Source organism: Molossus molossus, unplaced genomic scaffold (genome assembly GCF_014108415.1).
Source record: "Molossus molossus isolate mMolMol1 unplaced genomic scaffold, mMolMol1.p scaffold_m16_p_3, whole genome shotgun sequence".
Classification (NCBI taxonomy): domain Eukaryota; kingdom Metazoa; phylum Chordata; class Mammalia; order Chiroptera; family Molossidae; genus Molossus; species Molossus molossus.
In genome coordinates this window covers 40,344,742-40,633,099 of record NW_023425366.1, presented here as the reverse complement: position 1 = coordinate 40,633,099, position 288,358 = coordinate 40,344,742, and the positions used below count along the sequence as shown (strand labels likewise).

At 37.2% G+C, this 288,358-nt stretch overlaps 4 protein-coding genes and 1 pseudogene across 9 annotated transcripts; 3 read left to right on the top strand and 2 right to left on the bottom strand.

Moving 5' to 3' along the window:
- The first annotated feature begins 76,061 nt into the window (after window positions 1–76,061).
- SMIM15 (small integral membrane protein 15) lies at window positions 76,062–78,997 on the top strand. Of its 5 annotated transcripts, none has more exons than XM_036280478.1 (3): window positions 76,062–76,086; window positions 77,329–77,466; window positions 78,567–78,997. In XM_036280478.1, exon 3 carries the CDS (start codon window positions 78,594–78,596, stop codon window positions 78,816–78,818), a length of 225 nt encoding a protein of 74 aa, XP_036136371.1. In that variant the 5' UTR covers window positions 76,062–76,086; window positions 77,329–77,466; window positions 78,567–78,593; the 3' UTR covers window positions 78,819–78,997. The 5 variants fall into 5 exon arrangements, with proteins under 5 accessions (XP_036136371.1, XP_036136373.1, XP_036136372.1 ...); XM_036280480.1 differs by lacking the exon at window positions 76,062–76,086 and adding an exon at window positions 76,370–76,394; XM_036280479.1 differs by lacking the exon at window positions 76,062–76,086 and adding an exon at window positions 76,408–76,472.
- Window positions 78,998–84,426: 5,429 nt separating this feature from the next.
- NDUFAF2 (NADH:ubiquinone oxidoreductase complex assembly factor 2) lies at window positions 84,427–240,158 on the bottom strand. Its single transcript, XM_036280482.1, has 4 exons — window positions 239,934–240,158; window positions 142,466–142,555; window positions 125,368–125,408; window positions 84,427–84,702 (listed from the first exon to the last, which is right to left on the bottom strand). Exons 1-4 carry the CDS (start codon window positions 240,058–240,060, stop codon window positions 84,460–84,462), a joined length of 501 nt encoding a protein of 166 aa, XP_036136375.1. The 5' UTR covers window positions 240,061–240,158; the 3' UTR covers window positions 84,427–84,459.
- Window positions 234,074–234,478, top strand: LOC118642591 (cytochrome b5-like). The gene has a single exon (XM_036280476.1). The coding sequence runs from the start codon at window positions 234,074–234,076 to the stop codon at window positions 234,476–234,478; it is 405 nt and encodes a 134-aa protein (XP_036136369.1).
- Window positions 240,159–240,261: 103 nt separating the features above from the next.
- ERCC8 (ERCC excision repair 8, CSA ubiquitin ligase complex subunit) lies at window positions 240,262–278,131 on the top strand. Of its 2 annotated transcripts, none has more exons than XM_036279355.1 (12): window positions 240,262–240,406; window positions 242,804–242,899; window positions 247,191–247,292; window positions 251,315–251,438; window positions 256,157–256,238; window positions 257,295–257,363; window positions 258,530–258,596; window positions 261,985–262,085; window positions 263,190–263,314; window positions 270,192–270,389; window positions 270,927–271,007; window positions 277,129–278,131. In XM_036279355.1, the coding sequence occupies exons 1-12, from the start codon at window positions 240,330–240,332 to the stop codon at window positions 277,195–277,197; spliced, it is 1,191 nt and encodes a 396-aa protein (XP_036135248.1). In that variant the 5' UTR covers window positions 240,262–240,329; the 3' UTR covers window positions 277,198–278,131. The 2 variants fall into 2 exon arrangements, with proteins under 2 accessions (XP_036135248.1, XP_036135249.1); XM_036279356.1 differs by having other exon boundaries at window positions 240,281–240,406; window positions 258,518–258,596; window positions 277,129–277,597.
- Window positions 278,132–278,482: 351 nt separating this feature from the next.
- On the bottom strand, window positions 278,483–278,822 carry LOC118642524 (annotated as a pseudogene).
- Window positions 278,823–288,358: the final 9,536 nt, after the last annotated feature.

The following is a 288,358-nucleotide window of genomic DNA, read 5'->3' as shown; positions in this document are numbered from 1 at the left end:
ACCGCCTGAGTCTGAGTTGACAGACATCGTTGGCGAATGCAGGTTCCCTTCCAGCCTCACTTCTCCTCCTTTGCCTGGATTTTCCCATTTCTCTTCTCTGCTTTCATCTCATTCTTGCGACTCCCTCTGTGCCCTGCCTAATTCTCCACTGCACTGGGGGCCCACTCCCTGGCGGCCCAGGAGCCCTGAAAACAGCCTGTGGGTTTCGAAAGGCCTTCAGAGGAGCGGCTGCAGGAGCCATGGGAGCCTGGGAGCGGCGCCCTGTCCCTGCACTGGATCTCCTTTCTCCCTGGCGCAGTGGGTGGAGGAGGGTCTACCATTTATTGTTGGCAACTAGACTGCGTTGTTTGCGTCCTCACTCTCTCTCTTCAGCTCCAAGTAGGGAACAACTTCTTACACCTTGGCTTTGGAGTCACCCAGACCTGGGTACACCCCCTCCTCTGCCACCTCTATTTCCTATACACAGAGGATAATACCTACTTCCAACATTGCAAGAATTAAGTAGCGGACATTTTAAAAACAGTTACTATTCAGTATCATTCTAGAGAAACAGTTACCCCTTTTTATAGCAAAAAGAGACTTCTAAATACCTGGGCTCTAAAATAGCAATAGATCATATTGTCACTTGCACTCCACTCATTTCTTTAAAAGGAAATCCCATCGCAGGGCCCAGGACCTTAGCAAAACAGCCGCAGAGCCCGAAGCGCGCACGCTGGGGCGCAGGGAGGACTCCTTTCCTAAAGGCACGGGGGCTACAGCGACATTGCGTGTGGCACAGGCCTCACCGGGACGCGGGAAGGTTAATGAGAGAACATCTGGGCGGAAGGTGCTGAGTGTGCTAAATATTAGCATGTAGCAGTTACCCTGATACCGGAGCGAGCCTCCCCTTGTCGGGATCATTGAAGAGCGCGGCTCTGAAAGCGGGGTGCACAGGAGAGCTGGAGCCGAAGCAGAGCAAACCGCCTGGTCCCGGCGCACCGCTCGCCGCGCTGGGGGCCGCACACAGGGAAAGGACTTTGGCCTCTGCGGTGCGGCAGCTCACCTGTTTCATTTTCTGGGTTTAGAATGATATCCTGCCACGTTTCTGCCCGGCTTCCTAGAGGCCTCTGACAGCCATGATGGACCCCTCATCAGCCCTGGACCTGGGGCGGGCTCTGCCACCTCTCTGAGCCTCGGTTTCCTTGCTTGGAAAATGGAGAGAATAATCCCCGCCTATTCCACACGGCCCTGAGGCTACAGAGTGAAAGTGCTTTGAAGAGCACAACGTGATGCACATTAATGTGAACTGTGAGATGCTCCTTTCTATTCTCTCATCTCTTATCTGACCACAGACAGTGTTAAGAGGTAAACGTCTCTGACTTTACCTGATGCTACCAACTGTCACACATGGCGAAGTCTAGCTGACTTTCCCCAAGGCTGAGTCATGGATTAGGGGCCCTGAGACAGGAAGGCACTATTGGTTCTATTTTTAAGGACCAGCTTATTCACAGCTCAGTGCTTGTAGTTTGTGGATCCTCTAAGCCATGCTGTTAGATAGGAATAATATTATCATTTATGTACATAGCAATAGAATTTTTCAAAACTCTTTTGCAGTATTATCTCATGGTGGCGTTTAGTGTCTACCTGTAGGCCCCTGTCTCTCCCAAATAAATCTTTGGAGATATCGGCTTTTCTCCTCACTGTTTTCTAGCACTTGACCCTGGAAGAGGCAGAAGCCCAAGGCTTCAAGGAGCCAGGGCGTGACCCCGGGAGCCCTACTGGATGTGGCCTTGGTGGCAGACGTCACTAAGGAAATGAAGACAGTACCGAGCTGCCCAGCAAGTCCCACAGACCAGACCCAGACAGCCCCGGTCACAGGGAGACAAGCATCCCTCCGTGACCTGTGGTCACCACAGCGGTTTCAGGGAATGCTCCCCTATTCCCAGAGACTCAGCTGCTGCTGACTGACAAGCTAGTCCCTCAATAATCTTATTGTATGTTTTCAAAATAATTCTCTGTAATGCCCCAAGAATGTCTGAACTTTTGGGTGAACTCACTCGTTTGCATATTTTTCAGCTGATTAGTGGGAACTCAGATAGACAAGGCCCATGACCTTGCCTTTCCATGGATGCCAGGGAGGGCAGCCTCTCGTGCTGGCGAACTCGGAGTGCCCTTCTGTCCCCCCGATTCTCCCTCACACCTACTCCAGCCTCTTTCTTCCCTCGGCCTCTCATAACCAAGTCAAGAAAGAAATAGCTTCGCTTGGATGACAGGTTGCTCGTTAGAGAATGCCACAAGATTCTGGTTCTGTGTTTCGACAAAGCAAGGTTCTGGAAAAAGAGAGAGTGGATCTGGGGCTGCCTTGGATGGCCTGTTTTACCCAGACCCCGTGCTGCTGGGCAGGGAGCATTCAGCTTCTGATTTCAGGATGACTGCGCACAACCCCAGTTCTAATATAGGTTGTCATTCATAAATCCCCAAGACATCACAGGCCCAGCCAGATGTGTTGTGGCCTGGCCCAGTCCTTCTGTGGAGATGAAAGGGAGAGTGGAAGTTAAGCTTTAATTAAAAATGAGATTTGATATTGGAAAATTAAGGTTTTAAAATGCTTTGAGTGGGCCTATTTTTTTGATTTAGGAGATACTATATTATTTTGCTAGATGCAGCTAATTCTGTGGGATCATAAAGATAAATGCCATGCCCTGGCCGGTTTGGCTCGGCAGTTAGAGCGTCAGCCCATGGACCGGAGAGTCCCGGGTTCAATTACTGCTAAGGACATGTACCTTGGTTGCAGTTTGTCCCCGGCCCCGGTTGGGGTCATGTGGGTGGCAACCACTCAATGTGTCTCTCTCACATCAATGTTTCTCTCTCTCTTTTCCTCCCTTTCTCCCTTCTGCTCTATCTGAAGATAAATGCAAAAAATGTCCTCGGGTGAGGATAAAAAAAAAAAGATAAATGCCATATGTCATAGCTATGGGACAGAACGCCTCCCTAAACCACCTAGACTTCAGCTATATGCAGCATGATATATTTTAATCCACATATGAATTTCCAGATAGAGGTATTTGTCACATAAAACATGACCTCAGAGTTAGGGTCCTACAACAGAGAAAAGGGACTATGCTGGTAAATAAATTTAAAAAGTAATTCCTAATTTTTTGCTTAAGTCATTCATATACAACGTGCTATATACAATGAGAAGATGTAGAAAATCATTCTGACCATCAAACAACTAAAAATCATGCTCAGGCAATAAGATATTTACCTCTCAATTTAAACACGATGGCAAGAAATGTCATTGCAAGCGTATTATTATTAACCAAGTGACTGCTATAGAAAGTGAAGCCTGGGAACTGAGAAAGAAAGACTAGCTGCAGCAGTCAAGCCAAGACCAGTGCTGAGCTGGGCCTTGGAGGACAGAGCGTGAAGAATTTCAGCTGCGTTTCCACCTTTCCTTCCCAAAGAAAGGCATTACTCCTCACTATCTCTGGGGGGAAGTCTAATGTGTAGTAAAACATCCAGAGGCTGAGATTCGGAGGAGAAACAGCAGGTTCAAGGATGCACAGGTCCAGCATCATCACCCCCCAAAAAGTTAGAACTACCTTTAGCTTGGAGGGATGAGCCCTTTACATTATTAGCACCTGTTACAGAAAGGCTTTCAGTCATTATTAGTTGAATGAATGAATGACCAAGATGGTTCCCAGAACTTCCCCAGTCCCAGCTTTTACTCTCTTTCCAGGTGCCCCTGCATCCTGCTAAAGTGAAAAAGGCAGAACTTGTTCCCAGGCTCAGTGGTTGGAGCATCAGCACTGAACGTTCCCAGTCAAGGGTACATACCTGGGTTGCAGGTTTGATCCCTTTCCCTGGTAGGGGCATGTGTGGGAGGCAACCAATCGATGTCTCTCTCTCACATTGATATTTCTCTCTCACCTTCCCTCCCTTCCTTCCATTCTCTCTTAAAATCAATGGGAAAAAATCCTTGGGTGAGGATTAACAACAACAAATTTTTTTAAATATGTATGATTAGGTTGTTTCATGCCTTTGCTAGTACAGGCAGTGTGATGATGAACATCCTTGTCTTAACTGTCTTGGGCACATGAATGAGAATATTTCTTGGGTCGGTACCTACATATATCCTCATCTTTCCCAGATATAGCCAAATGGCTTTCCAAAGTGGTTATGCCAATTTACACCCCACTAGCAATGCGTAATAGTTTCTGTTTGTCCACATCCTTGGCAGCACTTGGCAGCACTTGGTATTACAAATTTTACCAGGATAAGATGGCATCTTATTTTTGTTTCACTTTGCATTTCCCTGACTACTATTGGATTTTTTTCTCTGAGATCCTTAATAGATTTTCGTAAGAGCTTATCTGTTCTCTAAGTCTGTCAGCTACCTTTTCATCTGTTTCTCTTTTGTCTTATGAATAATATCTTTGTGCCTAATCTTCTGTTTAACTAATTCATTGGACTTTTAATTTCAATGATAATATATATTTTTTATTTTAAAAATTCTATTTCCTTTGCAAATTTTCAGGATCATTACTTTTGGTCTCTTTTTCCTTATATATTTTTAATCCCTTTGATTTTAACTTTTTGCCAATTAAACATACACTCATTTTATGTATGACTGGTAATTATATTACTCAGGGTCATTTGTGGCGTGATTCTTCTATTATGTGTCTTAAATAGTCCCCATGGTGTCTTGATTGCTTGTGTGTTTCGGGAGTTTTGACGGTCAGGCCAGATTCTCATGTTTCATCATGAGAATATTTGGAGGCCTGATTTGAGGGTGGGTTCCTCCAGAGAATACTGCTTTGTACCTGGAAGCATCTAAAACATGAAACTACTTTAAAATAAAAATTTAACTTGAGGTGTGTTGTTGTTGTTGTTTGATTCTCAGAGATCATGGAAATTTTGAATTTAAAAATATGCAACATACCACAAACCCTTGTGAAGGTTTGCCTTTCTATGAAATTTCAAGGGAGATTTATTTCCCCTCCGCCCAGCACAATGGTCAACATAAATGAGTTTCCTTATTACCCCAATTCTATAACTAGTTCACTCATACACTGAAGCTGTGAAGTCGTAGCTATAGGAGAGTTTCTCCCATTAGACTCTGGGCCGTGGTACTGTTCCCCACTACCCCATGTCACCAGCAGGACCCCAGGTTAATGCCGGTCGGCTCCACAGATGCCTTCTGGAGAAAGAGAAATTCAGAGCACTCTGACTGTTCAGGATTCCTGCTTTGACTTTATTAGCCTCAAAATATTTCTTACTCTCCTGCCAGCTCTGTGATACATTTAAAAGTAATTTTTAATTCTGATTTTTTATTTAGCATTTTCAGTTTTCTTTTCATGTGCTTAGGTAAAGAGATGTATTTTAAAGTGGGAACAGTTGTATGTTAGAAAAGTCAGTGTGAATCTTCAACTAAATAAATAATCAGAGGTATAGCCCTCAAAGATGCAGAATTTCATGGCTCTCGTTTGATAGTCACGTTTTGTTTTCTGTCCCTTGGCTTTCGCAGAGAAGCAGTGAAAAGTGAAGGGATCTTCAGAGTAGCCAACTTGCTATACTGAAGCCAACAGGAGTCCTAGTATATTATTCATTGTATTTTTCTGTATGTTTGTAGTATTTTGTATTTAAAAGAGTAATAATTCTAAGAAAAATTCCTGGAAGAAAAATTGTAAAAAGTGTTAAGTTAGGATGGTGAGATTACTGATGAGTGTTCCCTATCCTCATATTTCTATACTGTGCACACACCAAAAATTAAAGTTGGTAACCAAATGAAAGTCTTTAGGATCAACATCTTAAATAACAGTTCATTTCCATAAACGGAATTGCCAAATAATCCTTTACTTATTCTGATCAAATAAGTTTAGGGAGCAGGTGTACTTACCTCTGAAAAAGAACAAAGAAGTCGGTAACACTGAGCATTAGTAAATGCAGCAAAACCACGACCCAACTTGAATACATAAACGATCTTCTCTAGAACTTGTCCTGAACGAGCCAAATACATATTTTCCCCTTAAAAAAAACAGTCAGTGATGTTTCCAGTAAAAAATACCTTAGGAAAATTAAATGTTAATACTTGCTCATTAAATAGTATAATCCTTTAAAATGTTTTTAAGTCTCTTAAATATATAAAAATGTCTCTATAGTGTTTTTTAACATAAATAATTTAAGTTCATGGCACTTTGATTATAGCATCTCAGTCTCCTGAGGATTTGTGGACTGATGGTACTCAAACCTCTGGACACTCCCAGTGAGGAAGTGTTTCAGGTACTTATCATACCACTTCCGACCTCCTCCTTACCCCACACTCACCTACAGGAGGTTGACTCAAACTGTTGTCTACATGGTAAGCGAAATGATATGTCCTTGTGGTTCTTTTGACAGCAGCGCAAATATCATTGCATGTTAATAAAATAATCTGATTTTATTTTGATAATGTATCGATTGATGTTGTTTTAGGTTCCTTTCAAATTTTTGTTGTTGTTGTTATAGTAATAATGCCACAGTCAACTTTTTTGGTACATACATCTTTACACAATTGTTTTCTTACATCCTCAGGATAAATTCAATATTTTGCTACATGTTGCCAGACTGCTTTACTTTGGGGTAGGCACATGTTCTTACTTTAGATAAAAGTTTTAAATAAAAACTAAATTCCTAGATTAAGTTTCTAAAATTAAAAATATTTTTATTTATATTTAAAACTTTTATCTTCTATTACTTCAGAGTCTTACTGCTTGCCACTATCTTTAGATATATCTTGCTTTTAGGAAAAAAAGGTAAGCACAATACCCCAAACTTACAAAATAAATAACGTAGGGAGTGACTATTTGAAATACAAAATTATTATTTGCTTTACAAAATGGGACCAATTTAAATTGAGAATATTTGAAATATGACCAAATTTCCAAAAATTCAATTTACACATGTTTCCCAGAACATAGCAAGCCCATGAAGTGAGTTATTTTTATTTGAACATGGTTTTATGAACCTGTAGTCAATTGAATCAGCTGCTGCTTTTCTGAGACACATAGTATACAGTAAGAGGGGTCTACAAAGGAGGGACAAAACTGTAATTATGTGATATTTTTTCTCTAAAACTCTTGTTTCATTTTGCCTCTAAGCCTGTTTCAAAAGTAGAAAGAAGACGCATTTCCTGCCCCTTGCCCGTCAGGCTGCCCGCAGCGTGCCAGCCAGCAGAGTGGCATATGGCACATAACATGCATAGTCCACCTCCCACCAGCTTATCTGCAGAACCAACAGTACATATTGAACTAAACCACACCTCATGTCAAAGACTTTTAATCACCCTTTACTCTTCGGTGTCGGAGAATGGTAGTAGTTGGGGGTGGAGGACGGAGAGCTGGTTGTTGGCAGGATCACTGAAGGGAATAGAAATGTATCATTACTGAGTGGGGTGGTGGCTTTCTTAGTCATTGGTTCTAATTCCCTCGCCAGACAAATGACAATGCTGTAGGGCTTAGAAAAATTGGGGCAACTCTGGGGCAGTGGGCGGCTGAGAACGTACTAATGACAGCCTGCCTGGGCCTTTGAGTGGCAGATAAAACACACAGATACGCGCTCTTCGCATTGAACCAGCCCGGGTCCTGTCTAACAGAGACTCTCCCAGTCTTTTGTCCCAGCCACTCATCTTTTTTAGCTGCACTCAGAAATATGCAACATACCATTTAAAACACTTTTATTTTTCTAAGGAGGGTCTGACATAGGAGCTCCAGGAGGGAATTTGGCATTTTCCCAGCACATTTGGGAATCCCCACTTGCACTCTGACCATAATTAGCATGTGGCCTTCGGAATGGGCCTAGAGGAAGAAGGAGGCAGGCGGGCATGGCCAGGCCCTCTCCACCACTTCCCTTTTCCCTTTCCTCCCTCGGGCCCCAGGCCTCCCATCAGGCAGTCCAGCTGTAGGCAGCACCCACTGTCACCCCTAGAAGGCCAAGTGAGATACTGTGCCCAGGGACCTTCAGTTTATGGCCTCCGGACTAGAAAAGGAATGGCCCATTTTATTTTATGAGGTGGGTGGGAAATTAATTAGTGGGGAAAGAACTAGACTCGTCAGAGACCTGAGTTTACTTCCAGCTGGGACACTACTTAGCCATGTGACCTTGGGCGAGAAACTCAATCCCACCAGACCCAAGTGTTCTAGCTGAAAATGCTGAGCTAAGCGATCGAGGGCTCAAACTCACTTGCTCGAACTCATTGGATCAATTTTGTGTACGTGGGTTGCTGTGCCTGTGCAGCTGTGTTTGTGTATATGTTTAGGGTGTGAAAAGATAAAGCCAAAGAAAAACGGATTAAAGCAACCACGTGTACACACTCAGAACTAAAAGTAAGCAGCTGGAATGATAAGGTGTGTCAAAGGAGACGGTTCTTCCCCATTGGCACTGTGTAACACATTACCCTTTAACTCAGTGTTGTAAACCAAACAGCTGTGTGTGTGTGTGTGTTTTAATTTTTCTTTATTGATTTTAGAGAGAGAGGAAGGGAGAGGAAGAGAGAGATAGAAACATCGAAAAGAGAGAACATTGATTGGCTGCCTCTTGCATGCCCCCACTGGAGCCCTGGCCCACAACCTGGGCCTGGGCCCTGACTGGGAATCCAACTGGCGACCTTTGGTTCCTGAGTCGACGCTCAACCACTGAGCCACACCAGCCAGGCCCAAACAGCTATTTAAAAAAAAACCACATTTTTTAATGATTTTGTAGGGTATTAATTCAGGAAGGGCCTGGCTGCTTGGCAGTCACATAGGGTTTCTCATGAGGTTGCAGTCGGACATTGGTGGGGACTGCGACCGTCCGAAGGCTCAGTGGGTGGTGTGCTCGTGATGGCTCATCTGCCTGGCTGGCAGTGCCGCCGGCTGTTGCTGGAAGCCCAGCGGGGCTGTGACTACAAGACCTTTCCAGCCCTGGCCGGTTTGGCTCAGCGGTTAGAGCATTGGCCCACGGTCCAGGGAATCCCAGTTCGGTTCCCGCTAAGGGCACGTACCTCGGTTGCAGTTTGTCCCCAGGCTCCGGTTGGGTGGCAACCACTCGATGTGTCCCTTTCACGTCAATGTTTTTCTCTCTCTCTTCCTCCCTCTCTCCCTTCCGCTCTATCTGAAGATAAATGCAAAAATGTCCTCGGGCGAGGATTAAAAACAAAGGCCTCTCCAGCGTGATGTTCGGAGGAGAGGCAGACCCCGCACGTGGCAGCAGCTCTGCCAGCGCAAGTGCCCCAGCAGAAAAGAGCAGAAGTGGTGCGGCCTTTGCTGACGTCACACGGCCTTTCCCTCGGGACGTCACACGGCCTTTCCCCCGGGACGTCACACGGCCTTTCCCCCGGGACGTCACAGGGCCTTTCCCCCGGGGTGTCACACGGCCTTTCCACACAGCCTTTCCACTGGGATGCACACGGTCTTTCCACCGTGACGTCACACAGCCTTTCCCCCGGGACGTCACACAGCCTTCCCATCGTGCTTCACTGGCCACGGAGGTCACTGCCCGACCTGATTTAGGGCAGGGGATGGGACTCTCGCCCCGGATTGCAGGGTGTTCAAGAATGATGCCACCAGCACCTGATAAGAAGGCTCTTATATTTCGCAGTATCTTTGAAATAAGTGTCTCGATAATTTATATAATCTGATGAGCTTTCTGAGATAAGAGGCATCCTGAATAATCTGGTTTGCTGAATGCTTCTGAAGTGAACGTACTTAAAGCATCACTGGGCTTTTCAAGTCAATGATGTCGCCCTGAAACGGACATGACCTTCACCTGGCAGCTGCTTGATGCGACTCGTGAGCCGCATAGCTCCTCGGTGCTGGGAACAGCGGAGCTGAGCAAACCCCATGGCCAGACTGCTGTTTCTAGACTGACCTGGATGTTTCAGAGACAGGCCTCTGCTCCCGAAGCCGACGGCTCCCTGTGAGCGCGGGACAGTAGCGCCACACCACCTGCGGAGAGAAGCCGGCCGCCTGGCGTGCGCTGGACGAGCCGCCCCAGGGAAGTGCTCACGCCGGTGAGACACGCACCTGCCTCTGAGCGGTGCTGAGGCCCGGGCGGAGCAAGCCCACCCGGGCTCTTCCTCCGTCTAATTTCAGTGATTATTCCTTACATCCTTGTGCAGCCGCCATCAGACTGATTTCAGTTCCTGGGGATTAAACAGTTTCTGAAGGTTGTTATCACTCCCCTTCAGTGGAGCATATCTTCAAACACCTTCCTGGATAATTACCATGGCCCAGTGATTGGGCAATCACCACAGAGTGATTTAAAACCACACACACACACACACACACACACACACACACACCTCCAGTGTGTTCCTTTGTGTTTGTTTTGTTTTTTCATTTTCAAAGCCCAGTGGTTCGAGAGAGACAGTAGAAGGACAAAATAAGAAGACATATGGTAGCGCTTAAATTATTCCCCAAAAGGGAAAGTGTCCAATGTGAAATTATTCAGTCTTTCTACTATTCTGGGGTGGGAAGGGAGGCATTTCAACCAAGAAAATCATAGTATACCCACAATGCCCAGAGGAGAACTGAATTATATTATCAACTTCCAAATACAGTCAGCAATATTTCACTAGAAAAGCTGCTTTGCAAAAATTAAACCTTTAATGTTTACACTGGGAAATACTTCCAGTCCTTCTCTGCCATCTCCTCCAGCCCCCCCCCCACCCCCACACAGAGTCTTTTTCTTTCCAGGATCCTCTGTTTTGTTCACCTCTATTATCCTAACATGTACATAGGTGATTCTTTAGTGAGGGACACAAAATGTCACCAAAAGGAAAAATTACACAAAGTAGAATTTTATCTCTTATTTTTCAAAATGTTCTAAGAACCTATAGACTCAACCTACATAAGCCATGGAAAATGGCAGCCAGAAGGAAATCAATGAGACAATGTGGTGAGTAGAGGTGGGAGGTGGGGGTTGAGTTTCAGTTTCCTGTTATTTTTACTCAGTTAAGCAACTTCAACCCATTCAACCCAGACTTCGGCATGCTATATAAAGCTTTTATGAAAAGATAATCTTTGAAAAATATTCTCTAATTTTAAATCTAAAAACTAGTTGACTGGTTGGTTTGGCTCAGCGGTTAGAGCATCAGCCTGTGGGCCAATGAGTCTCAGGTTCGATTCTGGTCAAGGGCACATACCTCGGTTGCAGTTTGTCTCTGGCCCTGGTAGGCAAATGCGGGAGGCAACCAGTCAGTGTGTCTCTCTTACATCAATGTTTCTCTCCTCCTCCCTTCCTCCCACTCTATCTGAACAAAAAATGGAAAAAATGTCCTCGGGTGAGGATAAACAAATAAAAAAAGTATATATATACGTTGAGAGGGTTGTCCCCATCTACTCCAGTCTCTCCCCCTTCCCTCTCCTCACAGGTAAGCACACTGGTAGTTTCTTGTGTATGCTCTCAGTGTTTATGCTGATTCACGCAAACACAAACATCCACATTTTCCTCCCTTCCCCACTGTTTTTGAGAAAGCCTTTACGAGAGAAGGAGCTGGCCTTGCTTGTGCCAGTGGTGAGAATACACGAGTAGAGACAGCATAATGGGATCCCAGAAGCTTATAATTAGTTATTTAGATCACCAGAATTATATTCTTTGACGTTTGTTCTTTGGTTAAATCTATTCTTTGGGCCTTTTAATTTTTTTTTTTTTTTTTTTTTTATCCTCACCCGAGGACATTTTTCCATTTTTTGTTCAGGTAGAGTGGGAGGGAGAGAGAGGAACAGAGAGAGAGAGAGAAACATCGATGTGAAAGGGACACATCGAGTGGCTGCCACCCGCACAACCGACCAGGGCCGGGGACAAACTGCAACCGAGGTACGTGCCCTTAGCGGGAACCGAACCCGGGTCTCTCAGGACCGCAGGCCGACGCTCTAACTGCTGAGCCAAACCGGCCAGGGCGGGCCTTTTAATTTTTTAAACATCCAAAATGCTTGTTGCCTGCACAAGCCAAGCTTTAGATAACTCACATAGCTCGTGTCTTTTACCTCACAACGAAAACGTGTGCGTGCCACATCCTCGAGAAAAGAACAAAAAGTAGAAGAGCAAGTGCAATGCAGGGGCCCGTAAGAGGGGCTCAGCCGCCAGGGGCTGGACATGGACTTGCAGTGGGATGGTGGCCGCGGCCGCAGGAAGAGCGTTTATTCTGATCCAGAAGCTTTTCACAAGTGCCCAGGCAAAGAGAAAACAAGGACCTTGCAAACATCTTACTCTTCTGACACATGGGCACCTACCGAAGAATAACTGTAGATTTTAGAAATAATTACAAGAATGTGTATGTAACCATATAATTGACACAGGGCATTGTGTGGCACTGTGTCAGACCCCAAGAACAATTAAATAATTGTAAACTTATATTTTGGAAATGAACAGGCAACTATGACAATAACCTGTCTTTCAAACAAGTTGGAACACCATAATGATGCGATTTATTGTATTATATCATGTGCTAGATGAATAAAAGAAAAATTAAATTCTGAATGACATAGAACTATCACCTAGGTGTGTATTATAACCACTGCTTTACATGGTCGGTGTGTTCTGAAAGAGTTATATGATAGGTAAGCATGTAAAAATCAAATAAAATTTCATTAAATATTTAAAGAAATCCTTAAGATAAAACATTTATTTTGATTTTTTATTTATTAACTAGTTTTTTAATTGAAAACAAAATACATTGACATTGCAAGGTATTTTAACAGTACAAAAAGTGTACAATAAAACGAATCTTCTTCCCAGTTTGCCAGGCCACTTTCTCAGGCACAAGCAACACAGCACTTTCTCATGTTTCCTACAGAAGTATTCTGCATATTGTAGTATGAAAATGTCTCTATTTTTAAAACAGAAGCAAGAGCATGTTGCAAACCCATTCTTCCCTTGGCCTCCGTCCGCAGCGGCACAGGTGCACCTCTGCTGCTGAATCCCACTGGAGGGAAGGCCCCCGGCTCTTCCGCCTGCCCCGCCGTGGGCTGACTCTTCTATGCAGTCAGTGTGAGAATCCTTTGTAGAGGAAACCAAAATTGCCTCCTAATAACCTCTTTTTATACACATATTTGTCACATCCTAAATGTCCGGCCCTCCCTTTTTGGCATCTGGAAACTCATTGGTTCCCTCCTCGGTGATCACCATCCTATGCTCCCTGAAGTCCATTTTTTATACGCTTGGCCCAGTTTTCCAGTCGTTTCAGGCAGGAGGACAAATCTAATCCCTGCTACTCCATCTTGGCCAGAAGCAGAAGTGTCATATTTTTTAAACACTGAAGTGTTTCCTAAACTTGGATGTATACAGTCATCTGAGCAACTCATTAAAGTGAAGATTCCTGGGCTCTCGCCCAGGGATCCTGATTCGGGGGGCCGCCTGGGAATCTGCACTGTGAGGCCGCACCTGGAGCGATGTGGATGCAGCCCTGCCATGGACCCGGCTGTTGTTTGGGAGCCACAGGCTTTAAGGACGACATTTATTTGTCAGCTGTCCTCAAGTGATACCACCATATGGATGTTTTGTTTTTCAGATGAACAAAATAAAAATAAATGGTGAGATCAATTTCTTGCCAGATATTGAATTATTGAGTTTTTGGAAACACACAGCCACCTCTGAAGAGTATCTAAAGAGGCCAGAGTTCTGTTCTGAAGAGACAGCTCTGCTCAGCATGTGACACAGCAGACCCAGTGAGCTCCAAGGCAGGCTGGGCATCGAGTTGGAAGGGGCACATATACTTGTCTGCACAGAGAGGGCACGAATCCCAGCAGCTTCAGCTTGGTTCAACTCATTTTGGAAAATATTTTTGGCTTGTGTGGTTTTATGCTTTTAGAGTTCCATTTTTAAGCACGGGGCTCGTCCAAACCCACTGAAGTTGAGCCGAAGCATCCAAAGAAGATGCTGAGTTTCACACCGATCTCTGCTGAGTCTGTAAAAATTTCTCAAATTTGTCCATACTGCTTTGTTGAGAAACAAAAACAAAAACCACTAATCCCAGTGGGGTTTGTAGGGTCCAGTGGTTTTCATCCCAAACTATGGCAAAGCAGTCGTCGGTCATGTGACTTACAAGCCTAAAGGTTTCATTATGAAACCTGGAAGAAACCCACAAGCTTCAGTCTTAAAATATATATTCCCATGAGACAAACAAAAAAAGAAAAAGAAAATCTCCTTCGTTTTGGCCTGGAAGCATAGACAGAGAAAATATGTCCAAACCAAATGTTGTCAGGACTCACTATTTTAAATCCAAAGCCGAGTTTTGTTCCATTGGGGTGACATTGTTTATTAACACTGTCTGTGGCAATTGGATTGTCTAGAAAAGTTCAGGAGAGCTGGAGGCCCTCTCGCTTGTGCCAGAAACAGAACTGGCCCAGTGTCCAAGAAGCAAAATGAGTTCAACAATATAAATGATGAGATTTTATTCCACCATATCTTCCTTTCCTTAGGATATGCAGATGAGTTATAAAATGAATTATATGTTCTACTCTTTAATATATAAAACTTTACTCATTAAATTTCAGCTCCCTTTACAACAATGACTCAAATTCTAGGACACACAAGAATAACCTGGAGAATTTGTTACATCTGCATATTCTTGTTATCTATCACTATGTAAAAAACTGTCCCCAAATTTAGAAGCATAAAGCAACATCATTTTATGATTTTGTGGATCAGGAACCTGGCAGGGCACAGCTAGGTTGTTCTTCTGTTACAGGTGATTGGGGCCACTCACTGGTTTTTAGCTGGTACCTTGGTCTCACCTGGAGAGTCCAAGACACGCCTGGAAAATTAGAAGGGTGTCCATAAAGCTGGCTAGGCTGGGCTCTTCCTTCTGTCCATGTAGTTTTAGGGTGTCTCCATATGGTCTAGGGTTTCCAGAGACCAAGGCTAGGCCTGGATCTGGCAAAGTATTACTTCAATGTTCACAGTAGCCATGGGCCAATTTCCAGGGCGAAAGAAGCAGACCCCACCTCTTGATAGGAGAAATGTCAACGAAAGAGTGGTTATCTTTTGTCCGCTGCAATGCCAGCTGTGCTCCCAGGAATTCGGAGTAGGTGTGCGTGCCGTGGGGTCTAAGAATATGCATTTTAGAAAACACCCAATGAGATTCTGGTGTAAAGGATGTGCACAGCACACTTTGAAAAACACCACTTTATAAAATGTTATGATTCATCAATCAATTAACAAATACTGACTAATTGTATGAGATGAGTCCATAAGCATGTTAGGTGCTGTGGAAAGTAGGAAAAAAATGTAAAGAAAGGACCCCGGCCTGAAAGGTGCTCACACTTCATGGAGATGGGGGTGGAGAGGGTAAGGGGACTGGGGTGAAGCCTGAAGGTCAGGATCCCCCCATGGAGAGAGCAGGGGGCAGTGCAATGTGGGCTCGAGTAGCCAAGGTGACTGAGCAGCACCTGGAGCTGGGTTACAAGCCTCTATCACAGGGCATGTTGGAATGAGTACGTAGCCAGAATGAATTACAGGGGGAACGAGAGCCGGGCTGCAGTTTCCAACCGGAAATGGGGCCAGGGCAGAGCAAGGGAGCAGGAGGCATTATGACTCCCAAGCAGTTTTCAGTGTGATCCTTTCTCCCTGGCTTTTTTTTTTTTAAATCCTCACCCAAGGATATTTTTCCATTTATCTTCAGATAGAATGGAAGGGAGAGAGAGAAATATCGATGTGAGAGAGACACATTGACTGGTTGCCTCCCGCCCGACCCTGACCAGGGCTGGGGACAAAGCACAACTGAGGTACGTGCCCTTGACCGGAATCCAACCCGAGACTATTGGTCCGTGCCTGCGCTCTCACTGCTGAGCCAAACCAGCCAGGGCTCTCCCTTGCTTTTGACAGGATTATGTCCCCTTACCGTTTATTCCTCCCAATCCCGCTTTCTTTCTGGCCCTATTCACCGTGCTGCTCCTATTCCTGCAGGGCCTGCAGCTCAGCTAACAGAATGGGATGGCCAGTCTTTCCACTAACAACATGGACATTCAGTGCTGGCTTCTGACTCACCCTGCATATGGCTTCAGTAACCAAATCACCTCTGGGTCCCACCCCCAAGACAGGCTCCATGTGTGTGTGGGAGTGTAGGGTGGTGACTCCTGGGGGACACATGGAGCTGGGAGGATCTCAGGAGTTGAGTCCCACTGAGTCTGAGCACACTGCTGAAAACAATACTGAAAAAGCGCATCTGTAATCTGAGATGCACGGATGAGATACAGTGGTATGAATTCTGGCTGCAGACCAGAATGGGGTGGGAGGGGTGCTGGGACAAAAGGGTCCCAAAGGCCCTCTGTAAAGAGAGGCATGTGTGGGATGCCCCAGTGGTCAAGTCTGGCAGCTCAAAGATGTCTTATTGGTCTGGACTGAAACACTCCACCCCGTGGAAAACAATCCCTTCTTGTCCCAATCAGAGGCTGCTGTCAGTGCTAAGCCCTCAAGTTTTGAAGCCCAGGGTCAGAAATGAAAGCCACGGCCAGCAGCATCCAGGGATGGCGTCAGCAACCAGGAGGGGCCTGGGCGCAAATTGACGTTTAGGGTAAGCTGTGAGCCAGGAATCAACCAGGCAAGGAGCCAGGGGGTGGGCGGAGAGGAGGCTGGGCAGCTGTGGCCCCCACGGCAGAAGGCTCCTTGGGCTGGAGGATGCTCTGCAGACAGGGAGAGATCAGGGAGACACAGGTCTCACAGGAGCAGGGCTGGGAAGACAGGCCAAGATCACACTCTTGGTCTCATTCCCAGCAAGAGCTGGGGCAGGAAGCAATTGCAAATCAGCCCAGGGCTTCTGGGTCCAACCTCGTGACAGGATGAGAAGAAAATACCAGGCCTCTGTGCCAGTTAGACAAAGGTGCCCCTCAGGCAAGCAGTGGATGCCTATATGAGAAGAAAGGGCCTCCTCCTCCAGGCAGACTTAGGATTGAACTCCACCCCAGGTTCAGTGAGCAGACTGCAGCCTGGATTCAGCCCTCCCTGGTCCCTCAAGCAGAGCCTTTGTGCAAATCTCCAAGTGCATAACCACATGAGGTAACTGGTGTGGAGGCAGGAATGAAGGCTTTTTGTCCTTAATGTTGCAATACACTGGCCAGATCTTGACATTTTTTACCATAAGTCAGGAAAATTTGGCGCGTCTCTGTACCTCCTCAGACACAGGGTGGTAAATTAGTCATCAGGATAGGAAATCTTAACACTGGGCTAACTGGGAAAATGGGGCAAGCGGTGGGCCCAGGGGTGCTGGGGCCTAAGCATTGTGGTGCCAGTAAGTGGCTGGCTTGGGCAGGGGACAAGCTGAGAAAAGCTACTGAAAGGCACTGCTGCCAAGAATTGTGTTCCAGTTGAATGGTAAGCCATGTTCCACGCCCTGGCAACGGGAGGACAAAAGCTTCTGCTGTGCTCCTTTAAGATTAGGAGACACCTCCTCACTGTGGAGTTGCTGCTGAAGATTTCAGGACACTTGCATCAAAAAGCAACAGTGTTCTGCAGGCCTCTCTGCCCCAGGGGAGGCTGGAGCCCCTGACCAGTAAGCTTTTGTTTTGCTAGTCAAAGAAAGCCCTTAAAATACCTCTACTTCCTAACTTGCCATCCACCCATTTCCTTATCTGCAGGTGCCAGCTTTTGCAGGGAGTGTGTTGGTTCTGGCAAGAGGCTCTTGACCTGATTTCTCTTTCAGTTCGTCTGACCAGTTAGGTCTTACTTAGGCTAATCTTTTTTAGTTCAATAGTTTTTGAATGCTTGAGATGTGCTCAGGGAATGCAGAGGTGATTATGACATGGTCCCTTCTCTCTAGGAGTTTGTAGCATGTAGGAGAGACAGAGTAGTGGATAGTGGATAGTGGCTGCCCAGTCCCTCCTTCCTCTTCCTAGCAGAATCCTAGAACTCTCCCCCTCCACTACACACACACACACACACACACACACACACGGCCTATTTTGAGTGTAGGCTGCAGGGAATGTGAAGCCAGAAGCAGAGTAAATCAGAAGTTGTGTTCAAGGGGAAGGGATAAGGGCCTGCACTGAGAGTCCACGACACCACTGGAAGGACTGGCCATCCAGTCCTGGAGCCGAGCTGCAAGGCCTGCCGGGACAGGAGCAACACAGGCCAGCGAGAAAGAAAGCCAGTGTGTAGTTGCCCAGTCATTCTCACTGTTCTAAAATGTTATATTGTATAAATATACTACAATTTATTTATTCATGCTGTAAATGGACATTGGGTGGTTTCTAGTCTCTTAAAATTGTGTTTCTTTGAGGGAAGTTGTTTGACTTTTGTTATTATAAACGATGCTGTTGTAAACGTTCCTAAACAGGTCTCCTGGTAACACAGGCGAATGTTCACGTTTACAGTGTGATACAGAATTGTTTTCCCCATTATGGTACCAACGGACATTTCCCCAGCAGTGTGTAAGTGTTCCATCTGTTCCATTGCCTCACTCACACCTGGTTTTAAAACACCTTTTAATTTTAAATCAATCTAGTGAATTCCAATGCAAATTTGATTTTGAAATTTTCTAATTACTGTCGAGATAAAGCACATTATCTTGAACATTGGTCATTTGTGTTTCTGCTTCTGTGAAAGCTTGTTCAAGCCTTTTGCCCATTTTCATTTTGAGATATTTGCATTTCTCTAGCTGATATCTTAGGAGGTATTTACATATTCCGAATAATAATTATTTGTAAGTTATGTTTGTTCCAAATATCCTCTTCCATTTTGTGATGCGTAATTCCATATATTATATAGTGTCTCTTAATGAACAAATGTTTCTCATTTTTATGTATGCAGATTTATCAATATTTTCTTCATGGTTAGTACTTTTTTGGTCCTTTTTAAAATATTTTTATTGTTGAATGTAGAATGTATTACAGATGTTCCTCATTTTTCCCCCACTGACCCCCTCTTCCTCACTCCCGCCCTCCTCCCGCCTTTTCCCACACTATTGTCTGTGTCCATTGGTTATGCATATAAGTTCTTTGGTTTATTTCTTCCCACCCCCCAACCCCTTTCCCTTTGAGGTTTGTCAGTCTAGCAATGAATTTGTACTTCTTAATCCCTTCACCTTTTTTCACCCATTTCTCCAACCCCCCTCCCATCTGGCAACCAACAAAATGTTCTCTGTATCTATGAGAATGTTTCTGTTCTGCCTGTTCATTTCGTTTGTAGTTTCCATTGTCGATAGATATGTATTCATTGCCATTTTGTTTGTTCATATATTTTATCTTTTTCTTCAAAAAGACCCTTCATCATTTCATATAATAGCGGTTTGGTGGTGATGAACTCCTTTAACTTTTTCTTGTCTGGGAAACTCTTTATATGGTCACCGATTCTAAATGACAGCTTTGCAGGATAGAGTAATCTTGGTTGTAGGTTCTTGCTTTTCATCACTCTGAATATTTCTTGCCACTCCCTTCTGGCCTGCAAAGTTTCTTTTGAGAAATCAGCTGACAGCCTAATGGGAACTCCCTTTTAGGTAACTAGCTGCCTTTCTCTTGCTGCTTTTAAGATTCTCTCTTTATCTTGAACCTTTTGCATTTTGATGATGATGTGTCTTGGTGTGGGCCTCTGGGGTTCATCTTGTTTGGGACTCTCTGTGCTTCCTGGACTTGTATGTCTGTTTCCTTCACCAAGTTAGGAAAGTTTTCTACCATTATTGTTTCAAACAGGTTTTCAATTTCTTGTTCTCGCTCTTCTCCTTCTGGCACCCCCAAGATGCGAATGTTGGCACGCTTGAAGTTGTCCCAGAGGCTCCTTACACTATCCTCATTTTTTGGATTCTTTTTTCTTTTTGCTGTTCTGATTGGGCATTTTTTTGCTTCCTTATATTCCAAATCAATGGTTTGCTTCTTGGATTTACGTACTCTACTATTGAATTTGTGCAAATTATTCTTTATTTCAGTCAATGCCTCCTTCATTTCTGACTGTGCATCCATCATTTCTGACTGGTCCTTTTTTATGCTCTTGAGGCCCTCACTAAGTTTGCTGAGGTTCTCACTAAGTTCATTGAGTATCCTTATGAGCAGTATTTTGAACTCAGCATCTGTTAGGTTGCTTATCTTCATTTCGCTTAGTTCTTTTCTTGGGGTTTTGTTCTGTTCGTTCATTTGGGACCTGTTTCTTTGTCTCCTCATTTTGGCTGCCTCCCTGTGTTTGTTTCTGTGTATTACTTAACGAGAGGTATGGGGCTAGCTGAGACCAGATGCTGCTTGTTTGAAAGAATTTAGGAAAACCTGAAGCAGGATCCAAGACAGGCCAATCCTATGGTTAAGCAAGTGGCAACAGCTTGGGTGGGCCTGAAAGTTGGGCGGGGCGGGGCCTCAGGGAGTCACCAGGGCGGGGCTACCAGTGTGAGCCAGGTTGCTGGAGTCCCAGATATGGCTTCTGTCTGCCGCCCCCGGGAAGGGCTCACCAAAGGAACAATGGCCTCTGACAGCATGCTTGTCCAGGAGAAAGCCCCCTCTCCAGCCCTCGCTCCAGTGCCAAACAGCTCAGTTCTTCCCTGTGTGTCTCTGGTGCCCCTTGAGCTGCCTCCCCTCCAAGCTTAGAGGAAGAGAGTCTGATAAGTCCGTGCGCGGGCCCTTTAAGGAGCTGCCTGGGGCTCCAGCCGCCTCAGCTTCCCTGAGCCTCAGTTCCCGCTGGTTTTTCCAGCCAGAAGTTATGGGGATTCTCTTCCTGGCACTGGAACCCTGAGCGGGGCACCTGGTGTGGGACGGGGACCCCTCAGTCCTCAGGAAGGACCTTCCCAGCCGCGGGAGCCTCCTGATTTTTATCTGCCACACTTGGGTGTGGGACCAGCCTGTGGTGCCACCGCCGCTGCTGCCGCCGCCCCTGGTGCCGCTGCCCCTCCTACCAGTCTGGATGTGGCTGCTGCTTTAATTCCGTAGCTGTAGGACTTCCATTCAGCTTGATTCCAGGAGGTTTTGAATGACGGTTGTTCTGTAGTTTAGTTGTAACTTTGATGTGGTTGTGGGAGGACGCGATACTGTGTTTACCTACAGACCAGAAGTCTCTTGGTCTTTTTTTGTAAGACCTTCTCTTCTCCACAGTCATAAAGACATGACCTTTTATTTCGAGAGGGCAGATTCTCCCACCTTCTTCTTCTTTAATAGTGCTGAGCTATCCTTAGGTTGTTCTCATCAATATACATTCAGAATCGATATGACAAGTTCTTTGTAAACCTCTGTTGGAATTTTTATTGGAATTGCACTGAGTTTATAGATCAATTTGAGAAAAATTGACATCTTTATAATATTGAGTTTTCCTATCCAGTAAAACAGTGTCTTCATTTATTTAGGTCTTTTTAAATGTTTTCATTCACTCAAAACTGCTCTGTGCCAGATGCTCCAAGGGGCAAAACCCCTTGCCCCCATGGAACATACATTCTGGTATAAATAAGTACAATAATAAGTAAGTAAAACAAATAAGTAAAAAAGTAGTTTGAAAGAAAGGTCAGAAGAGAACGAAGGAACCAGCTACGTGCCTATCTGAAGGCAGAGGGATACTGAGTTCAGGGAGTTTCATCAGAGGGGTCTGGGATGGCTGGAGTAGAGACAACAAAGGTAGGTGCTGTAGGAGACGAGAAAGGAGACAGGGACGCACTCACACAAGTCAGAGTGAGGCTGGGCTGACGAGCAGAGGAAGGATGTGATCTGACTGTGCAGCAGGATTGCCCTGGTACTGTGTTGAGAAGCTGTGAAGCGGGAAGCAGGAGGTGGGAAGCCATATATGAGGTTCTTACAGTAATTGAGATGAGATGTGATGGTGGGTTGGACCAGACTAGTGTCTATGGGATGATGAGAAGTGACCAATGAGATAGGGCCAAGAGGATTTGCTGATGGACCAGATGAGGTGGGAGAGGACCAAGGACTGATTCGTCCAAAGCTGTATATCTGGGCAACAGGAAGGACGCTGTTGCCATTTACCAAGATGGGGAAGAATAGATTGGAGGAGGAATGTCAGGAGATCAATACTGGACATGATAAATTTGAGATTTCCAGTAGACAGTTCAGAGGAGTGCTCTGTGGCCTGCTCAATATAGACGAGTTTGGAAGAGAGACTCCTAATGAATTATACGTTTGGAAGTCCTCGGCACTGCATCAGTCAAGATCCCGACAGAAAATAATGGCATAGCCAAATTAAGAATATTTAAGGAGGGTTTCTTTACAAAGAGACACTTTTTAGAGATGAGCATGTAGGGAAACACAAAGAATAGTGGGACATCTTGGGGGTGTCCCAAATACCAAAAGAGCAAGGGATACAGTTGTTATAAGAACTAGGAAACAGCCCTGGCCAGTTTGGCTCAGCCATTGAGCATCAGCCTGTGGACCACAGAGTCTGGGTTTGGTTCCCACTAGGGGCACGTACCACATACACAAAAAAGAACTAGGAAACAGAGAGTTGGGTAGAGAAGGTGGTCTTGAAAGAAGTCAATTTCGATTAAGTGTCCTCACACAGGAGGAGCTGAGGGAATAAATATCTCAATGTCACTCTTCTTTCTCCCCTAATATCCTGCCACCATTCACCATTGTTCACAAGCAACCAGGAGCCAGAAGACACAGAGGGCTGTTGATAAATTACACACAAGCCAACCCCCTGAGGCAGAGACCAGGATGGAGAAAGGTGAACAAATCTGGAGAGGGAAAAAGAGATTCCTGGAGCAAGCTTACTTATTAAGACGGTATTTAAAGCCACGACACTGGCTGAGATGACTAGGGAACGCCTGGAGACGGAAACAAGGTCTAAAGACTGAGCTCTGAAACATTCCAGTTCTTAGAAGGTGGCTAGATAAGGAGGACTTAGCAAAGGGGACTGAGAAGGAGCAATCAGAAAGGAACGCTAGTGAAGTATGGGGTCTTAGAAGTCAAGTGAAGGAACCGTTTCAAGGAGAGAGTGTCACATGCTATCTACGGTCCAGTAAGTAAGACGAGGCTTGAGAATTGACCACTGGATAAAGCATAACAGAGGCCACTGGTGGCCTTAAGAACAATGGCAGTGGGAAGGGGACCCCACTGAAGTGGGTCTAAAAGAAAATGGCAAGAGAGAAATAAAAAAGTTGAGAATAGATAACTCTTTCAAGGAATTTTGCTGTCAAATATAAAATTATACATAAAGGGTTGAAGGAAATGGGTGGTTGCTAGAAAGGAAAGTGGATCAAGATAGGTTTTTGTTTTTAAGGTGAAAGGAAATAATAGCCTATCTGTGTACTAATTGGAGTGATCCAGTATAAAGGGGAAACAATGGATGATGGAAGAGAGAAGTGAACTGCTGAAACAATGCCCTGGAATAGACAAAGGGTTGGGGCCTGGGGCATAAAGAGAGGCTTTGGGTTTATTTAAAGGCTTGGGGAGTTCATCTATAGGAGCAAGAGGGGTGGTGTAGTGCATGCGTGCAGGTGCTAGCAGGTGTACAGATGTGGGGGGAAGTCTGTGGAGGATGTCTTTTGATTGCTTCAATTTGCTCAGTGCAGCAGAAATCAGGGACATCAGCTGATAGAGAATCTGGGAGAAGTTGGCATTTTGCCAAGAGAGGAAAAAATATCAAGTAGTCAATTAGCATAGTAATCATCAAAAAATTTTTTTGCTTGCATACCTCCTAAATAATTTTGAAAATAATGTCTCTTCATACATTTTAAGATGACATGTAAAATTTTTTATCATAAATTTAAATCATTGCAAAGGATATAAATTCATTTGTTTAACTAGTTGAGAAGAGGAATTTTGTTAAAGCAAAGTTATAACATTTTTTAAACTTGTGAGTTATTTATCAAAATCCCAAAAATTATTATAGAATTAATTTTTATAAATATTTTATATCTATTATCAAAAATTATTTTAATGGTCTATCAGCTGACAACTCATTAGTCCTTGTTTAGTTAATTAAAAGCTAAAAAACTGGAAAATGACTGAGCTGCAATAATATATATTAACCAATAATTAATGGGTCATTCATTTTCTCAACATGTACAATATTTTAACCGGAGCCAAGCACCACAGTAAAATTCATGATAATAGATAAAATGCATGTTTAAAAAATTTATTTTCACCCCGCCAATGTGGCTCAGTGGTTGAGCATCGACCCATGCACCAAGAGATAGCCGGTTTGATTCCTGGTCAGGACACAATGCGCAGGCTGTAGGCCAAATCCCCAGTAGGGGATGTGCAGGAGGCGGCCAATCGATGTTCTCTCTCACTGATGTTCCTATCTCTCTCTTCCTCTCACTTTCTCTCTCTCTAAAATCAATAAAGAAAAAAAAAATTATTTTCATAAAGAAGAGAAGGGCAAATGTGAAAGGAGACCCCAGAATCTCGACATTCTCAGTCAAGTAGTTTTAGGAAAGAGTATATCTGCAAAGTGACTCCCTTGCCTACATAATTTTAGGAAGTATTCATGTGTCATTTTTTAAAATTGTGGTAAAATATACATAATATTTATCATTTTAACCATTTAAAGTGTACAATCAGTGGCATTAAGTACATTTACATTATTGTACATTGATCTCTGCTTTTAATTCCAGAAGTGGAATTGCTGGATTACATGTTAATTCTATGTTCATGTCTCCATTTTGAAGACATTGATCTAGGAGAATGGGAGCAACAAAGGAGCAAATAAATAGCATAACTTCAGGGCAGCAGTAGGCCCAGTTGAGATGAGCAATCCTAAATTTAAAGTGAAATGAGTGAGGGACTTCTGGTCAAGATGGCTGCGTAGGTAAACGCGGTATCGTGTCCTCCCACAACCACATCAAAGTTACAACTAAACTACAGAACAACCATCATTCAAAACTCCCTGAAATCAAACTGAATGGAAGTCCTACAACTGCGGAATTAAAGCAGCAGCCACATCCAGACTGGTAGGAGGGGCGGAGGTGAGACGGGCTGGTCCCACACCCACGTGTGGTGGATAAAAATCAGGAGGCTCCTGCGGCTGGGAAGGTCCTTCCTGAGGACTGAGGGGTCCCTGTCCCACACCAGGTGCCCCGCTCAGGGTTCCAGTGCCAGGAACAGAAGTCCCCATAACTTCTGGCTGGAAAAACCAGTGGGAACTGAGGCTCAGGGAGGCTGAGGCGGCTGGAGCCCCAGGCAGCTCCTTAAAGGGCCCGCGCATGGACTTATCGGACTCTCTCCCTCTCAGCTTGGAGTGGAGGCAGCTCGAGTGGCACCAGAGACACACAGGGAAGAACTGAGCTGTTTGGCTTTGGAGCAAGGGCTGGAGAGGGGGCTTTCTCCTGGACAGACGTGCTGTCAGAGGCCTTTGTTCCTTTGGTGAGCCCTTCCCTGGGGCGGCAGACAGAAGCCATATCTGGGACTCCAGTAACCTGGCTCACACTGGTAGCCCCGCCCTGGTGACTCCCTGAGGCCCCGCCCCACCCAACTTTCAGGCCCACCCAAGCTGTTGCCACTTGCTTAACCATAGGATTGGCCTGTCTTGGATCCTGCTTCAGGTTTTCCTAAATTCTTTCAAACAAGCAGCATCTGGTCTCAGCTAGCCCCATACCTCTCGTTAAGTAATACACAGAAACAAACACAGAGAGGTAGCCAAAATGAGGAGACAAAGAAACAGGTACCAAGTGAAAGAAGAGAACAAAACCTCAAGAAAAGAACTAAGCAAAATGGAGATAAGCAACCTAACAGATACTGAGTTCAAAATACTGCTTATAAGGATGCTCAATAAACTTAGTGAGAACCTCAGCGAACTTAGGGAGGGCCTCAAGAGCATAAAAAAGGACTAGCCAGAAATGATGGATGCACAGTCAGAAATGAAGGAGGCATTAACTGAAATAAAGAATAATTTACACAGATTCAATAGTAGAGTACGTAAATCCAAGAAGCAAACCATTGATTTGGAATATAAGGAAGCAAAAAATGCCCAATCAGAACAGCAAAAAGAAAAAAGAATCCAAAAAATGAGGATAGTGTAAGGAGCCTCTGGGGCAACTTCAAGCGTGCCAACATTCGCATCTTGGGGGTGCCAGAAGGAGAAGAGCGAGAACAAGAAATTGAAAACCTGTTTGAAACGAGAAAACTTTCCTAACTTGGTGAAGGAAACAGACATACAAGTCCAGGAAGCACAGAGAGTCCCAAACAAGATGAACCCCAGAGGCCCACACCAAGACACATCATCATCAAAATGCAAAAGGTTCAAGATAAAGAGAGAATCTTAAAAGCAGCAAGAGAAAGGCAGCTAGTTACCTAAAAGGGAGTTCCCATTAGGCTGTCAGCTGATTTCTCAAAAGAAACTTTGCAGGCCAGAAGGGAGTGGCAAGAAATATTCAGAGTGATGAAAAGCAAGAACCTACAACCAAGATTACTCTATCCTGAAAAGCTGTCATTTAGAATCAATGGCCATATAAAGAGTTTCCCAGACAAGAAAAAGTTAAAGGAGTTCATCACCACCAAACCACTATTATATGAAATGATGAAGGGTCTTTTTGAAGAAAAAGATAAAATATATGAACAAACAAAATGGCAATGAATACATATCTATTGACAATGGAAACTACAAACAAAATGATCAGGCAGAACAGAAACATTCTCATAGATACAGAGAACATTTTGTTGGTTGCCAGATGGGAGGGGGTTGGGGGAATGGGTGAAAAAGGTGAAGGGATTAAGAAGTACAAATTCACTGCTAGACTGACAAACCTCAAAGGGAAAGGGGTTGGGGGGTGGGAAGAAATAAACCAAAGAACTTATATGCATAACCAATGGACACAGACAATAGTGTGGGAAAAGGCGGGAGGGGGGCGGGAGTGGGGAAGAGGGTGTCAATGGGGGAAAAATGAGGAACATCTGTAATACATTCAACAATAAAGATTTAAAAATTAAAAAATAAATAAATAATAAAGTGAAATGAGCCAGCATGTTGTGTTATTTTATTCTAGCCACATTCAGGTGCATAGGTGCAGATACAGGGTAGATGGAGTGTTGGATATGACCATGATTTTGGCTAGGCAGGCCAACATGTTAAAGCAATAAAAAATGCAATAGAGTTGAGGATATGCATATAACCATTAGTGACTATAGTTATTGGTTATAAGATATAATCTGTGTAAGGTCTTCAAACAAATTTTATCATTTTTTCCATACTGGCCTGGAAGTCCTTTGTTAGGTTCATTTCTAGGTTCTTTATTTAAAAATTCTTTCAAAATATGTTTTCCTGGCCTGGCCAGCTTGGCTCAGTGGTTACAATGTTGGCTCACAGACCAATGAGTCGAGGGTTCAATTCCGGTCAAGGGCATGTACCTTGGTTGCGGTTTGTATGGGCCCTGGTCGGGGTCGTGAGGGAGGCAACCAGTCGATGTGTCCCTCTCACGTCAATGTTTTTCTCTCCTCCCTGTCCATCCCTCCCACTCTATCTGAAGATAAATAGAAAAATATCCTTAGGTGAGGATTAAAAAAAAAGTTTCCCAACTATTTGTTGCTAGAATACATAAATAAAATTGATTTTAATATATTGATGATATTATCAATTCAACCTGAAAAACTCTCTTATTAACTCTAATACCTTGTATATGGGTTGCTTTGGGTTCCCTTGCAGGTGGATATATCCTCCATAAGCATTATCAGTCATGTTTACTGCCTTTACATCCTTATTCTTTTCTTTCTTTTTTATGTCTTATTGTATTGGCTAGTATATCCAGTAAAATGTTGAATATCGAAGTGGTCATAATGACTATTATCTTATGACAAATTTAAATGGAGTGCTTCTATCATTTTATCATTTAAAATGTTTATTCCAGGTTTGTGGTAGATACTCCTTATCAGGCAAAGGACGTTTTTAAGAGTGGGTTGAGAGTTTTTATCAAATGCCTTTCCTGGATCTGGTGAGACAATGACATAGTTTTTCTTTAATAATTGATTGATGGGTGGATTATATTTATTTTTTTATTCATGAAATGACTTGCCTAGTCCTTGACTAAGCCCAACTTGGTCATTATGTAATATATTTTATATGTGGCTAGAGTCTTTGAACATTCACAATCTAAGGAGAATTACATATATGCATAAGGTTGACACCTAGCAGGTAGCAGAATGGGATTCAAACTCAAGTCTGTATGATTTTAAACTTACGATCTTTCCACCAGCTAATCTCCTTGCAGGCGGAAACCAGGTCTTTCTTCTATGTCTCAAATGCCCAGGACAGTGCTATGCTTATTGTACCCACTCAAGAATTTGTGTTGAATAAGTAATGAATGGATGCTTCAGGATCCTATATCTTCTTTAATGTTTACTTAGCTAGGAAAAAAAATACCACTTCTACCATCTGATTAGTTCAACTTAGCTACTGCTCACTAAATGATGTTAAATGGAAACAGAAGAAAAGATCTGCAAAAGTGAACCTAACAGATAATCCCAGTAAGCTTTTATTATTAAAATTCTAGAAATTCTTCATCACATTGGAATAGATTTAAAGGGGTCAACAGGAATGAAGAGGAAGTCTCTTAAAATGTATAGTCTCCCTTGGTCAATGTTTTTACTCAGAACCAAAGAGAAGTCAAAACCACTGATGTTCAAGCTTTTGTTTGAGCAGCTCCATTTCTTCAGTACAAAAAAAGTGGTATTTCCTGGGAACAAATGTTATGGAGAGATTTGGAATAAGCCTTACTTACTAATTAGAAAAAGAGGAAGACTGTGCAAAGGCATATCTGAGAATGGTGACAGGTAGAAACGCCAAGTCACAAAGGCTCTGGGAGGAAATCCCCTCCATCCCACAAGACTCCAGGATGGCCTCTGGGCACAAACAAGGGCAGGAGACTGTCTACATAAAACTTTTGCCAGGATAGGATGAAGGAGTCAATAGTTGCACCCAAATAATATTTCACTGCTTGTCAAAAAATAGGCAGGAAAAACTACACTGTCACCTCTTCTGGGAAAAGCAAAAATAAAGTTGTATTTCAACCTTAATTTTCCACCTTGTGGGCAAAAATGAAAGGAAAATTACTTCTGGGCAATACTACAGATATTATAAAATAATGAGCCATCTAGGCAGTTGAGCAAGAAGCAGAGCAACCAATGTTCTTCTCTCTAGAAAAGAATAATGCAGTAATTTTCTTTAAAGTAAACCTTAGCCCAGCCGGTGTGGCTCAGTGGATTGAGCATTGTCCCATGGACTGAGAAGTCTCAGTTTGATTCCCGGTCAGGGCACATGCCCAGGTTGCAGGCTTCATCCCTGGTGGGGCGGATGGTAGGGAGTTCAGGAGGCAGCTGATCAATGTTTCTCTCTCACATCTATCTCTCTCTCCCTTCCTCTTGCTCTGAAAAAAATAAAAAATCAATAAAAACATAAAATAAATAAAATAAACCTTAAAAAGATAATGCTACCTCAAAAAGGAGATGCCATCCAGGGCCATCTAAGAAGCCACACTTATCTCTATTGAAGAGACAGTGCCACACTTGGGAGTAAGAGGAAAGTTTAGCATCTGGGAGGCTGATCTGATTCACACGTGGCTCCATCGCTGCCTCATGTCCTCTCTACTTGCAGTCATTTCACATCAATTTTCTTCTTTCCTTCTGCTCTTTCTCGCTCCCTTCCTTCCTCCTTTGTATGTTTTTTTTTTTTTTTTTTTTTTATCCTCAGCCAAGGACATTTTTCCATTTTTTGTTCAGGTAGAGTGGGAGAGAGTGAGAGGAACAGAGAGAGAGAGAGAAACATCGATGTGAAAGGAACACATCGAGTGGCTGCCACCCGCACGACCAACCAGGGCCGGGGACAAATTGCAACCGAGGTACGTGCCCTTAGCGGGAACCGAACCCGGGTCTCTCCGGACCGCAGGCCGACGCTCTAACCGCTGAGCCAAACCGGCCAGGGCGCTCCTTTGTATGTTTTAACTACTGGTTCACTGAACAACTCAACACATTTTTTATGTGAAGCTAATTAAGGTGATCCTAAACACTACCAGCTTTAAGACATTGTAGATGTGGCCCCTCTGTGTCTGTGTCGGCAGAATTCTGAGATGGCCACAAGATTCCTGCCCCTGGTGTATATACCTCATAGTACCCTTCCCTTGAGTGAGAGAGGAACCTGTAAATCTAATGGGATATCATCCACAATTATGCTATAAGATAGGATTAAAAGATGCAATCAGGATCCCTAATTAGTTGACTTTGAAGAGCTCTTTTGAAGAAAGATTTTGAAGAAAGATTTACAGTGTGAGAGATTCTCCTGATGGTCTTGAAGAAGCAAACAATCACACTGTGAACTGCTTGTAGAGGAGGCTGTGTGGCAAGGGCCTGAGGGTGATGAGAGTATCCCTGATCAACAGCCTACAAGAAGCTGGGGCTTCACTCCAATAACTGCAAAGAACTCAATTCTGCCAACCACCAGTGAGATTGGAAGAAGAACCTAGTCCTCAGATGCGATTGAGCCCTTGCTGACACCTTACATTCAGCCTTATGAGACTCTGAGTAGTACACCCAGCTAACTCATACCCAGATTTTCGATCCATGGAAACTATGAGATAATAAATATATGTTGTTTTAGGCCACTGAGTTTGTGTAGTAATAGAAAACTAATAAATCTATCCTTGAACTTTTAAGTTCAAAGACAATATCCCTAATCTGAGGTTTTGCGGTATGGTAAGGATTTATTAGGTAATGTGGGAGCAGAAAATGATGACCTGCTTCATACATGTCTATTGTTTTAGTGAGGGCAAGTGATAGTTATTCCTACTGTTTACCAGGTGTTTCCATCTCTCCCTCACTCTAGACCAGGGGTAGAGAACCATTTTTCTGCTAAGGGCCATGTGGACATTTATAACATCATTTGAGGGCCACAAAATTATCAACTTAAAAATTAACCTGCTATATTTGGTCAAACATTTAATTAGCTCACCCCTAACGTGATGGCTGGAACTGCTTCTCTTTGGTGAGGCGTGTGATGTTAGCTGGTACTGATTTCACGGGCCTTACACGGCCCACAGGCCGGATGTTCCCCACTCCTGCTCTAGACCCATGATATCTCTGTCTGGTCTATCCCCTTGGTGCAGTTCTTGTTGAATGGACCATGAGCATCAAGTTGGTAATGTGTATCACGTCTGGGCCAGGGCACTTGATCAATGCAAGATTCCCCAGAGCTCTCTTTTCCTCTTCTCTAGTGCCCAGCAATGCTCCTGGTAGCCCAGGTCCTAGAGTGAGGTTATGTGGGGCAGAGCCTAACCTGCTGACCCATGATTTCACTGTGGAGTGAAAAATAAATCTTGTTATTTGAAAACACTACAACTTTACAGTTGTTTGCTACAGCAGCAAACTTAGCTCATGCTGACTTAAATAGGGAATTACTGAACTACACAGCCAAAGAGAACAACCAGAGACACAGAGAGGAGAAGATGAGAAGACATATAACCTCTTATATGCTTTCATATACCTAAATTATTCCCACTCCTCACTGTAAAAAAAAGGAAAGATATGAACAAAACAATAAAAGCCTTAAGTAAGTACAAGCAGAAGAGAAAAAACATGAGAATGTCAACTATCCCTCATCTTATGTTGAAAAATATGAGGAAGGTTCCGCTAATGTCCAAGAAAGCAGAACCAATAAAGTGGCTGGATCTTTACTCTCCGGGGAGAATAGTTGGGGAAGCCCTTCTTGTACAAGTCTCCTTGCTGACAAATGTCATCATCAGATTTGGGATTTTCACGTTCCATTAATTTTGAGAGCATCAAGGGCAGTCTTCATATCCTGCTGAGCAAGTTGTCAAAGATAATTTAGAAGGAGTGTACTAACCAGCAGAAATAAGCAACACAAACAAAAGGTCTGATTTAAAAACGTACTATCATAGGAGAAAAAGGAGATGAGCATTAAAACCCTGCTTTTTAAAGGGAGAAAAACAGCATCAAGTTAATAGGAAGCTGCGTATTAAGTGATCAGTTTGATCAGTTTTAAGGTCCTTTGAAAACAGTTCAGATGGTTTCTGTGGCTAACTCTTAACTTAGATCTTAAAGATAGGGGTTTTGATAAAATGTTCTTTGGGACATTGACAGAAATTTCATTCTAGAAGATTCGAATTTTGAAGATAAAAATACCACAGGCTCTGTGAATAGCAGAGTACTTAAGCAGACACATATACATTGAACTAACCTTACACATATCTTTTCAAGGTATTATTCTGTTCAGACCACATCAATAATGTATAGCCAAGGAAATGGATTGAGGAGGAAAAGAGATCTTCTGACCCTAGCACTCAGTGACTCTTGACCAATTATTATAGAAGTGACTAGATTATACTTCTCGGAGAGTTAAATTGGATCAAAAAGATACATCACCAAGGTCTAGAGCTGGACACTATATTCTTGTGGAACATTTTCAATTTGAATATATTATCTGTGTCTATATAGTACGAAGAAATGAAATACTGAGGCAATGATTTTGTAATTTAAGCCATAAACTTATATTTACAATGGAAACACAAAGTAATTGTGACAAAATAGGTTGTTAAATTGAATCATCTGCGGTAATTGCTTCAATTCCCCTGCTCCACCTTTTTTACAGATGTGCAGTCACAGACTTGGGGAGAGATAAGGATATTGTGGGTGCCTGAATGTTGGACTTGTGTGCTAAGGGACACACTCCTACTGATAGTCCAAAAGCTATTCTAGGTGCAAAATACTTGCCTGCTAGTCATATGCTCTTCTCACTCCAATGCTAGGTGATATTACCAGCATATGGCTTCCATAGGCAAGCTGGTTGCTATATTTTTCAGGTTCTATCTATATTTCCCTGTTCCTGTGCAATGAAGTCATCTGGATGATGGGAACAAAATACAGCATTCTTTAAAGGAAAGTCATTCTGCTCTCACAACACATTCAGATGTAAATAAATGCACAGCTTTAGCAAATGAATGATCTTAACATCAAAGAGATACTATCACTGGCAACTGATGACCTTTCATGGTCCACCCAAAATTGTAAAAAGGTGGCACAAGAGGTAGTTTGGGTCTTTTGAAAGAATCACTTCCTTTCTAGAACCAGTTATCCCCATTGGTTTCCCAGCGTTTCTTCTAAATAGCAATGCTGACGCTTTATTAGTTAATCAATAAGACATGATACAGAGTATGGTTATCATAAAATAATATCATACCCTGGAGCATTTTGAGGCATGAGCCACTTGCCTCTAATCAGATTGGGTTGAGATTACCTTTGGATAACCACACTCTTGGGAACTGTCTCATTTCTATTATGAGCACATTTTATAATAGGGAAAAATGTACATTTCTGCAGGGGGAGAATGAAGTTGGCAGCTTATACCTAGCAATCATTTCAGTTGAGCCGAGAAACATTCCTCTTTTTGAACAAAGTCAAACTATGCTTCGTCTATTCAAGCGATGTCAGAGAATAGAGGCAGGTTCCATGCGGTGTGGGTAAAGCAATACAATGGAAACTGTATTTTACTTTGGCATTGCAAGCTTCAAATTATATGCAAACATTCAAAAGGGGCATTGGAAACTTGGCATGCATGTTTATAAATGGCACATTTTGAATCTGGAGTGGGTTTAGGTGTCTAGGTTACAATAACAGATGATCTCCAATGTAAAAATGGAACAAAGCCTTTCCTACAGAGAAAGATGTTCATTTCTGCTTCAATTATGATCCCAGACACACAGGAGATTCTGTTAAGAGCAATTTCCCTCTGTTTCTCCTCACCCTGACCAGCCAAATTTTTAATCAAATTATATATATTAGAAAGTTAAAGACAGAAAAGCTCAGTGAGCCATGAAATACACTTTACAACAGTGTGCACAGCACTTACCCCACTGGTTTAAAATGATGGGAGAATCTACTTAAAATGTTAGATGAACATACTGCAGAGATGATTATAAACTCTTAGAGCTGTACATTTTAATCCTATTTTTCTGTGCATAGTACGTATATCCAGGAATTTTTAACATGGGATAAATGATAAAGAAAAAAATAGATGGTGAAAACACTAATGCAAATTGCTTTGTGATGGAAGTGACTATTTGTAACTAATAATGAAAGTAAGACACAAGAAAGTCGAACAATATTATTGCCATATGGATAGAATCAGATGACATTGGTGCTAGTCTTTGTTAGCCATATAGGTCTCATAATAAGACAAAACTATTTCAGATTGATCTTTGAGTGAAAGGAGAGAAGGTGGGACACAGTCCTCAGACACTATAAAGAGAAATAGTTTCATTTATGGATTTGTCACACTAGAATTAAATTTAGCTTCTATAAGGCAACCCTGCATTTGATTAATGATGCCCTTTTTTAATGCTGGTTATTTCAAGAGCCTCAGAATATCTGTCTTGGGTCCAAAAATTGCTTAATCCTTCCTACTATTTCATTTCCTTAGAATTCTACTTGATTTCTGCAAAACATCTAGGGCAGCTGGGCTCCTGGCTTGAAAGAAATGAGGCCTGGCCAAAAAGAAACCAAGCAAAAATTTTTACTCATCATTAAAAATTCAACTCCGAGAACAAGATGGAAGAGTCTACTTTTAATTATTCAGAGCGCAGAAAGACTCCCTACCTCAGATTTCCCCAAGTCGGTAGATTATTTGTGTTTCCTGCTAAAAGTCTCATTTTGTCTTGTCCAGAAGAGCCCCCAAACAGCTTAAATGCAAACTGTGGTACCTCACACATCACAGAAGAAGAGTTAATTGAGGGCTCTGTAAACAGAGTTAGGCTGAAGAAGGCCTGGAAAAGCTCATTCTCTTCTAGAAGCAGTGACTCAGGATCCAGCCCGGGCCTCGACTGATGTGGGAGTGCTCACAGGCCTGGACTGAACACCCTTTTAACATCTCTTGCCCCATTAATTCCCTCCAACCTTGACTCTGACATCACCACTTCACCACAGTTTTCTCTACGATCACTGCATAGTCACGTGAATGGCTTCGCCAACATTTTCCTTGAGGGTTGCTACACTCAACTCTGTTAATCACCCAGCTCTTGAAATTCCTTCCTGCTTATGTGACAGTTCATCATTATTTCCTTTCCTGCATTCTGCTGCTCTTTCTCTACTTTGCTATATACTTTTATTTCCCTAAATAGTGAACATCTTCACCAAACAGTGTCCTTGGCGTTATGCTCTTCTCTCATAGCATCAACCCCGTCAAACCTACAAGTCCAACTTTGACTTTTCACCCATCATTAGCTTCTTGTTTCCCACTAACACTCCAACTTGACAAGGACTGAGCTGTGGTCTGCAAATTCCAAGGTGGCTCCCTATGATTCTTGCCCCTGGTATCCATACCTTTGTGCCACCCTCTTCCCTTCTGTGTGGGTAAAACCTGTGATTTACTTCAAGCCAACAGATATGGCAAAGGTGAAGAAACTGAGCAGATGTTATTAAGGTCGCTAATTAGTTGATTGAGTTAATCAAAAGGGAAAATATCCTAGTTGGGCCTGACCTAATCAGGTGAAACCTTTAATAGAGGGTACAGGCCTTACCTGAAAGAAAAGGCTCTAAGCAATAAAGACATTCTCTTGTTGACCTTCAAGAAGCAAATTATCCTATTGTGAACTGCCTAGGGAGAGGACAGCTGAGGGCCTCAGTCCTACAATCACAAAGAACTGAATTCTGCCAACAGTCTGAATGAATTTGAAAGGGGACTTAAGCTCCAGATGAGACCATCAGCCTTAGTGACACCTGGATTGCAGCCTGTGGGAGCCTGAGCAGAGGATCCAGCTAAGCTGTGCCCAGATGTCTGACCCACGGAGATTGTGTATTGTCTTAATCCAATATTGTGGTCATTTGTTTTGCAGCAATAGAAAACTAATATTCTAACCCTCCCAACTTCCTTACAACTGTCCTCTGAGATTCAAAGCTTTCAAGTTACCTGTAAATCCTTTCCTTCATCAGATAGCAAGGCTTGTCTTTTTTTCCTTAACCACTATCAACTGAATTAGACTTTGTTTTATTCAGACCCCTATGGTCAATGTCCAACTCTGGATACGCAATGATGAATAAAATGGGCATGATTCCTGCCTTATGCAAAGTATAGTGGATAAAATGAACACTGAACATGTAATTACAAGGTGCTTTGGGAGAGTTCTGCAGGGGACTCTAATCTAGTCTAGCCTAGTTGGAGAAGGAGGTGGGGAAGGCCTTATTACCTCAAGCCTGATTTACTGTGCCTGCCTTCTAATGTATCTCTGATTCTCACTCCTCCAGGCAGTACACACGGAGTTACTGGGGTTCACCTTTCTCAAAGGTATCTTAAGCCTATTGGCCTCTGTTTGAAGACTTTCAATGTCTCCCTATTACTTCATAAGCAAAATAGTAATAAGGGTATAGAAAATGTCAGTTGTCCATTATCTAACAAAGGCTTAAAGGCTTAGTTGAAGCCATAGAAGTGGTAGAAACAGGGTTGAATTCCCTGTAAGCTAACTGAATCAAATGTTCTTTTTACACTATTGGTACTTGTTTGATATTATTATTTTTTTCTTTATTGATTTGAGAGAGAGAGGAAGGGAGAGGGAGAGACAGACAGAAACATCGATGAGAGAGAACATCGATTGGCTGCCTCCTACATGTCCCCACTGGAAATCTGGCCTACAACCTTGGCATGTGCCCTGACCAGGAATTGAACCGGTGACCTCTTGGTGCATGGGTCAATGCTCAACCACTGAGCCACATTGATCGGGCCTTATTTGATATTATTAAAAAATTATTTTATCATGAGAATGAAGCTTACAAATGTTATAGATTAATCAGGTATAGTTCCCAGAGGAAAATCACTTAATCCCTTTTTGGCCGACGTATCAGGAACACTTGATTAGTCTATATGCTTAAAGCTAATCTAAGATCAATATTTGATTAATACAGCTGGTGTCACCGCCTAATATAGTGAGGGTCACATTTATATTTATGCCCAAATTGCAGTAATTCTGACACCACTAGCTGCCAAAGAGGAATACAGCATCAGTGTTGACATACCTAATGCTCCACCCGCTTCCTTTTATGCTGGGCTCCATGACTGTGGCTCGGTTTTAAAAGCTTCCTTTTCTCCAAAGAATTGCCCTCAGGGACCTCTTCCCACCCTCCACACTTTGCCTAAACTTCAGCCAATGACTGAGTGATAGACAGACTCTAAAAACCAGCCCCCTTGCTCAAGAGGGGACCAACTGTGAGATGCTATCCACCCTCCAGAGCTTCTGTGTGTGACCTGGTCAACCTCCAGCTGAGAACTCATTCTTGGGTGGCTGTCTTCCCCCGCCTCGTCTTGCTTCCCTTATGCCCCTTCCCTGAGAAAAGTCCTCAGTTCAATCACTTGAATAAAAATTCCCACCCCAGGCTCTGTTTTTAGGGAACTTATTCCCAAACAAGAAACTTACTCAATGTATTTCTCATTTATTTCTCTGTGCCCCCAAAGGGAGCCCTTTGTGTCTGCTGGCAAATCTGTCAGGGAGTCTCATGTGGTGCCCACCACCTTTTCCTCTCCCATCAGATGTCCTCATCACAGCCCAGGAAACCGGCTGAATGAACCCCACTACTGAAGGCGCTCAATCTGAGTCAACAATGCCTATGCCAAGGATGCTACTTTTGGCTGTTCCTCAAACTGCTGGTCTTCAAGATGCCACAGCTGACCTGACGTTCGTTTGAGCTGGTAGAATGGCCTCCCCCTTCACTTTCTGGGTGTTGGAATATACTGGCTCCACAGCAGTTCTGCTTGTGCCCAAAGATTCAGGTCCGGTTTCTGGCTTTTGCTTTTTTAATCCAGAGGGATTGAGCTCATTTCTAAGGGCAGGTGGCAAAGCTGATTGGCAAAACTGACCATTTCTATCTTGTTGCCTATGCCCCTAACCAAACATATCCCTATTGTTCTGGCTAAAAGGTAAGACCCTGTGGTGTGCATGCGTGTGTGGGGAGGGAGCGTTGTTTAGCGTCTCTGGCACCCAGTTCAAGCATTTTTTTAAAATGTGGCTTTTATTTTAAGCCTGTATCAAGGAAACCTTCTTCCTGAAACTATTTTGATACAGACTTCTGTAAAGAAGAACAAATACAAACTGTTTTAAAGAAATTCTTCTTTCAATGAAATCTTACCATTTGGGACAACACGGGTGAACCAACCTAGAGGGTATCAGGCTAAGTGAAGTTAGAGAAATACAAATACTATATGATTTCACTTATATGTGGAATCTAAAGAACAAAATAAATGAACAAAACAGAAACAGACTCGTAGATACAGAGAACAAACTGATGGTTTCCAGATGGGAGGGGGGCTGGGGAACTGGGTGAAAAAGGTGAAGGAACTAAGTACAAATTGGTAGTTACAGAACAGTCACAGGGATGTAAAGTTCAGCATAGGGAATATAGCCACTAATATTGTAGTAACTATGTATGGTGTTGGCTAGGTACTTGAATTATTGGGGGAGGGGATCACTTTGTAAATTATATAAATGTCTAACAACTATGCTGTACACTTGAAACTAATATAAAATAATACTGAATATAAAAAGTTAATTTTGTTATCAGGAAAGAAAGTAGAGATAAAGATACTCATAAAAATTGACAAAAACTTTCATAAAAGTTATTAAAATGTGTTTAAATACACATAAAAACTTTCAAAGTATAATTCTTCTAGTTTTTTCAAAGTTTGTTCAGTTTTACATAAGGAAATTCTAGAATGAAATCCAAGGTGTTTTCCATTTTTCTTTCTTAGAGCTTTAATATTTATACTGTTATTTTGTCTAATATTTTATTATAAACATTTTTTTTTTTTATCCTCATCCGAGGACATTTTTCCATTTTTTGTACAGACAGAGTGGGAGGGAGAGAGAGGAAGAGAGAGAGAGAGAGGGAAACATCGATGTGAAAGGGACACACCGAGCGGCTGCCACCCGCACGACCAACCAGGGCCGGGGGCAAACTGCAACCGAGGTATGTGCCCTTAGCGGGAACCGAACCCGGGTCTCTCCGGACTGCAGGCCGACGCTCTAACCGCTGAGCCAAACAGGCCAGGGCTATTATAAACATTTCTAAGCATACAGCAAAGTTGAAAGGATTTTATAGTAAACATCTCTATACTTGCTTCATCATTTATGTATACATCTATCCCCCCCTCTGTCAATCCATGTCCAATATATGGCATTTTAATTACTTTAAAAAGACATTTTATACTTTGATTTAGAACAAAAAAGTCTAAGTGAAAATAAACTCTACCACATATTATCTACTCAACAACAAAACTATTAGAACCATAATATGTTATGGTAAGGAGCTGTGCTTGACAGAGTGGCCTGCAAAAGAAATCTTAAATTATCTTTAAAAAACACAGGTTCTGGGTAAATACTGCTATAAAGCCATGGGTAGTTCAGTCATGAAGTAAATTGCATGGAAAGTTGAGCAGAATGCCAGGTAAGGTTTAAGTAATAATTCTCTAAAGCGCTGGTTTGTTCAATCATCAATATGGAATGCTATTTTTATTTAATCAGTAGGTAAATGTGCCTATTCATTTACACTGTGTATGAAGTCAGAAACTGAACTTCACTTACAATATTAATGCACTAAATGAAACCATATATTTTAACACAATGATTTACAAAGATCTGAATCACTTCTGTAACATTTTATGATCTAATCATCTGAAAAGTGTTAAATTAGGAGCAATATACTCCATTCTGTGATGTCATTTTTGATAGGGCTCCAAGAAAAGAGACACAGAAGTTTGGTTTAGCAGAAAGCAGCCATGCGTTTTGTTTCACTCTTGTAAAAGTAAAATTTGATCATGTTGGTACACCCAAAGTAGTTTTATCATTTCAAATAAAATAACCAGACAGTTGGCTCAAAGAGAGATTTGGCTGACTTATTGCCTAAAATTACTAGTTCCCTGAGAATGCTATAGAAGGATAAAAAACTAAATCCCTCCATAAAAACAGAGCAAGTAGACAGCAAACCCCCAAATCCATGAACTATTTATACCTAAACTTGGTGACAGGGTATCTCTATGGACCCCAAAATATAAATGGGTGGGAACAAACCAACAACCTTAAGATCTGCTCTGAAAGCACAGAGAAACTACAGGATATCTGCCAGACGAGAACAGGAAATCTCAAAACTGCCTTCCAGAATTCACTGAAAGCTAGCAGGCCAATTAGAAGACAGCCCGTGAAACTGGCAGGGTTTTACCTACGGAACTTATTGGGCACTTCGGCATGAACTGGACTGGGAATATAACGTTTGTGGGGCCCCACACCTGAGCTGAGCGAGATGAGATCTGATACATGCTTCCCCTTTGATCCTCCAGGCAGACAGTTCTGAGATACATTTTTAAAGATTCTCCAGGGTCTTATAAATCAGGGTCTTATGAATCAAGCACTGGTTCCACCAGTTGCCTGAAGTCGTGGCCAACTCCATGACACAGCCTTGTGTTGACTTTCTCTCCTTATTTGTGATCTCTTACTTGAGCTCCCTGGACTCTTCTCCTAAATAAACCATCAGCATACAAGTCCTTGTCTCAGGCTCTGCATTTGGGAGAATCAGTATTCAAGAAGGAGAGAGGATTCAGTTATGTTGAATGCTGCCAGAAGATTAAAGGTCCACATATTTGTGGCAGATGGCATTCCTGAGGACCCTGGCAAGGGCAGTTTCAGTGGAGTGATGGGGCAAAAGATGGCCTGGGGGGCTGGAGAGAACAGGAGACATGGAAATGGGGACAGTGAACTGTAGGTGCTCTCTCAAGGGTCCAAATCCTGACTACTCTCGCCCTGGCCAGTTTGGCTCAGCGGTTAGAGTGTCAGCCCGCAGTCCAGAGAGACCTGGTTTCGGTTCCTGCTAAGGGCACGTACCTTGGTTGCAGTTTGTCCCCGGCCCCAGTTGGGGTTTGTGGGTGGCAACCAGTCGACGTGTCTCTCTCAGATTGATGTTTCTCTCTCTCTTCCTCCCTCTATCCCTCTCACTCTAGCTGAAGATGAATGTACAAATGTTCTTGGGTGAGGATAAAAAACATCCCAAAAAACAAAAAAAAAAACCCCAACAAATCCTGACTACTTTCTTCTTTTTTGCCAATGATGGGGGAGAACAGAAATGGGCCAGTAGCTAGAGTGGTATGTAAAGTCAAGGAAAAGCTTTTTGAAAACTATGAGAGAGTAGCTCATGGGATGATGAGAATGTCCAGCAGAGAAGGAATAGCTCAGGCAAGAGAGAGAAGGGGAAATTGAAAATGAGAGGGGGTAGGATCTTGAGCCCGTGTCAGGATTGGCCTTTCATTCCTAGAAGCAGAAGGAAGGCAGGGTACAGACAGGTATGGAGGTGGGTATGTTTGACGGTTCATGGTGGAGAAATAACAGAATTCAAATCTGGTTGTTTCTATTTTCTCAGTGAATGGTACTGCCAGGTCAAAAACTGAGGAGAGCAATGGGGGTGTAGCAAGTTTGAGAAAAGAAGAGGAGTAAAATAATTTTGGAAACTAAGAACACAAACATATTAGGCAAGTGACTGCTAAGTTATACTGAGTGTCTATTTATTTATTTCACTGGAAAGATTACTAACTCATTTCTATCCCATTTTGGGGGCAGATGGCTTTTTAAGGTGCAGGATCATACCTGGCTAAGTTTATTTCTAAAAACTATTTGTTACTGACATGATGTAGTTGGAAAGATTACAAGGAAGAAGAGCGGGATAGCTCAAATCAAAAGCAACAGGGCAGTGAAGGGCAGCCGAAGGACAACTGCTCAAAGGAGAGCGTGGTCCAAGGGGGAACGTTTAATCTGGGTCATACAGCTGGCTCAATGTTGTCAATGTCAATCAAAAACCTCCTACTGCAAATGCATAGATGATTTTCCGGAAACAGAACACTTTAGAATATATATTTTCCTCCAAACAATGCATTAAATAGAATGATACTGTATCCCTGATTTTTCCCTTAAAAAAAAAAAAAAAGTTGTATGAATTTATTACAGAGGTGAAGGTGAGACTATTAAATAGCTGTAGGCTTCCAAGACCATGAGCCTAAATAGAGAAGTTAATAAGTACCACGTTGAGCAGTGACATCATTGTTTCCCTAGTTACCCAATGTGGAGGCAAGAATGAATAAGCTAGATATAAATGCAATATCTAATAGGGTGGGAGTGTTAGAACTTTTTATGGCCATGAGGTCGGTAAGCCTTGTAACTCAAAATGTGGTCACTCAAAACATGTAACCAAAAAATGTCATGGGGCCTTTCAACTCATTGCTTATGGCATTGGCAAAGTATGTTCTATATTCACTTGGTAGGTGCTAAATATAGTTGGTTCATTGGCTATACCTACAATCCTGAATTAGGGCGTTGTGAATATGTCAACACAAAAACATACTCATATTTTGTATTTTACACAGATTTAGCAGATAGCAAGTATCTAGCAAATATCACAAGTTTTAAAAGTATATATGTGCTTATTTATATAATACACATGGGTCCTTCCTTTTAGTTAAGTGACACCTTCTTTTCAGACTCTACTATGAAAAGCTGAAACAATCCCTTTTCTAGCTTGATATGAAATTCAACCTCACTTTTTCTTTGTGCTTATCATAATATACAATCAAATAGTCCTTTTTTAAGGTGACTGTCTTTGACAATCATCTTGATTGCTGTTTGGAGTAACTCGAATGAATATGTTAGAATGATTATTCCCATTTTAGAGTTGGCAAAACTAAAGCATAGAATAATTACAAGTTCTGTGCAAACTCAGCTTTCACTGCTGTTGTAAATATTTTTTGTTTCAGTGGCCAAAGAAGACAGCTTCTAAATGGGACCTCATCTTCATATCTAGGATCTACACAGTTTGAGTGCTAAGCCTGACATACAGTAACTAGAAGATAAAACACACTGTCTGTGGCTAACAGACACACTGCCAAAAATTTAGCCTACGTAACTACTGAACATGCCTGAACAAAAGTATAGTTTCCATCAGAAGAGAAGAACAAAGTTTTCTTTTCTTTTTTGCAGTTTTGCAGAAATCCTCATTCTTCAGTGTTTAACAGTGTCACATCATTTGGACAATAACTTTTCTAGCTTTCTTTTGGTCAAATAGTAAGTTTTCAATTATTTTTATGGAACTTTTTCTTTTAATCAGACCAGTATCTTGGCTGTTATTTTTTTAGCTCATCATTCCCAATTCAGAATTTTAGGGCTGAGCACTATGCCACCAATGTCATAAGAATCCATGCTGATGAACAGCACATTCTTTTTTTTTTAGCTTTATCTTTTTAAAAAAAAAAAAAAATTAAAAGCAGGCACAGCATGCCTCTGCCACGTGGAAAATGGCAAAGAAATTGGCTGAAAATCAATTGACTGAAATAACAGATCAACTGATAGGATAAGTTCCAGGCAAAATATCTTCAGGCATGAGTTTCAGTTATTTTCTCTCTCTCTCTCTCTTTTTTTTTTTTTTCATTTTAGTTAGCCTCGATAATTCCTTTTTATTATTTTTAACTTTTACTTTTTATCAGTTGCAAATTTTATAAACAGCTTAAAGAATCAAGCAGCTTTAAAAACTTATAATAAATATCAACTTCCTTTTTCATTCCCAACCCCAGCACCATTTTGAACTCTTGTAGCAGACTGTTTACTTTATTATTTTAAATAATAGGATTACTTTGTAGCTTTTTCATTTTAGGCATTCTCTATCAATTTTCCAATACAGAAGAGGAGGATTAAGTTATCTTTTACTTCCTGCCCCTCCACACAAATACACTTTTCATCCCAAAAGTTGACCCTATCATAATTTTGATTAGATTGCTAGTCAGTACTTAAAAGCTAGCCCATCTGTGCCACACAATATGCATGATTATATTTTCTTCCCTACAAAAATTCTTTTTTAAAACTGAACCTGAGGGACACAGATATGGATTAATTGTAATTCATGACAGATACTTTTTGGTCTATGCATGGTCCTCTTTTATTTTGTTAATGAGCTGTTTTTAACAATGTAATTAGCTCCTTTGAACTGACATAAGAAATGAAAGCCAGAGCCTTGAAAATAACCTACATCTACCATCTTCTTCCCACCCACAATCAATCCATCTTTCTGCCCCCATTTACCTGATTTAACCATAGTCCTGAATCTTGTGTCTGTCATTACTTTGCTTTCATTTTTATAAAACTTCATTGCATCTATATATATTTCTACATATAAAGATAAACAGAGCTAGTAGATAAAAAGTATCTTTTGGGAGTTCACTTTAATGTCACTTTAATGACAAACTTTATAATTAGGACCAATCCTTTCACTAAGAACAAATTGAAATGCTAGAAAAAGTAGTTTTCAAAATCTGCTTGAAATTTTCAGAGAGATAACAAAATAGTAAAGAACTATAAGGTCATGATCACAGAGAAGAAACCCAGAGAGGTAAACCAGGAATTTGGGCTGCATTTCCTTTAGTCACCTGCTGATTTTGAAAGAGGTAACTTAATAACTGAGCAAAATTTCTGATACACTCAGTGGGCCAACAGGACAAAATTGGAGTTCAGTGCTCACCAAGTAAAATAAAAGGATGTCTAGGATGTTTCCTAGGTTTTAGATTGAAATAATTAACAGCTAAAATCCTAGAAGTAAAGTGCAAACTAGACTAGATTAATTCTCAGAGAGACTGAAACCCAGCTAGATTTTTCTCAATCTTCTAAGAGATTAAGGTAATTCATTATTGCCAATGCCTTTAGCTGTCTTCTGTAACAAACTCAAATTTCTGCTGGAGTAAGAAGACCTCATCTTAAACCTGAAAGTATCTATACTACCTTTCATACAAAATGACTGGCCCTGGCTGGTTTGCTAAGTGGTTAGAGCACTGGCCTGCCGATCAACAAGTTGGGGGTTCAATTCTGGCCAAGGGCACATACCTCAGTTGTGGTTTATCCCCGGCACTGGTTAGGGTTGTGCAGGAGGCAACCCAGTCAATGTGTCCCTCTCATGTCTATGTTTTTCTCTCTCTCCCTCTGTCCCACTCTATCTGAAGATAAATATAACAATATCCTCGAGTAAGGATCAAAAATAAATTAATTTAAAAAAATGATTGGCATTCCATCAAAGATAACCAAGTATATAACAACATGATGAAAATCAAGAAAAATAATAGGCAATAGAGGATGAAGATAAAGAAGTCATCAAATATAGACTCTAAAATAATTATGCTTAATATATTCAAAGAACTAAAAGACAAGATGAAGACTTTTGTTAAACTTTTAGAAGCTATAAGAAAGAATAGAAAAAAAATCTAAAAGTTAAAAATAATAACTTATATTAAGATCCCAATGAATGGATCTGACATAGAGATTAAACAGTCAAAAAGAGAATCAGTGGATTGGAAGGTAGATCAGATAAAAATATCCTAAATGAAGCAAGACAGAGAAAAGAAAAAAGGAATTTTTTCCCTGTTATTTTTTTGTGGCATTTTTTCTGTAAGAAATACAGAAAATACAAAAAGGGAGAAGGAAAATTTGGCAAAAGTAACATTTGAAGAAATAATGATCTAAGTTCTTCAAAAAATGATAAAAAAAAATGCCAAACTGCAGATTCAAGTCCTGTCATAAATCACAAGCAGGATGAACACACACACACACACACACACACACATACATACACCCTTAGACACATCACAGTACAACTACAAAACATCAAGGACAAAGAGAAGAGAAACATAGAAAAATGACAGTCTGTCTTCAAAGGACATCCAGTAAAACAGGAGCAGTTGAAGTGAAGCTGAAAGACAACGAAACAATATATTTAAAGTGCAAAAAGAAAATAAATTCCAATCTAGACTTCTATTCCAAGAAAAAGTAATTCTCAAAAAGGAAGTAAATAAATATGTTTTCAGATAAAAACTGAGACTAATTAAAGTGTATTCATCAAACAGAAGGATTATTTCAGGGAAATTCAGAAATGTAGAGAGGAATGAGGAGCAAAAAACATAAAGTTGTGGGTAAACCAAGTCAATATCAATGACAGAAATAATAGTAATAACAGTTTTGGGGGCTAAAAACAGAAAACATTGAAAATACCTGACAATAATAGTAAATAAGTGGAGAGAGTAATAATTGAAATTTGTGTTTTATTTTATTTTTGTACTCTCACTCGGGGATATGTTTCTCATTGATTTTAGAGAGAGAGGAAGGGAGAGAGGAAGACAGACAGAAACACTGATCAGTTACCTCTCGTATGTGCCCCTATGCCCCTACCTTTTGGTGCACGGGCGATGTTCCAACTAACTGACCCACTCGGCCAGGGCTGAACTTTAAGTGTTTTAAAGTCTTTGAATTATCCAGGAAGAGATAAAAGTACTAATTTATAGTACTTGTGAACTTTATACATCAAGGATACAATTTATAATCTCTAGGCTAACCACAACGAGTAAAATAATATATGACTAATGAGTGAATAGAAAGAGAATTTTAAAATAATTTAAATTTTATATAAAGTATATCATGCTGTATATATTTGAGATTTACTTTTTCCACTTATGATAAAATTGCTAATATCCATCCATACATTTTATTCATCTGTCACTTAGGTATCTAATCTTCTCTATTGGTCTTCTCATTTTATCTTTTTTCTCCTATTTTTTTTAATCTTTGTCTTTTTATTTTATATACTTTCTGGGATAATTCCAAAGTTCTACCTTCTGCATCTATCTTCCACATCATCTAAACCCCCGTTATGTCTGTTATCATAATTTTCATTTTCAAAAGTTTGTTTCTTTGTTCTCTGAATGTTTTCTTTTTAACACAGAACCATGTTCTTTTATGAATGTAGCAGCTTCTCTTATTTTCTGACTATCTTGGCTATAGCAGAGGCTTTCCTTGTCCTTCTGGTATTCCCTTTCTGGTTTGCTCAAACCACAATTTGTCCACCTGAAAGTTGACTAGAAACTGCCCATGTCCATGTGGCTTGTTGACTATAGTGTTCATTGTAGGACCATTTAGCTGGTCCTATTCCTTGGGCGATTCCCCATGTCAAAATCTTAGTTCTTTTCTCTCTCCTAGAGATTTATTTTTCTGCCAGGTGCATGTTAGTTGACAGCCAACAGTCTGGGAGCTGAGAAGGGCAGGGGCTGTTGCCTTGCAGAGTGGGGAAGGAATAAAACATAATTGCTTCATTAACACACTGTCAGTGAAGTCTTAACCCCATTTTCACCTTCACCTTCCAGAGATACCTGTGTCTTGGGGGATTTTGAAATGTAAATTGAGTTTCTGCTAGTTCTCCTCACTGATGCATTAGGATTGCTTTTTCTAGACTGCTAAGTCAGTTCCTATATGCTTTTCAGCCTCCAAAGTTTTTAGACTATTGTCTTCCTTCTTGTTCTCCCTTTTGTTTTAGGTTTGTGCCTTTAACTGGAAATTTGACTTTAGCTTTTTAAAGGATTGTCAGATCAATTCAACAAGCATGTATTGAGCACCTATCATATGCCAAGCTCACAGATCCATCACATTAATGGATTTGTGGGCTTTGGGCTGTTATTAAATGCTGAACTGGAATGATAGAAGCTTCTCAAGTCCTTATTGTTCTCCTGATAACCACTGGACTACTTTCTCCAGCTCTGAGGTCCTTATTTATTCTTTCTCTCTAGGGTACCATTAATTCTTTTCTTCATTTTCTATGGACTGAAAACATCTTTTCTCATTTTAAATTGCCTTTTAGATTTAAGTACGTAACCTATTTCTGAGTCTGTGTATTCCTTCTACATAAAAATGTCTCCTTTACCAATCTGGAATAGAGAAGATTTTAAACCCTGCCTAGTAAGAAAAATTACCTCCAATTTGTATTCTAGCGAAAAATGGATCATCTTTCCTGCTCCTATTGGGCAGTGCTGTGTCTCTTCCTAGGTCATAGTCCTGGTAATAGTGACTCAGAGCTATTATAGTTAATCACTTAATACATTAAAAGGGTATTATTTACTACAGCTCATCACATACTAGGAATTTTCATGTGTTGGGCAGTACTGCTTTCTGGTGGCATAGTGTCTGAATTTCAACTCCATCAGTTATTAGCTATATGACTTTGGATGGATTAGTTTTTTGTGCTTCATTTCCTCATCTGTAAAATCAGGAAGATAATGGAACCTCCTTCAAATGACAGTTTTTTCTTCTGAAAAATGAATATAATAATAGTATTTCCTCCCAAAAACCATTTTGAAGATTAGATGACTTAATATATGTTAAGTCCTTAGCACAGCACTGGATGCATAGTAAGCATCATGTGCTATCTATTATCATTCTTATTGTATTATAATTATTTCTATCTTTTTTTTTTATCCTCACCCGAGGACATTTTTCCATTCTTTTTTGTTGTTGTTCAGATAGAGTGGAAGGGAGAGAGAGGAAGAGAGAGAGAGAAACATTGCCGTGAAAGGGACACATCGAGTGGCTGCCACTCGCATGACCAACCTGGGCTGGGTACAAACTGCAACAGAGATACATGCCCTTAGCAGGAACCGAACCCGGGTCTCTCTGGACCACAGGCCGATGCTCTAACCGCTGAGCCAAACCGGCCAAGGCAATTATCTCTATCTTTATCCTATTTAACAGATTAGGAAATAAAAGTTCAAATAAATTCATTTGATTTGTCCATGGCTGCGGAATTAGTTACCAACAGAGCTGGAATGCAAATGCTGGCAATTCTGATAATACTAACCCTTTCTTAAAGAGTGTCAATATAGCATATGCCCACTTAAAAATGTGGTTCTTTTTAGCCTTATTAAGTATTTATTAATTGCCAATTATGTACTAGACAGCATGGTGTTTAAATGGAATAAAATGGACCCAGTTGGCAGGAACAGTTTCACAAACAGATGAGGAGAGAAAATGGGGAGGTGTCCATGCAATGGAGCAGTATGGCACAGGTGTCAAAGCCTGGGTGGGTGAGGAGGACATCCATGTAGATTGGGGCTGGAAGACAAGGGGCAGCTGCAGTCCTGGGCAGGATGTCAGAGCCCAAATGGGATGAAAAAGGCATCTGCATGGGGAACAAGGAAGCATTGGCAAAGGGAGATTCGTTATTATGTACAGGGTAATTAATCAAATAAGTAAATATATTAAAGATAATGGGAGACAGATTTCTCATTGTCAGAGAAGGGAATTACAAATATGGGAAAAAAGAAAACTAATATCAACTTTGTTGTGTTAGATTTGAATTGAGGGTATTGGTAAAACCATTCAAGAAATAGTTCTTTATAACCTGCCCATAAGAATAATCCCAAGCCCATATGGCTTCAGAGTAAATTCTCCTCAACATTTAATGTAGAACTAATAAAAATTCTACTCAAACTCTTTAAAAAGTAGAGGAAATACTTCCCAATTCATTCTACGAGGTCAGCATTACAACAATAACAAAAATCAAAGATATTACACTAAAATTACAAACTAATATCCTTCATAAACATAGGATACAAAAATTATAAACAAAGTTTTAGCAAATCAAACCAAACAATATACTAACGGGATAGTTAGTACATCGTAACCAAGTGGATTTACCTCAGAAATACAGGGCTGGCTTAACACTAGAAAATCAATCAATGAAATTTATCATGTTAACAAACTAAAAGAGAAAAACGTGATCATCTCAACAGATGCAGAAAAGGCATTCGACAAAATCCAATGGAGATTCTGCTACCACTTTGTCAAGGGAGGCCTCTGTTGAGAATCACAGTTTTAGAAGGAGTAACATACAGACATATGTTAACATATAAACATATAGTTGTTTATTCTGTTCTTGAAGATACACAAAAGTGGGACTCTATATCCTTTCTTGTTGCATGCTGTTAGCATATATTCTCACTTTCAATTACCTCTTACCTAAATCATTATGCTATAGTTTAACTCAGTGTTTCACAAACTATTCCTCAAAACACTAGTGTCCTTTAAAATAGAAGGCTCTTTTTGTACCCTCAAGATACACATTAACATATTAAAGTTCTAACTCCAGGGAAGAAACCATATCCAAGAATTTTTCTTTCATGTGAATTTCAATCACTGCTGTCCTATCAGGGCAAATTATTCTATATTTGCTACTAAAGAATTTTATTTTGACCCACTCATCTATTGCTTATATATTGAATAATATTTATAGGGGTTCAGAAAATAGCATGGGTAGAGCAGTCTGGGACAACCTCATGGAAGGGTAGATGTTCTTGCCTCTGGCCCACTGCTGGTATTGTCTCCTTTAAACACCACTTTTATTATGATAACTCCTCTGCTTGAATATCTCCTTACACATGGCAACTCTATACCAACATGGGAATTGGCACATTTTCTTAGCTACTATTCCACTTCTTTGATTTTAATAACTTTTAACTTCATGAAAGAATCTGAAATGTTTTTACCCCAAGATTTATAAAAACAATAAGTTGTCAAAAAATATTTCAAAATATCAAAGATATCAGTCAAAAAGATAATTTCACCAGACTATACAAGCACTTTATGGGGGCCTCACTCCAAATACCAAGAGAAAGCCATGCAGAAAAAATGAAATTTCTACTGGTGTTTGCTAACTGCTATGGTCTGAATGTTTGTGTCCCCTCCAAATTCATATTTTGAAATCTTGACCCCTAAGGTAATGGTGTTAAGAGGTGAAGATTTAGGGAGGTAATTAAGTCATGAGGGGGGACCTCATGAATGGGATTACTGCTCATATGAAAGAGACCCACCTTTCAACCAGGTGAGATTATAGCAAAAAGAAAGCTGTCTATGAACCAGGAAGTAGGTCCTCACTAGACTTTGAATCTCCCGGAGGCTTGATCTTGGACTTCTTAGCCTCCAAAAGTATAAGAAAAAAATTTCTGGTGTTTTGAACCACCCAGTTTATAGTATTTTGTTATAGTAATCTGGAAATACTAAGACACTAACATAGTGTTTCTTTCTATAAGCATGGAAAACACATTAATGGGAATTGCGTCTTGTAAGAGGTGAGTCTACAAAAAAGTCGGGCATCAAGTCATACACCTACCACAGAAAAACAAAATAAAGTGGGAAACCCAGTAGAGCATTTTCCTTTTGTGTGGCCAGGGGATTAGTGACTTATTCTTTGTACTAAGTACTGCACATCTTGGAAACAAACAGGTTAAATAAGGTAATCATATATTTAAGAGCATCTTTAGAACATTACAACCCCCAGGAAGACAGACCATAAGAAACTTTTCATTCAAAAAAGAATTCCAACGCATTTGTTATAGCAAAGGAGCAAAATCAATTGTGGTATGGGTAGTATGCTGAATTCACAAGCAGCAGCATTCTCTGCCAGCCTGATTCTGCATAAGTAATTTTTCAATTAAAATGCCTTTTCCTCAACACTTGAAATAGTTCTTGAATGAGTTGTAACTGTTCATGTTAACTGCATTAGGCCAATGGTCGTTTTGTGTAAACAAGAACAAGACTTCAGCTAACCCAGAATAGTGTGACAAACAATTTTATTCTTCTACTAAAGCTTCAGAATGAAGCCCATATAAACAGGAAGATGCTGAAATCAATTTACCATGATCTGGCCCTACCTGGTAAAATCAGGCCAAACCTTAAAATACAGATGCTTTGAAGCACAGGACCATCCTAAGTGATAAACCTGCATCTTAGTGCATTTTCTATTTTGTCTTCCATTTCAAAAGGCAAACAAAAGGCCCAAATTATAACTTTAAAAGACCTCAGAAATGCACAAATATTAGCTGTACATAGCACATGTAGGAATATGGTAAGAAAAATTATGGAGGAAACAGATTATTAACACTGGCACATCCAAACTAGTATTTTCCATCTGTCAGGAAAGAGGCTTTCAAAACAGAAAAAAAGTAAGTTAAGCTAATCCACTCCTGCCCCTTTAAGGGACCGGCTCCTTGAAAATTATACCCTTTCTGCACAAATAATTTCACTCTAGAGTATACTTATTGAGGGAGGGCATATTTAGTGGGGACATCACATCTTTCCAGTATTGCCATGGTCTCTGTGAACATAAAAGAAATGTAAGATATACTTTTCACCCTCGAAGGACATTTTATCCTGGTAATTTTAGAATTCTAGAAATAATGCCAGAGGTAGTTTAAAAACTAAAATATCTTATTTTCCTGATGAAAATACTTGTAGACATGAATCTTAAGCAAAGTTACAATCCTGAACACTATTTTTTATTCTCTTAGATGGAAATGGCCATCTCTGTCTAGACAGCACCTGCAACCTTAGAATAAACAAAACAATAGTTGTTTTCCTTCATTATATTACTGGCTCACTTAATTTGCATTAAGGAAAAGATAGTTTCATTGCCCACTGTCACATCATGTGCACCAAGAGATAGCATAAGAATAGTCATAGTAACAGTATCCGTAGTAGGTGCAAACTGTAAACAACCCAGATGTCAACAGGGCAGAGTGGTTACATGGTAGAAAGTTTATACAACAGAGTACTACAAAGCAATGGAAAGGAACAAATTACAGCTATGTTCCATAATGTGGATAATAAATGGAAGAAGCAAGATCAAAGAATACAGCATGTAAGATTCCATTTATATAAAGTTGCCAAAAAGACAACCCTGAACTATATGGATGTTTCTGGTACATATAGCGAATGTTCAAGTGATAAGATGAAAAGCAGGGAAACAATTACCTAAAAAGGGAGGCTAGAGTTTACTCAGGGAAGAGGGGCAAGTGTGGGGAGAGGGTTGTATTTGGGAAGAGATCCATTAGGTTTCTCACATACTGGCCAGATTATTTTAAGTTTTAAAAAGTTGGGTGGCAGTTACAAGGGATGTTTACTCTTACCATCATTTGTAAACTGTATGTATGTATATTTAAAAAAATAAGTACATCCGGCCAGTGTGGCTCAGTGGTGGAGCATCAACCCATGCACCCAGAGGTTGCCAGTTTGAGTCCCGGTCAGGACACATGCCCAGGTTGTGGGCCCGATCTCTCATGGATGTTTCTATCTCGCTCTCCCTCTCCCTTCCTCTCTCTCTAAAATCAATAAAGAAAAAAAATTAAAAAAAAAAAAAAAAGGACATTATAAGTCAAGTAAAACCTGTCTAAAAACCCATGGGGTACTATGCTATATATTAACTGCATACATACATACATGTGTGTATAATACACACACTAAACCCTACTGACTTCAAGGGGGAAAAAAAGACTGATTATTTATTACATTTCTCTTGTTTCCCTGCTCTCTGTTGAGCACATATTAAGAGTTCAAATGTATTTTAAAATATGAAAGAAGTAAGGTTTTAAAAGTTCACCAAAAGGTACTATTCCTTGTCATGAATGTTATTTGAGAGTTTGAGAGACTTATGTGGCTTTTGGCTGATGGTGGAATTGTGTGTACATATTCTTAGTCTATTGATAAAGTTGTTGTTTTAACTATGCAGAAGCAGTACTTGAGGAACATGTTCATCTTCCTGTCCTTACAGCTGTGACATAGGAATAGCTATACTTTGATCTCATGCTTAATTGCCTGCCCTAAGTTTCCTACTTTCACCAGTAATGTTGATTCTAATCTTAGAAAAAGCTGGATTCGATGAAAAAACAAAAATGAAAAAAACAAAACAAAACACAACAACCCCGAACTAACCCCGCTGTGTCTGCCTTTGAACTACATTATCTGACTTGAGTTAAGCCTTAATCAACCTATTTTTCTCCATGCTCCTGAATCGGGTACTAGGTTACTGTGTTACCCTTTCATCTGCTCTGGATTAAACCTACAACATCTACATACTGTTGATATGGTATCCTTGGAGTCTCTTTCAGCAGTGATCCCAGTACAAATCTTGGTAATAGACAGACAATATCAAACTCTGATGCATCACACAAGTGAGAAACTGGGCTTACCAACTGTGCACCTTTATACTCGAAAACAGATTTTCTAAAAGGAGCACAGAAAAAATCTGCACAGAATCTTTTTTCTTCCCTCTGTAATCATCATTATTCTATAGCTCCTGGGTAGGTCAAAATCAATTTTACATTTAAGAATACCTGTGGGAATACAGACTGGCGCAGCCACTGTAGAAAACAATATGGTGTTTCCTCAAAAAATTTAAAATGGAACTGCTATTTGATCCAGTGATTCCACTGTTAGGAATATATCCTAAGAAGCCTGAAACACCAATCAGACAGAATATATGTACCCCTATGTTCATCGCAGGGCTATTTAAAATAGCTAAGATCTGGAAACAGCCCAGGTGCCCATCAGTCGATGAGTGGATAAAAAGCTGTGGCACAGCCCTGGCCAGGTTGGCTCAGAAGTTAGAATGCTGGCCTGAGGACTGAAGGGTCTTGGGTTTGATTCTTGGTCAAGGGCACGTACCTGGGTTGCAGGTTTGATCCTCAGCCCTGGACGGGGTTATGTGGAAGGCAACCAGTAGATGTGTCTCTTTCACATTAATGTTTCTCTTCCCCCACCCCCACTCTGTCTAAAAATCAATGGGAAAATATGCTTGGGTGAAGATTAAAAAACCAAATAAACAAACAAAAACTGTGGTACATTTACACAATGGAATACTATGCAGATGTTAAGAAAGATCTCTTACCCTTTGAGATGACATGGAGGGACCTGGAGAGTATTATGCTAAGTGAAATAAGCCAGTAGGAGAAAGACAAGTATCACATGATCTCACTTTTTTTGTGGACTATAATGAACAAAATAAGCTGAACAAAGACATGAGACATGGAACAGGGAACAGACTGACAAACCTCAGAGGGAAGGGGGGGGGTAGAGGGAGCAAAAAGAGATAAACCAAAGAGCGTATATGTATACATGCATAACCAATGGACACAGACATTGTGTGGTGAAGACATGGTCAGGAGCGGGGAGGAGAGGATCAATGGGGGCAAAAAGGAGGGATATCTGTAGTACTTTCAACAATAAAGATAAATAAATTAAAAAATAGAATAGCTTAATCTGACCTGTGCTCTTAGAAATTAAATTTCATTTTTCAAAATCAATACCATGAAGTAATATTCTGGTGGAAATGATGCAGAGGGCAATATAGATTACTCTTGAATCTTCCAAAGATTTATCCACGGTACAGCTTTCTTTAAGAAAACCTTGATCCAAAGCTTGGTAAAATAACCACCAATACTGCTTAAGTCACATGTGGTCAACACTATTTGATCTAACATCCAGAATCAAGGTCTTAAAGGCAAAATAATTATTTGCCTCTCTTCATCCTGGCAAAGATAAACACTGAAAGAAAATGGGCATCTCCTTTTAGGCTGGTGCTTTATTTCATCCTGAGTTAATACTTTCTCTAATTGTTATTTTTTAAAAAGATGACTAGTGATAAATTCTGCAAGGAGGAAAAGATAAGACAGAGATATAGAACAATATTATAATGAAGTTGCATTATTCTACCTAAGTATATCCACATTAAAGTCCATCACTTGGCTCAAAAATACTATAGGTCTAAGGGTATTTGCCCAAATACTATAACCACATACTATAAGAACATGATATAATATAATTATAGACCATAACTAGTACCATTCCCCAACAGCACTGTTATAAATGGGCTGACATTGAATTAGAATTTCTCAAAATATCACTCACATTCAAATCCAAATTCTATGACTTATTTCAAAATCATCTCTCATTGTGTTGGGATTAGTTACCATTTGGCTTATATATACCATGGTTGTGCTCATTTATAATGAAATAAAAGAGTGATATTCAGTACATAACTTTTTTTTTTTATCCTCACCCGAGGACACTTTTGCATTTTATCTTCAGATAGAGTGGGAGGGAGGGGGGGAGAGAGAAACATCGATGTGAGAGAGACACACTGAGTAGTTGTCACCCACACGACCCCAACCAGGGCCAGGGACAAACTGCAACAGAGGTACGTGCCCTTACTGGGAACCGAACCTGGGCCTCTCTGGACCGCAGGCCCACGCTCTAACCGCTGAGCCAAACTGGCCAGGGCTACATAACTTTCTTTTTTATGGAGCAGAAGCAAATGTGTTCTAGGAAAAAATGTAAACTTCATATATTAAAAAAGCATTTTAACAGAGGAGGATAAAAATAACACCACCTTAAATCTATCTGCGAGTAACTTGAATTTAAACCCTGGCTTTCTGATTGCATTACTGGTGTGCTTTCACCACACCACAGCTGTCCTTGGTTCCCTTAAATCTTCATATGAAAAAAGTAATTTTAGCAAGTAAATGCAACATTTCAGTCTTTTGGGTTTTTTTTTCCTATCCTCACCCGAAGGCATTTTTTCATTTTTTGTTCCGATAGATTGGGAGGGAGAGAGAAGAAGGGAGAGAGAGAAACATCAACGTGAAAGGGACACATCGAGTGGTTGCTACCTGCACAACCCAACCGGGGCCGGGGACAAACTGCAACCGAGGTACGTGCCCTTAGCGGGAACCGAACCCGGGCTTCTCTGACCCGCAGGCCGATGCTCTCACCGCTGAGCCAAACCGGCCAGGGCTCAGTCTTTTGGTTTTAATAAGACAAATATGTGTTCTCATTTACTTTTACCATCCTTCCCAAATGATTATGTATAGAATGAAATCTGAGTAAAAAAACCAGGCATTTTATTTTATATTTCCATCTCCATTTAGCCCCCCTATACCTTCTTCCACCTCCACTCACCCCATTCCCCCACGATCACCACAGGCATTTTCTAAGTAAACATTTTCCCTGAAGATTTACTTCTGACAAATATCATGAGGAATTAGATTGCAGCTATATGCCTTCTTTACCACCTCTTCAGTAGTAGCCAGTGACCAAAGAGCAAGGTAACCAAACCAAGATTAGGATCCAGAGCCTGCACATAACAGGACAGATGATTTTAATTGGACACTAGACCAGAAATTCAGTGTAAATGGTTTCTGAATCAAATAGGTTTTAAAATTAGTGAAATACTTATAGCGAGAAGCTTACCTGTTAATTCATTAAGTCAAGATCACAGTTATACACACACACACACACATATATATATATATATATATATATATGCATACAGCAAAATCTTTTATTCTATTGGTTAACACTAAAGCTTTAAATTTTATAGGACAGCATAGTGGTTATTTGTGAAAATGCTAGTTATGATAGAGTATCAACTATGTATATTTGGCCCCTATGAGTAAACAGTTATTATATTTAAAATCAGGCTTAACCTCAGTTTGTGGACAGTCAGTGATTGCTTATATAAATAAGCAATGTGCTGTGTATACAAGGAAAACAAAATTTTAAATGCTTATCTTTGTGTCAAAGTGTGTCAAACTGTGTTTCTTTAAACAAGGTGAATGGACAATTCTCATTCTGAGTTGGATATTTTAAAGATGACTAACTCAAAGAAGGAATTCTAAAACAATCACCAAAGCATGACAAAAATGTCACCCTGGTGGACCAGTTTTATAAAACTAACTGCATATGAAGCTCGCAGTGTGTGAAAATAGGAAAAAAATCTTAGATGTAAAGGTTTTGCTGTTACAAAAAGTTACAAATAAAAATTACTTTAAAAAATTGCAAATCAATTATTTTAAAACCACCTGTAGTCTTTGATAGTTAATGGCTGCCTGTCAATGATTAAATTACCTCTCAGTCTGTGCCCCGACTTAGGCTCAAAGTGGGCAAAATTGATGGAGAATCTGGACAGCAGAGAACCTCCCATCAAGGGCAGCATGGGAGTCTACAAGAAGCCAGAGCTGTGCTCTCTTGCAATTATGAAGTAAACAGTTGTCTAAATCAGTGGTTCCCAAGCTTGTCTATACATTGCAATCTCCTGAAGAGTCAAAACACTCATGTTCCACCCCCAGAAAGTGTGATTAGTTGGTCTGGGCTATCCCCAGGAGTTTAAAGCGATCCCCAGGAGTTTCTAATGTGTAGAGAAATTCAGAAACATATAGTCTACATTCTTTTATATTTTTATCTTAGACATTTTTTTTTTTTGTGGACAAATTAGGTTCACATCCATTTTAGCATACTTCTTATATCTCATGCCATTTGGGGAAATCTACAGAAGTACTACTTGTTCTGAAATATTCCCACAACTGTAAATCCATGGAAGTAAACCAAGACCCAAAAGCAAAAAGTACAGCATAATTGCCCTGGCCGGTTTGGCTCAGTGGTTAGAGTGTCAGCCTGTGGTCCCGAGAGACCTGGGTTTGGGTCCCGCTAAGGGCACGTACCTCAGTTGCAGTTTGTCTCCGGCCCTGGTTGGGTTGTGCGGGTGGCAACTCCTCGATGTGTCTCTTTCACGTTGATGTTTCTCTCTCCCTCCCACTCTATCTGAACAAAATATAAAAAAAAAATGTCCTCGGGTGAGGATAAAAAATAAATAAATTAATTAAATTAAAAAATAAAATTAAAAAAAAAGTTCAGCATAATTATTTTTCATTGTTGAAAGAATATAAGTAGGAAAAATAAGGGCATAAACAATCTGAACTTGATAAAATGTTTCTTCATGACAAGAAATTACTATGTATGAATAATTTTTCAAATCCACACCTCAGAAACATTATCATTTGCCACCCTAAAACCAGATGGAAGAATTAGAGAACACTGACTACAATAATCTGGGTTTAAGCAGTGCTTTGGATTTGTATGACCTGTTCCAGCTTCCCACTTTATCAGATGGAGCAGGGGCAGCTGCTGGAACAAGGTATAAGGAACAGTCTTACACATGAATAACGCTGTGGAGATACTAGGTTCATTAATGTTCTTGTTGGCAGGAATCAAAATGACTTCGAGGCAGTAAAGTTGAATTACAGGTTTGATTTACTTAAGAGATACATGTTATGCCGACATCAGCATTTTTTTAAACACCAGCCTCAAGGTGGACTTGATGATGAGACAGTGCAATCCTTCCTTTCACAGTAAGATTCAGTTGTATTTCTTTGTGGTGGGAAGCAAGAAAAGAGTTTTAAAGGTACAAAAGTGTCTGTTTATCAATAGCAAATAATGGGAATACTAGATATATTTGTTCCTTAAAATAAAAAGGCACCCATGACACATGAATAGATTGAAACTAGAAAGCTCATGACAATGTCAGAGATTCACAATAAGAATGTGTAAGTTTGCTCTGATACACAGGGTTAACATGCTTCAAATATACTGAAGTACTGAGCTGAATGCATTGCTCCTTTGAAATCAAAACAATGACCAGATCATAAAGAGGATATGTAGATGTCACCATCCAAACCCTTCCCACCTCATGACACAATGTAATCTGATGTCAGTTCAAAATTCTATTAATAGTTGGGCAAACCAAGGCATTACTCACCTAAATGGGAAGTGGGGCAAAGGTGTCTAAGGAGAAGCATGTGGTACGAGTAGAAAAATAGTGAAAAGCAGCCTACATGGTTCAAATTTGAAGGTTTCTTTGGTTTAGTGAAATAGAATGCTGTCCAAAAGCCAATATAGCTAATTCTCAAGATCTCCCTGGTCTTCTTGAAAACTGACTACAAATCGCCAAAACACAGGAAGACAAAACAGAAGCTATGTTCGCAATTATTTCCAAATACATGAAATAATCCACAAAGATGTGCTCTTTTGGCAAGTGACATGGCAATTTGGTTTTTGTTTCTAGTGCCAACAGCAACCAGTTGTTTCTTCTGAGGCTTTAAATTTAGATCTGAAACTGAACTGTTCATTTTCCTGTCTTCTGCTTTTGCTGCCCCCATAGTTGCTGCCAAAGTTACAGTCTAACACCCATACAGGAGTCAAGCCTGAACCTGGGAAGCAATCTGGGCTTTGTGTTTCTGTGCCTACCTCCCAGTCCTAACCCTCGTATATCCTCAATAGCAAGTGAATCCTCCCCTCCTCTTCATCCCTTCTGCCACCACCGCAGGGCATGTCCTCATCCTAACTGGTAGTCTCTGTACCCTTATTCTGTGCTCTCAATACTCACCCTACCCTTCCAGAGTTTATCCCTTCCCTATTACTCAAATACGAACGTATCATCTCCCTGCCTGTTCTCTAACATTTGTACCTTTACTACTGCAATTCCTTTGCCTGCAATGTTCATCCCATGTTCTCTCTGACTAGCTTTACATTGAGCTTCAGACTTGGCCTAGCATTTCCCATCAAACCTTTCCTTACTCTGTCAGGCTGAGTTAGGTGGCTCCTCTTCTGTGCTTCTTATATCACCTTCTGTGTAACTCTCGGCACATGTGCCACATTGTTAATCAGTTTGTTGACTTGTTTGTCTTCTCTGCTGATCTAGGGATAAAGGGTGAGCTCTCTATACCTTGCACTCAGAAGGGGCTTAATAAATTTATGCTAAATTAGCAATTCTTCATCTACTCATGGGAACTGAAAAATATACTGAGAACTTTTAAAAATACTGAGGCCTGAACCTCACCCCAGACCAATTCAAATGGAATTTCTGGGAATGAAGTTCGGGAACTTGTATTTCTTTATTATTATTATTTTTAAAAAATATTTTTTCTTTATTGATTTCAGAGAGAAAGGAAGGAGAAGGAAAGAGATAGAAACATCGACTGGCTGTCTCCTGCATGCCCCTCACTGGGCATTGGGCCCACAACCTGAGCATGTGCCCTGACCGGGAATCGAACTGGCACCTCTTGGTGCATGGGTCAAGCTCAACCACTGAGCCACACTGGCCAGGCATATTTCTTGAACACTATTGATTTGAGTATTGTTAGTGGTTGAAAACCACTGGGCTAAATCATTTATCTGAAAATGCTAGTTAAAGCTGTACCCCTCCCCCCAAAAAAGTTTGAGGGTCTTTTTTGACTTTTTGTTTTCAGAAAGGACACTGTATTAGTTATCTATGGCTCAATAACAAATTACCTCTGAATTTAGTAGCTTAAAAACAACCAACACTTACTATCTTACAGCTAATCTTGGTCAGGAATCTGGGCACAGTAGGGCTCAGGGGTTCTTACAAGCCTGCGTTCATGGTGTCAGCAGAGGCTCCTGTCATCTCCCTCCAACGTGACAGGGAAGAAGAGCTTGCACCATTATGGGAAGACTCAGTTCCTCACTGTTGGCCAGAAGCCCTCCTCAGTTCCCCTGCCTGTCTATAGGGCAGCTCACAGCAGAGCAACAAGCTTATATTAAAGTGAGAAAGAGACGGTGAGCAAGATGGTGAGCCAGACTCTTTCTGTAACCCAGTCATGGAAGTAACATCCTATTGTCACTTTTGCCATATTCTACTCATCAAAAGCATGTCATTAGGTCTAACCCAACTCAATGGTTGGAAATAATACAAAGGCACAGATCTGGAAAGTGGGTATGTTGGGAGCCATCTCAGAAGCTGCCTACCACAGACATTAAATGATATTTAGCTAAAAAAAATTAACCTACCTTAAAGTTAAGAATCCCAACCAGACTTAGTATTGGTTTCCTTGTAAAACTGATCCAACTTGCTTTGACAGAGATGAACTAGAAGTAAACTGACAGGTATACTCTCTAATAATAAATTTATATTTTGTTTCATTAGTTGTTTCATCTAACTATAGATGCATTCATTTAAGGCCATTTGGACAAGATAATATCAAAGTAGGTCAGCTTGCATAATTCCAGCCTTCACATGGCCTTATGAATTAGGTCAATGTGCTCTTCAGATTAAAAGTGTTCCTCTTTCTTTTCCCAAACATTTTTCCAGTTACACAAGTTCACAGAAAACAGGCCAGTTTAAGGATTTAACATAAAATTTGTTTTTAGTGAAGGGCAGGTAACAGTAAATATAAAGGTACAATACAAAAAAAAAATTAGGCAAGTGACTTTATGCTGATGAGTGTAAACAACTTTAAGTTTATCTCTCATTCTGGAGGGAGAAGCCAATGTATTGAACAACACTGAATACTGATCTTACTAACCAAAATTTAAGCCTTCCTCAAAGAGCCTATCAATACAAAAAGATTCATTCATCTTTGGACAGCTTACCTTTTATTTATAAGATGGCAAGTTGAAATCACTTAAAAATATTTAGCAAACTATACAAAGTATTAAAAGCTAAAAGAAATCCTTATTAAAGGCATACATGACTTGTCCCCTTGAACATGATGTTGACAGCGTATTTACACAAAGTCCTGAGCTTTTATATTCCAGCTACAAAATGCCACCTCCAAAATCAATTAGTTTTTGGTACAGAGAGAAAGTGCTAGTCTTCCAGATAGAGTACTGCTTTGATAGCACATTTTTCCTTGAATCATTTTCTAAATATTTGTTCAAAAATATTAGTAGCTCATAAAGCCTGATGTGATTTTTAAAAGGATATGATCATAATGCAAGGTTATAAAAGATACAGCTGAGAAGCTGTGCTTTAAGTACTTTGTGCATGGGCAGAAGTGACTTATAAACAATCTATTGTAATTTGCTTTTAAAATGATTAAACAGCACCTTTGAGGGGAAATCTGCCCTTTCCTTCAGCTGAGGTGGCAATTCTTAGTGACATGATTATACTCACTAAGACCTAGAAGATAAAGCCATGATCAGATACTATTACACAACATAAACAATTCTGTGTCAGCCACTATGAGTTACAGCAAATATGGGGATTGAAGCTAGTAATCTGGACTGTTGAAGCTCTATAGTCCTTTAAACATTCATTCCCTGAGCCACCCAATTTTCATAGTCTAGACATGCTTATTTGTGGTTTAAGTTTGAATTTATTAACCTAACTTAAAAGATAGCTCAGATGGCTGCCAAACTGAATGACAGGTTGAAAACAAATGGGACACCTAAAAATCTGGTATGTTTTCCTTCCACCGTAATGAGTTAGCAATTCTAAAACAACCTTTCATGTATTCTAGCCTTGAGCAAACAAGCAAATATATTGAGGGTAATGGCAATTGGATTTCTTTCTGTTGAGGGAGTTACTAAAATGAAAAAGGGAAAACTAGAAAGTAGTGATAGACTAGACTAGAATTGAAGGTATCAGTATAAACTCAAGGTTTTCAACAGGTAAAGAAGCATAGATGTTTGTATATGTACCTGTCTGCTGAGAGGGACTATAGCAGTGACACAGCAGTAGCAACGAGGAAACACAGCACTCAGCTCTTGCTTCCTGAATACCATCTCCCCCAAAATAAGCAGGGATCCTTAAAAAAATGGTTGATTCCAGGGCTGGGTCAGGGAAAAGTACAAGATAAAATTGAAACATGTGGTTGTACCAAAAAGTAAGAAAGGGCTCACCCGGCCGGTGTGGCTTAGTGGTTGAGCATCGACCCATGCTCCAGGAGGTCACTGGTTTGATTCCCAGTCAGAGCACATGCCCAGGTTGTGGGCCCAACCCTCATTTGGGAGCATGTAGGAGGCGGCCAATCGATGTTCTCTCTAATTGATGTTTCTATCTCTCTCTCTCTTCTCTGAAAATCCGGGGGTGGGGGAACTAACTAAAAAAAAAGAAAGGGCTCAAAGAATGATGAGGACATGCTGTGGCTGGGTGGCTCAGTTGGTTGGTACATCATCCTGTACACCAAAAGGTCGTGGGTTCAATTCCCAGTCTGGGCTCATACCTAGGTTTCAGATTTGATCCCTGGTTGGGGAGCATATGGGAGGCAACTGATCTCTGTTTATCTCTCACATTGATGTTTTTCTCTCCTTCCCTTTCACTTCTCTCTCTCTCTCCCTAAAATCAATAAAAGCATATCTTCGGGTGAGGATTAAAAACAAAAGAATGAGGAGACACAGTGGAGCTCCTGACACATGACACATTCTGGGGCTCCCATTGTCAAACCTTGGACAACTAAAACATCTAAATAAACAATAACAGTAACGAATTTTAATGCTAGGAATTCGTAAGTCCATCTGTTATAAATAAATAGGGGAGAAGGGAAAATATGTTTATTAGAGTGTCAACTAAAAAATATAGGTAGCCCTGGCCGGTTTGGCTCAGCGGTTGGAGCATCGGCCTGCGGTCCAGAGAGACCCGGGTTCGGTTCCCGCTAAGGGCATGTACCTCGGTTGCAGTTTGTCCTCGGCCCTGGTTGGTTGTGCGGGTGGCGACCACTCGATGTGTCCCTTTCACATCGATGTTTAACTCTCTCTCTGTTCCTCTCTCTCCCTCCCACTCTATCTGAACAAAGAATGGAAAAATGTCCTTGGGTGAGGATGATAAATATATATCTTTAGTTAGAAAATTGGCCACTCACTTGGATAGGGGCAGAGAGGAAGGAAAGGTATAAGTGTCCCATGGGGAAGCATTCAGTCTCTACAGAGCCATTACATTCCAAGAGCTGTTTCTCAATGGGCATGTGATTATCTGCTGCAGATGCATGACCCTGCTCTAGAACCTCAGGGGCCTTTGTTGTGATTCTCCCTTTGGACTTGCCATAAATTCCACATTGCATCTTTTCCCACGATTGACACCACTATGTTCTGCTGCATCATACTGCCCAAATGTCAGTAAGGGATTCTTGCCCTGAAGCCTGGAACTGTTGAAGAGCCCTTTCGTGCTCTGGGCCCATTCAAAACCGGCAGCCTTCCACGTCACTTGATATGTAAGTGGGAGCATTATTTCTAGTTGCAGAGTGTGTTGCCTCCAGAAGCAGAAGAGGCGTATAAAGTGCCCTACTTGTTTCTTTGTGGTAGGTGCTGCAAGATGCAGCAATTTATCCTTCACTTGGAGGGGACATCCTGGCAATCCCCTGACCACTGATCACTAGAAACTTTACTGCAGTGGCTGGTCCCTGAATCTTCATAGTATACCTCCCATCCTCTGGAGTGCATGTATCTTACCAAGGCCTTCAGCATACTGGCCACATCTTGTTCATCCGTCCAATCAGCATGATGTTGTCAATAAAATGGACCAGTGTGGTGTTCTAAGGAATTCTTAGGTGATGCACATTTCTTCACATTGTATTATGACTGAGGACGGGAGAGTTACCATAGCCAGTTAAACCATAAAAACTTTTAGGGGAACAGCCTTCTCTGCTGGGATTTAATCTAATTATTGGCTTGGTAGACAGGAAAGGAGGGGGGCAAAATGAGAAAGAAGGGTTATTGTCTTGTGGGCAAGCTTCTGAAGCATCTTCCCGCACAGCAAACGAGCTAGTTTTTACTAGAGAAGGGCTACCTCTAGAAGCCTTAAAGGTCCAGCGGAACATCCATCCAGATAACATGCATCCATGCAGGGACATCCATCAGATGACTTCATCCCATGTTAAGGATCCTGGGTTTCCCCATCTTCACATGAATAGACCTGCCTTGGCTAAATATTCAATGCTCAAATGTCTCTGTAGCACTGTTACTCCAACAACTAGTGAGTTAGTTCAAATGAGTTTGTCCTTCCTCTACAGGTGATAAAGACATCTTTCTAAGCTACCACAGAGGCTCTCCAGCTCTAACACTTAACTATTAATTGCTTGTTAACAGCTCTTTTTCTCATTTTTCTGCTTCAGTGACTCAATACAATTTAGCAGTAGTAAGCCAACTCCTCTCATATTTTTCAAATACCTGTATTCTCACATTTACAATTCCTCTCCACTGGGACAAATGTCCTAGGTCAACAACAATGAAATCTTAAGCAATTAACATGCAGCCTTATGCCATGGGGTGATGAGTGTCCCACCTGCTAACCAGGGTGGCATTTTCAGATTGGGTAATAGATGAACCTGTCCCAAATTTCAATTGTACCATCCCAAATGCAAGATGGGATTAAACGTGTAAGACTTATTATTTCGGGAAGTATTTGTGAGAGAAAATGGGGAGGGAGCTGGGCAAGACTAGGGGGACTGTTACACCTATGTAACAGTCAGAATGATGGAATTCTGACCTCAAGTGAGAGAGTGGGAAAAGGATTGGGTGGAAGTGCCCTAGATTATCATGTAGACTAAGGAAGTCTTGGCAAGACAATGGAGGGAGTCCTTGAGCCCTAGATGGCCATCAGTCTTGTGCCTACCAGATACAGGCCCACCTTAGTATGTCTGTCATGTTTAGTCACTGAGCTGTGAAAGAAGCAAGGCCTTTGCACAAATGTAGTGATGAATTTCAGCGCACAGGTGCTGGGGTCCTTGGTTAGTTAAGCTCCTTGTTATGCAGGTCTATGAGGTGCATTCTCATAGCCACCTCGTCATCTAGAAAGAGGCAGAGCTGGAATTCAAACCAGGTACTTCGGTTCCAGAGCTGATACTACAACCACTGCACCAAAAGGGCATCTCTTAGAGCTGCCAAGGTCTGAAGTAAATGGTCTTCTATCATGTGGAAGATTTATATGGCAGGTTGGCCAGACTGGTAAGAATCATTAGGCTTCTCTAAAGTTTGTTCTTCATTCTATGGACAATAAAGTGGGGGAGATGGGCATATCACAGATTAATGTTTTGAATATATTCCATATGCATTGCATACATATAGGAATAACGTATACACCCATATGTAACTTTAGTTTCCTGTGGTATAGAAGAGTTTAGCAAACTTGAAAACAGCTGCAGCAAACAGTGATTCCAGGACTGCACATATGGTAAGATGGTCAAAAGGTGCTAACAAAGCATTCATACCTTTTAGGATATAAAAACTTGTTCAGACAAGTTCATTTTCTATCATTCTTTATAATATCTTACTATAGTATAAGGCAACCAAAAATTTACTTATTTTTTTTTACTATTTTATTATCGGTATTGAAAATTCTGCCTGGGTATCTCCCTGATAAACTTGAAAACATGTATTTGCAAATATATATGCACCCCTATGTTCATTGCAGCATATTCACAATGGCCAAGACATGGAGACAACCAGTGTCCTTTGACAGAGAACTGAATAAAGATGTGGTATATATATACAATGAAATACTGCTCAGCCAGAAGAAAAGACTGAACATTGCTATTTGCGACAGCATGGATGGACCTTCAGAATATTATGCTAAGTGAATAAATCAGTCAGAAAAAGCTAAAAACCATATATTTTCACTCATATGTGGGATATAAAACTGAAACTCATGGACACAGACAACAGTGTGGAGGTTACCAGAGGGTAAGGTGTAGGAGGTTGTGGGGGGTAGAGGAGGCCTAATACATGGTGGCAGAAGATGGTTTGACTTTGAGTGGTGGGTACACAGTGCAATATACAGATCTTGTATCATAGAACTGTACACTTGAAACCTATATGGTCCTATTAATTAATGTCATCCCAATAAATTTAATTTTAAAAAAAGAATGAAAATTCTGTATCTTCTACTATTTTTATGCAGAGGCACTCTTTCCATTTATACTGTATGTCAAATAGGCATCTAGAGGCTAAATGAGGAACTTAACTACTATTAATAATATAATTCCCTGGTAATCTGTGTAAGCTCCCAACAATCAATTTAAAAATACAACCTTTTATAAAAAGGAGACTACGTGTATACATTAACTAGTTAGTGTTGCAAAAAACAGGTATTATTAACTCTATTGTATGAACATGGGAACCTAGGTACAGAAATATTAAATGATTTCTTTGGTCCACATGAAATAAAATATAAACCTAGAACTAGAAGATTACATCAGATTCTTATGCACCTATATTCATTAATACAAGTAAACTGCAGTGTAGTCCTATAATAGAATATTAAAATCTAGAGATGAAAAGAATCTCAAGAGAATATTGGTCCAACTTTCTGTTCTTTTTTTTTTTCTATCCTTACCTGAGGATATTTTTCCACTTTTTGTTCAGATAAAGTGGGAGGAAGAAAGAGAGAGAGAGAGAGAGAGAAACATTGACATGAAAGGAACACACTGAGTGGCTGCCACCCGCATGACCCAAGCAGGGCCGGGGACAAACTGCAACCAAGGTACGTGCCCTTAGCGGGAACCAAACCTGGGTCTCTCTGGACCACAGGCCAACGCTCTAACTGCTGAGCCAAACCAGCCAGGGCTGGTCCAACTTTCAGTATGAAGATAGGAATTATATCTGCTTATCAGAGAAGAGAAAATTCGTTGATCAAGTTCAAATTTAAATATTAAGAAACACTCCAAATTCAAAGCCCCCAGAAATTCATCATATGCACCACTATTATTTATTATATTTCAAGAGGACACATGTACATCAGAATGGTGTTTTTGGATTTCAGATGGTTTCACTTCCTGACTTAAAGCCTAAAAACATAAACTGTAAACTCAGCAAAAGCAATTTATGAATTTGGGACTAGGATCTCTCTCTAAGTGATGATTTGGGAAACTATATTTATAGCCTGGCACTAGTGAATTTTGGTTCACTTTTAAAACCAGATTCCAGATATACATATTATATTCTGAAGGCTATTAAAGGCACACACTAGCTTTTAAAGGTAGATTTTGGGATGTATTTCCAAACAACAATTTCCTATATTCCTTAGTTCTGAATAATACAGTTATAATACAAGATTTTAAAATAAACATAAAAATTAGAATTAGTGAAAGAATTTTACTAGCAAATAACTACTTGCTATACATCAAAAATCTCTATAAAGTTCTAAGTTTCAAACACTTAACCTACAGAGAAATTATACTATGACTTATTTCACCAAGAACTTGAGGTGTCTTACTACATGAACATATACAATAATGCACCGATATAGGATACCTGTCCTAGAAAAAATATGCTTAAAAAGAAATGTAAGTATGCAGGTCAGGAAGGATGTTAAACATAAACTTCAAATTTGGTTCTTGAACTTCCTGACAGTCAAATTAAAGACAGGAAAAATTCTTACTATCAAAAAGTGTCTTCCAGACCCCAAACCATAAAAGTCCTAGAAGAAAACTCTGACACTGCTCTTATTTTTTTGACCTACCTCCTTGGGCAAGGGGAACAAAAGAAAAATAAACAAATGAGAGTATATCAAACTAAAAAGTTTTACACAGCAAAGGAAACCATCAAGAAAATAAAAGTCAACATACGGAAAGGAAGAAGATAGTCACTGATAAAACATCTGATAAGGGGTTAATATCCAAAATATATAAAAACTCATACAACACCCAAAAAAACAAACAATCTGTTAAAATATGGGCAGAGGACCTGAAAAGACATTTTCCCAAAGAAGACATACAGATGGCTATTAGACACATGAAAAGATGCTCAACACCACTAATCATCAGAGAAATGCAAAATCAAAACCTCAGTAAGAGCCTAGCTGGTGTGGCTCAGTGGAATGAGCATCGTCCCATGAACTGAGATGTCCTCGTTCAACTCCAGGTCAGGGCACATGCCCGGGTTGCAGGCTCAATCCCTGGTTGGGGGGTGTGCAGGAGGCAGCCAATGGATGTTTCTCTCACATGGATGTTTCTATTTCTCTCTCCCTTCCTCTCTCTCTAAAAAATCAATTAAAAAAATTAAACAAAAACCCTCAATAAATATCACCTCACACCTGTCAGAATGGCTATCATCAGTAAGTCAACAAGAAAACAGTTTTGGAGAGGATGTGAAGAAAAGGGAACCCTCATACACTGCTGGTGGGATTGCAAATTGGTGCCGCCACTATGGAAAACAATATGGAAGTTCCTAAAAAAATTAAAAATAGAACTATCATATAATCAAGCAATCCCACTTCTAGGTATTTATCTGAAGAAATCCAAAAGATATATGAACACCAATGTTCACTGCAGCATTATTTAAAATAGCCAAGATATGGAAACAACCTGTGTCCATCAGTTGATGAGTGGATAAAAGAGCTGTGGTACATTTACATAATGGACTACTATTATTGGGCCATAAGAGTGAAATCTTACCATTTACAACAATATAGGTGGATCCATATGGTACTATGTGAGTAAAATAAATCAGACAAAAAAAAAAAGACAAATACCATTTAATTTCACATAACAAACAAAACAGAAATAAACTCATAGATACAGAAAACAAATTGATGGAGCAAGGTTGGAGGGATGGGTGAAAAAGGTAAAGGGGATTAAGAAGTACAAACTGCCAGTTATAAAAATAGTCAGAGGGAAATAAAGTATAGCATGGGGAATATATTCAATAATACTGTAATAACTATGTATAGTGACAGATGGTACTAGACTTATCAGGATGATCACTTCATAAAGTATATAAATGTCTAATCACCATGTTGTATACCTGAAACTAATATATTGTATGTCAACTCTAACTGAAATATAAATTTAAAAGTTAAATTAAATTTAAAAATGTATTTTACCCCTCATCTAAGAGACTGTGGAGGGAAAACTGCAATAAAAGCCCAACCCTCCCTCCAGCGATTTTAAAGTTCGTTCTTATTCCATGATAAATCATTTTTAGGGCTAATAGGAGGTTGGACAAGCTGCATTTCAGAAATGCTGTCGTAGTGGTTAACACCTTTTACTTGTCTTACAGGTGCTATTTTGTAAAATAAGGAATAATGTTGACAGGTTTTGTGGTAATTTTTCTTTTTTCTACACTTTTAAGGAAAAATCTCACTTATTTTTGTTTTACCATTTTCATAATTTTTTTTTTTTTTTGTAAATGGAGCCACATAACAAGAATGGGGAAAATCGTATCTTGTTTCAACAATTTTGTCAATTTTTAGGCTGGAAGATGACAGAAGCCTAGAGTTCACCTTAAGTTGGATTAAAACCAGTATTGCTCTATAACAAACAACACACATACAAAGATGTTTTTTAAGTGGCTTACAAAACTTTTTAAGAATCACATTCTAGTCTTAAATGGAATTTTATCTAAAGAGTACTGTATGACACAAAGGATAATGTTCTTGATAATACAGCAAATACAATTAACATGTTCTATATGTTTACTTCCAATAGCTTGCTTAGGTGAAGGTCAAAAGTGTCAAGTAAGTTAAAATGTTACAAATGTAACACATATTGCTTTTCCATTAAAAAATTCTTATACAGAGTAGAGCAAAAGTAGGTTTACAGTTGTTCATATGGAAAATAATAAATAATTTTACAAGAATAAATTATGTTTTCCATACTCACAACTGTAAACCTACTTTTGCCACACTCTGTATATGGATTAGTTTTTCCAGTTGAACAGTAATTCTTACTTAATGATTAGGAGAACCAGGACAGAAATAAAAGGTGACTTGACATCACTAATATAATTACATCATTTAGAGAAAGGCCTAATAATTGAACCTCTAGATTTAGCAGGAAAGCTTAGGGTCTCTCACAACCGTAACAGGATTGCAAACAAAGGCTTCAGAAGGATTTTCTAAACATTTTACCCACTCAAAAGGGTGCCCTTCTAACTACAGGGAATTAGTCTGCTGCAAGTGCATGCAGAGTACATTCTGGAGATATAGACTTTATAGGCAAATAGTTTTGGCATTAAAAACAGAAACAGCCAATTTTCAATATTATATGAAAAATTCCATAAATGACTCAAAGCAGCAATATATAACTACCTGTGTTGACTGTGCTCAAACACCCTGAAATGTTTCTAAAGTGTATGGAAAAGGCCAAAGAAAGGAATAATCAATAAGAGAAGCATCTGTTATCTAATTTCCGTATTTCTCCTACAATCTGCACTAGGAGTCATAAAGCTCGAAATATCTAGAGAGGGCATCTAGCCTGCACATACACTCACAGCCCATTTTCAAAGATCTCTGTTCAGATCTTTAGTATAGCTTGTTTTTATCTTATTTCTCAGCCCTTACACTCTAGGACTAATTCTTTTTATCTTATCAATGAAGATGATGAATCACTACATTCCTAGTACATACTTTTACATACTTGGAAATCTTTAATCAACTAGTCTTCTTTCATTAACAAGATAAGCACAATTATTTTTACCTTTCCCCAAACACCTTGTTTGCTTATCTTTAGGCCTCTTCTTACTGGAGTATCCCTTATTACTTTCCAAAACTGTTGCAACAGTTTGGTACTGTAATATGAGCGTTGCAACTTCCTAGGATTTAGATTATTTCAAGATTTGGTCAAACACTAACAGTTTTATTTTTTTAAATCCTCACCGGAGGACATTTTTGCATTTATCTTCAGGCAGAGCAGGAGGGAGAGGGGAAGGAAGAGAGAGAGAAACATCGATGTGAGAGAGATACATCAACTGGTTGCCATCCACACGACCCCAACTGGGGCTGGGGACAAACTGCAACTGAGGTACATGCCCTTAGCGGGAACCAAACTCGGGCCTCTCTGGTCCACGGGCCGACGCTCTAACCACTGAGCAAAATCAGCCAGGGCCTAACAGTTTCATTTGTCAGTAGCAATGCTATAACTTGGAATCAATTATTCAAAACAAAATTCATGGTTCTGGGGTAACTGATCTCATATAACTTACAATTCAGTGGGGAAAACACAATAAACCAGTAAACAAATAGATGCGAAACTGAGGCATTGTGAAAAAAAAAAAAAAAAGTGATGGGGTACAGAGGGCTTTTGTGAGGGGGAAGGAAGGCTGTAGTAGCCCTACAAAAATATGAGAATAATGTTACAAGCAATTTTTGGCAAAAGTAGGTCTAACTAGTTATCCTGCTATATGCATTCCTTCTGAATTAGATAACCTTGCACTGCTTCCTACTGAATCTACTTGTACTTATTTTGAAGACTAATTCTATCTTTTAAAAGTTTCATTACCTCCTTAATTGGTATATCCCATAAGTTTTTAAGAAGCATGCCTTCTAATTTAAACAAGTATTTCATAACATTAGCTAACTATTTAAATTATATTTAACGATGAGTGAAAAATAACAATAGTTGAAAAAATTTTGTGTTATTAAATGAACTTTCTAAAAAATAATAATTTGGTGACCCTTTGTAGGCAAAACAGGCTGAAAGCAAACTGGCAGAGTGTGACCCATTCAGAACACAAGACTAAGGAGATGATGGAATCACGGATCTGTTGGTGTAATAATGAAAGGGCCCAACAGAGAAGTTAGAGTTGGTAGACGGGTCATGTATGTAAGATGGAGTGGCAAATCAGCTGTCAAGGTTGGGAGAGAACCTTCTACACCTCAACAGCTCTTTGAGACGTGCTGCCACCCCCTGGGCAATAGGCAATTTTGAAGTATAGGAAGATTTTAGTTGTGATTACCAGTTAATTAACAATTATAGAATTAAAAAAAATACTTTCATTTTATGAAATCGGCATTTTTTACAAGTCTTTGGACATTAAAAAAGAACAGGGATTTTGGCAGATGTGCTTTAGAATCCTGCTGTGCTTTTTAAGACTCTGGTTCCTTATCTGTAAAATGGGTATAAGAATACTATCCCGCAGGGTTTAGTCTCAGGATTAGTGATAATAGATGTAAAGCATCAAGCTCAGTATCTGGTACACAGCAAGAACTCACCAGCTTTAAAAATTCTTCTTCAGTATGATCTTCCAAATACAACTAAAACTTGATTACTTTTTTAATCACATAAATATGCCTATTAAGAAATATATTTACATTGTATATCCATGGAAGAAAAAAACTCACAAAATAAAGCTTAGGGAAAAAACCAATTCTACTAAAATAAGTCAAATAGGTGAAGTGCTACTGATGGGAAATAAGCACAAAATGTTGAACCGCTAAGAAAGCTCTCAAAATATTTAATCAGGTCTAGATTATTATAAGGAAATCTTATTCAGGTTTCACTCATTCACAATTTTGACATGAGACAGGGTAAAATGTAACTTTGTACCTCCAAGGAAAATACTTGAAAAAAAAATTGTTTTTCTTTATTGATGTTAGAGAGAAAGGGAGAGAGAGGAACACTGATGAGCGATGAGCGAGAGCACTGATTAGCCACCTCCAGCATGCCCCCCACTGGAGATCAGGCCCACAACCTGAGCATGTGCCCTGACTGGGAATCGAACTAGTGACCTCTTGGTGCATGGGTCGACGCTCAACCTCTGAGCCACTTAACTGGCCAGGTTAAGGAAAACACTTTTAAACAAACACATGACAAAGACTAGGAATTAACTTTTTAAGAGAAAAAAAAAAACTGTTACAATTTTGTAAGACTCCATTTTCAAAATATAATTGCAATAGAGCAGCAATTTTCAACCTTTTTCATCTCTTAGCACACATAAATTCTGTGGCCCATCTGACCAAAAAAAAAAAAAAAAAGGTATAATTTTGATTCATTCACAATGGACAGTGTTGGCTGTTGTCATTTTTTAATTTGACAATCTAAGGGATCAGTGACTCTGACTAAATAGCCAGGTATTGCATGTTTTAAAAATTCTTGCAGCAAATTGGTTGAAAATTTCTCAGTTGGTTAGAGCATCGTCCCGATACACCAAGGTTTCAGGTTTGATTCCTGGTCAGGGCACATATAAGAATCAATTAATGAATGCATCAATAAGTGGAACAACAACAAAAAAAATCGATGTTTCTCTCTCTCCCTAAAATCAATTCCTATGCAAAGAAAAACCCTCCTTAATTAATAGTGTAAGGTTAGTTAATTTGGCTTGTTACGTGGGTATAATTCTATTTCTTAAAAATATACAGAGGCAGACTTTATTTCCTTATAAGTTGGTATTCCGAAAGACATCTGAGAAGGAATTAAAACCTGATTAAGGGCTTTTTCCAATAAAGAATAAGACTTTAAGAAAACTGGCTAAGATATTTCCCCTAAATTTCTTATTCTGCTGCTGCTTATGAAGCATAAGTCAGAAAAATGGCCAAATCCAGTCCAACTGACAGAATTTTAAAGCTGAAAGAACATCAGAGCATCAGAGATAACCTAGTACACTTGCCACAAACAGAAGAGGAAACAGGCTCAGAGTGACTTAGAGTACACACAGAGACAAGTGAATCTCAACCCACAAACTAAGACTCACACTACAGAAAGTAGACTCACTACAGAAAGAAACAACCTCTCATTAAGGCAATGCAGGTTGCAATAAGGAGCTCAGCAGTGGCAACTCTAGGCTACTCCTGGGCTTGCAGCCTGCCCTGGAACTGGAAGCTAGCTCAGTACTACTAAACTGTGAAGGCATGGTCTAACACTAGAGCCAAAGAGCTCCAGAGGCTTCCTCCTTATGTGCTTTTTCTTGTGGCCCAGGACACCTATGTGTTTGACAAGGGATGCAGCAGAGCAAACTACTGTGGAAACAGTAACTGGAAACAGTCTCTCCACCTTGGCCTCTGGAATGAAGGATGTTAAAATAAATTGACACCCTCCTGGAATTACTATTTGGACAAGTTTTGAAAATTCACATAAAGTTACCCCCAGCAAGTAGTTTTCAGTAAACACAATGCAGTGACTGAATCAGCTTTTTTCTGGCTAGGACAGGTACAGGCTAGGTCCAAGCAGCACAAGCTTTGAAACCATCATCCAAGTTTTCAAACAAAAATGAGTAAGAAAAACAACTACTGCTAATACAACATACAAACATTAACATACGCCCAATGAACAGTATTTTAGATCATTAGATTATTTGCCAAAAGCCTGTTCCCTGGTAAATAATAGTTACTGTTGTTATACCTAAACTAGTTATACATGTTACAGCTTGCTCCTCAAAGAGAACATTCTATAGTCTTTCAAGAATAAATACCTGCTTTATTTGTCATACAACAGTGAAGAGGTCCTGCAACATTTGCAGTAGTAGTCAAACAGAGCAGTTCAGTGTAAGCAATCACAAAATTTGGTCACCAACCAAACCAGAGCTAATCTCGCAGTTCCTGTAGGTTAGAAGACAATATTAACTCACTCCTGCTTGTTGACTTTTGCGTCCCTTTGTGTACTGAAAGAACAAGTGCCTCTGTGGAAACTCTATGCAGTTTAATTATTTACCGTTTACTTTGGACAAATATCGATCATTCTTTCGTGAAATGAGTTACGTTCTTAAATTAAAACAACAAAAAGTCCTCCTCACACAGCACGGCTGCATTTTCTCTTAGTCACAAGATTCAGCGCATCTACCAGGGTCCAACTGCTTTTCTGTCTCCTGTACGCGAGGCTTTAACTACTGTCCAATTAGAAGATGAGAGGGGCAAAGGGCGGGTCGTGAACCAGGAGCAACTCGCCGCGATCCTTCAAGAGTCGTCGTGGGACCCTCACCTCGACTTTGGGCGGTTTGTGGAGGCCGACTCCTTTCCTGCCTCCGCTTGGGCCTGAGTTTCCAGGGTCCGCAGACCTCACCCACCCAAGCGGGCCTCGGGGGCTACGGCAGAGAGCCCTGCCTGGTCCTGGGCCGCCCCGGAGGCCTGAGCCCACCCGCGCCTCCACGCCAGCCCCGGCCCGGCCCCGCACGGCCTCACCTGCCGCTCCCCGGAAACCCCGGGGCCACCCCGCCCCGCGTCCCCCGCCCCGCGTCCTGGAAACCGAGGTCCCGGGACCCACGCAGCAATGGCGCAGCCGGAAACTGGCCCCTGGACTTCCTCAGGCCGGACCCCACTGGGCCGACCTGTGGGCGGGGCGGGGAAGCCAGGGCTTCCGCCTTCCTGCTTCCGGCTGGCGGTGAGTGGCGACTTGGGGTCCCAGTCCGAGGTCCTGGGCACGATGCGCGGGCGGTCGGTGGGCTGCTCCGGGGTGGTTTCGCTCTCGCGCCCAGCGGAGGCGGCCCCGGCCCCGGCCCCGGCCCCGGGGACGCGAGGGGGCGGGGCCTACCCCGATCCCTCGGGACGGCCGCTCCGCGAGTCCCGCCGGGCCCGCACTCGCCGGGGCCAGAGGGCCGGGTGAATGGGGCCAGGCCTGGCGGCCGGGCGGGGTCGCGGAGGAAGTATGAGCGAGGGGAACCTAAGGAAGAAGTGGAAGTGCGGGTGGCGGTGAGGTGCCACCAGCTACAGCTTCGGGCGCGGGTCTGGTCCGGAGATAAGCCGGCGAACCCCCTACGGAAGGAAAGAGTAAATATTCATTCCTGAAGAGTGACAGGCACACGGGAGGTGTGTGGCCTGTGGGTTATAATTCCTTTCTCTGTGTTTATGGCTAACACTGCCATAAACCAGGCCCTTCACTCTCCCTTTACTCTTATTAAAGAGTTCTCGTCTCTGAATTTTGCATTAGTTAATTCATTTGCCGGGCTGACGTTGAAACAGGCGGACCTGTGTGGAGCCTAGTTCCGGCCGTGTGGGGGGCGTACGAATTTGAGGGGTGGGAAGGTGAGCTAGGATATTTAACAATATAGTTTCTTTAATGTGTATTCAGTTGAAAATATGAAGAAACCTTAGGATGTAATTCTTGAGTGATGGGATTGTCGGTGATTTATATTTTGGTTTGGTTTTCTCTTCTGATTCTTCTGTGGAGAAAACGAATCCTGTATAGGGAGAGAGTAAAAAACTTTGAAGAGTAAAGTGAGATGTTTTCATTTTGTAATTATGTACCTAATCTTATAAGTAAATAGTTAACATATTTAGTATAAAAAGTTCAAGATCTAGAAATGGATATGCTATAACATCAGTGAGCTAACATCTTTTTATGTCAGTGAATTATAAAATTCATAATTGTATTGTTGAGATAAGTTACTTAGTAAAATTCATGATCTTAAGTAATTAGCATTTTCTTATAAGGCATTTACAGTTGTAGTAATTATTTCTTTCTTCAAATTAGGAAGAAAGAGATATTAGATATCTATAATGTGCCAGGCATTTATAGGTTGCATACGTAGTATTTAGAAATTTTTCATTTCAGATTGTTATAATAATGCTGAAAGTTGTGTCCTAAAATTTTTATTTTGTTATCTATTCTTTTCAACCCATCCAGCATATAGAATTTAAATCTCTCAGAAGTGTATTGTAGAGCTAAAGAAGAAGAAAACCAACCAAGGGTCATCCATCTGACATTGTAATTGGCTCACTAATAATCCCAGGACAAAGTTAGATATCACAAATCAAGCATAAGGTAGGTGATTTTTTATTTTATTATAACTTTTTAAATGTGTTTTTATTGATTTTTTTTTTTTTTTTTAGGGAGAGGGAGAGAAACATCAATGTGCTGCCTCCTGCATGCCCCCTACTGGGAACCAAACCCAAAACCAGGCATGTGCCCTGACAGGGAATGGAACTGGGACCTCTCAGTCCATGGCACTGTGCTCTGTCCACTAAGCCACACGGGCTGGGTGGTAGGTAATTTTTTAAATCCCAGCTGAAATTGTAAGTGAGTGTATATACACCCATTCCTGCCAAGGTATTCTAATTCTCCACTTTGAATAGAGGTTAATGTGAAAGGTAGAAAAGCCTCTAGGGCAAAATAAAAAATGACACTAAAATCCACACTGTCTCTATTGGCCAGATGGCCTTCCCTTATCAACTCAAAAAGAAACAAAATGCATGGCACCTGTTTGGTTAATTTTCTCATTATTAAATATATATTCATTTATTAAATTATATCTTCAAGTAGGAGTCCTCAAAGCTGAAAGAAGGCATAAAATAGCATGTCACATTTTGTTTATATCTTTTTGCATATGAATGTGGGTAATATCTTGGTTTCTTCTTTTTATTCTTGGAAATGGCCACCCATTACCTCCCCTTCTCCAAGCATTTCATGTACTCTGGCTTGTCTTTTTCAAATACCAAATTTGATGATTTGTATTTTTGTTAATTAGTACTTAATAGTACTAAGGCTATGTCAAAGAAAATGACAAAAGGGACTCAGCTGTTTCCTGGAATGAGTGTATAAAACTCAAGATTCTTATAAAAGTTTGCTACTAAATAAAGTTTATCTTGAGTATAGGCAGCATGTGAGAGTGAATAGCTGTAGTCCACATAGTTTTTACTTTTATTTTCTATACCATCACATCTAAGTGTCACTCTTCTGCTTGTACTAATTGAATTATTCTTCCTTCACTGGAGATATTAGTCTATTAAAATAGTACTAATTAGTACTTAAAAAAACACAACACAACTAATGAGTGATAATGGAATTCTGAGTTAACTGATTGATGTAACTTTTTCAAAATTTGATTAACCACATATTCTTTTTTCTTGTTCTCTTTCCCCCAGGCCTCTTTTCCTAACATCAATACAAAGATGCTTGACTTAAAGGCTTGGGCTGAGTATGTTGTGGAATGGGCTGCAAAGGACCCATATGGCTTCCTTACAACAGTTATTTTGGCCCTTACACCATTGTTTCTAGCAAGTGCTGTACTGTCCTGGAAATTGGCCAAGATGATTGAGGCCAAGGAAAAGGAGCAAAAGAAAAAACAAAAACGTCAAGAAAATATTGCAAAAGCTAAACGACCAAAAAAGGACTAAAGGAATGAACAGGCTCTGCAACCAGAGGAAACTCATTTGGGAAATTATGCAGCTTTTGAAGGACCCTCTAAGGCAGTTTTTCTCAACCTGTGGGTCGTGACCCCTTAGGGGGTTGAACGACCCTTTCACAGGGGTTGCCTAAAACATAATAGTAGCAAAATTACAGTTATGAAGCAGCAACAAAAATAATTTTATGGTTAGGGGTCACCACAACATGAGGAACTGTATTAAGGGGTTGCGGCATCATGAAGGTTGAGAACCACTGCCTAAGGTTTCTTTTCTGGATTTATGACAATATTTAGTCAACAAAGCTTGAGCATATGGAGGAATTATGTTAGTCTGACCTCTACTGTAGTAACTTTTAGGCTTCAGTACTGAAGTCTATTGACAGTTATTGTAAATTGGCATTTATTATGCTATAAATTCTTTATAACTGACTTAGTCATTTGCCATTTCACAGCTTAAAACATCCTGTGGAGAAAAATGCCTTTAGGTTATGAACTCTTCAAATTCTGGCCCATAAAGTGGTCCTGTTCTGGACAAAGGAAACTAAGAATGTAACTATGAGAACTGTCTTGAGGTGAAAAGTGTGCTTTGGCTTAAAAAAGAGATAATAGTATATTAATTAAATCATTTATCATTATTGCTTATTTCTTAGAGTCATTTCTGGCTTTCTCAAAGCAAAATACTATTGATGAGCACTTCAATTTTCTGCATTTTTCTCATTTTAGCCTTTGAGACACTGGTAATTATCAGACATTCTGCCTTTTTAAAAATCAAATTTTATAAAAAAATTCTCTTATCTTGACTATATAAAATGCCACCTACTAACAATTTTTGTACTTATGAACACTGCCATTTACTTAGAGGTGACTTGTTGAATAGAGAACACTATGATTTAAAGCTTGCATTAAAAATGCCAAAACTTGTAGTACTTTGGAATCAGTTTATTTTTACTTGTGCTAAGAAAAAATGTGAAGTAGTTAAAATGTCTTATCTGATAATTTGCTGATTATATAGATGGCTACTTTTAATTTTTATTCCCTTCTTTGTTTTAACTTGTGGTAGTGATGTCCTATAATTTTTGATCAAACAAGTTCATGTTGAAAATTAAAATTTCAAATTTATTTTAAGGAACTCTTAAAGAGTCATTTCATAAGTGGTAGAGAAAGGCTTAACAATTTGGAAAATTTTTGTTCGTTATAGTATTAATTGGGTGAAAAAGATAAATTATGTCAAAATGAGAATGTTGTAATTAGAAATACAAAGCTAAAGCTAAAGGATATTTCCTTCAGTTAAGTATAATTGGAAGTTTTTACTATGAAACGAGGCTTTTATAAATGCATGGTTCAATAGTTTTACTCACTGTCAATTTAATAGCTTATTATTTTCCTCATCTCTGGTAATGAATTTTAAATTACAGAAATTGTCAAACAGCTTTAATTTAAAAATGAAAGTAGATATTGAAATAAATTTGATACTTTTTTTTATAAGGAGTTTTTGGGTTTTTGGGGGGGTAATTAAATAATTCAAGTTAACACATGTTATGGAAGTTAGACTTTTAAAAGGGTTATGAATTTCATTTATGGCTAAGCATACTTGTAAAAGTCGAGGGTAATGTTTGTCAAATTAGAACCTAAGGGCCCTAAAATGTTTATGGACTGGTATGAACAATACTACTAATTTAGGTTGTCAGTTCCTACTTGATGCCATTGTAATCAACACATTGCAACCCTAGGTACTGAAATAATTCACTGTTTAGTTATGAGCTAGTAATTCAGGTGATCTAGGATACGCTTTTTGTATTATTGAAATTAAAACAAAATTTTAACAAAATGCTTAGGTATTAACTACTGACCCTCATGGGTCTGCAGAGGCCAATTTCAGAAAAACAAACTTAAGATATATCTAAAATGCTTTTGGGTTTCTGCCAACAAGCTGTTCACAGGAGTTTATATACATATATCTTGCTTATGGCCACATTAGAGCAAAAGAACTACAGCAAATGATATATTCCTCTTAATCCTCAGTTAACTACTAATGTTTTATTGGTTCTGTTGTGATAATTTAAAGGTATTTATTTGAAATATTTTTTTCTATAATTTCTTTTAAAGTCATAACACATGCCAATTTATATTTGTTTGGCATATGCCATTTGTTGTTTCTTGAGTTTTTCCCAACATTTATGGAGTCTTTTTATACATATGAGGTCAACAGGTTTTACAATATTTGTGTCTGTATCTTTGTGTGTGTGTGAGAGTATGTATAGGGGTGGGAATTCAAGATAGAGACTACTGTGAGATTTAGGATTCTTCAGAAAAATCATTCTTTTCTCCTTGAAACAAATAGTACTATTGTTGAAAGAAGCACATTTACTATTATCTAGAATTCTTTTAAAAATTGTCTATTTATATTGTTCTGAGAAGTAATATAATCGGTTATCCTTTTGGGGAACAAAATAGGCTGCCTGTAGCAAACATTTAACAACACCCTCCCACCCCACCACCACCAAAAGTTTGTGTCAGCAGAATTTGATCAATAGTGTCCATGTGACAAACTTACTTCAGCATGGTATTATTACTGTATCAGATATGCAAGGGCATTTTAAACTTTTTATTTCTTGAAATTACAGTGAACAAACTGGAAATAAGCTTAGGAAGCTATAAGCTGGAAACCCAGTGTTGAATAAATTATAATTAACAGCTCCTCACCCATTCTTTCTTTCCTTATAGATGAAGTAAGGGAAAAGTAGCAAAGGGACACTTGACACCTTATGTGGTTTTCACTTAGAGAAAGTTTGATTCTTATTTAGGAATGATTGCTTTTGTGTTTGCAATTGATTGATGTCATATCTGGTATAAATATATAAGGACAAATTCTATATTTCTCAAACATTAAAAGGGATCCCATGTTCAAATACCAAAAGTTTTGAAAACATAACAGAAAACTCAGGATTCATTTCTACAAGATATCTTAGAGTCTTTTAACTTAATGTGACTATCATAGACTCTCCTTACCTCTGTTTTATTTTCCAAAGAATACAAATACAGTTTGAAAGAGCCTTAGCTAAATAAATTCAGGTTTCATGTAAATAGTATGGTTAATGAGACAGCATTAAGAAAATAAAATGGTACTGGTTCAAGGCTGATTAAATTAGGAAATAAAAATTTTATAAATAAATGACAAATCTATTAGTAAATGTAGGAATAGAAGTGGGTAACAGATATGAGGAAAAACTATTCCATTTTTGTTGATTTAGGCCAGATTTATATGATTAAACCCAACAGCCAACACATTTTCTATTCTGGAGCAGTTTATATAATGTAATAAGCCCATTATTGATTAAATATTTACTATATGCATATATTGTAGAGGCATAAGAAATCAGGAAGGATTTAACTTTGAGAAAGTACTTAATGTATGTATGATACTCTTTAATCAGTTTAAAATGAACATCTTTTGCTGGGCCGGTGTGGCTCAGTGGATTGAGCACTGTCCCATGGACTGAGGTCCTGGTTTGATTCTTGGTCAGGACACATGCCTGGGTTGCTGGCTCAGTCCCCAGTAGGGGATGTGCAGGAGGCAGCCACTCGATGTTTCTCCCTCACATCAATGTTTCTATCTCTCCTCTCTTTAAGAAATCAATTAAAAAATATAAAAATAAATAAAATGAACATTTTTTGAAATTAAATACTGCATAGGTTTGAAGTCTGTCTTGAAAAGATAAAAAACATTTCATTTAAAAAATTATAAATGCCCCAAATATGACTGTTTAAAATATGAAATATTGTGAACAAGTTAATATGTTATTTAATGCTTTAATTCTGCTTTGCATGTGCCTGGCCTAAAAGCCAAGTATAATGAAAAGATCGTTAATTAGGCCAACATTACAGTTCAGTTTTTATAGGACATTTAACTCTGTTCTGATCCTACCGAACAGCATAACCACTCATCCTAAAAATGCCAGCCTTGAGGAAAGGAGTATGGATGGGTTACTACAAACTTCTGTATCCGTCAAAATCCCTTTGAAAGTGCATACTCTACTAATGATAGTGGGCCAGTACCATCTTTCTTTAACATAAGGTATTTTCCCACAAGGACTTGGCTTGATTTTTTGTTTGTTTGTTTGCTGCTTATGTAAAACATTTTAAATGAAAACTATAAAAATTAAAATCAATGTAAACTCTGTCATATGTTAAGATGTCTATACACAGGCCATATATATGGCAAACATAAAATATGTGTACAGAATACAGTAAGCTAATATGAATTTCACAATAGAAATATTCTAGCATGTTAGAAATTTACAATTTTCCCATAATCCAGGATTCAAGAACATCTTAATCTTAATTTACAATCAATTATACTACAAATTTTAAATTGCCTAGTGGCTAGCTCCTTTTTTGCTTCTGTGGTAAAATGTACTGTTTGTACTGTTACTTTGTAATGATATAAAGAGACAGAATGATTAACCTGATGGTAACAGAGCTGCTGGAATATTAGTATTACCACTTAGTGGCTTTGTCATTCAGTAAGTTTGTTATAGTGATTACATTTGTTTACTTGTTTTAGTATAATATTTCATAAAGTATTTTTCTGTAGTTTATTAAGCAATAAAAATTTTTACTATCTATTAAGTAAAAATCTTAACCTATGTTTTTAGTTGATTGTTAACACTTAACCAAGTATTTCCTTACATTATTCAGGGTGTTAAAATGTTTACATTTATTCAGTACATAATTATGGAGTGCCTATTATAATGCCAAACACTGTGAAAAGACCTCTGCATCAAAAGTCTAATTAGCAACAAAACTTGGTTGTATACTTCAGAAAAATATATGACCCTTCAAAAATATTTTTGTATAAAATTAATGTGGTCATCTGTCTACATTTTTCTTCAATATACAAGCCACTGGAATCCCCACTATCAATGGAACTGCTCTCTTAAAACCCTCCCCTAGTTTCCATTTTCTCAAAGTAATCTTTAATTTCATGGAATACTAGTTATTATACTATTTCTGTTTACTGTTCAGATTTTTGTGATGGATTGTCTGCTTCTATTAGTCCTAATTCCTGTCTTCAACTCCAGCCTCAATCCATAAGCTAGCTTTTGTCCCATCTATTCATCAAGACTGTTATGGTTTCTTTTCCCCGCTTATCAAATAAATTTTCTTGGCCTAAAAATGTTTTATTTAATTTTATGTTCTTGATTAGCCCTTAACATTGTATAGAATGCCTCTTTAGAAATAGCCGTCTTCTCATTTTTTTCTTTTATATTTGATCATTTAGGAGAGCCTCACTATCCTTATCATTTCTACCAAGATATATCTTGGGGGTTCTGAAATGATAAGGATCCAAAATCTTGGCATTTACAGCTACATGATACTTCTTATGGAAGCAACCCAAGGAGGGAAAAACAGCACATTCATAAACAGAATGATGACTAAATCAAATGAAGGATTTAGTCTAAAAGAAGTTAGGTTTCTATAATTCATACCTCACATTTCTTATGCATACTGAAAATGAGTTCTTAAGCTTCATGGAACAGAGAACTGTACAGTCAAAATCACAAAGTAATTTTTTATTTTTATTAAAATAGTCACATACATATATATAAATGAAATGTTTTACCACAGTGCATTCATTCATTGTGCTTCTTGCTGTCTTGTGGCATCCAGGATCCTGGTTGAAAGGTTTTACCAGTGCTGGTGGGAGCCACTGTGGGTTCATCCTTTCCGAAGTATGGAGCAGAAGCATGCCCTTTAATCTGAGTTTCAACTGGTGGAGTCAAGAGTTCAGTGCTTTCTTTACTAGGGAGTTTTTCATAGAAGTCTTTGCTTTTTATTTTAATTTCTTCTCTATATTTTTCATTCTTTAGTATTTCCTGTAGGAATATACAAATAGAAGAAATTTAAAGTTATAGTTAGAAGAAAACCCAACCTATAGATTTTATGAAAAAATAGTAAAAAATAAAGTACGTACATAAATACTTGCTTTGCATTCAAATAATACATACATATGTGCAAGATAAGTCTGAAAAAGCTATCTGACTATATACCAGTTTAATTTGAATTAAACAGCTCTGTCCTCACATACTATAAAAGACGTGAAGGACCACAACAGAAACATTTACTACCCAATAAGTGAGACAAACTTACTTAGCATGAAATATTACACAAGACCACAACAGTCACTAGCAAACATTTTCTAAGCTTAACAGCTATATTCTGCTTCAAAACTAATCATCAGTGATCATACTTTTTACAGAAGTGAAGGTATGATGGCCCCAGAATGATGCCCCTACTAGTCTCCTCTGTGGGAGTTAAAGCATGAATGCTAAGGCCATCCTCTGTCCTGCCAGAACCAAGCCCCACCTTCTTCCCTTTCTGCTCTGGAGTGGTATGGCAGTGAAGAGGAGGAACGGAATCAGTTTAGAATGCCCTACACATCAGTTCCAGGGAGACACTTTGCAACTGGAAATTGCAAATCAGTGCAAGCAATTTGTGCAATGCAGCCTGTCTCTCAGATTAGCTATTCTGTCTGTATGGATCTATACCATATATTACAAGGAATCTATTACTGTATTTCACTGAATACGAGGCCATCAAATTTAAGAAGCACCACTGTTATTTGTACCACTAAAATAGGCAATTATACTCCTTCATACCTGGTTTGAGAAATGGTAAAATTTGAAAAGATGTGCATCTCAAAAACTGATGCAATATGATCATCACATCTTTGTGTTGATTACTTCATCCTCTTCTATCTTGACAGTGATTATTTCTAAATGGGTGAAATTTATAATGTTCTTTTTGTTATGGTATTTTCTGATTTTAAAAAGAACTTTTATAATATGAAAAAAAAAAATCTTGTTACTGTAACTACCATTTGACAACACCAAGTACTCCCAAGTTAATTTTTTATTTTAACACTTTAAAATATGACACTTAACAGCAACATCTAGGTATATAAATGTATGATACAATCTTGGTTAATAAAGTGAATTTCAAATAATAAGTCCTTTAAAAACGTAAACACCAATATTTATTTATTTTTTAAACTTATCTTTATTGTTGAATGTATTATAGATGTGTCCCCTTTTTCCCCCCATTGACCCCCTCATCCCCAATCCTGCCCCTCTCCTGTCAGTGTCTGTTGGTTATGCATATATGCATAGAAGTTCTTTGGTTTATCTCATCTCGCTCTCCCTCCCTCGACCCTTTGAGGTTCATCTGTCTAACAACGAATCTGTACTTCTTAATTCCTTAATCTTTTTCACCCATCCCTCCAGCCCCTGCCCATCTGGCAAGCAACAAAAAGTTCTCTATATCTGAGTCTGTTTCTATTCTGCTTGTTCATTTGGTTTATAGATTCAATTGTTGATGGAGATGTATTAATTGCCATTTTATTGTTCATATTTTTGTTCTTCTCCTTCAACATTTCATATAATACTGGTTTGTCCGGCCGGTGTGGCTCAGTGGTTGAGCATCGACCCATGCCCCAAGAGGTTGCCAGTTTGATTCCCGATCAGGACACATGCCCAGGTTGTGGGCCAGACCCCAGTGGGGGTATGCAGGAGGTAGCCAATTGATGTTCTCTCTCATTGATGTTTCTATCTCTCTCTCCCTCTCCCTTCCTCTCTTTCAAAAATCAATAAAGGAAAAAAAAAAATACTGGTTAGGTGATGATGACGGTAAACTGTTGATATGTCCATCAATACTAAATGATAGTTTTGCAAGATAGAGTAATATTGGTTGTAGGTCGTTGCTTTTCTTCACCTTGAATATCTCTTGCCACTCCTTTCTGGCCTGCAAAGTTTCTTTTGAGAAATCAGCTGACAGTCTTTTGGAAGCTCCTTGGTAGGTAACAAACTGCTTTTCTCTTGCTGCTTTTAAGATTCTCTTTTTGTCCTAAACCTTTGGCATTTTGATGATGATGTGTCTTGGTGTGGACCTCTTTGGGTTCATCTTGTTTGGGACTCTCTGTGCTTCCTGGACTTGTATGTCTGTTTCCTTCATCAAGTTAGGGAAGTTTTCTGTCATTATTTTTTCAAATAGGTTTTCAATTTCTTGCTCTCTCTTCTCCTTCTGGCACTCCTATCATGCAAATGTTGGCACACTTGAAGTTGTCACAGAGGATCATTACACTATCTTCATTTTTTGGATTCTTTTTTCTTTAAAAAAATTTTTTTTTATTGATTTTTAGGGAAAGAGGAAGGGAGAGGGAGAGAGAGATAGAAACTGATGAAAGAGAACATCGATCGGCTGCCTCCTGTATGCCCCCCGCTTTGGGGACTGGGCACACAACCTGGGCATGTGCCCTGACCGGGAATCAAACTGGCGACCTCTTGGTGCATGAGTCAACACTCAACCACTGAACCACACCAGCTGGGTGGATTCTGTTTTTCTTTTTGCTATTCTGATTGGGTGTTTTTTGCTTCCTTATATTCCAAATTGATGATTTGCTTCTTGGCTTTTTCTACTCTACTATTGATTCCCTGTAAATTATTCTTTATTTCAATTAGGGCATCCTTCATTTCTGACTGGTCCTTTTTTATGTTGTTGATGGTCTCACTAAGTTCCTTGGAGTTCTCTTTAAGTTCCTTCAAGGCCTCCCTAGGTTCTTTAAATGTCTCACTAAATTCCTTGAGCAACCTTATAACAAGTGTTTTGAACTCTGCATCTGATTGATTGCTTATCTCCATTTTGTTTAGTTTTCTTCCCGGAGTTTTGATCTTTTCTTTCATTTGGGACATGTTTCTTTGTCTCCTCATTTAGGCTGCTTTCCTGTGATTGTTTCTACGTATTAGGTAGAGTTGCTATGTCGCTTAGGCTTCATAGGGTGGCCTATTATTGTAGGTGTCCAGTGGCACAGCCTTCCTGATCACCCCAGCTGGGCTCTTGAGGTTCACCCCTAGTGTGGACTGTATACCCTTTTGTTATAATTGAGTCTTGATTGCTATTGGCACATCAGTGGTAGGGATTTATTCAGGCTAATCAGCTGCAAGGCTGGCTGTGCCCACTGACCTCTGACTACCTTGGAGGATCAGCAGTGTAGAGGCCCACCACACAGAGCAAGACTTATTTTATCAGGGCTCTGGTACCCACTGAGTCCACTCATTGAGTGTGTCACTTGTGGAGGTGGTTGGGTAGTGGTGTTTCGATGTGGTCTGAAGCTGTCCACTGGGTGTGTTGGCTCTGGGGTAAGGTCATCCACTGCCTGTGTTCTATCCAGGGCCACCCAGCATAAGCTGCAAAGTGATCTGTCAATCTGCTTCTTGTGCTGAGCTTGGAGGTGCCCAGGAGAAGCCAGGTTGTGAACCAAGGCTGGTTGCTTCTAGTGCCAGGCCTGGGGCCACCTAATGAGAGGTATGGGGCTCACTGAGACCAGATGCTGCTCATTTGAAAGATTTTAGGAAACTCTGAAGCAGGAGCCAAGACAGGCAACCCTATGATAAAGCCACTGGAAATAGCTTGGGTGGGCCTGAAGGTTGGGTGGGGCAGGGCCTCAGGGAATGACCAGGGTGGGGACAACAGTGTGAGCCAGGTTGCTGGAGTCCCAGCTATAGTGCTGTCTGCTGCCACAAGGAAGGGCTCACCAAAGAAACAAAGGCCACCACCAGCACATCTGTCCAGGAGAAAGCCGCCTCTCCACCCCTCGCCCCAAGGCCAAACAGCCCAGTTCTTCCCTGTATGTCTCTGGTGTCTTTCAAGCTGCCTCCCCTCCGAGTTTAGAGGAAGCAAGTCCAAGTGGGGGCCCTTTAAGAGGAGCTTCCTGGGGCTCCAGAAGCTTCAGCCTCCCTGAGCCTCAGTTCCCGCTAGTTTTTACAGCCAGAAGTTAAGGGGACTTCTCTTCTTGGCAATGGAACCCTGAGCTGGATACCTGGTGTGGGATGGGGACCCCTCACTCCTCAGGGAGGACCTTCACAGCCGAGGTATTCCTCCTGATTTATATCCACCACACGTGGATGTGAGACCAGCCAGTCTGCACCTCCACCCCTCCTACCAGTCTCGTTGTGGCTGCTTCTTTAATTTCGTAGCTGTAGGACTTGATTTCAGGTGGTTCTGAAGGATGGTTGTGCTGTAGTTTAGTTGTAATTTTGACGTGGTCGTGGGAGGAGGTGATACTGTGTTTACCTACACTGCCATCTTGACCGGAAGTCTAAACACCAATATTTAAATCACATTTTTTTTTTCATCCAAGGCCATTTTTCCATTTTTTGTTGAGGTAGAGTGGGAGGGAGAGAGAGGAACAGAGAGAGGAAGATAGAAATATTGACATGAAAGGGACACATCGAGTGGCTGCCACCCACACGACCAACCAGGGCCAGGGACAAACTGCAACCGAGGTATGTACCCTTAGCAGGAACCAAACCCTGTCTCTCTGGACCGCAGGCCAACGCTCTAACCGCTGAGCCAAACCGGCCAGGGCTAAAATCACATTTTAAATAATGGTTTGTGCCCTGGCCAGTTTTGCTCAGTGGTTAGAGCGTTGGCCTGTGGTCCAGAGAGACCTGGGTTCGGTTCCCGCTAAGGGCGCATACCTCAGTTGCAGTTTGTCCCTGGCCCTGGTTGGTTGTGCGGGTGGCAGCCACTTGATGTGTCCCTTTCACATCGATGTTTCTCTCTCTCTCTCTTCCTCTCTCTCCCTCCCAGTCTATCTGAACAAAAAATGGAAAAATGTCCTCGGGTGAGGATTAAAAATAATAATAATAATAATGGTTTGTACTTGAAGGGAAAAAAAGTTTTGGGGAGTTACAGTGTTACAGACTTTTAGCTTTAGACACAAAGAAGTCCCATCTAATGAAACCCCAGCCCCCAAAGCAAACATGTGAGGGGAAGAATATAAATATTCTTGTAATTTCCACAAAATAGACCAATTCTCTACAAGTAGTTTAATAACCCAGAGACTGAGTTTAGGGGCAGTTGCTTTGAGTGAGGGTGAGAGTAGTCTTTGCCTCTCATATACCCTGTAGAATTCTCAGGTGAGGTGACAGTAGAAGAAGTATAAGAAGTATAAGAAGTATAAGTATAAGTAGAAGTAGAAGTAGAAGTAGAAAAAGAAGTAGAAGTAGAAGAAGTAGAAGTAGAAGTAGAAAAAGAAGTAGTAGTAGAAGTAGAAGTAGAAGTAGAAGTAGAAGTAGAAGTAGAAGTAGTAGAAGTAGAAGTAGAAGAAGAAGAAGTAGAAGTAGAAGTAGAAGAAGAAGTAGAAGAAGTAGAAGAAGAAGTAGAAGTAGAAGTAGAAGAAGAAGTAGAAGAAGAAGTAGAAGTAGAAGAAGTAGAAGTAGAAGTAGAAGAAGTAGAAGAAGAAGTAGAAATAGAAGTAGTAGAAGTAGAAGTAGAAGAAGTAGAAGAAATAGAAGTAGAAGTAGAAGTAGAAGTAGAAGAAGTAGAAGAAGTAGAAGAAGTAGAAGAAGTAGAAGAAGAAGGAGAAGGAGAAGGAGAAGGAGAAGGAGAAGGAGAAGGAGAAGAAGAAGGAGAAGAAGAAGAATTAGAAGTGGAAGCAGAAGCAGAAGCAGAAGCAGAAGTAGTAGAAGAAAATACTTTCCCATATCTCCATACTCTTCAAGATCCTCTGTGAACTGCTGTGTCTTCATGGAAGTTCTTTCTCTTGAGCAGACTGAAAGGTTCAGGACTGAGTTGAATAGCACTAGTAACCCAATGCAGGTTTTTGTATGAGGATCAGTCACATGGCCTGAAGCTGATGATGCCTACTTTATTTACTTCAGTTCTACTGCTGCAGTCTTACAGCTGGTGCAAGCCTGCCTTCTGCATAAAAGGAAATAGATGCAGAGTGCTGTTCTTTTTTCTTGCCTTCACATAATTTCTCTTTACTCACCATTACTCTGCCCAGTCAGTTTCTTAAAACAACTACTTAGGCAAATGGAAAGCCAATCAGAATATGTTAATTAATTTAACATATGAAGATGGAGTAAAGATTTCAGGGTTGAAAAACATGGAGACTATAATTTTTCCTAGAAAAGAATTTTCATTTTTGTCTTTTTAAACAAAACTAATTGTTATCAGACCACTTGCTAACAACTTCCAGGAAAATTAAACAGAACATAAATCATTTATGAAGGAAATCTAGTTCTGTAAATATTTGGAATAGAAAAAATGAAAGTAGTTAGGTAGAAAAATAGAAATTTGTAGACTTATAGATAAACAAGTCATTTTGTAAGAAAGCCTATTTTACAGTAGACACTGCCACAAAGCATGAATTTTCCTTATATTTCCCTGGAAAAGTATCACCTTAAGTCTCAATATATTTATCAGCAAAAACAGTATCTTTCAGTGTTTGTATAGGGATAAACCAAGAGTAAGTGGGTCTTCCTTTACATAAATATTTATATATTAGAATAAGTATTTATACTTTTACATAGTGCTTTTCTTCCTGTCAATTAATATTCTTTAGCATTAAAAATATATATATATGGGTGTGTGGAATTTTATTACTTGCACTGTAACGTGATTTATCTAATGAATATCTCACTGTTTCCAGTATTTCACTTTTCATTTTGAAAAACAGCACTGTGATGATCATTCACATAGACAGTTCCTTGACACAAACAAATATAGTTTTCAATTCCAAATCTACGTCTTACTAGCTGTGACACTAAGGAAGTCACTTAACTTTTTTCAGTTTCAGTTTCTTCATCAGAAAGTGAGAAGTGACAGTACATGTATAAATATTTACATCTTAATACTTATGTGTATACTGTTCACTTTGTTAGGTCTTCCAGAAGTTTCTTAAAAGTGGTTAAGAACGTGGGCTTGAAGCAATGCTCTCTGCATACAAATCCCACTTTGGTCATTTTCTAGATGGGTGACCCTGTCAATGTTGCTTAACCTTTGTGTCTCAGTTTTCTCACGTGTAAATGGACATAACAATACTGTCTTGTTCAATGGGCTACTTTAGGGATTAGGAAAGAACTGGCTGTTGAACAGGGATTGTACAACAAAAAGGGTACAGGTGGATTTTTACTTTATTTTATTTTTTCTTTATTGATTTTAGAGAGAGAGGAAGGGAGAAAGAGAGAGAGAGATAGAAACATCAATGAGAGAACATCGACTGGCCACCTCCTGCATGCCCCTCACTGGGGATTTGGCCCACAACCTGGGCATGTTCCCTGACTGGGAGTCAAACCAGCAACCTCTTGGTGCATGGGTCGACACTCAACCGCTGAGCCATACCAGGTACGCTACAGGTGGATTTTTAATTATGATTGTTTATTTCAGTCCATTAAAAAATAAACATACCAAAACTTTTATCCACTCCTCTTTCTCATCTCAGGGTACAAATATAGTTTCAATACTTATACTTTAAGTACTTAACATTTTTAACCCACTAGTTTATGACATACATTGAGTAACTATTTATAGTGAAAATTTTGTAAATAGCAGAATCCCCACATCAATATTCATAATTTTCTAGGATGAAAAGTCTCCAATGTTTTAATGTGACAGCCTCCAACAAAGAAGGCAACCATTACCAGTGGATTGAGATAAAAAGTGTTAGTAAGATATAATCTACAGGCTTGAGAAAAAGACAGAGTAATTGGTGCCAGACTAGTCCTCTGCCATAAACTAGAAAACTGAACAAAAAATAATACACTTTTCAGATAGTAAACAACAAGCAGTGCAATACTATGATATCTAAGGAAAACAAATGAGATAAGCCCTGTATCACCTCAGCTTTCTGTGTTGTAGCATATTATGCACTGCTGCAGAGAGTTGAGGAACCCAAGCAGAAGTTGGATATCTCATTAAACTAAAGAGAGAGAGATCATTAAGGAGACTGAGGAAGCTGAAATTTGGGGGGCAGAGAAAGTACTAGAAATCAGCATAGGGGTCCACTTGAGTACTGAACTGGACATTAAGCTGTATGTCAGTAGAAGGAGACTCTAGAGGGCCAGGAAGGTCAATTCCTGGCTAAAGAATAACTATCTAAAGTTGTAAACTGAACAACTTCTGGAGTTTGCATGAGACTTGGAGACATTCAAGTTCTAATTAGCTAGAGATTTCTCACTGAACAAGTCCGGGCATTCATATAAAACTTCTGAAAGATCTCTCTTTAGGAGTAAGGATAAACTGGCATGTAACTAGAGGTAACTCTAGACTTGCATTATTTAATACAGTAGCTACCAGTGACACATTGTTATTTAAATTAATTAAAATAAAATAATCCAGTCCCTCAGTTGCAACAGACACATTTCAAGTGTTTAGTAGCCAAATGTGACTAGTGGCTACCATATCAGAAAGTGCAGATATAAAATATTTCCATCATTGCAAAAACCCCTTTTAGACAGCACTGCTCTAGATCTACTCTAACAGAAGTTAAAAATAAGTCTCCAAAAGTTTGCACTGATTCACATCTAAAATAATGTACTCCCAAACAAAACTCAACATTTTTTAAAGGAAGTCAACAAAATCCAGACAGTAAACCATATACTATTTCATTTTTCATCATTCAATCAAGAAATGAAGAAGAAAAGTGTGATCTAAAACCAGTCAATAGAAAAAGAACCTAACATGACAGAAATGATGGAATTAACAGAAAAGGACTTTATCACAACTACTAGAAATATGTTCAAAGGCCTAAAAGAAAAATGAACATAAAAAAAGAAATAGAAACTATATTTAAAAACCAAATGGAACTTCTAGAGGTTAAAAATACAACATGTGAAATATATAAAAAAAATGTAATGCATATGCTTAACAGCAGACTAGACACCACAGAAGAACAATGGATATAAAAACAAGGCCATAGAAACCATTCAAATTGAAGTAAGAGAGAGAAAAAGTTTAAAAAGTGAACTAGAGTCTTAGTGAGCTGTAGGACAATATCATGAAGTCCAACATACATGTAATTGGAGTCACTTAAGAGAAAGGAGAGGGAAGACAGAAAATGATGACTGAAGATATTCCAAGTAGATAAATATATAAGTCTACATATCCAAGGGACTAAAAACCACAAACAAAAAACACTCCAAGTAGGATAAATACAAAGCCAAAGCACTTCAAAATCAATTGATAAATAGAAAATGTTAAAATCAGCTACTGAAAAAAGACATATTTATACAACAGACTAAGGTAAAAAATACTGCCTGAGGCTCAGTTAGTTGGAGCATTGTCCCATACACCAAAAGGTTGCAGGTTTGATTCCCAGTCAGGTGTGTATGGGAGGCAACCAATCAATGTATCTCTCTCTTACTATCCTCTCCTCTGTCTCTAAAATCAATGGTAACATATTCTCAGGTGAGAATTTTAAAAATAAATAAAAATAAGTAAATAAATAAGTAGATAAATAAATAAATACTAGAGTTCTCATCAGAAACAATGCAAGGTATAAAACAATAGAATTAATGTGCTAAAAGAAAAGAAAAACTTTCAACTTTGAATCCTATATCCAGTGAAAATATCCCTAAAAAAACAAAGGCATCATAATATTTTGAGACAAATAAAGGTTGAATTTGTCACAAGCTAGCCTCTTCTACAAGAAACATTAAAGGAAGTACTTTAGGCTGAAGGAAAATGATATGACACAAATTCGAATCTACTTAAAGGAAAGAACAGTGCCAGAAATGATCAGAATAAAGCACTTAATTGCAGAGGAAAATGCTAGATTTTGGACATTCTGCTAGGTACTTAATGCCCTCCCTATAACTTTATGTCCATCCACTCTAAAATCCTTCAGCACATGAGAAACATCATCATACTGTTTACTGAAACTACTACTACGGTTTTTGAAGCTTATTATGATTGTACCCCCACCAACAGGTCTTTTCAAGCTTTGTAAAGATATCAGTTACCACTAAGTTGAGGAGAAGTGCAGCCTGAAAGGCAAGAGGACTGTAGTGATCATATGCAGCCCTCAAATTAAAAACAACTATCTGGGAGGCAAGACAATGCTCATTCCCTCCTTATTCCCATCCAACAAAGAGCATCTGCCCACCAAGCCTTCCATGTCTTACACCATTGTCCTGGCTTCCCTGGCCTGGGACTTGAAGCAGTATGTCAACAATGAAACTTCTCCATCTGAAGCTGAGTGCAGTGGAGTTGACAATTAGAAAGTCATGCATGAGCTCAACCCCATTCTAAGAAGGTCACATCAAAGAGTGGAATGAAGTGTTGAAGAATATTAATCTCAGGGAAGAAGAGAAAGTAACCATAATGACAACAGAGAAAGCATGAGCTGTATCAAATCTGTTATTTTAAACTTTTCCTTAAATATATCCTCTATGAATGATTATTGTTCTGTGACAACTTCTCTCCTTCTAACAGACAGTTGGAATGTTCAGTTGGAGCAAATTTGCTTATGCTTGAGTTGTTTAAGGAACCTTGATATTGGGAAAACAAATATTCATTTGTTAAAGTATTATGTATTAAGTATTTGAATTCACAGTTGTTGTTTTTTTTGTTTTGTTTTTATGTCAGATTATAAATTAGCATTGTTTGTGAAGGATTGCATTAAAAAAAAAAGAAAGAAAAGCTCTGGATGCCTTTAACAAACTCACTCTTGTTTTTGTATAATAGTCAAGGTAATGATTATTTATTGTGTACTAATAATTCAATGATGTGAACTCAAGCATACAAAAGGTTGTAGCTCAAGTCCTTTCCAATGCCAATTCTTTGCTAAGAGCCCTGCTTAACATTCCTACTGCTAACTGTACTGTTGATGTATTCAATGCTGTAAATTGCTAAGTGTGGTAATGATAAAAGGCTTTTAAAGTTTTTTTTGTTTTTGTTTTTTTAATTAATAAAATACAGCCCAGCTGGTGTGGCTCTGTGGTTGAGCGTCAACCCATGCACCAAGAGGTTGCCGGTTTGACTCCCGGTCAGGGCACATGCCCAGGTTGTGGGCCTGATCCCCAGTGGGGAACATGCAGGAGGTGGCCAATCGATGTTCTCTCTAACCTCTCATCGATGTTTCTATCTCTCTCTCCCTCTCCCTTCCTCTCTCTCTCTCAAATTAATAAAGAAAAAAAATTAATAAAATACAGACAAAAACAAAGCTTGAAAATGCAGTCTACTAATATGTTGACTTACAGCTCATGCATAGACCTTAGGCACAATATAGTCCCACTCTAATCATACATTTTCTTATGTGAAATTCTAGTATACACAAATTTTCCAGGATGGTTAAAAAAAAAAAATCAGCTTTAATATATAGTTATAGCTGTGGAATGTATTAGTAACAGAACTACAAAAAAGAGGTAAAAAAATGGCAGACTAGGACCAAGGTCTCTGTGATGACGCCTTGGGGGAGATAAAGGGAACTGAGGCAATGTAAACCTGAACCTTGAACTGCACTCTAGGATCTAAGAAGAGAGAGTGCTGACCCAAGAGTTCCTTGATGAAGTTATACTGACTGGAAGAAATTTAGTTTACTCAATGAGTGTTGGGAAAAGAGAAAGGCTGAGAAATATAATTGAGTTAAAAAGTTACCCAAAGATTTTTCTGTCTAGTGTATCCCAGCCATTCTGCATCTCTGGGGCCATATTTGGACCAGAGGTGTGGGAGTGAACAACTCTGGGTCTATACTATTAAGTAAAATTGAACATTTGGATGCAGCTCTAAGCACACATATAATACATTTTAGAAATATCATCTGATATTACACATATACCTAGTGAATAATAAACTGTAAATACAAATAATAAGTGTACTGTTATTACTAATTTAAGATATTTAAAATGTCACTAGTGTTTTTTAATTTAGTGTGCTTATATATGTTTGTGCCATATGTATGTATAAATAAAAACAAATAATGGTTTAATAATATGATTCAAGACCTGAATTTCCTAACCCTATATCTCTCTTTCAAGTCTCAACCTAGTCAATTGAGAATTCTTCTATCAAGGAGTACTTCAGTAATATTATCTCTATACATATATATGATGCTGATGGTGTTATATTTATGTTAAAATTCCATAATAGACTTCAAAATTATTTGACAATTATATCTAGAATGAAAAAGAGCTAATAAACAATCAATTCTTTCTCAGGGAATAATAAAGTTAGTTTTAAAAATGCTATGAATCCAGCTAGGAAAAAAGACAGAAAAAATATATATGTACATATCATAATCCATTTCTTCGCTGATGTTCTGGCTCCACATTTCTCTTTAGTATTTATACATGGTCTCCATTTGGCTTCAAGTACTTGTGAATAAAAGTATGCCATATATAACTATGTTCAAACGTAAGTATAAAACACATTTCAAGATAAAATCTAAATACAGTTGAAAGTAAGTTCAACAGTACTTCATTGTTAGAAAGTTTACTATATTCAGGAGCAAGCAAAGACTTAGGACTTGGTCTTATGGATAATGACAACATTGTCCATGACGCTGGATGTTTGTTAGTCTTCCATGGAAACAAAATCATGGCCGTTTCATAGTGATCAAGTTATATTACATACAAAAACAGGAGCCTGAGTTTTTAAAAAGTTTTAATTTAAAATTATAAATCAGCAATAATTTGTGGCAAAAGCTTAATATATCTTTAATAAACTGGTTCTAGAAATATACTTTTCAAAATGCACATTTTTGGTTTTGTAAATAGATCAACTTTCTAAAATATTTATATTACTAAATATATTCTTCCTAATGCATACATTTTTCAACTATTTCTAGGTATGTGCTATAATATGTAATATAATATATTTGACTTTGATAGCTCCATTAATTTCTTTCTATAATTTAAACTATACATACAAATACTAATTTTGTTTTAATGAATATCAAATATTTTTATATGAGTACATTGACTTTGAGTCAATTTAAAAAAAAAAAACATTTTTGAAGACTACAAAAAGGTAACAGATTATGTGAAAATTTGACATGAAGGGTGTTTCAGGTCCCCAAACCGTAGATGTCAGTTACTGTAAAATGTTCTCATCCAGAAAGTAGCCTCCCAGAATATGCCATACACCTCCCGCCCCACAATCAATATAATTACAATGGAAATTTTGGGAACGACTGTTTCAAATGTTCTAAACTGAATATTCTTTTTACAGTGTCAATGTTGTGAAATACCAAGAAACAATTCAGGCCCAGCAAATGCAATAGAATGCTTAAGCTTGAAAATACTACCAAACTGTTTAATTAAACTACATTTTTTAGTTCTACAAGTTGAACTGCCAGGATAAAATAATGAGGTATAAGATCACCCTTTTCCAATATATGAAAGAAAGAAGAGAAAAAAATGGGGGGAGGTACACAGGTCACCAAAAGGTACTCTGTGTTCAGACTCAAGGTAATGCCTGATAGATTAGTAATCAAAAATGAATTTTTTTTTTTTTTACCCTCACCCGAGGCTACTTTTCCATTTTTTGTACAGATAGAGTGGGAAGGAGAGAGAGGAAGGGAGAGGGAGAGAGAAACATCGACGTGAAGGGACACATCGAGTGGCTGCCACCCGCACGACCAACCAGGGCCAGGGACAAACTGCAACCGAGGTACGTGCCCTTAGCGGGAACCGAACCCGGGTCTCTCTGTACCGCAGGCCGACGCTCTAACCGCTGAGCCAAACCGGCCAGGGCTCAAAAATGAATTTAATCTTGCCTGGATGGGAATAGATACCAAAAGGGTAAATAAATGATAGATTAGTCTGATAGCACTGGGTTGCTAAGAAATCTATTAGAATGAAACAACAACCAAGCAAGTTCTACTTTAGCAGAAGCTGCTCCTGGTTTGTGTTCTTGCCATTACTAGTATGCCTCTGCCAAATCAATGTCACATTTAATTTATTTACATTCAAATATACTGCAAACTGACTTTGATCAGTTACAATAATGAAAATTAGACTGGGTTTTATTGTTTTGACATGCTTTCTTGAACTTTTCCCCTGCATTTTTTTCGAAACACTTCTAATTACAAGAAGTTGATCTCAATTATCCTTCTTATTTGAGAAGACAATTGTAAGGTTTGTTTATATTCCTTGCTGGCTAAGAATTTCTGGCACTGAGTTTTCTCTCTTTGAACTTGAGCCAGATTAATTATTAAATCTCAAAATGTCACTAAACTGAACTAATCACAGAGCTTAAATCATTAATAGTTTTGTTGGTGGTATTTCCTTTAATAGTATAAATGAACTTCAATATATATGAAAAAAGATCTTTGAGCATAAAGATAAAATTATTTAACTGAAAAAGAAATTTAGCCATTAAACATCAATAAAAAAAATAATTAGAGTCACTTAACTTTAGTCCTACTTAATTGAATTGCTTTGGTGGGAGACAAAGAAAACTACTCCCTTGTGTGAGAAGGTCAAGACCATAATCCCTGGGAGAGGAAGCAATGTCAGGCCCCATGGCTTTCCAGGTTTAGGCTCCTGAGTAGGAAATAAGTGGCAGAGTAGCTGGAGCCCTGGAGGAAGGAGGAGGTTCCATCTGCAAACAATTGCTAACATTTATTGAGCTGTTATGTGACAGCTGCTGTAGGAAGAAAACAGTTCTCTCCTAGGTTAAGGAAGGGAAGTAGAGGAGTTGGGCAAGAAGAGGTGAGACAGAGTTAGAGAAGCTGCAGCTCCAGCTTTATAGAGTCTGCTCTAGAGAATAAAAAATATGGTGGCCGAAGATTGTCCTGCAAGATACACTCATTCATTCATGCATTTTTCATTCTTTCTTTTACTAAATAAATATATCCCAAGCGCCTACAATTCAAAGCCCTGGGGATACAGAGGACAAAATCTGGCTCTTACTCTTATGGATCTTCCTTGGGAGTGGAGGGGAGAACAGGCAAAGGTGGTGGCTTGCTGCAACACAGACTCATCCAGGAGTCAAGGTAGGGAAGAGCTGGGTAAGCACCAATGGCCAATTATGTGACTAATGCGTGTGGGTTCTTGCCTCTTTTCTCACTCGCTCATTCATTGGTTCCTTCATATATCGAGAGCCCACTATGTGCCAAGGATACAGAGTTAAAAGATATAATTTTTACCTTGTCCTTAAAGAACTCACAATATAGGGAAGAGAGATAGATAAAAATATTAATTAAATTACTATATGATAAGTTCTGTGATATTAAGCAAAGAATGACATGAGCAGAAGGAAAGCTGGTGTTCCTATTATTGTCCACAGGGTGGGGACAAGGGAGTTAGGAATGACTTCCTAGAGAAGGTGATGCCTGAGTCTTAACAACAGGAATTAACCAGAGAATCGAGAAGATCAGGGGCATTCTGGGAAGAGGTAAAGTACACGTTCACAAATATGGAAGAGTAAATCATCACAGCAGAATCAGGACACTGGCAGTGGTTCACACGACATGCAATGTTAGGACATTCCGATTTTATCTTGAAAGCCATGGAGAAATATTTTGAATCTGAAGCAAGAGTAGGTTTCCAGATGAAAGAGTAGAATATTTAACTTGAATTTTAGATAAACAACAAATAATTTTATAGTATAAGTATGTCCTAAATATTACATAGGACATATTTACATTTATAATTATTCATTGTTTGTTTAAAAGCTAAATTTAACAATTTTTTTTTTAGAGAGAGATAAGAAGAGAGAGGGAGAGACAGAAACATCTATGAGAACATTGATTGGCCACCTCCTGCATGCCCCCCACTGGGGATTAGGCTCACAACCTGGGCATGTGCTCTGACTGGGAATCAAACCAGTGACCTCTTCGTGCATGGGTCATCACTCAACCACTGAGCCACACAAGCCGGGCAGGTGCCCTGTATTTTTATTTGAGAAATCTGGCAACCATACCAGAAGACATACATGTTTATACCATGTAAAAGCAAAGTGACTCTGACATCTGTAGAAATTGGACTGGAAGAAGGCAAGACTGGAATAGAGAAGTCAGTTAAGATACTGCAGAAATGCAAGTGAGAAATCATTAGGGCAGGACAAAGGCAATGGTAGGGAGCTGTAGAAGAAAATACAGATTGTTAAGATACTAAAAAGGAAGTCTTTGTCACCAAGTATGTGGAAGTGAACAAGATCAGGACAATCCCCAAGTTTCTAATGAGTGATGAGGGATAATGTCATTGACCATGGTGGGAAATGAAGAAAAAGAAGAGTTTCATTTTAGACATACTGGATTTGAGACAGCTGTAAAATATCCAAATATCTTTTAAATTTTTTATTTTTTTTATCCTCACCTGAGGACATTTTTTTGCATTTATCTTCAGATAGAGCAGGAGGGAGAAAGGGAAGAAGAGAGAGAGAAACATTGGCATGAGAGAGACATATCGACTGGCTGCCACCCACACGACCCCAACCGGGGTCTGGAACAAACTGCAACTGAGGTACATGCCCTTAGCAGGAACCGAACCTGGACTGTGGGCCTACACTCTAACTGTTGAACCAAACTGGCCAGGGCAATATCCAAATATCTTATATCAAACTCTTAGTTCCATCTTCTCAGCCAAAGATCTGAATATTGAAGTACTTCAGGACTCGATTCAAGGTCTTCTTCTTTTTCTATACTTTATCCCTAAGTAATCGTTTAAATGCTGTCTATATACGCTAAAGAATCTCAAATTTCAGGCGTGACCAATCTCCAACCTCCAGAATCATATATCCAACTATCTAATTGATGTGTCCATTTGGATATCTAATAGACATTCTAAATTAAATATGTCCAAGATCACTGGTCACACAATTAACCTACCCTTGAAATGAAAGTTTCTGCCTCCACTTTGTTCTTTCCACCACTCATTACACTTGCACAGTTTCCAGCAAGTCCCACACTGGACTCAACATACAGCTGAGCTTACTATAGTGTTGCCTGACTACAGTGTTCCCCTGACCCCTGGCAGCTTTGCCTTGTTTCAATCGGCCCTTGCCCTATTCCCTTTCTTCACATGCTAAGATACAGACAAGCTTCAAGGTGATACCCCACTGCATATACATTGAGAGGGGCCATCCAGCTAACTGGAAGTCCTGCAAGTTAACTATCACACTCTCAAAGTAGCCTCTTTGACATATAAAATGCACACCAGTGGGTTGGATCTAGGGAGGAGGAAGAGGCTACTGGCATGTCCCCACAGTGGGAAGCATTGCTTCAGCCATCAGCAAGTTAGATCAGCCTCCCTTACACAACTGTGTACACTTACTAAAACTATTCCTATTTTCCCCTTACCTTCTACATTCACTTAGCGCTAAATTTTATTAATTCTTCCTCCAAAATGTATCTTGAATCGTGCAGTTCTTTCCATCTCCATTGCCAACTATTTCCATTTCTTGCCTAGACTACAATAGCCTCCTGATAGGTTTCTTGGTACTCTATGATCTAATGTTCACACTGACCTTTCTTGCTACTTCCCATTAAAAATGTTTAAATGGGGCCTTAGAACAAAACCCAAACTTGCCATGGCAGACAAGGGGATAGTCTGATCAGTTTCTCAATTGCTTCCCAGTTGTGGAGAGTGTGGTGAGCAGACACCTTCCAATGCACGGCCATATCATGGCTTATTAACAAATAGACATTTGGGTTGTTTTAGTCTTTCACTATGCCATATTCTCTATTTCTATTACAAAGAGCCCTGTGGATTATGCCAAATGTACATTTTCACCAGAAGCCTAGAACAATGCCTAGTACATAAAAGGTGCTCAATACTATATACATGTCTCTGTGTGTGTATGTATATGAATATGTATAGGGTATGAAGGGAGATTGATTGATTTTAAGGAATTAATTCACATAATTGTGGAGGCCAGTAAATGCAAATCTTGATGGTAGACTGGCAGACTGGAAACCTAGGGAAGAGGTGATGTTGCATATCAAGTCCAAAAGTAGTCTACAGGCAGGCAGAATGCCCACTTCCTCGGGGGATGTCAGTCTTTTTTCTCTTAATGCCTTCAACTGATTGGATTAGGTCTATGTATGTTATGGAGGGTAATCTAGTTTACTCAAAGCCTATTGATTTAAATGTTAATTTCATCCAAAAAACAAACAAACGAATAAACAAAAACCAAACAAACAATAAATACTTTCACAGCAAAATCTAGACTAGTGTTTTTGACCAAAGTACTGTGACCTAGCCAAGTTGACACAAAAATTAACCATCATAGCAAGAAATACATTTTACTCCACAACTTGGTACACAAATGTATGTATAAGTGTGATATGAAACAATTTCAGGAAATAGTACTTACTCTTAGTAAGGCTTTGTATGCTGGTATTTTCTATTCCATATTTTTTCTACTTCATTAAAAAGAAAAAATACTTATAACCCACTAAATTGATTTCACAATCCATTAATGTATCACATAAATTGAAAAACCCTGTTCTGGATGACACATCCATTTACTCATGTTTTGAAATACTGGTAAAGAAATGCATCACAGTGACACCAGAATGTGATATCTGAGAAGGAAATTAAGTATATTTGAACATAATGAACACATATATATCTGAAAAAATATATAAAAATGCCTAATTCCTTATTACCATAGCAACATCATACACTTAGCAAATGAATATAGTATTTTATCATGGTCATAATATATATTTGAGAATAAAATCTGGCATGCCTAAAGACATAATAAAATCAGAGGCAATCAACAGTGGCTTGGTGTCCTAGAGGGTACATCACCAATAAAATCAATACAATTTTCCTAAACACCATTATCCCATCCCCCAACTTAAAGAAATCCAATTACATCTCATAAAATTGGTCAGCAGCAATTTATTTATTTTTATTTAAAATTATAAAGAAAATCATTACTACTCCAGCATGGAAAGAATAAAAAAGAAAACCACAAGAATTTGTTTTAATGAGATAACTGAAAAAAAGTGTGGATTTAAAAAAACTAGCCTCATTTTAACTCCCTTTTTTCACTCTGGATGAAAGCCCAGTTCTAAAATGTAAATAGGACTTGTCTTAGTGACTGATGATATATGACTCAGAAGGTTAAACTATTCAGAACTAATTCTGTATACTTTCAAATATGCACCTAATAAGTTATAATGAATCTCAGAACAACCTAAGTACAAGTATATCTAAAAATAATGAATAATACAGACTTCTGGTCAAGATGGTGGCATAGGTAAACTCGGTACTCACCTCCTCCCACAACCACATCAAAATTACAACTAAACTACAGAACAACCATCATTCAGAACCACCTGAAATATAGCTGAACAGAAGTCCTACAACTATGAAACTTAAGAAGCAGCCACAATGAGACTGGTAGGAGGGGCAAAGGCATGGATGGGCTGGTCCCACACCCACGTGTGGCAGATACAAATCAGGAGGGACACTTTGGCTGTGAAGGTCCTCCCTGAAGAGTGTGGGGTCCCTGTCCTACATCAGGCCCCCAGATCAGGGTTCCAGTGCCGAAAAGAGAAGTCCCCTTAACTTCTGGCTGTATAAACTAGCGGGAACTGAGGCTCAGGGAGGCAGAGGCTTTTAAAGTCCCCGGCAGTTCCGCTTAAGAATCCCACATGAGCCCTGGCCGGTTTGGCTCAGCGGTTGGAGCGTCGGCCTGCGGTACAGAGAGTCCCGGGTTCGGTTCCCGCTAAGGGCACGTACCTCGGTTGCAGTTTGTCCCCGGCCCTGGTTGGTCGTGCGGGTGGCAGCCACTCGATGTGTCCCTTCACATCGATGTTTCTCTCTCTCTCTCTCTTCCTCTCTCTCCCTCCCGCTCTATCTGAACAAAAAATGGAAAAACGTCCTTAGGTGAGGATAAAAAAATAAAATAAAAAAAAAAGAATCCCACACGAGGACTTAGTCAGAGGGCTCCCTCCAGGCTCCACCATACAGGATGCAGCTTGAAAGGCACCAGAGACATATCAGGAAGAACTGAGTTGTTTGGCATTGGGGCAGAGGGGAGAGGGCTGGAAAGGCAGCTTTCTTCTGGAGAGATGTGCTGGCAGTGGCCATTTTTCTCTTGGGTGAGCCCTCCCCCAAAAGGGCTGGCAAAAGGGCACCATATTTGGGACTCCAGTATTTGGCTCACACTGTTTTCCCTGCCCTGGTGATTCCCTGAGGCCCTGCCCAACCCAATTTTTGGGACGACCCAATCTGTTTCCAGTGGCTTTATCTTAGGATTGACCTGTCTTGACTCCTGCTTCAGATCTTCCTAAATTCTCTCCAACAAGCAGCATCTGGCCTCAGTGAGCCCCATACCTCTTGCTAAGTGGCCCGAGGCCTGGTGCTAGAAGCAGCCAGCCTTGGTTCACAGCTTGGCTTTGCCTGGGCACCTCCAAGCCCAGCACAAGAAACAGCCATTGGCAGATCACTTTGTAGCTTATGCCTGGCGGTCCCAGGTAGAACATAGGCAGTGGTTTTCCTTTATCCAAAGCCAGCACACCTAGTGGACAGCTTCAGGCCATGTCAAAGCACCACCACCCAACCATCTCCACAAGTGACACACTCAAGGAATGGACTCAGTGGATACTAGAGCCTTGCTGAAGTAAGTCTTGCTCTGTGTGGTGGGCCCTTGCACAGTTGATCCTCCAAGGTAGTCAGTGGTCAGTGGGCACAGCCGATCCTTGCAGCTGATCAGCCTCCGTAAATCCCTCCCATTGACATGTCAACAGCAATCAAGACTCAATTACCACAGAAGGGTGTACAGTCCACACTAGGGGTGCACCTCGAGGGCCCAGCTGGGGTGATCAGGGAGGTTGTGCCACTAGACCTTACGGAACACCTACTATAATAGGCCACCCTATGAAGCCTAGGAGACATAGCAACTCTACCTAATACACAGAAACAAACACAAGGAAGCAGCCAAAACGAGGAGACAAAGAGACAAATCCCAAATGAAAGAACAGAAAAAACCTCCAAGAAAAGAACTAAACAAAATGGAGATAAGCAATCTAACAGATGCTGAGTTCAAAACCCTGGTTATAAGAATGCTCAACAAACTTAGTGAGGACCTCAAGAGCATAAAAAAGGACCAGTCAGAAATGAAGGGTACACAGTCAGAAATGAAGGAAGCACTTACAGATATAAAGAATAATTTATAGGGAATCAATAGTAGAGTAGGTAAAGCCAAGAAACAAGCCATCGATTTGGGATATAAGGAAGCAAAAAATACCCAATCAGAACAGCAAAAAGAAAAAAGAATCCAAAGAAATGAGGATTGTGTAAAGGGCCTCTGGGACAACTTCAAGCATACGAACATTTGCATCATGGGGGTGCCAGAAGGAGAAGAGAGAGAGAAGAAATTGAAAACCTATTTGAAAAAATAATGACAGAAAACCTCCTTAATTTTGTTGAAAGAAACAGACATACAAGTCCAGGAAGCACAGGGAGTCCCAAACAAGATGAACCCCAAAAGGCCCACATCAAGACACATCATAATCAAAATGCAAAAGGTTAAAGACAAAGAGAGAATCTTAAAAGCAGCAAGAGAAAAGCAGTTAGTTACCTATAAAGGACCTCCTATAAGACTGTCAGCTGGTTTCTCAAAAGAAACTTTGCAGGCCAGGAGGGAGTGGTAAAAAATATTCAAAGTGATGAAAAGCAAGAATCTACAACCAAGATTACTCTATCCTGCAAAGCTATCATTTAGAATTGATGGACATATCAACAGTTTCCCAGACAACAAAAAGCTAAAGGAGTTCATCACCACCAAACCAGTATTATATGAAATATCAAAGGGTCTTCTTGAAGAAGATACAAAATATAAACAATAAAATGGCAATAAATACTTATCTATCCATGACTGAATCTACAAACAAAATGAACAAGCAAAACAGAAACAGATTCATAGATACAGAGAACTTTTTGTTGGTTGCCAGATGGGAGGGGGGTTGAAGGGATGGGCAATAAAGGTGAAGGGATTAAGAAGTACAAATTACCTCAGAGTAGGGGGGTGGGAGAGATGGATGAGATAAACGAAAGAATTTATATGCATGTATGCATAATCAATGGACATAGACAACAATGCTAGAGGGGTGGGAGAGCAGGATGGGGTGGATGGGGTATGGGGGGGGGGAGAGAAACATCTGTAACAAAAATAAATTAATAAAAAATAAAAAAAGAAAGGCAAACTGGTAAGCACTTAGTTGAAAGGTCAATTGAATATTGTGAGTACTTGCTGTCTAATTTGGTTAGAACAGTGCCAATGTATTGCTGCCATTTTAAGCTCTATACTTATGGGACAAACCTCCAATGACTTACGGGGACAGGTAGATATAACCTGGAATCCTAACTTTAACCAACTGTACTGCAAAGATAGGGTTCCAACTTAGATCATTGCTATTTAAAGCAATAGTTTCCAGCAAAAATGTGACATCACTAAGACTACATTGGTGAGTAAATATTAAATCCTTAAATGGCAAAATAAACTTTATTCTATTTTTTTTTTTAAAGTACAAATTGGGCCCAGCCGGTGTGGCTCAGTGGTTGAGCATCGACCCATGCACCAAGAGATCACCAGTTCAATTCCTGATCAGGGCACATGCCCAGGTTGTGGGCCCAAACCCCAGTGGGGGGCATGCAGGAGGCGGCCAATCAATGTTCTTGCTCATTGATATTACTATCTCTTTCTTCCTTTCTCTTCTGCTCTCTCTAAAATCAATAAAGAGGAAAAAAAGTACAAATTGGTTGTTAGACTGATAAACCTCAAAAGGAAGGGTGGGGAGTGAGTAGAGATAAACCCAAGAACTTGTATGCATATCCAATGGACACAGACAATACTGTGGAGAAGGCAGGAGGGGGACCGGGCAGGGAGGGGGGTCAATGGGGGAAAACGGGGAGGACATGTGTACCACATTCAACAATAAAGGTAAGTTTTTAAAAAATAAAAATAATGAATAACACTTTATTTATATACAACTTAAAAAAACAAAACACCTTTTTTATTCTGCTCCTTAAAAGTCAGATAAATGTCAAAATAGAAGGAAAAATGTGCTCAAAATAAACTAAGCTCAAACTCAGACCTCATCTTTGTATAGACTATCTAGGAAACAATCCTCTTTGAGACATGTGGATGCTTGAAATTTGAAATACTACTTTTTAGTAAGACCCACCTAAAATTGATGTTTTGAAAACCAAAAAAAAAATTTACAACATAAACTAGCATAAAATTTTCTTGCACTATTAATAATACCTACAGTTAGAGAAGCACTCTAGCTAATGATTAAAAGTGTATGAGGAGCTCAAAACACTCAAATGATGCACTTTCATTTCTTACCACATTTTCTAGAGAAGTATGGCAAATTTTATACTGTTTTTATAAAGCTACAGGTCCATATCAAAGAAGGTCCATATAAAAAGGCATCTCTAGCCCTGGCCGGTTTCTCAGTGGTTAGAGCATCAACCTGTAGACCAAAGAGTCCAGGGTTCAATTCCGGTCAAGGGCACATACCTCGGTTGCAGTTAGACCCCAGTGGGGGTCGTGTGGGAGGCAACCAGTCAATGTGTCCCTCTCACGTCGCTGTTTCTCTCTCTCTCTCCCTCTCTCCCACTCTGTCTGAAGATAAACAGAAAAATATCCTCAGGTGAAGATTAAAAAAAAAAATGGTATCCAAGTGTTATGTTACTGTTTCAAGTGTTTGTTTTTACTCATTATGATAGTTAAGATGACAGAATCTGAATACAAAATAATAAGTATACCAAAATTACAGTTATGGGTAAATTAACTTGTTAATGTTAAGAGTTATATAGTCAGCCATAGGATTCGGGGTAATTTATTATTTCTATTTCAAAAATTTTTTGTTATATTAATGTTTTAATGAAACAAAGGGAAAAAAAAATCAAGTTAAGTCATAGTACAGGCCAAGACAAAGAGTCACAAAAGTGTCCCACAATTACACCAGCAGGTAGGTACAAACTGTAGAGCCTCAGTCACACCTACGTGGGGACAAGCCTGCTTCTTTGCCTGGTCAAAGGTAGACACAAATGGGTTAGGCATGAGAGAGGCCAAACGACTGGCATAAAAATCTGGCCAACAGGGACCTTTCATTGCGAATGGCGATAAACCCATTCAACTACCCTTCGTAAATATGCTAGTAGGTAAATAAAAAAATGGGACTTTGATCAAGCTCAGGATATATCCTCCCCAGTCTTGAAAACCAAAGATACCAGAATGACAGTACCACTGAAGATGTAACGCTCCCGTGTAAACTTACACTAAGATCCAAGTTCTGAAGGCAACATGTGAATGTTTTTTCCTTGCAGCCTTAAAAAAACAAACTAATTCAGTTTCAGAGAGGAAAAAATGATACTAAAAATAGAATCTAAACATAATTTAACAGTTATGATATCTAGGAAGGGTAGTATGTACAACAGAAGTCTACAAAGAAATTATGTTGGTTATTAAGCAGGTGCTTAAGAATTAACTAAATGAATAATAAAACTATATAAACATCAAGGCTTTAGATGGGAATGCCAAAAGCTGGGCCACCACAATGACTGTTTCTTATGCATATTACTATGATAATTCCTCAGGTGTCTTTGATATCTTAGAATTTCAAGTATTTCATTTTTTCAGTTTATTTTGAATATCTGCTTTTTCTACCAGAGATCCAACATGTTCTCTTAAAATATATGATTATAAGATTTAATTGTATTCCTTCAAAATAAAATATTTCATGTATGTAAATAAATAGAGCTAATATATGCCCGCTGGTATGGCTCAGTGGTTGAACATCGACTCATGCACCAAGAGGTTGCCAGTTCGATTCCCGGCCAGGGCACATGCCCAGGTTGTGGGCCAAATCTCCAGGGAGGGGCAAGCAGAATGTAGCCAATCGATGTTCTCTCTCATCGATGTTTCTATTTCTCTCTCTCTCTCCCTTCCTCTCTCCCTAAAATCAATAAAGAAAAAAAAATATATAGCTAATATAATATATACTCTGTGCACCATCCAATTAAAGAAATAAAACACTACACTCTGGCTGGGTAGCTCAGTTGGTTAGAGCATCATCCCTATACATCAAGGTTTTGGGTTTGATCTCCAGTCAGGACACATACAAGAAGCAACCAATGAATGCAAATGAATGCATAAATAAGTGGAACAAATCTATGTTTCTCTCTCTCTCCCTTACTCTCTCTTTCTCTAAAATTAATAAATAAAAAAAAGAAAGAAAACACTACAGATATGACCAATAAAACTCTGTGACCCCTCTCTCTCATATGATCCTTCCCAGAGGTAACAAATACTCTAAATTTCTATAATTTTTATACATGTTTTTAAACTTTCACTATATCTTTATATACCCATAAACAATAGTAGTGATTTTCTAAAATTTTTTGCCTACTTATCTCCTAAAACTTTTGAAAACTATGTACCACCTTGCACATTTAAATTGAAATTTAAATAATGAAAAAGGATGTACTTCACAGTTTATTGCATATTGAATGCATGCTTTAAATACGTTTTGTCAAAGCCTTGGAGCTTCAGTTTAGCTTATTCAATTTATGGAAAATATAACCATGTAACTTACTTGGCAAAGCCAGTCCACACTGACAAACCTAATCAGCCAAATCTGACTTACTATGTCAGAAAAAGTCTGACTTAATTTTTAAATTCAAATAAATGTGTTATTATGTATTCTCATAACAACGTTCTCTCTTGTGAATTTTAATTTTAACACAGATAAGTGGACAGCTAGCTAGCTAGAAAAAGAAACTATAAGGTATGGAGCCTTGTATGAGTTTGTTGCTGGAATGAAAGAAAGTGTTACCCCTTCAATAATTTTTATTGAAGTTTTCTCTGCTTTGCTCTCAAGGGACTCTCCTGAGGGAGAGATTCACTCTCCAATAGTCTCTTTATTTTGGTGCCCTGGAGATTTTAAAAACCCAAGGCAATGCACCACTGTAAGATTTAATATGGACAAGAGGTAAGGTTTACCTTTGAAAAGTGGGAGAAGGATGATTATGAAATAAGTCAGAAAGGAAAACTGGCAGACCAGAAGGGAGTTCTTACACAGATCATTTTTAGGAAAGCCTGCATATGGAAAGAGCAAATATGGAAATTAGTCCTCTAAAGTCTGTCCATACCTGTATATCCCATAGAAAGTCTTTATGTACCCAGTGGTACAGTATCCCAATTTGAAAACTACTGATCAGTAGCAGGGGTTAGCAAACTAGGATCTACTTGCCACCTGTTTTATAAATAAAGTGCCACTGGACACTTGTTTACATATTATCTATAACTACTTTGGCACTGCAACGGCAGAGCTAAATAGTTGCAACAAAGACTTTGTCTCACAATGCTGGCAATATTTACTATCTGGCTCTTGTTTTTTTGTTTGTTTGTTCGTTTGTTTTATCCTCACCCGAGGACATTTTTCCATTTTTCGTTCAGACAGAGTGGAAGGGAGAGAGAGAAACACAGACATGAAAGGGACATATCAAGTGGCTGCCGCCTGCATGACCCAACCAGAGCCGGGGACAAACTGCAACCGAGGTACGTGCCCTTAACCAAACACGGGTCTCTCTGGATGCAGGCCGACTCTCTAACTGCTGAGCCAAACCGGTCAAGGCTACTATCTGGCTCTTTATTTATTTATTAAAAAAAATTTTTTTTTCTTTATTGATTTCAGAGAGAGGAAGGAAGAAGAAGAGAGAGATAGAAACATCAATGAGAGAGAACATCAATTGGCTGCCTCCTGCATACCCACACTGGGGATCTGACCCACAACCTGGGCATGTGCTCTGACCAGGGATTGAACCAGCGACCTCTTGGTGCTTGGGTCAACGCTCAACCACTGAGCCACACCTGCTGGGCTTACTATCTGGCACTTTAAAGAAAAACTTTCCTACCCTTCATTTACAACATTGTGTATGTGTTTTAAAAAATTCTTTTCTTGAAATCAAAGTTATATATTCACATAGTTTGTAAGGACAAATCGTTCTAAAAGGCTTTTTATGAAAAATAATATTTCCCTCACCCTGTCTGGTGTGGCTCATTTGGTTGGATGTCATCCCATGCACAGAAAGGGTGTTGGTTTGATTCCAAGTAAGGGCACATGCAAGGGTTGTGGACTCAATCCACAGTAGGGGGCGTGCAGAAGGCAGCCAATTGATGTTATGCTCTCACATTCATGTTTCTCTCTTCTCCCTTCCCCTCTCTCTAAAAATCAATAAACCATTCTTTAAAATATAAAAATTTCCTCTCCCCAGAAAAAACTACTTTATAGTCTTTTAGCTAATGTTTATGGTTACAGTATAAACAAACCAGAGTCACAAAAGTGACAGCTATAATGCAGACTAACCCCACCATAATATCTAAATAATATTCTTATTTTTCAATTTTAAACATTATATATTAACTTATTAAAAATTAAGACTTTTACTATCATTCTTGTTGCCTGGTATTCTCATTAGTTGTAAATCAATATTCAATATTTATATTATGAGTAAACACTATCACCAAGTGAGTTATCTAGTATACTAGGATTACACCTCTTTTGCAACCCAAGTTTTGTTTTTCTTAGAGATAATAAATGAATTCTGTTTATTTTCCATGTACTTATCTATAATTCAGCTTCACTTGATATATGTTGAGAATGTATGTGTTCATTTAATTTCTCTGTTTCTCTTTCACAAGAATAAAGTTCCAGTTTTCAACTGGGTAGAGAAGTTGCCTAGTTTTCAGCCTTTCACAAAGGGAATTTAATAGCATCTTTTTTTTTTTTTTCAGATTTAACATTGATACAATATTATTCTTTAATATATGGTTCATGTTCAAACTTTACCAATTACTCCAATACTGTCCTTTATAGCTAAGTTTTCCCCCCAATCCAGGATCCAGTACTACATTTAGTTGTGATGTTGATCAGTCTTTTTTTGTTATTCATGACGCTGATATGACCAGTCTGGTATTTCATTAAATATGTCCCAGTTTAGGTTTTCTAGTTGTCTCTTTGTGATTAGATTAAGTTTGTGTAATTTAAGAAGTACTACATGAATACTGTCTTATTTTCAGTGCATCACACAAGGAGGCATTAAATGATGTCAAATCTGTCCTACTTGGTATAACTCTGACCACCTGGTCAGGGTGTATCCTCCAGATTTGCCCTCTATAAAGGTACCTTTTTACCCACTGTAATTAGCAAGTAATATGCAAGGGGCTACCTTGATACCATATAAACATCCTGTTCCCCAACAAAATTTGACCCAATGGTTTTATTTATTTATTTTTATTTATTTTTTCTTTATTGATTTTAGAGAGAGAGGAAGGAAGAGCGAGAACATCGATTGGCCACCTCCTACATGCCCCCCACTGGGGATCGGGCCCACAACCTGGGTATGTGCCCTGACCGGGGATCAAACCGGCGACCTCTTGGTACATGGGTCGATGCTCAACCACTGAGCCACGCCGGCCAGGCACAAAAGGACTTTTATATTCAGCCATCCACACTCACCTTTCAAAAATCTCCACCATTGATCTGATGTTACTTGCAAAGGGTTTTGAGAAAAACACCCTGATGTAAGTCAGCCCCTTCAGAGAAAAGATTGCTGTGTGTTTAGATAGCACTGTGTCCCCCGCACCTGGAGGAGTGCCTGGTAAATTGCAGAAGCTCAGTAAATAGGCCCTGAATAAATATGGTAGCATCACAGAATATAAACATCTTAAATATTTTAAGGGAGAGAGAGAGAGAGAAAGAGAGAGAGAGAGAGAAAGCGGGTCCGAATTAAAATATATATACAACAACTGCCATCATCATTTCCAGAGGCTTCACGCTGAATTAATTAAAACATTAAATAGTTATTTAAGTGGTTAGGAAACAACATAAAAATAAAAGGGAAAGGATGCTTCCATAGCGGAACTGAATTTAGTGCCTCAGATCGATCACTATCTTAAAGACCAGGAAATAAATCAAGGGCCATCAGCCACACATAGAAAAGGACCTTGGGAAAGTGGTCTATTACTGCCCAAATGCAGAAGTCACGTATGGAAATGAGGTTGCCCGTTCAGTGCAGTTGCCCGTTCAGTGCAGTTGAATCGGTTCCATTTGGGTCAAGCTGCTGACCCAATGGTTTTAGTATCCACTGATTTTTTTTCCCTGAATCGATAGTTAAAAAGTGTTGATTTCCAACTCTATTATTTCTTCTTTATTTATTGGTTAGCATCTAATTGCTTCTTAAACAGTTTCAGCCAGGTTATTGTTTTTATTTTATTTTTTTAATCCTCACCCAAGGACATTTTTCCATATTTTGTTCAGATAGAGTGAGAGAGGGAGAGAGAGAGAGAGAGAGAGAGAGAGAGAAACATCAAGTGGTTGCCACTCGCATGACCCAACCAGGGCCAGGGACAAACTGCAATCGAAGTATGTGCCCTTAGCGGGAACCGAACCCGGGTCTCTCTGGACCGCAGGCCGACGCTGTAACCACTGAGCCAAAACGGCCAGGGCCAAGTTATTGTTTTTAGTACAAGCTTCAACTTCACTTTCAGAATTTCCTGGCACTGCCAATTACTAAGCATTCCTGGGTTTTGCAGTTTAAACTGGGTTAAAAGCCCAGAGGAAACTGGGTTTTTTCCTCTGCCAGATTAGGAGTCATTTTAGTTTTGCTAAATCTCTTACCACTTGTTCATCTGCTTTCCAGCTTCCAAAACATAGTTGTTGTTTTGCCTCTTCAATTTTCCTTGACCTTGTAGGTTTATGCTTTTTAATATAAATCCCTTTACTGTCATTTTCATTAGGTTTGAAGAGAATAAATTCATGTGTTTAACTAACTGTATTTGAAAGTCCATTATTCTTTCCCTACTTTCAAACTTTATATACATGGCATCATACTGTATGCAATCTTATGCAACTTGCTCTTTTTTGCTCAATATCATATTTCTGAGATTTATCCATGTTGATACATGCAATTCTAGTTCATTCATGTTATAACCCAGTGTATGAACACGCCACAATTTTCTTATTCATTTCCACTCTATTCCCCAAAGTGGCATTATGAGGTTTGGGGTAGGGATACATTTTTCCCTCAACATATATACTCCATCCTCACAATTTAAGTACATAGAAAAAGTAGGACTATATACGCAAAATGTCAATTTTAAGACATTTCAATTCTGTAACTTACAAAATGAACATAATTATACTAGGTAGAGAGAACTCGATAAATGTCAGTTACTAAAAGACAATAGTGAATTGGGCCCCAGGAATTCAGAAATAAAATTCCTCTCATTGTTAAACTGCAAGATCAACACATTATAGGCCAGAATAGAGTATAAAAAGAATAAAATAAAAGAATGGCTGCAGGGCCAGTAATACTGGACCATAATATAACTATTATAATAGCAAAATAAATAATATTGCAATTAGAATAAAGAAGAAAAGAAAAAGGAGCATAAAGACAAATACAGATAATCCATAAAAACAATGTCCATGGAAGCAAAAGCCTTACCCAGATGGGGGCAATGCTTTCTATTCTAAATCATAAGGCTATTCGTAGGATAAAAACAGATATCGGGAATTGTGGACAAATTTATTTATTTATTTATTTATTTATTTATTTATTTATATTTTACTAGTATTTATTTATTTATTTATTTATTTATTTATTTATTTATTTATTTTTTTCCAAAATCTTTATTGTTGGATGTAAAATGTATTACAAATGTTCCACATTTTCCCCCCATTGACCCCCTCCTCCCCACTCCCGCCCCCCTCCCACCTTTTCCCACACTATTGTCTGTGTCCATTGGTTATGAATATAAGTTCTTTGGTTAATTTCTTCCCACCCCCCCAACCCCTTTCCCTTTGAGGTTTGTCAGTCTAGCAATGAATTTGTGCTTCTTAATCCCTTCACCTTTTTCACCCATTCCCCCAACTCCCTTCCCAACTGGCAACCAACAAAATGTTCTCTGTATCTATGAGAATGTTTCTGTTCTTCCTGTTCATTTTGTTTGTAGATTCCATTGTTGATAGATATGTATTCATTGCCATTTTGTTTGTTCATACATTTTATCTTTTTCTTCAAAAAGACCCTTCATCATTTCACATAATAACAGTTTGGTAGTGATGAACTCCTTTAACTTTTTCTTGTCTGGGAAAGTTTTTATATGTCCATCGATTCTAAATGACAGCTTTGCAGGATAGAGTAATTTTGGTTGTAGGTTCTTGGTTTTCATCACTCTGAAAGTTTCTTGCCACTCCCTTCTGGCCTGCAAAGTTTCTTTTGAGAAATCAGCTGACAGCCTAATGGGAACTCCCTTGTAGGTAACTAGCTGCCTTTTTCTTGCTGCTTTTAATATTCTCTCTTTGTCTTGAACCTTTTGCATTTTGATGATGATGTGTCTTGGTGTGGGCCTCATGGGGTTCATCTTGTTTGGGACGCTCTGTGCTTCCTGGACTTGTATGTCTGTTTCCTTCACCAAGTTAGGAAAGTTTTCTGCCATTATTGTTTCAAACAGGTTTTCAATTTCTTGTTCTCTCTCTTCTCCTTCCGGCACCCCCAAGATGCGAATGTTGGCACGCTTGAAGTTGTCCCAGAGGCTCCTTACACTATTCTCATTTTTTTGGATTCTTTTTTCTTTTTGCTGTTCTGATTGGGCATTTTTTGCTTCCTTATATTCCAAATTGATGGTTTGCTCCTTGGATTTACGTACTCTATTAATGAAGCTGTGTAAATTATTCTTTATTTCAGTTAATGCCTCCTTCAATTCTAACTGTATATCCATGATTTCTAACTGGTCCTTTTTTATGCTCTTGAGGCCCTCCCTAAGTTCACTGAGGTTCTCACTAAGTTCATTGAGCATCCTTATAAGCAGTATTTTGAACTCAGTATCTATTAGGTTGCTTATCTCCCTTTCGCTTGGTTCTTTTATTGGGGTTTTGTTCTGTTCTTTCATTTGGGACCTGTTTCTTTGTATCATCATTTTGGCTGCCTCCCTGTGTTTGTTTCTGTGTATTACTTAATGAGAGGTATGGGGCTCGCTGAGACCTGATGCTGCTCGTTTGAAAGAATTTAGGGAAAATCTGAAGCAGGATCCAAGACCGGCCAATCCTATGGTTAAGCAAGTGGCAACAGCTTGGGTGGGCTTGAAATTTGTGTGGGGTGGGGCGGGGCCTCAGGGAGTCAGCAGGGCGGAGCTACCAGTGTGAGCCAGGTTGCTGGAGTCCCAGATATGGCTTCTGTCTGCTGCCCCAGGGAAGGGCTCACCAAAGGAACGGCCTCTTACAGCACGTTTGTCCTGGAGGAAGCCCCCTCTCCAGCCCTCGCTCCAGTGCCAAACAGCTCAGTTCTTCCCTGTGTGTCTCTGGTGCCCCTCGAGCTGCCTCCCCTCCAAGCTTAGAGGGAGAGAGTCCGATAAGTCCGTGCGCGGGCCCTTTAAGGAGCTGCCTGGGGCTCCAGCCGCGTCAGCCTCCCTGAGCCTCAGTTCCTGCTGGTTTTTCCAGCCAGAAGTTATGGGGACTCTCTTCCTGGCACTGGAACCCTGAGCGGGGCACCTGGTGTGGGATGGGGACCCCTCAGTCCTCAGGGAGGACCTTTCCAGCCGCGGGAGCCTCCTGATTTTTATCCGCCAGCACGTCTCGCCGCCACGCCTCCGCCGCCGCCACCGCCCCTCGCGCCGCCGCCCCTCCTACCAGTCTGGATGTAGCTGGTTTTTTAAATTTCGTAGTTGTAGGACTTCCATTCAGCTTGATTTCAGGTGGTTTTGAATGATGGTTGTTCTGTAGTTTAGTTGTAACTTTGATGTGGTTGTGGGAGGATGCGATACCGCGTTTATCTACGCCGCCATCTTGACCGGAAGTCCGACACATTTATTTAAACATTTCTATTCTTATGAGTCAGAATATCCTTATTTTGAGATGAATACAACTGATATAATTAAACACTTATTTTATTTAACTCCCCTTATCCTAATGCCCTACTCACTAGGTAACCTACTGTGTCCTCCCCACCCCCGTAACAATTTAATTTCTCACTATAAATTAGTATACTGGAATTCTGGCAACTGTTTCAAACTCACATGTGTTTTAGTCACTGTGGTATCTTTTAGAGCCAAACTGCCTTGGGCATGGGCAAGAATGAGTCTTTGGAGCCTCAAGCCCAGATCTGAGAACACAGTTAAGTAAGATACTGTGAACTATGGTTCTACCTAGCTGCTCCAGCCTTTCCCTAGACTACATCATCACCATCTCCAACTCCATTCTCTACTGGTTTCTAGAATGTCCTCTTCCTCTTTCATGACAAATATGTATTAAAAATGAAGTAGGGAAGCTCTAATATAATTTTTTCCTACTGTCCATAAACCTATTGCTGAGTCTTATATTTTGTCATGGCAATACATCTATTTACTTTTTCTTTTTCTTTGTAGTTACCAGAAGGTGAGGGATGGGGGAATTGTTTTATTATCTTTATTGTTAAATGTATTACAGATGTACCTCATTTTCCTTTGACCTCTTCCCCCCCATTCCTGCCCCCCTCCCACCTTTTCCCACACTGTTGTCTGTGTCCATTGGTTATGCATATAAGTTCTTTGGTTTATTTCTTCCCACCCCCCAACCCCTTTCCCTTTTAGGTTTGTCAGTCTAGCAATGAATTTGTACTTCTTAATCCCTTCACCTTTTTCACCCATTCCCCCAACCCCTCTCCCATCTGGCAACCAACAAAATGTTCTCTGTATCTATGAGAATGTTTCTGTCCTGCCTCTTCATTTTGTTTGTGGATTCAATTGTTGATAGATATGTATTCATTGCCATTTTGTTTGTTCATATATTTTATCTTTTTCTTCAAAAAGACCCTTCATCATTTCATATAATAACGGTTTGGTGGTGAGGAACTCCTTTAACTTTTTCTTGTCTGGGAAACTCTTTGTATGGCCATCGATTCTAAATGACAGCTTTGCAGGACAGAGTAATCTTGGTTGTAGGTTCTTGCTTTTCATTACTTTGAATATTTCTTGTCACTCCCTTCTGGCCTGCAGTTTCTTTTGAAACAAGCTGATAGTCTTATAGGAGGTCCTTTATAGGTAACTAACTGCTTTTCTCTTGCTGCTTTTAAGATTCTCTCTTTGTCTTGAACCTTTTGCATTTTGATGATGATGTGTCTTGGTGTGGGCCTCCTGGGGTTCATCTTGTTTGGGACTCTGTGCTTCTTGACGTGTATGTCTGTTTCCTTCAGCAAGTTAGGGAAGTTTTCTGCCCTTATTGTTTCAAGTAGGTTTTCAATTTCTTGTTCTCTCTCTTCTCCTTCTGGCACCCCCAAGATGCGAATGTTGGCACGCTTGAAGTTGTCCCAGAGGCTCCTTACACTATCCTCATTTTTTTGGATTCTTTTTTCTTTTTGCTGTTCTGATTGGGTGTTTTTTGCTTCCTTATATCCCAAATCGATGGTTTTCTTCTTGGCTTTACCTAGTCTACTATGGAATCTGTGTAAATTATTCTTTATTTCAGTTAGTGCCTCCTTCATTTCTGACTGTACATCATTCATTTCTGACTAGTCCTTTTTTATGCTCTTGAGGCCCTCACTAAGTTTGCTGAGGTTCTTACTGAGTTCATTGAGCATCCTTATAAGCAGTATTTTGAACTCAACATCTGTTAGGTTGCTTATCTCCATTTCGCTTAGTTCTTTTCCTGGGCTTTTGTTCTGTTCTTTCATTTGGGACCTGTTTCTTTGTATCATCATTTTGGCTGCCTCCCTGTGTTTGTTTCTATGTATTACTTAACGAAAGGTATAGGGCTAGCTGAGACCAGATGCTGCTTGTGTGAAAGAATTTAGGAAAACCTGAAGCAGGATCCAAGACAGGCCAATCCTTTGGTTAAGCAACTGGCAACAGCTTGGGTGGGCCTGAAAGTTGGGTGGGGCAGGGCCTCAGGGAATCACCAGGGTGGGGCAAACTGTATGAGCCAGGTTGCTGAAGTCCCAGATATGGTGGCTGTCTGCTGCCCCAGGGAAGGGCTCACCAAAGGAACAAAGACCTCTGACAGCACATTTGTCTCAGAGAAAGCCCCCTCTCCAGCCCTTGATCCAATGCCAAATAGCTCAGTTCCTCCCTGTATGTCTTGGTGCCCCTTGAGCTGCCTCCCTCCAAGCTGAGAGGGAGAGAGTCCGATAAGTCCGTGCACGGGCCCTTTAAGAGGAGCTGCCTGGGGCTCCAGCTGTCTCAGCCTCCCTGAGCCTCAGTTCCCGCTGGTTTTTCCAGCCAGAAGTTATGGGGACTTCTCTTCCTGGCACTGAAACCCTGAGCGAGGCACCTGTTGTGGGACGGGGACCCCTCAGTCCTCAGAGAGGACCTTCCCAGCCGAGGTGTCCTCCTGATCTTTATCCGCCACACTTGAGTGTGGGACCAGCCTCCACCCCTCCTACCAGTCTCAATGTGGCTGCTGCTTTAATTCCGCAGTTGTAGGACTTTCATTCAGCTTGATTTCAGGCAGTTTTGAATGGTGGTCATTCTGTAGTCTAGTTGTAACTGTGATGTGGTTGTGGGAGGACAGGATACTGCATTTACCTACGCCGCCATCTTGGCCAGAAGTTTATTCACTTTTTCAAACAGAAAACTTTATTATGTTTTCTACTGTTTGTCAGTATAAAAGGAGAAACAATATTTCATAATATTTGCTATATGTGTCTTCTAGTATAGAGTAAGGACTAGAAAAAGTCTACCTCATTCATTTTGTGAAATGTTAATTCAACTTGTACTGCACTGATGAACAGGCGCTGAACTATACTTGCAACTTTCAGTAAAATATGAATTTCTATGAAAAAAGTATAGGCAATGCTGAACTTTGAAATATGTTCAGTTTTATGGGGTAATTTCATAGTTGGTTGTTGGAAATGCAAACTCTGTGAAAGAAACCATTAATATACTTACATTGCATTGAGATTTTCAAATCTGTCAATAAAAGCCTATCTAATAATGAATCAGGCTCTGTGTTAGGTGCTTATGACATACAAATGAATAAGACATAATCCCTATGCCATATGGCTCACAATATAGTAAAAAAGATGGACAATAAAACAAATCATTATAATTCTGAACTCAAAGGGTTAAACAGTTGCACAAGGCAGTGTAGTTATATCAAGAAAGGAGTGATTAACTCTTCAAGTTAAGAAGTTTAAAAAAAGTTGAAGAAAGCATCAAAGATTTTAAAGGGTCTTTAACTGGAATTAAGCAAGAGCAGGAGCAGAAGTGTGCCAGCTAATGGGAGTGGGAGAAAACAGTAAACTTGAGAAACAGCAAGGAGTCCTTGATGAGTATGGTGGGTGTAACAAATATAAGGAGGAAAGCTAGAAAATTGGGAATCAGACCTTCTTTTGGCCACAGCTTCCCAATAAGTGTGCCTAAAAATGTATTCCTTCAGCCTTCAAGATAACCAGGAGAGGAATTCTTGGGTCATAGGGTAGATGTGTTTTTAATTTTATAGCAAACTGCCAGTTTTTTTTTAACATGGTTGTATCATTTCCACACCAACCAGTACTGTAGGAAAGGTATGGTTGCTCTGTTTATGTTTATTGTCGATCTTAATAATTTTAGTCATATTTGTGGGTATGTAGTAGTATCACATTGTGGTTTCCTAATGACTTCTGACGTTGAGTATCTTTTCATATGTTTAGTGGTCATTCTTATATCTTATGAAGTGCCTGTTCAAGATTTTACCTAATTTTTATTAGCGTTATTTTATTTTATTTTTAATCATTGAGTTGAGGTGTTCTTTGTATAGTCTGGATATAAGTCCTTTGTCAGATACATATACTGTGATTATTTTCTCCCAGTCTGTTGCTTTCCTAATGTTCTCTTTTGAGGAGCATTAGTTTTTAATTTTGATTAAGTTCAATTTATCAATATTTTTCTTTTATGGATAGTGCTTTCTGTCTACCCCAAAGTTGTAAAGATATTCCACTATATTTTTTCGAGAAGCATTATAGTTTTAGCTTTTATGTTCAGTCTGTGATCCATCTTGAGTTAATATTTGTGTATGATGTCAGGCTGGAATCAAGGTTCACTTTTTTCCATTTGGCTATTAAGTTATTCTAGCACCATCTGATGAAGAGACTTTCCTTTCTTAATCGTATTTCTTTGGTGCTATTATAAAAAACCAGTGGGCTGTATACTGTCTGTTTTTAGATTCTCTGATCTTTTCCATTTATTTATTTACATATCCTATGCCAGTATCACACTGTCTCGATTACCATAGTCTTAAAACCAGGCATATAAGTCTTCAAATTTTTATCTCCTTTTTTCATGATTGCTTTCAGCTAGAATCTTTGCATTTTCATACACATTTTAGAATCAGCACCTTGATTTCTACCAAAAGAAGTCTGATGGGATTTTTTAAAAATATGTTTTTATTGTTATTTTTAGGAAGAGAGAGATAGAAACATCCATATGAGAAACATCAATCAGCTGCCTCCTACATGCCCCCTACTGGGGATCAAGCCCGCAACCCAGGCATGTGCCCTGATTCAATCAAATCAGGATCCCATAAGACAAAGCTCAATCCATTGAGCTACACTGGCCAGGCTGATGGGATTTTATTTGGATTTTTATTTGATTGACTCCATAGATCAGCGGTTCACAAAGTGTAGACCAGCAGCATCAGCATCACCAGGAAACTTGTTATAGATTCAAATATTCAGAAATTACCCAGACCCAGTGGATCAAAAACTCTGGGTACAGGGCCCTGCAATCTGTTTTAACAAGCCTTCCCAGTGACTCTGATGCATGATAAAAGTATAAAAATCACTGCTGTGAATCAATTGGGAGAATTAATATCTTAGCAATACTGTATATTTCAATCCATGAACAGATATTTCTCCTCATTAATTCAGGTCCTTTTTAATTTCTCTCACTGATGTTCTATAGTTTTAAGTGTATATGTCTTACATATAATTTAAGTTATATCATGGTATTTTGTGTTTTCTGATGTGATTATAAATGGCATTGTAATTGCTAATGGCTAACTTTTAGCCATAGTGTATGGTGATGTGGCCAGAAGATTATTTGGGGGTAGGAGTTTAATAAGAGATTTGAAAAAAAGTAGAGAGCTGAAATGATCAGTAGCATCTTGAAAACCAAATAGTTTTAACTGGTGTGAAGAATAGGAGGCTGTTTCCAATGAACTAATATTAAGTTCATCAGGAGGCATTAAGTAAGCATAAGCAACTGTGAAAATCACACAAAAAGGGACCACCAAACTTTATGGTCTCCTATAGCCTTGCCAAAAAGATCAAACATGGGTATATAGCATCTGGATCCAGCTGTCAATTTGAAAGAAAGACAGAGTAACATGAAGAATATAAATCAGTAAAATCGAGACTGGCAAAGTCTACCAGTCAAATGGATTGGGGTTTTCAACAGATAAATTTGTAAGAAAATAAAAGGAAGGAGGAGGAACTATAGATTGAAAAATATTTAAAACAAATACAAAGTTTTTACAAAATGAACAAGTCTAAACTATAATGTAGATTTGGGTGATAAAATTATTTTAAAATGTGAGAAAATAATTACTATAAAAGTCAGGCTCAAGGTTGCTTTTGTGGGGACAAAGGAGATTGTATTGAGATGGGGCAAATGATTCTGGAGTAGCTGGCAAAGTTCTATTTCCTCACCTGGATGGAATTCACCTTATAAAATAACCCATTAAGCTACACATTTAACTCTTGTGGTTTTCTGTATACATGTCTTATTTTACATTAAAGAGGTTCCCCTTTCCCCACTTAATATGACATATCTGGAATCTGTGATTAAACAGTTTACAAGTTTTAGTGATAGAATAGTTTTGGTGATGATAAGAACAAAGGTGTGGCTATAGACATGGGTGTTGACTTGAGGTAGGGATACTAGTGTGGATGAAGGCAAAGAACTGAACAGCTAAGACTGGGAAAACACTGAAGGCAGAAGTCTGTAACTCTGATTCTAATCCCTGCTATCAGTGTGGGAGAGTAGCCTGGAGGTGGGCAAAGATAAAAAATGACAAACAAGTAGAAAGAAATATACTTGGATTACAAAAGTACTACACTCTTCTGGGCCCACAAAATGGAAAAATATTTTGGAAGTGACTGTGGGAAGGTAGGAGCAGTTGAACCCACTTTTTTTCTGTGGGATGTGGGAAAATGAGCACAATTCACCTCAAGGAAAGAAGACATCTCTCAGACACAGGCAGATTTCAGTGTAGGCTGCGTGGTAGAGGAAGTTCTTAGGACAATATTAAAGGTGAAGGGTAACTTGAGACAAAAAAAAAACAACAGAAATTCCTGAAACACAATAGAAACCATCAGGAGGGAGGAAAAGAGGTGTGTGTGTGTGTGTGTGTGTGTGTGTGTGTGTTTGGAGGGTACAGAAGAGCTTAAAGGATGATTTGATTAACAGTACATTAGAAAAGAGGCAAGAGAGGGCTCCTTTTTTTTTAGATATTCAAGAATATGAGCACCCTGGTTGGAAACGCTGGGATTACCTAAAATTTACAAGGGTGGTGCTGTAGGCAGGATTATTGCTGTTGCCTCCATCAAATCACTTTGCATATCAATGTTTCCACAGAAGAAGGCTTTCAAAGTTCTGAGGATAGAAGAAACACCTTTTGCTCTGAGAAAGTAGCTCTTATAATGACCAAAAGGTGAATTAGAAGGGCTCCTTGACCAAGCCTACCAATGTAAACCATTGGTAATACTTCTAAATCTTGAATCACATTGACATTTTTTTCCCTTTTATGCCGAGGTTCACTGGTAACAGAAAGAAGAATCGGTAAAGAGAACAGGGCCAAGGTGGAAGCAACAAGCAAAGCTAGATTTATGCTCACTCAGACCTTGGCCAGGCAAACATTGATGTGGTCAGTATAGGAGGAATGGAGCAAGTAAATATGGGTATGCCAATTTATGGGTCATTGTGAGTTCTTCCCTGAAATACCCATCTCTTGACAAGTGGGGCCTGAGTGATGGGGCTCATTTATATTGTCATAAGGGTTTGTGGTAGTCAGGAAATAGGGGAGAAAAAAGAGGAGGGAAGTCCTAAATAGTAGAAGAAAAGGAATAGTCAGTATACAAGTGAATTTGAAAATTTTCTTTTTATAGAATACATTTCTTACAAAATATTTTATAACACTTTATGCTATTGTTTTAAAGTACACATTTTAAAAACACATATGCCACAGCATTGTTATTTTTTATTCTGCATACCACCAAAACTATGTTTTAAAAGTCTTAAATAAAAATACAACTCAACTAGTAATTACTAAGTGCTTTATGCTATAATCTTATTGCATGCATTAAAGTTTCTTTGGATACTTGATTAAATTTATATAAAATTATGAAATTTTAAGTTTTATATAAGATAAGGGCAAATAACAGAGCATGATTTGGATCTGACCAAGATACTCAGTGTTTCTCAACCTTTTCTACCAAAGCATCAGTATCAGCACAGAAGGCTCTCAGGAAAAGGCCAGGGGAAATGTCCTGAGGCAAGCTTCTGTAAGTCCGAAATTTCTAGAAAGTGTTTTCATTTTGTTTTAAATTTATATTATTTCATTTAGAATTTTATATTAATTTTGTTATATTCTATAATTGTGCATTTATTTTATTATAAAAATGTTTTAAATTGTTTTCTATAGAGTAAAATGAACACTTTGGCAAGGTGCATATATTTATTTTGAGGCTTCATGTATCCCTGGGAGTACAAATTCCCAAATGAGAAACAGCATTATAAACACATGCTATTTGAGTGTTTTTCTTATGTATTCTTACCTCCATGGTGGGTGGAGTTTTTCTTGTTCTTCTAATCCAAGCTAGAAAAAAAAATTTAAATGTAAGTTTCTATAACTTGCATAAACAGTTTATTTATTCATGTATAACACACATGTTTATTAAGCAACTGTTATATATTGTTTTAGGCCTTAGAGCTACAACAGAAAATCAAACATGAACTCCCTCTCTCCTTTAGCGTATGTACTAGTAAAGGGAGTTACTGAAAAGAAACATATAAACATATTATGTCAGAAGGTGATCTGTGTCATGAAAAAATGCAACAGTTTGGGAGGAGAAAAAGGGGACATTTTCTTATCTAAAATCATACATCATGTAATCGTCTGAATTCAAGTTAGTGTATGTATGGCATATACAGTATGCTGAATCACAATACAGTAAACTTCCAAGCAATATCAAATTTATATTATCTTGAAAATTTTAATTAGTTATTGCTCAATTTATAAAGGAAGGGACACAGAAAGTTTTAATTTACAGAGATTTCTCTTCTGATCTTCTCTAGCAAATATTTTAATTCCTACGGTTGGTATCATCAGGTCTTAACTCTAACACTTGGGAGATGAGCTGCAGGGTAGAAAAAGCCCATATTTGTTAAGTGTCTAGTGGGCACTGAGCACTGTGCTAGATGCTTAATAGCAATAAAAAGGGAGTAGGCTGCCTCTACTGATAGTAGAAAGAAGGGTCTGAGAGGAGCATAAAGAATAATGTAATTAATAGTGCATTAGATGGCAACAAAAAGCAAATTTTGGGAGTCTTACAAATAGTAATTAACTTCTTCCAGAGGAGATTACTATGGATTAAATTTTGAGAATAGAAGGTGAGAGGGAGGGATAATGACTTTCAATTGGTTATTTACCTTCCTCTAATAATTATTAACATAAAGAAGGAGATATTTCAAAGTGAAATATTTAAGAATTTAAAACAAAAAAGATAATGGAAGTAAACCTCTAAGACTCTCTTTGCTTCATTCTCTTAGTAGCATTTATTTAGTGCCTACTATATGCAGTACACAAATGTTCTCTGAAAGATGCTAAGCCAAGGAGAAACCCACATGGATCCCACCTGGTTCCTGAGGAACTTGCAGCCTGAAAGAGATGCTGCAATCATAAGGAATTAGACTGCAAGGTGGGGCGGCAGTTTCAAGTGAAGGCACAGATAAAATGCTATGGAGATTCAAAGAAGAAAGGAACACTCCAAACTCCACCCACAACTGGGAATTCACATCTCAGTTTGGCTAAAATATTTTTAAAAAATTACTCTGTGTTAAGACTTACATGTTTTATTATAATTACTTGTTTTATGTTATGTGCCTTTTCTGTCAGGTCATGAAATCTATGAGGCCCCGTGCCTTGTCTACTTTGTTCATGACTATATTTTCAAGACTGACACAGTAGGTGGCATGTAATGTGCATCCAATAAATATTTGTTGAATGGGAAAAAAAAGTACATTAGAAAAGAGGCAAGAAAGGGCTCATTTTTAGATACTCAAGAATGTGAGCACCATGGATGGAATGACTTGGTCTCATTATTCTGAATGGAGCTTGTTTGAGATGTTGGGATCTCAAAGTGCTTAGAAGAGTAAAGGCAGATTTTCTGGGTTCAAATCCCAGCTTCATCATTTATTAGCTGTGTCATCAGGGGCAAGTTATTTAATTTTCTAGGCATCAGATTTCCCATGTGTAAAATATAAATTTTTAACAGTATCTATATTTTAGTGTTTTTTATTAAAGTTATATCAAATAAAATATATAAATTTTTAGCTTAGAGTGTGGTATACAATAAGTATGCAAGTCTAAGTTGTTACTATTATCATTATTATTCAATAACCTATATTTTTTATAGGAAATTCAAAAAAGAAAAATCAATAATATCTGTTTGGCCTATGAGGACATACAGAAAATGGAATATACTGAGAAGGCAAGCCAGGTGCAGACAACCCCCTTAGCTCACAGTGCAGAGATCCCATCCCTGGCTTTTGTAATCCCCTTACATCCACCAACTCCCTAAACTACAGCGGAACTAGAAAGCCCCCAAGTATCCGGAGGCTCATCATGTATAAAAGGCAGCTGGAACCTGGGTGTGGAGCTCAGCCTTTGGAGGTGACTCCACTGGACCAGCACCGGTGCACATTAAACAGTCATTTCCTAATCCTCCAAGTGTGTGCAGTCTGTCTCTTCTCACTGACTGAATTTCTGCCGTAACAATACTGTAGGGGCTATGATCTTTAAAAAGTAGAAAACGATTATTTTATTACTTTATAAATTAAATCTTCATTACAAAATCGTGAGGTATCTTTATTTTAAAGAGAAATTAAATAACTTTCTCAAATTTATACATTAAGTAGTAATAGTGGGATTGGAATCCAGATCTGACCCTGTCTCTGGCTTCAAAACCACCATGCTCTACTAAATAAGCAGTCTCTTAAACTTTAGTGAACAAGCAACGAAAACTAAACTAGGAAGAGAAATAGGTTGTGACACTAACTACATGTGAGAAAATAGGAATTACTGACACCATTTTACAGCCTAGGAACTGAGGTTCAGAAAGATTAAGTAACTTGCCAAACTTATATAACTAGCAAGTAACAGACTGGAATCAAACTCTAGTTGAACTGGCTCTAAAATCAGAGCTCTGATGGTTCACCTTCTTTTCTGACCAGCTTCACCAGTCTGCCTTCTGTCATCCGAGTAATAGCACCAGACCTGTCCTCATGACAAGCCCAGTGTTGAATGGTTGTGGAGGCAGAAATAGCAACATTCAATTGTGGGCCTGGGATTAGGTATTTTTCCTTGCTTTGTTCCCTCTTGCACTGATCCCGTGCATCTATTTTTAATACACCCCCAGTGTTTTGCCTTCTAGACTCCTGTTTCTACCGCTGTTATTCTTTTCTGTACTGTCTTTCTTATTACCTTTCAATTTGGTCCCTTTCTAGCCACAACTTGAACAGGTTTTCTATTCCTTGTTAGGTTGTGAGGTTGTCAAGGACAGGATGTATCCATGGGAGTTTTATTTTTCTACCACCTTAATACCTTGAAAGAGTTGCTATGTAACACAGCTGTTGAATGAGCACTTCCACTATACAATAATTCCACTATAACAATATTTGTTTTAATGGGATTTTGACCTGTATTAGAAAATCCAGGTTAGTAACAGCAAGATTCCTCTGCAATCAAGGAAAGAAGTAGATTATGGAATTTTCCTACTGCCTTTTACATTCAAAATAATATGTACTTATCTATATTTCTAGATATTTTCCTGTAAAAGATGCTACTTTTAAAATAATTCAATATAAGCCATATAATTCTAAAAGGTCTAGGCAACAAAACTTCAGTTTTAATCTAGATTAAAACTTAATTCAGAAAAATCAGTTAGTTGGGCAGGGGTTGGCAAACTATAGCCTGCAAACCAAATTCTGCCAATGAAGAACAGTATTTCATGACAATTATATAGAATTCAAATTCAGTGTCCACAAAAAATATTTTATTGGGATACAGACACACTTATTTGTTTACATATTGTCTATGGCTACTTCTGTGCTACAATAGCAGAATTGAATAGTTGTAACAAATAGCATGACCCACAAACCCTAAAATAATTATCATCTGGTCTTTTAAAGAAAACGTTTTCCAACCCCTGTGCTAGGGCTACCATTAAGTATAATCCTTTTAGTAGCAACTGTATAAGTTGATTTGAAATACTTTCACATTGCCTGGCTAGTGTGGCTCAGTGAATTGAGTGTCATGTCATTGACTGAGGGGTCCCAGTTTGATTCCAGGTCAGGGCATATGCTTAGGTTGCAGGCTTGATCCCCGGTAGGGGGTGTGCAGGAGGTAGCCAATTGATGTTTCTCTCTCTCTCTCTCTCTTCAAAAAAAAAAACCAAAAAAAAACCACACAAAAAAAACCCCAATACAAACATATTAAAAGAGTTTCATATTACCTAAAATAAAAATTATTATTAACTATTATACTTTTTATTAATGATTATCATGTACTCTGGAGTCTATGAACACATACTACTGGCGTTAGATCATGCTGAAAAAGTATACCAGCACAATGCACACTTACTATTACCATGAGAAAAACAACTAAAAACAACAATTTGTCTTAATGAGTCTGTAAACAGTATTTTCAGTTTTTCTTAAAGGTTGGAAAACTACTTCAATAGAATCCAAATAATTTTGTTAAATCCCAAGGTATGTTAATAGGTTGAGGAAACTGATAAGTGTTTTCTAAAGCTTACTGGTTTTGGATAACTTTATAAATTCATTCATAGATATAAGAATGTAATATAACTGAGATAATGCATCAAGTACCACATAGACTGTTCACTCTCATGGGACACTGTCTGTAAGAAAAGATATAAAGGTTTCCTTTAGCTTGTTTAAAATGGTTGAAGAAAAAAAAAATGTTGCCTTGGTCGTTAGGCTCAGTAGTGAGAACGTCGGCTCACGACGCAAAGAGTCCTGGGTTCGATTTCAGCCAAGGGCATATACCTTGGTTGTGGTTCAATCCCCCGCCCTGGTTGGGGTTGTGTGGGTGGCAACCAATCGATGCGTCTCTTTCACATCAATGTGTCTCTCTCACATCAATGTCTCTCTCACTCGCTCTTCCTCCCTCTCTCCCTCCCGCTCTATCTGAAGATAACTGTAAAAATATCCTTGGGTGAGGGTTAAAAAAAAAAAGAAGATCTTTAATCTACATAAAAGCAATCACTAGAATAAATTTGTATATTTATAATTCTACAATAACCAGATACTTGAAAAGTCTTCTTGAGATAATGGTTGATGCCCATTCTTTGTTATGCATCCAATAAAGGTTTACAACTGAAAATTTTCTAAAGTGACTATTCATTTACATAATCATCCCTAGTTTCCCACTCATTACATACAACAAAGGAAATGTCCTGCTGAAGGCTGACAAAATTTAGGAGGAGGAATTAAAAAAAGTATTAATATCAAATCATTACATTTCTTTTTTTTTTAACCTCAGAATAATCTGGAACTGAACCTCTATCCAATGATAAATTATATAATGATTTTGCCATTGTTAAATATATCTGTATAGTGGGTTCTGTATCAGTCTTCATTATAATGTAACCATTGTTTGAATAGAATTTAGTAAGATAACTGGACAGTTTATGCCTTAAGATCCTAGCATTCCTTTATCAATGTTCCTTTTCATTCTCATCAGTATGCATACGATTTTCATTGAACTTTAATGCTCTTATTGGAACATAACTCACTGTAATGAGCATAAAAGTGAGCATGTGAATTAAAGCTCCCATTAATAACTAAGAGAGACTAGAAGAAGCAGGCAGGAAAATACTTCATGAAGCATACATTCTACAGATCTCCACAGACTCTGAAAATAGCTAATAAACTTTTAGAAGCATTGCCAATACGTGTTAGGGGAAATGAGACATTTATCACCAGATTCAGTAAGGTGCCCATTCAGAACTAAAATTATAGAAAGGTTATCAACAGTTTGTATCCAAAAGATATTATAGAAATAGGTGCTATTTACTTCTCTTAAGGAAAAGACATCATCATAGCTTCATTTTTAAAAAAATGATCTTTGTCAGTTCTGAGTGTTGACACATCATAAAGAACTATAAAAATAAAAATCCACATTTTTTTTTTAATTAGGAAAATTCTTCAAATGATATATTGTAAAATGAGTCATTTTATGATTACTGATCCTTAAGCATATCTTAAGGATATTATTAGATTTAGTTGGCACATTTAAATTACAAATTTTGTGATGCTCATGGCTATCACCATTCTCTGTTCTTAATCAACTTTATTCAGCTATAATTTATATATAATTCAGTGAAACTATTTTAAGTATGCAATTTCATGAATTCTGACAAATGTGTACAATCTTGTAACCAGCACCAAAATCAACATACAGAACATGCCCCCCCGCCAAAAGTTAGCTGATGTTTGGCTATATGCAAACACCTACCGTAATCCACCCACAGCTCCCCATGAGTGACATATACTTTCCCTTATCTATAACTTCTTATAAGTGGAATCTTACTGTATGTACTCTCTTGCATCTAGCTTATTTTACTCAACATATTGTTCTTAAGGTCATTCATGTTACTATGTGTAATGAACAGATGCCTAAGGTAACCTTCACAACCTCTACCTCTTAGAATCATGCCTTTGTGTGATCTCTTCCCCTTGAGTAAAGGTAGAACCTTTGACTTCTCAGTATGAAAATATGGCAAAGATGATGGGATATATGTGATTACATGATTGATTACTTGCATCAACAGTGCAGAATAATTTGTCTTAGATTAAACTCTGCTCCAGTCCACCTGACAAACCTTAAAAACAAGCCCTGAATGGATCAAACTGCTTCCAAATAACTTAGTTGTGTCTTAGAACAAAACTCAAGAAAATATATATACACACAAAAATATCCAGGATCCAATAGGCAAATATCCAAAATGTCTGATATCTAGTCAGAAATTGCTGAGCAAACAAAGAAGCAGAAAAATACTTCCCATATTGAGGAGAAAAGAGTCAACTAACCAAAATCAACTGAAAACAGACACAGATGGTAGAATTAGCAGATAAGAATATTAAAAGTTATTATTGCACTCCATATGTTAAAAAAGCTAGAGGAAAGAAAAAACATGTGAAGTAGAGACCTGGAAGATATGAAACAGACCTATATAAAAACTGTAGAGATGACAATTACAATTTCTAAAATAAAAATACTGCAGAAGATTAATAGAAATTTGACATTGTAAAGAGAAAAACAAATTAGTGAACTTGAAGATACAACAAGAGAAATTATACAACATGAAACTCAAAGAGGAAAAATTCTCCACAACTTAACAGAGCATCTGTGAGCTGTGAGACAACTCTGAGCAGCCTAAAATTATAAACGGAACCCCTAAAATACAGGACAGAAAAGAACACAGAAAAAAATTAGAAAAAATGATAGCAAAATTTTTTCTCAATATGATGGAAACTATAAATCCACAGGTCTAAGAAGCTCAAGAAACTTTAAGCACAAGATACTACATCATGGTACACCATAATCAAACTGCTCAAAGCCAGTTAAAAAAGGAAAAACTCTAAAATAGCCAAAGAATAAAATATACATTATATATAGAGGGGTAAATGTAAGCATAACAAAGATTTCTCAACAGAAACTGTGTAAAGTAGAATATTTTTAAACTACTGAAAGAAAAAAAAAAAAAAAACTATCAACCTAGAATACAATATTGAGAGAAAGCTCTTAATATATTTCATACATGCATGTATGTATGACTAATGAACATAGACAACAAAGCTGGGAATGGAGCAAAGGGGAAGGGGAAGTGGGTGTCAATGGGGGAAAAATGAGAAACATCTGTAACAAAAACAAATTAATAAATAAAAAATTAAAATAAAAAAAGATGTAAAACAGTCTGTGGGTTTGTAATGATATAAGAAAAAAAATATATATATATATATTTCAGACATATAAAAGCTGAAACAGTTCAACACCAGCAGACTCACATTTAAAAAAATGTTAAAGGAAGCCTTACAGGCTAAAGGAAAATGACTCCATATGGAAATCTGGATCTAAAAAAGAAATGAAGAGCAATACAAATAGTAAAAATATGGATAAATATGTCATATTTTTCTAATTAACTAAATCTCTCTAAATGCTAATTTACTATTTAAATGATAATAATGTAGTGTGTAGTTTGTAACATATACTATATGACAATAACAACAGAACTATTAGAAGGGAAAAATGGTAGTATACTTTTATAAGATTCTTATACTCTATACGAAGTGGAATAATCACATAAGGGTTCTGATTATGCTGAAGATGTAGTCTATAAATTTAAAGCAATGACTAAAATAACAAAACAAAGAGATATAGTTAATAACCTAAAAAGGAATAAAATTGAATCATAAATAACACTCAATAATGTGTTACTTTGCTTGAGATGCCATAACAAAATACCACAGACTGGGTGGCTCAGTCAACAGAAATTATACTTTTTTGCAATTCTGGAAGCCTGAAGTCTGAGATCAAGGTGTTGGCAAGTTGGTTTCTTCTGAGACTTCCCTTCTCAGCTTTTAGATGGCTGCCTTTTCTGTCTTCACATGGTCTTCTCTCTGTACATGTGTGACTAATCATTTCCGCTAACAAGGACATTAGTCATATGGATTAAGTCCCATCCTAAGGACCTAATTTTAACTTAATTATCTCTTAAAAGACCCTATCTCCAAAAACAGTCTCCAAATACTGTCTGGGGTACTATGGGGTAAGACTTCAATATAAAATTTGGGGGGGATACAATTCAGCCATAACAACAAGAAATGAGAGAGGTAACATCACTACAGATTCTAAAAATACTAAAAGAATAATAAGGGGATGTTAAGGTCGGTTTTATGCCAAAAATTTTGGAAACTTGATGAAATAAACAGATTCTTTGGAAGACACACCCTACCAAAGGTCTTTCAAGAAGAAACAGATAATCCAGGTGTCCTAAATCTAATAAAGAAATTTAATTTGTAGTTAAAAACTTCAGGCCCAGATGGCTTCCCTGATGAAGTTTATCAAATATGTAAAGAAGTAATATTAACTCTATGTAAACTCTTGCAGAATTCTGAAGAAGATATAAGTCCAAACTCATTTAATGAGATCAGCATTACTCTGATACTGAAACCAAGCAATGACATTATGGGGGGTGGGGGGGGGGGAGGAATACAGTATCTCTCAAGGACATAGATATAAAAATTCTAAACAAAACTCTAGATAACCCAATCAACAATATATAAAAAGAGTAATATATCAAGAAAAAGGCAAGAATTTCCATTCTCATCTCTTTTATTCAACAGTGTACTAGATATTCTAGCCAGTGCAAACAGGCAAGATTTTTAAAAAAATTAAAATCATCCAGGTTGGAAAGAAAGAAGCAAAATATCTTTATCCACAGATGACGTGATCTTCTATGTAGAAAATCTGATGGAATTGACAAAAAGCGACTAAAATAAATGAGTTTAGCAAAGTCTTGGGATATAAGATCAATATACAAAAACTATTTTTACATATTTATATAATAGCAACAAACATTCAAAAATTGAAAAAAAACAGTTTACAATAGCATCAAAAATATGAAATACTTAGGGATAAATCTGACAAAAGATGCCATATCTGTACAATAAAAACTATAAATTTTGAGGAAAGAAAATGTCCAGAGGTCAGAAGATCCTTATTGTTAAAATGTCAGTTCTTTGCAAAGTAATCTATAAATTCAACAAAAACCCAACCAAAATCCCAGAAACAGTTTTTGTAAAAATTAACAAGATGATTGTAAAATCCATATGAAATTCAAAGGACCTAGGACAGATAAATTAACTTTAAAAAAGAATAAAAAAATTGGAGGACTAACAGTACCTGATATCAAGACTTCCAAAGCTTACAGTTATCAAGGAATTGAGACCTTCAGTCAAACAGCCAGGAAGGACCTGAAGCCAGGCAATAACCATGTGAGTTAGCTTGGAAATAGATCTTCTATGACCTGACAATAGCTACATGAATGAGCTTGAAAGGGGATGATCCCTGAGAGAAGCCTTGAGATGATTGCCATCCAGGTCAATACCTTGACTGCAGCTTTGTGAGGGACCCTGAACGAGAGAATATTTACCTAAGCCATCCTAGATTCCTGACCCACCAAAACTGTGAGGAAGTAAATGTTTGCTGTTTTAGGTCTCCTTCTAACTGTTAGGGTAATTTGTATGCAGCAATTAGATAACTAATACATGTTGTGACCCTATTATCTGATGAAGAGATCACCATCAATTCTCAGTAAGTCCTGGTCACGCAATTTGGTTGAAGAAGTAGATCCAAACTCTCTGGGTGAGCCTTATGTTGATTAGAGACACTTCTAGAGTCATATAATCATAGAACATTAGAGAGAGATGAAAGGATTTTGAACCCAAGCCCCTTAATTTTATAGATGAAAAACAGAGAGGTAAATTAATTTTCCCCAAATGACCAGGATGGCCACAGAAGGACCCGAACAAAATCTACGCCTTTTGATCCTGGGACAAGGATAGTATCATATTGTCCATTATTTTATGAAGCTTACTTTGAAAATTCTTGGTAGAGAGTTCCTGTGGCCTGAGAAAAACATGTTCACCAATTATAAGTACATATGACATTTTATATTGAGATGTTCATTATTGTGTTAATAATGATAGTCAGGTATGGTTCAGTATATCTAAAAAGTAATTTTTACCTGACTTTATTCTAAAGTTTTATTCTTACATTTTAATGAGTATATATGATAAGTAAAGTTTAACTTTCATTAAAAAGAAATAATAGATCAGGGCCTTTCTGTTTTTTCCTACTATATTCTACTTTGCATATATTCAGAGTTTACATCAATAATGTTTATTACTGTTAACAGCAAACAAGCTTAAACTTAACAAAAACAACAAAAAAAGGAACAGAATTAGAAGATAAGATGTCACCTAAACTATAGATACAGTTTTTGAGAGGTTCTATATAAGAACAACACACCACATGATAGATTAAACTTAAAAGGGTCCCTGAAACTTAATAAAATTATTCAGTAGCTAGTGCTATATTATCTCCCACAGCTGAACCTTTATCTGAGTGTTCTATATGTTTGAAATCAATTGCTCAGGTGTGCTCTTTCATGTATTTCCTTTTTTAAAAAAGGTTACTCAATGTCTTTTTGTTTTTAAATTTTTTATTTAAAAATATGTATACATTTTTTATTTATTTTTGTTACAGATGTTTCTTTTTTTTAAATTTTAATTTATGTACAGTTGGCATACAATATTATATTGGTTATATTAGTTTCAGGTGTGTAATATAGTAATTTGGCATTTTTATACCTTACAAGGCAATCATCCCATTAATTCTAGTAATCATCTGTCATGTGTAAATTTCTCACAGTGTTATTGACAATATTCCTCCCCCTTCCCCTTTTCACCCATCCTCCTACCCCCTACCTTCTGGTTACCATCCCTTTGGTGTCTGTTTTTATGAGTTTGTTTTTGTTTTGTTTGTTTCTTTTTAGGTTCCACATGTAAGTAAAACTATATAGTATTTGTCTTTCTCTGCTTGACTTATTTCACTTAGCATAATATCCTTTAGATTCATCCATGTTGTCACAAATGGCAAGATTTAATTATTTTTATTGTTGTGTAATATTCTATTGTGTGTGTGTATTACATCTTCTTTATACATTCATATATCAATAGAAAACTAGGTTACTTCCATATCTTGGGTATTGTAAATAATGCTGCAGTGAACACAGGGATGCACAGACCTAGCCAGAGCAATCAAACAAGAAAAAGAAATAAAAAGTGTCCAGTTAGGAAAGACATAAAACTGTCACTCTTTGCAGATGATATAATACTATATATGGAAAATCCTACAGAAACTACCAAAAATTAGAATTAATAAAAGAATTCAGTAAAGTAGCAGGATACTAAATTAATATACAGAAATCTGTCATGTTCCTATATACTTATAATAAACAATCAGAAGAAGAAATGAAGAAGATGATCCCATTCACCACTGCATCAAAAAGAATAAAATACCTGGACATGACATTAACCAAAAAGGTGAAAGACCTCTACTCTGAAAACTATAAGACACTGAAGAAAGAAACTGAGGAGGACAAAAATAAATGAAAGGATATACCATGCTTGTGGGTAGGAAGGATTAATATTGTTAAAATGACCATACTACCCAAAGCGTTTTAGAAATTCAATGCAATCAATTCCTATCAAAATACCAATGTCATTCTTCTCAGAGCTAGAACAAATAATCCTAAAATTTATATGGAACCACAAAAGACCCTAAATATCCAAAGCAATCTTGAGAAAGAAGAACAAAATTGCAAGTATCATGCTCTATTATCTTTATACTGTAAAGCTATAATAATCAAAACAGTAAGGTACTGGCACAAAAACACAGACAGATCAATAGAGCAAAATACAGAGCCCAGAAATAAACCCTCACTTATTATATGACAAAGGAGGTAAAAATATACAATGGATATATGCATAACCAATGTACACAGACAATAGTGCAGTAAAGGCCTGGGTGGGGGGCAGAAGCAGGGTGGAGGGGGTCAATGGGGAAAAAAGAGGGGACATCTATAATATTCTCAACAATACAGATACTTTAAAAATATATACAATGGAATAACGAGAGTCTCTTAAACAGTTGTGTTGGGAAACTGGACAGATACACGCAAAAAAATGAAACTGGACCTCTCTTACACCATATACAAAAACAAAATGGGTTAAAGACTGAAACCATAAAACTCCATGTATTTCTTTTTAACATGGACTATTTCCAGCAAGTCAGCAATCCCCAAAATGTCTCTTCTTAATCTACTTTCAATTTAAAATGCATTCATTCAACAAATATTGATTGAGCTTGCACTTATTTTGTTAATTGTTGAGGTAGGCCCTGAGATGCAATGATGAACAGGGTAAAGATCCTATCCTTAAAGAATCTTTAAGTCCAGGGAGAGGAGGTAGATAAGTAAACAGAGAATGCTTTACAAAAGGTGTTAAATATTATGCTTGAGGAAGGCATAAAGTGAAATAAACACACACACAAAAGGAATATCTCAATTAGCACTAAGGGGTGAGAGGTGGGGTCAGAAAAAATGTCCACAGGAATCAATGTCTACCTAAAACTTGAAGAATAAGTAGGAATTAGCCAGCTTGTTAATGAGGTAGGCAATAATAATATTAAGAGTAAAGACTTTGGAGAGAGAAAATTGGGTTCAAATCTTGGCTGTAGCTGCTGTTTGTACTTAGGAAGTTATTTAATCTCTCTGTATTTAATTTGGAGTAATTACAAGGGAATTACACAAGTTCTTAACCACCACACCTACCTACCTACCTGCATCTATGTCCATATACTCTACTTTTCTGCTATTACTACAAATGGACTTTCCATGTTCTTGTCAAAGGCCAAGACTTCCACATGTGTACTCGATCCTGTCCTGCCTTGCTTTCTCAAGAACTTCTCTCTCCTGCATCATTAATGCTTCCTTTCTGATTTGATATTCTCCATCACTATTTCAAAATTCAGTTACTTCTCTTGTCTTTAAAACCAAACATGAAGTTACTCTCCTGACTCAACTTTCCTCTCCAGGTATTGTCTCAATACTCTCCTTCCTTTTGCAGATAAACTAACTCTTCATAAGCACTGTCTACACTCATCTTCTTCACATTCTCTCTTGCCATTCTTTTTACTATCAGGCTTTTTTCCTAACACTCTATAGAACTATTTTTGTCAGGATCACTGACTTTCCTGTTTTTAAAGCCAAGAATTAATTCTCAGTCCTCATTTGACATGGTTGATCTCTTCTTCCTTCTTGACATTTGGCTTCTAGCACATGGCACTTTTTTTTCCTCCTATTTTTCTGGCCATTCCTTCTTTTGTTTTGTCTCTAACCCTTGATATAGCCTTGGGGGAGGGTCAGTCTTTCAACTTCTCATTTTCTATTTGCACTCATTTCCTTTGTGATCTCATCCAGTCTTCTGGTTCTAATTACCTTATATTTGCTGTCAACTCCTAAATTTTATCTGCAACCCAAACTTTTCCACTTTCTTGGCTTGTATGCAACTTACTATCTCTACTTAGATGTATAATAGGTACCTCAAACAACATTTCCAAAGTTGATCCCATTTTCCCCAAAATTTGCTCCTCTTTCAGTCAACAGCAACTCCATTTTCCCAGGTGAGGCCCAAAAGCTTGAGACATCACTGACTTCTCTCTCTTTCACATTTTACATCCAATCGGTCAGCAAATTCCATTGGCTCTACTTTTACAACAGATCCAGAATACAACTACTTCTTTCCATGCACACTGTCACCTTGGTGCAAATCACAATTATCCTTTGCCTGAATTATTACAAGATCCTCCTGTCTCCATGTTTTGCCTATGCCCCCCCCCCCCCCCTCAGTCTCTGCAATGCAGCAGACAGAGTGATCCTGTTAAATATACCTCAGAGAATCTGAATACTCTTTTCAAAATGGCCTATAAGACCCTACATAATTGGGCATCCTGTTAGTTCATTACCTTGTCTAATACTTTCCCTCTGTCTCTATTCCAGTCACTAGGCTTTCTTGCTGTTCCTTAAACAACTGAGCATGTTCCTGCCTCAGGGCTTTTGCACTTGCTCTCCAGAAATGCTCCTCTACTGCTTATCTGCATGGCCAGCTCCTTCTTCTACCTTTATTCAAGTAATCTCAGCAAGGCCGTTTCCTTATACTTCTTAAAACTGCAAAACCTTCTCCAACACTCTATTCTCTTTCCCTGCTTTATTTTCTTTAACATGTCTGGTTTATTGCCTTTCTCGCTCCCACTCTCCCAACTCCAGAATAGAAAGTCCATTAATGCAAAGGTCCTCAATAGGTGTTTACTAAATAAATAAAGGAAAAGGGCAAACTGTCTAATACATACTGTGGTAGGATATGCAACTTGTGGGTACTTGTACTTTGCTACTAATAATTGACAAATATAATATTCATCTGGACCTAAAAATACTTTAGATTTACTTGGTGTTGATACTATTTACTTTAAAATATTTTTTTTCTTTTTTCTTTTTTCTTTCCTGTATACAGTGTTTTGTGCATTTATATATATATATATATATATATATATATATCCTCACCCGAGGACATTTTTCCAATTTTTTTGTACAGATAGAGTGGAAGGGAGAGAGAGAGAGAGAAACATCGACGTGAAAGGGACACATCGAGTGGCTGCCACCCGCACAACCAACCAGGGCCGGGGACAAACTGCAACCGAAGTACGCGCCCTTAGCGGGAACCGAACCCGGGTCTCTCCAGACCGCAGGCCGACGCTCTAACCGCTGAGCCAAACCGGCCAGGGCCATTTATTTATATTTTAATTTACTTTTTCATGGTATGAAGTTCTTATTTTACATTTAATTGATGTGTAACACTATAAAAATAATTTTAGTTTCAGAGTTTGGTTGATACATTTTTTTTCAGGGTATGCCCTATGGAATAGTTGTTCTGAGTTACTAGATTAGGACAGAGCTATAAAAAACATTAGAACTTCATTCTAATTCTCTTAGAGTTGCAAAGGCTAAAAAATGAGTCATTACCTATTTGTTTGTTTATAATTGAATTTATTTCTATACACATTTTAATTCTATACTATTATTGGGAAAAATGATAAAACAGGCTTATTATAAGAAGGCACAAGCATTATTCGAGAATTGCAAGTGTGGCTTACAACACTGGAATAATCTTTTAAAAATAAGAAAACTTAATTTACTCCTCCTAGAAGTTGCCAGTTTATATTCTGTATTTTTAAAAATTGTCTGGTATCTACCCATTTTAATGTTCTTTTCTCATAGTTCTAGTATTTCATAGCTAATAAGAAGAAATGGAAAAAAATCTTTCCAGGGACATATTTATACTCACATGCTGGCATAAAAGTAACTTAATGCCTATAGCTACCATATGTAAGGTATCATGCTACACCCACCAGGAAGCAATGGGTGTACTGCTTAGAATGTGTAGCTGCAGAACCTAGGCAATTTATCTAATGATTCCAGATCTTAGATTCCCTATCTATTAAATGGGTATAATTACAGTGTCTACCTCATAGGATTGTTATGATGATTAAAATACCTAATGATTATAAAAGTAATGGCATAATACCAGGTATACAGGTAAACACTTGATAAGCGTTAATATTTAAGATAGGTATTGGTATTTTAGTTAAGGTTCTCTGAGTTGCAAATAAAAGTGAACTCAAGCTAGATTTCATGTAGTCAATATATATTTATTGAGCACTTACTATGTGCCAGGCACTAGGCTAAAGGGAACATTTATTACAAAGGTATGGAGTAGTACTTAGAACTGAAAGGTAGACTTGCAGCTGAACTTCATTTAGAAAGAAATAAAACTGGTAACTGGAAAGTTGCTGGAAACCTGGGAAATAGTCTGTGTCTTGCTATCTACTTCTTTTGGCAGACTGGTTTCAGTTTTCTTATAAGTAGATCAGCTTTTTCTGCAGCAAAGCTTAGATAGTGGATTGAAGATAGCCACCCACAAGCCTTCGGTTCAAATGTAACTGTGCCAGCCATACTGAGAGGCTGCTCCTATTGTTTTTTCTCCTTGATCTTTTACCTTAATTCCAGTGTTTGATAGGGATCAAGTATCCATCCTTATCTAAACAGGGGGTCAGCTAAGGTCATGGTAAATTGACCAAATATTTTATTTATTTATTTTTTGGTACATGCCTCTAGCGCAAACCGAACCCGGGACTCTCTGGTCTGCAGGCCAATACTCCAACTGCTGAACCAAACCGGCCAGGGCCATTGACCAAATACCTTAAATGGTATCTACAGCAAGTAGTATTCACAATTGATAAAGAGAATGGTAAGATGGAGAAGTATGAGTTACTTTCTCGTTCATGTGGGTAGTAAGTGCCAGAAACAGGATTCAACCCCTGGGGTTGTGACAGTACAGTGTCAGCACATGAAAGTGAGTGGCTCCTTCAATTTTGTATCTTTGGAGCTTTGCGCACCCTAGTCTCAGCTCTGCTGATGTTCAACCATTCTTTTCATGATACATGCGTTCCCTTATTATTTCACTATCACTGTTCCCTTACTAAACTGTGGCTCCACAATTTTCAAAGAAGTGAAATATTCTTAAAAAGTTTCATGGACTCAGCTCTGGCTGGTTTGTCTCAGTGGTTAGAACGTTGGCTCACGGACCAGAGTCCAGGGTTCGGTTCCCGCTAAGGTATGTACCTCGGGTGCAGTTTGTCCCCAGCACCGGTTGGGGTCATGTGGGTGGCAATCAGTCGATGTTTCTGTCTCTTACCCCCACTCTCCCTCCCGTTCTATCTGAAGATAAATGCAAAAATGTCCTCAGGTGAGGATTAAAAAAAAAAAAGTTTCATGGATTCAGACTGTAAGAGTTTTTTGCAACATGTAATTATATATTCCCTTACTGAATTTGTATATAGCCAAACAATTTGCCTTCCAAAAGATATTACTAAAAGCAGAAACTTACCTTCCCATTCTGTTGGGATATTCCCTACTTCATAGTCTACTTCTCTTTTGTTTGCTACTTCTACAATTCTTTTCTCTCGAATCGTTTGTCCTGTAAGACAAAAGTGATGATTACATTTTTAAATGAACTCATGACACAGTAGTTACAACAAGTAATATTTTTCTCTTTGGATATTATACACCTTCTCATATGGTAAATTAACAGGAAAAAGAATAGATTCCATTTAAAATTAGGCAATTTCTATACAATGGCAAAAAAATTTAACTTCCCACAATAAGATGCAAAATTAATTTTGGTGAAATAAATCTAGATTCTATGTACAGAAAAAAAAATCAATTAATCTGTACAGCACTAATGGTCAATAAAAATCATTTTAATAATTGACAGTGTTCCACTTCCTCAAACCCGGCAAATATATATATTAGAGGTGCTACTGCCCAAGGGAATTGATATTCGTGGCCCCTACTAAGTCTGTGATAAACCACAAGACTCTGCTGCCACCCTGTCCCCGCAGTACAATAGCAAACTAAGGAACTGAGTTATGAGCTGGATTCTGTGGCCCAACTAGCAAATATCTCTCAAGGGAATCTAAATAAAGAGGGACAACAACTGATGCATTTTGGATATGGTGCTTCCAGTGAGATCAACATGTGGAACAGGATGGTAGCAATGTAGAAAACCTGAAAGCAGAAACAGAAGTAAAGAGAAAGGTGGAGAGGGGTCAGGGATGGAATGAGAATGCCTGTTGCTTAAATTTCTCAATAATAAAGAGTTGGTTAGCCCAGCTGTGTGACTCAGTGGTTGAAAGTCGACTCATGCACCAAGAAGTCATTGGTTCAATTCCCGGTCAGGGCACATGCCTGGGTTGTGGGCTCCATCCCTAGTAGGGGGTGTGCAGGGGGCAGCTGATAGATGTTTCTATCCCTCTCTCCCTCTCCCTTCCTCTCTTTCTAAAAATCAATAAAAACACAGTTTTAAAAAAAAATTGATTTGTGTTTAAGTTCATAGGGAAGGCATAAAACTACTTAGTATTTTCTCCTGTTTTCAGAATGTCTTGATTATATCCTTCAAAGTAGGTCTGTCAAAATGGTGGTTTCAAAAAATCTTTTTCATTAAATCTTTGAGCCTGGGGACACCAGGTAAGCTTTCTACTTCCCAATAGTTAATAATTGTACTTGCCTACTCCAGGGTATGCAAGTTGAAACAGAGAAGACATTGGTGAGTAATGATGAGGGGAGGAGCATGGCTTAACAATGATCACACCAGTCAAGGAGAGAAATCTACAAAATACTGCTTTCTCTTCCCACTCTTAGGCCAAACTTACATTATGCTAAATAGCCCAGGTGACATAATTAAATAAATTGACCTTGTTGCCTGCAAATCTCTCTTACACTATCTGAAATTCTACTAACTAAAAATTCCTTCAATTGCAGACAAGGAAACTCCAGAGAGTGACTATGCAGGAGAAAGGAAGCCACACAAGAATACCGAGTAACTAGTTTTACTTCATCTGCTTAGAAACAGAAAGTGAAAGATTGGAATTTCATAGACAAGCCATAAATGGCTAATAACTCTGAAGTATGGTGTCAGGAAATCTCTGTATTTCATTATGGACTCATTTAGTCAAGCTAATTTAATCCTAACACAGAGGTTCCCCAAGTTTTCTAAGAGGTCAAGGGATTAGTAGTAAAGTCTCTAGGTTGTAGGGGGAAGAGTCAGGGTAAAAGGAGCCTATAACAATGACAGCTGTATTATTCTCAGAGCAGAGGCTCAAAATACGTATGTGCACTTTTACTAAAATGCTATTTATATCCACATACATAAACATATTGTAGTAACCAGAGTTCCCATAAATTTAGCATATACTAAAGTATGTTTACATGACAATATTCAAAATGTTTGAAAGAGTCAAAATACCCGTTTCTTCATATAGTCGTTATCTAAATACCAGGATGTATGTCATTTTAGTAACAGCAAGTATAGAAAGAAAAACCATAGTATAAAATACAAAATACTGAAAAATGGGCTTCTGAAAGTACATGTATGTTCTATAAGCTTTTGAATGTACATCAATAAAAATGTAGCACATGGGGAAAGGCTAGAGGGGTCTACCATTCCGAGTAGCACCATTAAATTCATATATGTTACAAGTATATCTATACGTCTGTGACACAAAAATTAACTTTTTAGCCTGGCCAATGTAGCTCAGGGGTTGAACATCAACCTATGCACCAGGAGGTCCCCGGTTTGATTCCCAGTCAGGACACATGCTGGGTTGCAGGCTTGATCCCCAACGGGGGTTGTGCAGGAGGCAGCCAATCAATGTTTTGCTTATCATCTATCTCGCGCTCCCTCTCCCTTCTTCCCTTTGAAATCAATAAAAACATATTTAAAATTTTTTAAAAATTAACTTTTTATTCCTACCCTCAGTTCTATACACTTCATTTAAGGTTTCCTAAGAGTTTTAAAAATCAAATCATACCTATTTGTGTATACATGGAAAGACAAAAAGACTAATTCATGAGTTTGTTTAATAAATTGCTTGATAATTGCTAAAAAAAAAAACAACCTTTGTTTACAAATAGGTGACATTAAAGATGTATATAAAATGATATACATATCTTTTGAAACAAAAAATAAAGCCCTTAGTTTATTAAATAAACTCTTTGCAATTAGATATAAGATTTTCCCCCTAAAACAAATTGTTTTAAAAATATTCCATTCTTGCCCTGGCCGGTTTGGCTCAGCGGTTAGAGCGTCGGCCTGCGGTCCTGAGAGACCCGGGTTCGGTTCCCGCTAAGGGCACGTACCTCGGTTGCAGTTTGTCCCCGGCCCTGGTTGGTTGTGCGGGTGGCAGCCACTCGATGTGTCCCTTTCACATCGATGTTTCTCTCTCTCTCTGTTCCTCTCTCCCCCCCCCCACTCTACCTGAACAAAAATGGAAAAATGTCCTCAGGTGAGGATGAAAAAAGAAAAAAGAAAAAAAAATAAATAAATAAAAATATTCCATTCTTTGGAATAAATCCTACTTGCACAATTTTTATTAATTGGGAATGAAATTTATGCATCCCACTGAGTAAGAAATGATGCACAAACTGTACACATACTCGTACTAATATGCTTTCATACAATAGTTGCAGAGACAATTCTACTTATCACAGCAAAAAAATTTCCATCTAATAAATAGAGCAAATTTAAGTACCTGCTCAAGTGTCAAAATTTTAGGATCTAATTTACATTTAAAAAGTAATTTAAGGCTTTCAATTAAGATAGTGGCATAGGTAAATGTGGTACTAGTATCCTCCTACAACCATATTAAAAAATACAACTAAGCTACAAAACAACCATTATTCAGAACTGCTGGAAATTTAGCTCAATGAAAATCCTAGTACTAAGGATACAAAGAGAAACCACACTGAGACTGGTAAGAGGGATGGAGATGCAGAATGGGCTGGTCCCACACCCATGTGTAGTGGATAAAAACTGGGAGGAAACCCTGGCCGGTGTGGTTCAGTTGGCTGAGTGTTGTCCCGTGCGCCAAAAGATAGTTGGTTTGATTCTCAGTCAGGGAAAATGCCCAGGTTGTGGTTTGGTCCCCGGTGGGGGTACATCTGGGAGGTAACTGATCAATGTTTCTCCCTCACATAGATGTTTCTCTCTCTCTCTCTTTCTCTCTCTCTCCCTTCTTCTCTCTCTCAAATCAATTAAAAAAAGATATGTTTTTTAAAAAATTAGGAGGGATATCTCAGCTGCGGAGGTCCCCCCTGAGGAGCAAGGGGTCCCATCCCCACACAAGGCCCCCCAACCCAGAGTTCCAGTGTTGGGAAGATAAATCTCAGTAACTCTAGCTGTGAAAAATAGTGAGGATTGTGGCTGAGTGAGAGAGAGGGCTTCTAGAGTCCCAGGAAGGTCCTCTTAACCTCCTAAAGGGCCCATGCACTGACTTATGTGGATTCACGCCCTCTTGAGTTCTAGCGCTGGGCAGCAGCTAGAAGGTATCAGGAGGAACTGAAATATCTGGCATCAGCACGAGAGCTGGAGGGGCAGCATTCTCTAAGACAGAAGTGCTGGCAGAGGCCATTATTCTTTTTCTGAGCCCTTCCCCCACAGAACCAACAGGCAGGTGCCATATCTGAGTCTCCATCTACCTGATTATCACTGTTTGCCCCACCCTGGCAATTCCCTGAGACTCCACCAACTTGTGGGCATACCCAAGCTGTCTCCAGTGGCTTTTCCATATGAATGGTCTGTCTTAGCTCATGTTTCAGTCTTCCTAAAATCTCTCAAACAAGCAGCATCTGGCCTCAGCATGCCTTGTGCCTTTTGCTAAGTAGCGCCAGGCCCGGCACTAGTTGCAGTTGGCCTAGGTTCACAGCTTGACCTCCCCTGGGCACCTCCAAGTCCAGCAGAAGTAGCAGCCATATGCAGATTGCTTTGAAGCTCATGCTGGTTGTCCCTGAGCAATACAGAGGTGGCAGCTAACCTTGGCCTGCACCTCCTGGGAGGACCCAGAGCCAGTGCACCTGATGAACAGCTTCATAGCATGTCTAGGCACCACCCAACCACTTTCAAAAGTGACACACTCAAGGGGTGGACTCAGTGGACACAAGAGCCCTGCTAAAGTAAGTCCTGCCCTGTGGGGTCCCAGTACAGCTAGCTGTTCCTCCATGGTGGTCGCAGCCAGTCCTTGCAGCCAATCAGCCTGGGGATAAATCCCTCCCATTAATGTGTCAACAGCAATCAAGGCACAACTAGACCACATGGCAGGGAGGGGTAGTATATGTGGAGTGCCCAGCCTGGGCAAAAGGGGAGGCTGTGCCACCAAACCCTACAGCACACTCACTACATTAGGCCACTCTACCAAGCTTGGGAGATGTAGCAACTCTACCTAACACATAGAAACAAACATAGGGAGGCTGCCAAAAGAGGAGACAAACATATCCCAAATGAAAGAATGACAAAAACTCCAGAAAAAGAACTAAACAAAATAGAGACAAGCAATCTACTAGATGCAGAGTTCAAAACACTGGTTATAAGGATGCTAAATGAACTAAGGGAAAGGGTAGATGAACTTAGAGAGAAATTCAACAGTATAAAAAAGGACAAGAAAACCATAAAAAAAAAAAAACCCAGTCAGAAGTGAAGGATACACTAACTGAAATAAAGAATAATTTACAAAGAATCAAAGGTAAAGTAGATAAATCCAAGAATCAAAAGAGCAATCTGGAATATAAAGAAACAAAAACACCTAATCAGGACAGCAAAAAGAAAAAAGAATCCAAAAAAATGAGGATAGTGTAAGGAGCCTCTGGGACAACTTCAAGCATACCAACATTCACATCATGGTGGTACTGAAAGGAGAAGAGGGAGAGCAAAAAATTGAAAAACTATTTGAAAAAATAATGATGGAAAACTTCCCTAATCTCATGAAGGAAACAGACATACAAGTCCAGGAAGCACGGAGAGTCCCACACAAGATGAGCCCAAAGAGGCCCACACCAAGACACATCATCATCAAAATGCTGAAGGTTAAAGACAGAGAATCTTAAAAGCAGCAAGAGAATAGCAGTTACTTACCTACAAGGGAGCTACCATAAGACTGTCAGTCAATTTCTCAAAAGAAACTGCAGGTAAGAAGGGAGTGGCAAGAAATATTCAAAGTGATGAAAAGCAAGGACCTACAACCAAGATTACTTTACCCAGTGAAGCTATCATTTAGAATTGAAGGACAAGAAAAAGCTAAAGGGGTTCATCACCACCAAACCAGTATTACAGGAAATGTTAAAGGGGGGAAGTAGGAGGAGGAGGAGGGGGAAAAGGAGGGGGAGGGGGAGGAGGAGGAGGAGAGGGAGGATGAGGAGGGGTAAAAGATAAAAAATATGAACAATAAAATGGCAATAAATACATATCTTTCAAGAATTGAAACTGAAAAACAAAATAAGCAATAAGCAGAACAGTAGAAGACTCATAGTTACAAAGAAGTTTGATGGTTGCCAGATGAAAGGGGGTTGGGGAGTTGAGTGAAAAATGTGAAGGGATTAAGAAGTAAAAATTGGTATAGTAACAGAACAGTCATGGAGATGTCAAGTATAGCATAGGGAATATAGTCAATAATATTCTAATTACTAAGAATGGGGTCAGATGGGTACGAGATTTGTCGAGATGATCACTTAGTAAGTTATATAATGTCTATTCACTGGAGTGTACACCTAAAACTAATATAATATTGTATGTCAACTATAATTGAAAAATAAATAATCTTAAAAAGTTAACTTAATAAAAAAAGTATTTAATCTAATATATGCATAGATTTAATAAGTCATAACACAAGACTAAACAATTGACAATGGTGAACTCAATGAGTATTAAGTAAAGTCAATGTATAGTTGTTTAACTTAATATAAAACTAAAATATTAGACTTACTTAAAACAGTCAAAATAAAAATTTGAATTCAGGTAGATCATAATGATCCATGGTACATGGATTAAAGACTATAGTATAAGTAACAATATTATTTCCCAAATTAAAAAAATTTAAAACTAGCTGTCATTGAGCTAATTGCCCTAGGAGGATAGCAGATTTCTTACTCCTTTGTTTAGAAATATATGGAACCTATAAGGAGTGATCCCAGGTATTGGGTAGATGACAGGTTTAGGTAAAAGATTTAATCTGTTTTATTGGGCTTCTGGGATAGAGTATGGGAAGGAGGATCTAAAGCAGAGTCCTAAACTTCAATCACTCAAGAACCAGCTTTGCCATTTTTGTCACATTGTACAGTATTATATCTTTAACATTTTTCTTTAATTTGTCTTGTTTTTTTTCTTTAATAGTCACTTTTACCTCACCCTAAAAAGTACCCATGAAATCAATGACTGAATATACTAGTTATTTTGTGTTCAAACACACATAAAATAGATATATCTTTAAAATTTAATAGGTTGCCTTTGTAGCCCATGAAGTCATCATGCAGACCACACTTTGGAAACCACACTGGTCCTATAGAGACAGGCTCAGACCACACATATGGTCACACAGGGCATAGAAACCAACACAGCAGTAAGAAATTCCTGTGGATGGAAAATGGCTGAATAAACTCTTTGTAATCAGATATGAATATCAAAGTCTTGCTTGGCTTATGTTTACCTTTCATTTTTATAAAATCCTATGTTATATACAATAATTTTATGTTAGATTTAAAAGAAGAGGGCAGAGGTCCTAGAATTTTAGGGAGAACAGAAGGGGGAAAAAGCTAAAATGTATGGCATGTTTACTGTATACCAGACACTGAGTTAAGTTTTAACTTTACATGGGTAATTTTATTTAAACTTGACAGTTCTATGAAGTACTATTATTACTTACTTTATAAATAACGAGACTGAGACTTTAGAGAAAGTAAGACATTTACCTCAGGTCACACACAAGACAGTAAGAATCAGAATTTGAACATAGGTCTTGTAACTCCTGACTCTAGACATGTAGCCATTAAGCTATGTTTTCAAACTTTAAGATAGCTACAACTATTACATCTGTAAACATGCCACATCTCAGTAAAATTAAAGGGCCAAAGTTAAAGGAAAAGGAACTGCCATTTCTTTCCCAAAAGATTAAAAATCAGCTATTTCTCTCCAAAAAGAAAAAAAAAACACTGCCTTTCAGTAGGGTATTTTCTGAATGATTTTCTTAAATCATTTAATGTGACAATCATTTAACTTTCGATAAACATTCGCTGAAGAAAATCTGGAAAATACATATAGAAAAGTAAAAGAAGAAAATAAATTTCCATAATATCACCACCCAAAAGATCAGGTTAGCACTTTATTGTATATCCTTTCAGTTTTTTAATCAATATACAGATTATAAATACATGAATACTTACATACACATATTTATAAGATTCAAGTTAAATGTCTGTCCCTTTTCACTACATAGAAAATACAAATTTTCTCATTTGTAATTCCATACCTTAAAAAATTAATATTCAGCCCAGCTGGTGTGGCTCAGTGGACTGAGTGCAGTCCCATGAACAGAGAGGTCCCAGTTCGATTCCTGGTCAGGGAACATGCCCGGATTGCAGGCTCGATCCCCAGTAGGGGTCATGCGGAAGGCAGCCGATCAGTGTTTCCCTCTCACATCGATGTTCCTATCTCTCTCTCCCTTCCTCTCACTCTAAAGATTCAATGAAAATATATAAAAAATTAATATCCAATTTCCAAACGTGCTGATATTCTGAGGAAGAAGGAAACTGCGGTATAAGCATGTATAATAACATTTCTTTTGTGTAATTGTTTTAAATGTAAAAAGAAAAAAAGTTTGCCTCTTTAAGAATAGGCAATAAAGCAAGTTAAGAAATACTAAAGGAAAATTTATGCCAATCAAAGGATAAATATCAGGCAGGCCATGCAAAGTAAGCTTTACAAATTGAAGCATACTTCATGATCAGGAGGGGAAGAGGCCAAGTACAGTGATCTATTTCTTATCTCGGTCACCAAAGGAGTTCTGTCTTCTGAGAGACAAAAAATCCATCATGGGAAAAGGTCTTACGGCCTTTTTTCTTTTTTCCTCTTTTCTGGAAGAAAGATGAATACCGGAGAGAGGATAATGCTTTGAGGAATATCCTTAAGTAAATAGGCAGTTACTTTTCAGAGAAAAGGGGTTCATTAAAGACCCCAAGCACCACTGGTGGAAGGAGAAAGTCCGGATATTTTCTAGTCTCCTTTCAAGTTTCTACAAGAGAATAACTAAAGTATGTCTTTTTGAGAAGCAAAGAACTGACCAAAGAGCTAAGAATTTTTTGATATTTTAAGCACCATTTTTAGGATATACATTTTATGGTCAGTCTGGTAATATGTTCTGTAAGAATTTAAAATTCCTAGAAGTGGGATCACTGGGTCAAATGGCAGTTCAATTTTTAATTTTTTGAGGTAACACCATATTGTTTTCCATAGTGGCTGCACCAGTCTGCATTCCCACCAGAAGTGTACTAGAGTTCCCTTTTCTCCACACCCTCACCAACACTTGTTGTTTGATGATTTGTTGATGGCAGCCATTCTGACAGGTGTGAGGTGATACCTCATTGTTGTTTTAATTTGCATCTCTCTGATGATTAGTGATGCTGAACATTTCTTCATATGTCTCTTAGCCATTTGTATGTCCTGTTTGGAGGTGTCTATTTAGTTCCTCTGCCCACTTTTTAATTAGATTATTTGTCTTCCTTTTGTTGAGTTGTGTGACTACTCTATATATTTTAGAAATTAACCCCTTATCTGATATATCATTGGCAATTATGCCTCCCATACAGTCGGTTGCCTTTCCATTTTAATGATTGTATAATATGCCCTAAGAAGCCTGAAACACCAATCAGAAAGAATATCTGTACCCCCATGTTCGTAGCAGCACCATTTACAATAGCTAAGATCTGGAAACAGCCCAAGTGTCCATCAGTAGACAAATGGATAAAAAAACTGTGGTACATATACACAATGGAGTACTACGCAGCTGTAAGAAAGAAAGATCTCTTATCCTTTGGGACTACATGGAGGGACCTGGAAAGTATCATCCTAAGTGAAACAAGCCAAACAGAGAAAGACAAGTATCATATGATCTCACTTATTTGTGGAATATAATGAACATAACGGTCTGAGGAATGGGGTAGTCCCAGAGACCTGGAAGTGGGGTACAAATTGACAATTCCCAGATGAGGGGGTTGGTGGGGGAGAAATAAACCACAGAACTAATATGCATGCATGCATGAACAATGGACAACAAAGCTGGGGACAGGGCGGGGAGGAAGTGGGAGGGGGGACTCAGTGAGGGAAAAAGGAGAAACATCTGTAACAAAAATAAATTAAAAAAAAAAAGAATATAAAATTCATTTACTTTTGAATAAACTATATAAGCTCAAATATAAAAGTCACCTTCCCATTTCTGTCTCTTGGTCATTTAGTTATCTTCCCTGGTAGCAAACATAATGGCCAGTTTCTGAAGTAATTTCCTAGGGATAACCTATAGATGTACAAGCAAATGTGTCTGTAGGAATGCTCTGGGAACACAAATGTTAGTATGCCAACTGTAATGAATTGAGTGTTTGTGTCCCCTACACCACTAAATTCATATATTGAAGTCCTAATTCCCAATGTGACGGTATTAAAAGTAGAGCCTTTAAAAGGTGATTAGGTCATAAGGGTGGAGCCCTCATGAATGGGATTAGTGCTCTTATAAAAGGGACCTCTCAGTTCTCCATCATGTGAGGACACAAGGAGAAGGGAGCCACCTACAAGCCAAGAAGCAGGCCCTCACCAGACATCACATCTGCCAGCGCCTTGATCTTGGACTTCCCTACTTCCAGAACTGTAAGAAATAAATATTTGTTGTCTAAGCCATCCAGTTTATAGAAATTTGTTACAGCAGCTCAAGCAGACAAAGATACAAACCATAATGTTATGCATCTTGCTTTTCTCTTCCTTCATAACCTATCTAGGAAATGTTGTCATATGAGTATAAAAAGATCTGTGTCACAATTTTTAATAAATATTGAATATTATAGAATAGGTATATCATAATTTTTAAAATCAATTTTTACTGATGAATACTTAGGTTGCTCCCAATTTTTTGCTTTTACAAACAATGCTGCAATGAATAACCTTATATGTATGTCTCTTCATGTAAGTACAAATATATCCATGAGCTAAATTCCCAGAAGCAGAATTGCTAAGTCAGATGGAATGTGTATTTGTACTTTTGATAGCTATTTCCAAATTACCCTGATAAAGATTGCACCAATTTAACTCCCACAAAGAGTGAGTGAAAACATATATTCACGTCCTTACCCTTTGATCTTTGCCATTAGTAGGTTAAAAATGGTACCTTGCTGTAATTTTAATTTTGTAAAGGAGGTTGGCATCGTTTCATTTTAAGAACCTTTGCACTTCTTTTTCTGTGAATTATCTGTTCATGTCCTTTGACCATTTTTCTACTGGTTGTTGGTCTTTCACTTAATAACTTCCCTTTCTTCTGCATACAGGGTGTTCTTATACATTTGAAAGTTGAACAAGACATATATTAACAAAATGGGTGGGTTAGGAATTACAAAATTCCTAATTGGGTATTTACAAATATTGCCTTCCTAGGGTCTTAGTGACTCTTTAGGTGATTAAGACCCTTGACAGGTTCCAGTCTGAAGCAGGTTACACCAGTGGTCCTGAAGTATGAGATAATAGACTTAGGCATCTCTCCTTCCCCAGTGTCCTGCTCCTTCTCTAATCCATCTATGCAGATCAGGACAGATATCCGGGCTTTAAATTTTGGAGTTTCAGAACTCACAAGGCATCTATTACAATGGAGGAGGGATTTTCTCCTACCAGTACCAAATCAAAGGTGGAGGCCTATATTCGTTGTGACCCACAAAACCTTGGTGAAGGTTTCCAACCAGCTGTCTACTTCCAGATCAATATTTCCCACTCATGGGGTACCATGAGGAAAGATGAATAAAACTGAAGGTGACTTTGGGGCAGACAGGTTGGGCTAAGTAAGGTGACACATTTCTGACAGCTATTCCCTTGTAAATAAGCAAGATTCTGGCTTTTAATGGCTGACAGAGTCTCTGGCTTGGAGGAAAGGTGAAGTGGGTAGTATGGTCAAGGTAAGACCATTTCTGTCTGATTGATGTCTGGCCTTTTACCCCAGTGGCAGCAATTAGTGCAACCAAATGATAATTCTAAATCAGTTTGTCTGGTGATGTACAAAAGACTGAATTTTGCATATAAAAGGAGGCTTAGAAGTGTCAATGCATAATATATGAAAGTGAGGGCTATTGAAAGCCAGGAACCACATTGCATATAATAGATTTGGGGACTTCAAACCTTGTTATTCTGAAGCACTGTAAATTTAAAAATAAATCATTTAAGAGTACAAAAATAAGATTTCTTACACTGGAAGCCATTTTCATATAAGACTTTTCAAATAATTTGACTAAAGTTACTCAGATGTAGCATCTATTTATCATGAGCCTCCTATGTACCAGATGACATTTAGGTGCCTTTAATATTACCTCTTATCTTTAAAACAATCTTTAATCTTTAATACAATCTTTAATAGATGAGGAAAAATAGACATAGTGCTAATGCATAGCGGTAACAAATGTATAGCGCTAAAGTGGCCAGCATTTGAACATAAGTGTTTTTCTGATTCCCAACTAAGCATTTCCCATTTGAGATTTTAAAATTAGCATTAACAAAGTTTACATATAGTATCATTACGCATATCCAATTAAAAACTAACATTTTATTCATGAGCATCGTAAGCTATTATTTTCCCATAGTGTTCAAATGAGGCATTCCTGCTGGAAAATGTGATGATTCTATAATTTGACATATTCTACATATATTTATGTGAGCATAGACTATCTCAGTAGGTCTCAGCAGGTAATCCTTTTTTAAAAGCAATTAAAGAGGCCTTCTAAATAAGCTTTCAGAATTTTTAAGACTGCCAACTAGTTCAATGGATTACATAAAATCTTATTAGGTTCCCCATCCTTAACAGGTTTCCCATAAGGAATCTCAGCTTCTTCCACCTTAGAAAATCCAAAATTATATCAAAATGCCTGGTTATTCTGAAATCCCTTAAATTATACGTTTTTTCCTTTTAGGACCCTAAAGCTGAGTGGTCTTAAACTATACCCAGAAAGATAGCAGAAAAATTCTAAGGGACCTATTTTCTATATTAGTGTAAATGTTTTGTGACAAGTTTATCGCACACCAATTTTTTTTTGTTTGTTTATAACTGACTTGATTAATTTGTTAGGAGCCATAAATAAAATTTGTAAAATTTAAGTCTGAAAATACATATGAAGAATATCACAATTTAAGAAAAAAAGATGAACCTATTACAAACCTGTGTCTGTGCTTTCCACATGCACAGTCAACTCTTATTTACTGTTTATTTTCTAAACTTCCATAGTAATATTATATACAAACAAAAATTTTAAGTTCTAAAAATATTATTCCAACAAATATATATTGAATAGTGTTTTCCATTAATCTAGGAAGATTTATAATCAAAGTTAAATAGGTTTTCTGATTGTATTCCCAAATCAAACACATAATTCTTAGAATGTCTAGTATTTTATTTACTTCCTTTCCATTACTGTGGAAACAAAACATTGAAAAAGTTTCACTTTTTAAAATAAAGAAAACAAAACAAAACACTTGAATGCTATATAAAAAATCATTTATTTTCTGAACTATGAAGAATTTTTAATCCTTGGAATATGTGTAGTGGTAATTACACCTGCCCTCTATCCCCAAAAGGAGGTAACAATTAAAAGGAAACATTCAAATGATGAATTCATGACTATTTAGTCCATGTAGTAATGTGTTCACTTTGACAAACTGAAAGACAAGCAACATTTCAGGTTTTGATTGATGTGCATAGGAAACCAGTATTTAAAATTACTTTATTTATTGAATACATTCTACAAATCTTTTAAAAATAATAAATACAGACTTTTACCTCAATTTTAAATTAGATACATTCTATAATTCTTTATAAAGCTAAATTATCGCCAATGTATAAAGTACATTTATAATTAAGAATTTGAGCATTTGACAAAATAACACAAGAAACTAACAAATGATTCCAGTATGACTACGTCTGAATCATGACAGATGAGTTAAAATGTCTTAAATACACATAAAAATGGAAAAACATAAAGGAGGGGGCATAAAATTCTTTTTAGCCAAATTAAATAGACCTGAAGATATAACATATGGAAATTACAGGTTTTAAAAGACTGTTTTACAATGAGGATATTTATAACTGATTGAAAAATCTTCATTTTATAGTCACAGTTGCTAACTACAAAGCAAGCAAATTCCAACCTGGTACACCATTAACATAAATAGGAATATTTTTTCCTGTGAAAATTAGCACACACTCAGAGTGGTATAAACCAATATAATCATTTGATCTTCACTTTGAGAATTTAACTTGAACACTGGGGCTGTTAATAGAGAGGTAGAGATAAACTGAAAAATTAATGGGAAAAAAAAAACAAAACCAGTGGCAAATATTACTAGAATTTACGGAATAACAAAATTATGCCAACCATAAAGCTTGGGCCTAGCACAAACTGTATTTTCAGACTTGAAATGTAGATGATATGGTTAATTATTTGACTGAGTTCTAGATCCAAATAGTTTTATAGAAATCAAGTAATACTTGGTCATTTATCAAAGATCATAAAGAGTCAAGTCCTGCACTGTTAGTTACAATTACTAATCCACAGAACATAAGACAGTTTTAAAATGAATAATAAAACTAAATAGAGCACATTTTGTGGTGTATTAGTCTTAATTTTAAAAATATTTATTTATTAATCCATGAAATTACTAATACCCTTCATTAATCTACCTAATTTAGTTATATCAGACATTACTTATCATTAATGACTAGAAATCTATTCTGCTATAGAAAGAAACCACATAATTATCTAATGAAATGTGATATTCATCAACTTAACAGTAACTAGTATTTGTGGACCAGAGTCCTGAGTATAAAAATTTAGCTCAGTTGGTAAGAAGCTGAGGCATAATTTTAAAACTCTTTTCTTTCAAAATATCTTCAATAGAGGTTGCATTTATGAAACTGTTCAAAACAGAGTTTCTCTGGTTGAGGCAGGGGAGTCCAGAGTACCACTCACTTTTTCTTCCCTCCCCTTCCCTGGAGGCAACTTCCTCACACTCCTAGAGGTCTAAGGAGCCCTATGAAAATCATTAATTCAGACAAGGTACTGTACTTTTGAGACTAAAAAATCCATCCAAAGCCCAGCTGGTGTGACTCAGGGGTTGAGTGTCAAGCCATGCACCAAGAGGTCACTGGTTCGATTTCCGGTCAGGACACATGCCCTGGTGGGGGGCATGCAGGAGGCGGCCAATCGATGTTCTCTTTCAATGATGTCTCTGTCTCTCTCCCTCTCCCTTCTTCTATCTCTAAAATAAATTAAAAAATTATTTAAAAAAAAAAATCTGTCCATGAACATACACTGCTTCTCAAAGAAAACTGAGATACTGTGAATAGCAGGAAGACCATCATATATTTTGCTTCTTTCCCTACCTTATCTTTCCTGTAGTTAATCAAGCAACTGTCACAAACTTCTGAGTGATCAGGTGTAAAATAGTGTAGGATTTTTCCTGCAGTTCTGCACCCCAAGAAGACATAAGGCCAATTTCAATTGTGGAGCTTTGATTTAAGACTGGAACCTGACTTAAGGCTTTGCTTCTAGTTGGAATGAGTTCAGTTGGAAATCATTCTCTTACCATGAAGCAAGAAGTCCTTAGGAAGAGACAAAGAAGTCTGAATAGCAAAGAGGGAAAACAACTCCTCAGTTCACAGGTCTTCAAGGAAACATGCCTTCACTAGATCTGGAGGCTCTCATGAAGGGAAAGAAATTGAGGTAGCCTGAGGCCAACCAGATGCAGTGAATGGAAAGATAAGAGAGAAAATTCCAGCAAAAGCAATTTATTAACAGCATCCCATTATTTTAGTCATTAATTTAAACTTTCCTTACAACAGAACTTTACCTTGACTAATAACTAATAAAATTGGATGACAAATTTTACTTTCATTCTCTACTCTAGTTCACTGGTAGAAAGACATGCTATAAACTAATGAAAGGGAAAGGCTGGTCCCATTTTGTTTGTCAGGATTGCAACAAAGACCATTCTTCCTGTTATACTTAACTACTTATTCCTTACTTTCCATTGATGTTGAAAAAGGTAAAGACAATAGTAACAAATAATAAAGATCTGAAAAATAGTAATATTATTTTAAAATGGATTTCTCTAGAAAGACCACACACATAAAAGTAAAGACTGTCTCTACTCAAGGGTGTACTGGTAATGAATATCAGGATATTTACCTATAAAATAATCAAATAATTAAACGTAAAAGATTCTTTATTCTTAGCAATAAATGATAAAGCTTAACATTTTTCTCCTATTTTTTCCTACTTCTTGCTATTTCTTTATAAGCTCTCAGGGTCTAGAGATCATATAACTTAATCTAATTTAACAATGTATCAAAATGTTAATATAGTTTATTAATAAGTGTTGTCTGACTCAGTTAGGAGATGAGCAGAATCATATTTATTAAGCAACAATTATGTATATGGTACTTAACAGACCCTTTTATTTTCATTTTCTTGTTTAATTTTCACAATAATCTTCATTTTTATAATTGAGTAAACTAAAGCTCAAATAAAATGTTATGGATGTGGAAAAAGGTGTACTTTTGAATTACATCTAATTTTCTTTTATTTCTGAAAAAGCAGTTTATTATTTTGTAAATGGATTTTCTACACATCTACTCTGTGGCTGTAGCTGTTAATTTTTCACAAGTATATCTAACAATGTTTTGTTACTTTTATGTAAAATAAATGGGTCTTCTCCCTTAATATAAGATCTATTTTTATTTATTTAATTTATTGGGGTGATGTTGGTTAATAAAATTATACAGGATTATGGTACTACACCATCTGGAAAAACAGATCCAAAATGGCAGTGGAGTGATTGGAAGCTACACAGACTATCTCCCAGGACCAAACTGAATTACAACTAAAATAAAGACAAATTGTCAGGAAAGAAGCAACAAAAAAGCAGCTTGTGAAGACCGTATAACCAGGAACACTGAATCAATCCTGGTAGGATTGCGGAGGTGTGAGAGGGGGGCTGGGAGCCCACGGACTGCAGCGGTCTTAGCTGTGAGCAGCGCCCTCGGGGTTACACTCCCAAGCCCACTCCACAGCACAGAGCTGGGATAGAGCACTGAAACAGCCACAGCCACTCACCTTGGCCTCTGGCAGAGGGAGGGCAGATTGGACTGGAACTGTGTGGAGACACTCGGGATTTGGAGGGCACTCAAAGCTTTTGCTGAGTTGTGGACACACAGGACTGTGGCCATCATACTCCTTCCCAAGGCTCTGGGGAGAGGTGGTGCCCCCTCTCTCAGAGATTCAACCCCACCCTGTGGGCCACTGAAATGCAAATTGAGGCTCATTAACAAACAGCCTCGGGAAATCCTCCTAGTCGCACACCTGAGGGAGTTTTCATTCAACTGAGAAACTGAGGCTCTTCAAGTAACCACGACTAATAGCCTCCAGGCAAAAAGCTAGAGGATAACTGAACCTTCCCTGGGCTTGCTACTCTGCCCAGGAAAGTAAGACTTGACAGTGGTGTTTAATGTGGATCCTTCCACGCTCATCCAAACCCGGTAGAGGGAGCCACAAACAGCAGAACACAAACACCCACAGGGAAAATCTGGCAGGCTCCAAAGCCCACTGAGATAGCCAAAATGGTGAAACAAAGAAACAAATGCCAAATGAAAGAACAAGAGACATCTACCGAAGATGAGAAAAATGAGGTGCAGTTAAGCAAATTAACAGAGCTAGAATTCAGAGCCATGATCTTGAGGAAGCTCAACAGCATGAGTAAGGACATCAACACCATGAGTCAAGACATAGAAAGGTTGAAAATCAACCAATTGGAAATTAAAAACCACCAAGAAGAAATCAAGAATGGCATAGCAGTAATAACACATTGGAAGGTCTAAACAGCAGAGTAGCGGAAGCTGAGGACCAGATCAGTGAATTAGAAGACAGGGTAGAAAAAAATCAACCAATCAGAAAACCAAAATGAAAAAACAATTAAAAAACAGCAAGACAGCTTAAGAGAACTGTGGGACAACTGGAAACGTAATAATATTCACATCATAGGAGTCCCCGAAGAAGAAGAAAATGAGCAAGGGTAAGAGAATATATTTGAAGAAACAGTGACAGAAGACTTGCCTAATTTGGTGAAGGAAGAAGGCATTCATGTTCAAGAAGTACAGAGAGCCCCAAGTAAGAAGAACCCAAACAGGCCCACACCAAGACACATAGTAATTAAAATGCCAAAAATTAAAGGCAAAGAGAAAATTCTAAAGGCAGCAAGGGATAAGCAACAGGTTACCTACAAATGAACCCCCATAAGGCTCTCAGCTGACTTCACAACAGAAACACGACAGTCCAGAAGAGAATGACACGAAGTAATTAAGGTCATGAAAAACAAGGATCTGAATTTAAGACTACTCTACTCAGCAAGGCTATCATTCCAAATAGAAGGTTAAATAAAGAGCTTCCCGGACAAAAGAAGGTAAGGGAACACATTAGCACCAAATCAGCATAGCAAGAAATGTTAAAAGGACTGCTGTAATTGGTAGAAGAAATAGGAAGAAAAATAGAACCCCACTACACAAAAATGGCAATAAATAAGTACATATCAATAATCACTTTAAATGTGAATGGATTGTATGCTCCGATAAAAAGACAGAGTAGCTGACTGGAAAAGAAAGCATGACTCATATATATGTTGTTTACAAGAGACCCACCTCACAACAAAAGAATCACATAAATTGAAAGTGAAGGGATGGAAAAAAATCTTCCAAGCAAACGGAAAGGAAAAAAAAGCTGGGGTACCAATACTCATAACTGATAAAATACATTTCAAATTGAAGGCCATAACTAGAGACAAAGAAGACCACTACATAATATTTTTTTTTTCTCACCCGAGGGTATTTTTACATTTTATGTACAGATAGAGTGGGAGGGAGAGAGAGGAAGGGAGAGAGAGAGAGAAACATCGAGGTGAAGGGACACACCGAGTGGCTGCTACCCGCACGACCAACCAGGGACGGGGACAAACTGCAAATGAAGTACGTGCCCTTAGCGGGAACCAAACCCGGGTCTCTCTGGACTGCAGGCCGACACTCTAACCACTGAGCCAAACTGGCCAGGGCCACTACATAATATTGAAAGGATCTATCCAACAGGAAGATATAAAATTGGTATACGTATATGCACCCAATATAGGAGCAGCAAAATGTATTAAAAATATTCTGGAGGACTTCAAAGGAGAAATCAACAGCAATACTATCATAGCAGGGGACTTCAACACCCCGCTGATATCACTGGATAGATCCTCTAGACAAAAAATTAGCAAGGAGACAGAGACTCTAAATGAAGCACTAGACCAAATGGATTTAATAGACTTCTACACAGAATTACACCCCAAACTAGAGAATTCACCTTCTTCTCATGTGTACATAAGACATTCTCAAAGAGAGCACATGTTAGGACACAAAGCAAGTCTCTACAAGTTCAAGAAGATTGAAATCATATCAAGCATCTTCTCAGATCACAATGGCATGAAACTAGAAATCAATGGCAACAAGAACATGCAAAGACATTTGAACACATGGAGGCTAAATAGCATGTTATTAAACAATGAATGGATTACTGAGGAGATCAAGGAAGAAATTACAAACTTCCTGAAAACCAATGAAAATGAACACACAACAACACTGCATCTATGGGATACAGTGAAAGCAGTTCTGAGAGGGAAGTTCATAGCACTACAGGCCTACCTCAGGAAACAAGAAAAATTTCTAATAGACTATTTAACTTCACAACTTAAAGAATTAGAAAGCAAACAAAAGAAAACCCCAGAGCAAGTAGAAGGAAGGAAATAGTAAAGATCAGAGCAGAAATAAATGACATAGAGACCAAAAAACAATTCAAAGGATCAATGAAACAAAGAGCTGGTTTTTCCAAAAGATAAACAAGATTGATGGACCCTTAGCTAAACTCACCAAGAAAACAGAGAGCCCGAATACACAAAATCAGAAATGAAAGAGGAGAAGTAACAACTGACACCACAGAAATACAAAAGATCGTTAACAACTACTATGAACAATTATATGGCAACAAATTCGACAATCTAAATAAAATTGACAAATTTCTAGAAACACATAGTCTCCCAAATCTGGACCGGGAAGAGATAGAAAACTGGAACAGGCCAATAACAACTAAGGAAATTGAAGAGAGAATCAAGACTCTCCCAGCAAACAAAAGCCCAGGCCCAGATGGCTTCACGGAAGAGTTTTACTGAACATTCAAAGTAGAACTAACACCCATTCTCCTCAAACTATTCCTTCAAGAAGAAGAAAGACTTCTAAACTCATTTTATGAGGCCAGCATAATTCCATTTCCCAAACCAGAAAAAGACACTACAAAGAAAAAAAACTACAGGCCAATATCCCTGATGAACACAGATGCCAAAACCCTGAACAAAATACTAGCAAATCAAAAAATTATTCACCATGACCAAGTGGGATTCATCCCAGGGATGCAAGGCTGGTACAATATTCACAAATCAATAAATGTGATACACCACATAAACAAAATGAAAGATAAAAACCACATGATCATCTCAATAGATGCTGAAAAAGCATTTGACAAAATCCAGCACCCATTTCTGATAAAAACGCTCAGCAAGCTGGGAATAGAGGGATCATACTTGACATAATAAAGGCCATATATGAAAGACTTACAGCCAATAGCATACTCAATGGGCAGAATCTAAAAGCATTTCCCTTAAGAACAGGAACAAGACAGGGATACCCACTTTCACCACTCTTAGTACTGGAAGTCTTAGCCACAGCAATCAGACATGAAGTAAAAATAAAAGGGATCCAAATTGGAAAGGAGGAAGTGAAACTGTCATTATTCACAGATGACATGATACTATACGTAGAAAACCCCCAAAGACTCCATCAAAAATTTACTAGACTTAATAAATGAATTTGGCAAAGTAGCAGGATACAAAATTAACGTCAAGAAATTGACAGCATTCTTATACGCCAATGAAGAACTCACAGAAAGAGAAACTAAGAAAACAATCCCATTTACCATCACAGCAAAAAAAATTAAGATACCTAAGAAAAAAACTTAACCAAAGAAATAAAGGACCTATCCGTAGAAAACTATAGAGCATTGAAAAAAGAAATAAAGGAAGATATAAAAAATGTGGAAGCACATACCTTGTTCATGGATTGGAAGAATCAATATCATTAAAATGTCCATACTACCCAAAGCAATCTATAGATTCAATACAATCCCTATCAAAATACTAACGACATACTTCACAGAACCAGAACAAATACTTCAAAGGTTCATATGAAATCAAAAAACACCTCGAATAGCCACAGCAATCTTGAAAAAGAAGAACAAAGTTGGACAAATCACATTACCAGATTTCAGGTTATACTACAAAGCCACTGTAATCAAAACAGCCTGGTACTGGCACAACAACAGGCATATAGACCAGTGGAACAGAACAGAGAACCCAGAAATGGACCCAAGACAATATGCTTAATTAATATTTGACACAGGGGGGCAAGAGCATACAGTGGAGTAAACACAGCCTCTTTAATAAGTGGTGTTGGGAAAATTGGACAGCTACATGCAAAAAAATGAAACTAGACCATCAACTTACACCATACACAAGAATAAATTCAAAATGGATAAAAGACTTAAATGTGACTCATGAATCCATAAAAATCCTAGAAGAAAATGTAGGCAACAAAAATTCAGACATCATACCCAGCAGAATTTTCAATGATACATCACCTAAGGCAACAGAACCAAAGGAAAAAATGAACACGTGGGACTACATCAAACTCAAAAGCTTCTGTACAGCAAAAGAAACCACCATCAAAATGGAAAGGGAACCCACTGTATGGAAGAGCATCATTGCCAATGATATATAAGATAAGGGGTTAATTTCCAAAATATATAGAGTACTTATACAACTCAACAAAAGAAAGACAATGAACCCAATTAAAAAATGGGCAGAGGAGCTACATAGACAGGACATACAAATGGCCGAGAGACATATGAAGAAATGCTCAATATCACTAATCATCAGAGAGATGCAAACTAAAACAACAATGAAGTATCACCTCACACCTGTCAGAATGGCCCCCATCAACAAATCATCAAACAACAAGTGTTGGCGAGGGTGTGAAGAAAAGGGGACTCTAGTACACTGCTGGTGGGAATGCAGACTGGTGCAGCCACTATGGAAAACAATATGGTGTTATCTCAAAAAATTAAAAATTGAACTGCCATTTGGCCCAGTGATCCCACTTCTAGGAATATACCCTAAGAAGCCTGAAACACCAATCAGAAAGAATATATGTACCCCCATGTTCATAGCAGAACTATTTACAATAGGAAAGATCTGGAAATAGCCCAAGTGTCCATCAGTAGACGAATGGATAAAAAAGCAGTGGTACATATACACAATGGAGTACTATGCAGCTGTAAGAAAGAAAGATCTCTTATCCTTTGAGATGACATGAAGGGACCTGGAAAGTATTATCCTAAGTGAAACATGCCAAGCAGAAAAAGACAAATACATACCACATGATCTCACTTATTTGTGGAATATAATGAACATAACAGTCTGAGGAATAGGGTAGACCCAGAGACATGGAAATAGGGTATAGACTGACAACCCTCAGAAGAGGGAGTGGTGGGGGAAGAGATAAACCACAGAAATTATATGCATGTATGCATAACCAATGGACACGGACAATGGGGCGGGGTGGGGGTGATGAGGAGAATGGTGTCAATGGGGAAAAAAGGAGAAACATCTGTAACAACAACAACCACAAATACATCATCTGTATATTGTACTTTCACATAGAAATTTAAGAAAATGTACTAGTACAGTCACCTCCTATGCTACAAATCCTGATGTGTCAACACCATCCACATATAATCAGGTTTGCACCCACTCCCACACCTCCTTTTTTCTGCCTCCCTTTTACAACCCAGTTTAAAACCACTTTGCATATATTTCCCAAGTCCTCCCTTTGCTTAGCATCAAATAAGCAACCTAACTATTGTGTAGCAATGGCACCACCTATTGGCTGGCAAAAGGATTGAAGTAATCCCAAATAGCGTCTGCTTCTTTTCTGATCAGGAAGATTAATACATCATTTGGACACTTCTTTTCTTCTGTCTTTTATTAAACCCACTGGAACATAATTTTTTTCTAATATATATCTTTATTTATATATCTATCTATGTCTTTAAAAAATTTTTTTTCTTTATTGATTTTAGAGAGAGAGGAGGGGAGAGGAAGAGAGAGAAACATCGATTAGAGAGAACATCAATTGGCCGCCTCCTGCATGCCTCCCACTGGGGATTTAGCCCGCAACCTGTGGGCATGTGCTGTGACCCAGAATCAAACCGGTGACCTTTTGGTGCATGGGTTGACATTCAACCACTGAGCTACACCAGCCAGGATATCTATCTATATCTTTTTTCACCTTTATCTCTCCTACGATAATCTGTAAAGTTATTGCATGTCTCAATTCCACTACTAAACAGTATGTGTCTTTCCTAATGTGCAGCAAGTCAGAATTGTGGATTAAAATGGATTTTGAATTATTCTGGAAACTGAACTACCATTTATAACAGTTTTATGAAAAAAAAGTATTGCTTTTAAACAGTGTTTATACGAAACTTTTGGAATTCAAATAATGTTTAGGTTGGGAACTTGCTATATTACTAAAACATATAAAAAGCTTTGTCTTTCACTGTAGTAGCCAAGGCAAGTAAAGAAATGGAATACTGATACAAAGCAATACGGCATATATCCCCCACCCCCTCACCTTCAGAAATGATGAACATCTGCCTTGTCTTGTGGAATTTGAATCTTTAGTACACATAACAGAACATGCAAATATTTATTGATAACAATGATGAGGTCCATTGCTATTTTTCAGTGGTTCATTAAAGTTACACCAATGATACAGAAATGACAGATCCCATTATTTTCATTTTTATCTCTACAAAGAAAACTTCTAGGAGTACATCTATAATTGCAACCACTCAATGAGCTCCAATCATGAACTTTTGTTTAAAATAATGCTCTACTTGCATTTCCTTACACTTCTGTTAGACAGAGTTCTATACCCTCCTGTAATATATCCTTAATATCTAGTTCCTCAGTTTTCTTATCTGTATGGTAAGCCCTATAAGTTCCCATCTGTGGGAATTTTGTGTTAAAGCAGGGAAGATGCAAGATACCCCAAACCAATTTGTCAATATGAAGTCACTTTTCTTGTTAGTACCAAGGGTTTTTGTCCCTTAGCCTTTGAGCTATATCTCAGTTCTAGAAACTGTTCCTTAAGTCCTGATTGAGTCCAATTTCTCATAGGCAGAAGACTGCCACTGTCCCATATATTGTAACCATAACTGCTCTCACTTGCCTATATAGAGTCTATTCTTGGTGAAAAGACAGACCCTACTCCCTTATACTGATTCCCTGGTCTATTGAGACCTGTCTGTGGCCAAAGCTGATGTCAACTGCCCAGGTATGACCTTCTCCTCACTGTTTGCAAATCACCTAATCAAGACTATTTTACTGGCTTCCCAACACTTGGAAACTATGGAGTGGCCTGTTTGGCCAGTAGTTATGACATTCACCTTTCCTGAGCCCTGAGAGCTTTTCCTTACAAATCTTTTAATAGTACTATTATTTTACTCATTTCTTAATTTTAAAAGTTCAGTTGTTTTTATAATATGAATATATGTCACACTACATTTTTTTGTGGTTTAAGTTAAATATTCGGTTATCTGTTTCTATCACGATTAAAATTTTTAAAAATTATTTTTAAAAAACCTCAACTGAATTTACTACTGCTCCACTCCCCAGCAAGGCAAACTTTCAACAACAAAATATATTAAGGTTCTTCTGATTTGTTATTTTTATTTCATATTTACATCACAACCCTCATCTAGGGCCTTCTTGTTTCATACCTACATTAATAGAAAAATATTTCTAACCATACCATGTTCTGATGTCTATTTATTGTTCAAAAATCCTTTCTTTAGGGTTCACTATTTCAATTCCTTTTGATCCTGCCTGTCCCTTGAGTTTCGGTGGTGCTATCACCTGCACTGTCTGGAGGTGGGTCTATAAACTAAGTTTGGGCATAGTCTTACCTCCCTTTAATGACAAAAATTATTTCAGGGATGGGCACATGACCTTAGCTGGATAATCAGCATTTTCCTAGAATTTTTGCTAGAGCTTCCAGGAAAAACTCTTACTGTTATGACCATGAGCTATAAAGACCATATACACCTAGAACTGCTGGGGCCGTCTATCATACAGCACGGAGAAAACCTGTCTATGAATGAAACCAATCTGTAGGAAGGTAGAGTCATGTGATAAAAAGAACACATCCTGATAATATTCAGCACTTGAATCTAGTTCAATTTCTGTTCCGTTACTATTTTCTAAAATATTGTATTAGTTAGTATATATAGTCTAAGCTGCAGTAGCAAATAGACTCTAAAAATTAAGCAGCTTAAATGATAAGAAGTATATTTCTTTCTTATGTAACAATCCTGGGTGGCTGTTCAGGTAGGCCAGCTCTTTCCACACCATCATTTAATGATCCAAGTTGATGGCTGTTCACCAATCTTCAAACTTTCCAAGGTTTCCTTGAACAGTGCCATTTCATTCAGCCAGGAAAAAGAAAAAGCACTGAAAACACATATGGAGATTTTTATCGGCCAGGCCAGGAAGTTCCTCAGATCACTTCAACTTACAATGCACTAGGGAAAACTGAAATCATATAACCACACCTAATTTCAAAGGAAGCTGGTAAATGTGGTCTAGCTATGTGTTCAGGAAGATGGAGAACATGGATTTTGGTGGAAAGCTGCTCATTTACAATTATATTCTTGGATAAATCCAAATCAATAAAGAATCCAAATAATAGATCATATCACATTGCCCCCCTACAGAAAAACTTTTTATTGAATTAAAAATCTAATGAAATACCATTACCTATATTTCAGTGCTATTATAAGTAATACTACAGAAAAAAAAAAAAAAAAAACTGCATCAAATCTATCAAAAGATTTTGTCAGAGACACTTGGTTCATCACATTGTATAATATCTGCTAATACAAACAGTGGGAGAAAGTCACACCAAGTATCAGTACTAAGGACCTCTGTATGTCTTATAAGTTCCATGAGTTTAATTTCCTCCCGAGTCTACGCAGTCCAGCCTCCTTCCACCACCACTGGCTGCACAGGGCTTTTGTTGGGAACCATGGTGGCCAGCTGACATGCAACTACTCGCCACCCTGGGGAAAGATGTCTCTGGAAATGATGTTTCTGATGATGAACTTTCAGATTTCAAATAAATTGGTTTGGCTTTCAAAAAAAAAAAAAAAAATCAGTACTGAGGATAATAGAAAAACAGTGAATATTATTTTTATCTTATAGGACTAGGAAGGATTAACAACACTAACACAGTGTTATTGAGGGTACAGAAAAATTAACAGGCTATTATACTGTTAAGAATGTAAATTAGCCAGCATAACTTGTAAAATCAACTGTTTCTTTTCCTGGACCAAGAAACCTAGGAGTGTGGCCACAAGTTATCTCTAGTGGAGTAATTACATGACATTTTGTATTTTCTTTATTGATTGATTTTTTAAAAATAAAAAAATCTTCTTTAAGAATAAAAGCAAAATGAGGGTATTTTTCTTTTTGTAAACAATAATTAGTCATATTCCTCCAAAAGAATTGTTTAGATAATTGATCTCATGCTAATTATAAATAAAACATACTATACTGTACTTTAATATAAGTAGGTCCTACTGAGATTGGTTTTTTTACTTTTAAATGATCCCATTACATTACACTAACTCCGTGATTTCTTACTGCTATGCTAACCAGTGTTACTGATTCAACTACTGCATATTAGCTTCCCCCCCCAATCTTTTATGTGAGGAAATTAGGGGGAAATTGGCAGTGAAAATAATATCATAGAGCTTGCTAAATCGACGATCTATTTTGCACACTACATACACCACATCAGTGGCTCTGCTCTGAGGATAGCTGTATTCTGTACAATGCTCGAAGTACATACATTTTGTGATTTATTATTTTTTTTCATACTACCTCAAAGAAATGTTGTTGGATTCTGTTCTGGTCAATTCCCAGGCAAGTTTTCCTAACTTTTCAAGCTGTCATAATCCTTACTCAGGACTATCTTTTTGGGTACTGGAACAGAAAAGTGTCAATTGGCATAGTATTCTAATTTAGATTTTTGCTATAATCTCTAAATGAAATTGTACATTCTATCATAATTTTCTCTGTGTTAAAGTTTGATTTAAAATATATTACTATACTACATACACACTCATGAGGACGGTTAGTATTGAACCCTCCTATCCCCCCAAATAAACATAAAATAACAAGTAATGGCAAGAATATAAACAAACTGGAACCCTTGTGCACTGTTGGTGGGAATGTAAAATAGTACACCACAGTATGGTGGTCCTCAAAAATAAAAAAATAGAATTACAGATCCAGAAATTCCACTTGTGGATATATATATATATATATATATATATATATATATATAATGAAAAGAATTGAAAGCAGGGTCTTTAAGAGATATTTGTACACCCACATTTATAGCACCATTACTCACAACAGTCAAAAAGTAGAAACAACCCAACAGATGAATGAATAAACAAAATGTGGTATATGAATACAATGGAATATTATTTGACCTTAAAAAGGAAGGCAATCCTGACACATGCTGCAATATGAAAGAACCTGGATGACATTATGATAAGTAAAATAAGCCAGTCACAAAAAACAATACTATAGGATTTCCACTCACATGATGTACCTATAGGAGTCAAATTCATAGAAATAAAAAACACAATGGTGGTTCCAGAGGCTGAGGGGAGTGGAGGGAAATGGAAAGCTACTGTTTAACAGGAATGGAGTTTCACTTTTCTAAGATGAAAAGAGTTTTGGAGATTGCACAATAATGTGAATGTACTTAATACTACTGTGCTATATATTTAAAAATGGTTAAATTGGTAAATTTTTTGTGAAGTATACTTTAACACACACACACACACACACACACACCCCTATATATGTATATAATTTACAGATTTTGTAACCCTGCTTTAACAATTCTTCAACTTTTGGCAATTAGTGAGCAGTCCCCTCAAAGGAAATGAATGGACATTTAAAATGTCCTGGGGGCCCTGGCCGGTTTGGCTCAGCAGTTAAAGCCTCGGCCTGCGGTCCGGAGAGACCCGGGTTCGGTTCCCGCTAAGGGCACGTACTTCGGTTGCAGTTTGTCCCCGGCCCTTGGTCGTGCGGGTGGCAGCCACTCGATGTGTCCCTTCACGTCGATGTTTCTCTCTCTCTCTCTCCCTTCCTCTCTCTCCCTTCCACTCTATCTGTACAAAAAATGGAAAAATATCCTCGGGTGAGGATAAAATAAATAAATAAATAAAATAAAATGTCCTGGGGTTTACCACAGAAAGTGAGATCAAGTATGTTTTTCGATATATTTCATCCATATCTTGGTCTCCATGTGAATTAGAAACTCCTTATGTATAAACAGAGTGTTTTCTACTTGTTTTCGATAATATTCTGTACTGGGCAAACAGAAAGCAATTAATGCTTGATGACATGAGAATGTTTAGGTAGCATGTTACTATATCTTGAAATTGCCACATGTAATGTTAAAAATAACAAAATTAGAACTGAAAGAAAACTTGAGAGATACTACTAGAATAGTCATTGAGCTACTTCTTAAGGCTCTTAAAAACCACTCATTTTTCTGTCACTCAAAGACACTATATATTAGTTCTTAAAATGTCCTCAGAAAGTGTTGTGGAACTAGACTGAGGTGATGGTTATTCAACAGTGTGAATATAAATGCCACTGTACAGGTAAACCTCAAAGATGCAGCAGATTCAGTGCCAGGCCACTGAAATAAAGCAAGTATCACAATAAAATAAAGCTAGTTACACAAAATTTTTGTTTCCTAGTGCATATAAAGTTATGTTTACTATAGTCTATTAAGTGTGCAATGGCATTATGTCTAAAAACAAGGTACATACCTCAATTAAAAAATAGTTTGCTAAAAATACTAACCATCATCTGAGCCTTCAACAAGTCATAATCTTTTTGCTGGTGGGAAGGTCTTACCTCCTTCAATTTGTAAAAAAATGTATCTGTGAAGAGCAATAAAGGGAGGCGCAGTAAAACGAGGTATGCCTGTATTATATACTTTCAAATGATTAATTTTATGTTACATGAATTTTACTTCAATTTTTAAAAATCCTCATATGCATTTGACATTTAAAGATTTCCAAGGACAGGGGCTAAAGTATGAAGAGTTGTGGCTGGTCGTGACCAGAACACTAAAACCTCATGTAAGTCTGACAAGATAGAAAGGAATAAAATACTAAAGTAAGTAGTTTCTAAGTGTGGTGCTGCATGAAAGTATTATATGGTAACAGTGTGATGCGAGATTGTGAGCTGATAAACCTTACCACCACCACCACCACCACCACCACCACCACCACCACCACCACTACCACCACCGACTAAAATATATAAAAGGCACCAAGCCTGTGACTTGGGCTCCTTTCACTTGGCAAACTCACTTATCAGGTCTGTAGAATCAAAGAGGTCAAAGAGAGAGTGGAATCAGATCATGGAAAGCCCAAATATGCCAAGAAAAGGAGCTTGAACTTTTTCCTTGAGACAACAGGGAGTCTCTGGAAAGTTTAATAACACAGGAGAGTAATGGGTTTAAATATGTGTTTTTAAAGAATCACTTGGGTGGTGACATGAAGATAATTAGAAGAGACAGGATTGGAATACTAGACTTACCACAATATTCCAGACAGAAGTTTATAAAGTGGAATAGGTTAAATTTGGGGATCAATTGGATATAGGGTTTAAGGCATGATACTAGGTGCTTTTCTTAAGTTATTCTCTTCATCTTCACTTTGAAGCTTGATATTATTCCCATTTTATAGATGAAGATAAACTTGGGTCAAGGTCACACAGCTGCTAGGGAAAATGTGAATGTACATTTTCTGCTACACTGTGGTTTCAACTAAAATAGTCAAACTGCTTTATATAACAAAAATGTCAGTTTGGGTATACTGAATACTTCTTGTCAACAGCACAGTTAGCCCTAAGGGTTGATAAAAATCCAGGTCTCATTCCTTAAATAACTTTTTAGCACGTGATGAGATCCTAAATTACATGAACTAAAAACAACTTTTACCTGGAAGTGACTTAAAAAATTTTTTTTAATAAAGGAGACTCTGCACCAAGTAAGACTGAACTTATAAAAAATTACTATATCCTCTTGTGACCTATCTATACCATTTTAAATAAAAGGTTACAGAATATATTGACTCAAATAGTATATAATTAGAGGCAGTAATCCGAAGGGATATATTTGATTGTTAAAACTGCCAAATTAAAATGCTTTCTATATATATATTTTAAAAATACAAAACTCTGATAAATATCCAAAGTACTTAATGTTAGAGATTAGTTTACATTGGTTTTTTTAATATACTTTGGCATCCACAGAGAGATAATAGAGATGGATAGTTTTACGTTGCATGTTGTGCAAAAGCAACTCGAGACACAACCACCAATCCTGGAAAGGTAAACCCGACTGTGAATGTAATCCAGCCACCCTTCTTCTCTTAATCCACTCATCTTCATCCTTGCTGGTCAGAACTTTGGTGTTCTCACAGTCCCAAAGGTATTTTGCAATGCCTGACTGCTTCTAGAAAAAGGATGAGTAATGTCTAAATCACAAAGAAAAATGAGGAATGACACTTTCCCACTATAATGTCGTCAAGAAAAAAACACAAAGGTTAGAGGAAGAATTCTTATTCAAGTATTAAGATTAATATCAACTTTGCTGAGACTGGGAAATGAAGTGACTAGTTCAGGTATAATGGCTTGAAGAGAGTTGCCTGGGAGATAGCTTCTGACAACACTAACTCCTCAATGCCAATTATTGAACATTTCCATTACCCCTATCCTTAGGCAAATCTGCTATCCAACAAGAATCTTAATTTTATAACTTTAATGCCTCATTCTTCACTTCACATAAAAACAAAAACTGTCCATGCCTTTGAAATAGTGCAAGGTATTAAAAAGCATTCACATTTTAAACTCAATATCCTTTTCAACAAGTTTAACTGAGTAAGCACTAACCCCAGGATATAAAAATAATTTGATTAAAAAGCATCCACATTTTAAACTCAATATCCTTTTCAAAAAGTTTAACTGAGTAAGCACTAACCCCAGGATACAAAAATAATTTGACAACTGAGTTATTTGGCAAGAAATGATATGAATATTTATGTTTTTTCTTGATTTAAAATGGATAAACAAGCAAACAGCTCCTCAGTAAGAGCCACCCAAACGTAATTTCAAAACTCCAAATTGTAAAGGAAAGAAACAACCAAGGGAATGAATTTTTAAACTTAGTTCCAGTACATATTAGAACTTAAAAAAATTAGACCTTGGGTCTTATTCAGAGACACACTTAAATTTGTGATATGAAAGAGAAATGCATTCACTTGTCAATAATAAAGCAATTTTGAAGGGGAAAATATGAAAAGAAACAAGTCTAACTTGATTTTTTTCACTTCATGTTTAATAAATTGCTTTGGAAGTAAAGTTTCTTTGTCCTTTCATTCCATCTGCCATAAAATAAGGACTATAACATCATTGATAAATAACTAGAAAGGTTTGCCTTTCACCATAGTGACAGTAGACACATTTACATAAATGCCATTTAAGCTAACTGTAGGTAGCACAGCATCACCAAACACTCCATTTCATTCCTTTTACATTTCCTGACCTTAATATCTCAGTAGGAAACTATACTGGGATGATATTATTCTGGGAATAGATGGGTTGATATTTTTTTTAGGTTGTGGGCTTTGTGCCAGATTATAATCCCACCTGACAAAGATAAGATTCTCATCATGGTTTAAACAACATGAAACATCAGTGAGAAGAGAGGAAAATGACTGTTACAACACTGAAGTCCATATGCAGTATATACCTAGTGTAAACCATGAGTTGGTTCAGAAATTACTGAGGTCAAACCTCATCTCAGTTATGGAAGTGTCTTACTTCACAGGTTTCAACAAGTAGCTGAAATTTACCACGGAATGTTTGACACCAGCTAAGCTAAAAAAACAAAAGCCGAATAAACTTAGATTTTTTTCCCTAACACATAGGCAACTGGTTAAGAACACTGACTCTGGAGCCAGACCACCTGGTTCTAAATTTTATGTGTATATTCTTTAGTATTATTTAATTTCCATGTGCCCAAGTTTCCCTATCCATAAAATAGAAATAAGATAAAATATGATCATAGAAAAAATTTAGTTGTTATGTGTAAAGTGGTAAGAATAATGACCGGAACTAGTATTACATGTATTAGCTATTATTATAAATTATTCTATTGGTTGATTATAGTTTAAAAGTCATACTACAAACCAAATAAAGTTTTTTTAAATACTGAAATTCAAGAGATAACAATCAGACATCATATGAGGCATCAAAACAAAAGCAACACAAATGTTTGTAATAGTGCTTTCCCGACTGTGCTGTGAGGCTGGTGGGAGTAGGACCGTCAAAAGTCCGGTTTTGATCATGGAGTGTAAGATTATGTTTAAACCGGCAGTTTTGCTGCTGAAGGGAAGAGGTGGACAGGGGAAGTCCTTACACTCTTGTACTAAACTATACTTGTACTATACTCTTGCAATAAACTTAGATTATAATACTGTCAAAAAGTGGGGGTAGGGAAGAGATAAACCACAGAATTTACATGCATTTACGCATAACCAATGGACATGGACAACAAAGCTGGGGACAGGGTGGGGGGAATGGGAAAGTGGGTGTCAATGGGGTAAAAAAAAATACTGTCAAAGTTACAATGTTTCAGACTAACCTAGCATCCTGCAGGGTAGTCATACTTACGCCTGGAAAGCTCTAGGGACTTCAGGATCAAAAGAGCACCTCAGAAAAGTTGGCAGAAAAGTCAAAAAGAAAATAATTGTGGAAAGAGGGGAGGTAAAAAATGCAACTTAGGCTGAGCCTCTTTGCCAGCACAATTATCATCCCTAGTATGGGGAGTGCTTCTCTTATCTAAAGTGCAAAACAGAATAAAGAAGACCATCATGTTGCCTACCCTCAATCCACAAAACATGAGATGAGTATGGATGGCTTATTTACCAGGCATACTAGGGGGATGCTCACTTCACTTTGGTTTTATAAACTGCTTAGCCAAAGGTGATCTTGAATTGTGATAAATTCTGGTTCTTTGACAAAAGACATATCCAATTTTTCTCTCCTGTCACTATCCAAGCCTCTTAGAAGAGATGTTATGATAGATAAAATATATAGCAAAATAGGTATCAGAGACTATGGTTAAATAGTAACTGTCAAAAGTCAAAGTGTTTTGGGTATCTACCTGAAAAAATTAAAAACACTTATTAGTAAAGATATATGCATCCCCTCTGTTCATTGCAGCATTATTCACAATAGACAAGACATGTAAACAACCTAAGTGTCCTTCAACAGATAATGGGATAAAGTAAATGTGCTACATAGTATATATAATGGAATACTACTCAGCCATAAAAAAGATGAAATATTGCCATTTGTGACATCATGCATGAATCTTGAGAGTATTATATTAAATGAAATAAGTTAGGTGGAAAAGGACAAGAACCATATAATTTTACTCACATGGGATATAAAATAAAAAGCAACAAATGATCAAATAAGACAATCAAACAAAAACACTGACTCATAAATATAGACAGCAGAATGGTGGCTACCAGAAGGGAAGAAGGGTGGGGGCAGGATAAAGAGGATAAAGGGGTTCAAATATAAGGTGACAAAATGAAACTAGACTTCAGGTGGGGAACACACTACAGAGTATACAGATGTCATATTATAAAGTTGTACACCTGAAATTTATATAATTTTATTAACCAATCATACCTCATTAAATTAAAAAAAAAGTCAAAATGTCCACAGGAACCCACAAAATAATCTCTGGGGCCTAGGAAAAGCAAGCCCTTATATTCTTGGAATACCTTATTTGAAATTTAATATAATAATCTTGGACTAAGAAAAGCCTTTTCTTTTTCTCTTGCACTGTCACAAGAAACCTAGAAACTTTAAAGAAATATATTATATAATTTTCTTTCTAAAAATAAACTTTGGGGAAGAAAAAAACAAACAAAAACAAAAATAAAATACCATTAAACAAAATCAAAAGACTAAGCAAAAATAAAATTTTAAAAAGTTTAACCAAATTATAGTCAAAGGGATATGTTTTCCTAATATACACACAAAAAAGAAAAACAAATTAATAAAACTATGGACGGAGGACATTAACAGTTTTCATACAGGAGAGAAACACATAAATAGGAAAATAAAGACGCACAACCTCACTAACAATTAAATAATTTAGATTTAAAAGATATTCTCATTTGTTAGACGAAAATATAGACAGCAGCATAAACAGAGAAAAACGGGCAATAATACTGTGGTAGCGATTCCTATTGCTCATCCATATCAAGTGCTCCTCTCCACGTCCTTGTGTCCTTGAAGATGGACCTCGGGCAATGAGTTATGAATTGAAGTAACACATCTTTCTCCTATTCCAAAATATTTAATTGCTGGTAAAAATAAGCTCCAGAGCTCTATTTCCCTACCAAAGTATCTGAAGAGACAGCATGTTCTAGATATTATAGCTACAACATGGTGGGATCTCCCCACCAGCCTGATTCTCAGTGTGGAACTGAAACCTCCAACTCTTGCCTGGAAGAGGCAAGTGAGAAAGAAACCTCTGTCATGTTAATCCATGGCTAGAATTTCATGGTTCTTCTGTTATCACAGCACAACTACCTATCCTGACTAATATAAATATACCTCAAATTGCAAAGCAGTTATATTTTTTGTATTACTTTTGTAATTAGGAAAAAATAAAAATGTAAAAATATAAGACTAAAATGTCCAAAACCAGATAAAGACACTACAAAGAAAGAGAAGTAAGTACAGGCCAATATCCCTGATGAACATAGATGCTAAAATCCTCAACAAAATATTATCAAATAGAATTCAGCAATATATTAAAAAGATTATATGCCATGACCAAGTGGGATTTATTCTAGGGATGCAAGGCTGGTATAATATTTGCAAATCAACAAATGTGCTACATCACATAAACAAACTGAAAGATAAAAATCACATGATCATATCAATAGATGCAGAAAAAAGTATTCGACAAAATCCAGGATCCATTTTTGAGAAAAACTCTCAGCAAAGTGGGAATAGAAATAAAAGCCATATATGAGAAACCTATAGACATCATCATACTCAATGGGCAAAAATTAAAAGCATTTTTCCTAAGAACAGAAACAAGGCAGGGATGCCCACTTTCACCACTTTTATTCAACATAGTACTGGATGTCCTAGCCACAGCGATCAAACAAGAAGAAAAAATATAAGGCATCCAAATTGGAAAAGAAGTACATAAAAAACCCTAAAGACTCCACTAAAAACTACAGATTTAATAAGTGAATCTGGCAATGTAGCAGGATACAATATTAACACACAGAAATCAATGGCATTTTTATACACCAATAATAAACCATCAGAAAGGGAAACTAAAACTGCAATTCCATTTACCAATGCAACAAAAAATTTAAGATTTTTGGAATAAATTTAACCAAGAAGTAAAAAACCTGTACTTGGAAAACTACAGGACACTGAAAAAAGAGATAAGGGAAGATATAAAAAAATGGAAGAATATACCATGTTCATGGATTGGAAAAATTAACATTATTAAAATATCCATACTACCCAAAGCAATCTATAGATTCAATGCAATCCCTATTAAAATACCAAGAACAGCCCTGGCCAGTTTGGCACAGTGGTTGGAGCGTCGGCCCGTGGACCACAGAGTCCCAGGTTCGATTCCCGCTAAGGACACAGACCTCGGTTGCAGTTTGTCCCTGACCCTGGTTGGGGTCGTGCGGGTGGCAACCAGTCAATGTGTCTCTCTCACGTTGATGTTTCTCTCTCTCTCTCCCCCTCCCGCTCTATCTGAAGATATATGCAAAAGTGTCCTTGAGTGAGGATTAAAAAAAAAAAGAAAAAATACCAGGAACATATTTCATAGAACTAGAACAAATACTTCAAAAATTTATATAGAACCAAAAAACCCTGAATAGCTGCAGCAATTTTGAGAAAGAGGAACAAAGTGGGAGGGATCACAATACTAATATTAAGTTATACTACAAAGCAACTGTAATAAAAACAGCCTTGTATTGGCACAACAGGGATATAGATCAAAAGCACAGAACAGAGAACCCTAAAATCGCTTCAAGCCATCATGCTCAATTAATATTTGACAAAGTAAGGCAAGAGCATACAATGGAGTAAATACAGTCTCTTTAATAAATGGTATTGAGAAAATTGGACAGGTACATGCAAAAAAATGAAACTACACCATCAACTTACACCATATACAAGAATAAACTCAAAATGGATAAAAGTTGTGTATGTTGTGAAACCATAAAAACCTTAGAAGAAAAGATAGGCAGCAAAATCTCAGACATCTCACATAGCAGAATTTTCACTGATATATAAGCCTAGGGTAAAAGAAACAAAGAAAAAAAATAAACAAATGGAACTACATCAAACTAAAAAGCTTCTGCACAACCAAAAAAACAAGCATCAAAATGAAGAGGGATCCCACCATTTGAGAGAACATATTTGCCAATGATACATCTGATAAAAGATTAAAGTAGTCATACAACTCAACAAAAGGAAGACAAACAATCCAATTAAAAATGGGCAGAGATGCTCGGCCCATGCAGCTCTCTAATTCACCTCTAACCTTAATTCTATCAATTTGATTTTTCTGGACACAAAAATGGAAGTCAAATTAAATCTAAAAATTTCCATGAAAATATTTTAATAGCTGCCTTGGGAGGAACAACGTTCCAGGGAAACCCTTCGTTCTTCCATCAACCCCTCCATTTCGACCAAAAGAGCTGTTTTTAGGTTTTCTCTACTGGTGTGTCACAAGATTTTGTCTGAAGAAATGACTGATACAAATCTTTCATCTGAAATTGTGATTGCGGGAGGATAACAGACAAAATATTAAACCCCATGAAAGAAATGACCACATTAGGGTGCTTGCCTTTTGAGTACTAAGTGAACAATATCTAAGAAGGGGCTCTAACCACTGCAAGGCATACATCTTTGCAAAAGGTCAAACAAATATGAGCATACTATATGAGATATAATTATGTTCAAGCTTCTGTTCTCAATGGAATGGTACACCTGATGAGCTCATCTAATCTAAGAGCCTGTGGAACTAATTGTTCATAAGAGGAAAATCTGTAAGTTTTATGGTGCAGTATACCTGTATTGAGGGTAGAGAGGAAAGTTTACTGACGAAGTTAGCAGAGAATAGACATTGGGAAGACAAAGTTGGGTTAACTGATGAGATTACAGTATTTAGAAGGTCTTATGTTTCAGACAGGAAAGGATTACATAAGTGTATTTCATCAAGTCTCATAATTATAGGCAGGTCCCTTTGTGAAAAAAGTCTCACAGAACAGATAAGAAAATCTTGTGGAATAAAACTGCATGCCTTTTATGTGGGAGCAGAGACCTACTTAGGGCATATCCTGCCCAATGGCAGAGCAGCAGGTTCAATAGTTGATAGTTGTCAGGAGTCTGACAGAGTTATTCAAAATTAATAAAATTACAAAATTGTAATCAGTGCTAGTCACACCAATCTATATATTTTCTTGATTAATTTATATCAATCTCCAAATGCAACTGTTTTTAAAGGTGGTTGGCTTAGCCTAGCCAGTGTGGCTCAGTGGTTGAGCATTGACCCATACACCAAGAGGTTGCCGGTTCAATGCCCAGTCAGGGCACATGTCCAGCTTGCAGGCCCAATCCCCAGTGGGGGGCATGTGGGGGACGGCCAATTGATGTTCTCTCTCATCGATGTTTCTATCTCTCCCTCTCCATTCCTCTCTCTCTAAAATCAATAAGGAAAAAAAAAAAAGGTGGTTTGGCTTACTGGGTTTTTCTTAAAGCAGAACTCACCAGCATGCTTTATTTTTATTTATTTTTTAATTAATTTATTTTTGTTACAGATGTTTCTCCTTTTTTCCCCCCACTGATACTCCCCTCCTCCCCCTCCCGGTCCTGTCCCCAGCTTTGTTGTTCATGTCCATTGTTCATGCATACATGCATATAAGTTCTGTGGTTTCTCTCTCCCCTCCACCCCCTCTTCTGGGGACTGTCAGTCTGTACCCTACTTTCACATCTCTTGGACTACCCTGTTCCTCAGATTGTTAAGTGAGATCATGTGATATTTGTCTTTCTCTGCTTGGCTTGTTTCACTTAGGATAATACTCACCAGGTCCCTCCATGTCGTCTCAAAGGATAAGAGATCTTTCTTTCTTACAGCTGCATAGTACTCCATTGTGTATATATACCACTGCTTTTTTATCCATTTGTCTACTGATGGACACTTGGGCTGTTTCCAGATCTTACCTATTGTAAATAGTGCTGCTATGAACATGGGGTACATATATTCTTTCTGATGGGTGTTTCAGGCTTCTTAGGATATATTCCTAGAAGTGGGATCACTGGGCCAAATGGCAGTTCAATTTTTAATTTTTTGAGATAACACCATATTGTTTTCCATAGTGGCTGCACCAGTCTGCATTCCCACCAGCAGTGTACTAGAGTCCCCTTTTCTCCACACCCTCACCAACACTTGTTGTTTGATGACTTGTTGATGGGGGCCATTCTGACAGGTGTGAGGTGATACCTCATTGCTGTTTTAATTTGATGATTAGTGATGTTGAGCATTTCTTCATATGTCTCTTAGGCATTTGTATGTCCTGTTTGGAGAGGTGTCTATTTAGTTCCTCTGCCCATTTTTTAATTGGGTTCTTTTTTTATTTTTATCCTCACCCAAGGACATTTTTCCATTTTTTGTACAGATAGAGTGGGAGGGAGAGAGAGGAAGAGACAGAGAGAGAGACAAACATCGACGTGAAGGGACACATCGAGTGGTTGCCACCGCACGACCAACCAGGGCCGGGGACAAACTGAAACCAAAGTACGTGCCCTTAGCGGGAACCGAACCCGGGTCTCTCCGGACCGCAGGCCGATGCTCTAACCGCTGAGCCAAACCGGCCAGGGCTAATCGGGTTCTTTGTCTTCCTTTGGTTGGGCTGTATGAGCACTCTATATATATATTGGAAATTAACCCCTTATCTGATGTATCATTGGTAATTATGCTCTCCCATACAGTGGGTTGCCTTTCCATTTTGGTGGTTGTTTCTTTTGCTGTGCAGAAGCTTTTTAGTTTGATGTAGTCCCATGTGTTCATTTTTTTCCTTTGTTTCTGTTGCCTTAGGTGATGTATCAGCGAAAATTCTGCTGTGTATGATGTCTGAAATTTTGTTGCATACATTTTCTTCTAGGATTGTTATGGATTCATGAGTCACATTTAAGTCTTTTATCCATTTAGAGTATTCTTGTGTATGGTGTAAGTTGATGGTCTAATTTCATTTTTTTGCATGTAGCTGTCCAATTTTCCCAACACCACTTATTAAAAAGGCTGTGTTTACTCCACTGTATGTTCTTGCCCCCCTGTGTCAAATATTAATTAAGCATATTGTCTTGGGTCCATTTCTGGGTTCTCTATTCTGTTCCATTGATCTATATGCCTGTTGTTGTGCCAGTACCAGGCTGTTTTGATTACAGTGGCTTTGTAGTATAACCTGAAATCTGGTAATGTGATTTGTCCAACTTTGTTCTTCTTTTTCAAGAATGAGAACTCACTAGCATGCTTTAAAAAACACAATTCTATTCCCCTCCCCTCTCTTCTTCCCTCCCTCCCTCCCTCTTTTCATCTATCTATCTATCTATCTATCTATCTAACACATTCACATGGTTCACATATAAAGGAGAAAGTGGTATACAGTGAAAAACCCCTTCCATGCCTATGTCCTATCTGCTGAGTTCCTATCCTGAAACACACACAACCAGTAACTCTTCTTTATTAGTTTGTTTATCCTTCCAAAAATTATTTTTATGCACACAGAAGCCAGAAGCCAATGTAAATGTATATACATATGTGTGTTTTTATTTAATCCACCCCCCCCCCATTTTTCCCACACAAATAGCTTACTGTACTAACTTTTCTGCACTTCTCCTTTTTATTTAGTAACGTGTATTGGAGATTTTTTCCATATTAATGCATAAAACATAACCTCATTATTTTTTACAGCAGCATCTATTGTGTATATAATTTATACAACTGGGCTCATTTAACAATGAGCACTTAGGTTTAAGAGAAATTTAAATTATAATCATAGAATTATTTGTTTATAAAGAACAAACAAATTTGAAACAAAAGTTAAAGAAATCTCCTATGGCTAAAATAGTGCTATCAAAGTTACTGGGCTCATCTGGGTATATAGAATAATAGTTCTAAGTCCAAAAGTACAAATATATTTCTAAAAAATACTCCAGTATATTAGTAACATATATACTTGCTCATACCTGGATTTTTAATTTGAGTTTATTATGAACAATTTTACCCATATGATTTGCTCACATGATATGTCATGGAAATTGTCAGGCTTCAAGAAGCATATCTGGTTTGCCCATGCCTGCCACACAAATTTTTATTTTGATTCATGGCATGTGAAAGCATTGTTGAAGAGCAGAAAGAAAATAATTACCAAGTGGCCCTTAAAAATCTTCACTTTCCTCTAGGAAATCTGGTGAACAAACGTCTGCAAAGAATCTCCTCTACTAACTAAAAACAATAACTCTTTTCTCCTTATTAGTAGATAATTTGTATCTGCCAACGAACATATAAAAATTTAACCATTACAAGTGATATTTACTCATCTAGTTAAACTCAGTTCTGCTTATAATTCATTAATTTGTGTAACTAAAGAAGACATACATTTAAGTCTTTGCCAAGCTTTAAATATAATATTCTCTTATTCCAGTACTGGTCCATTTCCTGTAATGAGTTAAGCGATTAATATTTCTTACTTACAATCTAAGAAGGATGAGAATTTAATATACAAAGACTGAGAATCTTCATATATTAAAATTCATAAAAAACTGGTACAGGTAAAAATAATCTACAACCACCTCAAATAGTCATTAGTGCTCCTACTGGCAATATTTTAACTTTTGGACAAAAATATTCAAAGGGACAATTTAAAACTACTTCTAATTTAAGAGAGACAAAAATAATACTAGTAAATGTAAAGTATGTCTAAATTGAAAAACAACAATATTATTTAATAACATTTCACATATGAGAAGTTTCAGATACAAGCTAATCTCTTAAAATGAAAACATTTAAATATTTATATATCTATTTAGATGTTATTTTTGAATATCAGTTCTCCATAAAATATCATGTTACTTTTAATTATATTTTTAGTGTTTTTACTAAAATGTAAATCTTTATATTATATGATCTGTGCTTTAGACAGAATTTTGATAGTTAAGTAATTGTTTATGTTCAGCTGTGCTCTAATCATGTTAGAGCAAAACTGTAACAAACTGAATATTCTCTGGAGAATTCAGATTGAAAGCCCTTCAGAAATTTCATTTACTTTAAAACTCACTTCAAATCTTATCTTCTACATGAATGGGATATAAAAGTGCTAATAATAGCTAGCATACCTTGCTAACAATAGAAACCTAAGCCTGGTAATTATTTACAACCATTTCCTTATGATTATTTACATGCTCATCTTCCCCAAATATGCAAATGTAATAAAATTAACATGTCTATTCATAAAGAATACATTTGGGAACCTTAAAAATAAGAGTGTACACACAGTTATATAATAATAATTATTTGGGAGGAACTGAATTATGTACCTATGAATGAGTCCTCACTGTTCTGCCCTCGAGAACTTTACCACTTAGTAGATAAAATGAGTATGTAAAAATAAGCAGTAAAAGGTAACTTTATGGGAGAATGCATAGGAATACTGACTGTCTCGGTTTCCTAGGGTTGCCATAACAAAGACCGCAAATTGGGCTGCTTAAAACAACAGAAATTTATTCTCTCACTGGAGGCTAGAAGTCTAAACCAAGGTGCAGGTGGGGCCATGGCTCCCTCTGAAGACTCTCCAGAAGACTCTATCTTTGCCACTTCTCATGGTACTGGCATTCCTCGGCTTGTAGCTGTATCCCTCCACTCTCTGCCTCCATCTTCACGTGGCCTTCTTCCCTGTGTTTACCCTGTGTCCTCTCCTCTTCTTATAAAGACACTAGTCATTGGATAAAGGCCCACTTTAGTCCAGTAGGCCCCCATCTTAATGAATTACATATGCAAAACCCTATTTCCAAAAGGCCACATTCTGAGGTTTTGGGCAGACACAAATTTTTGGGGGGACACTATTCAACCCACTACACTGACTGTGTATGTTGGAAAAAGCAAAACAAACAAATTTGTCAGCCTATGAAAACTTCAGGCCAAAGTGTTCTAAAATCTGTGTATCATGGTTGAAGTCAGAGAAAGAGCACTACTTAGCAACTTCTGAAAAGTTCTTAAAGTATTCGGTCAGGGACTGTACAAATCTTCATTTCAATACTGGATCTGAGATGATTTAATAGAATATCCTCAAAGTCCGAAAGAGTTATTGTGTCTTGATGTTTATCAATAACTCGTCAAAATTTCACCTATGTACTATTAAAAAGAACAAAATAAACAGGATTACTGTTCCACCCATTCCCGCTTACAGAAGCATATCTTATCAGAATTCAGGACAAGGTTGGTTTTCTTTTTGATGAGACATCAGAGAAATGCTGTTTTATTTTTATTAAATTATTCCTACTTGCCAGAATGAACAGAAATACAGCCATAATCAATAAAACAAAAGATTGGCTAGCTATTCCATCAACTGAGGGATTCTTAAAAACACCAGAGGTCCCCCAAATCACAGTTTGACAATTAATGATCTAAGACAATTGGCAAAACAGGTTAAAAATACATTACATCTTTAGTTATACTGTTTACCAAATAATATTCATGTGGTAGAAAATAATAACATTATTCACTAACATTAGGTTTAAAATTGGCTCTTAATTACTATTTTCCAGAAGGTAAATATATTTGAGTTTTTGGCTTTTAAAAAAAGATTTATGTCATAGAATTCATGGTTTCTAGTTCTTTTTTAGAAGAACTATTATCTTTGGTTTCATGTGCTTTATAAAACGTCTGATGGATGTTATACCTTCTTCAAAAACACGATTCTTTAGAAAATAAATTCTATAAAATGCTTGCTATAAATATAGTCTGTTCCTTTCTCTTTTTTCAACAGTAGCTTAAATAATGCAAGTACAAATGCCACTTCTTTAAATATCTGATGGGTCCTCAGCACTCTGGCATGTGGTAGCTTTGTCCTCAAGCCTTTTTTTTTTTTAGCCTGTCAGCTGTGAGAAACAGTTTTCTACCAATTACTGTCACAATATGAATAAATTCAAAACTGAAAATATAAGCATTGAATATTTTCGGTAAATTTATCCCAAAACTATGTTAAAATAGGGAGTTAGCATATAAACAAGGAATTTAGCAAGTAATAAGGAAGAAGCATCACATTGTACTTTGTCTTCTATAAATAAAAGCACAATATAAGATGAAGAACAAAGCATCCACGCACAGACAAGAAATAGGCAAATGACAGCAAGCATATGAAATTAAAAGAAAAAAAATTACAGCTGCAAAAAGCATCAATTGTTCTTAATTGTTCTTAAACTATGACTCCCAAAACTGACATTACTGAGTTGTTGCTGGTTTCCCCCATTTTTTAATGATTATGACTTACTACCAAATAATTTTTAAAAGATTTATATAGTATTTCTCTTTGTCCAACACCAGTTTCTTTTAGTATGTGGCTCTACAAATGTTAGGCCAGCAGCTGTTTGCTTACATGATTTTGGTTTGAAAGGTGTTAAGAAACATGCTATGAAAATTCAAAATGTTCTTAGGTTATTACTGTTAATAGAACTCCAAATAAACAAGCTACATTTAGCTCACGTTTGGCTCTTCCTCTAAACTGATTCTGTGCCAAATTTTTTTGGGGGGAGGTGTGTAATAAAAACCTTAAATATACAGTTTGAGTTGGCTATGTATGTTTTGATCCTAGTGGTCTTGGTCCATCAAACTAGTTTCATCAGAATACTGTTCTAGTCTCTGAATCACACTCCATTATGACACCATGGATGTTACACAATTATTCCCAGGACATTCTTTTAAACTCATTTTCAGAATAAGCATTATGTTGCCATTTGTGTACTGCCACTCATTCTTCTCATCTTCTTTTATTCTTTATTCCTGACAGTCTGTGTACATGATAGACTGCAGTTTAACAAACTCACACAGAACTAAAAGATTTGGGCCTGAAAATCATAGTTTGCTTCATTACCTTTACTTCTCTCTCTCTCTCTTTCTGGCTTCCCCTCCACCTCCCTCTTATTACCTGTATTCAAACAGTCACAAAGTCATGTTATTTCTTTCCTAATGCTCCCCACATGTGTATATTTTACAGCCCACTACCACCTTTCACTTCAGACTAGCACTGTGCCTGTATTAACTGCAGTAGCAATAGCTTCCTAAATGGTCATCTGCACTTCAATCCATCTTGCATAAAACTGTCAGAAGAATCTCCCTAAAATACCCCTTTGGAATACCAGTTTCACAAGATTTTAACACATTTTAGTTTTGTTTTGTTCTTTTAAAAGGGAAGAGGGTAGATTTTCTTGCCAAGTGTAGCCTAACAGAAAAAGTGGTTTCTGTATAGAAAGATTTTTCAAAGCTTTTAATATGCTAAAGACACATTATATACATTCAAGGGTGGGAAAATGCACATTTCCCAAATTTATTACATTATCAAAGTCTTTCCACACAACACCTTGTAAACTCTCCCAGATACTATGACAGTTTTAAAAAGCATAAACTCCTCTCTTTGACTTCCTACAGTCTGACTTCAAACTATTTCTAAAATCACCTTTAAGTTTTGTACACATTTCTACCTTCAACTAGACTACACTCACTGCATTCTGAACAAGCTGTATGTAAGTCTTTGTCCTTCTGGTTTATTAAAATGCTGTCAACCCCCTTCATAGCCAAGTTCAAGTTCTGGCTCCTTCACAAAGCCTCCCCTAACAATTTGAGTGCAATCAGCTCTTCCTCTTCTGAACTACACCAAATACACTTCATTTAATGCTCCATATGGTATTCAATCACTGCCTGAACACAAATCTTCTAGAGTCTTGCCTTTGAATTTAGTTTTTGTTTGTGGTTTCTTCTCCCTTACTAGAGAGCAAGGTCCTTGAAGGAAAAGATAGACCTTTTGTATATGCCCCATAGTACTTACAGCTTTGCAATAAACAGGGCCCCGAAAAATATTTGCCAAATAGATGAAAAAATTTAGGATAGTGTACTATTTGCCTCTCCATATCCAGTCTACACTTCCCTGCCCTCTGCTCCAGAAAGTTGACATACATGGATTATGCACATCAACAGGTTCCCTTACACTCTAGCTTCCACTGCGATTCAGATAACAGGGAGGGAGACTAGAGGGAAGAAAAAGAATGAGGTCAGAGAATTTATTTTGCTGGCTCACTCCCTGCAAGGTCAAATGGGCTGGCTGTTTCTCTTCACCCAAGGTTGTCACAACTCCAGGTCCCAGAAACCACTTCTTCCCTCAGCCCTTCAGGCTTGGAAATGGTAACAGTACTCTGCATTTAGCCCTCCACTATTGTTAACAGTAGGGTGGCTTCCTCCACACTGGTTTCCCTCCTAGACCCTGCCCACACCTTTAAGTAGTCCCTATTTTGAATATGCCATCTGCCTCTTGCCTAGATCCTGACTGATATAGATGGTGGATGCAAATTGTTTGGCTATTTTAAAAGACAGTTATTAGGCTCATAAAAGGAAGAATAGGCAAAGGGTTTGTTCTGAGACTCTAAAACTAAATACAAACTATAGTCTGTAATGAGTCTGGGATAATGATCTACTTGAGGGAAGAAATCATGACATTCATCTTTGTATCCACTCCTGCACACTGTTTGCAATCAGCATTCATCTCACTGAATTTAATCATCTGTGGCTGAGACAGTGGCTCACCGAACATGCACACGCTCCTCCACATTTTCCAGCCTCCCTTGCAGTTAGATGGGACTGGCTCTGACCAGTGGAATACAGGTCTAGCCCTTAAATGTCCCATGTGAGCCTTTAGTTCTCTTCTCCCCTTGGCATCCTTGAAGACTTTTTTCCAGGTGATTAAAATATAAGATAAATGAGAGCTTCTGATTCAAAAAATAAACATTCATGTTAAGTCACTGAGTTTTGGCAGTTTATTATTTAGCTAATAATAATACATCTGATTTTAACTTCTATTTAGATATTATAACTTTCTTATGAAATTTTCACTATTTTAAGATACAGTACAGACTAATCATTTGCTCTACATTATACAATAAATGAAAGTATATGCCTTAATAATTTATTATTGACAAATAGAAAAAAAATACTGAAGTCATTTAAGTAAGCCTAAAAATGAGACAACTATGAAATGAGGTGATGGGTGATAATCTGAGAAGTTCCACCTCCAGACTGAGACCCCAGAAACAGGCCCATGTATTGTTTTTCTTGGTGCAACAGTAAAGAGAGTGGAAGGAAGGGAGGAGGGGGAGAGAGAGAGAGAAAGAAATATCGATGTAAGAGAGACACATCATTTGGGTGCTTCCTACACAACCCTGACCTGTGTTGAGGATCAAACCTGCAACCCAGGTATGTGCCCTTGACCGGGAATCAAATCCATGACCCTTGGGTCCGTGGGTCGATGCTCGACCTGCTGAACAATCAGCCAGGGCCAAAGGTGACTCTTAATAAGCAGTAAATTAAATGTTTTACAGTCATACACTTTGCAAAGTTGAAAAGAGTAAATCCTCAAATGGGGCAGGCAGGGAGAAAGAGGTAGAAAGAAAGAGGGGACGCCTAGATTGAATGAATGACACTAATGGGTATGCCTGAGTAATGCCATGAAGAAAAAGCATGAATGAGAAAACAGTTTTTCCAAATACCTTTAAACGTTATACAACGGGGACAGTGGTACTTCTCTCATAAAAGTTTTGCTTTGGTGTATAAACTAATACACAATAACTAAAAATATATTGAAATGGCAGATTCCGGTATTAACACACAGAGAGTAAAACAATAGCAAGTGATGTTGAAAAAAGCAAGCATTCATAGACTCATAACAGAATAAGCACACTCTTTTCATCTAAGCTAACACCAAAAGCAAATTCTGAAACTCTGAAAAATGTCCTCCCACATATTTTAAGCACAAATACCAGAAATGTATATTGTTCTTCTCAAAATAAAACAATTTACAATACAGGCATAGTAGATATACTCATATATAATTACATATAACAAAACTAATGGAATCAGTTTCTATGTTCTTATACTCTTAAATAATCTATTATGTTAAAAATAATAAAAGCTAAAAATTATGTATATATTTTCTGGGTAATAGTCTCACTTTTCATATTTAGATTATAATTTTAAACAAAATGTAATTTTTTTCTCAGTAAGGATACTATTTTTACATATAGTTGTGCAAATACTAATTTTCAAACAAAGCCATCTGAGGATATCCTGTTATGGTTAAAACACATTGTCCACAGAGACAAAGAACTCTACAGGAACAATAAACACTCTTAATTCCTTTAGTTCACCAACAATCCATGAATATTTTAAAATCATGTATAATATGAAATCTCTACAAGACAAGCATTAAACAAAAGAAATAACTTTTTGTCAATTTTTCTAAAAAAAATATCACTTTAAAATGAGAATAAAATAAAGTCCTTGAAAAGACAACTTATGTTTGTTATCTATTAGCTGTCCATTCAAAAAATTTTTAATATTTAAAATAATGAGTTGGTATTCTCAAATAGTGAATTGTAAGAGGCTAGGTGGAGGAGGTAAAGGGGGGAAGATGGGAAACATTTGTTATACTGGCAACAGTAAAAAATAAAAAAAAGTAAACTGTAGGTTACTTGCAAGAACACAAAATGACTTTTCAATCTCATAAAAAACAAGCTTGTGCTATATTTCTACAATACTCATTTTCTATCTTGAGATGCTCTTAAGAAAAGAACCTACACAATAAAACCTTCTGTAATTTAAAGAACTACCTTATTTTTCCTGTTTAAATAGTAAAGATGAATAAACTGACTTTTAGGTACATATTACATTTTCTACATATGACTAAACACATATTTAGATATCAAATGTAGACATATTTAGTTAAAATCAATTAAACTGAGAAGTCCTTCCCTTCTGGCTGTCTATATTTTTCTTTAATCCTGGTCAGTGTAAACCCTTATTACCAGTAATTTGCCACTATAACACTGAGGAAAAATGCTAGCCTCACAATTTTTGTCATTTCTCCCCCCTCTTCCCCTGCAGGCTGCTACTGTTGATGGCCTTTATGGAAATATAAATTCAATCAGCAGCTGCAAATTTCATGAGACGTCCATCTTCATGCTGAATTTCTAACTGAGTGTCAAAACAATCTGTGGATTTCTCCCTGATGAAACACACATTGAATTGTAAATTTCTGCAATTTTCTCATGTTTGAATTTCAGCTGCAGCAAAATAGTGCTAGCCCAGACACTCTGCCTATCAGGCTGAAACAAGTAATTTTCTCTTCTTATTCTTCCATGCCATTTAAAGAGTTAAATTCTTTTGAAGGCCATGAAACAAAATATTTTCCCCCAAACAGAATAATTAAATTTTCGGTACAATTATAAGAAAATGTAAAAACTATTAACATATTTGATATGTTTTAAAGATATTCCTCCCCTCCCCCAAGAGGCTTACTTGTTCTATATAGTTGTCTGTCTATATTTATTTATTTTTACTATATTTGGTGGTGAACAATGCTATGAGCTTTGATAAAATTAATATTTCTATATACAATGTCAAGATATTAGATAAACGAAATGTAGTCAGAAAATAATCACTAGTAACTTCAATTTTAATGAGATGCATTTTCATTAAATATTTGTACAAAGAATTATAACAGCTAGATCAGTCATTCTTCTTAATACATACTTAAAACTGTTATTATTTTTTTTTCACCAAGGAATCATCTTCAACTGAATAGCTAAATAAAGTTGCTTTTAAATAATGGCCTATTATGGGGCCTATGTTATTTTGAAACTAAATACGCGAAAACATTGTTTTAAAAAGGTGTCTTGAGACACTCATGAGGTGACTTGCATTCCAAGATAATAACTTCTTGTTCTTACAAACATATTTTCATTAATGTTACTTACAAAATAATTTACAGCCTTTTAAAAATTCAAGATGATACTGCAATAAGCAAACCTTATGAATGATCTATAAAACAAGTAATGAAATGACCATCATCCTTTCAACAAACATTTATGGAACATCTCCTATGTGCCTGGTAAGTTTCAGCAGGCCATGGGCATAAAGAAATGTGAAGAACACGATCCTTTACTTCAAGAAAGTAGTCTAGTAAAAGAGAAGAAAATCATTTATTAAAACATAGTGAAATAAGTGCTATAAACTGGTATGCTAAGAGAGGACAAATTTAGGAGAGCACCAAGGAGACAGACAACTGTCTCATAAGCAGTTATGGAAGTTTTCAGAAAAAGTCATAGTTTTTAAGGACATACAGGAGTCAGCCAGGAGAGAAGTAGAAGAGGACACGTTCTGGCCAGAGGGCAGAATATAATAAAAAAGATGGAAGCATGAAATAACATAGTGCCTTTGGAAAATTGTTAGTAATTGGAGATGAAGAACAAGGCTGATAAGTGATGTGATAAAATAGATAAGCTAGAATAAGGCCATGAAGAGCTATGAGTGCCATGTTAAAATATTTATTTAAACATTATGCAGAAGGAGTGGGGTCCTTTGAAAGAAATGTAATGATAACCTCTCTCAACAGAATATAAAACTTAAATTAAAATGATTAAGAAGTCAGACTCAATTCAAATTCAGCTCTACCACTAGGTAGTCATGTGATTTGGGGCAAGTTACTTTCTCTCTGTCTCCATTACCTCATCAGTAAAACAGTGATAATAATACTACATACTGCAGAATTAGTATGAGAATGAAGTGCCTTCTACATATTTGAAGGGATTATTATCATTATCATTATCATCATCATCATTTTATATTTTGGTAGGTTCTTTAGGTCTAACTTTAATGTAAATGAATCCTAAAGCATATAATCTAATTAAAATCAGCTAGAATACCATTTGGCACAAACTACACATTCAGCTTATTTTCACTTAGAAAACATTTACTGAATACTCATTACATATAGACACATGCAAAAAAAAGTTTTTCAAAAACCCACTGAAGTAAAAGTTAAAATAATCTCAAAATAAATGTTAAAAATTATTAATGTAAACAATGTTTTAAAAATACAGGCATTACAATCAACCAAATGTCATCACTATTAAAAAATAGTCAATTCTTTTTTAAAATATGTTTTTATTAATTTGTTAGAGAGTGAGGAAAGAAGAGAGAGATAGAAACACTGATGTGAGAAAGAAACATCGATTGGCTGCCTCCTCCATACCCGCCACCAGGAGTACAGCCCACAACCTGGGCACGTGCCCAGACCAGGAATCGAACCGGGACCTCTCATCCATGCATTGAGCTCAATCCACTGGGCCACACCAGCTGGGCAACAGTCAATTCTTATAACATGCTAGTCTAACCTGGTGAATAGGGAGGGACTTCCTACTACAAACATACAGAAATGATAGATAAAATACTTTAAAAATAATACCCTGCTAAAAAATAAATAAATGAAAGAAAAATTTCTAAAGCACTGAAAACAGACATCAAAGCCAGAACCCCAATCTTGAGTTGAGACAGTGGCAAACCCCATGGTTTCGACTCAGTTCTATACCCTAAGGGCTGAGTGCTTGTAAGTATAATTTTAAAATCCCTTTCCCCTGAGAAAACATCCTTCAGCAGGTGCGCTCATAGGACCAAAATGCTATGCTACTCATAAAAAAAGTAACTAGAGGACACGTGACTGGATTGCAGGCTCAGTCCCAGGTGGGAGGCATGCAGGAGGCAGCAGATTGATGTTGCACTCTCACATCGATAATTTTCTCTTCTTCCTACAAAAATAAAATAAAATAAAAAATAAACTATTCTTAAAAAAAAAAGTAACTAGAAAAACTCTGCCCCATTAATTCTGAAAGAAATCAGTCATTAGTTTGAAGCTTTCAATGAGATGGGGGAAAAAGTCACCAGTAAAAAATATAAAGCACCAGAGGAGTATCACATGTATGTAAAAATTTCAGATTTCCACAGTTGCACAGTGAGAACATCATAAATTTAAAGATAACATATGTCTGGCTGGTGTGGCTCAGTGGTTAAGCATTGACCCCATGCTCCAGGAGGTTGCCAGTTGGATTCCCAGTCAGGGCACATGACCAGGTTGTGGGCCAATCCCCAGTGGGGTATGCAGGAGGCTGGTGATCAGTGTTCTCTCTCATTAATGTTTCTCTCTCTCTCTCCCTTCCTCTCACTCTAAAGTCAATAAATGTAAAACCTGGCTAGACCTTTGAAATCTTTAAAGATCTAGAAGCTGTAAATTAAGTAGCCCAGCATACTCATATACTATACTGGGCTTCCATAGAATAAATAATCCTTACTGAAGATGAACTCCTAATTTAAAAATTACAATTTGAGGAAACCACTATAAGGGGAGAGTTTTAGCTGCTGCAATAAACAGAAAAATTAGCCCGTTTTAGACAAATAGAATAATCTGAAAATTACTAAAACAATAAGAATATTTAGAATGATTATAGATTTCAAAAAGGAAAGAGGTCACAATGAAAACATTGATCATGTGAAAAAAGTACTAAAATATTTTTAAAAGAACCAAAGAAAAACTCAATAAATAATGATTAAAGAAAAAAGAAAAACCTCAAAAAGTATGGAGGTTAGAATATCTCTACTAGACATTCTAGAAGGAAACGACAGAAAGAAGTAGAGAAGATGCAATATTTGAAGATAATGGCTGATAGTGTTCCAAAACCATCACATAAACCCCTTCCCAGATCCAGTAAGAACAAAACCCAGGATAATTAAAATGAAACCCATATCTAAATAAACTGTAATGAAAATGCAGAATATCAAAGACAAAGAAAGTATCTTTAAAATAATTAGCAACAAAGGGGTAGATTGTTTACAGAGAAAAGAAAATTAATTTGAAGGTAGATTTTTCAAAAGCAAAAACAAATGCTAGAAAAGAACAGAATAACACCTTCAAAGAGCTGAGGAAGTAGATGTGTTAACCAAGAATTCTACACTTAGCTAAACCATCATTCAAATTTGAGGGCAAAATAAAGACATTTTTAGACAAATGAAAACTGAGAATTCATCCCCCCCATAGGATCTCAGAAAAGATTTATTAAAGACAAGCTGAACATATACAGGAGAGTGACATACAAGAATAAATTATGTGAAAAGATATTGGTAAACATATTGGTAAAGCTAAATAAACACATAATTTTAATAGTAGTAATAGTAAAACTGAATAATTTGGGGAGTGTGATGGTTAATTTTATGTGTCAACTTGACTAGGCCATGATGCCCTAATACTTGCTTAAACATTATTCTGGATATATCTGTGAAGGTGTTTTTTGGATGAGATTAACATTTAAATTGGTGGACTTTGGGCAAAGCAGATTATCTTTGTGGTGTCATCCAATCAGTTGAAGACCACAACAGAATAAAGACTAACTTCACTCAAGCAAGAAGGAATTCTGCCAGCAGGCTTTCTTTGCACTCAAACGGCAACTCTTCCTTGAGTCACCAATTTGCTGACCTATTCTGCCAATTTTAGATTTACCAAGCCTCCACAATTGCAGGAATCAATACCTTACAATAAATCTTCTCTTCTGATTCTGTTTTTAGATAACCCTGACTAATAAAAAGGACATTTAAAAATGGAGGAGCTCTGGCTGGGTGGCTCAGTTGGTTGGAGCATTGTCCCATCTACCAAAAGGTTGTGGGTCTGATTCTGGTCAGAGCACATAAGAGAGGCAACTGATCTCTCTCTCTCTCTCTCTCTCAAATCAATAAACACAGCATTGGGTGGAGATTTTTTAAAAAAGAAGGAAAACTACCATGCTAGAGAATATAAGAAAGGTGCAAAACAGGATGGTATTCAAAGGTGAAATTTTAAGGCCTTTATTTTATTTTTTAAAGTAGCTCAATAGATTTTAACTTCAGACTTCATTAAGTCAAACACGCATGTTAAACACCTAATAGTAACACTGAGAAAGAGAAAACAGAATGTATAACATACAAAACGTAAAGGAGGAAAGGTTGGGGAAGGGGAATAATAAAGAAAAGTTGACTGATCAGATAGGGTTGCAAAGATAGAAGCAAAGGTATAATCCAGAGAAAATATGGATAAGGTAATAGAAATAAGTCCAAATATATCACAAAATATAAAATAATAAAAAGATTACACTCATCTACTAAAAGTCTTTTGTTTTCAAATATCCACTTATATAATGTTTATAAGAGATTTACCTAAAACATCATAACATGTTTTAAAATATCCACTTATATAATGTTTATAAGAGATTTACCTAAAACATCATAACACAAAAAGAAAGGAAATAACAGGATACAGAAAAGATACACAAACAAAGCTGGGATAGCAGTATTAATATAGATAAAAACTGCCAGATTTTGAAAGGGCCATTACTTAATATTAAAAGAAAATTTTACTGGAATGTAAAACAGTTCTGAAGCTAAACACACTTAACAACATAGTCACACTATGCATAAAGCAAAATTGATAGAATTACAAGTAGAAATATACTAAAATTCAATAAAATTGGAAAATCTTAACATACATCTCTCATAATCTACTAAAGAAACAAAAATCAGTAAAGACTTAAACAGTATATTTAACAAGTTTGATCTTGTAAATATAATCTTGCAGAGACTTACATAGACACAATTAAATTCTTTTCAAGCATACATGGAATCTTAATAAAAATTAACCATATACCAGGCTACAAAGACAGTCTCAACAAATACCAAAGAGTACATGTGCCGTGAACACGTTCCTACCATAGAGCCTATGATAGATCAATGGTTCCCACAAAGAAGTCCATGCACTAATCGCTGGAACCTATGTTACCTTACATGGAAAAAAGGACTTTTTAGATGCAACTAAATTAAGGGCCTTGAGATTGGGAGATTATCCTGATTACTTGACAGACCCTATGCAATCACAGGAGAGTAAGAGTAAGAGAAGATATTAGGACAAAAGTAGCGGTTTGAGAGTCAGGGAGAGATCTGAAGATGGAGGAAGGAGCCATAAACCAAGAAATGCAGGTGGTCACGAGAAGTCAGTTTTCTCCAGAAGGAACACAGCCCAGCTAAAACTTTGATTTTAGCTTAGAAGCCGAGTTTGGACTTCTATCCTTCACAACTCTTAAGATATAAATCTGTATTCTTTTAAGCCACTAAGTTTGTAGTAATTTGCTGTGGCAGCTACAGGAAACTAATATTGTGACATAAAGTTTAAAATGAGAAATCAGCAATAAAAGAAGCACTAAATTATGTTCCCTAATACATTTGGGAACTTAACAAAAAAAGTTCAAAATAATATATAGGTTGGAAAGAAAAAAAATCTAGAAATGGATAATATAAAATTTAATTCAGGAAATTATAAAAACACCACCAGTAAGAAGGGAAACAAATGAAAAATAATATATGAAATAATAACAGGAGAATTAATGATTAATAAAATAGAAAATAAAGAATAAGAAGAAAATATAAAAGTGAAAGCTGAGTCTTTGAAAAGAATTAGAGACAAATTTTTTATTAATTGATCAGGTTTTAAAATAGATGATATAAACATTATTAAAATGTATGTAAAAGTATGAGAATACTATAAACAATTTTATGTCAATAATTTGAAAACTGAATAATTTTCCAAAATATAGAACAAAAATGGATTAAAGAAGAATTGGAAACACTAAATAGAACCTGTAACTATTTAAGAAATTTAATTCATAATCAAAAATCTTCCTGTAAAATATACCACTGAGCCTAGAAAGTCTAACAGGTACATTTTCCAGGACACACAGGCACAGATAATCCTTATTTTATACAATCTGTTCCACAGAATAGAGGGGGGAAAATGCCATAGTTCTTTTAAAGAGGCTAGCATAATCTGATAGCAAAATCAGAGGAGGCCAGTACAAGAAAGGAAAAATAAAGTTAATCATTTATCACAATAATGTAAAAATAATTCATAAAAAATATATATGCCCCGGCCGGTTTGGCTCTGTGATTAGAGCATCAGCCCTCCAACTGAAGGGTTGTGGGTTCAATTCCTAGGCAAGGGCACGTACCAGATCTGATCCCAGACCCCTGTCAAGAGTCATGCAGGAGGAACCAATCGATGTGTCTCTCACATCAATGTTTCTCCAACCTTTTTCTCACCTCCCAACACACTCCCTTCCACTCTATCTAAAAATCAATGGAAAAATATCCTCGGATGAGGATTAACAACACGCACACACACACACACATTTATACACATACATATATAAGCTGGACTTTTTAAAAAGCTACATTTTATTCAGCACTACTGAATATTTTGTAGCAGAAGAATTTCTCTGATTTTATTCTGTCTCTGGTGGAAAAAGAAGGCTTTCTAAGAGACTTTAAAGTTCTTCCTAATTTAGTACAAACTTACGTGTATTGCACTTTTAAAGAATATTTCTTTTTTTTTTTATCCTCACCCGAGGACATTTTTGCATTTTTTTGTTCAGACAGAGCGGGAGGGAGAGAGAGAGAGAGAAACATCGACGTGAAGGGACACAGCGAGTGGTTGCCACCCGCACGACCAACCAGGGCCGGGAACAAACCGCAACCGAGGTATGTGCCCTTAGCGGGAACCAAACCCGGGTCTCTCTGTACCGCAGGCCGACGCTCCAACCGCTGAGCCAAACCGGCCAGGGCTAAAGAATATTTCTTAATACTCTACATGTGAAGAAGGAAAAGGATGGTAGTTTAGTATGCACTGGATACACCTTTGTCATCGATCTCTCCAGGGAAAGAAAAGGGACAGAAAATAAATGAAGAATAAGGTAGGGGAGGAAGTGGAGGTAGGGAAAGTAAGAGAAAAAGGGAAGGAGAGATAAAGAGGAAGAAGATAGCAGCTAATATTTATATGGCACGTATTTTGTACCAGATATTTCATTTTATTTTATAATTTTTTATTAATTTACTTTTTACAGATGTTTCTCCTTTTTTCCCCCAATGACACCCTCCTCCCCATTCCCCCCCATCTCATCCCATACCTGACTTTGTTGTCCCTGTCCATCGGTTATGCGAACATGCATATAAGTTCAGTGGTTTATCTCTTCCTTTCCCCCACCCCCCCCCTTCTGAGGATTGTCAGTCTGTACCCTACTTCCATGTCTCTGGGTCTACCCAATTCCTCAGACTGTTATGTTCATTATATTCCACAAATAAGTGAGATCATGTGATATTTGTCTTTCTCTCTTGGCTTGTTTCACTTAGGATAGTACTTTCCAGGTCCCTCCATGTCGTCTCTAAGGATAAGAGATCTTTCTTTCTTACAGCTGCATAGTACTCCACTGTGTATATGTACCGCAGCTCTTTTATCCATTCGTCTGCTGATGGACACTTAGGCAGTTCCCACATGTTAGCTATTGTAAATAGCGCTGCTATAAAAATGGGGGTATATATATTCCTTCTGATTGGTGTTTCAGGCTTCTTAGGGTATATTCCTAGAAGTGGGATCACTGGATAAAATGGCTATTCAATTTTTAATTTTTTGAGGTAACACCATATTGTTTTCCACAGTGGCTGCACCAGTCTGCATTCCCGCCAGTAGTGTACTAGAGTCCCCTTTTCTCCACACCCTTGCCAACACTTGTTGTTTGATGACTTGTTGATGGCGGCCATTCTGACAGGTGTGAGGTGATTGATACTTCATTGTTGTTTTAATTTGCAACCTACTTTGTCCTTCTTTTTCAAGATCTCTGTGGCTATTTGAAGTCTTTTTTGGTTCCATATAAACTTTTGAAGTATTTGTTCTAGTTCTGTCAAATATCTCGTTGGTATTTAGATGGGGATTGCATTGAACCTATAGATTGCTTTGGGTAATATGGACATATTAATGATGTTAATTCTTTTAATCCATGAACCAGGTATGTGCTTCCACTTTTTTATATCTTCCTCTGTTTCTTTTTTCAATGTTCTGTAGTTTTCTGCAAATACTCCTTTACTTCTTTGGTTAAGTTTATTCCCAGGTATCTTCATTTTTTTGCCGCGATGGTAAATGGGATTGTTTTTTCAGTTTCTCTTTCTATGACTTCATCATTGGTGTATAAGAATGCCATTGATTTTTTGACGTTAATTTTGTATCCTGCTACTTTGCCAAATTCATTTATTAAGTCTAGTAGATTTCTGATGGAGTCTTTAGGGTTTTCTATATATAATATCATGTCATCTGTGAATAATGACAGTTTCACTTCCTCCTTTCCAATTTGGATCCCTTTTATTTTTTCTTCATGTCTGCTGTCGCTAAGACTTCCAGTACTATGTTAAATAAGGGTGGCGAAAGTGGGCATCCCTGTCTTGTTTATGTTCCTAAGGGAAATGCTTTTAGTTTTTGCACATTGAGTATAATGTTGGCTGTAGGTCTTTCACATACAGCCTTTATTATGTTGAGATATGATCCCTATATTCCCACATTGCTGAGTGTGTTTATCAGAAATGGGTGCTGGCTTTTGTCGAATGCTTTTCCAGCAGCTATTGATATGATCATGTGGTTTTTATCTTTCATTTTGTTTATGAGGTGTGAGGTGTATCACATTTATTGATTTGCGAATACTGTACCAGCCTTGCATCCCTGGGATGAATCCCACTTGGTCATGGTGAATAATTTTTTTGATGTATTGCTGGATCCAATTTGCTAGTATTTTGTTCAGGGTTTTGGTATCTATGTTCATCAGGGTTATTGGCCTGTAGTTTTCTTTCTTTGTAGTGTCTGTTTCTGGTTTTGGAATTAGAATTATGCTGGCCTCATAAAATGAGTTTGGAAGTCTTCCTTCTTCTTGAATTTTTTGAAATAGTTTGAGGAGAATGGGTGTTAGTTCTTCTTTGAATGATCAGTAAAACTCCCCCATGAAGCCGTCCGGGCCTGGGATTTTGTTTGCTGGGAGAGTCTTGATTCCCTCTTCAATTTCCTTAGTTGTTATTGGTCTGTTCAAGTTTTCTATCTCTTCCCGGTCCAGTTTTGGGGGACTACGTGTTTCTAGAAATTCGTCCATTTCGCTTAGATTGTCGAATTTGTTGCCATATAATTGTTCATAGTAGTTGTTAATGATCCTTTGTATTTCTGTGGTGTCAGTTGTTACTTCTCCTCTTTCATTTCTGATTTGGTATATTTGGGTTTTCTTTGTTTCTTGGTGAGTCTAGCTAAAGGTCCATCAATGCTGTTTATCTTTTTAAAAAACCAGCTCTTTACTTCATGATCTTTTGAATTGTTTTTTTGGTCTCTATGTCATTTATTTCTGCTCTGATCTTTACTATTTCCTTCCTTCTACTTGCTCTGGGGTTTTCTTTTTGTTTGCTTTCTAGTTCTTTAAGTTGTGGGTTTAGACAGTCTATTAGAGGATTTTTCTTGTTTCCTGAGGTAGGCCTTTAATGCTGTGAACTTCCCTCTCAGAACTGCTTTCGCTGCATCCCATAGATTTTGTGTTGTTGTGTGTTCATTTTCATTGGTTTCCAGGAAGTTTTTAAAATTTTGTTTTGTTTTTTAATTCTCACCCGAGGACATTTTTCCTATTTTTTTCAGATAGAGTGTGAGGGATGGAGATAAGAGAGAGGAGAGAGAAACATCAAAGTGAAAGGTACACATCGAGTGGCTGCCACCCGCATGACATAACCAAGGCCGGGGACAAACTACAACCAAGATTCGTGACCCTAGCGGGAACTGAAACCAGATATCTCTGGACCACAGGCCAACACTCAACCACTGAGCCAAACCGGCCAGGGCTCCGGGAAATTTTTAATCTCTTCTTTGATATCCTCAGTAACCCATTCATTGTTTAATATCTTGCTATTTAGCCTCCATGTGTTCAGATGTCTTTGCATCTTCTTGTTGCAATTGCTTTCTAGTTTCATGCCATTGTGATCTGAGAAGATGCTTGATGTGATTTCAGGCTTCTTGAACTTGTAGAGACTTGTTTTGTGTCCTAATATGTGGTCTCTCTTTGAGAATATCCCATGTGTACTTGAGAAGAATATGAATTCTCTAGTTTTGGGGTGTAATTCTGTGTAGATGTCTATTAAATCCATTTGGTCTAGTGTTTCATTTAGAGTCTCTGTCTTCTTGCTAATTTTTTGTCTAGAGGATCTATCCAGTGATGTCAGCGGGGTGTTGAAGTCCCCTGCTATGATTGTATTGCTGTCGATTTCTCCTTTGAAGTACTCCAGAAGATTTTTAATACATTTTGTTGCTCCTATATTGGGTGCATATATGTTTATCAAGGTTATATCTTCCTGTTGGATAGATCCTTTTAATATTATGTAGTGGCCTTCTTTGTCTCTAGTTATGGCCTTCAGTTTGAAATCTATTTTATCAGATATGAGTATTGGTACCCCAGCTTTTTTTCCCTTTCCGTTTGCCTGGAAGATTTTTTTCCGTCCCTTCACTTTCAATCTATGTGAGTCTTTTGTTGTGAGGTGGGTCTCTTGTAAACAACATTTATATGAGTCGTGCTTTCTTATCCAATCAGCCACTCTGTGACTTTGTATCGGAGCATTCTATTAATTTACATTAACGGTAATTATTGATATGTACTTATTTATTGCCATTTTTGTGTAGTGTGGTTCTACTTTTCTTCCTATTTCTTCTACTAATTACAGCAGTCCTTCTAACATTTCTTGCAGTGCTGGTTTGGTGCTAATGTATTCCCTTAGCCTTCTTTTGTCTGGGAAGCTCTTTATTTGACCTTCTATCTTGAATGATAGCCTTGCTGAGTAGAGTAGTCTTAGATTCAGATCCTTGTTTTTCATGACCTTGATTACCTCATGCCATTCCCTTCTGGCCTGTAGTGTTTCTGTTGAGAAGTCAGCTGAGAGCCTTATGGGGGTTCGTTTGTAGGTAACCTGTTGCTTATCCCTTGCTGCCTTTAGAATTCTCTCTTTGTCTTTAATTTTTGGCATTTTAATTACTATGTGTCTTGGTGTGGGCCTGTTTGGGTTCTTCTTACTTGGGGCTCTCTATGCTTCTTGAACTTGAATGCCCTCTTCCTTCACCAAATTAGGCAAGTTTTCTGTCACTGTTTCTTCAAATATATTCTCTAACCCTTGCTCATTTTCTTCTTCTTCGGGGACTCCTATGATGCGAATATCATTATGTTTCCGGTTGTCCCACAGTTCTCTTAAGCTGTCTTCCTGTTTTTTAATTGTTTTTTTCATTTTGGTTTTCTGATTGGTTGATTTTTTTCTACCCTGTCTTCTAATTCACTGATCCGGTCCTCAGCTTCCTCTACTCTGCTGTTTAGACCTTCCAATGTGTTCTTTATTATTGCTATGCCATTCTTGATTTCTTCTTGGTGGTTTTTAATTTCCAATTGGTTGATTTTCAACCTTTCTTTGTCTTGACTCATGGTGTTGATGTCCTTACTCATGCTGTTGAGCTTCCTCAAGATCATGGCTCTGAATTCTAGCTCTGTTAATTTGCTTAACTGCACCTCATTTTTCTCATCTTCGGTAGATGTCTCTTGTTCTTTCATTTGGCATTTGTTTCTTTGTTTCACCATTTTGGCTATCTCAGTGGGCTTTGGAGCCTGCCAGATTTTCCCTGTGGGTGTTTGTGTTCTGCTGTTTGTGGCTCCCTCTACTGGGTTTGGATGAGCGTGGGAGGACCCACGTTAAACACCACTGTCAAGTCTTACTTTCCTGGGCAGAGTCACAAGCCCAGGGAAGGTTCAGTTATCCTCTAGCTTTTTGCCTGGAGGCTATTAGTCGTGGTTACTTGAAGAGCCTCGGTTTCTCAGTTGAATGAAAAACTCCCTCAGGTGTGCTGAGTAGGAGGATTTCCTGAGGGTGGGGCTGATGCTGATTGTTAATGAGCCTCAATTTGCATTTCAATGGCCGACAGGGTGGGGTTGAATCTCTGAGGGAGGGACCACCACCTCTCCCCAGAGCCCTGGGAAGGAGTACGAAGGCCACAGTCCTGTGTGGCCACAACTCAGCAAAAGCTCTGAGTGCCCTCCAAATCCCGAGTGTCTCCACACAGTTCCAGTCCAATCTGCCCTCCCTCTGCCAGAGGCCAAGGTGAGTGGCTGTGGCTGTTTCAGCGCTCTGTCCTTGCTCTGTGCTGTGGAGTGGGCTTGGGAGTGTAACCCTGAGGACGCTGCTCACAGCTAAGACCGCTGCAGTCCGTGGGCTCCCAGCCCCCCTCTCGCACCTCTGCAATCCTACCAGGATCGAGTCAGAGTCCCTTGTTATATGGTCCTCAGAAGCTGCTTTTCTGTTGCTTTTTCCTGATGATTTGTCTTTATTTTAGTTGTAATTCCAGTCTGGTCCTGGGAGATGGTCTGTGTAGCTTCCATTCACTCCACCACCATTTTGGATTCTCCCTCCAGATATTCTTTTAAACACTAAAATATTAACTTACTGAAACTCCAAAATAACACTATGATGATAGGTACTATTATTATCCCCATTGTACAGAGAGAGAGAGAAATTATAATCGTTCTAATCTTTGTGGAATAAGATACTCATTGGACTCAGAAGCAGCACTAAAAAATAAATCTCTATAAATTAAAGGCAATATTTTGATTAATCATCTTTTCTATCTTAAAGATTAGTATAATCTCCTTATTTTAATAGAAAAGGAAATAAATACCTTTGAAGAGAATGAGAATTATACATGCAAGGTAATAAAACAAAGTCAAGACAAGAAAACAAATATTCAAACATTTTAAATGTGTGTACTGATACTTTATTTGGATAAAACTTTCTTAGTAATGAGTTAAAAGGATCTTCACAGTATATTGCTGATGGTATTATAATAGCACCGTCATAACATATGCGATAGAGTCATTAAACTCAATAAATGAACTCTATCATAGAGTTTGCTAAAGTTCCCTTTTTAATTTTACTTGTTCCAAGTAAAGGTTTTCAAATATTCAAAATGGCACTGGAAATTATTATTTTAAGTACAGTGATTCCTAACCTGACTGATAAGGGAGGTTTGTAAAATGTAGGTTCTTAGGCCACCCACAATCCTATGGGATCAGAATTTCTCGGATACAACTCACCTTTTTGTTGCCATTATTTTTAAAGTTTCTGTTACTGTGATCAGTCACTAAGGGAACTTCTAATATAGAGGCTATTGAGGATATTAAAAATTTTAAGGAAACTGTAATGTAGCTTTTTATTAAAAATGTACAAATATATCTCATGTTCTGGATGAATAAAAATATATTTTATTAACACTTGTATAGCTTAAATTTTAAGTACTTATTTTAATCTTAATGTATTAATAACAATTAACAAAGTTTGATAAATTTAAACAAGCAGTATGCTGGAAAAATGTTCAAAAACTGGTTCTCTGGATGTAATTCCATGAAGATTGACTGGATTATAGTTTTTAAATATTGAGAAAATATTTCCTCAATTTTTTTGCTATTCACAATATAATGACAATAGACACAATATGCATTACAAATATCTTTTCATCACTTTAAGTGTAGACAATCAACAAAACAATATATCAAGTCCCAATCTGTAGCATTTGCCAATTTCTGTAGTATAAAAACTCCACTGATGGGCAAGTTTAAGCTACTACCATGATGTCATGGAACATGGAGTTAGGAAGAGATAGATGCACAGTAGCCCACCATTATATATTATTTCTACCATATATATATATATATATACATATATACACACACACACACACACACACACACACACACACACACACTAGGCATAACCTCAAGAGCCTAGATAGTAGTAAAATGTAGTCAATTAATTAGGAAGTACTAAATTTTGAGTATTTACTATCCTTGTTTTTTTTTTGTTGTTGTTTTTTTTATCCTCACCCGAGGACATTTTCCCATTTTTTTGTTCAGGTAGAGTGGGAGGGAGAGAGAGGAACAGAGAGAGAGAGAGAAACATCGATGTGAAAGGAACACATCGAGTGGCTGCCACCCGCACGACCGACCAGGGCCGGGGAAAAACTGCAACTGAGGTACGCGCCCTTAGCGGGAACCGAACCCAGGTCTCTCAGGACTGCAGGTCGACGCTCTAACCGCTGAGCCAAACCGGCCAGGGCTACTATCCTTGTTTTTAATATAACTTACTTTTAAGCTTATATGATTTAATTTTTAATAATGTCTGTATTGAACAACCAGCACAAAAAATTCCTGAAAAGTTAACAATCAGCTCTCACAAGCTAGTGCAAGCTGGCTCCAATACACCTGTGAAAAAAACCTATAAATACTATTGCTGTTTCTGAAATTGCACATAAAAACACATCATCTTAGTCCAAAATATTGTACAGTTATCTGATTTAGCAAAAGTCAATTCATAACAAATTACCAGTATGCCCAAAGAAAACCCAAATCAATAATCTATTTGATTACATTTTAGTTCAAAGTCTCTACAAAGATTTTTAATTTAGATTATAAGTTTATATAGAAAGGACTCCCGTGCTTAAACATCCTGGGTATGAGGTTTTTATTTTGCTCTAATATACACTGTCAACATTAATATAAATTTGTGCTATTCCAAAAATAATTTTATTAGTATTATTTTGATAGAATCAATTCTTATGAAAACTATTGTAAGTTGTCTCATGCCTAACCCCACCTTGTTAGAGTAGGAATAAAAAAGGTAGAGATAAATATAAAGAAAAGAAGATACTTATGAAGTGAGGCACTGAATCTCTAAACTACAAAAGAAGGACAGAGAGGAGAAAATAAATACTTTCTTCAGGATAGTCCTGACTCTTTATCAAGGGTTTCCAGGCACCCAGGGGCTAACATCCCAGAAACACCAGAGGTATAGTGAGAGGTACAGGCTACTCATGCATAAGCATCCTACCATTCCTTTAAAAACATACAGCTTAGAGCTAATGCCACTCTAGCTTTTCAATATAGCATTGGCTCCTGAACTCAATATAGCATTTCAATATAGCATTGGCCCCTTATTATAAACTAGACTCATAAATCAGATTCATATCTAAAACTACAAGCTTCTGCTACTTTAGGTAACATTTAGATGATTATGAAACAAAGGAGCATCTGATCTGGGATCCTCTGGCTTTGGGGAGAGAATTGTCCCAGAAATTTCTACCATGATAGCAGGGGAAACCATGGTAACTGCTCCTGCATTTATCTCCACCTTAAGAAATACACCACTTTAAAACAGAATATATTAGTGTAGTAGAATGCAAAATGAGTCAAAAAAGAACAAAGCTTCAAATTCCTTCCTGACAATTAATCCATAGTTTCCCCACCAGCTTTCATGCTACTTGGCTGCCACCTACCAGAAATGTCATTATTAAAATTTCAACCTGCATGCAACCACAGAAGTCATCCAACAGGACTTTGCTAAAATTAATCCTATTTCCCCCAACATGTAGTTATGTAATTTCAGCCTTTTGCCTCTCCAATTTACACAGCACCCCACTTCCTACCTCTGTTGCCTTTTGTCTTTTTCTACTTTAATGTAAAAGGGCTCCTTAGTAAATTCCAAAGATGAATCATTTTTACTTCTGTACGGATCATTTTAAAAAACTGTTCATAATGCATTTAATTAAAATATAATCCATAATTATTGTTGTTATTTAACCTCTTTTCTTCAGATTTTAAATCACCCTTTAAATAGAAACTTGGAAATTTAAAGCACTGATTGATTTCTGACATATAGAATTTTCTGTGCAGTAATATGGAAAGATTTGTGAGTACTGGCCAATTCCATGAAATATTTCAATAATCATCTTGCTTCCATGGCTTGCCTATTAAATATAAAAATACAAGAAATTGGGTGTTATATTTACTAACATTTTAAGTAATTAAAAGTAGTATATCAGAAATGCATACATTGGTTTAGTCACTCAGAAAAAAAAATATTTTTTCTAATACTACCATTAGTAATGACATACTTTCACACCTAATAGGGGTTCATACCTAACCATTTGTTCTATTTCAGAGCAAAGTCAGAAAGTGTTCTAAAAGTAAACTTTACTTGTGAGAGTTCTTTTACTTCAATTTGGTCTCAATAGGTAACCAACAAGAAACTTGAGGAGAAATGAAGAATCTGCACTCTTATTTAGTATCTATATCATGGGTGTTCAATAAATATTAAACATATGCAAAATAAGTTCCCTTCTCGATGGTTAGAGTTTAACAGTATCCTAAAATTTATACAACCCAAGGGCTGTTATATGGGTAATTAACAACAATACGAATATTAATAATAATGGCCTACAATCAAATTGAACAATCTACAGTAGAAACTGTCCCAAGGTCAGTTGTATAAAGCAGTCAGAATACCTATAAAGATGCTTTGTACATGACATACATTATACATGACATATATTATACATATGTCACAGAAACTTCTCAGTACATTTTCAAATTTCTAGCTTTATTTTCTCTAAACTATTCCTTTGAATGCTGAATTTTACTCTCAGGAATTCTTAACTCTACAAAAAGAAGAGATAAACTTGGGAACAATCAGGACCAAAGATATCTTGCCTAGGCCCCAGTGATGCACAAGCAACAGTCCACAGAATTTATGACTACATAAGGCATAGACCATGTCATATGATTCACAGCAATAAAGTTAAAAACTGGCTTTATCCAGAATCTTCAAACATTCAAGCACATGTCTAATATAAAAGAACTAGTTAGAAATAATCCATTAGCTTTACTATAATCCAAGTATACAAGGCATAGAGCATTATAATATATCAACAAAGGGAACTTTAAAATACCTTATTTTAAGAGAGTTGAAAGAAATTATTATAAAGGGAAAAATTTCTTTTTATGTACCTTTGAACAAAAGACATTAAACAAAATTAAAATCCAACAGAAACTACTGTTCTTCCATAAATTAAGTGTTTGAAAAAAATCTAATTAAACTTAAGGGTTTCAAATGAACAAAATTGCACTAACATATTTTATGCATCAGCTGTTTCCTGGGGGTGATTAAATATAAAATGCTACCCTGAAAATTTCAATAATTTTCAACTTCTCTGAATGTTTGTAATATTAACAAAATCTTTTTATTTGTTTATGTGGTTTAATAAGTCCCCAATATGGAGATGTTTTCTTACAAGATAACCAAACTGTTGCAGAGGTTTTTAACTGAAATTGCCCTGTCACACTATTTACATGATTGCTGCTTAGAGAGTTCAGGCAAGATACAAATTGGGTTAAAAAAAATTACGGTTATAATTTTCAAAACACTTAATTGAAAATGTCAAAGTGAATAAGTGAGATTATATGTAAAATTTTTATGTAAGAAATAAATGTGACTTACTTTGACTATCTTTTCAATTACTATATGTCCCATTTCTTTGTTTTATATCACATTTTTCTAAAAGCTAAGATACTCATTATACTTTGAAAAACTTATAAATTTTATTAAATAACAATGGTAAGTTAAAATAGTTTAAAATGTGATTTAAATGATTTCTTAAGTAGACAAATGCAGATAAATGCCAATATTTTCTAAAGTTTAGGTCTACTCAATATGCAACACAAATATATATTACTATTCATGTTTATATTCAATAGTAAAGTCCTGCTGCTAAACAGAATTTTGGAAATTATAAACAGTATTAATTGTACAATTAAAATTTCAACATGCTAGAAAAATAGAAAGTACTAAAGGAAGAAAAAATATCTAAGAATAAATTGTAACTGAATTTACACATGCTAATCTGTTGAGAATTAGATTAAGCAAATGATTTAGATAATAGCCATATCTACAATATTCGTATGTTAGGGAGGGACAACAAAATTTGTTTAATTTTAGTCATGTAGGACATATTGAATTTGAGAGGTCTTTAGGATATCCAGATCTCTGGAGATATTGAGGATGCAGTTGGATATAGTGGTTTGAAGCTCAAGAGAGAGGTCTGGGTGGAAGACGACATTTAGGAGTCATCATCATATATAGATTCTGATGTCATAGAAGTAGGTGAGCTGCATGAATAATTATGGGGACACTAAGATGTAAGAGCTGGCAGACAATGAGGAATAGCTTCAGAACCTGAAACAAAATAGTCAGAATGGTAAAATGAGAACCAGGAAGAAATAGTGTAATCAAAACTTTAAAGAAGTCAATCAAGTTAGAGTAAAAAGCATCTACTGGATTTGGAAAGTAGAATACCAAGCAATGATATTACCAATAATTTCCCAATATTTTAATATAAATAATTACCAAGAGCACTTTTAGTAAATTAAAGGATCTAAAGTGAAATTGCTGAGGTAGATAAGAAAGTTGAGACCAGTGGCATGGATTCCTCATGTATTTTTAAAAAATGCTGAGTACTTATTTAATGTGCCAGGCACTGAGTTAGGATATATTGAGATGCCAGGCACTGTGGGGATATACTGATGAGAAAACAGCCCTCACAGCATTTACAATCTGCTATGAAAGACTAATCACGACTGTATCAATAACTGCATGCAATAGAAAGCTTTGCTTAGCTTAAACCAAAAAGAAAAGTTAGATAGTTCACAGAATTGATGGAAAGCTGAAGAAACAGGCTCAGAAACTATGTAATATAGGAGGAAACCATGGAAAAGGATGCCACAGAACTAGTCCAGTGAAGACCTCACTGCTGCCACCACCACACACTAGCTGCTACAATTGGCATCACCCACCTCACCAGCACTAAACAACAGATGGTGCCTCCAGCCTCAGTGCTCTAGTTCTGCCAGCCCCCAAACTAATTTAACCAAGGAATCCTTGGTTTAGGGGATACACATCCTGCCCACTATACACCCACCTTCCCTCTTGGGAAGTGCACAATAGCAAATAAAAAGCCCTAGGAAGTTCTCCACTTTGTTAGGTAACCTAGGTAACTGTTGAGCAAACTGTTTCCCAAATTTTTTCACTTCAGAATACTTTGATCTTGTAACAACTAGAAATACTCCATGATCTGAAAGCACTGCTAGAGAGGTATAACAATATGTAGGAAATTGATGTAAACCATAATGATAATGATAATAAACATCAGTAGTAAAGACCACAGTAAAAGATATACACGACACCTAGAAATGATAATGTAGAAAAACACATAGAAATGAAGCTCAAGCAAAAGACACATTTTATTATTTATTTTCATAAATAATAAATAAATAAATAAATTAAATAATAAAATGAAAAAACTGATGAAAGGCAGTTCATAAAAAGCCTTGAGTGCTACAAATGCAACCCATTTCCCAAGGCCCAATTCAATGCTATTTTCCCTACAGTTTCATATGACTTTCCTCTATGGCAGAGGTAACAGTAGAAGGAGATGTAACTGAGCTTGGGAATGAGAAGGACCTATATTCACCTCCTGATTCTGTCACTTACTAGCTAAGTCAACTAGCCAATGTGCGCCTCAAATGTTTGATGAATATAGTAATAAAAGTAATGATAATCATACTGACTACCATTTATTAATTGCTTACTACATACCAAGCCCTTTATATACTCCACTCACAGTGCTTCGAGATAGGTGGAACCATCCTCATTTTATAGGTAATGAAAATGAAGTTCAATGAATTTAAGCTACTTTCCTAAGATTGTAAGAGATCATTTTGAACATCAAGAGGAATAAGGTAGCCCTGGCCAGTTTAGCTCAGCAGTTGAGCGTTGGCCTGTGGACGAGAGAGTCCCAGGTTGGGTTCCCACCAGGGGCACGTACCACATAAAAAAAAAAAAAAGGAATAAAGTATTCTAAAGGCTATAAAGTGCCCAACAAATTTTGTTATTAAATAAAAAATTTATAAATACCTTTGCTATTTGTATACACATGCGTGTTAATCCTTCTTACAAAGACTTTTCTTAGTAAATAGTTATGAATTTTTGAGAAATGCAAACATTAGTTCCTTAGGAACTAATCACTGATTAACAGCTTCTTTCTTTCTATTGCATTGTTTCAAAACCTGAAACAGTGTTACCAGTACTTTGGAAACTCTGATGAGTAAAATGCTTTGATGAAAATTATCGCTAATAGTAATTATCACACATAGTAATTAAAATGCCAAAAATTAAAGACAAAGAGAGAATCCTAAAGGCAGCAAGGGATAAGCAACAGGTTACCTACAAACAAACCCCCATAAGGCTCTCAGCGACTTCTCAACAGAAACACTACAGGCCAGAAGGAAATGGCATGAGGTAATCAAGGTCATGAAAAACAAGGATCTGAATCTAAGACTATTCTACCCAGCAAGGCTATCATTCAAGATAGAAGGTCAAATAAAGAGCTTCCCAGACAAAAGAAAGCTAAGAAAATACATTAGCACCAAACCAGCACTGCAAGAAATGTTAGGACTGCTATAATTAGTAGAAGAAATAGGAAGAAAAATAGAATCACACTAAACAAAAATGGCAATAAATAAGAATATATCAAAAATCACCTTAAATGTAAATGGATTGAATGCTCCGATAAAAAGATACAGAGTAGCTGCTTGGATAAGAAAGCATGACTCATATATATCTTGTTTACAAGAGACCCATCTTACAACAAAAGAGTCACATAGGTTGAAAGTGACGGGATGGAAAAATATCTTCCAAGCAAACGGAAAGGAAAAAAAAGCTGGGGTACCAATACTCATAATCTGATAAAATAGATTTCAAAATGAAGGCCACTACATAATATTGAAATGATCTATCCAACAGGAAGATATAAACCTGGTAAACATATATGCACCCAATATAGGAGGGCTTCAAAGGAGAAATCGACAGCAATAAAATCATAGCACAGGACTTCAACACCCCGGTGACATAACTGGATAGATCCTCTAGAAAAAAATTAGCAAGGAGACAGAGACTCTAAATGAAACACTAGACCAAATGGATTTAATAGACATCTACACAGAATTACACCCCAAAACTAGAGAATTCACATTCTTCTCAAGTGCACATGGGACATTCTCAAGGACAGACCACAAGTTAGGACACAAATCAAGTCTCTACAGGTTCAAGAAGACTGAAATCATATCAAGCATCTTCTCAGACCACAATGGCATGAAACTAGAAATCAATTGCAACAAGAAAGTGCAAAGACATCTGAACACATGGAGGCTAAATAGCATATTATTAAACAATGAATGGGTTCCCAAGGAGATCAAGGAAGAAATTAGAAACTTTCTGGAAACCAATGAAAATGAACACACAACAAAACAAAATCAATGGGACACAGCAAAAGCAGTACTAAGAGGGAAGGCCATAGCACTACAGGCCTACCTCAGGAAACAAGAAAAATTCCTAATAGACTATCTAACCTCTCAACTTAAAGAATTAGAAAGCTGGGCGGGTGGGGGAGGGGCAGGATGGGGAGGAGGGTATCAATGGGAGGAAAGGAGAAACATCTGTAACAAAACTAAATTAAAAAAGAAATAACTAGAAAGCAAACAAAAAGAAAACCCCAGAGCAAGTAGAAGGAAGGAAATAAAGATCAGAGCAGAAATAAATGACATAGAGACCAAAAAAACAATTCAAAGGATCAATGAAACAAAGAGCTGGTTTTTCAAAAAGATAAACAAGATTGATAGACCCTTAGCTAGACTCACCAAGAAAACAAAGAGAGAGACCCCAAATACACAAAATCAGAAATGAAAGAGAAGTAACAATGGACACCACAATTAAACAAAGGATCGTTAACAAATATTATGAACAATTATATGGCAACAAATTTGACAATCTAAGCGAAATGGACGAATTTCTAGAAACACGTAGTCTCCCAAAACTGGACCAGGAAGAGATAGAAAACTTGAACAGACCAATAACAACTAAGGAAATTGAAGAGGGAATCAAGACTCTCCCAGCAAACAAAATCCCAGGCCCGGACAGCTTCATGGGGGAGTTTTACTGATCATTCAAAGAAGAACACCCATTCTCCTCAAACTATTTCAAAAAATTCAAGAAGAAGGAAGACTTCCAAACTCATTTTATGAGGCCAGCATAATTCCAATTCCAAAACCAGAAACAGACACTACAAAGAAAGAAAACTACAGGCCAATAACCCTGATGAACATAGATACTAAAACCCTGAACAAAATACTAGCAAATTGGATCCAGCAATACATCAAAAAAATTATTCACCATGACCAAGTGGGATTCATCCCAGGGATGCAAGGCTGGTACAGTATTCGCAAATCAATAAATGTGATACACCTCACACCTCATAAACAAAATGAAAGATAAAAACCACATGATCATATCAATAGCTGCTGGAAAAGCATTCGACAAAATCCAGCACCCATTTCTGATAAAAACTCAGCAAGCTGGGAATAGAAGGATCATATCTCAACATAATAAAGGCCATATATGAAAAACATAGAGCCAACATTATACTCCATGGGCAAAAACTAAAAGCATTTCCCTTAGGAACAGGAACAAGACAGGGATGCCCACTTTCGCCACCCTTATTTAACATAGTACTGGAAGTCTTAGCGACAGCAATCAGACAGGAAGAAAAAATAAAAGGGATCCAAATTGGAAAGGAGGAAGTGAAACTGTCATTATTCACAGATGACATGATATTATATATAGAAAACCCTAAAGACTCCATCAGAAATCTGCATTTAATAAATGAATTTGGCAAAGTAGCAGGATACAAAATCAATGTCAAGAAATCAATGGCATTCTTATACACCAATGATGAAGTCACAGAAAGAGAAACTAAGAAAACAATCCCATTTACCATCATGGCAAAAAAATTAAGATACCTAGGAATAAACTTAATCAAAGAAGTAAAGGAGTATTTGCAGAACATTGAAAAAAGAAACAGAGGAAGATATAAAAAAGTGGAAGCACATACCTTGTTCATGGATTAAAAAAATTAACATCATTAAAATGTCCATACTACCCAAAGCAATCTATAGATTCAATGCAATCCCCATCAAAATACCAATGACTTATTTCACAGAACTAGAACAAATACTTCAAAAGTTCATATGAAACCAAAAAAGACCCCAAATAGCCACAGCAATCTTGAAAAAGAAGGACAAAGTAGGTTGGCTCACAATAGTGGATATCAGGTTATACTACAAAGCTACTGTAATCAAAACAGTCTGGTAGTGGCACAAGAATAGGCATATAGACCAGTGGAACAGAACAGAGAACCTGGAAATTGACCCAAGATATTATGCTCAATTAATATTTGACAAAGGAGGCAAGAGCATACAGTGGACTAAACACAGCCTCTTTAATAAATGGTATTGGAAAAATTGGACAACTACATGCAAAAGAAAAAAATGAAACTAGACCATCAACTTACACCATACATAAGAATAAACTCAAAATGGATAAAAGACTTAAATGTGACTCGTGAATCCATAAAAATCCTACAAGAAAATGGAGGCAACAAAATTTCGTACATCATACATAGCAGAATTTTCACTGATATATCACCTAAGGCAATAGAAACAAAGAAAAAAATTAACACATGGGACTACATCAAACTAAAAAGCTTATGCTCAGCAAAAGAAACAACCATCAAAATGGAAAGGGAACCCACTGTATGGGAGAGCATAAGTGCCAACAATACATCAGATAACGAGTTAATTTCCAAAATATATACAGTGCCCACACATCTCAAAAAAAGGAACACAAAGAATCCTATTAAAAAATGGGCAGAGGAACTAAATAGACACCTCTTCAAACATGATATACAAATGGCCAAGAGACATATGAAGAAATGCTCAACATCACTAATCATGAGAGAGATGCAAATTAAAACAACAATGAGGTATCACTTCACACCTGTCAGAATGGCCGCCGTCAACAAATCATCAAACAACAAGTGCTGGCGAGGGTGTTGAGTAAAGGGGACCCTAGTACGTTGCTAGTAGGAATGCAGACTAGTGCAGCCACTATGGAAAACACTATGGTGTTACCTCAAAAAATTAAAAATTTAATTGCCATTTGACACAGAGATCCCACTTCTAGGAATATACCCTAAGAAGCCTGAAACACCAATCAGAAAGAATATATGTACCCCAATGTTCATAGCAGCAGTATTTACAATTGCTAACATATGGAAACAACCCAAGTGTCCACCAGTAGACGAACAGATAAAAAAACTGTGGTACATATTCCCAATGGAGTACTATGCAGCTGTAAGAAAGAAAGATCTCTTACCCTTTGAGACGACATGGAGGGACCTGGAGAGTACTATCCTAAGCGAAACAAGTCAAGCAGAGAAAGACAAATATCACATGATCTCACTTATTTGTGGAATATAATGAACATAACAGTCTGAGGAACAGGGTAGACCCAGAGATGTGGAATTATGGTACAGACTGACAACCCCCAGAAGAAGTGGGGGTGGGGGAGGGAAGAGATAAACCACAGAACTTATATGCATGTACGCATAACCGATTGACATGGACAACAAAGCTGGGGACAGGGTGGGGGGGATGAGGAGGAGGGTATCAATGGGGGAAAAAAAGAAGAAATAAAAAAAAAAAAGAAAGAAAAAGAAAAAGAAAAATCCACATGTCCTTGTCCCTACCTGGTTTATTACATATTTCAGTTTGTTTTTTATAGCACTTCTAATTATGTGAGATAATACTGTTTATGTATTTGTCTGTGTATTGTTTGTCTCCCTCTCTTAAAATTAGAATGTAATGACACCTCACATCTATTAGAATGGCTATTATAAAAAACAAACAAAAAAACAACAAGAGATACATGCTAGCAAGAATGTGAAGAAAAGGGAATCTCTGTACACTGTTAGAAGGAAGAAAAACTGGTACAGCCACTATGAAAAACAGTATAAGTTCCTCAAAAAATTAAAAATAAATCCAACAACCCCATCCTCAGGTATATAGCCAAAGGAAATGAAATCGACATTTCAAGGAACCATGTGTACTCCCATGTTCATTGAGGCATTATTCATATTAGCCAAGATATGGAAACAACCTAAGTGTAGATGGATGAATGGATAATGAGGATGTGATATAATATATTCAATGGAATATTATTCAGCCATGAGAAAAAAGGATATCCTGCCATTTGCTACAACATGGATGAACCATGAAGGCATTATGCTAAGTGAAATAGTCAGAGAAAGACAAATACTGCATGATCTCACTTACACGTGGACTCACAAAGTGTACAAATTTCCAGTTAGAATATAAATATGCTCTGGAAATATAATGTACTGCATAAGAAGTATAGTTAACAATAATGTATTATATAGTTGAAAATTGCTAAGAGAGTAGATCTCAAATGTTCTCACCACAAAAAACTTAATAATTATATGAGGAGATGGAGGTGTTTACTAATCCTACTGTGGTAATCATTTCCCAGTATAAGTGTATCAAATCATTATTTATACACATTAAACTTAAACAATGTTACAGTTCAATTAACTCAATAAAGCTGGGGTTAAATTAGAATGTCATGAGAACATGTACCTTTTATATCTCATTTAGCACAGTATTTTAGCACTCTGAATACCTAACACATAGTAGGTGCTCAATAAATATTTGTGAATAAATCAAAGAATCACTCAATGATTAAGCTAGGATTCAAACCCAGGTCTGATTGACTGCCTATTGTTAGAGTTTGTCAATTATGTCATAGAGCTTGTGAAGACTTATTTTTTAATTCTTCATATCCCCTAGTGCATTGCTGTGTAGAAAATATGCCATCAATACATACTTATTGGATAAAGTAACAGTTTAGATTTCATATTCTTAGGTACTAGAATAACAAGCAAGAACAGTGTGTGAGTATCAGTAGGTACAGAACCAATTCACATCAATTCTTTTTCCTGGAATACTTCCCCAATCCTATTCTTCTCCTTTTTTCATTTAAAAAATCCCTTTGCTTTCAAGATCCATAGCTTGTTGTTTTTTTCTTTTACCAGCACCGAAAGGAACAGTTACACATACAGCTTCTGACCTCTCACAGAAATTTTTTCTTACCCTCAATTATATGACTAATTTTTCCCACAAGACTGTGAGCTAAGGCAGGGATCTGTCTCCAACTTTTTTTTTCATTCCTTCCTTTCCCTTTTTTCTCTTCCTCTTCCTCCTTCCTTTCCCTTTTTTCTCTTCCTCCCACTCCACTTCTCCTCTCCCCTACCCTTTCCTTTTCTTTTTTTTAGGTGATTAAGGAGAGGTTTTTAATGCTTTTAATACATAAGCATCTATAGACCTGGAATAATATTAAATTATAATCCCTTACATGATGTGACTATGTCTTAGATGCTTTCTAGTTATATTCCCCCAAGAAAATGGTTCATAAGGGTTGACTGACAAATTAAGGCATTCTCAATGAAGCTGAGATACTGATAATAGTTCAACAAGAGAGCAGTTCTAGGATCATGAGAACCCAGAGACCTCAAATACTAGATTCAAATTTATTCAGCCTCCAATGAAGTATACAAAAAAATACATATTTTCATATTACAACTAAAAAATATCTAGATCTCTTTCAGTTCTGGTGTTTAAAGTTCTCAAGAGTGTTCTTTTGCTCCCTTCTATGATATTCCAGTAGATTTCACAACCACAGCCTTTTAAATACTCTACATATCGAGTAGTCGCTAGTTGGTTATCCATTATATCAAAAACTACACCATAAGAAAACATCAATTTCAGTTTAAAACTATTATCCTTTAAATTGGTAGCATAATATACTGTAGGAATATAGTACTCTAATTTACTGATTTGATCCACAAGAAATCATGTTTGCTATAGGAAGGTGCGTGAGACACAGGAAGGTAAAAGGAATATCTGTAAGCCAACAGCATGGGAAAAGAGAAAAAAATAAAAACCAGAACATAAAAAGTATTTGAGCACAGCCATGTAGGATAAATAACATAAATGCAAATACCCCAATATATTACCTAAAAAGGGCTATGAAGGCACAAATATTCTATAGGATAGAAAAGTAAATGGTGGTCATTATTATAATGTAAACCAAAATATAATCTCTTTAAGTAAACTAGAAAAGATACAGGGTACATCAGAGATATTTACTGAAAGCGTAGACATTTCAAAGAAACTCAGATATCTAGAATAATTTTGGGGGGGGGTTCAACATAGCTAAACTTTTACTGTATTGCTATGTCTACTTTACATTGTCACAAAAATTAGTTATTTTAGTTTGATCGTGCTGCTCCAAGGATATAATCCATTTGAGAGCCAGGACCTTGATTAATTCACTGTACTTAAAAATTTTACCTGGTTCATAAATAGAAAGAGGTTTTTCTTTTTATTGGTTAATTTATATTGGAATATTAATAGTAGAAATCTTTCTGCCATTTCAGCAACAAAACTTATTTGAGGCAATGTTCTTAGTTTTTTTAAGTAAAGAGTAAAAAAGCTTAAGAGATAGTATATTCCAAAGGCCCCTTCAGCCAGTTTTCTAAGGTACACAATGGTCAACAAAAATCAGCCTGTAACTGTACCTTCCAAAAGTCAATTGGAAAGAGTCTGAATTCAATGAAATGCCCAAACAGTACTGGAAGACATTTACTATGTTTGCAATGTCCTGTTAATAGCATGCTAACAAGTATGTTCCCTGTAGGGTTACTAATGGACAGAAAAAAAAATACATAATGAAGCCGTGAACAGTGGATAGCCATTCGTGCTCTATTGGTCTTCAGTTACTAGGGAGAAGAAGAAAGAGTAAATTTTATAATCTTAGGCAGCTATACAAAAAAAAAAAAAAAAAACCATACACACACACACACACACACACACACAATAGCCACTCTTTTTTTAAAGCTCAAGAGAATCTGAAGAGGAAATTAAAAAGTCAGACAGATTATGCTGTCAATTTTAGTTGTCATAATGTGCTTTAGAGATAAAACATTCCTCTGAATGGCAATTGAACAGATGGAAATTTTCATTTTTGGTTAACTGGATGGAAGAATTGGACCAGTACCTAAGATGACATTGAAATGAAGCACAAACCCCCTCCCACAAGAAGGAAACAGATGCATCACTCCAGATACAAAATAAATTATTAAACAGTGCATATATTATATTGGTATCATTGTATCCAACTGTACATCTGCACAGTGTTTTAGTCTCCTGGTGAGAGAACAGACATTTCTGAAAGGGAAAATAGGCAACTATTGAAGTGAATCAGATAAGTATACCATTTGGGTAAGAAAAGCCAAAAAACACTCCACTGAATTTGAAGTAATTCATGCTGAGAGGAAAAAAGAACCATAAATTATACTGATTCCAATGCCCTTGAACTTATACATTGGTTTAAATGTGGTAGATTTTGAAATATAAAACCACATTTTTGAGATTTTTTTATAATCTTAAATCAGAATGAATAAAAAATATGTGACTACTTAAGACTCTAAAGGTGTTAGCGCTAAATATCCTCCTTACTAGACCTGATGGAGAAGTGAGTGATATACATATCAAACTAAAACTACATTTCTTAAGCTATGATTAGACAGGACTCACAGAATATAACTAAAAGGAGACTTATTTGATAAATTAAAGTTAATAATTGACCCTATGAGTTGAACTCCTTTTTAAGATGATCTCCTTTTACAAGTCCCAATTCTACTTTCTGAAAACACTGTCTTAGTAGGTACTTTCTAGTCAGCTCTTGCTCATTCTAGAGCTGATCCAAGCAGGCAGCTTACACTGTCCTACACTTCCACCTTAGTCTTCTATCAATTCTTTCCACTCTTTTTTTTTTTAATCCTCATTGGAGGACATTTTTCCATTTTTTGTTCAGATAGAGTGAAAGGGAAAGAGAGGAAGAGAGAGAGAGAGAGAAACATCAACATGAAAGGGACACATCGAGTGGCTGCACGACCCAACCAGGCTGGGGACCAAACTGCAACCAAGGTACATGCCCTTAGCAGAAACCGAACCTGGGTCTCTCTGGACCACAGGCCAAACCGGCCAGGGCAATCCTTTCCACTCTTTCCCAACACATTAAAACTTTAGTTCAGTTGCAGAGGAAATATGAGTATATCAGTTTTAGAGGGGAGGGAAGAATGCATTGATTAAGAAGGGTTTTTATATTTTGTTTTGTTTTTAAGGTATAATCTTGGTTGCCATTGGGCCAGTAACACTCCTATGTTACAAGGTGACCATATAAGAAGGTCTGATCAGGGAATGTAGAAGACTGAAGATGCCAACAGAATCAATCCTGAGGTTAGTACCTAAAAGAGAATAGGCAAAAGAAAAAATGTCTCTAATATAAAGAGATTTTATAGTTAAAAATAGAAATTCTACTTCTTTTTATTTATTAAGCCATTTATTACATTCAACAATGTAATAAGATTTTATTAAATATCTAAAGGGATAAATATTTTATTAGATATGACTTCCAATCAAACTATATTTAATAAGGATTCACTATCTTGAAGACCAAATGAATTATGTGTCCCAAGATTATTAGAACAGCACAGGTGAGAAAAATATGTTCAGTGCAACCCTACAAAATATTAAAGGAGAGCAGATATCATGGGCACAGTGAATTACGAGTCTGTATTGGTGCAGTCTTCATAATTCCCTTTGGAAATAAAGTTGCACAGGGAAGTCATTCTTTGCATTCTCCCAATCATTTTTAAACACAGGCAAATGTGAAACAGAGCTCATTAAAAAGAAATAGAAAGACAAATATAACCTAAAAGTAAAAGTATAAGGAGGTTGGGCCCATCTGGACTTATTATACAGAGAAAAGCCTTGAGGGGAATAGCTGGGAATATGGGATAGGAGAAATAGTTAGAAGGTAATTGGGAAAGGGGAACTCGAGTTGGCTCCCTCCCTGGGGTGTTTCTGCCTAGGAAAGAGAATAAGAATAGAACTTTTAGGAATAGTATCATGTTGTGGCTAGATGCCCAAAGAAAGTCTGTTGCTAGAAAAAGGCCATGGTTTAATATGGTAATAATTCACAGAATAAGTTGTGGACCAGAAATTGTATTTTGTCCTTCTGACACATTCTGACGCGCTCTCTCTATTTAAACATAAGTTATTCTGTGGTTTCCAGCTACTCTGCTACCCAAATCTCTTGTTGTCATTCTCTAATAATTCTTACATTAGTATGAGCAGAGATTTAATTTAATAAGGAACCTAAAACAAAGATTTCACAAAACATTTCACGTATCCAGGTGTTTTATCTCCAGTGGTCACTGATCATGAGACTAACAGAGGAGGCTGATGAAACATCACCAAGGAGCCAGGGGAAAGTTTCTTATCCACAGGGTAAGATAGTAGTAGGGGTCCAGGTCTTAAGTGAGGGCAAGAGAGCCAAAGGGCTAAGCTAAAGGAAGCCACATATTTTCACCTCAGGTTAAGTCTACTTTTAGTTGCATTTCATTATCAAGTGTCAACTGATATTTATGATTCTTATTGTGATATCTGTATGCTTTCTTAATGAACATAATATCACCATATCATTTAATAACTTTGAACATGAAATAAGCTAATTTATGAATAAAGCATTTCTAAACATAATTTAGAACGTATTGAAAGATAACCTTTGAACAAACAGTACAGACCAAAATTCTGGCAGGTCTGAAGGGAGGCTGCATTTACTTCTCTAAGTGTAAAACCTCGAATGGGGCAGATAAAAGCTGAAGTGCTATTAATGAGACCATATGTGGCAAATGAACATCAAATCTACTCATCTCTCATTGAAAAGGAACTATAGAAACTTTCATCCCTTTTCATCTCTTTGTTCATCTTTTTTGGGGGCAAATGATTAGCACATTTTCAATGCCGACAAATTACATACTCTTAATTAAGCATTGGATCTTTCAATACTATGAAGATATCATAATATTCTTTAGAAATCATTAATAATAATTTTAATTTTTTTCTTTCATCATGTTGTCTTCTAACATTTTTACCTTTCTCATCAAAAATCATTATGCAAATTCCAGCTCCCCGCCCTAAATTCTCTTCATCTGGAATTCTAAACATTGTTAAATTTTCTGATTTGTAAAAGGCAAAAAACAAAACAACAACACGACAACAAAAACCCCAGCAAAATAGGACATCTAGTTTTAAAAGAAATTTCTAAATAGTTTCAGAATACTCTGACTCCACAGCAAATATTTTCCAAAACAAATTGTACTTGATAATGCTGATATTAACAGCATTATCCCTGTGTACCAGCATAAAGTTATCCTTTTTTGAATTTTATTTATTTTTCAAAAATATGTTTTTATTGAATTTTTAGAGACACAAACATCAATTGGCTGCCTCCAGTATACCCCCTACTGGGGACTGAGCCAGCAACCCAGGCATGTGCCTTGACCAAGGATCAAACCGGGACCTCTTAGTCCATGGGATGATGCTCAATCCACTGAGCCACACAGGCCAGGCAGTTATCCTTTTTTTTTTTTTTTGAAAAAAAGGTTAAATTCATAGAATATAAAATTAACTATCTTAACAAACAACTCAGTGGCATTTAGTACATTCACAGTGTTGTGCCACTGTTGAACCAGATGCTGAAACAGATATCTACATACAAAAGAACAATTCTTCCTGAAGCAAGAATTGGGGAAAATGGAGATTCTTTAGATTCAGATTCTCAAAAATTAATTTCAGGCACTCATCATAAACTTATACAGCACTGAAATAGCACTACCAACCTTCCTCTTTGTTTAGCTCAACATCACTGGAAGCAGAAGGGTGGTAAAAGGAGAAACATGACAAAAAGAAAGCACAAGCTTGTGGTCTTGGGAGATTTATACCAATTTTAAGCAATAGCTAATAACCTTGGGCCAAGTGACAAAGAAGACCTCATAGCCACAAATAGTGGAAAAATTTCATTGGAAATAGTGTGACTGCTTAGTGTTTGCTGCAAATGACACTCACATCTCTTTTTATTAATTTATTGATTATTAATTCAAGAAATAGTACATGGACATGGGCAAATGAAAGAAGGGGTAAAATATGTTAGCTCCGACTTTGAAGCTACTAGTAAGACTCATTTTCAAGATAGTTTTGAGGAAGTCTTAGGAATTTTTTTTTTATCTCCATATTACAAAATGCACAGAAAATTATTTCTTTCTTTCTTTCTTTCTTTCCCTTCCTTCCTCCCTCCCTCCCTCCCTCCCTCCCTCCCTCCCTTCCTTCCTTCCTTCCTTCCTTCCTTCCTTTCTTTCTGTCTAAGAACATAACTTAGCTAGCCCTGATCTACCAAGTCTACTGTTTTCAACAATGAAAAATGTTAAGGGATTTATTTATAACTAACAGTACAATGATATTAAAAGGTAGACAGAAGGTCATAAATTTTAAGTGTAGCATGATCATGGAGATATCCATTATTTTTACTTTTATGATGGAGAGATGTAGCCTTTTTGGTGTCAAAGATACCATTAGAATTAAATGCTGCTTGCCCTGGCCGGTTTGGCCCAGTGGTTGGAGCGTCAGCCTGCGGTACAGAGAGACCCAGGTTCGGTTCCCGCTAAGGGCACGTACCTTGGTTGCAGTTTGTCCCCGGCCCTGGTTGGTCGTGCGGGTGGCAGCCACTCGATGTGTCCCTTCACGTTGATGTTTCTCTCTCTCTCTCTCTCTCTCTCTCTCTCTTCCTCTCTCTCCCTCCCGCTCTATCTGAACAAAAAATGGAAAAATGTCCTCGGGTGAGGATAAAAAAAAAAAAAGAATTAAATGCTGCTTGAAATTTACTCATGAGATATCAGAAATCTGCTTCTGTCCCATATCAGCCAGAGAAACTGAACACTTAAGAGCAGCAACAGAATCAGTTACCTGGCAGAAAGCTGTCAGCCCTTTTATTAGGTACTGTGAGAACACCAGAATGCAAAAGTTCTACCCCAGGATGTAATAATCCTACTTCCTTACATGAGAGGCTTTCTGAGTTTACAGGAAATATCTTCTGAAGGGTTGTACATTAAGAAAATATTCTACGCCCTGGCCGGTTTGGCACAACGGTTAGAGCATCAGCTTGCGGTCCCGAGAGACCCAGGTTCGGTTCCCGCTAAGGGCATGTACCTTGGTTGCAGTTTGTCCCCGACCCTGGCTGGTCGTGCGGGTGGCAGCCACTCGATGTGTCCCTTTCACATTGATGTTTCTCTCTCTCTCTCTCCCTCTTACTCTATCTGAACAAAAAATGTCCTCAGGTGAGGATAAAAAAAAAAAAAAAAAAAAAAGAAAATATTCTACCATTTGATAAATCATAAGTTAGGTGATGAGGGTCACTTAAAGAGGGAAATTGGACTTATTTCACCATCCTCTTTTAGGTGGTATATTTTTAAGCACATTTTCCACTCTTCTTTCTCTCCATGTTTCAATAGGAAGTACCAAGGATACATAACACTGAGCTGAAAAATAAGAGCTTAGAGTAGCCTGGACTTGGAAGATCAAACTAAAGGGGCAGAGGAAGGGAGTGGGGGAGGAGTAAGGAGGGGTTTGGAGGGTGGAAGGGCTGCTTTATAAACAAACCACACTTATTTAACCCAGAAATCAGACACTTGGAGCATTGCTTCTCAAACTTGAACATGCATGTAAATCATCTGTGGATCTTGTAAAAATGAAGATGCTGATTCAGTAGGTCTGGGATGGGGCCAGAGATTCTGCAAGGATGCACAGAAGATTATATCTGTCCAAGGGAAAGGTGATTTTCAGGGATTCTGAACAAAACTGCAAAGTTGACCTTGACCATTCAACTTCCATGCTCAAATGTCTCCCTCTTTTTCTGAATCCTCATTCTTTTTGTATCTAAAAAGTCTTCCACTCACCGAGGTAAGCCTCACAGGAAGTAAGAGAGAAGATCTCTCTCTTTAAACTTCTAAAACTGTTCTCAGTCTTAACTGCCCTTTAATCTAATTTGATTTTGTTATCCTTAATGGTTAAAGCAATCCAGAGTGCGAATTAATGATAGTTTTACTCCTCCAAAAGGGGCACTTATATTTTAAAAGACTACTTTGTCAACCTACATTAATATCTAGTGGGGTAACTGCCATGTGGAAAAATCTGAGACTCTCTGCTCCTTACCCATATGGGGTAACAGACCATTATTTCCACTGAAATTTAATTGATCTGCAAGAGTTTTAAATACATAGAATCTATATTAAGAACATGTAGATTCAAAGCCTCAAATATCACTTCCTTTACCATGGATAAGTGGCTTTTGTATTTCATTTATACTGAAAACATGAGTTGACAGTGCACTCTAGTACTCAAAACTTTAAATCATAAATCTAACTATAATGGGTCTTCTATACTTAAAAATCCCTTTTAACAATAAGTTATCTAGCTAAAAAAATTAAATGCCTTATAAAGGTTTGGTAAAGAATTTCCCACAGTTAGGTTATACTACGGGAAGGAAGCCAGAAAAGAGTATCAACTACTGTGTAGAATACTATTAGGAGAGAAAAATGGGATTTTTGCAAAAAGAAAGGATAATCACATAGAACAGGATTAAGTAAAAGTATCTTTCACTTTGGAGGGAGCACATGACTCAAACCTCTATAATATTTTTGTGGTTTACTCAATAGCCAAAGCCTTTATGACGTTTCTGATTCCAACATTCATGCTTATTCACTGGGAGAAAAAAATGTTTTCAGCATCTTGAGAGCAAATAAAATTTTATAAGTCTATTCAACATATTAATTAAAGAAAAGGAACATTTTTTAAAGGTCAAGCTACTATAGTTCCAAAACATCAATAATTTCTTATTGCTGAAATCATTTATTTGGCATTTTCATATATTTTATTTCATAATTTAAAAAAAAGATATAAAAGAATAATCTTCCAAAATGATACATAGTAGAAAGAAAAATAATCATTAAATATGCTGTCCCTTCAGTATTAGTTTTTTAAAAGACACAGGTAAATGTTTAAGTAGCCCAGCCAGTATGGCTCAGTGGTTGAGCATCGACCCATGCACCAAGAAGACGCCAGTTGGATTCCTGGTCAGGGCACATGCTCACGTTGTGGCATGCAGGAGGCAGCCAATCGATGTTCTCTCATCAATGTTTCTCTCTCTCTCTCTCTCTCTCTCTCTCTCTCTCTCTCCTTTCCTTTCCTCTATAAGATCAATAAAGAAAAAAAATTAATGTTAATAAGTGCAATTGCCTTTATTAAAATTAAAGCTTTAGATTTGTTGGTTTATCTATTTATTTATACAAAATTATAGTTGACCAAAATGTTTCTGAATTTGTTACCTTTTTGACAATTTAAGCAATAGATACAAATTTAATTCTGCTGCCTTCAAGTCTGACCCAGACTCATTTCTGTGACTCCCAGAGTTTAAAATTTTTACTATTTTCAATTCCCAAAAAGAAATAGGTGGGTACCACTTATTGGCTGAGAATCACATTAAGTACTTTGTTGCCAATAATTTAGCAGGACATTTTGCAGGAGGTCCATGAAAAAGCTGTTCTCCAAGATTGCTAATACCTCTTTAGAGGCTCCTATTTCAGACATTTAAAAAAGTTTGTTCTTGCTCAAACATTTAATTTAAAATATATAAGGAGGAGGGAATACAAACACAACAAAGGTAAAAATAGGAAGGGAGATTCTGAAAAGATTTTATCGGCTAATGGATGTAAAATGGTAGTCACTGGGATAACTCAAAAAGAAAATTTTATTAGTTGCAAATAATGTGCTTAATTGTTTTATTTTCTAATTATACTCTAATGTCATCAACAGGTTATCAAGATTTATCTTCCAGATTATAAATCAAAAGTCATCCAAATAGAGTTTAATTACATTTTTAACTCCAATGTTAACAGTGTTTTCATCTATCTAATATGAACTAGACAAATGGTAATATAGCTGACTAAAATGTGACATTAGCTTTGACTCATTTTCTTTTCTTGTAATTTAACCAATTGTTTTAATAGCATTTCCAATGATTTAGTTATTTTCCTCATTTGGACATCCTGACTAAATGAGAACATCATAAAAAGTAACACACTACAAAATCACTTTAGAGATCATTTTTGTTAAACTATACTGGGAAAATATAGCCTGAGTTCCTTTTTTTTTATTTTTTATCCTCACCCGAGGACATTTTTCCATTTTTTGTTCAGATAGAGTGGGGGAGAGAGAGAGAAACATCGGCGTGAAAGGGACACATCGAGTGGTTGCCACCTGCACAACCCAACCAGGGCTGGGGACAAACTGCAACCGAGTTACGCGCCCTTAGAGGGAACCGAACTCAGTCTCTCTGGACCTCAGGCCAACGTTCTAACCGCTGAGCCAAACAAACCAGAGCTAGCCTAAGTTCTTACGAGCTTTGGGCCAGTAACAATCTCAGTTGCCTCATCTATAAATGAAAAAAGTACCCATTCAAAAGGCCCTCCATTTACAATTCACATCTGGGAGGAAATAACTGTGCCTTAAAGATACACACATGCACATACATAGAGACAAAAGAGGTTAAAATTTTAAATGAGTTAATGCTTTATCTTCTTCAAGCTGGTCATATGGTTTCTGATATAATAAAAAATCAAAGCAAAAATATTTTAACTCTAGTTTTCTAGCAGAGTAACTTTCAGTGCTTAACACACAAAAAAATTCGGGAATTATTTTAATTAGAAATAACTTTTAATTATAAATTATGCTAGATTAATTTTAAGTCGCTCTTTGAAAAACTACAAATGCAAAGTCAGTGCTCTCACATGGAAAACTTAAAGATCAAGCAAGTGAATCTAAGATGCAGAGGGGGAAAATATCTTTGTAAGAGTGATGAAGGAAAAATATAAGGTGCCTCTATTAAAACTGGATTTAGAGATGATGGCACTGTCTTGCCAGCAACCACTTTTCTTTGGTACAAATGGTTGAGTAGTCAAAAGAAGTCTTGAGCGCAAGAGTACTTTGGAAAATAGAGAAAATACATGTGAGATGAATGCCTACTAACGATATGTTTCAAGTATTGTTTGTATTATTATTCTATATTGATGTCATTAATTAAATACAATGACATAAGGAAGTTTGCTTATTAAGGCACATGTCCTACAAAAGCTTTACCATAGACTTTAAGTATTTTGCATGTGTTCTAGCTTTGATAAAAGCTGGTTATTTAAAAAAGTTGTATTGAAATGTACATAAATTTTATTTCTTTTTTTTATTAATTTATTTTTGTTACAGATGTTTTTCCTCCCCTCTACCCACTTCCTCCCTTCCCCACAGACACCCTCTTCCCTATCCTGCCTCCTGCCAAGCATTGTTGTCTATGACCATTGGTTACACATACATGCATATAAGTTCTTTGGTTTATCTCATCCCACCCCCTCTCCTCTGAGGTTTGTCAGTCTGAACCATACTCCTTTCTATGTCTCTGGGTCTGTTCTGTTCATCAGCGTCTTCTGTTCATTTTATTCCACAAATAAGTGAGATCATATGGTATTTGTCTTTCTCTGATAGGCTTATTTCACTTAGCATAATACTCTCCAGATCCCTACATGTCGTCTCAAAGGATACGAGATCTTTCTTTCTTACAGCTGCATAATGTTCCATTTTGTATTATCCACTCATCTATTGATGGATACTTAGGCAGCTTCCAGATCCTGGCAACTGTAAATAGTGCTGCTATGAACATTGGGGTAAAATATACACAAATTTTAAACATCCCACTTCTATGTTTAATACTTTCTCAATGGCTCATAATTTTACTTTTGATCATTAACTAAAGTATTTTAAATATTTCATTACAAATGAAATCTTAGTATCTAAAGAAAAGTAATTTATAGAAATGACATTTCTAAAAAATAATTTAAAACATACATATACACACACTTCTAGTATGCCTGGCATATACAGGATATTTAATAACTATTAAAGAGATTAATGAAAATAGCAGAAATTGGTCCTAGTTTTGGTGGACTGCCCCCCTAGATAACATATAGGCACAAAACAATGTATCTGATTTTTTTTCTAAAGGTATCAGTAGGAAGTCATTAAATGTAGGTTCATTGCAAAGGCCTCAGAAATAACATTTTAGAAAAAGAAAATCAAATTTTAGAGGTAAAATAACAAGGAAATCTTTTAGTTTTAATGTGAAACCACCTTAAGGGCTTTCATATCCTATAGGGACTACTTTTTATTTCTTTGCTGCTTAAGAGTGATAAGCTGTAGAAGCACTACAAAAAAGGAAATGAGCTGAGGTAAGCCAACGTCTAGCCCTGTAGAGCCTAGTTCTTTCAATTTAACAAACACTAACGAAATATCTGGTCTATGTTAGGCATTGATATAAGTTCTAAGGATAACTCATTTCATTCAGAATAAATGCTCATTTGCATCATTATTCCCTCTGACTGGATGCTCTTGTTCCAGATATCCACATAGCTAACTAACCTCCTCGCCTCCTCTGCTTCTGTTCAAAATGTTACCATCGAACCAAGCTACCCTAGTCATTCCATTAAAAATTTCATCCCAGTCCTTACTTCCAGTACTCCTGATTCCTTTACTCTGATTTAATTTTCTTTTTCCCTTAGCACTTACTATACTATGACAACTATGTAACTTTCTATTTATGTATATATTTATCATCTGACTCCCTTAGTTACAATGCATACTCAAAAAGGGCATGGGTTTTTTGCATATTCTATTTATTGATATATGTCATGCCTAGAACTATGCCTGGCACACAATGAATATTCAATAACTATCAGTCAAATAGATAAACAAGCTTTCTTAAACACTTGCCACAATCTAGACATTGTCCAGAAGAATCCACAGAGTCAGGAAACAGCTACAAAAGCAATCACCTATATCACAATGGGTACAGTACAAGGTTAGAAAATGGTGAATTCTAGATGAGGATTAAAATAAGTACACTGACTATATTTTCAAAAATCTTACCAGTGAAGAGAAGGTAAGTTCCAGAGGTATCAAGTCCAGGACTATTAGTCAGTGAGGAGAGACTGTACATTCATTAACAGAATATCTGAAGTTTCCAGTATATGTAGGAAAGCAGTAGTTTCAAAATAAATAAAAACCACTTGCTATATAAATTTACAATATTAGTCCACATTAAATATCTGTTCAATATTTTAATTTCTACCCACTCTTCAATGTAACCTCTTTATTTATATCAACTTCCCTAATTTTCCAATGTTCACAAATATAGCATTAGTTGAACACAGAGTGAAACTGCAAATCTTGCAAATTATGGTTTTATGAAGTCTATGAAAGTAGGATAAAAATATAAGAACATAATTAATTTCTAATTGAGGTGGCCAGGATAGACCAATAAAGATTAGAACATGAAAGAAGATTCAAAGATAATGAATAGAATATTTGGCAAAGATTAATAAAAATCCTTAGGGAATTTGATTAAGTCCTCAAAATTTGCAAAAAGAATACTTTTCTTCTTAATCCTATTGAAAGAGATAAATATGAAATAAAGGATGTCATATTGTGCTATAATTTTGCCAGAGAAAATACGTAAAAAAATCATTATTTAATTATCAATTCTATTAATTAGCTTATAGTTGAAATTAGATAGTAAATTTTGTTGACGATTTCAGGTTTCATGTTTCAACATAAAGGGCTAATCAAACTTCTCCCTCTTTTTCATACACATACACACATACACACAACTACCACCACCAACACCATCAACATAGCTCCTTTTCTAGACACTGCATACTTAAACAGGTCACTTTAAGTGGTCTTTTTTGAGTACCTTCTGTTCTCTTTGAGAATAAACAGACAATGAAGAGGGAAAGATGGAAAATAAATAGAAAAGAAAGAGGATGATTTTCACAGCAAAGCCCTAGTAGAAAGACTGGATTAATGTCTGTTTAATAAGAGTTAAGCTTTTAGCCCTGGCCCGGTTGCTCAGTTAGTTGTAGTGTCCAGTAACCAAATGGTTTCTGGTTCAATCCCTGGTTGGAGTGTGTACGGTAAGCAACCAGTAGCTGTTTCTCTCTCTCTCTCTCCTTCCTGCCCCTGCCTCTCTGTCTAAAAAATCAATAAAAACATATCTTTGGGTGAGGATTTAAAAAAAGTCATGCTTTTTAATAAACAAAACACAGAAAATAAATAACTATATATGATACATTCAGCTGAGAAAGAAAAGCTTAATTAGAATCTCTGACAAAAAGTGCAATTGGTCACTTGGACCACAAGATGGAGGCACCAGTGACCTGAAAGGCAATAAAGATGAATGGAAAGAAACAGCTTCTTCAGTGTTAAAACTACAAAACTAATTTTTTTTTACAACTGTATATATTCCTAAGTAATTTTGTAAAAATGGAAATTTATTCTAACAATCAAATAGTGAAGTCTGCAATATGGTTCTGAAGATACTTCTCTACCCAAACCCATTCAATTGTCAACCCTCAAAAGCAAGCACGTCAATTCGATTTTGTAATTCTTGCAGAGTGACTAACACTTAGAAAATCTTCAAACAGCAACAGAAATGAATTGTTAAACTGAGCAGTACTTTGAAAAGCCAGAGGGCTAAGTAATAAAAGTAACAGTTTTACCTGATTTACACTGATGCAGAGAAACTGGGTTCTACATAAATACAAATGGATTATATCACTAAATGACCTTGATAAATCAACACCTGATCTATTATTTTTCTCATTTGTTATAAGTCTTCTACCAATATAGTGAACATGACAAGTGCTAGGAATAGTGTCTAATTCACATTATTTAATAATTATTATCATTCTTGTCATTATTGGCATTACTATTCTTTAATGTAAAGCAATTATAAAATACTCAAAGCAAAAGAGGACAAGTCCCATTTTTCTCTCACATGAAATATTTTCAGCTTCACTTAGAAATAGATGTATAACATAGCTTAGTCACTCATTATTAGTTTTCATTTCTTCTCAAAAGGCCCCATATTTCCTTGATAGAGAAAGGCAGAATTCAAGATTAAGGTTCCTTACATTCATTTTAAAGCCAGTATAAAGGATTGACATGCTTGACTGTGAACACATTTCACCCTCCTGTTTTTCTCTTGGATGAAAGTATGACACAGATGTGGTTCTACTGGTGTAAGATAGTAATGCAATCAAGAGCTACAGGGATTTGTTAGCTTCACCAAAATACAACTGTTTAAGTACATACAGGCATACACACACGAATTAAGGAAATTCAGTAAGCAACTGAAATAGTCTCAGAGGAAAACACTATTAAGATATGAAATTTAAAAATGAAGATCAGAAAATTAAAAGTCCAATCTTAAGACAATTCTGAAACCACCTGTATAAAAAGTTTATAATTAATTGATAGTCAACAATGTATTTTAAAGAAAGCTCAACTTTTTCTAGATGCCCCTAAATAAAAGGCATGTTTTAACTAAAATCATAAAATATTTTAGGATAGTCTATCAATTTGATGACATCCATAGTGATGACTGTATGAGCACTAAAAACTCAAGACAGAATATTACTTACTCTTGGAAAAATTATATGTATTATTTTTAAATTATTGGTAAATTCTTCAAAATATACTAGGAATAAATCATAGTGTCATTTTAAAATTCTTGTCTTAAGAGTTAGCAATTTATAAAGAAGTCATGCAGGGTTTAGTTGGAGGAAAATATAAATGTAATTATTTAAGAGAAAAGATTCTGCTCTCAAATCAGCTCAAAGAAAAATATTTAATAACCTGACAACCTACAATTTTTTAAACAATGCTGCCATCTGCTGGAAAAATCTAAAATGCCTTCATTATTTCCCATATGTTGGAGTATCATGTTCGATTGAGCAATATCTTGCTCTTCCAATTACCTGCTGAAACAAGACACACCATCTTAATAATTTTGACCATTTAATTTGTCTGGTTCTTTGTTTTTTAAAGCTTCTCGTTTTTTAAAAATATGTTTTATTGATTTTTTAGAGAGAAAGGAAGGGAGAGAGAGAGAGAAACATAAATGAGACACATCTATCAGCTGCCTCTTGCATGCCCCCTACTGGGAATAGAGCCTACAATCCTGGCATGTGCCCTGACTGGGAATCAAACCACCTCTTGGTACATGAGTGGATGTTCACCCATTGAGCCACACCGGCTGGGCTAAATTGTCTGATTCTTAATAACTATGTCTTAATTGAATACTAATTCATTAAAGATTTAGTACATTTAAATACTAAATACAAATAGGGTGAGGTGACATCAACAAAAACAATGCAGCTCTAAACTACATATAACAGTGGATGCAGGTTTTGAATTATCAGATGATATGTTCATCCTGAAAGATAAAAAACTAGATTGGGTATCTTAACAGAAGTTTGATGCTAGCAATAAAACTAAACTTAGAAGGTCACTGACTAAGCTAAATCCAAACAGGAACCACAATAGAAAAGTTTTAGAAGAGACACTCATTTCTAATTAGAATATTTTAGTCTCTCAAGAATAATTTGGGGCCAGGCCAGGAGGCCGGGAATGTCCCGGCCCTGGCTCATTGAGGCGCGCTGTGCTGCGCCGGGCTCAGCTGGTATCTGCAGGCCCTGAAGCTCGCAGCATTCCGAAATGGCCGAGCTGTCGGACAAGGCTGTCGAGTACTACACCCTGGAGGAGATCCAGAAGCACAACCGCAGCAAGAGCACCTGGCTGATCCTGCACCACAAGGTGTATGATGTGACCAAATTTTTGGAGGAAAATACTGGTGGGGAAGAAGTCTTACGGGAACAAGCTAGGGGAGATGCTACAGAAAACTTTGAGGATGTCGGGCACTCGTCGGATGCTAGAGAACAGTCCAAAACATGTATCATCGGACAGCTGCATCCAGATGACAGATCAAAGATAACCAAGCCTTCGGAAACTCTCATTACTACGGTTGATTCAAATTCGAGCTGGGGGACCAACTGGGTGATCCCAGCCATCTCCGTCCTGGCCATGGCCCTGATGTACCACTTCTACATGGGGGAAGACTAACCACCTTCCTGGAGCCAATGGAAGAAAAGACTGCTTTCAGCTGGGAAGAAAGAAGCCAGTGTCAGTTGTTTGGTCGGACAGAAACCTTCGCCTGAAAAGTAACTTTAATACACCTGTTCCCCTTTCCTTTTAGGTTAGAAACGAACCAAACCAAAAAGAACCTTTCTGTCCTGTCCACTCTCGAATTCCCACAGTGTGCCTTTTTTCTCATCCACTTTCCTCCAGCATTCCCTGGTGACATGTTCTACTTATTGTGGGTGTGGTCTTTCAAAAATACACCTGGCTTTCCAAATATATATATAAAAAAAGAATAATTTGGCTTATTTACCATAAATAAAAATGTACCTTGCCCTGGCTGGTGTGGCTCAGTTGGTTGGAGCATTGTCCCTTACACCAAAGGTTGCAGGTTCAATTTCTGGTCAAGGCACATACCTAGGTTTTGGGTTCGATCCCCAGTCAAGGTGCATACATGAGGCAACCAATCAATGTTTCTCTCTCTCTCCTTCCCCTTCCCCTGTCTCTAAAATATCAATAAAAAATCATATCCTCAGGTGAGAAAAAAAAATGTGTGTGTGTGTGTATCTTAATCACCTGCTTTAAGATTTTTAAAAGTACTTTATTATTCCTGTGTTTTAAAATTTTTTTGTTTTGTTTTTATAAGTCTGAGTCCATAAATATCTCAATTTATTTAACAGCTCTTTTGTGAGTACCTGTACTCAAGCACATATATTTGACTTGCATTTAAGTACTCAAAAATGAAAGAGTCACCCATATTTAAGATAAGGATAATAATCCCTAGTTATACAGTTGTCGTAAAGACATGAAATAATCAGAGTTCACACTTAATGAATTTTTTTCACACTTAATGCTATTTTTCATTAACATAAGCTTTACTAAAAAGATTGGAGGATATATTGAGAACAAAATGGAGAAGAAATATATTTCTAATCTGTTATAAATTAAATATGTAAACTTCAGTTTAAAATAGCCATTCATTCATGTTTACCTTACTTATGTTCCCAAATCCTACTGAATTCATTAGAGAATATGTAGCTATCCTGGAAAACAAATAACGGTACTAATAGGCCAGAAACTGAGGCCAATAGATCCAAAAAACAAAAAGTGGATATGTTTTGCATAAAGCAGTGCTGAATAAATATTTGGCACATGAGAAAATCAATAAATAATACAAGATGAGATGGAAGGCACATTCAGCAGTGCTGACTGGCCTGTGAATCAGCACAGGCATAAAGGCCACACTGAAAAGAATCTATATGGGATTCTCGAAAAGAAATACTGAGAAAATCCTAAGCTTAGAGCAACAGGACTGAGAGCAAGGGGTAAATAAGTGGTAAGTCAAGTCAAAACAATTTGGAAATGCCACCAATGCTCCCACAGGGAGTTCTGGTTATCACTAATGTGAGCAGCTTGTAAGATGTCACAAAATAAGGTTAAAAACAAAAACAAAAACCTCTTTTAACAATAGCATGTGCTATTGTTATATCATAAGTGTCCCAATGATCTCCTTCCCCCTTTCTCATAGGCAACTACAACTCTGACTATATACTGACACTCTTAAGATTCCCACTTGCAGAGGCTGAGGGTGCAGGCATCCTAAGTACTGAGTACAGTTCTCCCAGAGAAATTCTATCAGAGCCCTGTAGGAAGACACAGGCTGTAGCATTCACTCAGATCTCACTTGATAAAAATAGTCAATTTCAAGTAAAATGAAGGTTGGGCTGCACAAGACATCGAAGGAGGGTAGTCAAGAAAAAGAAAACACAGATAACAGAAACACAAAAAACAAGATGACTGAAGTAAGACTACATTTACCACTTATTACAACAAATATGAATGGGTTAATGCCATTATATTTTTTTAAAGCAGTGCCCTGGCTGGGTAGCTCAGTTGGTTAGAGTGTCATCCCCAACAAGCCAAGGTTGCGGATCCCCAGTTAGGGCACATACAAGAATCAACCAATGAATGCATAAGTAAGTGAAACAACAAATTGATGTTTCTTTCCTTCTCTCTCTAAAATCAATAAATAAAAAACTTTAAAACAATAAGTAGCTTTTTTGCAATACCCACTCATAAAAAAGCACAGGCTTATGTATGGGAGAAGAGGAATCAACAATAAAGAGAGAACTATAAATTACAAGAGGCTTAAAAACATTAGCAATCAAAATATAAAAACTTTGTTTGGAACTCAACTTATACAAACTGCAAAAATAAGTAAATAAATAAGAGCATTGTGGGACAACCAGGGAAATGAGAAGGGCAGGATATTTGGTGATATTAAGTAATTGTTGATTTCTGTATGTGATGATGATATTATTGCATATTTAAAAACAGGAGTCTTTGTGTTTAAGTGACATATAATGAAATGTTTATAGGTAAAATGACATGATATTTAGTATTTGCTACAAAATAAGAGGAGAGATGAATGAGCAGTAAACAAAATTTAGCCATGAGTTGATAACTGTTGAAAGTAATTAATAGATACATGGAGGTTTGCTTTATAATTCTCTCTACTTTTAATGTTTAAAATATTTCATAATTCAATAATTAAAAATAAATAAATAAAATAGAATTTATTCTCAAGTTAGAACAAAAGGTAAAATCCAACTAATATTTGTTTTGCTTTGTTTTTAAAAAGGCGGTGCACAGTAAGGGGATAAAATAACCTTCAATTTTAAACAAAATTCAATTTTAGACTGAGAAATTTCAATATTAAAACACACCTTTAAATTTTGGTTTATACCTCTTCTGACTTGGCTTCCACATTGGAAGGCCAGCTTTTCTTTTTTGTTTTTTAAATTAAAAAAAGCATGAAATATAAAATTCAGAAGTGCTCTTATAAGTAATGTGTTTAGCACAATGATAATTCAAATATATGTGAGTCTAAATGTATTCATATAAATATAGAAAATATAATTTGGCAGTAAGTGTTTTCGTGAAAATCAGCGCAAATTTTGCTCGCAATGTTTATAAATGCATGACAATGCTTCATTAAAAAACTGAGAGAGCAAAATAAAAAATATATTTTAGAATATAAAATTTTCTAAGAAAATGTTGAAGTTAAAAAGAGATTTCATATTTAAAAAATGAACAGTTAAAAATCACTGCTAGCCTAGTGTAAACAATTCACTATGCAAGAAGCCCTAATGAAGGTTATACAGTTTTAAAAAATATATTCCAAAAGTAAATCTGTCTTGTTTGATGAAACATTCATCCTGCATTTTAAAAGCAGGCATTACCCTGGCTTGGTGCTCAGTTGTTTGGAGCATCCTCCCCTACACCAAAAGGTTTCAGGTTTGATTCCCAGGGCATATACCTAGGTTGTTAATCTCTCACACTGGTGTGTGTGTGTGTGTGTGTGTGTGTGCGCGCGCGCACGCGCCCATGCGCCTCCTTTCCCCCCTCCCTTCCTCTCTTTTGGAAATCAATAGAAACATGTCCTCAGGTGAGGATAAAAATGAATACATAAATAAATAAAAGCAGGCATCACTGTTACTTTCTATCCACTGCTATCTCTGCCTTTCCACTAACAGATTCCACTTTGGGAACATCAACTTTAGCTTACTATTATGAAAAGTAACAGTAAAATACTACTTAGCAATTAAAAGAAACAACTACTGACATGTGGATGAAATTGAACTGCATTGTGCTATGTGAAATAAGCTAGACTCAAAAGATTACACCTGTATAATTCCATTTATATGACACTCTAAACTACAGGGACATAAAACGGATCAGTGGTTGCCAAGCTCTGGATATGGGTGAGGGAATGAAACACTAAGGTGTAGGAAGGAATTTGTGGGTGGGTGAAGGAACTGTTTAATATCATAATTGTGGTGATAGTTGCATGACTCTAAGCATGTTTCAAAAAAAATCACAAAACCATACACCAAAAAGTATGAATGTTACTTAATGTAAATTATGCTTCAATTAAAAGTTAATCTGGCCCTGGCCAGCGGTTGGAGAGTCGACCTGCGGTCCAGAGAGACACAGGTTCGGTTCCCGCTTAAGGGCATGTACCTGGGTTGCAGTTTGTCCCTGGCCGGGTCGTGTAGGTGGCAACCACTCGATGTGTCCCTTTCACGTTGATGTTTCTCTCTCTCCCTCCCTCCCTCCCACTCTATCTGAACAAAATATTGAAAAATGACCTCGGTGAGAAAAAAAAAAAGTTAATCTGATGTTTTGCATATTTTAAATGCTACTGATAACTTATGGGAAAGAAATATCTTTCTCTCTGCTTGAAATCTGCCAAGAAATACTTCACCACCATGATAGGTTCTTTGTGGACTTCTTTAAAAAAGACATTCCTTTCCCTGACAGAGTTCATTAGGGAAACATCTAAAATATTAAACTAAATTACAGAAAAAGGATAGGCAAACAATTTTGAGTGATAAATCACAGAATACACTTTATATGTGTTCTAGGAGGAAGGAAGTATTTCCCTTTGTCAAGAGTTACAGAAATGAATGGAACACAATTTTGGATAAATCTTACTGCTTCTCAACATAATGGTTATTATTATCACCTCTAACTTTCAAGTGAGGAGGTTGAGACTTGGGGAGAACAAATCCTCTCTCTGTGATCCCTCAACTATTAAATGTCAAGCTGAAATTTTAAACCAAGCCTTTCTGACTCCAAAGCCAGAGACCTTTTGCATCGCAGTGTGGAACTGACACATAAGAGGTTATGACTACTGCTGTGTGGTGTGATTTCAACGGGCTGGAACGCCCCCTAATTCCTCAAACTTCACTACGTACTTCTCACGAATTCTACACAGAAATACCACGATTTAGAGCGTGTACTGTAAAGGAAGCTCAACAGGCTCTTGGAGTGAAAACTCGTGAAAAGTAACATGGAGATCTTTCTTCCACATGGTTATACTTCTTATGGGTTTTGGTCGCAAGGAAGGTGATGCACGGGGCCAGTCCGGAGCTACTGACAAAAGTCAACGCCAAGGAAGACAAAAGCAGGGGCGCTTAAGATACTTCTCTTCAACTATACCGACTCCGGCCAGGTCACAAGCGGGGCCGAAGACGAAAAAAGGCCACTTTCCTTCCCATCGGAGGACTTTTGGTAAAAGACCTCCGTTGACTGGTCCCCGTCTGCGTCGCCCAGTGACAAGGACCAACACTGGGGCGTCGGGCGCCCCGCGTGGCTCCCGGCGCCGGGAGGAGACGGGTGTGTGCCGAGCTGGCGCGGGCCGCGGCCGGGCGCACCGACCTAGGCGCTGCGGCGCACGGACTGCGGGCACACGCCGCCGGGCCGCGGGGAGGCGCTCAGCAAAAGCCATCAAGGTGAAGAGGTGGCGGGGCGCACGAACTCGAATTGTCCCCTCAAGGTGACAGCACATGTGTCGCACGTTGCATTTGTTTACGAGACGCTCTTACTTTCCCCCCATTTACTGACCGCGCCACCGCTGCCCTCGCTGTCATCTCACCTCTCCAGTTCTTGTACGCCGGGATATAGTAGTATTTGTTCCCGAACTGGTCTGTGCCCACTAGCTCCTTCACTTCCTTGGACAGCGCTCTCCACAGGGTGCGGAACAAACCCTGAGACCAACCCATGCCAGCGGACGTCCAGATCCGAGCGTGAGTAGCTGCCGTATCTGCTTCGACAGAAACACGAACGCCCCAGGCGCAGAGTCAGCCCACCAACCCCAGGGAATCCCACCTGCCTCCTTGATCACGCCCTTTCAGTAACGGCGCTCACCATTGGTCAGATGGCATCAGAACTCTACCAATGGGAGACTCCGCTGTTAGAGCCCCGCCTCCGAGCTCTGTCATGGCAGCGTCCAGTGTTCCGTCCAGTGCTCCATCCAGTGTGGAGGAACGGGATGCTAGGGTTTTTGTTGGCGCGACAAGCCGGATTGGACGACCCTCTTCGCCTACAAAGAGCGGAGTGCACACGAAGGTATAGAAAACATTATTCTTTTCTCTAACAAGCCAGTTAAAATTTGGACCAGTGGCAGTGTTACCCTTGCTTGGCTCACACTTTACCGCCTTATTGTCACTTTCCTGCCTCATCGTCACTTTCCTCTCACCAAACTCGGCTTTACTCTTCTTTTGGAGCATGTACCAAAACTCTTTGTATGTATATGCATATACCTAGCATATATAAAAATTCCAGACCCAGAAGGAAAGCAGGTATTCAACGTAAAGCATATTGTTTGTTCCAAGTACTTTACACAGTGAACTCTTCTAATCCACTAATGATGCATAAAAATGAAATCCCGGAAACGAGTCAAGGGCCAGTCTTGCATGCAGGCCTTTCTAAGGATAGCAGTTTCAGGCCTGGTATATTAACTTTTTTTGCACACCTTGCCTCCTTCCACACACACCTCACCCGTTTACCTATCTTACTACCCTCCCTCTTTCTCTTCATCTTAACACCACCCCGCCCTCCTCTAGTTCCCAAACAATTCAGTCCTAAAGTCTTTAGGTTGGGCAGAGGTAGGCTTCCAAACATGGATTAGGTTGGCCCTGAGTGATATTTCAGAGCCTGAGCAAGTTGAGGAGGTCATCTAAGTGTGGGGACTGATAAACCCAAGGTGATAGGAATGTTGGGGGAGACGAAAATCAAAGTCCAAGCCTAATGAGTAGCATCCTTGTTGGGGGAGGGGATGGTAGTGGCGATTAGTTATACACAGGGGCATTGGTCAAATAAGTAAATACATTAATGTTAATAAAAGTCACGTTTCTCATTGTTAGAAGAGAACTCAAGGAAGGGATGATTACCTTTGCACATTTTTTTTTATATTATTTTTGTTACAAGAAGTATATATTACTGTTATAATTTGAATAATCACCAAATGGAAAAATAGTTTAAGAAGAAATGGAACTGCAATCGAAAAAAGGGAAGAAACCATTTTCTGATGGAATATTGAATCTCAGAATTGTCAGGACAGTATAGTGATCCGAGGGAAAAAATATCATAGTTCAGATGCAGAGCAGCCAATTATTAGATGAATGACCTTGAGCAGATAAACTTAAGTATTTTATATTCAGGAAAATCATGTAATAATATAACCTACTATCTAGGAAATCTGCCACTTAGAATTACCACTTAATACACTTATTATTACCACTGATTACAATTTCAGCAAATAGTAGTAGGCTCTTTAATATGAACTGTTATTGTTATTGAACAAGGTCAGAGAAGTACTGAGTGAACCTAAGGCTAAACTGTCTTCCAGAACACAGTGCCATGTATATCTTTAAATCAACTTGCTACTGCTAAAATACTTTTAATTATCAGTACTGCTACTGTCAGTGTGTGAAAATATCAGTTTGAACCTTTCCTAGCACTGTGCATTGTTTGAAAAAGCAGATTAATTTGTTGGCCTAAAAATTTTATATAAATTAGCATCATATTGATCAGTAATGAATTTAGAAATCATTCTGGTTAAATTAATGTAAATCATTTTTAACATCCAAAAAATTGAGACAAATTTTAATAGTTAATATTCAGTAGGTACTTAATATATCTAGGCATTGTAATGAGCATTTTTAAATGTATTAACTAATTTAATTTTAATACCCTGATCAGAATAATAATAGTTTATAGTTATGGAATATCAGAGATTTCACTATCTTAATCTATGAGAGCAGTTTATAATCTTTTGTTTGTAAATATTTAATTGGCTTTATTGAAATGTGCCTAAATGTTGAGTTGAACATACTCATTTTGTATTTACACCTAAGGCATAAGAAATACTCCTGGGAATTTATTTAAAATACTGTAATTTAAGTTTTGTCCACTAGGTGTCCTCAGTTAAATTTAAGTTGTCAATTTATCTTAAAAACTTAAAAAATATACTCTTTAAATTAATTTTAAGATACTTTAGGAGAAATTATTTGCATGTAATTGTTAGTATTGTTGATATTTTAAAAATTTGTGTAAGGTCTTTAAAATCCATAAAAGCCTTTGGAAGCTTGGTAGAAAGAGACATAAGCATTACTTGCGATTTTTTAAAAATCCTCCCCTGAGGATATGTTTTTATTGATTTTAGAGAGCTAGGAAGGGAGAGAGAGAGAGAAGGAGAGACATGGATGTGAGAGAGAAACATCGATCGGTTGCCTCCTGTATGTGCCCCGATCGAACCCTCAACTTAGGTATATACCTTGATGGGAATGAACTTGAAACCTTTTTGGTGTACAAGAGAACACTCCAACCAACTGAACTACCCACCCAATTTTTGTATTATATATAATCTTAGGAAGATATGGACATTATTTACATTTAAATTACTTTCTTATTGTTTAGTTTTATCTTTTTCTCCCCTTGTTTAATTTTTATATATTTTTTAAGGGTTTTGGGACTGGAGTTAAACAAAGACAGAGATGTTGAAAGGATCCATGGCAATGGAGTTAACACCCTGGACATTGAACCTGTTGAAGGGAGATAGTAAGTTGATACATTTTTCTTTCTAAGTGAGAAGCAGTAAACTCTTGTTTTCAGATTAATTATGTAAAGGTTCATAAATATTTGTAAACTATAGCATTTTTAATATGGTATTATTAATTTCAAATAAATACAGAACTTCATACCTATAAAATGTTGTCAGATATTTCCAAACTACTTTAATATAAATATATTCATTGTTAACTCCGAAGGCTTTAAAGTGCTGGGGTGTGTAACCGTACATGCTATTTTAAAACATAGTTGCTGCTTTCAAGAGACTAATGGGGAAAAATATTAAAAAGCAAAAGTATACTTTAGAGCATTAAATTTGAAGCAAACCAGACTTGTATTTGCGTTCCCCCTGGTTTTACCACTTGTCAGCTGTGTGACCATGAGCAATTTATCTAACTTTTCTAATTCTTAGTTGCCTTAGCTATACAATGGGAATAATAATACCAACAAGTTTGTTGTGAAGATTCATTGAGATTATATGTATAACATGATTAGCATAGGACCTGCATATCATTACTGGTTGCTACTACTCCACTTAATCAAAAGCATTATTACCTATACTTTTACACCATTCAGTCCATTTCCCACATAACAGTTGAAGTGCTTGGAAAAATACAAATCTGAACATGTTATCACCCCACTTAAAGCTCATCTTGACCCCCACATGACTTTACAAGGAAGTTCAAAACTCTTCATGTAGTCTATTAATTAAAACAAGTGTAGAAGTAACTAAAGAAAAGTTTTTTGTATCATATGTTTAGCATTCACCCCACAATTTTTCTTTTATAATAAACTATCATTATTATTAATATTATTATTATTAACATTAACATAAGTCAAGAAAGATTTGATAGAATTTCATTTTTGTTTCCAGCTTCTATCGTAGCATATGAGAAACATGAACAATGAATAAATCCTCATTTTTAACACATGGTTAAATCTAAAAGATGACCAGTGATAAATCTTTTCTTTTTTCTGACCTTTTCCAGGCTTAATATAACATCTCCCATTCAAGGATAGCTGTGGGGCATTTGCTTATAAAAGAATGCAGATATGAACAACTAATTTCTTTTAGTCTTGGATTCTGGTGAAAAAAATATTTAGTACAGGTTCTCTAGCCACCCATTTGGGATAATGATCAGTTGTTTGATCTGTGAAATACATGAAGCCAATAGGCTACCACTTGGAAGAGTCATTGAGAAATTTAATAAATTACAGATTATATGTATATGAAATAATGTGTGAAAAATATAGGTTGAGGAGTCTTTTGCAGAGCATATAGAGAAAAGTCAGGATTGTCACTGCTATAGTTTCCCTCTTTATTGCGTGGTAAAAATGTACAAATATTTATTTCATTGTTTGCTAAGACTTGTATTTTGCATTAAACCCTTTTGGCAGCAAAGAGAGAAATAAAAAGAACATTTTATATTTAATGGAAAATTAAATATTTTCTTTTTTAAAATATGTTTTTATTGAATTTTTTTAGCGAGAGAGAGATAGAAACATCAATGTGAGAGAGATACATTGATTGACTGTCTCCTGCACACTCCCAACTGGGGATCGAGCATGCAACCTGGCCAGGTGCCCTGACTGGGAATGGAACCCGGACCTCTCAGTCTATGGGACCATACTCAATCCATTGAGCCACACTAGCTGGATGTGACTTTCCTTTTCTTAAGAAAGTCAATGCACATAAAACTTGCTCTAAATACTTTTAATATTTACCAACCACCATGACAGCTGTAAAGAATTCACTGAAAACCAGAATGGAAACCAGAATACACAAATCTGGTTTAAAGAAAGCATTTATTTCCACAGTTAGGAGTTATTTTAAGAAGTCAGTCTGAAAATAACATTTTAATTGGTGTAATTGCATAGAGTACATATTTGCATATCATTCTATAAAGCTTTTTTTATACCTTCTCAATTCTTCTAATTAATTTTTATTTATCTTTAATACCAGGTTACCTCATTTATATAAAAATATGAAGCCATATCTCTTACTGTGTTTGCTCTATTACAGAATAATAATCTCAAAGTTAAATAATGTCAGTGTCATTATATACTTCAAATACAGTCGATGCCAATAATGGTTCAGTTTTTCATACAATTAATGGATCCAAGGAAAGCTTTTGGAAGTCATTCTAGCAAAGATGAAACATTTGGCATTACTGGAAATATGATTTAAATTCAGTTTAAGAGTTCAACTTTGAAACATTTGTTTATTTTTGTTTTGACAGAACATGTAGTACTGGGGTAAAAAAATATTTCACAAAGTTCAAATATAAAGCATAAATGTTTTTGAAATTGGTTGTGGTACACATGTAACTCACATCTGTGTCCAAACAACCTATAGCATTTTGTAAACCAAAATAAAAGTTGTAGTTGTTTAAGTTTACAAATATTTCTCTAGATACATAATTAGAGTAACAACTGCAAATGTAATGAAGCTAACGAATATAAAATAAACTAAATTCAGCATGGCTTCACTTGCTGTCTTTCTTTATTGCCCCTCATTAGTTGGACTTTAGAACTTTTTCAGCAAAGAACTTGGAAGAACTACTTTTAAATTAACCTAATTGTTCTACAAATTGGTATTGAATTTTTTATTAAAGCAAGTCTGTAAATCAGTGCTGCTTCGACATGCTGCTATTTCATTAACCCTTTGAAACTAGTTCACAACAAGATAAGGAGCTTGTACCAGAATATAAATCTACTACATCACTAAATACACAGATTACATGAGCTGAGATTTTTTTTTTTTTTTTGGCAGTAAGACTTTCTCAGTGAAGAAAAAAGTGTGTTTATTTCAGGCACAAGCTCTTTATCTTGTCCTGGACATGTACTTTAAATAGCAAAGAAACTAAAGATAGCAAGATCAAAACCAAAGTATAACACTTCTAGGAAGTATAGGTGATGAAGTATCCTCACAAACCATAAAATGTGGATGAGTAGAAATGAACTGATAACTGCAAGACCTATGTAGTATCAGCATCTGTACCAGGGAAGGCAATGAAAAGTAATGGGGCATCAGATAGACCTGATAACTCTGAAATAACCAACGGTTAGTTAAAAACTCAAGTCCATTTAGCTACAGCAGCTGAAACTGGGAGATGATGGCATATTCTGATTGTTCAAGGTGTTCACAGTAAGACCTGTGGGGTTGGAGCATTCTTGGCTTTATAATCTCTCCAGCTAATCAACTAAAGATACCCTCTAGGGAGGAATAGAATAGAATGGAGTGGAGTGGAGTGGAGTTGAGTGGAATGGAAACAATGTAATATAGGGACAATAGAACAAATGAAAAAGATAAATGCTGGGAGGGTAAACAGAATCAGGAAATCTCTCAAAGTGAGCTGCCATATTTTGAACTTCTTACAAAAAAAGAAAAAAAGTTCGAGAGATATAAAATGTAAATATTCTGAACCAAGTCTCCCTTTTAAAAGTTTAAGAAAATTAATTTTACATAAAAACAAGTAAAAGAATAGGACTGAAGTCAAATTACATACAAAATTATTATAAGAACAAGAGAATAAGTAGAGTACCTATGTACCTGTAGACCACAAAGTTGTGCCAGAAAGATATGCCAACAAAGTAGATGAGGACTTTAACCTAATATTTCTAAACTAGCTAAATGTCATTTTAAAAATGTACAGTATATGAAAGAATGACATAAGTTGTAATTAGAAAAACTCAAATGAGATGTTCAAACTCAAGAAAAAATTAGAAATAAAGGAAAAATGTTTCAGAAATGTAGACTAAAGCATAGGGCACACAAGCAAATAAATACAAGAAATAATGCCTTAGGTGAAAGTGAAAAGGAGAAATTTTTAAAAAGAAATTGAGCCCTGGCCAGTTTGGCTCAGCAGTTGGAGCATTGGCCTGTGGTCCGGAGAGACCCAGGTTCGGTTCCCAGGACCATAGTAATAGCTGGTCTGTCTAATTCCATTTCTATTTAGCACAATTATAATTAGGACATTTTAAATTACTTTGTAATATTTTACTTTCTAGTAAGAAATAACTTTTGCCATTGTGTTTTCATTGTCATTTCTTTGTGGTATCATGAAGGTAAATTTTAAATGATCACATATTGAATCTTTTCATATTAATTCTACAGATATTAGATTAAGAAAATTTAGTTTATTGAAGTCTGTATTAATTTTTACTTGGTATTTGTGGGCATAATACTTTTGGGTGTTTAAAAATCAGTAATTTTCAGATGTAATCATAAGTAAATGAACTACATAAAATGATAAATTAATGTTAACTTTTTTATTATTAGCATGTTATCAGGTGGTTCAGATGGTGTGATTGTACTTTATGATCTTGAGAACTCCAGCAGACAACCTTATTACACATGTAAAGCAGTGTGTTCTGTTGACAGGTGTGTATTAAAAATGTAATTCATCAATGTATAAAGAGTTGAGTTTTTTTGCATCAAATGCACACTATGAAAATAGCAGTCATATGAATGTCTCAAGCAACTTGTTCACATGATATATTTACATAGATATTTTATGTTTTCTTAAAGAATAATAACTAAAGTCAGGTGTAGCTGTTTTTAATGTGACATTCCCAAAACAACTTTAGCATGAGCTTTAAAAGTGATTTTATTTAAAAAGTTTTGATTATATACTTTCTGTTCTACATAGCACACCTCAGAGACCTATTAGTTTTTAGTACCACTTAGTGTAAGATTCATTTATGAGTCTTTTAGCCAATTACAAACACAAATTAGATTTTTCAGTTGATATTAATAGAACAAAAAGATTAATGGCTAGAAGCAGCAAATATCCTGGCAATCCCTCACCAGACATACACTAGCACACACAGCCCTTTTACCTCTCTACTTACTGAAAGCATCCTAACTTAAAAACATATCTTTTTCTTGAGTTTTCTGACTATTCTTTTCTGTCTTTCCAGTCTTGTGAGAATTATTTTTCAGTCTTTAATAAAATGTTTTGTGGTTTTGTTGTAATTTGTTCATAATGCTCACTTAATTCTTGTCACCTGTATCTGATCTGATATTGAGCAGACCTTTGAATATACAGAAGGAATGTAAATTACAGAAGGGTGTTGAGAAATAAGAAGAAAAACATCATGAACATTAATATCAACAACCACTCTATAGTAAAGCTGTTCCTGAGGCGTTAGAATAAGTGTGTAAGTCCATGGAATGTTTGTGAGATTTATGATTATTTCTTGGCTTCACTTCAGAAATACATATTTGGGAAATATTTCTCTGAGCCTCAGATTATTCTTACGAGGTTTCCGTGAGAATTAAATGAAATATTATATTTCAAAAAGCACATTGGAAACTGTAAAGCCACTGTGTGGATGGAAAGTAATGTAGTTATAGAGAAAGTACAAAGCAAGATACTACCTCAAGTACTCTGAAATGTGGTTTCTAAGAGGCTTATACCATTTTATACTCTTCACTCCTACCAAAAAATAAAAATCTAAACTCTTAAGTGTAAGACACTCATATTAAATTCATTTTTATCTTATTTTATCTCAGCTAACATTTAACATTGTTTAATTTGTTATACAACGAAACAGTGTTTTCATGTATACCACATGCTATATATAGCATTATCCCATGAAGGACTATGGTCTGCTTTTCTGGTGTGTGAAGTTAAGTAAATGTTTAGTGTGTCAGTCTTTTGTTTTACCATGGCTTTCTTCTTGGATTCAAACTCTATCTTTAAAAGTATGACTTTGAATATAAATGGGCATATAGTGAGCATCTTTACAAAATGATTTAAAGTATCATATTTACATCCAAAGACTTTATAAACTAACTTTAAAAAATAATTTTAGTAAAAATTATTATTGAATTAGTGGGGCTTAGATTCTTTCCTCATATTTATTTTGGTTTTATTTAATGTATTTGTTCTTAAGCGCCAAAAAGACTTCTTTCCTCTACCAAAATTCTTATTAAATGTGAATGAGAATAACAGATAATACATAGTAAGGGAATAATATAATATTTTGTCCTATTTTAATTTTTAAATTAAAATATAAATGAGCTTTTATGTGTGATCACTACATGAAAGATTTGTTTTATTTAAAACTAGAAAATTTCTGTATAGATCAAGATTCTTAGGAGCAAATGGAATTTAATTCTGCTTATCTTAAGCAGAAATTTATTGGAAAATTGGTAAAAAAAAGAAATTTATTGGAAAGATAATTAGTATTTCACATAACTGGCAGGAAGGTGGAAGAATCAAATGTAGAAAATGAGCAAAAGCAAGAAGAATTAGGATAGAGAACACAGTCAAGGTTATACCACAGGAACAACTTACTTTCTGCTTCATGTAACCAACTCAAACGCTAAACTCCACAGCTGTGAATAATTGCTAAATATCCCTGGAGTTTGCATTACTGGCTAGAGTTTTAGAGACCCGGGCAGGACTGATGAAGCCCAGGACACGTCCATGCCCTTGCTGCCAAGAGGAAGGGAAAGAGAATGTCTGGAGTCCCTTGCTTTCTGTAGTAAGAGTCATGGTCCTGACTTTCAATAAAACAAAAGGAGGAATTTGCATGCTCAGCAGCCAAGAAAAGGGCAGATGTCCACTACAACCCACCCATATGGCTATTTAATATCCATATACACCTTTCTTCCTGTGCTTACCCTTCCTTTTTTGAGGGGGAAGGTGGGAAAGTTCCATCCCCTACCCTAATGCACGTATCTATTATACAAACAAAATGTGTTTTTTTTTTTTACACCTTTTTTTAAATGTATTTTTTAGAGAGAGAAGGGAGACAGAGATAGAAACATTGATGTGAGATAGAAACATTAATCGGCTGCCTCCTGCCACCCCCTACAGGGGTTTGAGCCCACAACCCAGGCATGTGCCCTGACTGGGAATTGAACCATGGACCTCTCAGTCCATGAGAAGATTCTCAATCCACTGAGCCACACCAGCTGGGCTACAACCAAAATATACTATCTCCTTCCCCTAATGGTGATGACCCTAAGTCTGCTTAGTTACCACATCTAGCTCCTGTTCAAGATAATGTCAATTTCTCCACTAGTTTTACTTGATCTTATGTCAGTATTATGCAACCTCTGGACTCAACTGTATAGTTAACCTATATAAACTAATGGAAAGAAAGGGGAAATTAAATTAAAATATATATGTGTGTGTATGTGTATATATATTGATATGATGTCAATATATATCATAGAAAGAAAGAAAATATGGGTGGGCACTACAGTCCTTTTATTTTTGCATCTGTCTCCAGGCCAAAACTGGCACTTAAAGGTTTCCTTCTTCATATTCTCATTCTTCAGGTTGCACAAATGTTCAAGGTCTTTACCCTATATTGTGATCCAAACCTTCACCTTAAGGAATCAACTCATAATGGTCCTATTTCCACATGGTTGCAGTAGTCTTCTGTTAACTTTTACCTCATGGAAAATTTTTAACATATACAAAAGTTGAGAGTAGTATAATGAGCTATGTACCTATCACCCAGTTTAACAACTATCATTCATAACTAATCTTGTTTCATCTCTACCCCATGTCCCCAACTCTGAGGATTGTTTTGAAGCAAATCCAGAATCATATCATTTTATTCATAATTATGTTTATCCCTAGAAGATAAAGTCTTTATAATCATAACCATAGTATCATTATCTCACATACACAATACTTTTTTATATTAAATACTCAGTAGGTGTTCAAGTGTTCCACATTATCTTGTGTTTCTTAACAGCCAGTTTGTTTGAATGAATTCAGTAAAATGACATATACTGTGTTGAGCACTGGTTCAGAGCATACGTACACTGCATCCTTTAGGAGTGCACATCACCCTCACAAGTTGGTATATTGTAGCTGATACCATAATTGAGTCATCAACAGACCATGCTTCTATGGGTGATGGGTTACATAAAAGTTGTTAATCCCATGGGCATCCCAGTTGCTTTTTTTTTTTTTCTTTTTTTTTTGGTCATAAGGTAAGTTCCTTGATCAGAAGCAATATTGTGTGGAGTACCCTGGAAGTATGTAAGGCATTCAACAACTCTGAGAATGATAGTGCTAATAAAACGATAATGGGAAGAGCAAATCCCAAACCAGAATAGGTATCTCTTCCAGTAAGGAAAAATCATTGCCCCCTTCATGAGTAGGTCCAGTGTAGCTGGCCGATCCCTCCAGGCTATAGTACAGAAATAAAAAGTCTCCCATTTTAAGAGCCTTAGCAGGAAGCAGGCCTCCACGTCACACCAGAGAAACCTGAAACTAGTTCCTGAACATTCTATTTTCCTAGGACACAGGGATGTGATCTAGATTTGGCCATTGACATCATCCTTCCTGAGACTACTATTTGTTAATATACAGTAGTATCCGTTTCAAACTCACATAAATTAGTTATCTCTAAATTTTGGTTGCTGTTTTGTAGATATCATCCTGATTTTCACAGATACAGTGTGGAGACTGTACAGTGGTATCCTCATGACACTGGCATGTTCACATCAAGCTCATTTGATAAAACTCTGAAAGTATGGGATACAAATACATTACAAGTAAGTATATTAAAACTTTTCCAAATGGCTCTGTAGGATGAAGGAGAATTTATTTTATTTTATTTTATTTTTTATTATTATTTTTTTAATCCTCACCTGAGGACACTTTTTGCATTCATAGAGAGAGAGAGAAACATTGATGTGAGAGAGACACATCGACTGGCTGCCACCCACACAACCCCAACCGGAACTGGGGACAAACTGCAAACGAAGTATGTGCCCTTAGTGGGAACCGAACCAGGGTCTCTCCAGACCACGTGCCGATGCTCTAACCACTGAGCCAAACTGGCCAGGGCTGAAGGAGAATAATAAACCATTTTAGTGTGATTATTTGCTAAGATATCAGATAATAGATGTGAAAGCATTATAGTTGTTAAGGAGAGTTAGATTGTTTGAGTTCATATTTTGGGTTTGCTACTGACTAGCTGTATAACGTTGAGCAAGTGTCTGAACCTCTCTGTGTTTCAGTTTTCTCATCTATAATGTGGGTAATGATTGTTATCTCATAGAATGGTTAAGATTAAATAGGTTAATATATGTAAAGAAACTAGATTAGTATGTAGCATATAGTAAGTGTTCAAAAACTATTAGCTATAATTATCTTTATTACTTAAAACTACTTGTGGTTGTATATATCTCCTATTGACTTAAAAACTTAAAGGAAAAGAAGGTTATTAATATTATGGCTTAGCAAAGGTCAACAATAGATAATAGTTTTCATGATATATGGTCAAATATGTATTTCTGGTGTAAATCTTTTCCCTGAGCTCTAGTCCCATATTTCTCTACCTGTCTACAGAACCTCTCTTGCTTGAATGTAGTGTAATACATGTCTTAACATGTTACAGACTAATCTCTCCTCATATCTATTTAGTCCTCAAATTTTAGCAGTCTTTCTTCAAATGTTCGTATTTCTCTTTTCTATTTCTCTCACCGTTACCATATATCTAGAATACTACTAAAAACTGCTAACTGGTTTCCTTGCATTTTTCTTCCCACATTTTCCATGGTAAGTTCTACCCCAGAATTAATTTTATTATAAAAGTTTCATCAACTCTCTTGTCCCAAACCCACTAGTGATTGCCATTGTCTAAAATCAGTCTGACGTTCTAAGTTTTCCATAACCTCAACCCCTAATTCCCTCAACCTTAGCTTCTACCTCTTTTTGCATAAATGATTTGCTGCCACTAAATTGATCTCTTTTTGCCTTCTGATCATATCTTGACTGTGCTGTACTCCCTTTCTCAAGTCCCCTTCCTTAGGCAACTTTTTTCTTTTCTTATTTGTCTTATAACTGGAAGTTTGTACCGTATGACCAACATCTCCCCATTTCTCCTACTTGATTGCCCCTGGTAACCACAACTTTATTCTATTTCTAGATGGCTTTTTTAGGTTCCACATATAAGAATAATCAACTGGTATTTGTTTTTCTCTGTCTGATTTATTTCACTTAGCATAACATCCTCAAGGTCCATCCATGTTGTCACATATGTCAGGATTTTCTTCTTCCTTGTGGCTGAATAATAGTCCTGTATGTTTATTAAATAACGCTGTAATGAACATGGGGTGCATATATCTTTTCAAAATAGGTTTTGTTTTTAATTTCTTTGGGTGAATATCCAGGAGTGGAATTGCTAAATCATATGGTAGTTCTTCTATTTTTAACTTTTTGAGGAACCTCGGTGCTGTTTTCCATAGTGGCTGCACCAAGAGTATACAAGGATTCTCTTTTCTCTACTTCCTTTCCAACATTTGTTACTTCTTGTTTCTGATAATAGTTTATAACTATATAAAAGGTATGAAGTAATATCTTACTGTGATTTTGATTTGAATTTCCCTTTTGCTTAGGGATGTTGAGTACCTTTTCATGTACCTGTTAGCCATTTGTATATCTTCTTTGGAAAGATATTCAGTTCCTCAGCTCATTTTTAAATTAGATTCTTTGTTTTTTTGTTTTTTTGTTCTGCTATTGGATTGTATAACTTCTTTGTAGTTAGATATAACCCCTTTTTAGATAGATGATTTGCAAATATTACCTCCCATTCTATAGATTGCCTTTTCATTTTGTTGATTTCCTTTGCTGTGGAGAAGTTTTTTGGTTTGATGTAATCCCACTTGTTTATTTTTGCTTTTGGTATCAAATCCAAACAGTCATCATCAAGGAGCTTATCCCTATGTTTCCTTCTAGGATTTTTACAGTTTCGGCTCTTACATTCAAACCTTTAATCTATTTTGAGTTAATTTATGTGTATGGTATAAGATAGCGGTCCAGCCCTGGCCGGTTTGGCTCAGCGGTTAGAACATCAGCCTGTAGTCCAGAGAGACCCGGGTTTGGTTCCTGCTAAGGGCATGTACCACGGTTGTAGTTTGTCCCCGGCCCTGATTGGGTTGTGTGGGTGGCAGCCACTCAATGTGTCCCTTTCACATTGAAGTTTCTGTCTCTCTCTCTCTCTTCCTCCTACTCCATCTGAACAAAAAAAAAAAAAAGGAAAGGAAAAATGTCTTCGAGTGAGGATTAAAAAAAAAGAGAGAGTGGTCCAGTTTAATTTTTTTGCATGTGGCTGCCTAGTTTTTCCAACATGATTTATTGAAGAGGCTATCCTCTCCGCACTATATATTTTTGGCTCCTTTGTAGTAAATTGATTGACCATATATGCCTGGGTTTATTTCTGGACTCTCAATTCTGTTACTTTGATCTGTATGTCTGCTTTTATGCCAATGCCATATTATTTTGATTAGTACAGCTTTGTAATATAGTTTGAAATCATGACGTGTGATGGCTTCAGTTTTGTTTTTCTGTCCCAAGATTTTTCTGGCTATTCAGTGTCTTGTGTTTCCACACAAAATTTAGGGTGTTTTTTTTTTTTTTCCTCTCTTTCTGTAAAATATAGGAGGAATTTGGGTGAAAGGGGTATTTTTGTTTGTTTGTTTTTTGTCTTTGGGGGGGGGATGCAATTAAGATGAAACATATTTTTTAAATATGTTTTTATTAATTTTTTAGAGAGGAAGGGAGAGAGAGAGAGAAACATCAATCAGCTGCCCCTGCATGCCCCCTACTGGGGATCGAGCCCACAACCTGGGCATGTGCCCTGACCTGGAATTGAACCCAGACCTCTCAATCATGGAACAGTGCTCAATCCACTGAGTAACACTAACTGGGCAAGACTTGCACGTTTTTTAGTGCTAATGGGAATGAAATAGCATGGAGGGAGAGATTATATATACTCGGAAGATAAAGAAGATAATGTATAGGGTGAGATTTCTGACCGTGTTGATGGGGATCTGAACATATTTCCTTTAAATATAAGAAAGGATCATTTTTCCATGATTACATGAGTGAAGAAGGAAAAAAGGATAAGTGCAAGCAAATGTGTTTGAAATTTTGTTGATGAGACATTAAGGGAATTCACATAGAGTGGCTTCTGTTTTATTTTTGGAATAAAAGATCAGAACCACCTGTTGTGACCAAGTGGAGATGTTTGCGGAGAGCACAGAAAGTTTGAACTAGTTGTGAATATTGCAGAGAATACTAGTGAAATATTGACTGGCAATCAGTACTGAAAGCCTCAGTGAGATTAATGATCTTTTATAGTGATACCAGTCTGCCCTATTATACAACTTACTTTTCTGGGGTAGGGCAGAGGTCAGCTAACTGAAGCCCACAGGCCAAGTCTGGCTCATGGCCTCTTTTTGGCAAACAAAGTGTTATTGGAACACAGACATGCTCATTTGTTGTCTTGCGTCCACTTTGATGTACTAATGGCAGAAATGGGTAGTTGGTCCTCAAAGCCTAAAATATTTACAGTCTGTCCCTTTTTGGAAAAATTTGCTCACCTCTGGTGTATATCAGCCTGAGTATAGGTGCACAGAAGACAGACATTTGGAGTCATTCAGGTTTGAGGTACTGACTAGTGCAAGGATAATGGCAAAAGAGTAGGAAATGTTGCCCTGGCCATTGTGGCTCAGTTGGTTGTGCCTAGCCCCTGCACCAGAAGGTTGTTGGTTCTTTTCCCAGTCAGGGCACATGCCCAGGTTGTGGGGCTTGATCACCAGTAGAGAGCGTGCAGGAAACAGCTGATGTATGTTCCACTCTCTCTTCCTTCCTCTCTCTCTAAAAATCAATTTAAAAAAAAAGAGTACAAAATGTTGGCAATTGAAGTATTGGATCTTAGAATTCATGCTCAAAAAGGGAAAGTGAAGACAGGAAGAACAGATAGGAGTTTGGGGCTTTATTTGGGTTCCCTAAAAGTAGTTGGGGGAAAGAAAGCTGAAAATGACAGATGATTGTAGTCATATATAATAGAAAGTTATTATTTTAAAGAAGGAGCAATTCTAGATGATGGTTGTGCCCTGGGTGTGGTAGCTGAGGTTGCATGCAACTGAGAGGCAGAGTACTGGCTAGATATCATTTGTGTAGAAGCTGAAATCCCCAAAATGGAGCAGAGAAGATGATGATGAGCCAGGGGGTTGTCTTTAATATTAATCTCTGGGATTTATTAGAGAAAAACTGTTTTTCTCAGAAAGGGAGAAAAGTGTTATAAGTAACAAAGGATTTAATATGATCAGGTATTTAAGAGTATTAACATTCCTATGTTTAAGTCAAATAAATTGCTAAGTCAATTTAAAAATGGCTAACTGTGAAAATAACTAAATAGGAAATTTGTCGATTTTGTGTCTGTAATTAGACTTACACTTTTAAAATGTTTTTTGATTATCAGACTGCAGATGTATTTAATTTTGAAGAAACAGTTTATAGTCATCATATGTCTCCAGTTGCCACCCAGCACTGTTTGGTAGCAGGTTTGTACATGTGTTCTCTTGTAATGTTTTGAAAACTTGCTCTCTTTTCATGTCTAGTTAGTTTTGATATAGACATTTTAACCCAGATGGAGATCACAATTCTTTAAAGAAATAAACAAAAAGACAAGTGTATGCTACTATTTATTTTCAGTTTAACAAATATTGTGCAAGTTAGACACTATGCTAGTGAGTAGGATTCAAATATTAATTAAGAAGGCACCTTTCTGTTCCCAAAGAATTACTTTTAAACCACCAAAATTTCAAAGATTTTTACATGAATAAAATTTGACTTTTTCAATTCAATATAATAAAACAAGGAAATTATTTCCTTTTCTCTAAAATTGTGTGATTCAAACTAAACATCTATTTTTATGGAAATACCTGCAACAAAATTTTCATGTATGGGGAAGAAAAAATATATTTCTGATATCAGAGCAGGTCCCTGAGATTTCATTACTCTCTGGCACTGCATGAATCTCCCCACCTCTGGACATCAGTCAGCTACTTCATCTGAAGAGAAGAGTTTGGCATTAAATTGTCTTTAGGTCCACTCAGTTTGTTTCCCGAGTTTCTGGAATCTATTACTAGTGATTGGAAGTATTTCATTATGGAAAAACTAAGCTATTAAAATAAAATAACTTGAGGTGATAAAATAGTATAGAATTATATACCCCATTATACCAATACAAATTTCCTGGGTTTGATATTGTACTATAGTTATGTAACATATAACCATTGGGGGAACCTGATTGAAGGGTACAAAAAGGCCTCTCTGTACTAGCTTTGCAACTTCCTGTGAACAAATATAATTATTTCTAAATTAAATGTTAAAAAATAATGCAATAATTAAGTTATCTTAGTACTAAAATATAACTACTATTACAATAAGTTTTGTAATTATAAACATTTAAAACTAAGTGTATCTTTAGCATACACTTTCATATTTCTGTATGGATATAGTGAAAATATCATAATTCATAATGGTAGTTTCTTATTTTCTTTTGATGATGATTTAAAATAAAATTAATTTAAACCATTTTTTATTTTGTTTTACAGTTGGTACCAAAGGGCCCAAAGTACAACTTTGTGACTTAAAGTCTGGATCCTGTTGCCACATTCTACAGGGTATTTTTTATTTGTAACAACAACTACTTTGAGTAAACCATTAAATAAAAAGAAACATTACTAACAATGTATTCTTTGTAAGTGACATGACTAATGTATTTTGTGCTAGTTGTTAAAAGGCAACAGGGAAATAAAGATCCTTCTGTGCATTATTCTTATAAAGCTGAACTACTAAGGAGACATTTATATGAACAATGGCCACAGGGGGAGCTCAAAGGTTATGGAAGGTCTAACTCAAAACCTTGTGTTATTTCTGTGGGTGAAAAAAATAAACTACTTATGAAACTTACATGAGCACATTTGTCTCATGAACATAGTCTAATATTATTCTGGCTGAGTAAAGGTTCTTACAATTTAGGTGCTTTTTTTCTCAGTAAAAATATTTTAGAAAAAGATGTTGAAATAATATTTTGATAAAGGTATATTAATTTAAATTATTTTGCTACTTTTTAACATCAGTATTAGATAATCTAATTCTAAACAATGGGAAGAGAGATGTAAGTCAGAAATATCTTTATTCATCACTGAGAAACATAATAAATATATAAGGAAAACTTGATGAAATAGATAACATTTATTTTATATTATCGTGAATTTCTATGTAATATAAGCCAGGTAGACTAAAATAACTGACTTGTATAGTTCAGTTAGGTAAAAGTGAGTCAAAATGCTGAAATCACTTATCCTTAAAATGATCTGTGCTTTCTAGAAAAAATATTTTATGCAAATGTATTTGTATAATCATGGATTAAAATATTTTTTTTCTGTTTTATGACTTTCTGAAGTTAGAAAATTATTATTTAGAATGTTTATCTGTGGTTCGTAGCAGTGGCTTTTGCTGTAGAGATAAGTAAGTGAGCTTGACCTATATCACTTATTGATGGATTGCATTGTTAGGTCAACAGCTATATTTAAAAAGAAAGACTCACTTGCTCTACCGTTCTTTCCAAAGCAAAACCAGGCCTTTTATAATAAAATACCATGTATGAGAAATGCCTTATAGACTTCATATTAATATATTTAAACAGATTATTATAAAAGTGAAAAAATGATTATATTAGTTTTATTTTTGCTATTTAGTCTTCATTCAGAATCAAAATTAATTGTACTGTATCTTTTGATTTTTCAAATATTTTACAAGACTTTTCATGCAGTTGTATTTGCAGGCCACAGACAAGAAATACTAGCAGTTTCCTGGTCACCGCGTTATGAATATACCTTGGCAACTGCAAGGTAAATTGAAGACTATTTTATTTTAAAGTTAATAGTTAGTGAAAAGCATTTTTAAAAGACTATATTTATGTAAGATGCATGTTTAGTTATTAATTAGGTCCTTAAAAATAAAATAATTGAGTTATAGATTCTAATTTGTATCACCAAAAGAAATCTTCTTTTGCATCAAAGCTCTAATCCTGACTATCCATCTTGAAGGTGTTCATCTTTTAAAATAGAGAAAACAAGAGAATCAGTGTAGCAATGCTAATCTTGTACTGCCAGAAAAACAGGAAACCAATTGTGTTGTGTCATTTTTGCATATAAAAGTATAGTGCTGTTCATTTAAAAATAGTAGCATTTTTATTCATTTTCTTTAATCCAGAATTGTTTTGAATCTGATTCAACATTTCCATGCATTCATTGATTCAATGTACTAATACTTAAAGACTGCCTACTGTGTGCCAAGCATCGTTCTAGGGACACGGAGTTAACCATGGCATATTCCCTTCAAGAAGCTAACAGTCTAATGTGGAGTAGTCAGAAAAATCAGCAATTCCAGAACATCCTGAAAAATGCATTAATAGAGTTACATCTCTGACAGGTGTAATATGGGAAAAGAAAGCAGAAGCACTTAACTCTAAGAAGACCAAGGAGTTTGGGTGGTTTTGTGTGTTGGCAGGAAAAGTCTTATGTATTTAAATGCTGAGAAGAAAGTACCAGTAGAGAGAAATACGTGAAGATAAGAAATGGAAGGAATCAGCCCTGGCCGGTTTGGCTCAACAGTTAGAGCATCAGCCCGCGGACCTGAGAGTCCCGGGTTCAGTTCCCGCTAAGGGCATGTACCTTGGTTGCAGTTTGTCCCCGGCCCTGGTTGGGGTCGTGTGGGTGGCGGCCATTCATTGTGTCCCTCTCATATCGATGTTTCTCTCTCTTCCTCCCCCTCTATCTGAAGATGAATGCAAAAATGTCCTCCGATGAGGATTAAAAAAAAAAAGAAAAATGGAAGGAATCATTATTACATCAAGACCTTAAACAGATGGAAGAGGGTAGTGTCAAGGGTCCAGGTAGAAGAGGGACCCTTGATTTGACACATGAAGGTTATTGTGAGTCTAAATGGAAGGAGGAAAAGATAGACATGAATACAGTTAAATTTGTTACTTTGCAGAGAGCTCAAGAAATGGAAACCTGGTGTCCTCTATGGTTTTTTAGTGGACTAGAACTTCATGTCATATATTGAAAATACTGGAATGGGATGCAATTTTAAGGGAAAGTAGTAAAGATTTGGATTAACAGTTTTATGGTTTTTTTTTTATCCTCACCCGAGGACATTTCTCCATTTTTTTTTTTCAAATAGATTGGGAAGGGGAGGGAGGGAGAAAGAGAGAGAGACAGAGACAGAGAGAGACAGAGAGAGACAGACATCAACATGAAAGAAACACATCGAGTGGCTGCCACCCGCACAACCCAAACAGGGCCGGGGACAAACTACATGCACTTAGGTATATGCAAAGGTACATGCATTTAGTGGGAACCGAACTGAGGTCTCTCTGGACCGCAGGCCAGCGCTCTAACCATCGAGCCAAACTGACCAGGGCTGGATTAACAGTTTTAATGGTTGGATAGGAATGCTGGGCACTGTTGTGTGCTTAGTCGAAAGTGTGGACCACAGCTGTACTAAGCCACAGAAATCAAAACATTAATTGATACAGACTTAAAAATTGTGTGAAAATTGTTAAATCATGGGTAAAGGGAAGGAAATAAAATCACTAAAAGGGTTATAAGAGGGGACCAAGGACCTAATGAGATAGAAGTATGTGTGTCAGAGTAAGAAAATTAAAAATCTGAAGGGATTGGAAGTAGTAGTCAAAGACTACTATAGACATTTTAATAAAACTTTTTGCAGAAGAATTATTAAAAAATTATTCAGATTAGTTTCATAAAGATATATGTGTAGATTTTCGTAAAGCTGCCAGCCCTCCCTCTCTGTCACAGTTTAGTTCCCAAAGACTGTTTGTTAATAGTTTACAAATGTGATGCTGAAATGTATAATTTCTGAAGTTTAACAAGGTCTAGAATGTAGTCTTAAGAGGCTGACCTAAGAGATGTGAAGGTAAGGAGCTAGGTGTTGGTTGTGGGTCCATGCAAGGGTGAATTTACCTTGTTTCTGCCTAACAGGGCTTTCCTCAAATCATAGAGAAGCTAAGAGGCGTTCAGTTCTCAGTATCCTTGGAATTTGAATCACTACCAGAATAGACTCAGTAATCCATGTTAGGAGTCAGATATCTGTAAATCTTATCTATTTTAGAAGAGACTTAAATCCTTGCACTCATCCCATTGCACACATTTTCCCCAGCTGGGAATAAAGAAAACCAACTTGAGAATGGAAAATGCTAGTTTTACTGACTCTTCTAATTAGCTGGGTTTGATGGTGGTCTGTGAAGTGAATCAAGGTTATAGGAAGAGATAAATAATATGATTTTTATATATGTATATATTTATATGTGTATATAATAATGCATATATATGATTTATAAATAAGAAACAAGTTTGTAAAATGCAATGCAATGGTCTTTCTAATTAAAATGGCTTGGATAAACCCAGTGGAATATTGTTGAGATCTTTGTGAGGATATGAAAGCATCAGTTGAACTGATTAATATTTAGGAGTAATTTAGAAGCTGAAATTAATGTGTGATCATGGTTTTGCCCTTCTTTTCACTTTCTTGAAATAAAATGAAAATAAATATCTAATTTCTAGAAGACATTAAATTTAGTTCTTATATATCTGACAAAGATTGATTTGAGTATAGGAAACCAAATAAAAATATATTCTTATTATTCACTTTGTTCTTATTTTTTATCATATAAAATGAAAAAATAAAAAATAAAACCCACCAAATTCATGCCAAGTGAATTCTTTTTTTTTTTTTTTGTATGTGCCCCTAGCAGATACCGAACCCGGGACTCTCTGGTCCTCAGGCCGACGCTCCAACCACTGAGCCAAACTAGCCAGGGTCCAAGTGAATTTTTAAGCAAAGTGAAATTAGTTAACTACTTGATTGTTTAGACAATATTTGAATAATAAATAATAGTAAGGATGTAGCCTACAAACCCACAAACTTGCTTAAGCAATAAGCTCTAAGCCTATCTAGTCCTTGAGAAAGATGTTCATGTCATTAAAAATAAAATGAAAAGCAGCAGAATTCTGTCCTTGTGATCTAAAAAAGGTAACTTTTTTTTTCTTATTTTTTTACTTTGTGGTCTTACTATTGAATATTTACTGAAAAGGCAAAAGTACAATAATCCAAATGTACAAATATTCTGAGACTTCTATGTGCCATAACACTAGAAAGTGAATCGTATATATGTTAGTTATATATGTCAGTGTAACATTTATTTCTTCTCAGTGCTGACAGTAGAGTAAAATTATGGGATGTGAGGAAAGCATCAGGATGTTTGATTACTCTTGATCAGCATAATGGGCAAAAGTCACAAGCTGCTGAATCAGGTAATGAAAAATGCACTAAAACATTAATACACAAATATAACAATGATCCTATTTTTATATTGAAAATTTTGAATGAAACTGAATAATAAATGTATATTGACATATTACAAATTTTGTGACTTTAAAATAGGGTATTCACAATAAATCACTTTCTTAATTTAAATAAATAATTATTGTCTTTCTTTAAGATACAAGTAAGTATGATCTATCATCTATCCCTGAATTTTCAAGTGTAGAAACTTTTCTGGATTAACTTGTTACCTTGCTTTTTATCCAGTGACACCAACTAATACAAAATCAGTGCCACTTAGGAAGTTCTAATAAATTAAAGGAATAGTAACAGTTAGTGGCCATTATGTCAGAATAAAATTTGCAAATTATATTAAATGTTTCAGCTGCGATCCAAGCAATAAAGTACTTCAGATGCATTTTTACAATAGAATTTAATTTTTGTGTATGTTAAAATTCTGTTTCAGAATTAATTCTGGACCAGAAATATATTAGAATGAACTATATAAAACCTATAATTGTTTTAATGAGCTTTTAACTTAGGCTATTGAGAATTATGTTTTCTCAAAGTTGTTTATTTTGAAAGTAATATAAATTTCTATTGAGACTAGAATAGTATCTTCTCCTGTTAAAGTTTTTAAATAGAAAATACTAATATTAATGATTTTTAATAGTTCATGGAATGATTTTTAGATTATAAGTGGAAATAGTATATAAGACGTTTGAAAGGGTGGAGGTGGAAGAGGGCATAGAGAAGATAAATGGTGATGGAAAAAAAATAAATTAAAAGAAGAAAGGTGTTAAACTGAATTTAATTGATTTTATAGCACAGTTTACTCTTTGAAGACAAATATATTTGGCAGGATTTTCCCCCTTTGGTTTTTTTTTAGTTTTCCTCTATTTTTATGGTTCTAATTTATATAGCTTATCATATTCAAAAAATCCAAAGGGATGATCAGTTTTAAATATAATTAACTTAGATATTTAAGTAATTCAGATAGTTGTCCTTTAATATTTTAAAATAAGTAGATTGTCAAGTACTAAATGTGTGCTGAATACAAGAACAGGTCAATTGAATTGTATTTTTCATTGCAGCAAACACTGCTCATAATGGAAAAGTTAATGGCTTATGTTTTACAAGTGATGGGCTTCATCTGCTCACTGTTGGTACTGATAATCGAATGAGGCTCTGGAATAGTTCCAATGGAGAAAACACACTAGTAAGAGATTTTAAATTCCTCTACCTTTTGAATATATATTAAAGAAATGGATCTGTGTCATACATTCAATTCTTTTTTGTAGATTTAACTCTGTTTCTTGCCTAACTGTTTCTTAACTCTGAATCAATGCTTTCTTTTTATAACATTTTTTCATTATGTGAGCTAGTAATTCTCAGCTCCAGACAGCTTATTCAACCTCACCTCCACAGCATTCTCTCCACTTAGTGGAGAATCATTACTCTATTGAGCATCTGTGCATTATGCAAGTGTACCATCTCTCAGGTATGTTGGAGAATAATATAAGATTGGGAACAAATGATATAACTTTATAAAGTAAAATGTCAAATTTTATACTATATGTGACTTGTAAACAAAATCCAAAATGGGTGTTTTAGTACACAGAATATATAATATTTTAATCCTGAAATTAATATGTTTCAAAGGTGCTAGATTCTTATGTGGTAGTTGATTTTTAGTACTTTTAAAAAATGTATGTTATGATCTAGTAAGAGATTTTAAATACCTCTACGTTTTGAATATACATTAAAGAAATGGATCAGTGTCATACATTCAATTCTTTTTTTGTAGATTTAACTCTGTTTTCCAGGTGTACCTATCGTGTAGTAACTTTCAGAGTGAGATACCAAAAGTTTATAATTTGGTGATGATAATAATAATAGCTAATGTTTATTGAGAGTTATATGCCAGATCCTGTGCTAATAAAAATTAACATTTAATATATGTGCTGGAGCATATACAGTATAGACTTACTTAATCATCACATCAGTGTTATGAAGGCGATATCTGTTATAATACCCATTATACACACGAGGAAATGAGACATAAAATAGTTAGGTGAATGCCTGAGTTTACACGGGTATAAAGCAACAGAGCTTGACTCTAGATTTCACTCTTATTGTAGTGCTAATTATACCCAGACCTCTTAAAGCATTTATTTTAATTTTTTTCAATTACAGTTTATAGCTAATGTTATTTTGTATTAGTTTTAGATGTACAGCACATTGGTTAGACAGTCATATACTTTACAAAGTGATCTCCTTGATATGTCAAGTACCCATCTGCACTATACATAATTATTGCAATATTATTAACTATATTCTTTATGCTGTACTTTACATCCCCATGACTATTTTGTAACTACCAATCTGTACTTCTCAATCCCTTTACCTTTGAGTCTTCTACCCACTCCCTCCCCTCTGGCAACCATTAGTCTTTCTCTGCATCTATGAATCTGTTTCTGTTTTGTTTGTTCATTCATTTTGTTCTTTAAAGGAAATCATATGGTATTTATCTTTCTCTATCTGACTTATTCATTTACCATATACCCTGTAGGTGCATTTATGTGGCAAATGGTAAGATTTCATTCTTTTTTTTTTTCTTTATGGCTGAGTAATATTCTAGTGTGTGTGTGTGTGTGTGTGTGTGTGTGTGTGTGTGTGTATGACATATTTTTTTATCCATTCATCTATTAATGGGCATTTGAGTTGTTAAAGCATTTATTTAATACCTTAAGGTAGGTATTAATATTAATCATGATTCTTTCTTTAATCATCCTTTCTAGCTAATTCTCTTTCACATAGTTTAGGTATCATTTTATTATTAAATAATGAGTTTACTATGTGGTCAGAATTATTTATACTTCAGAGTAATTCCTCATACTTGATGAAATGTTTCTCCATTATGTCTCAGGCTAGATAGAAACTCAGGCATTGCACATTTTAGTTTAGAATCTCCCATTCATTATATTATATCATGTTTCTAATTAGGTCACACTTTTCTTTTTTCATTTTATGTGTTTGTTTGATAAATATTTGTCGAGTACTTCCTATTTACCAGGCAGTATTATACAGCAGTAGACAAAACATGGAAAAGTCCTGTCCTCGTGGAGCTTGCATTTCAGGGAGAAGAAGAAAGATATCCATCCATCAACCAATAAATGGATGGATGGATGAGTGGATAAAATATGTGTTAAATGCAGTAAGCACTATGAAGAAAAGCAAGGAAAAAGGCATTGTAAATATTAGGAAGTTGGTGTTGCTGTTTTCCATAGGGTAGTCAGGTTAGGTCTCACTCCAAAGATGACGTTTGGCCTGAAGGAGTGAGCCATCGATATCTGGGCCGGAGAGCAGTTCAGGCAAAGGAAGGAAGAAAGAAGTACAAAGTTCCTGCGGTGGAAGCATGCTTGAAATACCCAAGGAACATCTAAGATGCTCTTGTGTTGGAATATAGTAAGTAAGGGGGAGAGTAATAGGAGAGGAGGAACAGAAGGAACAGGACACCAAAACATAGAGGTTGTGCGCCTTTGTAAGGGCTTTGGCTTTTTCTGTGGGTGAGATGGAAAGCCACTCAAGGCTTTTGAGTGGAGAATTGACAGGGTAACTTTGGAAAAGTAGGCTGGCATGTGCATCAAAGGTGAATGTGATAAGTGTAAATGGTATTGAATATATACGTAAATTGTTAATGTGATTTTATTCCATTTTTCTCCTACTCACCCTGTGGATTTTTGCTATTAAGTTTATATCTTGAATAGTGTGTTTAGAATGGATAATGCGTTTCAAAATGGACTTTCAAAGTACAAGTTATTCATGCGAAGGTGACTATTGTAGGCCAGAAATTCACCTACAAAGGACACTTAAAGTAATAGGACATTGATCTCAGTAAAAGTAACTCTGTCTTCAGAGTCACACACTGTCTTCAAGTATTTAATGGGCTGTCAGACAGAATAAGAAACAAATTCTAGTCGTGCCATTTAATAATTTGAGAACATTAGGCAGTTTATTTGCAGTGACATTGTGATAGACTACAGTCAGAGTTTCTGTATCTCCAGCATGTAAATCAGGATTATTATGAACCTAAACAGTAACTGTAAGGATAAAATGGAAGTATGTAAATAGTAGTACTGAACCTGCTAAATAATAGGCAGACACCATAAATAATAACTATTGTATAGTGTTGCCCTATTAATAGTGCCTTCATCGATTTAAAAAAGATATATAAATACATGCTTCCAACATATGTATCATTATTTATGAATTATTTGCAAATACTATTGTGAGTCTATATATTTTTTAAAAGCTTAACTTCTTATTTTTAGTCTAAAATGAAATAGAAATTCTCACATTTTCTTCTCACACATTAATGGACCATTTTGCAGACTCCCTGAGGTGTGGGAACTGCACTTTGGAGATCTTTGCCTTAGAGTACAGAGTGAGTATCTACAGGGACAATTCACAGAGAGGCAGCTTTTGGCAGAACAAAAGAAAAAAATGTCAATGTAGCCATTCTGGACCTTTCTGTTTAGTTACTGGTATATCTTTCACCAGTCACCAATGTCTAGAAACTGGGAGCCTATCCTTCATCTTTCCTGTCCCTTGTCCCAGCTATTCAATCAATTATAAATCCTGTTAATTCTCCCATCTTAATTTTTCTATCTTTTCCTTTTCAACCTCACTCTGGGCCCTCATGATCTCTCTATTTAATTACTCTAACATCCTTCTAACTTTTCCCAAACTCATCTCCCAGTGGAACTTTTTCAGTGTTTCTTCAATACACTCAGGTTATTGAAACCAAATGCCTTTGCCTCTGGTGAACAAGGCCTTTATAAGCTGTACCTCCTAACTCACCAGCTTTGTGTCTTGCCATTTTCCTACCTTTTCCGTGTCCTTAGTCATGCTGAGCTACTTAGAGTTCTTTAACTATACCATGCTCTGTGGCCCTTTCATTCTGCTGCCTAGACTGTTGCCTTTGCTTTAGGGTACCATTCTTCTCTTTCCTGTCCTAGCTGCTTCTCAGCTTTCAGCTTCATCTCAGGCACAACCTCTCTTTAACTCCTCTAGTCTAGCACAGATGCTTCCAGAGTGCCTACTGCTTACTTGTATTAGTGTTCTGTGATCATCACTTTATGGAATGAAAAAGAAAATCATTTACAACAATGCAGCTTTCTTATTAGTAGTCTAGATTCAGTTTCTGTATTTACTAGCCATTTACTAGCCAAGAGACCTTGACTGAAATATTTAAGCATTGTGGTTTTGTTTTGTTTTTGGTATAGTAATGTTACTTATCTCAGTATTGTTTTGAGTATTACATGAAATAATACATGTAAAAAATTTAGCCCATTATCTTATATTTACAGCAAATTTTGAGATTTCAGTGAATGTTACCTGTCATTACAGTTTGACAATAAAATGAGCTGCTTTGTAATGGAATCTCTGTATCACTGTAGGTGTTCACTTAGTAACTAGATGTATATATTTCCTACAACAATAAAAGGGATTCATAAGACAGAGAATTGGATTTGCCATTATCATATCCCAAGTCTGATTTTCCTGCCCTAATAAAATCTTTTCAAAGCCTTTGCATACCACCTTTAAGACATCATAGCCAAAAGAAACCTGTTCCTGCACAGTAATTTCATAATAATAATAAAGATAGATCATGCCATTTATCACACTGCTTTTTATGGTAAGTATTTATAGATGTAAAGTGGGGACCTTAGATAATCACCTAGCACAGTATATGACATAATGAACACTTAGTAACTGCTTAATCTGTTATTAGAACTTTATTTCGTAGGCATTGAGAAGATATTGATAGTTTTGAGTCCACAGATGATTTAATCACAGTAGTGATTTACAAAGATTAGTAGGACAGTAAATTGCAAGATGTATTGAAGGGGCAATGCCTAAGGAGAAAGATAAAAGTGAGCTGACTCAATATTCACACCTCATTCAGCACTTTCCAGTTCACATTTTGGAAGGAATATAGGGTTTTTTGTTTTGTTTTGTTTTTAGCTAGGTGCTCTGATAAATATGAATAAAACCATCACAGGCTAGCAGTTCATAATTTTTCCAGGAGCAATAGAGATTTATGGTTTTTTTCCACTACCCCCTCCATGCCATGCTACAAATTGTTGTGCATGCAGGATCAAAAGAAACAAATGAGAATGTATGTTATACTTTTAAATATATCTAGGAATTAATAAATATTGAGACTAAATACCTTTATGTCCTAGGTGTTCTCATATGCATTATTTTGTTTGTTCACAATAACTCTGGTAAATGATTTCCTTTAAACAGATTGGAAGAATGAAACTCAGAAGTTAAATAATTCATTACGCATAAGAGGCAAAGGAAAAAGGGATGAGGCATAAAGTGGGTGTCAAAAACCCGAGTCTATTGACTCTAAGTTCAATGTTTTAAAGTTTCATTCTACCACTGGTCAGTGGAATAGCTAAACACATGTGCTCATTTCTGTCCCATGTTAACTTGAAGGGTGGGTATGGCAAATGTAATATCCAGAGATTATCAGTAAATATCCATTTGGGCCTCAGTATTTGTACATATAACACACACACACACACACACACCCTATCTGTTCAAATTCTAGTATTAGCCATAGTAAAGGGAAATTTTGGTGATCTGCATGTTCATAATTTCCAAATTATTAGACATCTACCCTAAACTGCTTATCTAAATTATCAGCAGAATAAATCTGACTGTAAATTTCTTTAGTCCAGAGCTTCTCAGACTTTAATGAGCCTACAGATCACTTAGGAATCTTGTTAAAATGAAGATTCTAATTCAATAGGATTGGGATAGGGCCTAGAATTTTGCTCAGGTGATGCTAATATTGTTAGGCTTATACCTTAGGCATACAGTTGCAAAATTTTTATTTTTGTACCAAATGCATAATTATTTATATAAAGCTGAAATTATGGATATACACTGTTTTTTTGCTTAGCTTTCATCTCTATTTTCTGCATAATTGTCCTTTTTAATTGCTATATAAACTATAAAATTAATTTAACATTATTAGAAATTTACATATATTCTGTTCTTTTGCCATGAGTTAATTCATTGAATTCCTCTGGGCATATAGATTTTTGCTGTTTATTTATTTTCCTAAGATAAATTCCCAGGAGTAGTTACTAGGTCAAGAAATAAGAATATCTGTGTTGTTTAATGGGTACAGAGTTTCAGTTTTGCAAGATGAAAAAAGTTGTGGAGATCAATGGTGGTGATGATTTACCATTGTGAATGTACTTAATGTCATTGATCTGTACACTTAAATATGATTAAGATGGAAAATTTTGTTATGTGTATTTTACTATAATTAAAAATGTTTTAAAATAAAAAGGTTATCCCCCACCAAAAACAACATCTTTGTATTTTGATGCATAATAAACCTCTTGTCTTTTTAGAAGGAATTACCAAAGTAAGTGCTATCAACATGTTACCTCACTTGTACCCATATTGATAAAATCTTTAATAAATGGTTGAAAATTATTCTTTAAGGATGCCTTAATTTTCACTTTTATTTCTATCAAGGTTTAAATGTGTCCATTTGCTTTTGAATTGTTTTTTTTTACTATTTGTATTTCTCTCTTCTATGAAATACACATTTATGTCATTGGCCCGTATTTATATTATGGCATTGGTCATTTTCTTTAGATATATAAGAACCCCTTGCCCTGGCCAGTTTGGCTGAGCGGTTAGAGCATCAACCTGCGGTCCAGAGAGACCCCGATTCGGTTTCGCTAAGGGCACATACCTTGGTTGCAGTTTGTCCCTGGCCCTGGTTGGGTCATGTGGGTGGCAACCACTTGATGTGTCCCTTTCACGTTGATGCTTCTCTCTCTCTCTCTCTCTCTCCTTCCCACTCTATCTGAACAAAATATCGAAAAATGTCCTTGGGTGAGGATAAAAAAAAAGAATAATCTCAAATAAACAATCTAACCTAACACCTAAAAAAAAAAAAAAAAGAACCCCTTTATAGTATATTCTTATATTTTAAGTAAATAATTCTAGTCCTTTTAATTCAGATTTAAGGAGTAACTTTGTGATCTGACATCCCACAGGTGAATTACGGAAAAGTTTGTAATGACAGCAGGAAAGGATTGAAATTCGCTGTCTCCTGTGGCTGCAGCTCAGAATTTGTCTTTGTACCATATGGTAGCACCATTGCTGTTTATACGATTTACTCAGGAGAACAGATAACTATGCTTAAGGGACATTATAAAAGTGTTGACTGCTGTGTATTTCAGGCTAATTTTCAGGTAAGAATGATACTTAAGGGAATTTAAAATGTTCAGGTAGCTAGTTTGCTAGACTACTTGTATATAACAAATAAATTGTAGTTTCATTCTGAGGAATTATACTTTTAATCCACATTTGAGTTAGGGTTCATTTAATAAAGGACAATACAGGATAGATTTTTTAGATACTATAGGATGTATATATGAATCAATATATAATACTCAAAAACTTGACTTTAAGTACCACCTGATAAAGCTCTTATTCATTTATTAATATTGATTACTTAATTTGTGCCTGACACTGTGCTGTAAGATATAAAGGGCTGATTTTTCAGCCAGCATGCATCAGTATGGCAATATCCATTATTAAAATATTCAAATACATGTCCTACTGTTTGTTAAATTGTTGTTGTACCAAGCGCCCTAACTGACCTCCAGCTTTACCCTCTCCCTTGGGGCCTCCTAGACCTCACCTCAACCCAACAGCCAAAAGGGACCTTCAAGACCCTGCTTCAAATTAATTAATCCACAATCACATCTTTGATTTCTGTGTTATAGGAACTTTATAGTGGTAGCAGAGACTGCAATATTCTTGCTTGGGTACCATCCTTATATGAACCAGTTCCTGATGACGATGAGGTAAATATTATTTGTATAAATTGTACAGTGACTTCTAAATCATATTTTCTGATTATAAAAAATAATTTGCTTGTTATAAGACATTTGGAGAATTCAGAAAAATATTAAAAGAACAAATTTCTAAAGTTGAATTAATTACTGTTTACATTTTTATTTACTACTTCTTTTTCCTGTATATATGTGTTTTTTAGCATACTTAATATCATACTTGAACATACAGCTTGACATCCTACTTTTCTCACTTAATATTGTACAGCAAGCCTTCTTCATGTCATTAATAACTATTGCTTTTAATAATATAGCATTCTGTCATTTATGTACCACGGTTTGCTTAAATATTTACTCATTTGGAGACATTTCTTTTGATCATTATTTTTTATTTTTTATTTTTTTCATCCTCACCCGAGGACATTTTTCCATTTTTTGTTCAGATAGAGCGGGAGGGAGAGAGAGAGAGAGAGAAACATCGATGTGAAGGGACACATCGAGTGGCTGCCACCCACACGACCTACCAGGGCCGGGGACAAACTGCAACTGAGGTACACGCCCTTAGCGGACACCGAACCCGGGTCTCTCTGGACCGCAGGCCGACGCTCCAACCGCTGAGCCAAACCAGCCAGGGCTCTTTTGATCATTATTAACAAGTCAAAGTAAATATTCATAAATTGTTTATATTTCCAATTACTTCTTTGGATAGAATGAATGACATTTCTTAGGCTCTTTATTCACACTGTCAAATTTTACCAATTTACATTGCTACCAGCGAGCTGCCTGTTAATTCCTGTCTTAGAGCATAAATTGGTACAAATACGAGATTATGAATAAAAAGCCTTAAAAATGTGATGGGTAAACAAAGATGAATCTCTGGTCTTATGTAGTAGACTCTGTATTTTTTTGCTTTTATGTCAAATTATCTATAGATGATATCTTTTCTACCAAAGATTGTTTTACCAAGCACTGTTAATTTTCCCCATTTATTGTAATTTCTGCAATATAAAAAGTCTAATGTCTAAAAACCATTATGTATATATATAATTTTTTTGAGTTGAATATATAACTAATATAGTTAAGAATACCTTAAGTTAATCCTATCCCAGTCAGAGTAAAAATAAAACATTTTGAATGGAGATAGAAGAAAGTCATAGAGAAAATTTGAAATTCTAAAACCAGTTTTCATGTATTTAGTTCCTTTATGACAATAGAACTTTGTCCAAACCACATGTATGAGGGTAGTTGATAGCATTTAGCAGCTATTGACAAAATACATTTTATACCTAAATTTGCAACTGCTATGGTTACTACAGTGTAGAGCCTATGAATTGTTTTCTTTTGGCCCTAATCTAAATGAAAGAGAGAAAAATAAACACAATGACAAATCTTCAAGCAGCTGGCCAAACACTGTATGATTACTTCCAGATTTCATCACATGTCTAATTTGGTTTATTATGGCTTTGATTCGTTTTAATGTACACCAGCTTTATTTTTTTATTTTTTATTTTTTTATTTTATTTTTTTTTATCCTCACCCGAGGACATTTTTCCATTTTTTGCTCAGATAGAGTGGGAGGGAGAGAGAGGAACAGAGAGAGAGAGAGAGAAACATCGATGTGAAAGGAACACATCGAGTGGCTGCCACCCGCACGACCGACCAGGGCCGGGGACAAACTGCAACCGAGGTACATGCCCTTAGCGGGAACCGAACCCGGGTCTCTCAGGACCGCAAGCCGACGCTCTAACCGCTGAGCCAAACCGGCCAGGGCTGTACACCAGCTTTAAATGACTGGATATTCTTTAGAAAGCTTAATATGGCCAAATTGTTTGGTTCAGCCATTTATTTTGCATTATTATTTAATTATTGTATCCTGCCATTTGGGAATCACTATATATATTAAATCCAAGCTATAACAGTATAGGTCCTGTTGGGAAGTATAACAATTACTTACCAAATGAAAATGAAAGTAAATATACTATGATTTATGTTTGGAAAACTAAAATGCTTAATTTCTAAAGGTAGTGTGTGATTCTGATGGTTTATTTCCTTATTATGTGGTGATAATGATAGTTTGAACTCCTTATCTAGAATAATTTTTGTATATGAGAAATTAACCTGAATAGGAAATCAAATAGAGATACACAACTTACCTTTATTCTTGTTTTAGAGCTATAAAACCATATCTTTTAAAACATACTGTTTTACTTTAAAATAACAATCATTCTCATATTAATATAAAATGATGTGCTAACATTATTTTCACAAAACTTTAGTTTGAAAGATTTCTGTAAATGTAGGTAGAACACACATGTGATCGTGATACAGATCCCAGTAGAGAAGTTTGTCTACACAAGACTCTGTTCCTTACATGTATATTTACTGTTTGACCCATATTTAAAAGTTTTTCATCTCAACTAACAAATAAATGACTCCTGCAGTTTCCCAAAGAAGCAACATAACACAGTTAAAAATAAAACACACATATACACACACTCACTTAGTCTTTAGTTTAAGGTAAATTAAGTAGTAATAAAACTGGTAGGTAATTGGGTTTGAATCCCAGTTTTGTCATTTATTAGTGATCTGGGAAAAGTTTATATCTCTAACTATTAGAATCATCAAAGCAAAATTGTTCTTGGCTTTTCCTTTCAAATCCACCGGTAAGTTTACTTCCCTATTAACCAAGATAAAATCCCTCATGGGTGTTTCTTTTGAAATTTAAGATAGAGGAGGAATTTAGTTCTACCATAAGAAACTGAAAGGTTTTGGATAAAGGTATTGGAACAGATTTTATGGTCTTGAAGCATAAATCCTACTGTGTAATTGGCAGGGTGTTTCACTGTATCTGAGGAATCTGCCTGCCTTTTGCCCCCTCTTCCTAAAACTTAGTGGTGATCAAGGCAAACCTGTATAACTCTTAATCAGTTTTTCCTCTCTGAGATCTATAGGTCAACTACATCACAGTTTAAATCTGACCTCTCACCAAGAATCTTACTTTATTTTGACAGTCACACAATGCAGAGCTATTTACCACTTGTGTAAGTGTATAATTACTTGCTGATACACACAACCCTATATCCTACCTATGGAAAGTTTCTAGTAATTACCATTAAGAAATTTAGAATTTATCAGGATGTATGTGTGGTAGATGTTTGGTTTTGTTCTTCCTTCCCAATTTTTAGACATGGACTAGATTCCCTCTAACTCACGCTTCCCTATCTCCATGACATTCACAACTCTCTGTCAGTAGAACAGGCAGCCTGGTGAAATAGAGAAAGATATGTTCAAGCATAGAAAAGATGTCCACTAGGAGGAGATATTGTCAAGAAAACTGTTGGTAGTTACACTTGATCAGGTCTTAAACAATAATATGTGTGACACATCCATACATATTTTTACTGCAGCTTTTAACTATAAGTATGATGTTTTATTTGTGATTTTTAGCAGTAAAGTATACTTATTATAATACTGTAATGAATACATATTGTTATCCTTTTACTATAAGCAGTAAAATTTACATGCAACTGCATTTTGATTTTCACATAATTATTTTTGTTTCTTTGTTCTTCATAGCAAAAATAACTTATAATAAAATATAATTTTGCTTATCTGTTGAGTCTTCAAATGAAATTTAAATGTTTAATAGGTTACATAGTGGGCTTCCATTCCGTAGTGGAATATGGAGGCATGACCTTTGTATGGTGTATCCACCCAAGGACAGTTTTTTTGGTAGATGTGTAAGGCAGAGTTAAAGGCTTCTATGAAGTAGGGAAGAAGAATCACCTAGCCCTTAAGGACAATACATCTTTGGATAAATGCTCACTAAATAACCTAACTTAGCAGTTAAATTATATTATAAACCCAGAAAGATAGGAAATTCAGCAAACATTTGGATGAAGGAATAAATGAATATACTTCAGTATGCTACTCTTTCAAATCCATGGACTGTTGCTAGAAATAAGTGAATAAATAGCTGAAATTTGGTAATAGTTTTGTATTTGGTCATTTGCGATATAATGGGATTTTGTTTGTACAGCTAAGTGATGATAGCCAACATTAGGTTTAGTAATAGTGACAATAGCCAACATTAGGTTAGTAATAGACTCTGATCTATAGCTTTAACAGCTATACAGAATACCTAAATTAATATATTGTTCTACAACTATTCTGGCTGATACTTTGGGTATTTACTGGAAACACCTACATTTTCTTTTGTTATCGTTGTTTGAATTATAAGATTATAAGTCATCATGGTTATCAAAAAGGAAATAAACATTCTCAGACATACAGTAGAGGTTACCCTTGTCATAAAATATTGCTATATGTTGTAAAAGGCGATACCTGTAAGACAATTTAAGAGTAGTCTGGGTACTAAGTATTATTGGATTTTTGGGTCTTGTAGCAAATATAAAAGCTGCAGAATGAGAAGCAAACCTGGCTCAGAATGCCCAGATAACTAAAAAAAAATGAGACTATCTTAAAGACTATCTTTAGTCATTTGCCAGAGAATAAGAAGGTAACCATTTAAAATGTTTCCAAAAAAAAAGGAATTGATTTGAAATATCACAAATAATTAAAATTACTCTAGTTGCTGATACCTTTATTAGGTACAACTCTAAAGTTGTAAAAATACTGTGATGTTTTGTTGTTTTAAGTAAAAATCATCTAACTGCATATTATCTTCCAAGAAATCTCCCAGGGAAGCCTATGTGCTAATGACAAACTCGTTACCATTTCTGACACATTTTGCTTTGCTTCTAAACTATTTTACCAACTATAAAAACATAAATAAGCCCTGGCCGGTTTGGCTCAGTGATTGGAGCGTCGGCCTGTGGTCCAGAGAGACCCGGGTTCGGTTCCCGCTAAGGGCACGTACCTCGGTTGCAGTTTGTCCCCGGCCCTGGTTGGTCATGCGGGTGGCAGCCACTCGATGTGTCCCTTCACATCGATGTTTCTCTCTCTCTCTCTTCCTCTCTCTCCCTCCCACTCTACCTGAACAAAAAATGGAAAAATGTCCTCGGGTGAGGATTAAAAAAACAACAAAAAAACATAAACCTCATGACTTAATAACCCAAATTACTTTTTTGTTTTTTTTTTTTGTTTTTTTTTTATCCTCACCCGAGGACATTTTTCCATTTTTTGTTCAGGTAGAGTGGGAGGGAGAGAGAGGAACAGAGAGAGAGAGAGAAACATCGATGTGAAAGGGACACATCGAGTGGCTGCCACCCGCACAACCGACCAGGGCCGGGGACAAACTGCAGCCGAGGCACGCGCCCTTAGCGGGAACCGAACCCGGGTCTCTCAGGACCGCAGGCCGACGCTCTAACCGCTGAGCCAAACTGGCCAGGGCCCAAATTACTTTTTTGAGCCAAAAATGGTACTACTCAGTTTGATGAATACTATTCCTCATATGTGGATATTTGCTTTTTTATAAAAGTTAGGTCGTTCCAAACAGTAATAAGTTGTCGCCCTGGCCGGTTTGGTTCAGCGGTTAGAGCGTAGGCCTGCGGTCCTGAGAGACCCGGGTTCGGTTCCCGCTAAGGGCACGTACCTCAGTTGCAGTTTGTCCCCGGCCCTGGTCGGTTATGCGGGTGGCAGCCACTCGATGTGTTCCTTTCACATCGATGTTTCTCTCTCTCTCTGTTTCTCTCTCTCCCTCCCACTCTACCTGAACAAAAAATGGAAAAATGTCCTCGGGTGAGGATAAAAAAAAAAAAATAAGTTGTCAAGTCACACTGTGAACCTGAGCCCAGTCTTAGTTACATGGATGGTAGATTGTTACCTTCTCCAGGTAATTCCAAAGAATTGTAGAAATGCATTAAGCAATAGCATCAGGGTGGTGTGTGTGTGTGTGCGCATGCGCGCGCGCACGCGTATGAATGTGTTGTGAGGTAACTACATTGAGGGACATGTAGATAAATTGGATAAAGTATGATATGTCTATTTAAAATGAAATTACATTATCTTATATTGTATGTGGGGCTTTTCTTACATTTGTTTTGAAATGACAATTATACATTTTATTATTTTAAAACGTAATTGTTTTTCATCTGATAGATTTCATAACTATATTATGAATCTAAAATCATGAGGTAAATTAATCAAATCTTCCCTTTTCCCCCCTTTTTAGACTACAACCAGATCACTGTTAAATCCAGCATTTGAAGATGCCTGGAGCAGCAGTGATGAGGAAGGATGAATATTAATCCTCAGTACCTTTGTGTCTCTATTGAGGAATTTTTTTAAATGGGACTGTTTTTTTTTTTTTAACTGTTCAGTAACAGCTAAATTAGCACTGAAATTGGGTGATTTTCCCTCCATGTTTTAAATTGAGGTCAGTATGTGCATGAAATCCTAAAACAGACTTCTATATAGTATACTTAATCAAAACATGTCTCTTGGTCCCAGTTGCTGTGGCCTAGGGCAGCCCGTATTGCTATAGTACAAGAAGACAAGTCACGGCACCCCATGTGGGACCTCAAGCAGACTGTGTGAACTATAAGATGCTGTCTCTGAGGAGGAGCAAGTAGAGGTTAACTGCTCTGACTTTCTCCTGCTAGCTACACCGTCAGCCTTTTCATTTTCACTTTCAAGGAGGATTTTACTGATGATTACATAAAAAATAATAGTTGAAAAGTTAGCATCAAAAATGTTTTATTCTTTCTTATTTGTGTGTTCAGTTTTTGCAATGATTTCATTTAGTTGACCATTGTCTAGTTTTTTGTTAAATATTTTTGGATTCAGTTCCTCCCACAATCCAAAAAGTGCATCACAGGAATTTTTTCAACTTGGAAAAAAATCCCATGCTTCCTTTATTTTAATGCATCAGATGGCAGCTTGTACCCATACATGAACTTCCTTTCTCTGAATCTTGTTAAAATGTGACCAAGTTCTACTTCGTTCATCAAGGCACAAAATGCCCTGACAGGGAATCTGTCTTAAACATGAAATATTGTCATAAAATTTCTAGTTTACTGTCTACTCTTGTGTCAACCCATAAGTTATTATCATGAAGCTAATCTTATGTTTCCTTTCTTCCTGATTCTTATCAGCAGGAGGCTTGTAAAAGAAGTTTTTGTGAGCTTGAGTACCAAGTATATAGTTGTTGTTGTTAATCCTTACCCAAGGAATTTTTCCATTGTTTTTTTTTTTTTGGTTGAATGAAAGAGAGAGAGAGAGATTGGCTGCCTCCTGCATGGGCCCCAGTGGCCTAGGATTAAACCTGCAACCCAAGTACTTACCCTTGACTGGGAATCTAACCTGCAACCCTGTGATCCGAGGGTTGGCGCTCTAACCACTGAGCAAACCAGCCAGGGCCAGTTTATATACATTTACTTTCTATTTTATTTTCTTAAGCTCTTACCATTTTATTTTCACTTTCCTCCCCCTTGGTGAGGATGCTTATGACTTTTGAGAATGTTATTGAAATTGGAATTTTTTTTTTTTTAATTTTAAGGAAAAATAAGTTTTTCTCCAAACTGCAAGTAGCTGTATTGCTGCTGCTGCTGCTGCTTTTTAACATAAATTAACCCATTTATTATAGGCTAGCAGTGTTTCAAATCGTAGAGCTTTTACTGGTCTTTCAGTTCCTTCAGTCTTTTGACTAGGACGACAGAAGTGGTGGTGTAGGTCCAGGCAGCACCAGCCACTGTTCTTAGTGCCAGATCCCACAGCTCATCTCTTCATCTTGGTTTTGCCACAGAAGGAGCAATTGTACTTGACGTGCTTGCTGATTTCAGTTTTCTTCACCATTTTCCTAAGGGAGGCACCTTAATGGGTCCCGTATTTATTGACAGTTCTGACCTTTTTGGTGCATTTGGCCATGTCCCTGCAAACTAGGTCAGAATCCATGAGAGTGTATCGCTTCTTTCTGGTTATATAAATACAGTCGGTTCCCCATATCTGCGGGTTTCACATTGGCAGATTCAACTAACTGTGAATCAAAAATATTCCTCAAAAAAGAAAGTTACATTGTTGCTAACATGTACTATGTAGTTAGGTCTATGATGGTTGTGTCTGTACTGAATACATACAGAGTTTTTTTCTTTCATGTCATTATTCCTTAAATAATACATTATAACAACTATGTATATAGCATTTATATTGTATTAGGTATTAAAACTAATCTAGAGATGATTTAAAGTATATGGGAGGATGTGTGTACTACGTCATTTTATATAAGGGGCTTGAGCACCCTTAGATTTTGGTATTCATGGGGGGGTCCTGGAACCAACTCCCTGCAGATACCAAGGGACAACTGTGTAGATGTTCATTGTAAAAACTTCAAGAGACATAAAAACTTACCAAAAAAATGTAATGGTCACATAGAATTATACTACCCTGAGGTAACCACTACTAACAGTTTGATGGCATTCTTCCAAGCATCTCTTTGTGACACATATAAGTGTACATAATAGGATATTTAACATGCTATTATTATCATGGAAACCCGTCTCCTCACACATCAGTACCTCCCACCCCATTTCTTATCCCTTCTGTCACAATCCAAGTTATTAACCAGGTGTGCGTTCTTTCGCATTCTAATTCTATATGAACCTATGTAGACACAGATGGGGAAATATTTTTATTTTGCAAAAATGGGATATACACAATTCTGTGTGTTCCCCCCCGCCCCCTTATAGCTCATAGAAATCTCTCTGTATCTTTTGGTATAACTAAGTGTATTGACTATATTTTCTTATTTTCTGTATTATTGATACTCTGGCATTTGGGACCTTGACCCTGGAGACACTGCCCCTCCCAGGATTAGCTAATTCCTAGAGATAACACAGGACTCCCCTTTGACATACAAACCAATCAATTCAGAGTCCACCCCCGCCCCAAACTCTCACACTCCAAGCCAGTATTCCTCCTTGCTCTAAATCACCCCAGAGCCAGGTACTAGACAACTGGGGACCATCCTTATAGCCTAGAGTATACCAAAATTATTCAAACTACCCAACCCTAGATTTACCCAGTGTACCATCTCTGCCTTGCCCATTCCTATCCAGAAAGCCCCAGTGAAGTCTCTGGGCCATGTTCTGCCCTCTCCCTAGGGAGGAGGTCTTCTAGTGGACCCTGGTCCTTCCACCTGTGCCCGTGCATGGCATGGTGTGCCGTGCCTGCAGGTTCTAGGGATCTATGAGAAGAACTTCTTTGTGACAATCATTTTCATATTGTATGTCTTACCAGACCTGATTAGAACAAATCCCAGGTACAAATCTTTACATAGTTGGCATAGTGAGCTGGGAGGTTTGATGTCAAATAAAGATGATATGTCCTTAAACTGCTCCTGGCTTATTAACTGGATCCAGCAGTCAGTGGACACTGCCTGAAAGGGCACCCTTGATTGTTGGTACCCTTGATGTTGGTGGCTACTGCATTGTGTAGTTTTTTGGGAGGTCTTTCCAAGATTTCCCAACTGCAAGAGGTCACTCAACATATTCCCCCATGTTGATGGAACCCACCCAAGGTCCGGGAAAGAATTCCTGTGTGTATAGTCAATTGGCTATATCTTGAAAAGTTTCCTTGGGGATGAGGAGTAACCAACCTCCTAGTGCTGTAGGATCGTAACCACTGCTACCTGGCAGCACTGACAAGCAGTGGGGCATCTGAGTCATTTAGATGAAAGTACCTAGTGTCCAGGAAGTCATACCTCCTGGAGGTACTCCATAAACCACTTTTAGTTTTCCTCTGAGCTTTTCCGAGTCCAACTTCAGTCTGTTCTTTGGAGTGGTAGGAGACAGCTACCCTCAAACACTTGCTCATGTGTTAAGGGCCCTTTGGAGCTTTGGTATGAGGGCTTTCCCAGGAGATCTTGGCTCCCACAAATGTTCTTGTTCAGATCATGAGCCACTCTGCTGTCTGTTTGCTGCTGTCACAGTCAATTGGTTTTCCAAACCAGTGAAGTATAAGAGGACCCATCCCTGGCTCAATGTTTAATGAAGGGAGGAAGGAAAAGGAGCATCTGGTTCCAGCTACCCCCAAAACCCTGAAAGGTGATTCAATTAACTTTTGTGTTTTTAAAGTGAAACACCTATCTATGCACCTGGGCTCTCCTAAGAGCTCTTGCTTATCAGTATGCAGAGATCTCATGCACAAAATAGAGCTGAGGCCGCCATTGCTTTCCAGGCTCCTCTAAGGTTGATTGGAACCCTCTAGAGAAGGGGCCCACAGCTCACAGCAGGGGCCACTCAGACCTACCAGGAGCTTATCAGGTAAACGTACAAAAGGGAAAAGTTTAGCTGCCTAGACCATTCTAAAGACTTTTTTTTTTTTTTTTTTAAAGGCTGGTGTGAGGAAGAGATTGATTATTCTGTGGGCAGGGGTCATCCCAGGGAGAGGTTGCCAAGAAGTATTTGGCCCCTTCAGTCTCCCCTCTTTCCCTCTTATCAGCCAGAAATAGAAAGTAACTGCACCTTCAAGGGCAAAAGCCTGAAACAAGAAGAAAACACAGGAAAAAAGATTGCCGCTTTTGATGACCACAAGCCCCAAGGAAAAAACAAGAACTTGAAATTTTAGGCACTAAGCAAATGCCAATGTAGCAAACATAATACTAATCCTAAATTACTAACTGATTTAAAAACAAAAACAAAACCACTCTTAGCTATAAGGAGAGAAAATAAAAGGTAATTAAAGAATAAATATATATATATAAATATAACAAAGTTTTACAATTTGATCTCATTAGAAATCCAAAATGTATATGCTAAATTAGTATACTAAAGAATTTATATAACAAAAAGATAAAAAGGACACTTAAGATGGATCACTGTGATGTTAATGTCTCATTCATTGGGGCCCTCATACTCAATATCCAGTATTATTTAAATGACTAATTCTGTTCAATCAACAATGGGTAAATATTTTTCTCTTGTAGATTTAACTAGCACGTTCTGTTCAGTGCCTGTTTCAACAACCTCTTAGCAGCAGTTTGTCTCCACCTCAAAGTGACATAATACACCTTTTCCAGGCTTCCCATTGGGTACCTCAGCAGCTTTGCACATGTTCTTTGCAGACAAAATTTCAACGGCTTCCACCTTCTTCCAGAAACATAGATAAGACATTACATTGATGATATCCTCTAAGGAGAGTCATTTGATAGAATCATTTAGGATCTACAGGTCCAACAACTTTTAGTACTTCACGGGTTCTTATGGCAATAAGATATTGGATATTGAGTATGAGGGCCCCAATGGATGAGACATTAACATCACAGTGATGCATCTTAAGTGTCCTTTTTATCTTTTTGTTATATAAATTCTTTAGTATACTAATTTAGCATGTACATTTTGGATTCCTAATGGGATCAAATTGTAAAACTGTTTATATATATATATGTTCTTTAATTACCTTTTTTTTTCTCTCCTTATAGCTAAGAGTGGTTTTGTTTTTGTTTTTAAATCAGTAATTTAGGATTAGCACTATGTTTGCTACATTGGCATTTGCTTAGTGCCTAAAATTTAAAGTTATTATTCACAAGTTTTACTTCTGAATTAAAATCAACAGGCATTCCTGTTAGACTCCTCTAGATTCTTTAAATTAAAAAGACTGGCTTGCCTCTTGATCTCTGGACCACTTAGGATGGCCATAAGTTACCCAAGGACTTTCAATGTAAGAAACTGCTCCTCTTAGCCTCATTCTGTACTCTATTAAAACGACAAATAAAGTACATTCTGGGCTCTCTGGAAAATAGAGGTTCTCGGTGTGTGACCTTCCATAACCAGCTGCCTCTTAAACTTTGGGTCATGGAAGCAGCATCAGAAAGGCAACATGGCTACTGAGGCCTTTTAAACACAAGATGGAGCCAAACCTGAGCTCTCTGGCTCCACCAGCCGAAGGGTGTGACTCAGATGCCTTGGAGCTAGAAGATGCCACCCTTCCCCTAGCCCACCTGGCTACCTGGGAAATCACTTAGGATTAACTGAATGAACAGCAGTGGGAATACATAGACTATACACATCACAGTTCACCATCAGACATGTTGGAGCTCAGTGGAATAGTACTGATTTCCATCTCCTAGTCAGGATGCCCTTAATAAAGGATGGGAACCAAGAAACAACACACTTGGTCAAACTTCAGGCAGTCATCTTAGTGCTAGATTCCATGTCCAACAAGTAGCCCCATCTTCACGTTTATTATAAACCATTGGGCCATCACCTAAAAATTGTCCCTTTCTGGAGAATAAAACAAACCAACTATGGGACTCTTGCCTCCCAGATATCGAAAGTATAAATCAGAATCACACATATTCACATGTATTAAGGCCACCATACAAGGCCTTGCCAGGACAATCTTATTTTTGGAGTTATAGACACTACCAGTAATAACCAAGAGATATTTTACTTCTCAAAATACATAATACCATTCTCTTAGAAAAGAATGTTCATCTCCCTAATAGGTCCCAAATAGTTTGAGAGACATATGGTCTTCTCAAACGATTTTTTAAATTTTAGGTAAGTAGACTCCTAAATGGATCTCTATCTTGCTCCAGACCTTTCTCTTAATTCAAGGCTCCTTGGCCACTTTACACCTCACATCAACTTAAAAAACCTTCCCACTTTCTTATAGATAAAGGGGGATGTGCATTGCCTCCGTGTACTATCTTTATAATTTTTTAAAAATTATCCCACATCCCAGAAAGGCTGGAGGTCAGATAAAGGGCACATTACTCTCCTGGGACCCAGTAACTAAATTCTCCATGGACCAGACAGCTGCTCTCAAATAGGGAACCCAGTTGAACCTAAACTTCCACCAAAAAACAAAAACCCTGTCAGTGCAGCTGCACACATTTCTATTGAATATTGGTCTTATTACTACTGATCTGAGTGCTTTTGTTAATTTACAATTGAATGCACTTTAGTCATTGAATATCATCTTTTCCTCTGGTAGAGGAAATGATAATTTTGCTGGGTATAGGATTCTTGGTTGTCATCCTTTTCTTGCATTAGTATGTATTATGTTCACTTTCTTTTAGCTTCTAGTACTGTAGTTGAGAACTCCAAAGTCAGTTTTGTTTCCCTTTGTAATGAACTCATTTTTTATTTTTTTTAAGCTGGCAGCTTGTTAACCGTGAGATTATTTTTTCTCTTTATGTTATCAGTAGGGTGCCCTCTGTGTTCCCACCTGTTATTGGTGGAAGTGGAGCTTTTGAGATGCTGCAGAGAAAGGAATTTCCTGAGGCTCCCATGGAAGAGTGTATTGTGGAAAGCTTTATTGATGATGTAAGATTAAGGGGGTTCCTTTTCAAGGTCCCATCTCCCTCCATGTCGCTGTGGGAAAAGTCCAGCCTTGTCTTCAGCAGAGCTAGGATTAAGGCCACTGCCCAGAGTCTTCGCTCCATATCAAAGCACAGTCCAGTCCAGCATCTGGCTAGTTTACCTCTGTTTCCAGTTGCTGTCCATTATGTGTCAGGGTCACATGGCTATGGAGGTGAATAGCAAGTGCTGATCACAGAGCAAGTGAGAAACAGGAGCACAAGAGCAAAGCAAGAGAGTGAGAGTTCTTTGTTTCAGGATTATAACTAGGAGCTTAACCAATTACACCTTCAGGATTTTGCATACTTGCAGTGGCTCTTCTCCCCTAGCCAATTATCTTTTTTCCTAGTTAGACAGACAGGCAAACACCTTCCCCACACCATCCCAACTTCACTGTGCATTTCCCTTCCCCCAGTAATTTGTGGGGAATGTGCTGGTGGTTCCCTTTGGGGAGTGTGAAACTGCAGCTTCTTGGTGAAAGCTGCCCAGATGACCATGCTTACAATGTCTGGCTTCCCCTTTGCTTTTTCCCCCCTATTTTAATATTAGCTAGATAATTATGATGATAACACTTAGAGTTCTTTAATTTTATCAAGATATCCCATAAGTCTCCCCCCCTCCCATCCCCTCAATTCCTGGACCTCGTGAACTCTTTCATTCTGAAGCCTCAAGTCTTTTCTCAGATCAGAGATATTTTCTTCAAATAACTGTTTCATTGTTGCTTCTCTCTTTTTTCACCTGTTAATTGTATGTAAAGTCTACTTTGATCTCTCTTTCATAGTTGTATCTTTTTCTTCCTGCTCTTTTAAAATAACTTTTAAATTATGATAAAAAACATAACTTTATCATGTTACCATTTTCAAGTGGCATTAAATACATTCACATTGCTGTGCAACCATCACCATCATTCATCTACAGAACTTCTTTTATCTTGCAAAACTGAAACTTTGTCAACCATCGATCTAATTTCTGTTTCTATTAGTCTGTTTTCATTTTTACTTTTTAGTTTGTTCATTTCTTTTGTTTGTTTTTTTAGATTCCACAAATAAGTGGAATCATACAGTATTCATCGTTCTCTGACTTCTTTTTTAACTCTAAAAATAAAGGCTTTTATTTAGTAAAGCTTTTTGAGTAACTTTCATAGGAGCTTATCCTAACAACTTTAGAATTTTGCTTTTATTTTCAGTCTTGACATAGTTGCTTCTTTATATCCTTAGTTTTTTATCCTTTCTGTTCAGTTAATCTTTATTGAATTTTAGAGAGAAAGGAAGGGGGAGGGAGAGATAGATAGAAACATCCATGAGAGAGAACACTGATTGGCTGATTCCTGCATGCCCCCGACTGGGGATTTGGCCCACAACCTGGGCATGTGCCCTGACTAGGAATCGAACCGGTGACATCTTGGTGCGTGAGTGGACACTCAACCCCTGAGCCACACTGTTCAGCTAATCTTGAGATGGTTCTCCAGGTTGATTGTTCTATAAAGTTGTAATTTTGGTGTGATCATGGGAAGAGCACAGCATTTGCTTACTCTGCCATCTTGAATGAAATTCTGCCTTATTTTTTAAATTCTAGAGCAGTGTCTGGAATATAATAGATGCTAAATAAATAATGGTTTTGTGGTTTTTGCTCTATATTTTGAGATTTTTGCACTTGATCTTTAGGGTCATTAATTCAGGCCTGACTGTGATCATCAGGAAATACTTTAAAATTATTGTTTTATTCTCCTCCCAACTCTAAACCTTTCTTTTGTTTTGTTTTTAAGCCCTTGCAGAAATATTTTGGAGAAATAGGAGAGATCTATAGAGGCTTCCACTTGAAACATTTTAAAATTGTTTCATTCAATTGATACTCATCTAGCCTTATTGACAGTATGTATCAATGAATCTATTACAAAATAGTGATCAACTGTAACTTCTGTCCAAAGCCTTTTACATTTCATAATTTTTCCTTCACGGTGTCTTAGCTAATGGGTGCTTGTATCTTGCCATATTTAAAAGACACTTAGCCAGTTGTTTACCTCAAATTGATCCCAGTTTTAACTAACACCACGCATGATACACTCATTCAATGCCTAGTTTTAAAAAAATATATAGACCCTGGCCAGTGTGGCTCAGTGGACTGAGCATCACCCCTTGGACTGAGAGGTCCTGGTTTGAATTCCAGTCAGGGCATATGCCCAGGTTTCAGGCTTGATCCCCAGCAGGGGGCGTGCAGGAGGCAGCCAATCAATGTTTCTCACATCAGTGTTTCTATCTCTCCCTCTCTCTCTGAAATATCAATAAAAAATATATATATAAGTTCACATGTTTTATTGAGATAGCCCTAAGCCTATGTTTAATAGTAGGGCTGAAAATAGCATCATAGATGTTTTTATACTTCCTACCAAGCCTTTTCTTTACAGTTAATTACAAAAGCACTTCAAATACAGGAGGTACAGTTCTTTTGCTGCCACCTAGTTCTTTATTTTCTGCTTTTTTTTTTTTTTTAGTGGGCAATTAATAAGTAGTTAAAACTGAGGGAAATAAAAAAACAATCCTGTTGTGACCTCTCTTAATTCTCTGTATGTAGGACTCTGCAAATGCCCTGTATCCTCCTGACTAACCGCTCCTGTTTATCCTCATGGGGGAACTCATAAACTTTGTGAGAATGGGCTAATATGGGCTCTCCTAGGCTATGCTTTCTCAGGGCTTGCAAAGAAATGAATGTTAGAATCCTAACCTGGTGTATTATTTGTCACTAAAAATGGAAGTGAGGCAATGTTTAAAGCTAAGCTCCTCAAGCTCCTCATTTTTATGCCTTTACATTCTGCCAATGGTCATTTAATAGGATTGTAACCTTAGGCCTAACCAGTGGCTTTGTTTCCTTGGCATTGGTGGTCAACTCTTGAAGCACCAAGTGCTTGGCTCAAGTGGCTTCTGTTTTGTTCATCTCATTATTTGTGGCTGGAGTTAGCAACAGCACTAAATTTGGGCCTGTTGAAACCTTCCTGTTAAGAGCAGGGGCAGGGCAGCTGCTGCTTCCCAGGTGGCTTCCACTCACTCCCCAGCTTCCACTCACCCCAGCACCACCCATTGTTGTATGACTCTGTATGTTTTCCGTATAAACATACTGTTCAAGTTGTGCGAAAATGAGGAAATAATACTACTTTAGACATCTTTGAGAATTGAGTTAACTATTTCGATGTTAATGTTTTAATGTTATTATATGTTATATATACAAAATTTTGTCAGTTTCAGTAAGTACTGTGGAAAAAATACTAAAAATAATTCAGTGACAAGCTCTTTGAACATTAAAGATGGTAAGATTATAAAAAACAATTTTAATGGTTTCACAAAGGAAGGAATAATAAACCATGGACTGGAAATCAGAAGACCTGAGCTTTAATCTTAGTTTTACTACCAAGTAAACAATTAAACATGTGAATCTGAATAATATATTTTTACTTTCTTTTTCTCATTAGTTAAAAAAAAAAGGAAAGAAAGGGACAGAAAAGAGGAATAGAAGATTGTTAAATTAATTCCTGCTCCAGAATCACATATTGAAATATTTAAAAAGCATTTTTAAATGGTATTCACTGTGCAAAATATATTAAGTAGAGGTTTATATTAAAGATGAATTGAAGTTAACTGAAGGCAAAGGGGAAGTGTCTTTATAAAAGTTTCACAAACTAGCCCAGCCAGTGTGGCTCACTGGTTGACCATTGACTCATGTACCAGGAGGGCACATGCCCAAGTTGTGGGTCCGATCCCCAGTGGGGGGCATGCAGGAAGCGGCCGATCAATGTTCTCTCTCATTGATGTTTCTGTCTCTCTCTCTCTCTCTCTCTCTCTCTCTCTCTCCCTCTCCCTTCCTCTCTCTCAAGTCAATAAAGAAAAAATATTTTTATTTATTTTTTTATCCTCACCCGAGGACATTTTTCCATTTTTTGTACAGATAGAGTGGGAGGGAGAAAGAGGAAGAGAGAGGAAGGAGAGAGAGAGAGAAACATCGACGTGAAAGAGACACATCGAGTGGCTGCCACCCACATGACCCAACCAGGGCCGGGGACAAACTGCAACCGAGGTACATGCCCTTAGCGGGAACCGAACCCGGGTCTCTCCA

Excerpts from the sequence above, each read along its gene's own strand:
- SMIM15 (XM_036280478.1), top strand. The coding sequence starts at position 78,594 with ATGCTTGACTTAAAGGCTTGGGCTGAGTATGTTGTGGAATGGGCTGCA.
- LOC118642591 (XM_036280476.1), top strand. The coding sequence starts at position 234,074 with ATGGCCGAGCTGTCGGACAAGGCTGTCGAGTACTACACCCTGGAGGAG.
- NDUFAF2 (XM_036280482.1), bottom strand. The coding sequence starts at position 240,060 with ATGGGTTGGTCTCAGGGTTTGTTCCGCACCCTGTGGAGAGCGCTGTCC. Across the intron at positions 142,556-239,933 it reads GGCGTACAAGAACTGGAGAG|GACAAACGATTCGAGAGAAA; the intron begins GTGAGATGACAG and ends TTTGTCTTACAG. Across the intron at positions 125,409-142,465 it reads TATCCCAACAGAATGGGAAG|CTTGGATTAGAAGAACAAGA; the intron begins GTAAGTTTCTGC and ends TTTTTTTTCTAG.
- ERCC8 (XM_036279356.1), top strand. The coding sequence starts at position 240,330 with ATGCTAGGGTTTTTGTTGGCGCGACAAGCCGGATTGGACGACCCTCTT. Across the intron at positions 242,900-247,190 it reads GAACCTGTTGAAGGGAGATA|CATGTTATCAGGTGGTTCAG; the intron begins GTAAGTTGATAC and ends TTTTATTATTAG. Across the intron at positions 257,364-258,517 it reads CTGTTGCCACATTCTACAGG|TTGTATTTGCAGGCCACAGA; the intron begins GTATTTTTTATT and ends CTTTTCATGCAG.